This window comes from Orcinus orca, chromosome 12 (genome assembly GCF_937001465.1).
Source record: "Orcinus orca chromosome 12, mOrcOrc1.1, whole genome shotgun sequence".
Classification (NCBI taxonomy): Eukaryota; Metazoa; Chordata; class Mammalia; order Artiodactyla; family Delphinidae; genus Orcinus; species Orcinus orca.
The window spans coordinates 555621-817500 of NC_064570.1; the positions used below are offsets into that span (position 1 = coordinate 555621).

At 44.9% G+C, this 261880-nt stretch overlaps 3 protein-coding genes, 3 long non-coding RNA genes and 1 pseudogene across 14 annotated transcripts; 6 read left to right on the forward strand and 1 right to left on the reverse strand.

Moving 5' to 3' along the window:
• Positions 1 to 8071: 8071 nt before the first annotated feature.
• PHF10 (PHD finger protein 10) lies at positions 8072 to 27199 on the forward strand. Of its 6 annotated transcripts, none has more exons than XM_004278847.3 (12): positions 8072 to 8245; positions 11183 to 11289; positions 13758 to 13888; positions 14515 to 14592; positions 15483 to 15616; positions 15707 to 15856; positions 16465 to 16574; positions 18623 to 18776; positions 20675 to 20830; positions 25348 to 25456; positions 25722 to 25910; positions 27006 to 27199. In XM_004278847.3, the coding sequence occupies exons 1-12, from the start codon at positions 8159 to 8161 to the stop codon at positions 27089 to 27091; spliced, it is 1491 nt and encodes a 496-aa protein (XP_004278895.1). In that variant the 5' UTR covers positions 8072 to 8158; the 3' UTR covers positions 27092 to 27199. The 6 variants fall into 6 exon arrangements, with proteins under 6 accessions (XP_004278895.1, XP_012391845.1, XP_049551515.1 ...); XM_012536391.3 differs by having other exon boundaries at positions 8073 to 8245; positions 14509 to 14592; XM_049695558.1 differs by lacking the exon at positions 8072 to 8245 and adding an exon at positions 8414 to 8823 and having other exon boundaries at positions 14509 to 14592.
• Positions 27200 to 27755: 556 nt separating this feature from the next.
• C12H6orf120 (chromosome 12 C6orf120 homolog) lies at positions 27756 to 28995 on the reverse strand. The gene is made up of 2 exons (XM_004278848.4): positions 28864 to 28995; positions 27756 to 28608 (listed from the first exon to the last, which is right to left on the reverse strand). Exon 2 carries the CDS (start codon positions 28562 to 28564, stop codon positions 28010 to 28012), a length of 555 nt encoding a protein of 184 aa, XP_004278896.1. The 5' UTR covers positions 28565 to 28608; positions 28864 to 28995; the 3' UTR covers positions 27756 to 28009.
• On the forward strand, positions 28987 to 49834 carry WDR27 (WD repeat domain 27). The gene is made up of 5 exons (XM_033403933.2): positions 28987 to 29209; positions 33546 to 36005; positions 36181 to 36273; positions 46145 to 46340; positions 47146 to 49834. The coding sequence occupies exons 2-5, from the start codon at positions 35926 to 35928 to the stop codon at positions 47278 to 47280; spliced, it is 504 nt and encodes a 167-aa protein (XP_033259824.1). The 5' UTR covers positions 28987 to 29209; positions 33546 to 35925; the 3' UTR covers positions 47281 to 49834.
• Positions 49835 to 50530: 696 nt separating this feature from the next.
• On the forward strand, positions 50531 to 200766 carry LOC117196251 (uncharacterized). 4 transcript variants are annotated; one of them, XR_004476336.2, is made up of 8 exons: positions 50531 to 50687; positions 66723 to 66920; positions 67597 to 67676; positions 87409 to 87481; positions 157753 to 158727; positions 160289 to 172779; positions 193483 to 193754; positions 194535 to 200766. It is a non-coding gene; the product is annotated as an uncharacterized LOC117196251 (long non-coding RNA). The 4 variants fall into 4 exon arrangements; XR_007470654.1 differs by lacking the exons at positions 66723 to 66920; positions 193483 to 193754; positions 194535 to 200766 and adding an exon at positions 173141 to 175195; XR_004476333.2 differs by lacking the exons at positions 50531 to 50687; positions 66723 to 66920; positions 67597 to 67676; ... (1 more) ...; positions 193483 to 193754; positions 194535 to 200766 and adding exons at positions 101748 to 108061; positions 110241 to 110358; positions 173141 to 175195.
• LOC125960713 (uncharacterized) lies at positions 75862 to 78202 on the forward strand. The gene is made up of 2 exons (XR_007470657.1): positions 75862 to 77521; positions 77705 to 78202. It is a non-coding gene; the product is annotated as an uncharacterized LOC125960713 (long non-coding RNA).
• Positions 114016 to 114783, forward strand: LOC125960711 (eukaryotic translation initiation factor 1-like; annotated as a pseudogene).
• A 27964-nt stretch (positions 200767 to 228730) lies between the features above and the next one.
• On the forward strand, positions 228731 to 246593 carry LOC125960647 (uncharacterized). Its single transcript, XR_007470515.1, has 3 exons — positions 228731 to 229161; positions 233175 to 236069; positions 246238 to 246593. It is a non-coding gene; the product is annotated as an uncharacterized LOC125960647 (long non-coding RNA).
• Positions 246594 to 261880: the final 15287 nt, after the last annotated feature.

The following is a 261880-nucleotide window of genomic DNA, read 5'->3' on the forward strand; positions in this document are numbered from 1 at the left end:
GAAAAATCAGTAATAACAAACCTACGAAGGGCTTCTGTTAAGCAATGTTCCTTCCTGATGACCTCCTCAGGATAAGCACACTTCCCGGTATAGAGCAGATGCTTATAAACGTGACTTTGTAAAGTGAGAATTATGCCTTCCTCCTAGGGTTGGTTTGTGAATTAAGTGAGGTAATATATATAGTCAGGCACTTATGCCCAGCACTTAGCATAACCCTGGAGCATACCAAATCCTGAAATGTTACCTGTTATCATTCAGTTTGACAGCTCAGAATTACCTTCAGTTCTGCTTTCTCTTGCCCTTGTCCCAACCCCCATTCCTACTTAATTGTTAAATTCTATGGATTCTGTTTTTTTTTTTGAAGTGACTCAAAATCATCCCCTTGGGACTTCCTGGGCAGTCCAGTGGTTAAGACTCCCCCTTCCGGGTTTCCCTGGTGGCGCAGTGGTTGAGAGTCCGCCTGCCGATGCAGGGGACACGGGTTCGTGGCCCAGTCCGGGAAGATCCCACATGCCGCGGAGCGGCTGGGCCCGTGAGCCATGGCCGCTGAGCCTGCACGTCCGGAGCCTGTGCTCCGCAACGGGAGAGGCCACAACACTGAGAGGCCCGCACACCGCAAAAAACAAACAACAACAACAACAAAAACACACTTCCCCTTCCAATGCAGGGGGTGAGGGTTCCATCCCTGGTGGGGGAGCTAAGATCCCACATGACCCGCGGCCGAAAAGCCAAAACATAAAACAGAAGCAATATTGTAACAAATTCAATAGACTTTAAAAAATGGTCCACCTCAAAAAAAAACCTGCTGTGATATCTCTTGCCTGGGTCCTCACTCTCTCACAACTATTTCGATAGTCCTTCTTTTATTTATTCACGTGTTAATTGTTTTGTTCAACATATGTCACCACAGAAATCTGAATACCCCCTAATCTGATTCCCTGCTTCTCAAAACTTTATAGCAGGTTATTGACCATCGTTTACATGGTTCACAGAACTCCTCTGTCATCCCACCCGCTCCTCCAGATGCATTCCGAGTTTCTTTCCTTAACAAGGACCTGACTTTTCCCTGAGGAAGAGTCCCACTGCAGCCCTCTCAAGTAAAAGCTAGTTTTTCTCTCATCCCTCATCGCTAATGCCTCAGAGCCAGGAGGTAGGTAGGCAACCCCACTGACTAAAAAGCTCAGGCTCCTGGAAATTTATGCTATCTGGATATACAGCTCTTTACTTCTGTGTGTCATTGCTGCCTACTAGTCCCCTGGCCTGTTCCTTCTCATTTCTTGAAAACCTGAGCTACTGGATTGCAAGCTTCATCTCCACTCAACTCCTGCTGTCATTCTTTGTGACTTCAATATCCACGTAGATAATCATCCAATAAGGCAGCTCTCGCTTTGCACAAGTTGTAGATACTACAGTTTAGTTGAATCACACCAGTCCCCCAACAACATGGTTCACATTTCAGTGACCACAGTATATTAACCGTGAGTAACTTCATAAAGTACAAACTCCTCAGCCAGCTCTTCAGTCCTCAAGTCACTACGTAAATAGCAGGTGGGCGTCACAAGCCTTCTGTCAAAGTCCATCAGTCACTGGTCACTGCACTTCTGGTATTCAGCTCTTCAGGTCACAAGACAGCAAAGCATGTAGTTGTGTTGCCTCCTTGTCTCCCAGTGACAAAACCACATGATGTTTTACAAAAATGGACCACCAAAAGAGGAAATGGGGCAAAAAAAAAGGTGAAAGTGCATCAAAGAAGAAGTGATGATGCTAGAAATGAAATTCGTTAGGAAATTTGAAATGACAACAGCAAAACCAAGATAGGATGAGACCTAAGCCCCCGTGGAAGTACTGCAGGAATCATGGGGAGAACGTCCAATAAGTAAGAAAAGTAAGGTAAGGTTGCGTCAACATCTTTTAGCTTAAATTATCTAGGAACAGAAAGCCACTTGTGGTTGTGAAAGACTTCCTTCTACTTTGGATAGAAAACTGTACGGTATCTGCTGTTCCACACCTGCGGATTTAACCAATGGCAGATGGTGTAGTAGTGTAGATATATTTAGTGAAAACAATCTGTATAAGTGGACCTGCACAGTTCAAGTATCAACTGTAATAATAATTAAAAAAAAATCTCAATCAGTTTGGCTAGCATTCAGGCCAAAGCGTTGAAGTTAGTAACTCTGTTGAAAGAAAACTGTAATTACAAAGAGACAGAAAACCAACCTTTTTCTGCAAGTAAAGGCTGGTTCCATCATTTTAGGCGTCGACATGAACTGATTCATGTCGATCTATCTGGTGAATCTGCTGTGAAATATGCACCCAGATGTCACAGGTTAGTTACAGACAGTCGTTGTGAGAAAAGGTTGGAGGTGTCCAGAGGAAAGGAGGCTAAGAGACCTCATGTTAAAGAGACTCTTGGAGATTACTTACAACATTGAAAATGCAAAAGATAAAATGCTGGAAGCCATCCAAACTTCGAAAGAAGTATGACAATTTATCAAGGCATAGGAAAGATAAGTTACAGGATGAGAAAAAGGCAAGCACAATTTAAATTACTCTTGGTAAAGTTTTTAAAAGAAAATACTAATTCTCAATGTTTGTCATGTTTCAAATTACAGTGCACTAAATAGAAGTTTTACATTGAAAAAATTCTGTACATGTGTATAATTGTCAGTAAGGGAGTTTTCAGTTTTTTAACGAAAGCTTTTTAAAGTCGTAGAAGAACTCTACTTTTTCTCTTTGATTAATAAGATTACTTTGTACGACTCCAGCTTCCACGGTTGTTTTTATGGCCCTGGGCTATCATGCAACTAGGACTGTCTGTGCTCTAGGTTCCCAGTTCCTTGACCAACTCACATTCAAGGACCTTTTCATCTAGCACACATCGGGCATCTGCTCCTTGGTTCATCCTGTAGACCTTGTTAGCCTCAAGATCAGTATGACCTCTGAAATCTCAGTTTCGAGCAGGTTACTCTCATGCAGTGGTTTCCTGTGCTTCCAGCTCACCACCTGGCACACCCTGAAGACAGTCACTTTTCAGTCTTGTTGAACCCTCCCGCTCACTGACCTTCCTCGCTCTTTCACAGCTCTCTTGTTTTCTGCCTCAGATCTCATGGCCCATCTTTATAACTGCTGTACAGTCACTCCCTGACAAACACACTCCAAATTCCTTTGCCCCTCTTCTTCCTTTGGGAACACCCCTTCCCGAACAATCCCGAATCCCCTTGTCTGCTTTGTCCAAGCCTGAGTTCAAATAGCTGAACTTGACTGACTGGTTTCACTTTAAATTCACGACCACAAACCTCCAGTGGGCAAATACTTGGCATCCTAGAAGCTTTGTTTTCCTATCCCCACACCTCCTCTCTCCCCCAGTTTCCTATATTCCTCTCCTCTGCTCACCTTCAGCTTATGATCTCACCTCATACCTGATCAAGGAAAGAAGGAGTATCAGAGGAAAAATCCCTCAAGTTCCCGCCACCAGATCTCCAAAGCCACTTGCATCTGCAGCCAGTCTGGTTTCCGTCTGGTTACAATAAACGGACTGTGCTTCCTCCTATCAAAGGCTTATCCCAACGTCTGTGCTGCCTTCCATCCTTCTCATGGCAGGCACTTTCCAGCACCTATCTCCTCTCTCTCTTGCATCATGATTTTCTCATTCTACTGAGTCATCTTGTCAGCATGCAAACATGCTCTAGTGTCTTCTGTAGTAAAAACGACAGCAACCCACCTCTCCACCCACCCTCTTTCTCTATTACTCACACTTCTCTCTGTGCAGCACGCTGGTTCCAATTCCTAGCCTCCCATTCCTTCCCTAATCAACATCAATTTAGCTTCTGAAATCGCCACACCATTGAAACAGCTTGGGACAATAAAGATTGGTAGTTACTACCAAATTTCTAAATACAATGGACATTTTCCTGTCCTTATCTTACTCAACTTCTCAACTGACATGTTGATCAGTCCCCTGTTTGAGGCACTCTACTCTCTCAGCTCACAACACTTGATAGTTTTCTCCCTTCTTCTCTATTTCCGCCAGTATCTCTGGAACTCTTGAACTTGGGCATTTTTCTCACCTATATCTACATATGCTAAGTGACCTCATACAGTTTTGTGGCTTTTTTTCTTCACCACTCTATTGCCAGTGCTTTACTCAGGGCCTAACTTAATACATAGTAAGGTAGTATTTGATGAATGAGTGAATAAATGATTCCTTGTATTTTTATCACCTAACATAGTTCTTAGTTGGTTTCCATAAAATATTTGTGAAATAACTGAATGGACATTATTATTCTAATCCTGCAAATGAGGAAATGGAGGGTCAGAAAGATTAAATAATTTATCCACGATCACACAGCTAATAAGTGGCACAGCTGGTAGTCATTTGGTCTTAATTCCAAATCTTTGTTCTTGCCATTACATCAAACTGCCTCCCTGTATATTTCACTCCTAACTCCAAGAATCCACCTTCATTTACCCTATTCTCAAGCCACAATGGAATGACCTTTGCACTTGAATATGCCTCTTATTTTCCCACCTCTCAGTCTTTTTCAGGCTTGAACCCATATTTCCACTTCTAATTGCACATTTACAGGAAGTTGTCCTACCAGTCTCTTGAGATACTTTTCAAATTCTATGTCAACCTTAAAATCTTAATTTTTCTGGTTGCAAGTAAATTTTCTCCCACCTGTGAACGAAAAATGTCGCCTGCCATATCAGTAAACAAAGGATGTTGCAGCCAGCAAGCCATCACGTTATGGCCACCCGACAGTCGGCCCTGGGGGAACTCAGGATGGCGGCAGGATGCCCCACCATCCCGCAGTCAGGTGCTGAAGCACCCGCCCACCCCGGCAGTGCACCCTGAAGAAACTCAGGATGAGAAAACACAGGATACTGGCCCCCAGTAGCTGAGGTGCACATCAAAGGAATGCTTTCAGTGAGCTCAAACTCTTGCATCTTCCCATACATAGAAAAGTACTAAATTCCTTAACTTGAGCTATCTGGTTTTCTTTAAATAACAGTGATCTTTTGATGTTCCGACTACCAGGTCTTTGTTGCAAAAACACCTGTATATCCTGGCTCCCCCATTGCCTCTTCGCAGCTGTCCCTCAGAGTGATCTGAGAATCCTGTCTCCTGGGCTTGAAGTCCTCAGAATGTCCACCGAATAAAACGTAACTCTAAACTTCTAGGTTGTGCATTTTTTTCAGTCAACACACCTAAATTGCCTTAAGTACAACTGTATATTTGTATCATATTCTTTCAGTGTTGAAACTGCCTATGTGCAGGGATTGTAATCCGCACAGTGCCACCTTAATATTATGCCTTACCTTTCATGTTGAAAGGCTGAATCAGTGTTTATTGACTTGGAATGAAGAGTTTTAACTTTGTATTTGATCTAAAGACAGAATACCCAAGGGACATGAGTAGAACCAAGTAACTGAATATACAAATATATATTTAACATTAAACTCTATCCAGAGAATCTAACTGAGGGTCTGGATCAGTTGAGGGAATTTGGGGGAAAGATGTTGGTTCTTCTTGGCTCATTCAGACAGTTAGGCCATTTTCTTCAGTGGGCTTTTGACAGGGAAATGGGGAGCTGCTCTGACTGAGGTTGTGAGATAAAGCAAAGTCTAGATTAGCAGCAGCTTGTGAGTCTTGAGTTGTTGGTGATGCCATCTCTGATCTGATGCAAGTGGAGAAGCCAGGAAAGGGTGGGCTGGGAGAGTCAAAGGAGGTCCTTTGTGTCAACGTGATGGGCTAGAAACAATCCCTTTGTCTTATCTTTCCAAACTTGTCTGCTGAGTGTAAGCGAAAATAATGAAGGAAAGGGAAGCCATCTTGCATTCTAAATCCAAGAATCTTCTCTGTTGCCATAAAACAAGTCATCTACACTCTCAGATACAAAGCGTCTGCTGAGAGGTCAACTTTAACACATTTCTGGCACCACTGTCATCTTTTTTTTTTTAACATCTTTATTGGAGTATAATTGCTTTACAATGGTGTGTTAGTTTTTGCTTTATAACAAAGTGAATCAGTTATACATATACATATGTTCCCATATCTCTTCCCTCTTGCATCTCCCCCCTCCCTATCCCACCCCTCTAGGTGGTCACAAAGCACCGAGCTCATCTCCCTGTGCTATGCGGCTGCTTCCCACTAGCTATTTTACGTTTGGTAGTGAATATATGTCCATGCCACTCTCTCACGTTGTCACAACTTACCCTTCCCCCTCCCCATATCCTCAAGTCCATTCTCGAGTAGGTCTGTGTCTTTATTCCCGTCTTACTCCTAGGTTCTTCATTACATTTTTTTTCTTAAATTCCATATATATGTGTTAACATACGGTATTTGTCTTTCTCTTTCTGACTTACTTCACTCTGTATGACAGACTCTAAGTCCATCCACCCCATTACAAATAGCTCAATTTCGTTTCTTTTTATGGCTGAGTAATATTCCATTGTATATATGTGCCACATCTTCTTTATCCATTCATCTGATGATGGATACTTAGGTTGTTTCCATCTCCGGGCTATTGTAAATAGAGCTGCAATGAACATTGTGGTACATGACTCTTTTTGAATTATGGTTTTCTCAGGGTATATGCCCAGTAGTGGGATTGCTGGGTCATATACCATTGTCATCTTAACACAGCTGTCTCTCGTGTTCTTTTAAGGTTCAGTTACTTTGTTTTTTTCTTTTAATTTTTGGTGAAGTCCAAAAGTGACCAGGTGAAGCCTAAGAACTCGGATTAATAATAAATTCAGTTCAAATAAAATAGGTCTCTTTCTTGGTGACTTTTATGGGTCTACCATTGTACGCACTTTACAACAACCCTGAAGATTCAATAAATGATCGGCTAGGCTATGCAGCCAGAAAAAGCGAGGCAGAATCCAGCGGAGGCCAGTATACTCCCCAAATGTTCCGCTGCGGAAGCGCTGTCCTCCCTCTCCGCAGGCTCGCTCTCCCGTCTTGGGTGGGAGCTGCTGCAGCAGCTACATCCCAACGAAGTCGAACGTGAACTTGTAAGTTTTATGATTTCCGCACGCACTGAGGTGAATGTGGATAAACTTTTCAAATGAAAGCAAGCTGAGGATGTCTTTGGAAAGTACACATTCCATGGCAGGTGGTTCAGGAGCCCCAGACAGCTCGAGGCCGCGAGCAGAGAACAAAGGCGGACGACGGGCAGCGACTGGGAACCGGGAACACCGGGAGATGAGGCAGGGCCCCCACAGTCCACCGCAACGAGGCCCCCGGGAAGGGGGGTTGGGGAGGGACCCCCGGTAGGGAGAGGACGCCCGGAAGGGAGAGGACCCCCACGAGGAAGAGGATGGGGGTGAAGACTCCGGAAGGAGGAGGAGGAGGAGGGGGCGGGGCGGCGAGGACCCCGGGAGGGAGGGGAGGGCAGAGGCGGGAGAGGGACCCCTGTAGGGAGAAGAGGGGCGGGGACCCTCAGAAAGGAGGAGGAGGGGGAGGGGAGGGGAGGGAGGGGAGGGAAGCCCCGGGAGGGAGGGGGTGGGGACAGGGTCGCGGACACCTGGGAGGGAGGGGCGGGGAGGGACCCTCGGGATGGAGGAGGAGGGGGAGGGGCGGGGAACCCCGGGCGGGGCGAGGTGGGAGGAGAGGGCTGACGTGTGAGGGGCTGGGCCGGGGGCGGCGGGCAGGGGGCGGCGGCGAGCGCGCCCAGGGCGGCGGGCCGGGGCGGGGCTGGGGGCCGAGGGGAGCGGCGGGAGGTGGGGCCGCGGAGCGCGCCGGGCTGCGGCGGCCGGTAGGCGGGGTAGCGGCGGGCTAGGGCCGCGCGGTGCCGAGGGCAGCGGCCGGGGGGCGGCGGCGGCGGCGGCAGCGGGCGCGGCGGGCGGCGGCGGCGGCGGCCGAGGGACCAGAGGGCCCAGCGGGCGCGCACGGCGGCGGGCTCGGCGGGCGGCGTCCTCGGCGGCGGCGGCGGGCGGCGCGCTGGCGGCGGCCATGGCGGTGGCGGCGGCGCTGGCGGGCCGCGGGGCGCGTGGAGGCAGGGGCCGGCCCCCGGGCGGCGGGCGGGCGGAGGGGGCGGGGCCCGGGCGGCGGGCGGCCCGCGCTGCGGCGGCGGCGGCGGCGGCGGCGGCGGCAGCGGCGGCCGGGACGAGGCGGCGGAGGCGGCGGAGGCGGCGGCGCGGGGCGCTCGGGCTGATGGCGGCGGCGGGCGGCCCCGGGGCTGCGCTGTCCCCGCGGCCGTGCGACAGCGACCCGGCCACCCCCGGAGCGCAGTCCCCGAAGGTGAGGAGCGGCGGACCGGCGGCGGCGCCTCGGGCCCGGGGGCCTGGGGGCGGCCTCGGGCCGGGGGCGGGGGTGGCGGCCGTGAGGAGGCCGTGAGGGGGCGGCGGGGACCCGGCGTCGGGCTGGCCCGTCCGGCCCACCGAGCCCTGGCACAGTCGCGGAGCCCCGCGCGGTCCGGGGGCGAGTCGGCCTCGGTCCGAAGTCTTTTTGGCGGTTTCTGCGCCGAAGGAGCTTCTGAGCACGTCCCCCGGGGACTTTCTGCTCCGCGTAGAAATAAAACTTTCCTCAGAAACGGAGAGAGTTTTCTTCACGTTAGTCTGGGATGCTGTATTTTTAAAAGCTCCTTCATTTGAGGAGTATCTTTCTGAAATATTTGAGCTCTTCCTAAAAAACAGAAATGTGTTCCAGTGGAAAAACAAGCCAGCCAGTTAATGAACTTGGTTTGAGAACAAATAACCGTTGTTATTTTCAGGCCGACTTTTTTGTTTTCAAGTTTTGTAGTTTGCACTGTTTTAAGGAAGTAAAACAGACTTAGTGTTTTAAAGTCCGAGAGGAGTGGAGAGGAATCGACATGAGCGGTAGGATGTCGTGCATTAAAACATTTTGTTTTCAAAGTTAGTTTACTAGTTTGTGACAGAAGGTTCCAATGGAGCGATGAGTTGTACAACCCCAGTGTTTCAGTTGTAAGTGAAAAGTTGGAATTGCAACGTGATGGGAACCGGAACCCCGAGGACCCTTGTCTTCGCTGATTCGGGGTCAGCGTTGGCATGGTCAGCGTTGGCATAGGGACGATTCTTCGGTCCTCTGGCGAGGCAGCCCCTGCCAGGAGCCCCTCCTGTGCGGTCCTCTGTGCACGAGGGCCCTCAGGTGCCCCGACCGGTGACAGCGGTGGGTCTCCACGCAGCTGTGCTCGCAGAACCTGAAGCCTGGCCTGCGTGTGGCGGGGCCCCCCGAGTCCAGGCCCAGCTGCAGGAGCGTGTCTGAAGCAAGTGTGGGACCCCCAGAAACGGGTTTAATCCCAAGGTGGGAGCCGCCTGTGACTCTGAAATGCAGATAGCTGATATCGGAGATTTCGGCAGCCTTAAAGCTTAGGACTTCTGGGTCAATATCGAGGTTGCAAGCGAAGTTCTTTCAACTTAATTGTATTCCATCATAATATTAGGAGGTATATATTGCTGTTCACCTTATGTAATAGCACATTTGCCTAGAATTTATAATAGTAAATTCAAACAGTACTTGTGAAATTGTGGTTTCAGCTTTTCTGAGGACTTCGCATTTTTAACTTTTTGTCTCTTTTTGAGTGTCTAAATTTTTTAGCCAAGGGAAATGTGCTTCAATGGATATTAAAATCCTTAAAGTGCTCAGAAGCAAGTAAAATATAAATGATACTCGAATGCTTATTGAATATGAAATGTTTCACTTGGGAGAATTACTGTTATGTGTAAGTTTTTGGAGAATGGATTTAGACTGTTCTCCATCTCCTACCTGGTTGCTTTTCTTTATAGGAGTATGCAGAGCTCTTCAATTGAATGCTTATTTTGTAAGAACTGAAGAGGAGAATATTCCCCGTTTTTTGCTATTTGGTAAAGAATCTGAGTAAATTCCTAACAGGTGGAGTTTTTTTTTTTTTTTTTTTTTTTTTTTTTTTTTTTTGCGGTACGCGGGCCTCTCACTGTTGTGGCCTCTCCCGTTGCGGAGCACAGGCTCCGGACGCGCAGGCTCAGCAGCCATGGCTCACGGGCCCTGCCGCTCTGCGGCATGTGGGATCTTCCCGGACCGGGGCACGAACCCGCGTCCCCTGCATCGGCAGGCGGACTCTCAACCACTGCGCTGCCAGGGAAGCCCAGGTGGAGCCTTTTAACACTTTATAATCATATCATCATAATCATATTAACTAACTTTTACTGGGCACTTAATTGTTCGCTAGGCCTTGCTCTAAGGGCTTCCCATGTATTAACTCATTTAATCTCTACATTAGCCAAGTATTGGAAGCAGTATTAGGGTCCCAGTTTTACAGATAAGGAGCTGATCACAGAGGATAACCACTCAGCCCGTGAAGGGCAGTGCCCAGTAAGATTCCAGGCAGTCCAGCTTTGGCATGCTTGACCAACATACTTACTACCTCTGTATTCTTAGAACCGTGGTATTTAACAAAATTGTATTGTCTTAGGAAGCTACATTACCTTGATTTTATTTTTTAATCTATTTTTTTGAAGTCTTAACTAATATGTGATTAAATTAATTTCCCGACACTTGATAACATCATTCATTGCCTTAATGAAACGGTCTAACTTAACAGCTCTTCATATTGTCACGTAGTGGAAGATGTTGCTTAAAATTTTTTTTAAGCCTCTCCTTTTTGGGAGGTAGTGTGTGGTGTTATATAGATTGATGACTCTTATTAGGGTATATTTTTGCTAAATTTTTGCAATGTAAGAAAAAAAATTGACAGGATTGATCGTCTGTTTTCAGTCCTTTTGTGTCCCCTTTTCACAGGGATATAAGTACCTAAAGTAGCCAGTTAGAATAGTCCAATAAACCAGCTATAAGTTGAGTTAAACACTACATGATCCGTACATTTTTATCCTAGCTAGGGTAGGAGGATTTGCTTTAATTTCAGAGTATTGCAGCAATTTTATGTGTTTCTCTAAAGCAGGAGGCATTTTAACCTCTTGGTAAGAAAGCAAAAGTAGATTTAGACTTACAAGTTTATTGAAAATTTTCTTACTTTGATTTGTATTGAAGATTAGTTTTTAGTTTTTCCCAGATCTTGCCCATTCCAGATTCTTGTCCCTCATTAATTATAGTAGGACGTTAACATTTGTATAGTCCTTAGAAAGCCTTTAAGTTGAGCCTTCTAGCAAGTCTGGGAGGATACATAATTAATCTTTCCTTATTTATTTGTCTTGTTATCTTTTGAATCTTTTAAATGTTTAGGATGATAATGAAGATAATTCAAATGATGGGACCCAACCATCCAAAAGGAGGCGAATGGGCTCAGGAGATAGCTCTAGGAGCTGTGACACTTCCAGTCAGGATCTTGGGTACTGTCATTTTATTGCTTAATAATGTTTTTTGTGGTACGTGTCTTTTCTCTGCATTAGCTCCCTGCTCCCCATCCCCCAGCCCTGGCAAAGGCAATTATTAAAGATTGTAGAATGTTTTTAATTGTGTTTTACAACGTGACAGCAAAGTTGCTTTTTGCTACTTAGTGCAATTTAAAAAAAATTTTTTTTATTGTGGTAAAATACACTTAAATTCACCATTTTAACTATTTTTAAGTGCATAATTCAGTGGCATAAATTACATTCACAGTGTTGTGTAACCATCACCACCATCCATTTCCAAAACTTTTACATAATAAAATTCCCATTTCGCGTATCCCCAGCCCCTGGCGGCCACCATTCTACTTTCTGTCATTATGAATTTGCCTATTCTAGTTACCTCATGTAAATAGAATCATACAGTGTTTGTCTTTTTGTGTCTGGCTTAATTTGGTTAGCATAATTTCTTCAAAGTTCATTCATGTTGTAGCTTGTGCTAGAATTTCCTTCCTCTTTAAGGCTGAATTATACTCCATTGCTATAATTATACTCTATCTTATGTTCATCTCTTTATCTGGTGATGGACACTGGGTTGTTTCCACATTTTGGCTGGTGTGGATAATGCTGCCTTGAACATTGGTGTATAAATATATTTGTTCAGACTTCTTTGGGTATATACCTAGGAATGGAACAGGTGGGTCACATGGCAATTCTATGTCTAACTTTTTGAGGAGCTGCCAAACTGTTTTCCGCGGTGGATGCACCATTTCATATTCCCACCAGCAATGTACAAAGTTTCTGACTTCTTCACATCCTTACCAGCTTGTTGTATTTCCTTTTTTTTTTTTTTTGATAACAGCCATTCTAAAAGATGTGTAGTGGAATCTTGATGTGATTTTGATTTGAATTTCCATAATGACCAGTCAAATTGAGCGTCTTTTCATGTGCCATTTGTATATCTTTGGAAATGTCTGTCCAAGTTTTCTGCCCATTTTTAAATTGTTTTGTTGTTGTTGTTGTTTAGACATTCTTATCAGACGTATGATTCGCAGATATTTTCTCCCATTCTGTGGGTTGACTTTTCACTCTGTTGATAGTGTCTTGATACACAGAATCTTTAATTTTGCTCAAGTCCAAATTATTTACTCTTTCTCTTGTTGCTCATGCTATGAATCCACTGCTCAGATTTAGCAGTGGATTCATATCTAGAATCCATTGCTAAATCTGAGATCATGAAGATTTACCCCTATGTTTTCTTCAAGAGTTTTCTAGTTTTAGTTCTTACATTTAGGTCGTCCATCCATTTTTTAATTAATTTCTCTGTGTGATATGAGGTAAAGGTTCAATTTCATACTTTTGCATTTGGTTGTCCAAATTCCTAGCACCACTTTTGAGAAAACTGTTCTTTTGCCTGTTACTTTTAATTGGATAGATGCATAACATGGTGTTATATTCTGCCTGTATTATCCACTGATGAAATTCAGAGGTTGCATTGGTCCAGGTCCAGACATCTGTAGTCTTTACTGTTCAGGATTGGGGATTGATCTGCAGTGCACTGGGTATGTGGAGTCTATGTGCTTTATAGTTCAGTTTATTGAGAAATGGGTTTTTAGAGTTCTGCTTTCTCTGCTGTTTGTGACTCACTGAACAGAAGATGGGAAACAGAAGTTGATTACTTTATCCTTTGGGTGCATGAAATAGTGGCTATGGGTGCTAACCCATGAGAAAGAATTGAGAACTGGTATCACTACCCCGATTTGCAAAAGCTAAAAAACGTTGCCTTTGTTCCTGACAGTTGTGAGACTTTGTTCTTTGTGATATGTGGAAAATGTTATGTCCAGTGTACTTTTTTTTAAAAACATTCATTTATTTTTGGCTGCGTTGGGGCTTTGTTGCTGTGCGTGGGCTTTCTCTAGTTGCAGTGAGTGGGGACTACTCTTTGTTGCGGTGCACGGGCTTCTCATTGCTGTGGCTTCTCTTGTTGCAGAGCATGGACTCTAGGCATGCGGGCTTCAGTAGTTGCAGCATGTGGGCTCAGTAGTTATGGCTCGTGGGCTTTAGAGCACAGGCTCAGTAGTTGTGGCTCATGGGCTTAGTTGTTCCACGGCATGTGGGAAGAGATCTTCCCAGGCTAGGGATCGAACCTGTGTCCCCTGCATTGGCAGGCGGATTCTTATCCACTGTGCCACCAGGGAAGTCCTCCAGTGTACTTTTTTGCTTTGGTATTCCAGATGGTTGTTTCTTTTATCTCTACCTCTTTTGTAATTTCATTGATGCACATGAAATCATAAGAACTTCTTTGTATTACAAAATCATAGAAGACTGAGAATTTAAATAATTAAAATAGTTTTTCCAAATCCTTAAAACATATTCTCAAAAATGTTTAAAAATGAATATCCTTTAAAACAAAAATGATTAAAGTGTTATAAAAGCTACATTTAAGGCATAATATATATTTCTGTGCTTAGCTTTAGCTACTATCCAGCAGAAAATTTGATAGAGTACAAATGGCCGCCTGATGAAACAGGAGAATACTATATGCTTCAGGAACAAGTCAGTGAATATTTGGGTGTGACCTCCTTTAAACGGAAATATCCAGGTATTAAGTTTTAGTTTATATAACAGATTAAATCTAGCTTTTAACTAATAGTAATTCTTGTTGATAGGTTGTCAAGTGCTGAATACTTGAGTACGGATTGTTTATAACGTGTTTTATATTCGTCTGCTGGCTGATTTTTATTTGCAGCTTTCATTCGTTCAGCATCTCTCTTATGTCTTGTAAACTGATTTACAAGCAAAATGAGGAAGATGAATTTCCTGGAAAAACTTCAGGGAGAAATCATTTTGTAGCCACATGAATGAACTAAGGCTTTGTTTCTTGACTGTTGCTTCTTGGCCTTAGGGATGGAGGTAGCCACATCAGCTATATCTGAACTTGGAGAGGCTGTGTTTCATCAGCTAGTTTAATACAGTTATTTGTCTTACCTTCTGGCTTTGGATTACTCTGTTTTCAGTTTTATTTTAGCTTTCATTTTTTTAATTTGTAAGCTTTTTTGTGTAGTCTTTTAATAATATTTGGAATATGTAACAGGGAATACTTTTTTAAATCCATGAAGATTTTAACTTTAAACATTTTTTAAAGGTTTTTAAGCTTTTAAAAGTTTTACAAATGCAAAAGACTATTTTTGATAGTCTTTTATTCTTTTTTCTTTTTTGGAGATTTAGAGCGACGAGATTTGTCTCATAAGGAGAAACTGTACCTGAGAGAGCTGAATGTCATTACAGAAACACAGTGCACTCTAGGTAATGAACATTAATTAGGCGATACCGGATGAGTATTTATTCTCTTTCCCAAAATATTTTACAGAATTAATAAATAGATTGAATTATTTAAATGCTAAACTGTTAACTTCATTTTTGATTATTGTTAAAATACAAAAGAGAATGATGTTTTATAACTATCATTTTCTAATAACTTTAACAGAAGTGTCAAAGTGTGTGTATGTTTTGTGTGCAAAATTTGTACAGTACTTTTTAAAAGTATTGGTCCTTGTCTCTTAAAAGGCAAATTTTGCTCAATTTTTAGTTATGTATAGTTATCTATCTCCCTGCTTTATTTGTAATTTTCCCTTCATAAATATATTAAGGCAACTTTTTAATATAAAACCATGGGAGTTCATCTCAGCAGTTGGTATAATCTGATACCATGAGTTTCAGAAATTGCCTGTGTGACTTATGTGTGTGTGCTGATGCTTTTGGTGAAATTTGAATTGACGCTATAATATTTCTAGTATATCGAATTTGAAGACTAAGAACTGAAGTATATTGAAAAAGTCTTTTTCTCCTCTAGTGTCCCATGTTGATTGCCAGTGGTTAGTGTGTGTCATTATTTAGCAATTGTTTCTAGTAAAGGGATATATGTTTATATATAGTATGTAGAATCTTAAAAAAGTTTTGGTTGAAAAATTGATTTATTTGCCTTTGCAACTTTGGTAATCTATTTCTTTTTAATTGTTTGACTTTGTATTATGAGTATTATTTTTTATTATTTTTGAATGTATTAAACTATTTTGCTTTGACTATTGGAAAACTTCTTAAATGTAGAGTAGTTTGAAGGAAAAGCAAATTTTGAAAAGTGGTATGTTCACTTAGCCTTGAAAAAGCTTCTTTACCTTTTCTTTGGTCTGAAACAGGCTTAACAGCATTGCGCAGTGATGAAGTAATTGATTTAATGATAAAAGAATATCCAGCCAAACATGCTGAATATTCCGTCATTCTTCAAGAAAAAGAGCGCCAACGAATTACAGATCACTATAAAGAATATTCTGTAAGTATCTAGGTGACCACCGTGTTGGTTTGGGGGAATGACGTTTTATAAAGTTAGATGTGACTTCCAACTGTAATATTTTTATTTCAGCAAATGCAACAACAGAATACTCAGAAAGTTGAAGCCAGCAAAGTGCCTGAGTACATTAAGAAAGCTGCCAAAAAAGCAGCTGAATTTAACAGCAACTTAAACCGGGAACGTATGGAAGAAAGAAGAGCTTATTTTGACTTACAGACACATGTAGGATCTCTTACATTTATTAATCCCTGAACCTCGCTAATTGCTTCTTACTGTAGGCTACTGAACACCTTTACCGTAATGTTTTGTACCAGCAGTATGTCCTTTTCTTCCCCAGAACCGAAGCTGTCGTTTTTAATGTGCCTGATACTGTGTGCTTCACTTCTCTGCGTGTGTGTGATATGTCTCTTGCTTTTTGGTTGGCATGCTCCTGAAGGAGTCTAGTAGCTGTATAGCATCCTTGTGTGCCCCAGGGGTAGGTATAAGAGGCTTCCATAGTAGTTCACATACTTCTCACCCTTACCACATGAGGTTAAAACTTACTATTTCCGTTTCATAGATGAGGACGTTGAGCCCCAGAGGTTTTATAAGTAGCCCTTAAGTGGTGAGCAGACGCACTGCCTTTCCTCAGAAATGATGGCCCCGGTAAACAGCCAGACGAACTCACTAGAACTAGGAATACCAACCCCCTTAGGTCATAGCTCCTAATGTCTCCTATACTTTTAGCTTTTGGGGGGAGAGACACTGTAGAGAGCAAGAGGGAGCTGGTTTCCTAAAGCCTTGATTCTTCGCGTGGGGTCGGCTGTGTCTTTCTCTTTGTGTTAAACCAGGTTATCCAGGTGCCTCAAGGGAAGTACAAAGTGTTGCCGACAGAGAGAACCAAGGTCAGTTCTTACCCGGTGGCCCTCATCCCTGGACAGTTCCAGGAATATTACAAAAGGTACTTAGTGGGTTTTTTTTTTGTTTTTTTTTTGTTTTTTTTTTTTTTACCATTAACATCAGTGTTGGTGAGGGACTTCAAAGCCTTGTGTTTGTCTTCTAGAAGTTTTTAGCTCTATAAGCATCACCATAAGATGTATAAGATTTGTATCAGTCTTTTCTATCTTCTATGGTTCTGTGGTGAAGAATGCTCTTTACAGAACTTGAACATCTGCTGACAAAGCCTGGGGTGCCATCTCACTGCCCACCTGTTTGTGTTTCTGTGGACAGGTGCCAGGGGTTCTCCAGACCTCCATCCTTAAAGTATGGTCCATGGCCCAGCATTGCTGGTGTCATGTGGAAGCTTATTGGAAATGCAGACTCTCAAGCACGCCCCCAGACCTTCTGCCTGGGCGTCTGCATTTTCACAGATGTAGAGGGCGTGAAGGAAGGCACAGAGTGGCTGTGGGGAGGCATGGCCACCTGGGAGCTTCTGCTACCCTGGCCTGCCACTGCTTCCGTTCCTGTAGCAAGAACGCTGCTTGTCTCTCCTTTCCAACCTGGATATAACTGAAAACAGGGCCCACAGCGTCACTTGTGTCAAAATCTCAGCTTTTACTTCATAAAAAACCTTATGCTTTCTAGGATAGAGAATATTCTTTAGACAGTAGTATTTAAAATAGACTATACGTGCTTCCATGGTGGTGCAGTGCTTAAGAATCCGCCTGCCAATGCAGGGGACACGGGTTCGAGCCCTGGTCCGGGGAGATCCCACATGCCGTGGAGCAGCTAAGCCCATGTGCCACAACTACTAAGCCTGCACTCTAGAGCCCAAGAACCACAACTACTGAGACCGCGTGCTACAACTACTGAAGCCCACGTGCCTAGAGCCCATGCTCCACAACAAGAGAAGCCACAGCAATGAGAAGCCCGCGCACCTCAACGAAGAGTAGCCCCCCGTTCGCCACAACTAGAGATAGCCCATGCGCAGCAACAAAGACCCGACACAGCCAAAATAAATAAATAAATAAATAAAATTAAAAAAAATAGACTATACAATCACACTATTTGAAAGTCAAACTTAAATCATGGGTCAGCAAATTTTCATTTTCTCACTTTGGGCAAAGCACATTATTGAGTGATAGGCCTGTGTCCCAACCCCTGTGCTTTTTGGTGTGACGTCTTAGGTGAGCAGGATGCTGATCCAGTGTCCTCTCCCTACTGAGGTTCCGAGATCATAGCCGCCACAGGATGGTGCGATCCTGTGGGGATGGCTCGGACGTCATCCGCGGGCCGTGTGCTGATTGACCTGGGGAAGGGGTTGCCGATCCCTAGTTTCAGATAAAAGAGATGATTACATTTGTTAGAATACATGCTTCACAAATTGGTTTAAAATAATTTGTTGCTGGAAATTTTGTTTCTTAAATGGTATCTTGTACCGTGCACCGCCGTGACTTACCTGTGTTAATTTATTTGATGCTCACGTTCACTCTGTGAGGTGGACTTGTTACCATACCTGCTTTACAGGTGAAGCAGCAGCAGTGCACAGGCAGTGAGGACTCAGGAAAGTGGGAGGATGGAGGTGCTCAGGCAGGATTCTGTATTGCCACAGTTTCATCCTTGTCTGCTGACATTTTTTGCGGGGGGAGGGTGTTGAGGGTAAAGGAGAGAGACATAATCTTTTGATAACAAGAATCAAATATACATTTTACACTCTTAGACTGGTGAAAAAATGTTTAGGCTTTTTTTTATTCCTTGCCCCTATTTGAGTACCAAAATGAAAAAAGTATTTATTGCCTCTAATCATTTTTCAAAAGTATTTGTGGTTAATATTAAGGCTATTATTGTAGTTCAAAATTAGTCCATATATATTTAACAATAAAGGAAAACTGGGGACTTCCCTGGTAGTCCAGTGGTTAAGACTCCGAGCTCCCACTGCAGGGGGCACGGGCACGGGCACGGGATGGAACCAGTTCTCTCCCTGGTTGGGGAACTAAGATCCTGCAAGCCGTGTGGCACAGCCAAAAAAAAAAAAAAACGAAAACTGAAAATCCCCTCTCTGAACTATAGGTACTCGCCAGATGAACTGCGGTATTTGCCATTAAACACAGCGCTTTATGAGCCCCCCCTGGATCCTGAGCTCCCTGCTCTCGATAGCGATGGTGATTCAGATGATGCCGAAGATGGTCGAGGTGATGAGAAACGGAAAAATAAAGGCACTTCGGTGAGAACGTTTATCTTCAGTAGGAGGTGTCTCCTTTTCCTTTGAACTTTTGCTGGTAGCTTTCCTGGAGTGTTAAATTGAACTTGTATCACTACCCTCTTTTTGAAAAAGGACAGTTGCATATAAGTTCCAAAAGCTTCCATCAGGAAAAGTTATTGATTGTGTGTGTTGATACGGACTATCTGTGTGTGGCCTTTGGTAAGTTTTATCCTTAAAGTTACCCCTGTTTGGTTTTCACGAGCAGGTTAGGCGGGGTACTAGACATTGGTTTACAATCTGATGCTTAACCATCTTGGGTTAGGGGGAGCACATTAACTTGTGTTCCTGTTGCTTAATTAATAGTCTTCGGCCTCTTCTAGGATAATGTTAAGGTTACCAGCATGTTGTGCTGTTAGTTAGGTTTTCCTGCATGACTTTTTTTTTTTGTAGCAAAATGCAATTGCAGGACAGTTGGGAAGTTGATGTGCTCTGTGGAACTGAAGGAGAACAAAGAAAACAGCAGTCAGGGGTTTGATTTTTATTTAGCATGGCCTATTAAGCAGCTGGCCGTTTTATATCTTTCTAGCCGACCTGAACGTGGGGTTGTGTTAGCATTAATGGGCACTACACTTTGTCACTAACAGCTTCTAAAACATATTTACTGATACATGTCGCATTAAAGTAAGATGCTCTTCAGATACTAAAGTGACGACACTGCTTTTCTTCCGTCACGTTGGTACAGGGGTGCTGTGTTGTGACGAGGGTGTGATGAAGTTGACACTCTCCTACACTGCTAGTGGGAGTGTTGGTTAATACAGCTTTCTGGGAAAGTGTTTTCACAGTCTGTACCAAGATTTTTAACTTCCATGGAATTTGACTTGGCAAATACACTAATAGAATTTATCCAAAGAACCTGATCAGATGGTAACAAAATTTAAAATCCAATGAAAAAATGTCCATTGGAGTGTTATTTTCTATAGCAGAAATTAGAACTATCATGTCCACAGTGGGTTATATATTACATTTACATGGTAGAAATGCAGTTCCAAGAATATTTAATGATGTGATGAAATGCACATAACACTTAAAAATAGTAAAACGCAGATGCACACACACATACAATGTAATTCAGCTTCGTGTTTGTGTTTTAAAAAATGAGGGCACACATGTAGGTAGGATGTGTGTGTGTTAGTGTGTGAATCTGGGTATTTGTACAAACATGTAACTAGAAAAGAGATACATCACGTTCCCAGGCGTTGTCTCAGGATATTTACCAGGGTGGTTATGGATAACCTGGTCTTTTATAATTTTCATAATTTATATGAATGTAACATTTTTATTCTAATTAGAAAATTTTAAATGAAAAAATGAAGAATTAAGTGATTATTGAACTCCTAAACTTTGAACATGTACAATATGTCTGATACTGTTGTAAATACTTGACGATATTGGCCCTCTGCCTAGTTTAACATTAGGAAGTTACAGGTGTGGGCTTGAAGAACTTCTTTAATAACCTTTATTACTCAGTAAAAATACCCACACTTGGTTAAAGTAGTTTGTTTTTTAAAGAATATTTTTGTGTGAAACAAATATGCTCCCTTGTGACATGGTAAAATGGTGTTGAAGCTGTGTCGTGTAATAATAGCTGAAGTAGATAATTCTGTTACTGTTGACTTAGGTCAGAAAACAAAGTCGATTAAGGTACTTGCTGATATAAATGGAACTAGCTATAATGTAAGATGGATAAATGATTCTTACCATGACTTCTTTCAGTCTCACACTGGAAAATGTTTTCGTAGATGAGAATTATCTTTTTATTTTTGAATTGATGGAACTTTAAAACTTTTCTTGGATATATTCTGTAGTTTTCAAATCTGCATGAGTTCCAAGGAACCTCTGTTTGTGCCTTTGGCTTGCAGGACAGCTCCTCTGGCAACGTGTCTGAGGGGGAAGGCCTTCCTGAAGGCCAGGAGGAGCCTCTGCAGGGAAGACAGAGGTCCAGGGACAAGGCTGCTCCTCCACGAAAAGATGCTTCCAAACGTTCTGTACTGTCCAAGTCAGTTCCTGGGTACAAGGTAGAAGAAAAAAGCCCCTGACTCAGCTTCCTTCCTGACCAGCCTCTCTCCCTGAAATATTTTAACTTTGAATTTCAAAGTCGTGGAGCTCCTGCCTGCTGCACTTCACTAGCTGTTCTTCTGTGGTGTGTGCCCTCTGTCGGCCTCCCTTCCTTTTTGCTTTATCTTCTTGGTGGCTTTTCTATCACTGTGGCTATGGTTCAGCTTCTGTTTTCTGTATATGTACAATTGTTCTTTTAAATAATAACCAGGCAAGTATGGGTTTTTAAGGAGTGGTCTAATAGGCAGAACTTTATACTTGTTCCCTCAGACTAAAAAAGCATCATGGTCTGACGCTGAAAGTGCCCTGGTACTGGTGAAGCTGGGCCCGCTGAGCCATGCAGTGGGGAGGGAGCCCCTAGGCCAGGCTGCATTTCTGCAGTGCCTTTCACTAAGAGCCATCTGGGTTCAGTCTAGGAACTCTTGGGTCCACTCACTGGCCACGTTGAGCTAACCCTCTGGTGGAAAACAGTAAAACTGGTCTACATTGTGGTGGCTTTCAGCCTAACCTTGGCAGGTAGCCTGTGCAGTTCTATGACAAGGATTTACACATTATCTAGCAGGTGCTTTGGCTTAGATGCACTTGTTAACTTTTTGATCCGGTTATTCTCAGAGTCAGGTAGCATGCTGTCAGCAATAGGTTTATTTTGATCATTTCCTCCTTCCGTCTGCCCCTTCCCCTTCAGAGGGTCGGGTGAGAGATGAGTAGCCTTATTCATGTATGGGATTTAAGAGTATCATAAAAGGAGTAGAATTAGCTGCAAGTTTTATGTTTTGAGTGGTAACAGTAAAATACCCAGTTTTCAGTCTGGCATGTATCAGTATGCTTGTTATGTGGTTATGAAGGTGTTTTGAAGGAGCATTTTAGAGTAAGTTGATCAGAAAGTTTTGCTGAGCGGAGTTGCTGAACACTTGTGTATGTCAGGTCAGGGTTGTGGTGTATAATCCAGAAGCACGGGTTCAAGTGGGCGCTGGCCAGTGTCCCTTCAGCCTAAGCAGAGCCCTGCTAACAGTCCATTGCCTTTCTTTTCCTGAAGTAAAAAAGCAACTTCACAAATTAGCATATTCCATATTTAATTAGAAAATGCCTAATCAGAAAATGTCATCAGCTTTCAAGTATATATTTTTTCAGCCCAGCTTCATTGAGCAAGGACGGCTGCACTAGGCTGCAGCCATGTGATTTTTGTCCTTGTTTTACATACATAATCTAATTGTTTTAAACTAAAGATTTAAATTAATGCTTAATAATTGAAAGCAAATGAACTCCAGAGATTAAATTTTGGAAAGTTAGCCTGCTGTGTTTGCTAAACAGTGTGCTTCTGGTCCTGGAAGAGCTTGGAATGGGAGTTGCAGCTCAAAGCACACTGTCAGTGTTACATAGACCTTTCAGAAAGTAAGCCTGGATTAATCATGGGTTAAAAAAGAAAAAATACTGAAACAGATGTTTAGAGGCTGAAAATGAAGAACTATTCAATGCTGTCATTGATTTAAGGTAGAAGAAATGAATTGATTAACCTAAATTGGTAGTACTCAAGGGAGTCGATACGCAGAATGCACATTTTATAATCTGTGAATATTTTTAGTACCTAAAAATGTTTCAGTTATTTCAAAGTTTGGAACAACCAGTATCTAGACAATACATTAATGTGAACATGTTTATTAAAAGCTAACCTCTCTATGAAAAGTATTAATAAGCCAAGATGTGCCTAAATATTAGGGTACTTTAAGCTGAAGGTCATATATATAAATATGTTTTAAAATATGGGAGTTAAGAAAAATTATAATGTATTTGATGTCTTGCTTAATAAGATTCACTAGTGCTTGCCCTTAATCTTGTAGGACAGTATTGTTTAGGTTACATTAACCTGAAATTGCAGCATAATTATTAGGATTCAGGCCTATGTTAAAAGTATATAATTAAAATCTATACTATATTAATGCTAACATGAAAGTCTCACTATCTTTGGTTGTTTTTCAAGCAGGAAAATAAGTGTATTGTGAGCCTTTTATTTGAGATGCTGAGAACTCTTAGGGAGATTATTTTTTTCTTGTCAGTAGTGAAATTTTGATGTTCTGCTGTTACGAAGTAGGGCTGTCTCCATCAGACATGTATGGCGGGTTCCGTTCAGTAACCTTCAGAGAGTTCCATACACTGTTCCCTTCCTCCACACCACTGCAAAGCCCGAGAGACGAGCTTCCCAATCAGCGATTGGTACCCGACGTGTACAGTCCTCGATGTGAGCAGTGTGGCTTCTGAGAGAGCTCGAGAGTGCTTGAGTGAACAAAGTATTTTTTTATATTGAGCTGTGGCATCATCATAGAAAATGCTGCAAAGCTCTGTCTCTCTCTCTGTCTCTCTCCCTCTCCCTCCCTCTCCACCCGTCTCTCCCTCTTTTCATCAAGATGAAGACTATTGGGTAAGAAAAATTTTAAGTGGTTTAACAAAACATTATGATTTTAAGCTTAGAAGTAAACCTAGAATTTTCTTGGTATCCCTTTTATCATAGGTGTTGAATGTATATTTTAATGATTGTAGAACTTGAACTGCTCTAGAATGTGAATGACTAGCTTTGTGTTTTATTCTTTTTGATTTTTTGTAAAGGATCTCCTATGAGGAGTTCTTGATTTAGATTTCAATACTGTGTGGTTACTTCCTTGACTTTACTGAAAAATATTAAAGTACTTAGTATGCCAGTATCTAACTTGAACTATAAGTATTAAATAAGTGTATCTTTTACATTTAGTGCAGGTACCATAACCAAAAGATATTTCTTTTTTGGTGGATTGAGAGGTAGCTTTCTGCTGTATATTATGGCGGTTACAGATTTGGTCATAACCGAACCAGAATTTGGATCATAGAAGTGCACTTCCTAGCTATTTTTTATTTAGGTATGAGAAAACACAATGAGAACCTTTTATGCTTAGAATGTAGCAGTAACAACAGAGGGTAACTACACTGCAAGACTTAAGAGGTTTGAGCATGTGACACTATCCTTTTGTTGGGGAGCAGGGTATAAAGATATACAGGAGATGTAGAATAGTCAACAGTAAAGTTTTATATGTATGTTTTAACTTCCATGATATTTATTATTTTGTAGAGACATTTGTGATTGTTTAGAGTTATTGTTTTTATAATATTTATGTATAAGGTTGACTTTTTTTAAATAAATAAGCCAAAAATTATTTTTGAATGCCTCTGTCATCTTTTGTAGAGAAAGATAATTAAAAAAATAAAAAAAACCCTAAAGAATTAAGAACAAATTAGGCTGTGCAGGTTTTGAAGGTGGCAGTGAGACATTTCAAAGCTGGAATAATACAGTATGCAAAGTTGGAATTTTGTTTAGGCTCCTCTTTTGTTCAGTAACTTAGGAAAGGGAAACATAAGATGCATTTGGCTGGGTTGTATTAAACAGAAATACAATATTTCTACTTAAAATGCCTTTTCTCCCAGTTTTTATATAAATGAATGAATGAATGAGTGAATGAGTGAGTGAACATGCCCCCGGCCCCCATTTCCTACCTGGCCCCGGCTTGCTCTCCTTTCCTACCACTGCCCCATGTTCATGTGGAGCCAGTGAATATCATGTTACCACGGTCAAGGCTGTGATCTTCCAATGTCCCCTTCCCCTCCCAATTTCAGGTGTAGTGAACCTTCTTCTTTGTTCTTTTCCATGTGTTGCCAAGTGTTTTCTTAAAGCCCAGATGCCTTCATTGGATAGTGCCTGTTTTTAATCTGAAAAATGAATGGGTGTCTTAAAACATAGGGTGTCTGCATACTTTTAAGTGATAATTTCATATTTTGCCTGTCTGAGAACTACTTTTCTCTTTCATGTTTTGTATGTCATAGTGAGTGCTTTTTCTCTTAAATATAGGCTCTTTTATTAATGTATTAGATATGCAAAGGGAATAATGACACAACTCGGATTCAGACAAACCTTTTTTGCGCACGATTGTATGCTGAGACATCTTGCAATTAAAAATGTTAAAACATTGATTTTGTAACTTAGATTTTACAGATCTAGTTTTGCAACTTTGGAGAATATCAGGTTTTTTAAACAAAATGAGCATATAAGCTGCTTACAATGGAGTCTTCTCTTTGGGAACAAGCCTAAAACTTCCGTGTAATGGTCACTCAGTACTTGGAGTTTTCTCTTTCAGTTAATACTGCAGTTTGACAATGTATTAGTCTTCCCTTCCAGTTCATTATACAGATCTTACTGGGCATGTAGGGAGTGTAGAATGCTATATCTAATCCTAACATGAGATCATGCCATTGACAAAATTTAAAAATGAAATCTAAGGCTTTAGTCGGTAGGCTGTTGTATGTTGAAGGCAGATTCATGTCAGGTTATGTCCTTCAAGAAGGTCCTCATTAGCAAGTTAACCAGAGTAAAGATAAGGCAATACAGTGATAATTCCTTTTGAACCCATAGTAAGTTCTTCTGGCATGAATTTATAGCCCTCTTCTACCCTTCCAGCCAAAGGTCATTCCAAATGCTCTATGTGGAATTTGTCTGAAGGGTAAGGAGTCCAACAAGAAAGGGAAGGCTGAATCACTTATACACTGCTCCCAGTGTGATAACAGTGGTAAGTATTGACATGTCTTCACATTTTAACCACCCTATTTGTTGCTTCGAAAACTAGGATTCTTAGTTGTCAGCTAGACCTGAACCAAAGAATCATCAAATATATAAAGTCCATGTATTTTTTTCGACTTTGTGTGTTTTCATTCCTCTTTGGCAGTTAAACATTGTAGCCATTCTTGAGACGTCCAAGCAAACTAGCATTTTATTATGCCATATTAAGTTACAAATTCTTGTGTGAAATACAACTAATACTGGTTTTGGTTTAGGCCATCCTTCTTGCCTGGATATGACCATGGAGCTTGTTTCTATGATTAAGACCTACCCATGGCAGTGTATGGAGTGTAAGACTTGCATTATATGTGGACAACCCCACCATGAAGAAGAAATGATGTTCTGTGATGTGTGTGACAGAGGTTATCATACTTTTTGTGTGGGCCTTGGTGCTATTCCATCAGGTAAAGATTAAAAAAGAAGGAATGTTATCTTTGAGTGAAGGGACTCTTCCAGCATTTTTTTTTTTTTTTTTTTTTTGAGGCTGCATAAACACCATAATCACCTGAAGGGCCTGGAGATCCTTTTATTCACAAGAAGTGACCAAAGCTGTGGTCATGTCCACCTGTTTTTCATCCTTAGACAAGCTGACTAAAGGACAAGTGAGATATCAGACTGCCTATAAGTTTTGGAAGTAGAGCTCAGTGTATATAGATTGAGCCAGTGTTCTACTGAAATAGCTAAAGGAGTAGCATCAATTTGTTTCAAAGCCTTGATTTTATAAGTCATTTAGAAACTTAACAAAATGACTGCTATGCCTTTATACATATTAAACCAGATTTTTGTAAATTGAGGCAGCATAATAATTCCAGGTAACTTCGGAATGAACACAGAATCAAATAATAAATTACAGTAATCGGACTAAAACATTACACACATAATTGTGTAACTTTAGAACTTATTTGCATGGGTGACACTGTCTCATACTTTATAAAATATATGCCTAGGTTTCCTGGGACTTGTTGAGATGCAAGCAACTTAATTATTCAGAGTTGTTCAGTGATTGAGATCAAGTATGTTGTAGAGCTCATCACAATGCCGTCAGATACTTGACACACTTTACAGTGCTGTGTGACTGCAGCACACCAGCACTTGAGAGGATGCCAGGAGCGCACAGCTGCCGCTGAGCAGCACAGGCTGAAACTAAGCGAAAGTCAGTAACAGGTTTTATATTGGGATTTGTATGCTTGAACTCTTAGAGTATGATAGTGTTTGAATTTCAGAAAGGATTTTAACTGTTTAAAGGTCCCTACCATTTAGTTCCTCCCATGACCCCTTCCCTCCCCCTGTGCATTTCACAGGGCATTGATGACACTGATTACCTTAAGGGAAGTTTGCATTTTTCTCCTTAAATTAAGGAACTCGTTAGTGCCCGTCCCACCAGAAATCCAGTGAGGATTATCAGTAGCCGTTGCTAAAGAAGGAGAGCTAACTGGGTTTAAAATTCAGTCCTAAAAAGTTAAATTCCATCCTGTATTAACTAACAATTTTTCTCCTAGGTCGCTGGATTTGTGCCTGTTGTCAGCAAGCCCCCCCAACACCCAGGAAGGTGGGCAGAAGGGGGAAGAACAGCAAAGAGGGATAGGTTTTGACCCCAATACTGTAACGTGCATTTAAATGAAGTATTTGGTGCCAGTTTACAACATTCTCATTTTTATGCCAATAAAAGATTTCTGAAACTGTGTGCTTAAAATCTGCAAGTTCATTCATTTTGTTATAAGCTACTCTTACCCTTGAAACCAATTTCAGGCAGAAGAATAGTTCCATCTTCCAAAAGGGCTTTATCTTAGTACTCTGTCTCTTTCCAGAAATTCAGTGGTAATATCATGCAGCTTAATTTGAAGTACTTTATTACTCCGTTAGCCTAAAAGTTACTATTATTTTCATGAAATTTTCCTAATCTATAGCCTTTCTTGTCTACCATGGGTAGGTAGCATAGCAAAGTTATTTAATAACGGAAGACTTTTAATAGGAGCCCAAGATGATAAAATTACAAATGACCTGATGAGATTTGGTGCAGCTGGGTTTAGAACTGTCCTTAACTGGGACCTGCCTACCAGGAAATGCTGTTTGGACAGGAGGTGCTGTCCCTGCTTGGGGTGTAGGCATGGGACTTTAGTCCATGCTCAGGCAAGTGTGGAGAAATCATTACATTTCAGACTTGCTTTTAGTTAACTCTTCAACGCTGACACTTTGTAACTTCATAAGTCACTGCAATCATGTTTAGTCACCTGACAAACTAATCAAAATGGGGTTTAAACATTTTATTATGCACATTCCTTTTACAGGAATTTTGATGTTTAGAGAGAAAATAAATATCGTGCTTGATGCTGTTCATACTTCTGGGGTGACTGAGGTAACAAAACTGTATGGCTTTATTTTTCCATCCCCCATCTAGGAAAGGTAACCAGAATTCCAACCAGGTACAAGTAGCTAGGTTCACAGCGAACTGCACTCAGCTTCACAGATTAAGGGTATTACACTCCACAGTATGTTCAAAGAATCAGAAAAGAATTTCAAGTACCAATTTCAAAATACTAATTAATATCGTCCAAAGAACAGATTCCTCTTCTTGAGCTGCATCTTCTGGAGCATAAGCCTGCTTCCGACTCGTATCTGTACCGTCTGAATACGCAGTCTCACCGAAGGGGTGCTGTTCGATCGTTGTATCATAATACACTTTCATTTCAAATTCACTCTCGTGGTGAGATGGATGTCCGTAAATCCCTATTCCCACGGGGCGCTGGAAGTGCGCTGGTATGAAAACCACGTCCTGGCCACAAGTGACAGACTGTAACTCGTAGTCATCAAAGCTCGGGTGCAGGGTGCTATCGGATACATACAGGTCCGCATCACCTTTCAAGCTCTGCATCTTAAGAACTATCTTTCCCTCATGATTTAACCTCAAATAGCTGTAATTCCCAGCTCCTATCTGACCCTGAACAACGTGCAAAAGGATCCATTCTTCTGGAACTTCCTCCTCGTCAGAGGCGTTCAACGAGGAGACAGCCTGAGATGCCAGAAGCAGCAGCAGAGCGCTCTTCCACGGAGCTGCCATGACTGGGGCGCCTAGTGCGGTGCCTTCCTCATCTGTGACTTGTCCTGCGGACACACGACAGCGGAAGGACACGCTGAGCGCGTCCGGAGCCGCAGACTGCGGGCGGGTCCCGGCCACCTCGGCGGCCCGCCCCGCCCCCGGCCCGGGGAGGGGACCCGCGGGGAGGAGGACGCGCGCGAAGGCGGGGCGGGAGGGGCAGAGGAGGGGAGTGGGCCGGGGACCCACCGGGCGCGGGGTCGGGCGGAGGGTCCGCCGGGGTGGGCGCGGGCGGCAGGTCCGGTATCCGCCCCTGGACTCACCTCCACTCCCCGCAGGCGCCGCGCCGGGAGCATGAGGACCGGGCGGCCGAGCCGGAGGAGCCGGAAGTGAGGCGCGCCCGGAAATAAGGCGTCCGGAGGTGGCACGGCGCCCGGAAGTGAGGAAAGCCGGTAGTTGGCCGGCGCCCGGAAGTGAGGCAAAGCCCGGAAATGGGGTAGGGCGTAGACTCCGGGTTCTCGCGAGAACGGCGAGGTGGTGAGGGCGCCGAGCTGCGGGGGCTCGTAACCAGGGCGACGGGGGCGGGGCGCTGGCCCTACGCCGCAGGGTGCTCACCTGGATTGCGCGTCCACTTGGTGAGTTCAGCGTCAGGTCCCAGAGGGTCCCCAGGTAAGAAACAGGTGCGCCCGAGGGACCGTTGTCCGGGCGCCTGTTACCTGTTCTCTCTTTCTCTTAACTGTGTTACTTCTCGAAATGCTCCTAAGAGAGGCTTCAGACTGAAGTTGTATTTATATTCAGCATTTATTTTGTTAATTTGGAATATGGTGTTAATGGACGCCTGTTGGCCATTGGAAAAGATTCTCCCAAGAAAGATTATGTGCATTTTAGTATCACACTTTCGTGTTGATTCCAATTCCTGTGTTTCATTTTAGAACTTAATGAATCACTTTTGTGGAAACAGGTGGAGTGTAAATATTAAAAACAGGCAGTGACCCTTGTGCTCCTTTCTACAGAACCTGAACTCTGCTAAGTAGCTACAAGATGTGGGTTGGTCATGTTGCTAAGGAGATTGTCATGTGTTGGGTGAAAGAATATGTCTGTTGCCGCATTGAATAGTTACATTTGCTGTCACCTTTGGGCATGTAAAAGAGACATGACAGACTTAAGGCTGATTATTTTGGGGGGGTTGATTTGCCTGAAGTTAGGAGAAATTGTATCCAGGTGGGTAGTTACTGGTTTGGGTTGATGATGAGATGGCACTAGTGGACCTCAACACTTCCTCCTGCAAGAAGTATCTGGTTACATGTGACACCCACTGAACCGGGGCTGTTCCAAGTTTAACATTTTCCTGTCAAGAAAGCATATCAGACTGGAATACAAGGGAGTGTGTAGGTTATAGAGATACATCTGGATCTGTTTTAAATCATTGGAAAAGATTGACTTTAAAACTTTAGCATCATTACTGCTATTGGTAGTCAATGATTTGTGCTTGCCTAACAAGTCATGGTGGTGTGGACTGAAAAAAAAAGCACAACCTAAAAGCTGAGAGTTATGTTTTATTCGGTGGACATTCTGAGGACTTCAAGCTCAGGAGACAGGACTCTCAGATAGCTCTGAGGGACGGCTGCGAAGAGGCAAGGGGGAAGCCAGGATATGTAGGAACTTTTGTAACAAAGACCAGGTAGTTGGAACATCAAAAGATTACTGTTAATTAGAGAAAACCAGATATCTCAAGTTAAGGAATTTAGTGCTTTTCTATGTATGGGAAGGTGCAAGAGTCTGGGCTCACTGCAATCATTCCTTTGATGTGCACTTCAGCTATCTGGGGCCAGTATCCTGTGTTTTCTCATCCTGAGTCCCCTCAGGGTGCACCGTTGGGATGCTGTAATGTGACGGTTTGATGGCTGCAACATCCTGTGTTTACTGATATGGCAGACAGCTTTCTTCATTCACATGGCTTAGAAGTACAAAATTCGTGTTTCAAGAACCACAGGTTTGTGAAATCAGGCTTTACTCAGCCTGACCAACAGAAAGAGTGTATCAGTTTTATTTTTAATTAAAGCAGCTAAATATAAAGAGTAGTAATACCTTTTAAAGTGTTTAATAACTTAGGAAAGGACTTAAAGTCACGGGAATGCCTGAGTATAATTTGGTAGTGTTCCCATACCTCCGTGATCAGCCATTACTCCATTTTTATACTAGTTCTGTCCTCAAAGTAGCTAGAATTAGAACCTGTCTCTGGTTCTGGCGAATGTGTAGAACTTTATATTTTCTTTTGCTACAAAGTAAGCCATTAAGGGTACTTTAATTATGGTGCCTGTGGGCACTCAACCTGCTGTCTGACTACCACACTGTGTTTTCCTAACTCAAGAATAAATTGGCACATCTCTGGCTGGCTTAGCTGCTGAAAGAGAAAGATTATGATCTTTTTTACTCAAAGTGGAGTAGTTTTCTCTTTCTAAAAAATATACATATACACATTTATACAAATGAAAAAAAAAAGGAGATGCGCAAGGTTTTAACAGTGGTGCCCCTTGTTTTTTTTTCTAGTCTGGATTTTCTAATTTTGTGCAATTTACATGCTCTGCTGTATCAGTGAAAGGGTCTTGAATATACAGCCTCTAGCTGTCTGGGATTTACTGACTTAACTTTAAAACAATGGTCTCTCTAGCAGCCACTGTCTCCAGATTTTCCTAAGGTGCTTCTGTAGCCTGAGATACACGAGAACCTTATTAAAACTAACTGTAGTGTGTCCTCTCAGACTTGTTCCTGTGATGCACATACTGGACTCTTACATTGATTTTCCTCGGGGGAAGACACAGCAAGGAGGGGTGGTAGGGAGGGAAAGGCCAACTCTATTATTTTTGCATTGTTTAAATATTTTGCATTGGATTGCTTTTGTACATGAAAAGGGTTAAACGATTTCTGTCGGTGTGGGTAGACTAGTGCAGAAGCACAGGACCCTGACAGATAATAGCATGCTCCCTGCCTACAGGATCCTTGTGGCTGTTCAGGCCGGATGTCACTCCTCAGCATCTCTCCCCTGGTGGTTCCCTCCTCAGTAGGCCCTCCAAGGCCTCTCCACCTAGCCAGGGGGTGGGGGGAGGGAAGAGAGTCAGGTGGGAGGGTTTTCTGGGCTGGGCTTGTAAGTGGCCTGCATTGCTTATCCCACATACTTCCTGCCCCTGCTGCCCTGGCCAGAACTCAACCGCGTGGTGGCACTTAGCTCCAAGGAAGCTGGGTCTTGTAGTTTCCAGAAGGGAAGGGAATGGCTCGGGGAACAGGGGCAGCCTCCGTTATCTGACTAAAGCCAGAAGTCCGCTTCGGCTCCGAGCCCACAAGCAGAACCCACCTCCCCGGGGCACAACCTGGGCAGGGCGTCCAGCGGGACACAGAGGACTCCCAGCATGCACTGCTCTCCCCGTCAGCCCCGGACGTGGTTCCTCAGGGCCCAGTGACCCATGAACTGCTCCCCCTCCGGAGACTCTCCCCTTCCTAAGGGAGACAGGGCCATAGCAGTGCTGAAATCGGGTGGAGTGGGTGTTGGAGGAGTTTCCCAAGTGGACCCTGACTCTGCTGCCTGGGGACGGGACGGCTGTTTTCTGAAGCCTTTGGTCCTCCCCTCAGACCTTCCCCTCCATGGCCTCGTGTAAAGTGGTCTGTGAGGAGGGGGCTGCCGTGGTCCCCCTCCTGCAGCTGTGAAGACGGGGGCCCAGAGACGCTCAGTCCTAAGCAGTCAGCCGTCGTGCCTGCTGTGCCCTTGCTCTGGCCTCCTGGCTCTCCCAGGAGCACGTGGGCTCCTGGCTCTGTTCGTCCTGTCAGCTCCGCCTGCCAGCCGGCAGCTCTACCTCAGTCCCGCCGGGTGTGCTGTTCAAGCCCGACTTTTTCTTTTCTTTGTGCGTACTTGCTCTCTTGTCTCTCTTGAAACTGAATGGCTGAGACCTGGAGGTTATGTGGAACTAAAGGCTTGAGTGGGAAGGTAACCATCCTTGACCTGACCTTCCCGGGAAGGCTGAGTCTAGATGGTCCCTGGTCTCTTTGGAGCTTTGAGGGGCAACCCATTCCAGTTTGCCTCCCTGAAGCCCCCAGGCTTCTGGATACTTTCTGTTTCCACTCGTTTCTGCTTGCTGGAGCCAACTTTAAGTGTGGGCTACCAATGCTGGTTCTTTCCCATCATTTCCTTGAGGGCTGCAGGATCAGAGAGAGGGGTCTGCCTTCCAGGTCATTACAAAGTGGAGTTTAACCAGATGCTCCGTCACCGTGGACCACCTGCATACCGTGTTCTGGTGCGTCTGGGCGGGCTTTTGCAAATAATCTCACGTTTCAGTGCCTGACACGGTAGAAGTTCGTTTCCTGCTTTTCACCACTCCAGCCCAGTGCTGCTGGTCAGGTGACCCCTACTGGGTAGCAGCTCAGGTGACCAGTGCTTTCCACTAAGCGCCCTCTCTTGGTGTTCCGGTGGACGGAGGCTCGTGCCGGTGGGGCCTAGCCTGTGCGTAGGGCTGCAGCTTCTCCCTGCATTCAGCTGGGTTGTGCAACTTCCAGAGAGGCCGGGAAATGTGGTTTGGCTGTAGGGATAAAGTGGAAGGGGTTTTTTGGTGAAAAACTAGCAGGAGAAGATGGAGTACTAGGAGGCCGCGGAATTCGCGTCTCTGCACAGCCAGGGCACCTACCAGGCACCGGTGGGGGACCACGGACACCAAAGGGGATGGGAGGAACCCCGAGCGACTTGTTGTTTCAATTATGGTTTTATTTTTCCTAATATATTTTTTATCTTTCTAATTTTATTTTGTTTTCTATTCTTTGATATTGTACTGCTTCTTTCCTTCTTTCTTTCTTCCTTTCTTCCTTCCTTCCTTTCATTCTTTCCTTCCTTCCTTCCTTCCTTCCTTCCTTCCTTTCTTTCTTTCTTTCTTTCTTTCTTTTTCTTTCTTTCTTTCTCTCTCTCTCTCTCCCTCCCACCCTCCCTCTCTTTCTCTCTCTTTCTTTCTTTCCTTCCACAAAGCTTGTGGGATCTCGGTTCCCAGGCTGGAGGTCAGGCCCGAGCGCCTGTGGTGGGAGCTCTGAGTCCAAACTGCTGGACTGACAAGAGAACCTCAGACCCCAGGGAATATTAATTGATGTGAGGCCTCCCAGAGGTCCTCATCTCAGCACCAAGACCCGGCTCTATCCAACTGCCTGCAAACTCCAGTGCTGGACGTCTCAGGCCAAACAACCAGTAAGACAGGAATACAGCTCCACCCGTCAGAAAAAAAAAAAAAGAAACGACAGAAAAATATGTTACAGACGAAGGAGGAAGGTAAAAACCTACAAGAACAAATAAATAAAGATGAAATAGGCAAGCTACCTGAAAAAGAATTCAGAGTAATGATAGTAAAGATGATCCAAAATCTCGGAAACAGAATGGAGAAAATACAAGAAACGTTTAACAAGGATCTAGAAGAACTAAAGAGCAAATGAACAGTGATGAACAACACAATTACTGAAATTAAAAATACTCTAGAAGGAATCAATAGCAGAATAACTGAGGCAGAAGAACGGGTAAGTGAGCTGGAAGATAAAGGGGTGGAAATAACTGCCAGGGAGCAGAGTAAAGAAAAAAGAATGAACAGAACTGAGGACAGTCTCAGAGACCTCTGGGACATTAAACACAGCAACATTCAAATAATAGGGGTCCCAGAGGAAGAAGAGAAAAAGAAAGGGTCTGGGAAAATATTTGAAGAGATTATAGTCAAAAACTTCCCTAACATGGGAAAGGAAATAGTCAAGTCCAGGAAGCACAGACAGTCCCATACAGGATAAACCCAAAGAGAAACACACCAAGATACATATTAATAAACCATAAAAATTAAATACAAAGAAAAAATATTAAAAGCAGCAAGCGAAAAGCAACAAATAACGTACAAGGGAATCCCCATAAGGTTAACAGCTGATCTTTCAGCAGAAACTCTGAAAGCCAGAAGGGAGTGGCAGGACATACTTAAAGTGATGAAACGGAAGAACCTACATCCGAGATTACTCTACCCAGCAAAGACCTCATTCAGATTTGATGGAGAAATTAAAAACTTTACATACAAGCAAAAGTTAAGAGAATTCAGCACCACCAAACCAGCTCTACAACAAATGCTAAAGGAACTTCTCTAGGCAGGAAACTCAAGAGAAGGAAAAGACCTACAAAAACAAACCCAAAACAATTAAGAAAATGGTAATGGGAACATACATATCAATAATTACCTTAAATGTAAATGGATTAAATGCTCCAACCAAACGACACAGACTGGCTGAATGGATACAAAAACAAGACTGTACTTGTTTTTGTACATATGCTGTCTTGTACATATGCTGTCTACAAGAGACCCACTTCAGACCTAGGGACACATACAGACTGAAAGTGAGGGGATGGAAAAAGATATTCCATGCGAATGGAAATCAAAAGAAAGCTGGAGTAACAATTCTCATATCAGACAAAATAGATTTTAAAATAAAAACTATTACAAGAGACAAAGAAAGGCACTCTATGATGATCAAGGGATCAATCCAAGAAGATATAACAATTATAAATATTTATGCACTGAGCATGGGAGCAACTCAATACATAAGGCAACTGCTAACAGCCACAAAAGAGGAAATCAACAGTAACACAATAATAGTACGGGACTTTAACACCCCACTTTCACCAATGGACAGATCATCCAAATTGAAAATTAATAAGGAAACACAAGCTTTAAATGACACATGAAATAAGATGGACTTAATTGATATTTATAGGACATTCCATCCAAAAAACAACAGAATACACTTTCTTCTCAAGTGCTCATGGAACATTCTCCAGGATAGATCATATCTTGGGTCACAAATCAAGCCTTGGTAAATTAAGAAAATTAAAATCATATCAAGTGTCTTTTCTGACCACAACACTATAAGACTAGATATCAATTACAGGAAAAAAATTGTAAAAAATACAAACACATGGAGGCTAAACAATACGCTACTAAATAACCAAGAGACCACTGAATAAATCAAAGAAGAAATAAAAAAATACCTAGAAACAAATGACAATGAAAACACAACAACCCAAAATCTATTTGATGCAGCAAAAGCAGTTCTATGAGGGAAATTTATAGCAATACAGTCCTACGTCAAGAAACAAGAAAAATCTTAAATAAACAATCTAACCTTATACCTAAAGGAACTAGAGAAAGAAGAACAAACAAAACTCAAAGTTAGCAGAAGGAAAGAAACCATACAGATTTTCACCTCAAAAGGGATGTTTTCCTGGCTGCATGATAATGGGTTTTAAGCTTTTTCTCACTTATTTATAATAGCTCTCTAATTTTTAAGGATAGTGGATAAAGAATGTCACCTGCCATCCCAGTAAACAATGAATGTTGTCTGCCATCAAGCCATCTGCCACGGTGCACCCTGAGGGAACTCAGGGTGGGGAAAACCAGGGTACTGGCCCTAGGTAGGTGAGGTGCATACCTAAGGAATGATTTCAACGAGCCTAGACTCTTGCATCTTCCTATATATATAAAAGCACGAAAAGCATTAACTTGAGATGTCTGTTCTTTGTGATTAGCAGTAATCTTTCGTTGTTCGACTACAGGTTTCTTGTTCGTTTGTTTTGTTTTGTTTTTCAGCAAAAACTCCTGTATATCCTGGCTCTTCCCTGACCACTTTGGAGCAGGTCCTCAGACCCATGTGAGAAGCTGCCTCCCAGGCTATAGTCCTCAGTAAGTTCCCTGAATAAAACTTAACTCTCAACTTTTAGGTTGTGCGTTTTTCTTCAATTGACAGGATGTTGATTCTTTGTCTTTATTGTTTCAGATTTTTTCAATACTTTTTGTTTTTTATTTTATTTTATTTTTGAATTTTTATTTTTTTATACAGCATGTTCTCATTAGTTATCCATTTTATACATATTAGTGTATACACGTCAATCCCAATCGCCCAATTCATCCCACCCCACCCCCACCACCACCACTTTCCCCCCTTGGTGTCCATACATTTGTTCTTTACATCTGTGTCTCTATTTCTGCCTAGCAAACCAGTTCATCTGTACCATTTTTCTAGGTTCCACATATATGTGTTAATATACGATATTTGTTTATCTCTTTCTGCTTACTTCACTCTGTATGACAGTCTCTGGATCCATCCACGTCTCTACAAATGACCCAATTTTGTTCCTTTTTATGGCTGAGTAATATTCCATTGTATATATGTGCCATATCTTCTTTATCCATTCATCTGTCGATGGACACTTAGGTTGCTTCCATGTCCTGGCTATTGTAAATAGAGCTGCAATAAACATTGGGGTGCATGTGTCTTTTTGAATTATGGTTTTCTCTGGGTATATGCCCAGTAGTGGGATTGCTGGATCATATGGTAATTCTATTTTTCGTCTTTCAAGGAACCTCCATACTGTTCTCCATAGTGGCTGTATCAATTTACATTCCCACCAGGAGTGCAAGAGGGTTCCCTTTTCTCCACACCCTCTCCAGCATTTGTTGTTTGTAGATTTTCTGATGATGCCCATTCTAACTGGTGTGAGGCGATACCTCATTGTAGTTTTGATTTGCATTTCTCTAATAATTAGTGATGTTGAGCAGGTTTTCATGTGCTTCTTGGCCATCTGTATGTCTTCTTTGGAGAAATGTCTATTTAGGTCTTCTGCCCACTTTTGGATTGGGTTGTTTGTTTTTTTTACTATTGAGCTGCATGAGCTGTTTATATATTTTGGAGATTAATCCTTTGTCCGTTGATTCGTTTGCAGTATCTTCTCCCATTCTGAGGGTTGTCGTTTTGTCTCATTTGTAGTTTCCTATGCTTTGCAAAAGATTTTAAGTTTCATTAGGTCCCATTTGTTTATTACTGTTTTTATTTCCATTACTCCAGGAGGTGGATCAAAAAAGATCTTGCTATGATTTATGTCAAAGAGTGTTCTTCCTATGTTTTCCTCTCTGAGTTTTATAGTGTCCAGTCTTACATTTAGGTCTCTAATCCATTTTGAGTTTATTTTTGTGTATGATGTTAGGGAGTGTTCTAATTTCATTCTTTTACATGTAGCTGTCCAGTTTTCCCAGCACCACTTATTGAAGAGACTGTCTTTCTCCATTGTATACCCTTGCCTCCTTTGTCATAGATTAGTTGACCATAGGTGTGTGGGTTTACCTCTGGGCTTTCTATCCTGTTCCATTGATCTATATTTCTGTTTTTGTGCCAGCACCATATTGTTTTGATTACTGTAGCTTTGTAGCATAGTCTGAAGTCAGGGAGTCTCATTCCTCCAGCTCTGTTTTTTTCCTTCAAGACTGCTTTGGCTATTCGGGGTCTTTTGTGTTACCATACAAATTTAAAAATTTTTTGTTCTAGTTCTGTAAAAAATGCCACTGGTAATTTGATAGGGATTGCATTGAATCTGTAGATTGCTTTGGGTAGTATAGTCATTTTCACAATATTGATTCTTCCAATCCAAGAACATGGTATATCTCTCCATCTGTTGGTATCATCTTTAATTTCTTTCATCAGTGTCTTATAGGTTTCTGCCTGCAGGTCTTTTTTCTCCCTATGTAGGTTTATTCCTAGGTATTTTATTCTTTTTGTTGCAATGGTAAATGGGAGTGTTTCCTTAATTTCTCTTTCATATTTTTCATCATTAGTGTATAGGAATGCAAGAGATTTCTGTGCATTAATTTTGTATCCTGCAACTTTACCAGATTCATTGATTAGCTCTAGTAGTTTTTTGGTGGCATGTTTAGGATTCTCAGTATCATGCCATCTGCAAACAGCAACAGTTTTACTTCTTCCTTTCCAATTTGTATTCCTTTTCTTTCTTTTTCTTCTCTGATTGCCGTGGCCTGGACTTCCAAAGCTATGTTGAATAATAGTGGTGAGAGTGGTCATCCTTGTCTTGTTCCTGATCCTAGTGGAAATGCTTTCAGTTTTTCACCATTGAGAATGATGTTTGCTGTGAGTTTGTCATATATGGCCTTTATTATGTTGTGGTAGGTTCCCTCTATGCCCACTTTCTGGAGAGTTTTTATCATAAATGGGTGTTGAATTTTGTCATAAGCTTTTTCTGCATCTATTGAGATGATCATAAGGTTTTTATTATTCAGTTTGTTAATATGGTGTATCACATTGATTGATTTGCATATATATTGAAGAATCCTTGCATCCCTGAGATAAATCCCGCTTGATCATGGTGTATGATCCTTTTAATGTGTTGTTGGATTCTGTTTGCTAGTATTTTGTTGAGGAGTTTGGCATCTGTATTCATCAGTGATATTGGTCTGTAATTATCTTTTTTTGTAGTATCTTTGTCTGGTTTTGGTATCAGGGTGATGGTGGCCTCATAGAATGAGTTTGGGAGTGTTCCTTCCTCTGCAATTTTTTGGTAGAGTTTGAGAAGGATGAGTGTTAGCTCTTCTCTAAATGTTTGATAGAATTTACCTGTGAAGCCATCTGGTCCTGGACTTTTGTTTGTTGGAAGACTTTTTTTTTTTTTTTTTTGCGGTACGTGGGCCTCTCACTGTTATGGCCTCTCCTGTTGCGGAGCACAGGCTCCAGACGTGCAGGCTCAGTGGCCATGGCTCACGGGCCCAGCCGCTCTGCGGCATGTGGGATCTTCCCGGGCCAGGGCACGAACCTGCGTCCCCTGCATCGGCAGGCGGACTCTCAACCACTGCGCCACCAGGGAAGCCGTGTTGGAAGACTTTTAATCACAGTTTCAATTTCATTACTTGTGATTGGTCTGTTAATATTTTCTATTTCTTCCTGGTTCAGTCTTGGAAGGTTATACCTTTCTAAGAGTTTGTCCATTTCTTCCAGGTTGTCCATTTTATTGGCATTGAGTTGCTTGTAGTAGTCTCTTAGGATGCTTTGTATTCCTGTGGTGTCTGTTGTAACTTCTCCTTTTTCATTTCTAATTTTATTGATTTGAGTCCCCTCCCTCTTTTTCTTGATGAGTCTGGCTAATGGTCTATAAATTTTGTTTATCTTCTCAAAGAACCAGCTTTTGGTTTTATTGATCTTTGCTATTGTTTCTTTTTGATTTTTTTCTGCTCTGATCTTTATGATTTCTTTCCTTCTACTAACTTTGGGTTTTGTTTGTTCTTCTTTGTCTAGTTCCTTTAGGTGTAAGGTTAGATTGTTTATTTGAGATTTTTCTTGTTTCTTGAGGTAGGATTGTATTGCTCTAAACTTCCCTCTTAGAACTGCTTTTGCTGTATCCCATAGGTTTTGGATCGTTGTGTTTTTGTTGTCATTTGTCTCTAGGTATTTTTTGATTTCCTCTTTGATTTCTTCAATGATCTCTTGGTTATTTAGTAACATACTGTTTAGCCTCCATGTGTTTGTGGGTTTTTTCCCCTGTAATTGATTTCTAATCTCATAGCATTGTGGTCAGAAAAGATGCTTGGTATGATTTCAGTTTTCTTAAATTTACTGAGGCTTGATTTGTGACCCAAGATGTGATCTATCCTGGAGAATGTTCCATGCGCACTTGAGAAGAAAGTGTAATCTGCTCTTTTTGGATGGAATGTCCTATAAATATCAATTAAATCTATTTGTTCTATTGTGTCATTTAAAGCTTGTGTTTCCTTATTAATTTTCTGTTTGGATGATCTGTCCATTGGTGTAAGTGAGGTGTTAAAGTCCCCCACTATTATTGTGTTACTGTCAATTTCCTCTTTTATAGCTGTTAGCAGTTGCCTTATGTATTGAGTTGCTCCTATGTTGGGTGCATAAATATTTATAATTGTTATATCTTCTTCTTGGATTTATCCCTTGATCATTATGTAGTGTCCTTCCTTGTCTCTTGGAACATTATTTTAAAGTCTGTTTTATCTGATATGAGTATTGCTACTCCAGATTTCTTTTGATTTCCATTTGCATGGAATATCTTCTTCCATCCCCTCACTTTCAATCTGTATGTGTCCCTAGGTCTGAAGTGGGCCTCTTGTAGACAGCATATATATGGGTCTTGTGTTTGTATCCATTCTGAGAGCCTGTGTCTTTTGGTTGGAGCGTTTAATCCATTCATGTTTACGGTAATTATTGATATATATGTTCCTATTGCCATTTTCTTAATTGTTATGGGTTTGTTTTTGTAGGTCCTTTCTTCTCTTGTGTTTCTTGCCTAGAGAAGTTCCTTTAACATTTGTTGTAGAGCTGGTTTGGTGGTGCTGAATTCTCTTAGCTTTTGCTTGTCGGTAAAGCTTTTGATTTCTCTGTCGAGTCTGAATGAGATCTTTGCTGGGTAGACTAATCTTGGATGTAGGTTCTTCACTTTCATCACTTTAAATATATCATGCCACTCCCTTCTGGCTTGCAGAGCTTCTGCTGAGAAATCAGCTGTTAACCTTATGGGAGTTCCCTTGTACATTATTTGTCATTTTTCCCTTGTTGCTTTCAATAATTTTTCTTTGTCTTTAATTTTTGTCAGTTTGATTACTATGTTTCTTGTCCTTGGATTTATCCTGCCTGGGACTCTCTGTGCTTCCTGGACTTGGGTGGCTATTTCCTTTCCCGTGTTAGGGAAGTTTTTGACTGTAATCTCTTCATATATTTTCTTGGTCCGTTTCTCTCTCTCTTCTCCTTCTGGGACCCCTATGGACCCCTATGATGCAAATTTTGTTGCATTTAATGTTGTCCCAGAGGTCTCTTAGGCTGTCTTCATTTCTTTTCATTCTTTTTTCTTTATTCTGTTCCCCAGCAGTGCATTCCACCATTCTGTCTTCCAGGTCACTTATCCGTTCATCTGCCTCAGTTATTCTGCTACTGATTCCTTCTAGCGTATTTTTCATTTCAGTTATTGTATTGTTCATCTCTGTTTGTTCTTTAATTCTTCTAGGTCTTTGTTAAACATTTCTTGCATCTTCTCCATCTTTGCCTCCATTCTTTTTCCCAGGTCCTGGATCATCTTCACTATCATTATTCTGAATTCTTTTTCTGGAACGTTGCCTACCTCCAGTTCATTTAGTTGTTTTTCTGGGGTTTTATCTTGTTCCTTCATCTGGTACATAGCCCTCTGCCTTTTCATCTTGTCTATCTTCCTATGAATGTGGTTTTAGTTCCACAGGCTGCAGGATTGTAGTTCTTCTTGCTTCTGCTGTCTGCCCTCTGGTGGATGAGGCTATCTAAGGGGCTTGTGCAAGTTTCCTGATGGGAGGGATTGGTGGTGGGTAGAGCTGGCTGTTGCTCTGGTGGGCGCAGCTCAGTAAAACTTTAATCTGCTTGTCTGCTGATGGGTGGGGCTGGGTTCCCTCCCTATTGGTTGTTTGGCCTGAGGCGACCCAACACTGCTCCTACCTGGCTCTTTGGTGGGGCTAATGGTGGACTCTGGGAGGGCTCACGCCAAGGAGTACTTCCCAGAATTTCTGCTGCCAGTGTCCTTGTTTCCGTGGTGAGACAGCCACCCCCCGCCTCTGCAGGAAACCCCCCAACACTAGCACGTAGGTCTGGTTCAGCCTCCTATGGGATCACTGCTCCTTCCCTGGGTCCCGATGCGCACACTACTTTGTGTGTGCCCTCCAAGAGTGGAGTCTTTGTTTCCCCCAGTCCTGTCGAAGTCCTGCAATCAAATCCCACTAGCCTTCAAAGTCTGATTTTCTAGGAATTCCTCCTTCCGTTGCCGGACCCCCAGGTTGGGAAGCCTGACGTGGGGCTCAGAACCTTCACTCCAGTGGGTGGACTCCTGTGGTATAATTGTTCTTCAGTGTCTGTCACCCACCCAGCAGTTATGGGATTTGATTTTATTGTGATTGTGCCCCCGCTACCGTCTCATTGTGGCTTCTCCTTTGTCTTTGGATGTGGGGTATCTTTTTTGGTGAGTTCCAGTGTCTTCCTGTCGATGATTGTTCAGCAGTTAGTTGTGATTCCGGTGCTCTCGCAAGAGGGAGTGAGCGCACATCCTTCTACTCCACCATCTTGAGCCCTTCGTTGTTTTTTATTTTTTAATTGTGTTTGGTAACCTGCAATCCATCTGAAATTCAGTTGTTTTTGCTATTATTTCCCAAGTGTTTGTCTAGTCCCTGAAAATTAAAATGGTCTGTTTCTTACACTCAGGGTGATATTCCTTCATACTGTATCCCAGCTCAGCTGTCTGTCCAGAGTTCTGTCCTGGGCTCTGCTCAGCCTTTTGGTTAGAATTAGTTGGGATGGGCTGCAACTCAGTGCAAAGGAAAACCACATCTGTGTCCTGGGAGAGACCAGCCCAAACCGTGCATTTGGTCCTGAGGGTTGGCAAATCCTCTTGGGGCTCAAGTCAGAATAAATAGGGTGAGTAGGTTTGGAGGTGGCAGCTCCGAGCATGGTCACCTGCCGCCGTGGGCATAGATGCCAAGCCCTGAGGTGGCCCTGAGTGGCAGACCAGACCCACGCTCCTCCCCTCAGTGTGTTTCCTTCTCTGCTGAGGCAACGCTTTCTGGGACCAGATGGGCTGTGAGGTTACATTAAAGCACCTGGTGGAGGTGCTACCCACCACGAGTCAGAAAGTGTAGGTGTGGCGATTCCACTGACTAGTCTTAACACTTTCTAATCTTTCTGATTTTGTTCTCTGGAAAATGGGAAAAAATATAACCATTTTAAAGGGTTATTGTAAGAATTAAGTGGTATAATGTATTATTGATAAACACAAATCTACATGTTAATATCTATGAAAATACTATTTGCAAATCATGGTGATAAACTCTATAGGAATTACAGAAGAGATTAAGACAATTGAAATAAGACAAATACAATACAGTTTATCACAGTTTGATGGGTGGATTCTTAAAAATTTTGAAACAATTGTGACTTTTGATATATTATTTCATGTGTTTCTTGAAATGTTTATGCTTTTAAAACACAGCGGAAGGAGGCACAGTAACTTCCTTTCATCCACTGGGGACACGTACACCCATCATTTCCACGTGCCAGCAGTGCTAGGCACTGGGTACTTTACAATTATAAAACTTGCAAAGCAAATCATGGTAGCTTTGAAACATTTAGCTATTTTTTGTATGAAGCTCTCTGCTGTACCTTGGAAAATGTAAAATAAGTAAGTAAAACCAATTTGTAAATTAGAGAAGAATGTGCTTTAAAATATTCAACACATTTTATTTTTGTTTTTGTTTTCTCCAAACATCGCAGGCTTCTCAAGTCTTTCAAAGTCTCTGATTTATTACTACAGAGAATGTGTGTCCTGGGGAGATCGGGGAGCGCACAAGGCCTGACTGGGTCTGGTGTCTGGCCTTACAGGTGCTAAAATAAGGCCTCCTATCCACCTCCTACTGGAAGTGCTTCCTGCCTTCTTTGGGGTTATTTCCAACAGAGTTTCTTAGGTAGCATGTTTTTGTTTGTCTCCTTTGTCTTGTTAAATCGCGAGCCCTGCACCTGCAGGCTGGGAGGTGATTACAGCCCCACCCATCGACCCAGGAGGTGTATGCTGGGGGGTCACCCTCCATGAAGTGGCCTGGGGAGTCTAGATCTGTACATTCCTCGTCGTGCGGGGCGTGCTGCGTGGGAGCCCCAGCCTGAGGCCCCTCGGCCGGTCCCCTCTGGCGGTGAACTTCCCACCGCTGAGGCCCTGCGCTCCCGCTGTCTCAGATTGTGTGCTGTTTCTTTTCACAGTTGGAATGAAATCAGATAGTCCATTATTTAGGGCTCTCTGGTTGGAAATAACAGAATAGCCTAGATGAAGGGAAACCCCACCGAATTCAAGACAGAAGGAGTAGAACCAAATGCTGGGACCCAGTGGCCCAGACCCAGTCCTGCTGTTCTCTACACAGCGCGTCCTCCGCTCCACACCCCATGGCAGCATCCCCCTTGCCCTCGGCTTCCGCGTTCTTTGCTTCTGTGCTAATGGGATTCTGGCCCCCGAAAGAGAGAATCACTGCAATTTTAGCAGGTAATCCACCAGGTGTCTGCAGCAGATTATACCTTTAGGATTGGCATGACCCTTCACTCGCTGGGTGTTTGAGGGACAAATCTGAAATTCCCCACGAAGAAAGAAAGGGCTGGGCATGGATTGGATATGAGGGCAAAAAAAGGAAGGAATTAATATTCACTCAAGCTTTGTGCCTGGAAACTTGGAAACTAGGAAAACGGTTGTGCGGTTAAGAGAAATGTGGGGACAGGAAAGGTCTGCAGGGGAAGGAGAGGGTGGAAACTGAGGTGTTGGCTGACCTTCCGTTGTCCTTGCAGAGCTACTGACCAGGCTCTCTGGGCCAGACCCCAGGCCTGGACTTGGCTTTAGCCCCGTCGTCCCCACCCAGCCCCTCTCAACCCTGACCCCCGGCGCTGCGGCCAGATTGACGTGTGTGTTTCCGGACGGGCAGCCCTGATTGTCTCAGTTCTTAGCTCCCCAGGGTCCCCTGAGCATAAGGATGAGCCCTGCTCTGCGGTCTGTTGAGCAGCGACCATCCCAGGATCTCCCCTTGGGAGCATCAGCTGCCCCCACTTCTTAGCCCCACCCCATCTCTGCTGGTAACTGTCCAGAGTCTTCTTCTGTGTTACTACCACTTCCCCCATGAGGCCTGTCCAGGCCGAGTCCCCACAGCCAGCATGGTGACCACGTGGCTGGGTTCTCTGAATCTAAACAACCAGCTTGGTGGCCGGATGGCGAGGCGCTTTGCTCACGACTTTGTAGCTGAGGCTTCAGGTGTGTCTGGTGCCCGTGAGGTGGTGCGGAATCAGGGGTGACCCAGGGCTACTGCCGCATGTGTATAACCTGGTAGCCGTTACGGAGTTACTGACTGTGAAGTGGGACAGGTCTGAGACTGTTTTCATTTCTGTCTGTGTGTCACTGATTGATGCTTTATAAGACACAGCCAGTGAACCAGTGGTTGTATAAGCCGAGATAACCAACTTTGACGACCTAGAATGTTGTGAGCTAGTTGAACGAGTCCCAGATGCATAACGGGTATGGATTTGTTTTGTAGTTCACCACTGACTTTGTTCATCAGTGTAGAACATAACTTTGCATCTTGTTTTTTTTTTTTTCTTTTGCGGTACGCGGGCCTCTCACTGTTGTGGCCTCTCCCGTTGCGGAGCACAGGCTCCAGACGCGCAGGCTCAGCGGCCATGGCCCACGGGCCCAGCAGCTCCGCGGCACGTGGGATCTTCCCCGACCGGGGCCCGAACCCGTGTCCCCTGCATCGGCAGGCGGACTCTCAACCACTGCGCCACCAGGGAAGCCCATAACTTTGCATCTTAATCGTTGCTGACAGTCTTCGATTTTGGTCGTGGCTCTCTGAAAGCACTTCTTGGTGCCGGTGCTGGAGCATCGTCTGGTCCTCGCGAGGCCTCTGTGAGGGTGGCTGGCGTTCCCTCCGTTCCCAGTGGGGGAGCAGGCGCTCCGCGTGGAAGCAAGGTCTGCTCAGTGGGAGACGTGGCGCTGGAACCGAGGTCTGCTTAACTTGAAAGCCTGTGGGAGTAGTGAGCAGTCATGACAGGGAACTTCCGGGATGTCAGTGATTTTCTTTTTCTTGGGGGTGGGGAGGGAAGACGAGTCACCAGGTGTGACGTGTGTGTGATCATACCGGTAATTACGAGTAAACAACAGACTGTCCTCTGCATGAAATACCATACCCATAGTCCGCTTATATGTACTTTGTGTTTCAGGTTGAAGATGGAAGAACCACAAGAGATTTTCTCCATAAATGATGGCCACGCAGGTGATATAGTCGTGGAAAAATACCTGGTGGATTCCAAGAAGTCCGCATCCCACGTTCAGTTCGCCTGCAGTGGGCAGTCCTGTGCTTTCCCCTTAGATAGAAACGAACTTTGTGTATGGGACACCAAGGAACCTCCTCACCAGGTATTTAAAAAGTTATACGTGTTTTTTGTTAAGTCACAGAAATTTGCCGTCAAGCTCTGTTCCTCTGATGCTGTTTGGGTGAGTTTGCCCTTTGTGGATTCAGTTACCAGCTACGGGAGAAAAATGCTAACAAAACAAAGCATATTAAGTTTTGACTTAGGAAATAAACTGGAATCACTTTATTTAAAAATAACATCTCTTGAAGTTAGAATTGGGTCTTTTAAAAATATATTCTAAGCCTCTGTTTAACCTTTTGAACATATGAAATGAAGTTATAATGACTGTTTAAATGTCCTTATCTAGTAGTTTTGACACCTGGATCAGTTCTGGTTTGGTTTCAAGGTCTAAACGACTTGTGGGTGTTTTCCATCATTTCTTATTTCTCTTGTTTTTTGACCGAATGGTCTTGTCTCCTTGAGGACCTTTCTGCTCAGATGGGCACAGTGTCCCTTCTGTCTGCTTGCCACGGGCCAAAGCAGGTCACTGGCCAGGCGTGGAGCCGCGGCGGATGCAGGGAAGAGGGAGGACGGGATGCACAACTCACCTGGAGTGTGTGCGCGTGGCCTTCTGCAAGACATGCCGTCATCCTCGTGATGCAGTGTCTTCCCCACAGACAGTGCCCGTGTTCCACGTGTTTCCAGAAGAACTTTTCAATGTTTTTAATGCTCTCAAAGAGCCAAAGTCAAACCAAAGCTCACGTCATTCTGCACGTAATCCTGGAATAGAGGGTTACGCTCTCAGCATCTCCCATGAGGTCATCTCGGACATTACACTAATGACCCAACTCCCTCCAGGGTGACTTCCACGAGGGACCGTCCTCGGCACCCTCCTGGGAAACGTGCTGTGTTTAAGGCCTAGTCCCACCGATCATGTTACTGCGGTGTGTGCTGGAAACAAAGTATTCACACTGGACGTTGAGCTAAGACCCGACACCGCGTGAAGTTCCCCGGCACGACGCCCACGCTCCCGGTGCTGGGCCTCACCTGCCTCTTCTCAGCAGGGTTTGTAACTGGGCCTGTTTTTGTAAAGATGTGAGGGGCAACGAATGAAAACATTTCTTTATCTTGCGATTGGAAAGCACTGGGCCCAGATACTGCTGTTCTATGTAAATTAGGAAACCTTTCCAGGAAGTCTGGACACCAGGGCTCACTGAGCACACACGTGGTAAACTGTGTTTCTCTGATCGGCTCCCACTTGAGCGGTCTCTTCAAGGCCTGGAAAGCGTAGTGCTTTTATCTCTTCTAGCAAAATTTGCTTTTCATCAAGAATTGGCCTCTTCTGCCTTAATTCTCAGTTGGGATGAGTTTAAGTAGGTGTGCCACCTCTTGCGGGTTCTGTGCATTGGTTGCTCTACGCGCTGGCCGGACGCCAGGCCTGGAGAGCAGGCGGCTTCTTCCTCAGAACTCACCTTCTGCCCGAGACGCAGCTTGGAGACAGATCTTCCAGGGCCTGGTGTCGTGTCTTGTCTTCCGTTTGCCAGGTGAATGCAGTCAGCAAAGCTAGTTGCCTGCAAGGCATTTTCTTGCCATTTCCACTGTCAAAACCTAGCGTAGGAGGGACGTTAGCGCACCAAACCTTCACTGATGGTTAAGCCATGGCGCCTCAGGTGTGCCAGGCAGTTTGCGGTGCAGAGTGGATGTTTCTGTCTTCAAACAATTTTGGGCCAGATTGTGAAGTTGAGGGTCGCACATAACAAAAGGTCAGATGGTGGAGGTGACCTAGGATCAGGGCAGGGCTGTGAGCTTGTTCAGCGACACGTTGGCATTTGAGCTGTAAATGTTTAAAACGTTTTGTGCAGACACCTTTTGATGGTCACCCCCCATACCTAACAAACACCATATTCATGTCAGGGGAAGGTAAACCAGGATGAGCAGGAGGACGCTTAGCACGTACAGTGTTTGAAGGAAGACAGATGCTCCCGAAAGAGAAAGTGATAAGCCTGGCATGGAGTGCGGACGCCTCTGCAGGGCCGGCCTGGCGGCGGGTGCGGCGGGGCAGTGTGTGCGGGGTGTGGGCCGTGGGGAGGTGGGGCGCCCCAGATGCTGCTTCAGGGCGTGACGGGGGTGTCGGCCTTGGTCAGTCTCATTTCTTCAGTCGCTGCTCCCGGGGCCAGGACCGCGGCGCTTCCCTCTCGGCTCAGCCCCTGAACTTTAGCTTCCAGCGTTATGCACAGGAAGTTCCAAATTCGGACCAGGGGATTATGTAAAGTAGAATTAATTCTAATAGAAACTATTTTCTGTGAGGTTCATAGAACTTCTTAATAAAAATAATAATTACCAGAACACTCGGTGCCTGGTCTTCCCTCACCAATTCCCCCAGGGCCGGTCTACCCTAGCCGAGCTGCAGGGTCCCCAGGGCCCAGTGACCGCGGCCGCGTTTTGCACTTGGCAGGCACGTGTCATCATCGCGGTGTCCGAGGACAGAAGCTTCGAGGTACGGGACGGGCGTTAGACTGTGGTGGTGTGTGAACGATTTGTGTTGTGCTTTTGGTTCGTGGTCACTGCCACACGCGTAACGTCCGAGGGGTGACTGTCCTGGACTCAGCCCGATGTCTTGGCTGCTTGCTGGGCGGCTCTGGGGGCCGGGGCTCGTGGCACGTTCTGGTGGCCTGGCATTCCAGGTGGGCTGAGTCAGTGACGGGACCCTCCTTCTCCCGGAATCCAGGGCCCTGGAGAGCTAGCACCTTAATTTACCTCCACAGTATATCCTAGGGGCCCAGCAGCAGGGCCACTTTCCAATATCAGAAGATTCATTCAGAGCTAAATTAGGCTTAAGAAGGAAATAACGCAAAACGCAAGCTCAGTTCCCATCCACCTCCGAGTCAGTGCACTGTGAGTATTTTCTAACTGACAAAGTGAGGATGTCCTATGTTGTGGCTGAAGGAAAGTTGGGGGTGATTAACAGGCATCTGCAGAGAGAGCGAGAGAGGAGAGAGATTGTAAAAATGCTTCTGTTGTCACCTTGAAATTTCGCACTTGCAAGAGCTCTGGAGCAGACTGCTGGGGCCAGAACCCCAGCTCGCCACTTACCAGCTGCTGCTGACAGATTAACCGAGCTCGCCTGACCTCTCTTATCTGGAAAATGGAAATGATGGCCTCCGTCTCCTCAAGGGGTGTGAGAATTAGAGCGGATGTTTGGAAAACAGGAGGGTGCGCCTGTCGCTTAGTAACTGGTCCTTTGTCGTCAGGATACAGGTGACAGTGACCTTGTCCCCTCTTCTCGGCAGTGTTGATGAAGTGCTGGAAACGTCTCCAACCTTCTCTTGTCTGGGTCTTCCAAAACTATAGGTTGTTATTTCTGGAAATGTTTATTTCCTGTGTGTATGATGCTGATATCTTTAATTGTATTTCTGTAGTTTTATTATTTATATGCTTATTATTTTGTCCTTTAGATAACCATTCACATAAATTAATTTGTAATTTGGTAGAAGTATTAGTTCAAACTATAGCAATAATGGCAAAATTTTGACCTCTTCTAAAGAAACGTGTGTCTGTCCAAAGGTTTGGGACCATCGCATGGGATCATTAACATACAGCTCATCAGTGTTAACAGGTAACTTAAAACTTTTACCTGTTTTCTGTCCGTGGGCTATGTGTAACCTAATACATACATGTTAACCTGTAAGCCGGAGCTGTGACAGTCAAGGGGGTTTGAATCCATTTATCAGTCTCAGGGATAGAGCATACTTCTTGGAATTATGTTGGAATTATTTTCCTGAAATTAACTATGGGGACTTTATTTGACTGTTAAGAAAACAATTATAAACTTGATTTTGATGTCATCTATAAAGTTTATTTAGGACGTGCAGTGTTTTCAATATTCATGTATCCTAACTCTCCTTCTAAATCCTTGACACTCTGGATTCACAGTAAGTTTTAAATGAAATGACATCCTAGGCAACGATTTAAAAAAGAGACATTCATTTAATTGCTGTTTTCACCACTAATTCCGTAGTCTTATTGTTTCTTACTTAAGAATCGTTGTTGCTGCGTGTTTAATGTTGTTTGGTGCTATTCTCACTCTGGGAGTTAGTGACTCATGGAGGGGCTGGGATGACCCCCCAGGCTTCCCCTGGGCCGTTCCGACCGCTGTCTTCGCACACTCATGCACTTTCCGAAATTTGTGTTCACTTACAGTTTCTACTTCCTGGTGAAGAACTTACTTTGGAATAGTTCACATGTGACTAAAAGAAATACCATCAGTAAAAGTGCTGGCTCCCAGTTTAAACTCTGTCAGGCACCTTTAAAGCTAAGAACGCACGTGCCCCCTCCAATAGCCTCTCCCCTCCTGAGCCTCCTTGTGGACCGGCGAAGGCTGTAGCTGGTCACCGGCTGTGTGGATGGCCAGGTGAGGACCACAGGCTAACTCCAGTCTTCAGACGTTGTTATGACTAAGTGAACACGTGCACGAAGGTCTCTGTTTCACTGTTGCTTTGTATCCTTTGCTGAGGCCGTACCTCCAGCTCCTGGTGGGGTTTTCATACCCGTGGGGCCTCGCCTGCAGAGAGGCTCGGTCCTCTGTAAAATCGCGTACAACCACTAGTGTCAGATTTATATATTTTGAGAAATTTGAAGATATTTGATATTTTTAAAAACTTAGTTTTGTTGACTTAAAAAATTATGCACAACGTGAGAGCTGTGAGTTAAGTTTTATTTGGGGCAAGATGAGGACTGCGGCCCGGGACGTGGCATTTCAGGTAACTCTGAGAACTGCTCCGACCAGGCGAGGGGCTGGGAGGCTGAGGGCCAGGGTATGTAGGAGTTTGGCAGCAAAGGGCAGCTAGTCGGAACATCAAAGGATTATCGTTAAATAAAGAAATCCAGGCATCTCAAGGAATTCAGCGCTTTTCTATGTATGGGAAGACGCAAGAGTCTGGCCTCAGTGAAGTCATTCCTTTGACGTGCACCTCAGCTACCGGGGCCAGTATTTTCGGGCTGAGTTGCCTCAGGGCTTGCCACGGGGAGTGGCTGCAGCCTTATGGCTGCTAGACGGCAGCTTTCTTTTCAGCCCTGAGCTTCCTCGGCTCAAGTTGCAGGCAGGGCTGCAATCTTTGGTGACTGTGACATCCTTTGTTTATTGATATGGCAGGAAATATTCCATTTATAAATATTCCATTTACCAGATTTTAGGTGAGCAATTGAGGTTTACTTCACAAAGCATGGATACTGTTCTCTTTTAAAAACAGTGGCTGTTGATATAACTTGGGAAAGACCTCACGTGAGGAGGTAACCCAGGTCTTCCTCCTGTGCGTCTCCTTGGCTTTCACATCGCACTCTTCTGATGCTTCTGTCCCCAGACGGGGGGAGGGGGTCCCCCAGGAAGCCGGTCAGCATGACACCAGCGGGGGTCCCACAGTTAACCCAGTTCTGACACTGTCTACCTGGAGGTGGTTAAGGGCTCAGTCCCACGAGACTGCCCCTCACTTCAGATGCCAGTCGCAGGTAGCGGGTCCCCAGGTCACCCACAACTTCGCCTGACTCGGCTGCAAATCAGAGGTTCCCACGGCCCCTTCCTCTGCTTGATTAATACAGGCGAGCAGCCAGAGGAAGAGCTACCAGGGCAAGGTTTGGGGGCGTCCTCAGCACAGGAGCTTCTGTTCCCATGGACGTGGGGGGCATCGCACCCCAGGGAGGATGTTGTCACCCACCTGGATCTCCCTAAACCTGCACTTCTGGGGTTTTCATGGAGGCTCATTGCTTAGGCAGGATTGATTCGATCCTTGGCGGTGGGTGATAGAAGTCCGTCTCCAGCCCCTGCACCCCTCCCCCGAGGTCAGCGGTGGTTCCCCTGGCAACCAGTCTCCATCCTTAGGTGACCTGAGGGCTTTCCAGACACCTCATTAACATAACAAGTGACACCGTGGTCACTCTCATCAGGAGATTCCAAGGGTTTTAGGAGCTCCGTGTGGGCTGTGTCCACCGTGCTGTGTTTGGAGAGACCAGGCGTGCGGTGCTGGGGACGGGAGCACACCGTGCTTGGTCCAGTGTTTTGCAGAAGACGAGTGACCGCTGGGTTGTGTCTGCACCTCAAGTCGGCACTGCCCCCCTATGTGCCGTTAGGAGGACGCCCCCGGGTGGGGGCATGAGGGAGGGAAGGATTGGAGGCCAGAGGAGAGCAGCCAGGGCTCCGCCTCTCACCCTGTCAGCTCCCTGCTCACTCTTCTCCTTGGCTTCCTGCTTTGCATCCGACCACCTGGTGAGAGTCCTGTGTCTACACGTGGTCTTGCGTGTCTAGACGTGTTTTGCTTTTCCACCTTCGGACCTTCGGTTTGGTGGAAGGACACCATTATCACTGTGTGACACACGTTGACCTGAGGAAAGAGAGAGTTTCCGCACCAGTGGGGTGGAGTCCAAGCCATGCACCTGGCCAGGTGATGCCCTGCAGACCCGCCCACGGGGCTCAGGCCCACAGCGACCCCCTCCCTAGCAGGGGGTGGAGGGAGAGGGAGGAGAAGCCAGGGTCCCGGACGAGGCAGGTCCTGTGGGAGCGGCGGGGTGGGGCGGGTGGAGACCTGTCTTAGTGGACAGCGGGCTGCGGCTCTCCAGCCCATTGGCAGTGTCACAGCGGGGGCTGCCCAGGGGTCCGCGGCTTTTCCACTGAGCCCGCTCGTCACCCCTCCCTCCCCACGCCTGTCCCCGTCGCCAGGTGCCGAGTGTCTGCCGCTCTGCCCCCGGAGGAGCTGGGGAAGCTACTGCTTTTACTGTTTAATCCCGCGATGGAGTCTCTTTCCTAGGCACCTGCGTCCTTCATTTTCTTGTTACAGCAGGTGTGTCTCTGCTCTGCTCGCCTTCAGACTTATCGTGGTTGGTGTTCTTTCAGTTTGTGGTATATGTGTGTATATATATAGGTAAATGGCTGTAAGCGGTTTCTTTTTAAAGCAGGTCAGAAATTGCCTTTATCCGTTAGATCTACTTTTTCCTAATGTGTTTGCCTTGGCTTTCATTATTTCTTGTGTAAATACTCATTTATTATGAAGTAATAAGCCCACTTTAGGAATTCACAGTTATCTCTAAGTAGACCATTTCCTCCTCACCCCCTTTCTGTGGATCTATCCTTGAGACTCCATCTCTCTCCCACAGGCCTCATGATATAGGGTCTAATGTTTATTTCTAACCTTGTGCTTTATAATGTATAAGCCTAAGGATTTTTCTTGTTTCGTGATCTGAGCTTTCCAGCAACATGTATTTCCTACAACATCCCACTGGGTCAGCTGTTAGCCTTGACCTTGACTAATCATTTTAACGTCACCTCTCAGATTGTCAGTAATTCTGTCCCTAGAAGACAGTCAGCCTCCCTCCACAAAGGCACCGGACACAGGAGAAAAGATTGAAGTGACACTTCCTGTCCTGAGCCTGGCGCCCTGTGACTGTGGTTTGTAAGTACCATGGACTCCGCCACGGCCGTATGGAGAAAGCCTCCTTCCTAAATTAGGTTCATTGTTTTTCTAGAATGATTAAAATAAACCGAATTATCTTTGTCTGACATAACCGTAAGTGTAAGTGTTCTTAGGACTGCATATTTTATGTCTTAAGGTTGATAATCTTGGCCAGTTATTTTAAAGTCTATTTTATTAAAAAAGCGAGATTAATTTTCTTCACCCAAATCTAGGCAGATCTTGACTTCTGCAGTAGGGCAAAGGGTGATGTCGTGACCTGATTCCCCTTGGCTCCACACAGAGTTTGGAGAGCTCTGGAGATGACTAAAGAGCAGCCTCTGGCCCTGCTGGTGTGGGAGACCTGAGGAGGCTGCTGGTGCGGCTGCAGCCCTTCTGTGCTTGCGCAGCAGACAGTCGTGTCTCTGCACAGGTGCCCCTGCCTGGTCCAGAACAGCGCCTGGCCTGAACTTGAGCTGACTAGTGGGTCTGAGGCCTTGGGTCCCCACCGTCCCTCAGGGAGCAGTGATCCCACTTCTGCTCAGACTCGCTTGGTCTCCCTGGGGCTGGTGTTGGAGGCTGAGGACCTGAGAACAGCCTGGGCAGTGGCTGAGGCTGCTGTTTGGCTTCATGCCAAGGCGCATGTGGGACAGAGGTGTCTGTGGAGGCCGTTCTGAGTCCAGGTCTGATGAAACCAGAGGCGGCTGATCAATCAGATTACAGCCTGCGTCTAGTTTGTAAACGGAAAAACAAAGAAGAAATGGCAGATCTGTGTGTGCCTTGATGTGCACGCTGCTGTCGGTCAGTCTCCAGCCTGTCAGCACCGCCCGGCAGGGTCTTCTGTGCAGCCGTCACGCAGGCATGGAGCCCGCCTGCGGGGAAGCCCACCTGTGTGGGGTCTCGCGGGGGCCGATGTGCTGACCTCCTGTGACGTCAGGGGGGAGAAAAACCTCCGTCCAGAGTTGAGTTGGGCCCAGCTTGTGGCCCTTTGAGCTCCCTGTCTTCCCTGGACAGTGGGTGTCTAGGAAACCCAGACCCTGGGATGTGCTGAGAGGTTATAAGTGATCGGACTGGCCCCTGGGACACAGGCAGAGGGACCCTCAGGTCGCCAAGGTTGTGCATCACCTGTTCCTCTCACGTGGGTCCAGCGCAATTCTCGGTGCCCTGGAGCTGGGAAGATCAGGACACTTTTTTCTCTTTTTCTTTTAAAATTAGTCTTTCTTCTGAGAATGCCAGCTGCTTGCAGACTGGAAGCTCAGCGGGTTTATTCATATTTAAGTTGGCAGACTTTGAACTGGAGGCCATTTTACGTTGCAAGGGTAAGACCTACGTTCAAAGGATCTTTGGTGTGAACTTTGTGTAACTTTAAAAGTTTGCTTTGCCTGCCACGTGTGGAGGTCAGAGGTGAGGAGGACAAGATGCGCTGGTCCCCAGCGCCAGCTGCTCTCACCAGGCTGGCGGGTTACCGCCACGCCGCCCTGGCCTCTCCTGGCGTCCCCAGTCCCGCTGGCAGCCCGGCGCCCTCCCTCTTTGTCCTGGGGCTCGGCCAGGCCGCGTCAGGGACCCTGAAGTCGGCTCTGCCCGTGTTCTTGCCGCAGTCTTGGTGTGGTGCCTGGTCACCCTCACACCTGTCAGGCTGAGCGACGTCTCCTCGCCCCTCCTGGTGTCCGCTGAGCTGTGGGGATGACCGACTCCTGCCCGCCCCCCCGGCCCCCCGTGGGCCCTACAGCCCAGGCCACTTCTGAGCCGACTGCCTGTGCCCTGCGCCCTGAGGGATCCCTGCCGGCCTGGGGTGGGGCCCAGGCCACACCTCACCTCCTTGTGGAGGTCACCCCTCCCTTGTCATCTGTCCGCTCATGTGACAGTCCCTGAACTCTCCAAGCCTCCACTGGCCTCAGTGCCCACGCCTGCCCCCCATCCCGCTGGTCTATCCTTTAAGACCCAACTGGATGTCCCCTAGACCCGGCTCTGTGTTCTCACAGGGACGCTGCGCTTCCCAGCACTTTCACAGCCGTGTTATGTGTTTAGTCCGCGGGCTTGGGCCGGGTCAGCTCTCCGTGGGCCGGGCCTTGAGCTGCGGGCCCCAGTGGCAGGGCCTGTCTGCTCCCTCCTAATGTCCTGGTGTCCTGATGTCGAGCCCCCGGCCCCAGCCTGTGTGCAGCAGGCACTCAGGGAGACCGCAGGGAGCACCCCTGCCATATTGCTTGTTTGTTCCTCCTTGCTGGAAATTAAGATTTCAGGAGCCTCCGCATTCACGTTGCTGGCTCGTGTGCTGTGATGAGCAAAACCAGTGGTCGTGAGGTGAGTCGTAGGCCATTCACTATGCGTAGAGTTTGCACAGTGCACCTGTCTGTACTGTGCTTTATCCTTCTTTTCTCCCAACGGCGCTGTAGTGGCTGCTTACTGAGACTGTGGGTGTGAGAGTTCAGGGGATCACACGGGGCTCTGCAAGCCGTGTGACTATCAGCACAGCTAAAGCTGTGTCCACAGTTCGAGTTCATCATTAATTCTCTCACGACCGGTCCGTGCAGGCCTTCTGCTTGCTCACATCCATGTTCGAAAATCAGATGGCCCTGGTGGAGGTCGACCCCACCACCCCGGTGAGGTCTCAGCAGCGCCCTGGTGTGGGAAGGGATCTGTCAGTGCCGCCCCGGTACAGTCTTTCAGGAAGGTTGTGTACGTGTGGGTTTATCACTCGGGAGAATTTAGATTCCTTTTTATCTTAAGAAATAGAAGTAAAGTTTAGTAAACTCCCAGCTATACCAGCAATAAAGAAATTATTGCTCACACCATGGCTCCTATCTTGTTTAAAACTAAATGGCTTGTGGTTTATTTTCATGTGAAACATTATTTTATTTCAGGATAGAAGGTAGACTTTACAACAGGACTTTTATTAAAAATAGGAATTCATTTTTTAGCAGGATAAGAATAAGCTTGACGGTTTTCCTCACTTCCAAATGCTGCACATCTGTATCTGCATGAATTAATCGTCCAAAACTGCCTTTAAGTTGCACGTCTCCTTGAAATAACTCCGTCATATGTTTGCTCTCATAGACCAGTTTTGTGTTTTTATTTTAGCTCCTGTGTCTTATTGACTCCTCCGCTGTATTTTGGACTTGTTAAGGAAAAAAGTACTAAGCCGGCTACTCACAAACAATCTGGTTAGTGTAATGTAGTCTGAAATACAAAATGCAGAGGGGTTCCTTGTCTGAGTTACCTTTGTTTAGCTTCGCTCTGTCGTTTTGTGAATTTACGTTCGTCGAAGTGCAAATTCAGCGTTTTCTTCTTCCTTCACTCCTTCCTTTCTGTGCCTCTCGCGTGTTTTCACACGGTGTTTGTGGTGGGGAATGTGCTGACGTTTCTTCTCCTGAGTTGGGTATAATTCACAGGAATTCAAAACGTGAAAAATACTGGTGGTGGTTCCTTAGTGGCCAGCACAGAGTAGACTTATTGTGACAAAAGTTTGTTCTTGTTTCCCTTTGCTGAAGAGTTTCACATTTTATTTATTTATTTATTTTATTTTATTTTTATTATTATTTTTTTTTGCGGTACGTGGGCCTCTCACTGTTGTGGCCTCTCCTGTTGCGGAGCAAAGGCTCCGGACGCGCAGGCTCAGCGGCCACGGCTCACAGGCCCAGCCGCTCCACGGCATGTGGGGTCTTCCCAGACCGGGGCAAGAACCCGTGTCCCCTGCATCAGCAGGCTGACTCTCAACCACTGCGTCACCAGAGAAGCCCAAAGAGTTTCACATTTTAAAGCGAATCTCAGACATGATGCTACTTCTGCGTCCTGCATGTGCATTTCTTTTAATTTTTAAAATTTATTTATGTTTGGCTGTGTTGGGTCTTTGATGCTGCGCACGGGCTTTCTCTAGTAGTGGCAAGCGGGGGCTACTCTTCGTTGCAGTGCATGGGCTTCTTATTGCGGTGGCTTCTCTTGTTTGGGAGCACGGGCTCTAGATGCGCAAGCTCAGTAGTTGTGGTGCATGGGCTTAGTTGCTCCGCTGCACATGGGATCTTCCTGGACTGGGGCTCGAACCTGTGTCCCCTGCATTGGCAGGCGGATTCTTAACCACTCACCACCAGGGAAGTTCCTGCATGTACATTTCTAAAGCACACTGCCGTTTCCTTACCCAGCTTCGGTGCCAGCATATCCGCACCAGCAGGGATTCTTTGGTGTCGTGTATTAGCCAGGCTTTTCACCTTTGAGTATGATATTAGCTGTGGGTTTACCGTAAGTGGCCTTTGTTATGTTGCGATATGCTCCCTCTATACTAACTTTGATGAGAGTTTATCATGAGTGGATGTTGAATTTTGTTAAATGCTTTTCCTGCATCTATTGAGATGATCATGTGATTTTTAGCCTTCCTTTTGTTAATGTGGTGCATCACATTGATTGATTTGTGAATAGTGAACCATCTTTGCATCCCTGTAATAAATCCCACTTGATCATAGTGTATGATCCTTTTTATACATTGTTAAATTCAACTTGCATATATATAATTCTTTTTTTTTTTTTGTGGTACGCGGGCCTCCCACTGTTGTGGCCCCTCCCGCTGTGGAGCATAGCCTCCGGACGCACAGGCCCAGCGGCCATGGCCCACGGGCCCAGCCACTCCGCGGCACATGGGATCCTCCCAGACAGGGGCACGAACCCGCGTCCCCTGCATCGGCAGGCGGACTCTCAACCACTGCGCCACCAGGGAAGCCCTCAACTTGCATGTATTTTGTTGAGGATTTTTGCATCTGTATTCATCAGTGATACTGGCCTGTAATTCGTTTGTAGTATCTTTGTCTGGCTTGGGGATCAGGGTAATGGTGGCATTGTAGATGAATCTGGGAATGTTTCATCTCTTCAAGTTTTTGGAATAGTTTGAGAAGGATGGGTATTAGCTATTTATATGTTTGGTGGAATTCCCCCGTGAAGCTGTTCAGTCCTGGACTTTTGTTTGCTGGGAGTTTGTAAATTACAAGTTCAATTTCACTGCTAGTGATCCATCTATTCAGATTGTGTATTTCTTCCTGAATCAGGTTTTGAAGATTGTATGTTTCCAGAAATTTGTCCATTTCTTCTAGGTTGTCCAGTTTGTTGGTATGTAACTGTTTATAGGATTCTCTAATGTTTTTTTCTATCTCTGTGGCATTGGTTTTAATTTCTCCTCTTTCATTTCTTGTTTTTGTTTATTTGGGTCCTCTCTCTTTTCTTCTTGATGAGTCTGGCTAAAGGTTTGTCAATTTTGTTCTATCTTTTAAAAAAAAATCTCGTTTCATCGATCCTTTCTATTGTTTTTTGTCTCTATTTTATTTATTTCCTCTCTGATCTTTATTATCTCCTTTCTTTTGCTGACTTTGGGCTTTGTTTATTCTTCTGTTTGTAATTCCTTTAGATGGAAGTTTAGGTTGTTTACTTGAGATTTTCTTGTTTCTTGAGGAAGGTCTGTGTCACTTTAAACTTCCCTCTTAGACCTTATTTTGCTGCATCCCATAGACTTTGGAAAGTTGTGTTTCCATTTTCATTTGTCTTGAGGTATTTTCTGATTTCCTCTTTGATTTCTTTATTGACCCATTTGTTTTTTAGTGGCATGTTGTTTAGTCTCCACATGTTGGTGCTTTTCTCATTTTTCTTCCTGTAATTGATTTCCAGTTTTATGATATTGTGGTTGGAAGAAATGCCTGATAGAATTTCTGTCCTCAGTCTCTTGTTGAGACTTGTTTTGTAGCCCAGCATGTGATTTATCTTGGAGAAGGTTCCATGTGCACTTGAAAAGAATGTGTATTCTGCTGTTTTGGGATGGAATGTTGTAGATATCTATTAAGTCCAACTGCTCTGTTGTGTTATTTAAGACTAATGTTGCCTTATTGATTTTCTATCTGAATGATTTGTCCACTGATGTCAGTGGGGTGTTAAAGTCCCTACCATTACTCTATTGTTGTCAATTTCTCCCTCTGTATCTGTTAATATTTGCTTTATATATTTAGGAGCTCCTGTATTGGGTTCATATATGTTAATGAGTATAATATCCTCTTGTATTGCTCCCTTTATCATTATATAATGCCATTCTTTGTTTTTTTTTATAGCCTTTGTTTTAAAGTCTGTTTTGTCTGATATGATTACTGCTACTCCTGTGTTCTTGTAGTTTCCTTTGCATGAAATAGCTTTTTCCATTCTCTCATTTTCACTCTGTGTATGTCTTTAGCTCTGAAGTAAGTCTCTTGTAGGCAGCATATAGGTGGTATTTCATGGTTTTGAATAAGAGTTTATATATATATATATAAATTTATGTAAACATATATATAAATGTTATGGAGTAAAGTTATACATGTAAATAGGGAAACATTCACCTTGTTTCTGGTTTATTTTTTATTTCTAACGCCACTTTGGACTATCTCAATTATTTTCTCTTATCCTCCTTGAAGTGAGGAGTGCCCTTTGGAGAGTCCTCTGTCAAGCAGGCTCATCAGGCAGTTTGCCGTGGCCCACGACCGAGCTCCCGTGCTCTGTGTTCAGTATTCAGGTACACAGTCCAGCCGGAGCCACGCTTCTCTGCATTTGTAAGAGTCTCTTACCTGCCCACTGTTCCATTTTAAACAGATTTTAAAAATCTTGGTTACTTGAAGTTATATGACATTGTTTGAGTCGAGATTAAAATCAAAACTCACTTCCCCTGGAACGTTATTAGAATTAGCCCAGAGCGTCTGTGTGTGCCCTGCAGTTCCTGCAACACGAGCACTGGGTCCGGGTCTGCACTCCGTGTGTGGGGCCGTCTCCTCCATAAGCTCCAAGGGAGCCTGGCAGGAGGGCTGCACATAGAGGCTTATTCATAGACAAAGGGAAGCTGCAGAATAGCCACCAGCTGCCCCCTGGAGGCCTGGTCTTCTGCTTCCTCAGTGGGTTGAGCCCTTCCTCCCCCAGCTGGAGTAGGGCACGCAGGGCCGGGCACTCTTGGCCTCGTGGCAGCACCGTGATGTCAGGTGCATCAGAATGCCTTTAATTCCTTTCTGGGACCTCAGCAATTTTCTCGGTGAGGTTTGGAAGAAGTCGGGAGGCAGTTTTCATCCAGGCAGCTTCACTCTGAGCTCTTCTTTTCAGAAGTAAACGTCATTTCTGCTCCCTAGATTTGCTTACAGGTGAGAACATGCCTTTGCTCCCAACCCAGGGTCTGTCGTGCACCAGCACCCCCTCACCCTAACCTCCATGAGTGCTTGCCATCTGTGCAGAGCAGATCCCTAAAGCTCACGGTTATTTATAACTGTGCTGACTTCCTTCTGTTTTTCATATAATTCTAGCCAAAGAATTTTTTTGAATAATTTTAGGAAATTAGATATGTAGTGTTATCAGTAAACTGAATATTTTTGTGATACTCAACGTGCTTGCTTACAGAGTGTTTGATTAAAAAGTGGGCCCTCAAGTTTGAATGTTGGATCTATAGCTGATTTCTCCCTTGTTTTAGGGAACTGTTCACATGGAATGGCTTAGCCGAGCATACGCCTCTCAAGAGCTGTTGAGTGGGCGGCCTGGGCTCAGACCTGCGTCCTGGGCGTGACCCTTGGCTCCCCGCCCTCAGGCTCCTCGCTGTAGAAGAAGTCGGGCCACGACGTGGGGCACCCGGCGGGCCCTCGGTGCCCGGGGATGGGGAAACTGTTGTTACCTGTTTCAGGTTTCCTCACTACCTGGGAAAACGAGCACCAGGTTAACTGGAGATTCTACATTTTATCTGCTGCAAGTGTGGCTCCTCTGAGTTCTGATTTATAAGCAGGAGATGGACAGCAGCTGGCCTGTGGCTTAGTCAGCCACTTGTCCCTGGTCTTCAGTGACGATCTTCAGTGATGATCAGGGACACCTGCTGTTTTTTCAGGTAAAATGTAGAATTTTAGTTCATGTGGATTTATGAGTGGGTCTTGTTACCAAACTAGGTCCGTTTGCCAGACGCTGAGATGCCATGGGGTTATTCATGACGAGACAGGAGAGCACATCTCAGATTCGCTCCCCAAGGGTGGGGACTGAAGCCCTGGTAACCAAGGGACCCGTACGTCAGAGGCGTTACCTATAGCGCTGGCTAGGGAGTCAAAGATAAGGCGAGCTTGGTCGGGACGCGTTACCCGTGAGGGTCCTGACCAGCTCTTCCCTCACCTGCTGTTCTGTAGGACGAGCTCGAGGGTTTCTGTTGGTCACCCATTGCTGTTAACCCTGTGGGCATGGTTTCTGGACAGGCCTTTTACCCTATGGGGCATGGTTTCGGCCTCATTATGGTCCTGTTATTAGTTGCTAAGTGCAACTCTCGTTCCCTTCAAGACGAGGACAGACTAGAACCATGGCTTGAACTGGGGAATGAAATGATGAGATTTAACAAACCAGATTCCACTGAGCTCCGCTAGACCAAGAAGTGTGAGTGTAATTTGTGAGACCGGAACTGCGGGCATATTTGTGGCAGGGGCCCCGAGGTTTTGGGGGAGTGAAGTCGTCTTACAGACAGGACAGAAACATGGTTTGGAAGTTAGTAGCGTTTGTAAATAAACATTTTTATGAACGGAACAAGGCAAAGAACTTTTTTAAGCAAGCAGGTTTGAGATGAGGGCAATGATGTTAAAATCACTGCCGCTTTGGCCTTGTAACTGGGACCTGCAGGTTCCTGGTCCTAAACCTTGAGGTCTCGCCCCTCTTCGTGAGACTCCTGTGCTGCTTGCTTCAAAACTTACACTCGGTAGGTATTGTAACAACAGCCGAAAAAGCAAAATAGCTTTCACTAGTCCGTGCGTTTTTGTGAACTATAGAGGAGGAACCAGGGGTCACTGGCCCCAGCCGGTGGGGAGGCCACACCTGGCAGTGGATGAGAGCACGCCCCGGCCTCTCTCCGGGTTCCCGGCCTCGGCTCTTCCCAGAGTCTGCAGCCGGCTCCGGACAGAGGGAAGGAGCGGCCCTTCCCAAGGGCAGACCAGGGCCTGGGGGCCGTGCTTCTTGCAGCGTCTCTTTTCCTCACCCACCCAGCCTCTAGCCCATGTAATTCCAGGACGGCCCGTGGCTCCGCCGGGCTCAGTGCCTGTGTCGGGAGTGCGCTCTTAGGGCCCCTCGTGCGCGTACACCGGGCAACCCCCATGATGGGTGTCCACGGTGATTGCGTTGGTTGTGGACGTCTCTCTGTGGATTTTATTGTTGGCAAAAGGGCTTCTGCTGAGTTAAGAAAATGCAGTAGATAGTCCAGCTTGCATTTTAAAATGGGCTCTATTTCGATTTTGGGGAAAAGAGTCATCATTAGCCCCCTTTCCTGTTATCAGCACAGCATTTTACCCCATGCGGGTAGTTGGTTAATGGGCATACGGTTCAGCTTTGAAAATAGGATTGGTCTCTCAGCGTTTACCCGGAAGGCAGGAAAGTGGGTTTTTGTTTCCATCATCATCTAAGGGAAATAGGAGGAGTGTGTTCTGGATAGTTTGATTGTGGTCAGTATTAGGTGCTAAGTTAAAATTCCCTCCTGGAGGACCTGACCTCTGAGAGCACAAGCAGGTGGTGTGTCCCGTGTGAAAACCACGGATCACAATAATATTTAATTTGCTAACAGGGTCTGTGTTTATGCTTTAGGCTTTAGAACGTCGTTTCCCACCACACGCTGCTGTCTGGCATGGAGACGTGGGGAGCCCGGCCCCATGCCTCCTCTTAGCCTGCGCCTGGCACCGGGCAGACGCGGGGACAGGCTGGGTGGGTCTGAACGCGTCCCTGGGGGGCCCACCCCCTCTCATGTCGGGCTGAGGGCAAGGGGTGTAAAGCCAGATTAAAGTAATTAAAATTTCATTAAGTATTACGGAATTGTATGAAAACGAATTCTTATAAACGGATGCAACTGAGCTGAGAACTCTTGCTTCTGGGTCTTGAGTCCTTCGTCTGTCTGGGCGCTGCCGAGTTGGCCCCCTTCCCGCTGCCCTTCCTGTTGGTGGGGACCTCGCGCCCCGTCCCTGTCCACCCACCGTCCGTCCTGCTCCTCGCCTGGGCGGGAGCCTCCTCCCTGGGGGAGAGAGGACTGCGGGCCTGGGTTTTGTGTCGCTCACTCTGTTTCTAGAGCGCGTCCCAGCCCACACCCGGCACATCGGTCTTCTTCGGAGGCGAGAGAAGAGAAGACGTGTGTGCCACGTGGACACAGAGGAAAGCGCGTCCTGGCTGGGGTCCCTGGGGTCCCGGCGCTCACCCCGAGGCCACGCGTCGGCACAGGCCTCCGGCTCCGCCCTTTGTGTGCCCAGGCGGAGCTTGGAGGAGAAGGTCCCGTTGGGGTCCCGTTGTTGTCACTGGGAGTTGCGGGTCTGTCCTGAGGCTCCGGGCAGGCTCCTTACGGCGTCTGCTCCGCGGCGCCCCTGCCTGCTTGGGTACCGCAGCCGCGCCGTCGGGAGCTGGGGAGGAATGCTAGTCAGTGGTGGGAGGGCTGGGAGGACGAGAGGAGGGTGTTCCGCTCCGCAGTGGATGACTGGGTGCCCCGCTGAATCCACCACGCGTGGCCCCGCGGCCTCTTGCCGCCTGGGGAGGTGGGTGGTGCGAGCGCCCTCGTTTGACGTGCGAGGAAAGGCCGCTCAGCGCGACAGGGGCGCGTCTGGAGGTCCGAAGGGACGGTGTCGGGCCCTCCGCGCCCACGCGGGGGCCGCAGCGCCGTCTCTGCGCGGGGGGCGCGGGGGCGCGGCGTCCCGAGGAAGCGCCGAGGTGCCGCCCCTTCTCCGGCCTTGGTGCTTCGGCGAAGCTCCCGGAAACTTACACCAGAGGGCAGCAGAGCCATTTCGGATAGTTTTCTGCTCGGTACACTTTAGCGCTCAGCTTTCTCGAGGGCATGTCACAGAGCTGCAGTGTGCATCTTTCCCGGGGTTTCCAGTTCTTCCTGTTAGTTTTCTGACAGGTGTGACGTGGTGATGTTGCAAGTCACTGTCTGATCTCTAAATTACCATCTGTAATTCACACGCCGAGCCCACGTGAGCACAGGCTCCTTGCGACGGCAAGGATGTCTCCTAGCCCTGCAATTTCAGTCACGAAGTGTCAGACTCGGGAGATCTGAGGCCTTGGATCGCCCAGGATCACGGCGCCCAGGACGTGGGGCTGGAGCCCTTCCCAGCGCGTGGCAGCGGCTCAGAAGCGCAGCTTTGCTGCAGCACAGGGAGCATCGCTGGTTTTCTGGTGCGAGTGTCTCCCCGTCGCCCGCCGGCGCACCCGCTGGAGTCTAGTGGGCAGCCCAGCCCTGCCCTTTCCGTTTGGCACCCCTTCTCGCAGGACGGCAGTTTTCATTTCCTAGACTCCAAGAACCCACCTCCAAGAAGCCTCTCGCCGCACGGGCTCCTCAGCGTGGCAGGCGGTGGCAGCGTCTGGGGGTGACTTTAAGGGTGCCCCTCCCCGCCGCCGCTGTGAAGGCCTTTCGAGTTGGTCACTAGGGCGGGGCGGGACGGGGCCCAGACAGAAGCCACAGCGCTTGCCGCCGCTTCATCAGGACGGAGCTGAGGGGCCGGGCAGCCCAGCGCTGGGGCCGACGGGGCGCGGGACCCCTCGTCTGGACGGCCATCGCGCTGGCCAGCGGCATGACCTGGGCAGTACTGCCTGTCCCTTCCTGAGCAGACGCTTATTTTCCTGTAAAAGGAGGGGATGGATGCAGTAAGTGATAACCGGTCCGTTATCTGCAAGTTTAATTATTCTGATGCTGTAATTGCTGGTCAAGCCGATGGGTTACGTCACAGTTCAACACCTTCTTCAGAAACCATATTTAGCCTTTAAATGAAGTAAAACCCACCTCCTTGGGCGTTGGTTCCCCTGGGTCGCTTGGCTCGGAAATGCCTCTGGCTTCCAGCGTTACTTCTTCCTGGACGAGGTGCGGTTCTGGTGTTTTGGATGAAGGTACTCGGTCCTTCCTGCTCTGTCCCGCTCAGGTCACGACAGAGCAGTGAGCACTGCCCGCTTCCTGGGACGGACGCTGAAGGTGTGGTCGGTCCGCAGGACAGAGCTGGCACTGCGTCTGGTAATGATGACCCCAGGGAGACTGTCAGGCAGTCCGCTGTCCGGGCAGAGCTTCTCCAGGGTCCCCGTGTCCTACCCTAACCAGGAGGCTGGGCAGCTGGACAGCACGGTGACACTGATCAGGACTTTCTTCTGTGTGTTCGTGCGTGGTGTGCGTGTGTGTGTACACATACGTGACATGCTTGCGTGCACAGCACACAAGTACATGCATGCGTGCACATATGTACACACAGTTAAATAAGCCTTTCGTTTGTGTGGCCTAAAAATGACAGCGATTAATACTAAAATACTGGAATAATTTAAATATAAATTCAACGTAATTTTATAGTACAGATGAAAATATGCCCAAGGGATACTATGTGGAGGAAGTACCTTCTGGGGAAAAAATGCCTTGTTTCAGTGAACTTATAGGAGATCATTTGGAAATAGAATGGGAAAGGGGGACAGGAAGATGACCGGAAAAGAGGTGATGACAGGAGACGCGGCTTCGATTCATCAGATTATGTGCTGGCAAAAAGCATATTTTCAAGAAAGCTGTTAGCATTTATTTTCTATGAGTCTTGTAAAAAGGGACTGAATCCTGGGGAAACTAATCAGGAAGGGAAAGTTGGTTAATTCCCAGGCCTCTGCAGGGTGAGGCGCTCGGCAGCAGTGAAGAGAGAGGGAATTTGTTTTAGGCCCTTAGTCCTATCAGCTTCTACCCTGTGACATGGGCTGTGCAATGAGGCAGCAGACACCTCAGAACTATGTTTTAAAACAGGTTTAGAATTTTGGCTTGAATATGTTTACTGCCCAGTTATTTTAGAGTTTTTAAACGGCCAGAATTCAAAACACTCATTACAGTAAAATTTAATCATGTAACATCTTTTAGAAAGTCAGGAAGAAAAACCAAAAACTAAGCTGGTTCTAACGAAGTACATTCTATACAGTTAGAATAAATAGATATTTGGTGTTAAGATGAAAGGATTTCATATTTAGAGAGTAGAGTTTTTATTGACATTTATTTTGTTAGTAATGCTTACTGATTTTCATTGCAGGGCAAAGACATTTCCTAAGCCTGTACAGTCTGTGCAGTTTTATTACATAGACGCGTTTATTTTGTCGTCCTCGGCCTTGAGTTTCAGCTGCTCGAGCATCACATCGACACCAGCAAAGGCGCCGCATGAAGGCAGTCATCTCCTCTCGGGCCTGTCCTGTCTGGACTCGGGGTGCCGCATTGCAACAAGGAGTTATGTGTAAATAAGCGTTTACATTTACAGATGCCATCCAAAATGTGATAATAGCCTCCGTTACCAGAAATCCCCCTTCTCCACACGTGGAGCTTCCCTGTAGGGCCGTCCCTGGGCTTGGGGTGATGTTGCCAGTGGCCGGGGCTCAGGAAAGGGGGTCATCACCCTGGTTCAGCAACATATTTAACTCATTTCGTATGTAGAACCATTACTGTTTATAATAAGTTGAAATTGCGGAATATTTCATATATATCCACAGATGTACGTTTGTGTGGGCTACTGCACACCTGCCTGGCCACACCTGACTTTGGCAGATATTAATGCTTTACTGTCTTTGTTTTCAAAACTTTTCGAGGAAACGAAACCTTGCAGAGAAAACTGGAGGCCTCCCCTCCGAGCCCCGTTCCCCCCCCCCCGCTTTCCTCTTCCCGAGACCAGCGTGCTCGCTTCCCATCCCTGCTCTGTATTTGCTGTGCATCCAGGTGTCCTTGTGGTTTGATGGAGGGGTTGCGTGTGACGCGCCTTTCGTGCTTACAGCCGTGCTTATTCCTTTAGTGTTAGTAAAATATGATTATTAAGTGGCATGAAAACTTTTTTTTTATTTTCAAGTTTTTGTAAGGTAGAATCTTTAGTTGTAGTGAAAGGGAAACAAAATGATGGATCATATTTCATTCTCTTCCAGGTATAAACAGAAGAGCAGGTGCACACCTGTTTTCAGGATCCCCATGACAGATGCAGCAGCAGATTACTAGCTTATCAGCAGTGAGTGATTTTTATTCCTGTATCCTTTCTCTGCTGTCCTCCCATCACATCCTTACCATTGCCCTTCCAGCAAAAGCATGTGCTGAAGGTCCAAGCCCCAGGCTTGGGCTGAGCGCCGGGAACTCGGGGAGCTCATGGTCCTTTGTGTAATGGCTTCATCTCAGTCGTGAAAAGAGCCCCCAAGGAAAAATAAAACTGGAGGCAATAGAGCATATGACATATAGCAGGGTGATATAACCTGATGCTTCTGGCCTATTAAATAACATAGTAATTTAGTACATTTAAAAAGTAAACTGCTACACTTAGTATGTGCGTCCTGTGGTGAATTGAACAGTTTACCCCATTTCATGTGGAAGATGGCAAAAATTACAGCGGTTGCTGTTGATAGGAAATTGATTCCAAAACTTTAAGTTTTGAGCTTTTGTGGCTAACATCATCATTTTAACTTAAAGAGCACTGATTTTAATTTATTTAGAAGCAAAGCTCTGAGCTTCAGACACTCATTTTATAAACTTTTAATTTATTCAAAGGTCTAAGTCAAAATCTTTTGAAAAGTGTTACACTTGAAATTTCAGAAGGACTGATACAAGGTGTTACAGGTTCTAGTATATTTTGGTTAGAAATGTGACATTTTTATGCTAGAACCTTTTGCTAAAAGAAAACCCCAAACCAACCAACCAAAAAGCACCTATAGCAGAAATGTGTTACCCTGATTATTCTGGCCTTGAGTGAGGATTTCTGCGTATTTTGGTGTTAGCATTGGGTTTATTATTGAACCTAGTACTCTTTCTACTCTATACTTTTCTGCCACATATACTTTCTTTAAAAATTTATTTTATTTTATTTATTTATTTTTGGCTGCGTTGAGTCTTCATTGCTGTGCGCGGGCTTTCTCTAGTTGCGGCGAGCGGGAGCTACTCTTTGTTGCCGTGTGCGGGCTTCTCACTGCAGTGGCTTCTCTTGTTTTGGAGCGCGGGCTCTAGACACATGGGCTCAGTAGTTGTGGCACGTGGGCTCAGTAGTTGTGGTCCACGGGCTTCATTGCTCCGCGGCATGTGGGATCGTCCCAGACCCGGGCTCGAACCCATGTCCCCTGCATTGGCAGGCGGGTTCTTAACCACTGCGCCATCAGGGGAGCCCTCCCACATATACTTTTTAAGACAGTGCTCTGGGCTAAACATTGAAGGTTAGGTCATTGGTACATTGTCCCTCCTATGCCACATTGATGAAGTTTACCCACCACGTGCTGTGTCGAGGGCTTGTCCTTCATGTGTGCAGCCTGTGCCTGGGGTCTCTCCCGCCCATGGCCTCGCCGTCTAACCTCTGGCTCAGACCTGTCTTCCAGCTCAGTACCTACATGCCGGATGGCCGTTCCACCTCTATTATGGGGTGTCTGACATCTGCAGCCTCACTTACCTCTAAGTAGACTCTTGGCTTCCCACCTGGAAATCCATACCGCCCGGGTCTCCCCACCGTTTGAGCAGTGCGCCCACTGGCTCCGGCCAGTTGCCTGGGATCAGCTAGGGGAGGGGCTGTGGTCAGGCCTCTCCTGTTGGGCCTCAGAATCGTACCTAATCATCCATCTGTACGCCTCTGGTTGGAAGGAGTTCCCAACCGAGTCACAGGCCTCGTGGTTGCTGCTGGCTGGAGCAGGACCCTGGAGGTTTCGACCTCAGTGCGGCTGCAGCGCCGCCGTCACGGCGGGAGCCCATTCTTGTCCCGTCCACCAAATTTGTCAAAGGAAAGCGAGTGAGTTTTTGACAGTGCACAGCCTTTGTCAACTTTGTTTAAAGTGTTTAGCAGATGCAAAGGTACGATGCAATCAGTTTGCTGCCAGGTTCAACGGTAGTTTTTACTGGGCATGAAATTCTTCTAAGCCTTGATGTTTGACATTAGAAGACATTTTAATTCTGTATGGAATGTTAATGTTTACACTTTTGTCTTTGATTAGTTTATGGGCCCAGTTTTTGATTTTACTGGTAATCCATTTTCACTTAAAATGTGGTGGAGCGTTTGGGTGTTTCAAGCGCTAGGCGGACTGGGTGATAGCCATGGAGATGCTGCGGGAATGCGAAGCAGCCTTTGTGAATCCGCAGGTTCTCTCTGTAGGATGTAGCTAGTCTGTCTCTACAGAGGATGTGTTTAAAAATACTCACAGCTGACGGTTGAAAATCGGGGAATTGAGGAGGTGGCCCCTTCAATGAATTCATTGCCTCATAGTTTAGTTCAGAAGACACTTTGTTACCCAAAAGAACAACTAAGAGACTTGTGAACACAACTTTGTTTGTAGGACTACAGCTACAGTTTTGATTTTTGATATATTTGGAATGGCTTTCTAAATTAAGGGTTTAATGTATAATGCCTTCTGAAATCCGCATGATGATTCAGGGGTATCCTCTTTATTTCAGTGAAGTCTTACCACATTGCTTAAGAGGACTCTCTTTTTTTTACTGTTTTTTTTTTTTTTTTTTTTTTTTTTGCGGTACGCGGGCCTCTCACTGTTGTGGCCTCTCCCGTTGCGGAGCACAGGCTCCGAGGCCATGGCTCACGAGCCCAGCCGCTCCGCGGCATGTGGAATCTTCCCAGACCGGGGCACGAACCCGTGTCCCCTGCATCGGCAGGCGGACTCTCAACCACTGCGCCACCAGGGAAGCCCCAGCACAGAATCTTAAAGGGCAGAGGCATTCACCTCCAGATGCAGGTCCTTGTGCCCCCGGGATGGCTGTCCATCCCTGGAATCTGCTGACCTGAGTCACAACTGACTGTTACCAACAGAAAGCAAAGGATACAGTCCCTTACAGGAAATGAGATGTACGTGCTGAGGGCAATGGGTTTCTTGAAAAGACCAGTCTGCACACAGACTCTAGGGGTTACAGTTTGACGAATAGCATTTAGAATGTTTAATGTACTATTCTCAAAATGCAGTACATAACATTTATCTTAAAGATACATATTTCTAACATCCAAGTGTCTCTCCTGAAATGTTACATGGGTTGTATATTTGATCAGTTTTTGCAGAGTTTCTTAGAGTCTTTAGTTAATATAATGCAGTAAGAATTGACTAAATTTACCAAATATTGCCATTCTTCAGTTAAAATGTTTCAGTCCTGAAGATAAATAGGAATCTCCCATGTGATGTTCCTTTAATGCTGTTAAGTGTTACATTTAAAACATACTTCTTTCCATGCTTTCGGACACTTGCTGTCTCTGAAGTATTATGAGTTACAGAATTAGAAAAAGATTTCTTTGCTCATTTAACTTTTGAATGTATTGTACATGACTTATTAAAGGTGGTCATTTCGAAGCTATCATCATCATCACTGTCGTCATCACCGTCATCATTTTCTGCGTGTGGAAAATGGCTTGTCAGCATTTCCACTATAAATTTTTTTTTTGCATGTTCTAATCTTTATTTCTTTCTGGAGTTTATCACAGAGTCATAAAGACTTGATTGAAACTTGGCATATTAGAGCCTAGTGTGAGATTTTTTTCAATTTGGTTCCCAAATTTGTTTCATCTGTTTAAGTTAAAAATGAAAAATATGATTTTGGAGCTTTAGATGCTCTTTTACTTATAAAAATAAAGCCCTGGCTTTAGAATAATGGTAAAGACGATTCTTTTCAACTTAGGTAACCAGTTTTTCTCATATTCTCAGAGAAGTTATTTCATTTTGAAAAGTAACGTGATGCTGTTTTGTCTGACATCTTCCTCTGTTTCCATTTCATAAAAGAAGATGTTTTAACCTTTTGCATAGAATACTTTTCTCTGTTATAAGGATTAAATAAGATAATGCATGAGAATTTCTTAGCATATGCTAAAGTCATTAACTGGAAGCCATTTTTAAAATACAAATTTATGAAGGCTGGCGGACATTGCCTTAGAAAACTTTCAATCTTTGCGTGCAACTAATTTCACACAATTTGTTTGTTCCCACGAGTTTAAGGAGAAATGCACAGAATTTTGCTTCCTGCAGTAGAAGGTCAGAAGCTGAATTAGAAATGATTTCTGCTTTCAAAGAAATTGTCATCTAGAAGGTGGTAGATGTGGGCGTGAATAACATTTATACAAAGCTGACTCTTTAAGCATCGTAAAATGAGAGGAAAGGGCGCCGCAGAGCGATGAGGACTGGGACATTTATTCTGTCTGGAAGATGAGAGAAGGCTGCGTTTGGCTGGAATCCCACGTCCTTCCTATTGTTAGACAGAACTTGATTTTACGGGGACTTTGAAGGTACATAAAATAGAGAAGCAGGTTGACTGAACTCATTCAACTTCCCATGTATTGGAGGGTCTGGACTGGTCCCCGGGTCTCCCCAGGCCTCTGTCTGTTCCCAGACTGACTCGTATTTAAAATCCCGGAAGAGGGTTGACGTGTGTTACCGCGGTGAGTGCAGACCCTCAGAAGGGAGGTACAGGGGTGTGCGGTGCAGCCCTCTGTCAGCCTTCCTGTCCCAGCGGCCGTCTCCTGCCACTCCAAGCAGCCCGTCTGCACCGGGCTCTTCCCCAACCACCCTGCTGCTAAAACACATGCCACCATTTCAACGTCTGGCTTTAAATTCCTCGAGGGCCCAGCTGCTTCCGAGTTGGAATCAACTTTGCAGGCAGACTCTGGCCACTGCTCTTGTCTCATCCCTGCCTGGTCTCCTCAGGTGTGGGTGTGGACCCTCTGGTCTCGGGCCGGGCATCCAAGGGGGGCCCGAATTGCTGGGCCCAGGCCGTTCTCTTGCCCCGTGGGCGCTGCTGTGACATGCACCAAGCCCTGGAGAGTTTTAGATGCCCCAGGGGCACTGACCAGGACAGAAGAAGGGCAAACCCCAGATGTTCCCCTGTCCCCTCTTGGGTGCAGGTGGTGATAAATACTGCTCACCGAGGGTTCCTATGCGCCACATGTTCCGGCGTGGTGTCCTCACAGGAATCCTAGTTCACAGACGAGGCGGCTGAGACCCTGGCATTGGCAAGTCCCGAGACCTGTGGGCCGTGAGTGTGACCTCAGGCGCTGGCTGGCCGCAGAGCTCATGCTCTTAACCCTGGCGGAAGGCCACTGGGTGAGGGTCCCCACGCCGGCTTCTTCCCGTCCAGCCTCGGGGAGCTGTTGCTAGAACACAGATGAGCTCACACGCTCCACGTCTACAGCACTCCCCCGGGAGGTCTTGGCGGATGGCCAGACTGCACCTCCCACCACCTGCCTCCGTGGCCTGGACCAGCGGCAAACTCCTGCTTCTGTGTCAAGACTGGCCCCATCGCTGCCCCACGAGGCCGCCCTGGCCTGTCTGGTTGAAATCGGGGCCTTCCTTTGCCCAGCGGCCGTGCCTCCCTAAAGCTCTCCGTGCCGGGGGACGGTGTGTGACGCACCCTCCCCGTGAGATCCTGAGACTCTGACCTCCTTGAGGACAGAGCCGTACCTGGCTGGCAAACAGTTGGCGCTCAAAAATGCCTTGCGTAGTCAGAGCCCAGGGGGCTGCCACGGGTAATTTAAGGGGCCCATCTGCATGGTGCGGAGGCGCGTTTCTGTTTGCCCACGGGGCACTGGGAGGGTCTATCCTGCCTCAGGTTCACAACGGCCCTGACGTAAAGGCGGCCTGTGAGTCTGTTTCTGCTGGAACCTCAGCAGGGGTCAGTCAAGTCCCTTTAACACTCTGTGAACGTTTTATGTTTTGGCATTTTGGCATTTTAAATACATTTTTTGCTCTTCTAAATTGCCTTTTTTTCCCAAACACTGTTCGTTCATGTTAAACTCCTTGGTCCATGGCGCAGTATTTAACCAGGCTGGGACGCCACCTCCTTCTTAGCGCCCAGCTGAGCCGTCGGGGGCCTCGCCTCAGGCAGGAGGGACCCCGTGGCCTGGGCCGTGGGTGTGGTCTTGGTGAGCTGCTCTCTTAGATGAAGGCGGCTGGGTGTCCTACGCGGGAAGCCGAGCTCCTGTGTCTCCCCCCACTCTGCCGGGGCCGGCTCGGCATGGATCTGGTGTCACTTCCACCGGAGGGGTCGCTACGACGCGCACCTCTCGTCCCTGGGCGGCAGGCGCGGGTTCGCAGCGCTCAGCGCGCCTGTCCCGCACGCACGCGCCGGTGGCGCTCTTCCCGGCCCTAGCAGAGCACAGCTCTCCTTGCGCCCGGGTCGGGCCATAAGCTGCTTTCTCCAGTGGGGGCTCGGGCGCAGCTCGATTCCGAGCAGAGCCCGCCGGGTCGCCTCGGGAGAAGGGCAGGAACAGCCGGCGGACCCGCAGAGTCCAGGGCCGTGCGCCGGGAGCCTCTCCCCGCCCGACTTACCCTGCAGCGCCCTTTCGAGGAGATGCACCTTAAGAAGCGACTTATTTCTTTTAAAGGCTCCCTGTTTTTATCGCTCTGACAAAAATAATGAGTAATAGTGGATTTTACATGAAACTTTGAGGAGATTAAGTTTTGTCAAGATCTGGTTTTCCAAGTGCTTCTCTTTTCTCTCTGTAAAAAATTCAGTCGAAATAACCCAGGGTGGTTTACTCTGTCAGTGTTTATTTCAACAACTCCCGCCTTAAAGCCAGTGTGTGGGTACATATGTGTATATCCATGTAACACGCAGTACACATGTACACATGCGTGTGCACACATATGTGCAGGCGTTATGTGTACATATGCACATGCACCTTTGTGTATATGTACATGTGTGTATATACATATGCATATGCCTGCACGTGTGTGTGCACGTGTGCACAGGTATAGTAATCTACCTATGAATGAATCCCTTTAGTTGTATCATACCTATTGGCAACCACTGGTATCTGGCACTGTTCCAAGTACAGGGGCACATGAGTGAATGACACAGCAAGGTCCTGACACTTGAGAATTTTGTACTCTTACAAAGAAAGAAGCAAGTGGGTTCAACGCAGGTCAGACACCCTGAGCCTGAGCCCCTTGGGGGACCCTCCCTGACAGGTAACCTGAGCCACAGGTGTGTGACGTGGGGAAGGGAGCCAGGTTGATGGGGGAGCAGCTCTTGGGAAGCGGAGGAGTGGGGTTGGACGGGGGGCGCTGACCCGGGTAGGGGTCAGTCCCTTGGGCTCATGGGCCTTGGTCACAGGGTTTTGTTCCGGGCGGGGGGCCATCAGGAGGGGTTGAGGAGGAGGCCGGTGCCCTCACAGCGCCCAAGTGCGTGCGCGTCCCCTTGTCTACGCGGACGTTGGAAATGGCTCAGTCGTGCCGCCAGGGGCCCGGCTCAGCCTCTGGGTGCGGCTCTGCGTGTTGGGGGCCGGGGCCGGGGTCGGGGTCGGGGTCGGGAACAGGCTGCAGGAGGGTGAAGGGGCTTTGCACTTAGCTCCTTCCTCATGCTCCCAAGAGCAGGCACCTGGTGGCCCTGGCGGCAGCCCCAGCCAGGCTCCTGCTCAGGGACCCAGCGCCAGCCTCCGAGGTTCCCCTCTGTCGGGGGTGTTCCCAGGTCCCCCGTGCTGGGTGGGTCCTGCAGTTGCAGTCTGAGGGTCCCTTGTTCCCTCGGGAGAGAACAAAGCAGCTCCGGGAGACCATCCGCTAGATTCCACGTGCTCTGCCCAGCGTCTGCCGTGGCCCCTGTCCTCCTGGTCCCTGGCTCTGTGGCCATGTCTGGACCAGAGAGCCACGGGGCGATGCAGGGAGGGCATGGGGGCAGTCCAGGCAGGAGGTGGGCCGTGACTAGACCCGTCTTCACACAGTGCTGTGAGGCCCCCTCACAGTGGGCACCTCTCTGAGCCAGTGCCCCTACAGGGGGGTGACCCTACAGGGGTCCTGGGAAGTTTCCTTCCAGATGCTCCCTCCTGGGCTGTGAGTGACCGTCTGGGATGCCAGCGCGGGGAGAATTCCTCTCTCTGAAAACCGCGTGTCTTTTCGTTAGGAGTTTCAGTGCATTTGCTTTAGGAAATGGCTAAGGATGTCGTCTGTGCTGGGCAGGTGCTCACACAGGGACTGGACAGGGGCCCAAGTCACCGCAGACCCCAGGGTCTTTCAGTGCCGACTGTGGTATTCCAGCGCAGATCCCAGGGTCTCTCAGTGCCGAGTGTGGTATTCCAGCACAGACCCCAGGGTCTTTCAGCGCTGAGTGTGGTATTCCAGCGCAGACCCCGGGGTCTCTCAGCGCCGAGTGTGGTATTCCAGCGCAGACCCCAGGGTCTTTCAGCGCCGAGTGTGGTGTTCCAGCGCAGACCCCAGGGTCTTTCAGCGCCGAGTGTGGTATTCCAGCGCAGACCCCAGGGTCTTTCAGCGCCGAGTGTGGTTCCAGGACTCACCGTGGCGTGCTCTTGGATGAGAGGTGTTAGGTTGGGAAAAACAGTTCTGAGGGGTTTTGATGGGAAAGTAGCTGGTTTTACTTCCTGAAAATAAACATCTGAATGGTATACGATGGAATGAAAGGACAGGAGTTTAAGGTTACGGAGGTTTACACCATGTTTTAATAGCTTGTTTTCTTAAATTTCTGTTCAGTTACGCAGTGTACATCAAAGAGTTCCAACTAACCACAGCCCCGTAAGGCCTGTCATCCTGCAAGTCCAAATTCGGGGGAAGCACAAATCACAATTGGCCCAAATGTCCTATTTCAAGTAAAATAGAAAATAGGCCGTTTCTGATTTCTTCTGAGCTTACTGAGAAGTGTAGCCACATTTATCATGCATCAGTGATGCTCTTTTGCAAGCATCCTGCTACATTGTAATGACCTCTTCCGAGAATTACCCCTGTAGCTGTCTCCTCGTGTTGGACGAGCAGAATTTAACTCATTTTATCATCCAGTTCACAAAAGAGTGAGCGCCGTATTTTCATATTTTTGAATTGTTTTATATCATTAAATGGCTTATTTTTAGAATGAAAGTATGTAAATCTTTTTTATGATTTATTGATATCTAAGAATTGTAGCAGATGTTTTTTCCTTATATATTTAAAAAATCTGATTGGCTATTACTCTTTTTTTCTGTGTCTGAATGAGATTTTGCATTTGCATTTTTTTATGATGTAAGTATGTAACACAAGACAGCTAATTTGAATTGAAAAGCTAAAAAATATGTAAAGGTTTAAATAGTGTTTTTTTAAAAACATTTTTATTGGCGTATAATTGCTTTACAAAGGTGTGTTAGTTTCTGCTTTATAACAAAGCGAATCAGTTATACATATACATATGTTCCCATATCTCTTCCCTCTTGCATCTCCCTCCCATCCTCCCTATCCCACCCCTCTAGGTGGTCACAAATCACTGAGCTGATCTCCCTGTGCTATGTGGCTGCTTCCCACTAGCTATCTATTTTACATTTGGTAGTGTATATATGCCCGTGCCACTCTCTCACTACGTCCCAGCTTACCCTTCCCCCTCCCCGTGTCCTCAAGTCTGTTCTCTACACCTGCATCTTTATTCCTGTCCTGCCCCTAGGTTCTTCAGAACCATTTTTTTTTTTTTAGATTCCATAGACATGTGTTAGCATATGGTATTTGTTTTTCTCTTTCTGACTTTCTTCACTCTATGACAGACTCTAGGTCCATCCACCTAATGAGCATACATTTAAAACTGTTCACAGGGTATTGTGGAAGCTTATGATAGAAAATAGAAAGCATGAAGTAAATTCTTGAAGATGATAAACTTTCTAAAAGGGAAAAGAGGAAAGCACAGTTCATGAAGTTACTTCCGTGGCTTAGGCGGCATTTTGTCCACGAGCTCCTGCTCTGATGCCTGATCAGCTGGCGAACATACTTCCGCTGTGCACAGTTCCTTGTGGATCATCTGAGTCTGCAGTACGGAACACCTGTGCGTTCTGTCGTCTAGGCGTTCATGTACAAAACCAGCTCCAGCACTTTCTGCTGCAGACTGGCAGGACGCATGGACACGGTCACGGCCGTGGCCTTCAGCCCAGCCGCTGCCCAGGTATGGTCTCCTCTGTTTCATACAAGTCTCACATCATAGCTTTTCTATCTGTCAGCCTGTATTTTGGTGCAATTTTGTAATATTAAAGATTACATGCCAGCATTCATCGAGTGCGGGGAGGTGAACTTAGGAAGTAGACCTTTACTGGGGAGAAAGAGAAATCGAGGGTGTTTTCTTTTACAGTGAAAGTGTTTGTCATTCGGTGCCGATGGACATTTGCTCTAACTGAAATATAAAAAAATAATGAGGTATCCATGGACAGGAACATTGAAGGAAGAAAGCAAGTACACGGCAAGTAAGGAAATGATTTTGAAATTCTTGTGAAAAGGATTTAGATGGAGAAGGAGTTCCACAAAATTTAAAGAATCTTAATTAGGAGAAAGGATTAAGAGAAAGTAACATCAACTGCAAATCAACCCAGAAAAGTGAATGATCTTCTATTAAAATGCAGAGGGAGGGGCTTCCCTGGTGGCGCAGTGGTTGAGAGTCCGCCTGCTGATGTAGGGGACGCGGGTTCATGCCCCGGTCTGGGAAGATCCCACATGCCGCGGAGCGGATGGGCCCGTGAGCCATGGCCGCTGAGCCTGCGCGTCCGGAGCCCGTGCTCCGCAACGGGAGAGGCCACAACAGTGAGAGGCCCGCGTACCGCAAAAAAAAAAAAAAAAAAAAAAAATGGAGAGGGAGATTTTTTGGTAAAAGATGTAAGCAATGTTAAATATTAATGAAACTTGAGTATTTGGGAATATTGATTTCACTTTGTCCCTTTAAGTTTGAAGCTTTGATTCCGAGAGTGCAGCTGTTGTGTGATTGCACACGCGAGTGTGTGTGTGTACTATGTGGGGCTGTACCATCGATGCCGTTTTCCGTACCTGCTTCCTTTCCCTGACACTGGATTGCTGCAATCCAGGGTGTGTTATGGTGCCTGGCAACATAGTTTACCTTCCATTTGTATTGAATGTTGGAAAAATGAATAAACGAAGCTTGTGTCCTTGACTACAGAGCTTCCATCGCTGTCACCTGAAGTGTTCTTTGTACCCCATCCATCACTGACCTAGTTTAGCCTTTGCGTCCTCTGCTGATGGGTACTCAGGTTTAAATTTTTCTACCCTCTTGTAAACAATCCTGGGATGTGCACCTGGTTATGCTTCACTCATCCCCAAATGAGGTTGTGCTGCATATACTGTAGTGTACCAGCTTTTCTTAGTTCATAGTATGCATTGCAATTGCCTATTTTAAATTTTTAGTGTGGTTTTTGACATTGTTGGATTCCTTTTTGAAGCCTTTCAGTAGCACAGCCAGTAATACTGAGGAGTGGTCATGAGTGACAGAGCCAGAAGAGAAGAGCTAGGCTAGGAGGCAAGTAAGGTGTGTGGCAGGGGGCTGGGTGTGGTGATTGACAGGTGGAATACTGAAAATTAAGTGTTGGCCTCAAAATACCCTTTAGCATAACTGATCAGAGGAACTTTTTTGAATACTTGAAAATTTTCAATTAGAAAACGTTGTGTAGGTCTCTATTGCCATCGAGGTTATTTTCATGAATGAAAGAAGCAAATGTGACCTACACACATGAGAAAGAATGGGAGAAAGGAGGACCAGCACTTCTTAGGGACGCGCTGGCTCCCGACGAGCTGCCACCCTAGAGCCAGCAGTTGGAGAAGCCGACGTTCGCGTTCAGCATCTCAGGAAACCACGAGGCCACGCAGAACCTGCAGGAAGGTTTTCAAACGTTCATACTCTCTACCACACTTGTTTTTGTAGAACTGCTGTTAAATTGGAGGAATGATGATAAAATAATGCAGTGCTGAATGTCTTTGTAATAGAAATTTCTAACAAAACCCCTCATTGTTCCAAAGTCCTGTGTTTTGTCTGAGCACAATGGTCAGAAGATCTCTGTGAAGGAGCAACACTTCTTCAGTAACGGACTCACGGTGTGTTTAACGGGCTTTGTCTCTTAGTACCGTATTTATCTGATTTAAGATACGTGCTATCCGTTCACTAACATTTTTCCGAGATCAGGGTGGACCTTACAATCCTCATGCTTCCTTTTCAGTATGGAGTATTCTTCTGTTTTATTGAATCTCTGGTGCACCTCACACTGATGTTTAAAATTGTGTCCATAGAACGAAATACTGGACTCAAGCTTTGGTTTTAAAACATATACTAAATGGTCCATCAAACAACCATTTGAAATTTCTACTTGTAGAAAAAGACCGCTCTGAGTTCTAATCCAGGCCTAATCACAGCCCCAGAGCCGCCAGGGGCACCACTCTGCCTTTACACCCAAGGTGCAGTGCCACATCCCACTCAGAAACGCTTACATACGTGGGACCTGACATGAAAGAACTCTATGTTTTCTCTCAGTTCCACTTCTTTTTTCTTCGGCTGCACCACACAGCATGTGGGACCTTAGTTCCCCGACCAGGGATCGAGCCCATTCCCTCAGCAGTGGAAGCGCAGAGTCTTAACTACTGGACCACCAGGGAAGCCCCTCCTCTTCTTAATAAGACTCGAAACCTTAGATGAAACAACAAAGAACACATAGGAAAGAAAACCCTCAGGCCCCGTCAGCTATTGCGAAGGTGCATTAATTCATAAGGAACTGTGAAATCATTCATCTCTTTTTGTTTCCACTCAGGAATATGCATTATTGAAAAGTAACCATCTTGACCTTATTTTTCTGGGAGAGAAAACGATCAAGCCCTCTGTTCTCTTCCTCAGCATCACGAGAATGGGTTTCCCACGGCGGTGGCCGTGACATCATTTATTTCCCAACTTCATGTCTTTACTGATTTCAGCGGGTACAGGTGCATTTGCATTTTCAGTCTGCCCATGGCTGTCTTGTTCTATGCACCCCTCCCCCATAATTTGTATGTCGACATCTCCTGGAATAGACTGGCTTTATCGTCTCTTTTTCAAGTTGCCCGGTTTATTGTTGGAGTTGCAGCCTCAAAATGACATAGAAAAAGAGGTGCTGATTAGGAGAAGGTCCTAAGAGTGTCCTGACATTGCTGAGCGAGGGCCAGCCAGGCAGCTCACGGGCGGGGCCTTCTTAAGGTCTCGCCCGGCCCAGGGCAGCTGCATTGTTTCAGAGGGTGGCACATGTGGAGGCCGAAATTTGTTTCTCAACCCACCTCCTTTAGTCTCGTGGTTACAGGAAAACACTTCCCAGATTTTTGCATCGAATGTTTGTGGTTGGTGCTTGTTTGTGATGTTATGATTTTCATCTTTTATTTATTTATTTTTTGGTTGGAGACTGCTAGGGAGGCACCATTTGGGATTCTGAGACTGGTTCCATTTCATTTTATTTTTAAAAAAATTTATTTATTTTATTTTTGGCTGCGCTGGGTCTTCGTTGCTGCGCGCGGGCTTGCTCTAGTTGCGGCGAGCGGGGGCTGCTCTTCGTTGCAGTGTGCAGGCTTCTCATTGTGGAGGCTTCTCGTTGCAGAGCACAGGCTCTAGGCACGCAGGCTTCAGTAATTGTGGCTCACGGGCTCAGTAGTTGTGGCTTGCGGGCTCAGCAGTTGTGGCTCGCAGGCTCTAGAGCTCAGGCTCAGTAGTTGTGGTGCACGGGCTTAGTTGCTCTGCGGCATGTGGGATCTTCCCGGACCAGGGCTCGAACTCGTGTCCCCTGCATTAACAGGTGGATTCTTAACCACTGCACCACCAGGGAAGCCCTGAGCCTGGTTCCATTTTAACCTAGAAGTCGCCATAGAACTAAAACTATTTAGGAAGAACTTAAGGACATCTCCTGTGATAATTAGTTTTATGTGTCGACGCCTGGTGAGGGATGCCAGACAGCTGGTAAAGTGTCATTTCTGGGTGTGTCTGGGAGGGTGTCTCCAGGAGAGATGAGCATTTGAGCTGGTGAACCGAGTAAAGACTGTCCTTCCCACTGTGGGGCAGGGCCTCACCCAGACTACTCAGGGACTGGAAAGAACAAAAAAGGGGAAGGAAGGATGAATTCCCCTCTGCCCTTGAGGTGGGCATCCACCTTCTCCCGCCTCAGACCTCAGGCCTGGTCCTCAGGCCTCCACCCTGGACTGCATGATGCCACCAGCTGCCCTGGGTCTCAGCCTGCAGACAGTGGATCCTAGGACTGCTCAGCCACCATAACCTCGTGAGCCAGTTCTAGAATAAACCTCCTCATATGTAATGAGTCTATATCTGTCCTGTTGGTTCTGTTTCTCTGGAGAACCTAGCACATCTCCTTATTCGGAATTTCCTTATTCCTATTTCGTTACTCCTAAAGTTTAAATGCTTTTGGTACCAAGATAGAAACGCGCCCTGTCCCCTCCCATACAAACAGTCTTGTCAGGGTGCCTTACGCTGTAGCCCCCTGTGCCTGGATTTCTTGTTTTCGTAGGAAAATGCATTCAATCGGTTTCTCAGTGGACAATCCTGAAATGTGCACAGCAGTCCACTCACGCCAGGGCTCATGGCATCCCTGGCCCTTTCCCACTGGTGCCAGGAATCTCCAGCCCCCCGAGGAGTAGTACTACAGCCCGACTGCCCTGATTCACTTCCAGACGCCCCCGGTGACCGCCGGGTCAGCACAGGCCCCCGTGGAGTCCCCGCCCCAGCCGTGCCCAGTTCCCTCCAGTTCTCGCTTTGTCTGAGGGGCTGCTCTGCCCGGGCCACTGTGCGCCTTTTTAAAACATTTTCAATGAAACCAAGCAAGCATATTAAACGTTCCTTTGTCATTCGAATCGAGTCCTCAGTTTGGATTCCCACACTTTGTGTTAACGCACACGCTTATGGTCAAACACAGACCGTGGCTGGTACGTTCATTCTGAGTTCTCCAAACTGAAATCGGATGTCTTTCTTTAGAAAACATTTCTCCAGTTTCATTTTGCTTCTTAGATACCACTCTCTAAAGAGGAAGAGGTGCTAGGATGAGGACCAGGTAGTAAACCTAATAATAGTGATATTTATCAACTGATTTTTAAAAAATTTTATTGGAGTGTAGTTGATATACAATGTTGTGTTAGTTTCAGGTGTACAGGAAAGTGATTCAGTTATACACATATCCACTCTTTTTTTAAGATTTTTTTCTCATAAAGGTTATCATAGAATATTAAGTAGAGTTCCCTGTGCTGCACAGTAGGTCCTTGTAGGTCACCTGTCTCACATGAAGTAGTGAGTGTATGTTTCCCCCAGGCTCCTGGCCTACCCCTCCCCCCTCAGCTGCTTTATAACTGCCAGGCTCTGAGCCGGGCATTTGGTCAGTGCCGGTTGATCTAACAGTGTCAGCAAAAGTTAGTGGTGAGCAGCGCTGCTGTTTCTTCTCTTTGAGGAGCTTGGGCTCAGAGATGTTCCGTGATTTGTGTAATAATCACAGTAAAATAGAGACATTTTAGATAAACGTGGTTCGGCTGTGGTCTTGGAGCCGTGGCCTCGTCAAGGCGTGCTCCCTCGCTCAGCCCTGTGCACCTGTCTCATCACCTGCATTGTGGGGAGAAGGGCTCCCGTGCGGAGCTCTGTCCCCAGGACGTGATGCGCGCATGGTGAGCGCACGAGGCCTCCCTTCCCGGTGCTTCGGTGAAAATTTATGAGTGGTCATCCTCAAAATAGTTCTGTGTTTTCCTTTGAATGTAGCATGTTTTGAGGGCCAGGAACACCGTAAGAATGCCGTCTGGGTCCAGGAGGAGAGACGCCTGCTCTCTGTGACTTTGGCAGGTGCCAGGGTCACCATCCCACGGGTGACTTGACCCCTGCCCTCTCAGGGGCCCCAGGCCGGAGAAGAGGGCTGCTGTCTCCCAGAATTAACCCCAAGATTTTTAGAAATCGAAAGTAGCACTTTATTAAGTGGTGCTATTTTCTGTTCGTTACGAAATGCTTTTCTTTGTTACCTAGTTGATCAAAGGGTTGCTTTTAATGTGTGATCATTCGCAGACCAAAACACTGGGCTGTTGAAGAAACCTTGATAATAAAGGTAAAGAGTGAACTATAATATCGGCTAATGCGAAACTGGTGCTTGGTTTACAAAGCTCACTTTTTAGCGCTCAGCTTTTTGGGAACAGGTCGGTTACAGGAGGTAGGAGGCCCCTCTGTGTGCAGACCCAGACCCGCCGGTGTCCGTGGGATCAGTCAGCACCCACTGCTAAAGGAAGGAAGGAAGTCATTGCATATATCATAGATGTTTAATATCTGGGGAAGGTATTTTTGGTAGATGGACTTAATGATCCCCTTAAAATATGAAACGAGTAATAGAGCAGGGCGGGCAGTGTTCTAATTCGGAATAGGGTATCAATCGCCCGAGGTGTTTCTAATTCTGAATATTGTGGAGAACTAATACTGAAATTCAGTCTTCTGATGATTGATTCAGGATAAAGTTTCATTTTGGTTGAAAATTTTACCGAAGAAAGTTAGGCTCTACATTTAGGAATTGGCCTTAAAGTCCAGGCAGAAGCACATGAAACAGAGTTAACATTTCGTTGGGAAGGGAGCACTGCATTTCTCTGCCAGTTCTTATCAGCCAACAGGCAAAGTATGTCAGGACAAATACAGTGCCATTCAAGCAACATGAGGGTCCGTCTCCCAGACCTGCCATCTTCTAAAACCCCAGAGGTCACACGAAGCCCGGTACGGCTGAGTGACCTGACCTTGGCTGTAATTTCTCTAACTGGACTGCGCCTTCAGTCAAGGGGGCGCCTGAGACAACGGCTTACCCCCCAGAGGTCACACGAAGCCCGGTACGGCTGAGTGACCGTGGCTGTAATTTCTCTAACTGGAGTGGCTCTCCTGGACTGTGCCTTCAGTCAAGGGGGCGCCTGAGACAATGGCTTACCTTCTGTTTTGTTTGCGCTTGGATTTCAACAGACGGCCGTGCATTCACATGTCTTGACTTTTGTCAAACGTGCCCATTTTGGGAAGTGGTAGGTGGGAGCGGGGACTCTGTGTGTGACACCAGTGGACCTGAGCCCCTCCGTGGGCAGCGACAGTGTGTGTGTCCTTCAGCCCGTCCGCATCTCGGCGTCTGCAGCCTCAGCTGCGAGCAGTGGCCTTGGCGCTGACTTAAGTGACACTGGGTTGATCTGTTCATTTACCGGGAGTATTTCAAGAGCTCCCAGGACTGGTGGCAGCACCAGAGCCGGGCTAGGAAACAGGCAGAAGCCAGGGTGTCCACAGGGCTGGGAAGCAAGGGCCAGAGGAACTTTCCAGAAGCTGGGAGAGTCTGGTCAGGGCCACACCCAGGACAGGTGGGTTCCAGCTGAGCCCTCCGTGCTGGAGTCAGACAGGAGCGCAGGTGTGTAGCCGTCTGGCCGCATCTGATGCCGCTCCCCGTCTACACTGGGCAGCGTGGCCAGAGCCCAGCAGAGGGGCCGCCACCTGTATTTAGGTGTCGGGTGCCTGCAGTGGAGCCCGTAGGTTTCCCAGGGCGAGGAAGAGCGGATCACCCACAAAGTGTCCAGTGCAGCGATGAAAGGAAGGGCCTCCTGGGAGTGAGAGCACAGCCCTTACGAGGGATGCTGCCCGCTGGTCATGGAGGTTAAATGTCACGTAGGTCCAGTTTTGGTGCCGGCCTGGCTCTTCTGAGGAAAGAGCTAGAGCAATGATGATTATCCTTTTAAACCTTCCTCCTACCCTCCTGCCCCCCAGGATCACAAAGTTAAGCCAACCTGTGAACTTGGAAAATAGATTTCCTTATCCTCATGGTTTGGATTTTAACTTTTAGATTTTAATTAACCTCAGTCCTTAAAAATTACATTGACAGGAAAAAGGCTTTTGCTACCACGTCTAACTACTTGAACCATTTCTCCTATCTTTTTATCTCTTGTGAAAAAACAGATCCTTACAGACTCCTTTCATTCTTGATGACAACAGTTAGAAAAAATTCTGCTTGACATTTTCAGTAGACAGCAGTCTGTGGTTAGTTAGAGATGTACTGATGTCAGCAGACGCACACTTCTGAAATTGAAGCCTGTTTAGTCTGATTTGGTGTAGTTGGAACTTTGCAGCAGCGGCATCACTTTGCATCAGAAGCAGCTGCTCCTGTCAGACCTGTGGCCACTGCAGCCGCTTGCTGTCACCTTCTGACTTTTCCTTTCTCTAAAATTGCCTCCTTTTCCTCTTTGAGTCAGTGATTCTCCTCCCTGGATGCTCTTAGAATTGCAGGAGGTCCCCAGCAGACGTCCCTAAGGAGGAGATTAATCCCCCAGCCAAGGAGATTAAGCCACAGTCCTGGCCACATCATGGGGGTCCTGGGGCGCTGCTTGCTGGGGTGCTGGGGGTGGGGTGGCCCCGGGTGAACCCTGTCTTCTTGGTGCGGGTTTTCTCCGCGCGGCTGTACGTTGTGCGCTGATTCTGAGTGCTCTGTCCTTTCTCTCACCTTAGACTCCTGTCTCTGGGCCTCTTATCCCCTTTAGACCCAGGTTGCATTTGCTGCTGGGCCTTCCCGCCGGAAGCCCTCAGCGTTTCCAGCTCCACGTTCCGACTCCAGACCAAGTGTTTTGTCCCAGGCGCTGGCCCCTGCGTGGGTCCTTCCTTGTTTGACTGTCTGACCGCCACCCACTCAGGAGCCGTGCCCTTGGTCTCCATCCGCACCTCGTTCACTCGCCACCAGACATAATCCAATCAACTATCAATCTACGTGTGATTCCTCCTCCATTCATCCTCTCTGCTCCCCGCTTCACTTCTGGCAGGTTGTACAGACACTTCTTACCCACCTTCCCCATGCCTGGACTTGCATTCTGCAGCAGATCCCGTCGCGCGCCTCCTGCCCCCCGTCCCTCACCCCTCCCCTTTAATCATGGCCATGCTTGCCGTGGACGGTGAGACCCCGTGTGCCATGATGTGTGAGGGTGGGACCAGACTCCTGATTCCTGCTGGCTGGCCTTGCCGTCTGCCTGCTGCCCTGGATTCAGTCCTCTTTGTGATCAGAAGGGTCCTGGCGTAGGTTTCTGCCCTGTAAATTCCCCTCCTTGCACTGCTTTATAGCAGCATCCCCGCAGTTTTGATATGTTATCTTTTAATGTTCATTTAGTCCAACCTCCTAAGTGCCCTTTTGGTTTCTTCATTGGTTCATGGATTATCTAAAAGTGTGCTATTCTGTTTCCACGTATTTGGGGACCTTCCCAAGATCTTTCTTTTATTGATTTCTGATTTAACTCCATTTGGTACATTTTTTTGCATGATCGGAATGTACTGAACTTTGATTCACGTTCTGTGTTCACTTGAAAAGAATGTGTTCTGCTGTTGGTGGTGGAGTCTTCTCTAAATATCAGTTAAGACAAGTGGGCTAACAGTGCTCTTTGAATCTTCCGTATCCAGAATAATTGTCTGTGTGTTCCATCAGCACTGAGAGGGGTACTGAAAACTGACTATACTCCTGGGTAAAGACCCTCCACTAAGGAGCCTCCACTAAGAGGATCTCTTTTCCTTGTGATTCTGTCAGCTTTTGCTTCATGTATTTTGAAGCTCCTGTATTAGGTTTAGGATAGTTGATGATTGGATCCCTTTATTGTTATGAAGTGGTGTTCGTTCTTTATTTGTTTTGAACTATACTTGATATTGATATGGCCACTCCAGCTTTCTTTGGATAAGCATTAGGCTAGTATATCTTAAAAAATTTTTTCTTCGACCTGCTTGGGTCTTTATATTGGAAGTGCATTTCTTACAGGTGGTATTCAGTTTGTCTTACTCTTTTATCCAATCTGATGATGATCTCTGGCTTTTAATTGGTATCTTTAGACCATTTACACCTAATGTGGTTATTGATATGGTTGTGTTTAAGACTCTCACTTTGCCTATTTATTTTCCATTTGTCCATCTGTTATTCGGTTTTTTCTTGCCTTCTTTTGGCTCAATTGGATACTTTTTGTATTTCTATTTTATAACTCTTTCTTTCTGGATTCTAGGTGTAACCCCTTGTTTTATTAATTTTACAGTGTATACTTTAACTTATGCCAGCCCACCTCCAAGTGATATTACCCCACTTTGTCTACACTAAGAACCTTACAGGTAAGTAGAAGTTCACCTCCATTTCTCCTCTCCAGGTCTTTAAGCTATGATTATGGGGTGTTTTACTTTTCCATATGCTATAAATTCACATTATGTTGTTATTAATTTTGTTCAAACGTTATCTCTTAAACAGATTTAAACAATAACAGAAAAATCTTATATATTTGCCATGCAATTCCTCACCAAACCTCTTGAGCCTTGATTTTCTTACCTCTAAAACTGGGTTGTTGAATGATATGATCTCTGTGGTTCTAGAATAGCTTTCTTCTCCGCTAAGAGGATTGCTATAGTGTTGAATTCTGTGTGCAGGTGCACATGTGGGTGTGGTATTTTTTTGTATCTATGTATATATATTCTTTATTCCCCATACCTTATATATACATGTATAATTATATACAATATACGGTAAACCAATCTTAATGATTACCGTATGTACTGGATAGGTCACTGAGGATTACAGGGGTAAGTTGACCAAGGTCTGATATCCAGTGAGTGACAGAGCCAGTGTCAAGCCCATCTTTGTCTGGATTCAAACCCATGGGGCATCAACTCTCAGTTCTGATTTTGCCTCTGATGCCACTTGTGTTTTCCTGTCAAGTTGCTGCCAGCCTCCCTGTGCACTGGGCTAAAATGGATGTCATTTAGAGTTTCTCTTCTTGGCCACATGCCCAAGCCTAATTTCTTATTTGTAGCCAAAGACAAAATGGTTTGAGTTCAATTTAAACATTTCCTTTTATTTATTAGATAGGTACTGTGTAATATCACTATTATAAGTGCTTTATTTATTTAATCACCACATCCTAGAGAAGTGGGTACTTAATTATCCTCATCTTACAGATAGGGAAATGAAGGCATGAGGAGGTTAACATACTTGAGCAATCCTTACTGTTGGCAAGTGGATATGCTGAGATTGGCTTCCCATTGAACTGGCTTCAGGTCCCACCTTCTGAAGCACTGTGCCCGCCTGCACACCCAATGAGCTGTGTAAGAACAGGACAGAGAAATCCTAAGTGTCCCCAGTGAGGAGCGGAAGGCTCCTAGGAGAAAAGAGGCTTGAAAGGCACAGGATTTTAAGAGGCAGGAGCAAGAGTGGAGACACGGGCACCAGCAGTGTGTTCTCCATCTTAGATCATCTGACTAGAGATGAATTCTAAATCAAGATTTCAGAAAAGTTGCTTGTTTCCATTCTATGAGAGGCAATATATATTCTATTAATGTGGCATTAATGCTTTTTTTTAGCCATCAAGTGCTTTCAAACATGTGTTTTCATATACAGTGTTCTAGTTCTGAAGAGTATTTTATTCCCAGACACTTCCTGACTTTCCCATCATGCCCACATCATAAAAGTTAATTTCACTTCTAAAGAATCTACAGTATCTCCCTTTTGGAAAATGTTCTGCAGATTCTAGCAAAGTCAACAGCCAAACCATGAATTTAAATGTGGTATAGACTTGAGGAGTAGGAAGCCTGCTACTGTCACATTGCTTATTTTATTTTTTAAAAATTTATTATTAATTTATTTATTTTATTCATTTTTGGCCGCATCAGATCTTTGTTGCGGCACGCGGGGTCTTCATTGAAGCATGTGGGATCTTTTATTGTGGTGCACCGGCTCTTTCTTGCGGCACGCAGGCTTCTCTCTAGTTGTGACGTGTGGGTTTTCTCTTCTCTAGTTGTGGTGCGCAGGCTCCAGGGTGCGTGGGCTCTGTAGTTGTGGTGCATGGGTTCAAGAGCTTGTGGGCTTTGTACTTTGTGGCACACAGGCTCTAGTTGAGGCACGCGAGCTCAGTAGTTGTGGAGCGTGGGCTTAGTTGCCCCACGGCATGTGGAATCTTGGTTCCCTGACCAGGGATCGAACCCACGCCCCCTGCATTGGAAGGCGGATTCTTTACCACTGGACCACTAGGGAAGTCCCTGCATTGTTTATTTTAATATTCAAGCAATTTTCTATGATGGCCAAAAAAATGTACCACAAATTGATCTTTCACTGTAATGTAGGCATAATCTGTCAGGATGATTATTTAAGATGAAACAAATAAGGTATTGACTTCACAATTTCTGGTTGCTGATGGAACTTCTGCAGCAGAAGAGGAAGGAAACTCAGCGCTAAAACTAGTAGGGAATTATTGTTTGTGCTGGAAACCACCCGAGTCGACGAGGCTGTAACAGCCACATGGACAGGGTGTCATGTTGCACAGCACGAGACAGAGGATTTTCAGCTTGAACCGTTAGCAGCAGAATTTATTCCAGGACTCAAATGTGAACGACTTACCTCTCGCCAACAGTAGTCAACTGAAGTCTGTTTTTTGCTATAGATTTATGGCTCATGTGTTCTGGAGAAGTACTGGATCTATTTTAGCTGAGCAACAAGTACTCGGGTTGGAAAACCATGGTATATAAGATGTACTTGCATAAAAGTCTCCTAGAGTGTTTCTAAAAAAAGTAGGGATATTTGTGTCCCATCCCAGATGTGCTGTTTCCATAGATCCATGCAAGAGGCTGGACATTTGAATTTTTCTCCAGACATCAGCATTTTGTTGCAGCTGGGCATCAGATCCTACTCTGAGAGCTTCCTTATTAAGTTACCTAGATGGTGGTGCAAGGCTGTCCACCAGATGCCTTGTCTTCCTGATCGACCGCCATTACTCAGCTGTCCAAACTCTGGGTTTCAACCCCTGACTTCTACCCATTTTCCTAGGAAGACCCACATCCATCATTCGATAGCAAGAATCCACATGGATCTGAGCCCAGGGCTGTTCTTAAGCTCAGTGGTCTGGGTTTGCCAGGCTCCGTCTCCAGCCTGGCCAACGACAACATGGGCGTAATTACCTGCATGAAATCCATGCTGCCCGAGGCCAGTAGGTTACACATTGGACTGACCTGTTAAAATAACAAAGAGAAAGTTCTAAATTCAGATATGATCCAAATCACTAATTAATATACTTTAAATGCAGATTACTTCAATGAGGAAAGCATTTTATATCCAGAAGCCATCATTAGTTTGTAGGAAATGGAAAAGTCAAGAGGAACGTTGGATTTAGATCAATTTCTGATGAAACGCAGGTCACACTTGCTTGTTTGAACCCAGAAAATATTAAATCACGTGGGGAAATACGATGACATTATTTACTCAATACTCACGGTTTTTAGAAATTATAAAATACTATAAATTTGAAAGGGCTTTATAGACATTAAAGTTTCTGTGAACACTGAAAAACATGTCTGTGCATTTTTACACTATAGTCAATGTATTTTTTAAGTCTAAAGTATTGTACAGTATAGAAAATTACAATGAAGTCAGTCATTTTTGCTTCTAACCCTCCTTTCTGACCATTTTTTTACATATGTGGAGGGGAAAGCAAGATGTTTTTCTACATTTTGATATTTTTAATCAAAATGAAATAAATACCGTATGCTAACACATATATATGGAATTAAAGAAAAAAAAATGTCATGAAGAACCTAGGGATGAGACAGGAATAAAGACACAGACCTACTGGAGAACGGACTTGAGGATATGGGGAGGGGGAAGGGTAAGCTGGGACAAAGCCAGAGAGAGGCATGGACATATATACACTACCAAACGTAAGGTGGATAGCTAGTGGGAAGCAGCCGCATAGCACAGGGAGATGAGCTCGGTGCTTTGTGACCGCCTGGAGGGGTGGGATAGGGAGGGTGGGAGGGAGGGAGACCCAAGAGGGAAGAGATATGGGGACATATGTATATGGATAACTGATTCACTTTGTTATAAAGCAGAAACTAACACACCACTGTAAAGCAATTATACTCCAATAAAGATATAAAAAAAAAGAAAGAAATACTTTAAAAATAAGAGATAAAAAGGAAAGATCGAAGGTAAAAGAGGACGAAGTTTTGAACGTTTATCCACAGGAGTGTTAGAATAAGCATGTGTGGTGAATCACGCGGGATGACGCCTCTCTTTCTGTAAGAGGTGTGATTGTCCCCCAGAGCTTGGGGCACAGCTCACTGGGGTGTGGGCAGATCCACACACCTGTGTGATGCTCGCCCTCCAGATACACAACACCCTGCACCCCAGGATCTTCCACGCCCTCCCCACCCACCCACCCGTCCACACTGCGGGGTGACAAGTGTTCGAACATCATCTCAGAGGCTGGCTTGTCTTCTTGGCTCTTCACGTGGACGGAGACCTCGGCTCTGCTCAGCGATTTTGAGATGCGTGCAGGTTGACACCTGCGCCATGGTTCCTAACTTCATGTGGTGGAGAAGGGTTCCAGTGCACGCGTGCAGCAAGGGCTAACCGTTTCTCAGTTGGGGAACTTCTGATGTTTCCAGTTTCTGGTGATTGTAAATATGATTATGAAAATTCTTATAACAAATTCTTGTGTGGCATGCAGTGTGTAACCTCGGGTGATGGGGTGTGCGGGCTTCAATTTAAAGTAACTGCCGTTAGCTTCCAAAGTGGCCACGCGTTTACAGCCCCACCAGCCCTGCAGGAGGGCCCCAGGAGTTCCCCATTCTCAGCTGCATTTGGCTTTGTTAGTGTTTTTAATTTTAGCTATTATGGTATTTTTATTGTGGTTTTAATTCGCATTTTAAAAATAATGAGTGGTACTGAGCACTTTATTATATGTTTATAGGCCTATTATTATTATTATTGATGAGTTGTAGAATTTTAAAAAAGTGTATTCTGGGTACCATCACATGTCAGATGTACGTATAGTGACTATTTCCCCCTAATCTGTTGATTGTCTATTTATAATGTATCCTCTAATGAAAATAAGTTTTACATTTTTATGAATTCCAACTTCTAGTTTATGCTTAGTGTTTTCTGTGGCCTAAGACGGCTTTGCCAGCCCAAAGGCAGTGAAGATATTCTCGTTTTCTTCTAGAAGATTTACAGTTTTTACTTGTACTCAGGTCTGCGACCCACTGAGTTAGCTTCCATTGCTGCCCGGCAGTGCTGGCAAAAACAGCACACGTTTATTATCTCTCACTTTCTGTGCTCCAGCAGTCTGGGCATGGCCAGCTGGTTCTCCCCCCAGGGTCTCTCAGGGCTGGGGCCGTGTTCTCATCTGAGGCTTCAGGCCCCCTCGGGTCGTTGGAAGGTTTTAGACCTTTGTAGTCGAAGGACCGATAGCCCCAACCTCTGGCAGCTACAGTCCAGTCGGAAGCCACCCTCAGCTCCTAGAGCCCTGCAGTGCCCACGGCAAGGCCACCTGCTTTCTTGGTCAGCAAGGAGAGACTCCAGCGTGAGGCTACGTCCCATCCCATGTGCTCTGTTGTGCAGGCTGGGAGCAAGGCTCAGGCCACCTACTCTCAAGGGGGGAGGCGTGTCCTCGGGTGAGAGCACCGGGAAGCCGTGTCGCCTTCACACCGTCTTGGATGAGCTTGCGGGGGTGGGGAAGGGGGGAGAGCAGAGTCGCTCTGTCCCGGACGAGGATCCTTTGATCCAGCAGACAGTCCTTGAGAATGTTTTCATCTTCCGTTGGATTTCGTTAGTGTCTTTGTTGAACATCGATTGACTCTCTAAGTGTGCGTAAAATAGCTTGCTTAATACCTAATCTTTTTATAATTTGGGAAGATATTTAAGTTTATTAACTTGGTTTTACTCGCAATGGTATGGTTGTCATTGTAATTGTCTAGCAGAGAAAATTGCTGCCTCTTCTAATAATGGCTCTACGTATTTTTGCCATAAGCATCTTTGCTCTTAGCGTTTTTGCTGCAAACATTTTCGCCGCATAACTGACTGGCTGTAAGGCAATTTTGCCATAAAAGATAAAATAACCAAAAATTAAAAGAGGTACATTTAAAAGTACATAATAAGAAATGAATAGCAAAATTAAAAAGACTTTATTGTGAAATACAAAACATTTGAATAATATAAAATGTGTGTAGATTCATGGCGATCCTGTGCTAATAACCGATTTTATTTTGTGGGTTGTACCCAAGCACCTGCCTTCCAGGTCTTTCCTTCATAGTATTTTATCCTTTTTTTTGTTTGATTCATCTTCTCATTCAGCATTGCACTTTTTCTTTTTTTGCTAATATTTTTTTCTTCATTAAGAGAGGTATCAGCTTCCAGATACTGGGATGGTGTTTGTAACTGAGCTCTGCATCGTGTCCTGAGGGCCTCTACCCTGCTGTGTCCTCTGGGTACACTGTCCCCTGTCCCATGTCCGTGTGACAACTCTGCACCTTCAAATCACCAAAGAATTTGCAGGCTGATGTGCTAATCATTTTCTGGTAGAGTAATGATTACTCTGGTAGAGTAATTTCTGGTAGAGTGTGCAGTATGGCTTTACACTGTCTCATTTCACTCTTCCAGTGAGTTTTATCCCCATATTTTCTATCAAGTTGATATGCATGATGGTAATCGTCCCCTGTTTTAAGGCTGCCACATGCACTTGTCACTGTGTAGACCGTGAGGGCTTCGACTGAAGTCATATGAGAATGGGAACACTGCATCGATGGAGAAACGAAACCAAACCACCAAGCAAACTGTCAGCCAGCTCTTTAATCTTTCACTGCAGAACTGCCTTGTGGCCAGTTAGTCACGTGGTGAAACCGCTGTGGCCAAGGTGCTTCTGGGGAAAATTCTGGACGCGCCTAATAACACTTCTAAAATGTTTTACAGCCTGTGATTCCATTATAAAACTGAGCGCTCAATGTCATTCTGGAAAATAACTCAATATAATATTGTAATTGACCTCATGGTAATTACATGTAATGTGACCTCATGTAATGTGATCTCATGGTCACAGTTTCGCTTAATTACTGTATAATTTTCCCTCTAGGGTTTTAGTGAAAAAATGTAAATGAAAATTTAAGTCCTCCAGGATTTCATCCAAACTCCCTGGCTTGGTCAACGGGTCTTCGCCAGCCCACTGCCCAGCTTTGTCACCCCACACTGTGTACTGCGGGTCCCGTGCTGGCCCGGGGACCACTCCTGTCCCCGTCCTGCCCCTCAGGCCTCCTCTAAATGCTGTCTTCTGTGACATCTCCCCTGAAGTAAAGTCGGCTGCCTATCTTGGCACTTCAGTAACAGGCTTTAGATACGGCTGTAAAGAGCACATAGGGTGTTGCATTCCTAAATGATCAATTTATGTGTCACCCTCTCCACTAGAATTTGGGTTCCTCGGGAGGATGGGTTTTCATCTTCATTTTTATCTTTATTCCTGAGACTCAGGCCCGTCACCAGCAGAGCAGCGGCTTACTGACTCTGGAAGAAGTGCATTGGCCGTGTGTTATGTGTTGCAATAGCATCGTTACTTCTAACGACTTTGCTTGCTTCCATGTTGTCTCGGAATTACACTGCTTTTCCTCTGCAGGTATTTCCCTCGTGTGGAGGCAACGGTGTGCTTCTACAACACAGAATTCCAGGAAACTAAGCTGTGCAGCCGTTCTACTTTGAAAGCATTTAAAGTGGTGAATCAGGTGTTAGAAACAGAGTGAGTTTTATGTGTAAAATGTAGGCTGTAATGTGACTAGAGGGTCTCTCACTGTACCAGCGTGGAAAGGGCAGCGCGTCCACCGCTGACTAAATCGGAGGCTGGTGGCACCGCAGCCCTGGGAGTGCGATGCTAGGGTCTGGATGGAAAAGGGGCTGCACAAGGGACATCTATTTTGTGGCTTTAAAAGTTTGAGATCTGGGATCCTAAGATGTTTATATTTTCTAAGGATTCACTGCTTCAGTATTTTTATTTGGGTACACCCGTACTCTTTCAGTGTTTAAAACTGCATTTTCCCAGTAATGACATATAAAAATATGAGGGTCATAAAGCAGGGCCACTCATCATGGCGCATCAGTGATTTTCTGCAAACAGCCGCGGGGCACGTGCAGCTTTTCTTCACATCGTCTTGATCAGAGGAACTTCCGGCGTTAATTGCACTCCCCGCCCCCCTTCCTGCACAGGCCCATCAAGTTTCCGTCAGGAGGCTGTGTGCATCTGTGCCCGTCTGCCAAGCCACTAAGTTCTTCCAGATCCTGAGGCTGAGGGAGCCTGTGCGCCGGGCTGTGTAAACCAGCCCACAGTTCTAGGCTTAGAAACGCGGGTCAGTATCAAATTTCCACGATTGCCTTAACTGGGAAGGAAAGTCCCGTGCGGTTCTTACTTTGCTGGTTCAGATAATTATGACTTGTTGGTCAGTCTTTTTGCTCACGTTAGGTTTTAACAGAACTGGAACGCCGCGCTGTAGAGCTGACAGTGACTGAGAGATTGTAAAGAATCTCTTCATTTCCCATGTTTGATAGCCACCCACCCCACGTTTGGAAGAGTCAGGGCCATAGGGCTAAGGTGCGGCAAAGCACAGCAGGAAATCCAGGCTGGGCCCTCCCTCCCCTCACTCCCTTCTGTACCCCAACTCAGCCCTGACACGTTAGCAGACACCCTGTGGCTTGTGCTCCACGTTCATGGAAATAGCTTTCATTTTGCTTTTCACTTTTCTAGGACCTTGAGAAATCATCCTTATGCTTCCATAGCAAGTTATCATGTTCACATAAAATAAATATCTTTTTAGCCTTCAAAGTCATCCTAGAAAGGTGTCATAATTTCTTATAGAAAAATAAACAATTACAGCGAGGTTGACATGGACCCAGGGTCACACAGTGGCTGGGAGACAGTTTTGAAGCACAAATCCCATATCCCAAACCAGAGACTTCCCACGATAGCATAGCTGATCTGCTTTTTTCTGCCTTTCCATCTTATTGCATTTATCCTTTTGTGACAATTCATTCCTAATGTTTTTGGATAATAGCATTTCATTAAAACAGCAAGTGCTTTCTCTTGACTGTAAGCTTCATGACTACCAGCGAAGGTGGGGGCTGCTCTGTGACTCTGCCCCAGCTGTACTGAGGTCTAATCGACACATAACACTGTGCAGGCTCAGCGCGCTGACGTGACATATGTTCCAAGGTGCTTACTGCTGTAGTATGAGCTGATGCCTGCATCATGTCACATATTTACCATCTTTGTAAGGTGAGAATATTTAAGGTCTACAATGAATTCCTAATTTCTATTCTCAGGTACATTATAAAGATTCAAGAAAACTTTGGCAGAGACTATTGTAATATTGTTCTTACTTTCTAAAAAAAAAAGGCACCAGCACTTCCTTCTGACATTTGTACGAGAAAGGGAAGAAGGGCTTAGTCTGCAGGGGGACAGAGCATGTAGGCGAGAAGGGGCGAGGCTGGAGGCCCTCGGGATGGGTGTTGACTGGGCCGCCTGCCGCAGGCCAGGAGCTGAGCCCATGGAGCCGGCCCGACGGAGAACGGCCGTCCTGCGCACGCAGAGCAGCTGCGTCTGGACGCGGCCGTGGGCAGTTGTCACGTGGACTCCACGCGAGTGGTCGCCTCCCCGTCCGGGTCACAAGCCCCGCCGACTCCACCCAAGGGACACACGGAGCGCCTCGAGCACCTGGGCGTCGGCTGCCTGGAACCCAGGCTCCCGCGATGACCCGAGGCCTCAGGGAAGGGGGGCCATTTTAGCCTTACTGGAGAGACAGAGGTCTTTTCAAATAGTTAAAAACTCCCAATACGCAGAGAAATGCAGATTAATTATTTTTACATACGTGGTGATAAAAATTCAACTAACAATGTTTAGACGTAAGTAATAGAGAAAGTGATGTGTGACTATAACGTCAGTGAGGTTCCAGGGCAGCCGTTTATTCACCAGAGTGGGTCACCCTGTGTGACCTTGAGGGAGTCACATGACCTCTTTTATTGCTAGTTTCCTCAACAGCACACTGTTGAAGTGTTTATTCTACAGATATTAATGAAGCACCTACTGTGGGGCGTAGGGCTGTTCGGAATAGACGTCACCCGCCCACACAATCCAGGTGCACAGGTACAGTGACTCCCACAGGTCCTGGGTGGGTTTTGCGGGTGTGAGTGAGGCAGACCGAGGCTCACGATGACGGGAAGGATAAGCCAGAGACAGAGTCGCTGAAGGCGACGACGAGGAGAGGCTAACCTCCGTGGTAGGGAAGCGGTTGGCAGACCGAACCACGTCCTGTGGGCGCAGAGCAGCCGTGGTGCAGAGCGGCAGAGTTGGCAGCCCTGCCTCGGTCCTATCTCTCCTTACCGGGCTTTACAGAAGCCTCGTGCCCGTGGTGAGAGACCCGCGCAGGCTGCTGAGTCAAGATAAAGATGTGGGGAGGCAGTGGACACAGGAGACGGAGGGGGAGTGGATGGCCAATCAGGAGAGAGAATGAGGGGACACAGGCCGGCCAGGTGCAGGGGAGCAGGTGCAGGAGGTGCGGGGGGGACACATCCTATGAAACATGAAGCAACTGATTTGAGAAAACGCTCCTATTGTCCCCTTTTCAAGATTTAGTGGAACTTCGTGAAATCCCCAAAGAGAAGCAGGTCAGTGTGAGTTTGGATGTGTTTTCCAACTTTTCAGGAGAGCTGAGGAGACATGGGTGCATTCCGCCCTATGTTCAAGACCCCTGAAGTTTTCTCATGTGAAAAGGGACACAGCCTCAGAGTTCTGAGTGGGAGTGGAGGCACGTGGAGTCCTGAGGCCTGAAGTTGCTTCATGTTTCATAGGATGTGTCTGAACTACAAGGGAAAGGGGCAGTCTGCTCATGTGGGCCTGTAGTGAGCTAGGTTGTCAGGGAGGGCGATTCCTCCCACTTTGTCCTCTGTCAAGATCGTCTTAGTTATTCTAGGGCATGAGCCCTTCCACATAAATTTTAGAATAAGCTTGTGTTTGAATAAAGAAGTCCTAGTTGGGGTTTTGATGGGAATTGCATTAAAACTATAGATCAATTTGGGGAGGATTGACATTTTTAGTTCACTGAGTCTTCCAACCCATGAACATGGTTTGTTTTTCTGTTTATTTTGATATTTGATTGCTTTTGTCAGTATAATTTTCACCTTACATATACTGTATATGTTTTTAAAAGTTGTGTCTAATATATCATTTTCTTATTTATTTGTGTAATTATTTATTTATTTATTTTTGGCTGCATTGGGTCTTCGTTGCTGCGCGCGGGCTTTTCTCTAGTTGTGGTGAGCGGGGGCTACTCTTCATTGCAGTGCACGATCTTCTCATTGCGGTGGCTTCTGTTGTTGTGGAGCATGGGCTCTAGGCACATGGGCTTCAGTAGTTGTGGCACGTGGGCTCAGTAGTTGTGGCTCGCGGGCTCTAGAGCACAGGCTCAGTAGTTGTGGCATGCGGGCTCAGTGGTTGTGGCAAACGGGCTTAGTTGCTCCACGGCATGTGGGATCTTCCAGAGCAGGGCTCGAACACATGTCCCCTGCATTGGCAGGCAGATTCTTAACCACTGCGCTACCAGGGAAGTCCTATAATTTTCTTTAGAGTAGTTGTAAATGATACTGTGTTTTTAACAATGGTTTCCATAAGGTCATTGTTAGTATATAAAAATGAGATTGAGTTTTGTGGTGATAGTGTATCTCGTGACTTTGATGAATTTACTTATTAGTTCTAGGGGTTTGTTGTTGGTGTGTGTGTGTGTGTGTGTGTGTGTGTGTGTGTGTGTGTTTGGTAGATTCCTTGGGATTTTCTAGGTAGACAGTCATGTCATCTGCACATAGGGATAGTTTGTCCCTCCAACATGTGTGTACTTTACGTCTTATTCTTGCCCCGCTGTAACCACTGGAGCTTCTGGTGGGAGCAGGCTTTCTGTCATTGTTCCCAGAGTCGGGGGAAAGCATTCAACTTTCATCAGTACGTAGGATGTTTGCTGTAAGCATTTTCTTCATGGTCTTTATCAAGTTGAGGTAATTTTCCTCCTTTGATTGGTGAGAGCTTTTTATCATAAATGTGTTGGTTTTTGTCAAATGCTTTTTCTGTATCAGTTGGTATCATCTGATTTTTCTTTAGCTTGTTGATATGGTTGATTGTGATATTTTGATTTTGTATAATGTAATGTGTCAGTATTTGAAGGTCTGCATAGCTCAGTGAACTGACGTTTCCACATGATTAATGCATGGTGTTACAAAACCGTGCATTGGTAAAGATCCATTCATTCAAAGTGGAAGATAGGCCAATAGATTTTAATTCTTAAGGTTACAAAAAGTTTGCAGGTATGGCTTCAGATTCTACAATTCACATAGCCTTTAAGAAACATGCACTCATCATATTTTGGAGTAGCATCAAAAAAAATTATTCACGATTATCTGAAAGAACTATTAAAAATACTTCTTCCTTCCCCAACACATATCTTCAACCAAAACAACATATTGCAGCAATTTGAATGCAAAAGCAAGTATGAGAATCAGCTGTCTTATTTTAGGTTAGACATTAAGGAGATTTGAAAAATATAAAACCATGCCACTCATTTCACTAAATTTATTTTTGTTTTAGAATATATAGTTAATTTTCCAAAATAGATTATTTATGTTGAAACATAATGGATTTATTATTGTTAACTTAAATGAATTCAAAAGTAAATGAAAAATTCTTAGTTTTAATTTACAGTTTTCTAAATATTGGTAGATGTAAACTATATAAACGAAAGCTCTTTGAGGTCCTCAATAATTTTTAAGAGTTTGAAGGGGTATTGAGACCAAAAAGTTTGGGAACTATTGCCCTATGATAGGATTACTCTGGCTTTAAATAATTTCTTGGATTCATTTTAGTAAGATATTTTTCTAAAACCTTGCCCATTTGATAAGATTTAAAATTTATTGGCATGAAATTATTTATCATATCCTGTATCATTTTTATTATTTGATTTTTATTGTAATTTTAAAATGTTGATACTGCTCGAAACTTATAGAAAAATTGTAAGAATAATACAGGGACATACTATATAGTTTTTACCCAGATTAAAAAATAATTTTATTTTTGTTTTATACTGTTTTTAATTGATTTATTGTTTATTCATGTCCCTTCTTTCTTACTCTCGCTACATGTAGCTATTTGCACTTGAAATAAGGCTAGTTCAAATTGAGATGATCTGTAAGTCTAAACTACACAACAGCTTTTGAAAACTTGGTACAAAAAATATAAACTTTCTCATTAAAAAGTTTTATATTGATTATGTGCTGAAATAATATTTTTGTATACTGGGTTAAAGCAAATATCAAAATTAAATCATTTATTTTGATTTTTAAAATGTGGCCACCAGAAAATTTAGAGTTATACATATGGCTTGCAGAATATTTCTATTGAATTACATCCATATAAATTTATTTTTCAAAACCATTGAGAGTAAGTTGGAGACATAATAGCCTTTGTGCCAAAGCACATTATCATGCCTTTCCTAAGAACAATGACATCCTCTTACATAAATACACACAGTTACCAAAGCCAGGAAATGTGACATTAATACATAGTGTACCATCATCTATTTGTCTAATCCACAGTTCATTTCCAATTAACATTTAAACATTTTTAATAACTATCTTCCCGTTCCGAGATGAGGCATTTCACGTAAGGATCATGTCTTCTAGTCTCCTCTAACTTGGAAGAAGCTTTCTTTGTCTTGACCTTGACTTTTTGAAGAGCACAGGTCAATTCTTTTGCAAAATTTCTTCCTTATGATTAGATGCTTGTTTTGTCAGGAGTGATGTGTTCTTATTGTAGCAACACGAGATTGGTTTGTTTTGATGATCTTGTTTATGTTCATAACTTGGTTAATATTCTTTGCATCAGGTTTCTCTATTATAAAGTCAGTATTTTTCCTTTTATAATTAATAAACATTTTGGGGGTGGATACCTTGTAATTATATAAATATTCATTTGTCATCAAACTTTTACCTACTAATTTTAACATCCATTGATGAATTTTGCCATTTAGGAGCATAGATTTTTACTTCCTTTCTTTAAACTCATTTGTTTTCTAATGAATTATGAGAAATATGAAACGGTACAGATTAAAAGTGTTATCCTCAGGATTTCTGCAAATGTCTAAAAATTATACCCCCTTTCTACGTAAAGTTTTGAGCCAGTAGCAGTGAAGTTATTTAACAGCTTGTTTATCTTCATGAATCATAAAATTGTCCCTTTCATTTATTATTTTTTTCCTGTTTATTTAGAAGAGGAGAAAGCCTAGAAATGGTCAATCATTAAGAAAAAAATCAATCTTTGTTAACTGGCCTTTAAGATTTATCATTAGTTATTGCATTCAAATTTTTTAAAGTCTCAAGATATTTGTCTGATTTGTGTCCTTGCAGACACGCCTGTCGGGTAAGTGTCAACACAAGTAGACACCTTTTCTTTTCCTGTTGCTGGCTCGGCTCATGGCTGCATTCACGGGGCACTTCTGCTGAAACCCTTCCAGTCGCCTCCTGGTCCCGTGGAGCCCGCCTCTCACTACATTGCTCAGAAGGGCCCACGGTGACAGAGCACCCCAGTTCTTGCACGTTTAACCCTGTTTTCGGGGCCCGGTACACAGGTTCTCTTACTCAACTTTTGCAGATGGTGCTCCATTGTTTTGTGCGTGGTTGTTTTTAGAAGCTAGATGTCTGTCTGATTCCTCGAGGCCTTGAGGGTGTTGCCCTTCAGCTTTGAAGCCTGAGGTTTTGCTGGCACACACCTCGGGGGCCGTTGTTCCCATCAGTTCCCTGTCAGGCCAGCGCTCTCCGCATGTGGGTGGAGGGACTCCTTTCCTCACCTGGGAAGTCTCCCTAGATGACAGTTTTACATGTATACCCCATCCCATTCCTCGGGTTCTGGTTGCTCGAGATGTCTTTCATCTGCCTTTCATCCCACTTTATTCCATTTTCATTCTTAACCCTTTTACTTCTTTTTACACCATTTCCATTTCTTTTGGTTGTTTTCTTGCCTTTCTTCAATGCTCTTAATTACATTTTTTAAAAACATCTTTATTGGAGTATAATTGCTTTACAATGTTGTGTTAGTCTCTGCTGTATCACAAAGTGAATCAGCTATACATATACATATACATCCCCATATCCCCTCCCTCTTGAGCCTCCCTCCCACCCTCCCGATCCCACCCCTCTAGGTGGACACAAAGCACCGAGCGGATCTCCCTGTGCTATGCGGCTGCTTCCCACTAGCTATCTATTTTACATTTGGTGGTGTATATATGTCCATGCCACTCTCTCACTTTGTCCCAGCTTACCCTTCCCCCATCCTGTGTCCTCAAGTTCATTCTCTAAGTCTGCGTCTTTATTCCTGTCCTGCCCCTAGGTTCTTCAGAACCATTTTTTGTTTTTTCTAGATTACATATATATGTGTTAGCGTACGGTATTTGTTTTTCTCTTTCTGATTTTACTCTGTATGACAGACTCTAGGTCCACCCACCTCACTACAAATAACTGAATTTTATTTCTTTTTATGGCTGAGTAATATTCCATTGTATATATGTGCCACATCTTCTTTATCCATTCATCTGTCGATGGACACTTCGGTTGCTTCCATGTCCTGGCTATTGTAAACAGTGCTGCAGTGAACATTGTGGTACCTGACTCTTCCTGAATTATGGTTTTCTCAGGGTATATGCCCAGTACTGGGATTGCTGGGTCGTATGGTAGTTCTATTTTTTAGTTTTTTAAGGAAGCTCCATACTGTTCTCTATAGTGGCTGTATCAATTTACATTCCCACCCATTGCAAGAGGGTTCCCTTTTCTCCACACCATCTCCAGCATTTATTGTTTGTAGATTTTTTGATGATGGCCATTCTGACCATTGTGAGGTGATACCTCAGTGTAGTTTTGATTTGCATTTCTCTAATGATTAGTGATGATGGGCACCCTTTCACGTGTTTGTTGGCAGTCTGTGTATCTTCTTTGCAGAATGTCTATTTAGGTCATCTGCCCATTTTTGGATTGGGTTGTTTGTTTTTTTAATATTGAGCTGCATGAGCTGTTTATATATTTTGGAGATTAATCCTTTGTCCATTGGTTCATTTGCAAATATTTTCTCCCATTCTGAGGGTTGTCTTTTCATCTTGTTTATGGTTCCCTTTGCTGTGCAAAAGCTTTCAAGTTTCATTAGATCCCATTTGTTTGTTTTTATGTCCATTTCTCTAGGAGGTGGGTCAAAAAGGATCTTGCTGTGATTTATGTTATAGAGTGTTCTGCCTATGTTTTCCTCTAAGAGCTTTATAGTGTCTGGCCTTACATTTAGGTCTTTAGTCTATTTTGAGTTTATTTTTGTGTATGGTGTTAGGGAGTGTTGTAATTTCATTCTTTTACATGTAGCTGTACAGTTTTCCCAGCACCACTTATTGAAGAGGCTGTCTTTTCTCCGTTGTATATTCTTGCCTCCTTTATCAAAGATAAGGTAACCATATGTGCATAGGTTTATCTCTGGGCTTTCTATCCTGTTCCACTGATCTATATTTCTGGTTTTGTGCCAGTACCATACTGTCTTGATTACTGTAGCTTTGTAGTATAGTCTGAAGTCAGGAAGCCTGATTCCTCCAGCTCTGTTTTTCTTGCTCAAGATTGCCTTGGCTGTTCAGGGTCTTTTGTGTTTCCATACAAATTGTGCAACTTTTTGTTCTAGTTCTGTGAAAAATGCCATTGGTAGTTTGATACAGATTGCATTGAATCGGTAGATTGCTTTGGATAGTATAGTAATTTTCAGAATGTTGCTTCTTCCAATCCAAGAACATGGTATATCTCTCCATCTATTTGTATCATCTTTAATTTCTTTCATCAGTGCCTTATAGGTTTCTGCATACAGGTCTTTTGTCTCCTTAGGTAGGTTTATTCCTAGGTATTTTATTCTTTTTGTTGCAATGGTAAATGGGAGTGTTTCCTTAATTTCTCTTTCAGATTTTTCATCATTAGTGTATAGGAATGCAAGAGATTTCTGTGCATTAATTTTGTATCCTGCTACTTTACCAAATTCATGGATTAGCTCTAGTAGTTTTCTGGTAGCATCTTTATGATTCTCTATATATAGTATCATGTCATCTGCAAACAGTGACAGTTTTACTTCTTCTTTTCTGATTTTGATTCCTTTTATTTCTTTTTCTTCTCTGATTGCTGTGGCTAAAATTTCCAAAACTATGTTGAATAAGAGTGGTGAGAGTGGGCAACCTTGTCTTGCTCCTGATCTTAGTGGAAATGGTTTCAGTTTTTCACCATGGAGAATGATGTTGGTTGTGGGTTTGTCATATATGGCCTTTATTATGTTGAGGTAAATTCCCTCTATGTTAATTGCATTTTTATTTGAGTCTGTTCTTCCTTGTTCACCTTGTAATTTATCCTACTTTCTGAGGGAGACTCATGTAGACAGCAAGCAATCAACGGAATTGCAGGCGAGATACAGTCATTTTCAGTAACACATAGGTATGAAGTTCACTCCAAGACACTCTTTCTGAGGAAAGAAATTTACTTGAGCAAATATTCCAATAAATTGAGGGTTGGGAAAAAAGGGAAGCCTTGAGATCCAGAACGTGATTAATCCAACCCAAGCTGTAATGAAGGGAATCCCCAGACTTCAGCTGTGCATCAGGTTTAGAAAACACTAGGTCCAGATTCCTGCATGTGGATGGAGGGTTCTGGAGAAATCTCCAGGAAGAAAGGGGCTCCAGGCAGTAAACAGTGATATTGAAAAATAGAACATCTTCAAGATATGATGAAAGTTTTTTAATTAATAAAAAATAAAAAGAAAATTAGAGAGTTTAAGAAAATGAAGCAAAGCATTTATGGTCCTGGTATGAAAGAAGTTAAAATGAGTTTAAGCACCATGATTGTTAGCGATTTATGTAATGTGAGAGTGTGTATTTGATTAAGCTTGATTCTAGGAATATTTTGCTTCTGATGCCTAAATAGTTGTCCTGTGGGGTCTTGGAGAAGGAGTGTTACTTGACTGAATGATTAATGATATTTACACAAGTATCATAAGGTAAGTGCTGGTTATGATTTTGAATTTTTCCTTATCATCCATAAACTAAGGATAGAAAATTTGGTTATAGTTATAGAAACCACATAACTGTTGACACCTTGACCATTTAAAATTTGGCTAAGAGATGTGAGAGGTGAAAGTGGGAGGCTTGGTTGTGATGGTGGGATGGCCCGTATCCTCGCTGTAGACAGGTGTACACGCTGTGGACCACACAAAACGAATCACAGTATAATTGTGAAGCCCCGGGACCGAGAGGTCTGCAGAGAGTTCTGTGTTCTAACTGAGGTACATTCTGTTCTTTTGCAGTAGAGAGCCAGGAGGCACAGTTGGTTATAAACACGGAATCAGCCTTGCTGTTGAGAGACGTTGTCTTTGAGGTGGGCTTGTGAGTGGGGAGAGCTGAGATGAACAGGTGTTGATTTTGAGCACAAAGTCTGAACCGCACACATCATCACCATGAACATCCCATTAATGTGATGATTTTTTGTGCTAAAGGGATGCTGGCGAACGTTTAACATGATTCTGAGAGCAAGAAAGAAGTTCAATATTTGGGGCACTTTGATTAATATGAAACACTGACAGAAAGAACTGACTACAATACTTTTATTTTGAATTATTACTTCCTGTCAATATGAAGTGGAATATTATTGTTGGGTCAGTTGCTGTCCTTGGTCCAGTTAACTGTGGACAAATGACATGGCAGTTCTGGCTGTTACCCCGTGGGTAGGGGCAAGCTCCAATCCTAGAAATTATATAGTCTAAAGAGTAGTTTTGTACTTTTTAATTTGTGTATGAGATTATATCACAGAAATGTTATTCACTATGTGTATTGCAGAAGAAAACTGATTGAGAACTATTGCTGTATATATTTAGGATTTATTCAATATGGGGCCAATGTATGTGAATAAACCAGTGAAAAGAGAGGCCTTAATTGAAATTGCAAGGTCCTAGAAGGAAGCTAAGAATACCTGAGCTTGGGAAAAAAGGAGGAGGAACAGGAAGAGAACAAGTTGTAGGAAAATCTCTCCTTTTGGTTTTAGGAATGATTTAAAGGATCAGCATTTCAGCTTGTAGAAGACAGGAGAGCTATCCTTAAGTCTGTAGAGTTATCATGTAGGAAGAGTCCACTTGTTTCCTGGCTTCCATGTTGCTGAACTAGGTCCCAGGGTTGGAAGTTTCTGAAAGATTTATTTTTAGCTCAGTGTAACAAAGAGCTTCCAAACTACCAAAGAAATTGATCATTTCCACCAATTAAAGCAGCTTAAAAAGAATGCGTTCTGTTCAAAAGAACTTTCCTCCTACTCTAGGCAGACAGGCATCACAGGTTACAGTGGCCATGGGTGGGGCGAGTGGTTCTACCAGTAACTCACAAGTTGCTTTACAACCCCATGACCATAGGAGTCCGGTCCCCGGACTGTTCCATTTCAAATACCTTATTATGAAAAAGTTTAAGCATACATTCAATACATAGTAGATCTCCATGCACCCATCACCCAACGTCAACAGTTACCAACTCAATTCTCGTTTCAGCTCCCCGCCCCCAACACATGCTCTATTTATTTTGAGGAAACTCTGGCACGGTATACTTCTAGCTGTAAATATTTCAGTATATAGTAATATCCTCAAAAGATAAGGACTCTTGGCCATATATATTGAACCATCCTTTACTGAGGTGTAACTTACACACCCCTGGCCGTAGTCTTGATAGGTAAGACAAATCCCTCCGTCTCTTGCCATGTTTTTCTTCTACCACCTTAGTCCAACCACCATTATCTCTCTCCTGGACCACTTTCACGTGACCTCCTCTTGTCCACCCGGCAGCCAGACTCTTTCTGAAACATCAGGCAGACTGTGTCATTCTTCTACTCCCTGTGGTGGCCATCCCGCTGCCTAGAATAAGATAAGAGCTTCCCACTGTGGCCTCTCAGACCTGCCCGGGGCCCGCCTCCACCCACTCTCCTCCTGGCCCAATAAGTTCCACCCGCGTAGGTGTAGTTTAACATCTCCCAGTCATTTCTGTTTCACACCAAGCCGTCTGCGTTAGAACTTCTGCCCTTGCTCTTCTTCCCGACTAGAATGATTTTCCAGAAATTTTCTCATGAACGGCTTCCTGCCTTTCAGATCTCAGTTCCTTAATCATGTCTTCAGAGAGACCTCTGACCACCTGATCTGAACAGTCTTCTCTCTTGTTCTCTGTCCTATCGCCCCGTTTCAGTCTCCATAGCACACGGTTCTCTAGAAGCAGTCTGTCTATGCACGTGTCCACCCTCTTACTGGCTGCTCCTCTGCACAGAATACAAGCCACGCTAGAAGGGGGTTGCATGCCTGTCTTGTTTAATACCAGGGAGAAAGGTGTTAGGGCAGCTTGACTGTGATCTGTTTCCCTCTAGTTACTGGGAACACACAGGGGCCACTCGGGAGAGAGAAGGCAGGTAGGCTGGACTGTCTCTGTCACCAAGGCAATACCCCATCTCCTGGTACGTAGACTCATGGTATTTGCTGGGAAGAGAGTCTTAATCTATGTGATGCTTTTAGCAGGATGTCTCTGGGTTAGGATTGCGTGTGGTAAGTAAATCTGTGATCTGTGGATCTGTGAGCCATGGCTCCCCCAGAAACGTCTACAAGCTGCACAAGTACCTGAGGTATGAAGTGGAGATATTCCATAGCCTGAAGGTTCCCCGCTGTGTGAACTGACCCTGTGCTTGGCCCAGAGGCCTGGGAGGAGAGGAGGCTCCGAACTTGAGTCTGCTTTTTCATGCCTCCTGATGGCTTCATCCTTGAAACTGCCAGTGAAACCTGATCCAGGGTAAGAGCTCTGATTCGTGAGTCCAGTTTGAGTATCTGATCAATTTGTTGGCCCCACTGTCTGATGCCCAGAGCCTACAGCACTGCTTGGCTCGAAGAGCAAACTAAATCCTTGCCTGTGAATGGGCGCGATCCAGTGTCTTGGGGACGGTCGACTGGAATTAAAAGAGCCATCTTTTTTGTAGCAGTTTTCTTCACTTTTAAGCAATCCATGTTACTTGTTTTATTAGTTCCATACTTTATATGGGATACTCAGATATAAAGAAATATATCCAGATTAATAGTGACAGTGGCTAGAATCAAGGTTCATAAAAATAACTGACGTACTTTGGAAAATGCTCCCTTGCAAGCGTGTGATGACTATGTGTGGGTGTCACAGTGACCATGTGGGACTGATGAGGACTACGTAGGGCCTGGCTGTGCTGGCGTCCCACAGAACACACGGTAGGTGCGGTCCTGCTGTAAGGCGTATCATTGCATTTTTAAAAGCTTCTCCACAAGGGAATCTTGAAAGAAAAAAGTCCTCAAGTTAGAAACCACAGAAGCTTTCGCTCTCATTCGAACTATCAGCACAGAACTTCATTTTTGCTCTTTTGAGTCTGTTTTTGTTACTGGCACAGAAGGATACTTTAATATTTTCCAGAGATGAAGACTTGCAGGCACACTGGCAGCTTCTGAGTTTGCTTCTGTAAAGTGATCCCTCAGTCTTGTGTGTGGTTGTTGGTCCTGATTCCTTTAGATGGAAGTATTTGGGAAAGGTATTGGGTTAAATGGAGACACAAATCTGAAATAATGTTGCTATTTTCTGCTGGAAGCAACTATTCCAACATGGATGTATTGGGCATGAAAACTAAACAATAATTGTTTTTATTTATCATTAACAATTCATACAAATCTATATGGAAAACTGCATTCTCTGAACTTCATCTTTGGCCTCCTCCATTGCCCTTTCCTAACTTGCCAAGTTTTGTATTATCCTGACTTCAAAAAAGATGGAAATTTCCCAAGTATGGGTGGTCTTGTTTCAGGCAGATAGCACATTGTTAAATTATTACACCACGTTTTAACCAGAGCACAGTTGTTTTAAGCTATATTAAGTACATCTGGGTAACAGCTAGTAAGTTTCACTTCCAAGGATAAGGTGAACTACTGGAAAATATCTTATTGCTTTTAAATTTTGCCTTTGCTTTCCATGATTTATGTCATATTATAAAAGAAAGAAAGAAAAAAGAACTTCTGATGGATGAGTCTGTTTTTTCCCCTGTTGCTGAATTTAAGAATTTGAAGTAGTTCATGGTCTCCTTTATAAATATAAATAGTTCATGAGGTCTCCTCTCATGCCTTTTAATTGTCAAACCCAAGAAAATCTAATAATAGATCTTTGAGCTTTAAAGAAAATTATGGAAAGGGAATATGGGCACTAAGTAGTGCTACCTTATGCTTGGCGTGCCGGGAGACCTATGCTCAGACTTTGGTTCTGAACAGAGTTTATTTGCTGCTCCTCAAGTTCTCTATGATTGATGGCAATGTATTAGCTCACAATCCTGCCAGGTATGGGAATTACATTTATAGCCTCAAGAAAATAAGTGACTTATTGAAAATTATGGAGCTAGTTCATAGCAGAGCACGTGTTATAAGAGGTCTCCAGAATCCTAGGTGGGTGTTTTCCCACTATACTGTGGTAGCCTTTCAGTACAATTTAGAATTTTACTTGTGAATGGTTAGCTATCTTAATTTTTAGATAAGTCATCTTATAAAATTATACTTTAAATGGTTCACAGAATTAAAAAGATATTCATAGGTATCTTTTACATTAAAATATTCTTATAGATGAGTAGAAAATACAAATGATTTCAAGTTTTACCTGGATGAGAAATTTGTATATCCAGACATTAGAGTATATGAAGTTACCAAGGAGGGAATTTAAGATAAGAGCTAACGGTGACCAAGAAAAAAGAAAGAAGACTCAAATTACTGAAATCAGAAATGGAAGTGGAGACATCACTGACTATCTTACAAATGAGCTACTGTATGACAGTAATGTATGTAGCTTGGGTGAAACGGAAACAGTCCTAGAAAGATACAAATTAGTGAAATTGACTCAAGAATAAATAGAAAATTCTAGTAGATTTCTAACAAGAGACTAAATTGTAATAATAATTTTAAAACTTCCCACAAAGAAAATCCAGGACAAGATGGCTTCATTGGTAACTCCTACCAAACAAGAAGAATTAATACCACTTCTTCACAAAATCTTCCAAGAAATTAGAGGGAACACATCACAACTCCTTCAGTGAGGTCAGTATTACTCTGATTAAAAAAAAAATCAAAAGAACTGAAAATTAAGACCAATATCTGTTATGAATATAGACACAAAAATACTCAACAAATGACTAGCAAATCAAATCCAGCAAAATATAAAAAAGATTATACACCATTACCCAGTGAGATTTATCCCAGGAATGCAAGGTTGGCTTAACAAAAAAGTAAATTAATGTAATATGTTATGTCAATAAACAAAATAAAACATATGATCATCTCAATAGGCACACAAAAATCATTTGACAAAATTTAACACCCATTTATGAATATTCAAACAATGACAACAATAGAAGAACTTCTTCAAAATGATAAAGTCTATCTATGAAAAACTCACAGCTAACATCATCGTTAATTTTGAAAGACTGGATACTTTCCCCCAAAGATGAGGAAAAATACAAGGGTGTCCACTCCTGCCACTTCTATTTGTGATCGTCCTGGAGGTTCTAGTTGGGGCACTTAGGCAGGAAACACACATACACATTTACATCTTGAGAATCATTACCAGCTGGTGATCCGTTACCAGTTACTTATGGGATTGTCGTCCCTCTCAAGTGTCTTGGGATAAAAACAAATGACAGTCATTGTGGTAGATGACACCCAAGGTCTCTTCTGCCCATGTGGCTCTACGAACACAGAGCTCCTTTCCTTTGGGGTGCCCAGAAGTGGAATCTCAGTGCCATGCCATTTTGCCTCTGACTTTTCTGACTTTGAACACGGATGTATGGTCTGTTGAAACAGGAGTCTGAGACCTTACTGCATGGCTGCCGTCTTTAGGAAACCACTAGACTCCACTTGGGCAGAACTCTCTGAGGACCCTTCTCAGGATATAGGAGGATTCGCCACTAATTGCTATTTAGTCACAGTTGTCACTCCCACAGAAGCACATTTTCAGTCGTTCCCGATCACTCCTGGGCGTGGGATATAAAACCCGTTGTGTATCTGCTACTTGTTCCTCTAACCTCACGTCCTACTGTCCTGCAAAACTCTTTGCCCAACCTGCTAAATTCCACGCCCTTTCCATAGACTGTTCTCTCACACAGCTGTGCCTTCCCCTGTGCTAGCTCTTCTTTCTGGAAAAGTTCTCTCCACTTGTCCCCTCCCTAATTCTTATTTGTCCTTCAAGGCCCTACCTGCCCTACCCAGGGTGCTCTCCCCTGGGGCTTTGTCTTCTTCTGGGTGAGGATTACCTCCCAGATCCTTTACAAACCCGTTAACTTACTTTTCTGTTTCTGTTCTACACTTTCATCTCCTACAAACTCTGCATCTCCAGAGTCTAGCATATTAGTTACCATAAACCACAGATGCTCAGAAGTATGTGCTGAATTGATACTGATAGTTAGATGACCTCATGGTGACACAGATCCAGTGATAACTCCCCTTCAAGGCGTACCTTCATCCTAGGCATCTGTTTTTTCTGAAGTTACCTTGTCCTGGGGACCTGGTTGAGACATTGTCAGAAGTAGGAGCCTAAGCTTCTTATTTTAGTTAAGCTGTGAAAAGAACATACTCTACCCGTCGACCTTGACAGGTACACCTTTATCACATCAAAAATTGAAAACACTTAAAGCCCTGAGTTTTATATGACTAAAATTAACAAAATTTCAAAAATAATTGAATATAATTACTGTGCAAGTTTGGGTGTTCTGCTGAAGGCTTGGCAGTGGAGTTAAATCCTCACTTAATGAAAATAGGAATAAAAATAGGAAAATACGCCAGGCTCGGTGACAAGCACTGCTTCCACCCGCTGCTCACTTCCAGACTGAAGAATCCCGCAGGCACCTGCACCGAATCCATGAACCTGGGTCAGGGCTACATGTCTGTGCAGGGCGCTAGGAAACCGCCTCCTGGCCTCTGCCTGGAGATCAAGAGGTGGCCGATTCCCTAACATCGGGAGGGTCTTCACAAGGTGCTCAGTGGTGAGAAAACGTGACAAATATCCTTTATGGAAGACAGACAAGAGTCTTTGCTAAGTGGATGTGCGTGTGATGCCACGATCGTGGGATTACACAGAGGAGGCTGAACAGTTTCCTTTGTGCCTCTCTTACACCTTGGTAGTGATGTGGGGACATTATCCTGTTCATATCTGTTAGAAGAGAGAATGTTTGAAGATGCTTGTTGTAAAATCAAGGATTTTTAAATGTAGGTGTTGTTAATATGCACTTGTTTCCCCACTAAGAGTTAATATTGCAGTAGTCTTTGTTGGTCCAAGGAGGGGCACAGCAAGGATGAGCTTCAGCAAGAAAACATACAAAGGCTGAAGGTCATTGTTAATTGCGGAAAACATCATTGCTTCCTAACTCTTTCACATAAATATGTAAATATGAGCGTGTGAAAACTGACCTAAGGAAACTGGCAGCAATCACTTTTATTAAAATATTAAAGTCAAGAGAATATAATTTTATGTATCAGATGTAACACATTCAAACATTCATACATTCATTCAATCAAAATTACTTAGTGCCATGAAAAACAGTAACAGACAGGCTGGTGAGATCCTTGTTTTCATAAGACTTAAGCTAGTGAAGAACACAGACAGTAGACGTGAGAAAACCAGCCTGATGCTGGGCAGCGCTAGGGTCTCTGACAAAAGCAGTGGGGTTTGGTGAGGAGGGGCTCTCACGAGTGGGGACTGTGAAATCAAAGCACAAATAAACTCTCTAAAATGCAAAAGACGTTGCTGTTGTTTCAGAAATCATGGGTGTGTGTGTGTGTGTGTGTGTGTGTGTGTGTTTTAGGTACGTTTGTAACACTTCTCAGAAAAATAATTCTCTAATCATAGACTTCAGACCTGTGTCTCAGACAACGTTAAAATTCAACCTTTTGGTAAGTGATGTATTATTTTTATCTGATCCACAGAATAGAGAGGTAAGAGGCATTGTAAGCGGGGTAGGGGGGAGGCGTGGCCGCTGGACCTCTGACCCCCTTCAGGACAGAGCTGTTCTTTACCAGCAGCGAACACCAGGTTCACACACCCTGGAACCAAGTCCCTCAGGCGAGAGCCCAAAACCTGTGTTGGGCTTTTGCACAGTTGGGGCCATTTCCTCCCCCCGTAAAAGCCAAATGGGTACATGTGTTGTGAGGCAGACGTGGGGTCCGACGTGTGTGCGTAACTCACGGAGAGTGGACGCATCTGTGCATTTGGGTCCAGAGAACCAGAACTTTGTGACGGGAGGGCTTGAGGCCGTGGAGGCGAGGTTCCCCCTGCAGCTTGGGGACCGTCGGTGTGCTGGGCCCCGCGTCTCCAGTGACATATCTGTAGCTGTTTGTACTTGCAGCTTTTGAGCCCTGGCCACGGAAGATGGTTCATATTATATTTAATGGTTGTTGATCTAATATCTGGCAAGTGCGAGAGCTCTGTTCCTGACGGTCTGGCGGGGCCCTCAGCTCTGCGCTCCCTCACCGCTGCGGCCTCCAGCCCCGAGCAGCTGTGGTCACATTACAAGAATGTGACAGTTGGACTGTAGTTTCAGGCCTGCTCAGTTTCTTTGTAAATGATTTATAAGCCCAACTTGAAAAAAATCTATCTTTAAATAAGTTGCAGCGTTGGAGTTATGTCCAACGTGTAGGATTCCTATTACACATAATTCTATTATTACTAGTTATGGCACAGTCCTAGCAAAGTCTGTGAATTATAAAAATATGGCAAAAATTTTTTTTGCATTTAAGGATAAATGGTGTTCAAGAGAACAGAATACCAAAGGAAAAGGTACAATAACAAAAGTTTCCACATACAAAGCCCACAGACCTTACTGCAAGTGTGCTGGTGTGGTAAATCTCCCTGAATTTTTAAGATGGTGGCCCGTTTAAGCGGGGTTTGTCCAAAGCTCACTGCTTTCATTTACTTACTGAAGGACAAGCCAGAGTTGAATTAAAAAGTGGATCATAGCCCCAGTCACTGAGCCGCCGCCGAGAACCCAGCAGCCTCCCCCTCGAGCCCCCTCGCTTCCCGACGCTCCGTACCCCCCGCCCGCCTTCTCCAGCCGCCGCCTTCCGCAGGCCGTTTCCACCGAGGAAAAGGAATCGTATCGTATGTCCGCCATCCAGAACCTCCACTCTTTCGACCCCTTTGCTGATGCAAGTAAGGGTGATGATCTTATATCCGTATAAGAATTCAACAGAGAAACGGCAGGAAGACCCTTACTACTGTCCAAGGGATCGCTGGTGATTACGGTAAAAAGAAGCTAGTGAAGGCGTTTAAGAAGAAATTTGCCTGCGAGGGAACTGTAATTGAGCGTCCAGAATATGGAGAAGTAATTCAGCTACAGGGTGACCAGCGCAAGAACATATGCCAGTTCCTCGCAGAGATTGGACTGGCTAAGGGCGATCAGCTGAAGGTTCATGGGTTTTAAGTGCTCCTGGCTCGTTGAAGCTTAAGTGAGGATTTCCTTGCAATGAGTAGAATTTTCCTTCTGTCCCTTGTCACAAGTTTACAGACCTCGCAGCTTGTGTAATGTAACCACTTGGGGTCTGCTGTTAACTTGGACGAGTGTAACTGCTTCACGCAATAAACTGAAAACAGCCATGCTGTGTAGTCTTGAAGTCCCTCGTTTAAACAGAGGTCAAGCAGTAGGCACCTGGCAGGGTCCGGCCTGAGACAAAGCAATAACAGTGATGTGTCAGCCAAGTCCAGAGCCCTGAGATCACAGACGGCTATGTCTGGCCAGAAGCTCCCAGCAATCCCTCTACAGAGTTCCCTGCCCTAAGAGAATGTCGCCACCTGAACAGCCCTCGGTGAAGCTGAGAGTGGAGGATGGGGTGAGGCAGCGACGGCAGCTGTACTGCTAGAGGGAGTCTTTGATCGTCAGGGAATCTGGTATCTCCAGATCTGGTATCTCCTGGTATCTCCAACGTGACCAGGAGGGCAGAGCTTAGAGCAGCCACCTTCATTCTATTGAGGTGATAGGACATCTGGCTTGCCACCAAGGTCTTTTTGACCAGACATATCCCAGCTGATCGATGAGCAAACTAGAATGTGAGGCCAACCTTCTATCAGAGTTAAACTTTGGACAAGGGAACAAATTTCAAACCGATGTATCAGTCATGTAGCTGTAGAGCTCGCAACTTACTAGCAGCGGCTGCCCGATGCCACGTGAAGTAACAAACTGCTTTTTGGTTTTCTTTGGGGTTTTTTCCCCTTCAGTTTTAATGTTATGTAATGTATTTAAACACTTATTTATATAAAACTTGTTTTCAGAAAAAAAAAAAGTGGATCATTGCTCTGATATAATGAGTGTGGTTTGTCCATGATTAATAAAACCCTCTATTCTTAGTATAACTTGTAGAATATGAAGTCATTTTATGGGACATTTAAGATACAGATAAACAAAAATATGTTGGTGGAAATTTTTTTTTTACTTCAGAGAAGATATTATTTCTAAATACGTGCCCACTTTTGAACAGTATATATTATTTTGGAAAATAGAAAATATACGTGAACAAAACAAAGCGAACAAACAAAAGGGAAAAACAAAAGCTCTTAGTTATTAGGTGCTCACACCGGAAGTAAGCGCTGTTGACATGTTAATGTTTAAACTTTGAGATTTTTTTCCTGAATATGTGTGTATATAACACATGCACATGCATATGGACGTAGGAATATGAGATCCTATTGCAGATACTGGCTTTTAGTCTAATTTTCAAGTCATCAGCTTTGATGTTTGCACCTAGTTCTCATACGGGATTGCCCCATGGTTCATGTAGTCAGTCTTCTGGTGCTGCGTTCAGACTGCTTCTCATTGTTTTGCTGAGATGTGCAATGCTATCGTGAACACCTAGTAGATGCATTTTTACACTTGTGTGATTATCTCCCTACAATAATTTTCAGAAGTGTAATTGCTGAGTCAGTTCCCTCACTTTTTTAACGGCTTTCGATAAATATTGACAAATTTTCTCCGAAAAGGTAGGGCCAACTTATATATCTGCTAGTAGAGTGTGAAGAAACTGTCTACATCAAAAAATAGAAATTATTATTTTAAAAATATTTGTTAGACCAGATCACAGGCCTATGCCCAAACTGTAAGGGCCTAGGAGAGAGAGTAACTTACAGTTTCCGTTCTTGTGAATGGAGTTCCTCATTTTTGCCTCCACAACTCACGAAGGGGCTTCTCCAAAGCAGAAAGAGTCTCAGTTATTAGACAGCAAGAAAGGGAACTGTGCTTAGTATCTTGGGCATGTATTTCATTTTTCTGTGAATTATTTGTTCACCCTTTAAATTAGTTTTTCATTAAAATACCTTTTTTGGGGCTTCCCTGATGGCACAGTGGTTAAGAATCTGCCTGCCAATGCAGGGGACACGGGTCCGAGCCCTGGTCCGGGAAGATACCACATGCCACGGAGCAACTAAGCCCGTGCGCCACAACTACTGAGCCTGTGCTCTAGGGGTTGTGGGCCACAACTACTGAGCCTGTGTGCCACAACTGAGCCTGCCCACCTAGAGCCTGTGCTCCGTAACAAGAGAAGCCACTGCAATGAGAAGCCCGTGCACTGCAACGAAGAGTAGCCCCTGTTTGCTGCAACTAGAGAAAGCCTGCATGCAGCAACAAAGACCTAATGCAGCCAAAAATTAAAAAAAAAAAACACCTTTTTTTCTCTTTAACTATTAACCTCTTTCCATATGTGAGCAATATTTTTTCTCAATTTATGATATTTAAAAAAATTCCAAGATCTGTTTTTTTTATTAGACTTAGGAGAACTGCCCCCAGGATTCCATATTCATTGATATTTCCCTAATTTTGTTTCATATTTACATACTTTGTTCTTATATATTTTTAATTTTATTTAAAATATAATCCTTCTGGATTATATTTGTATGTATGGTATGAGGTAAGGCTATTAACCCATTTATTTTTCTTCTAAAGGATTATCTAGGTATCCCAATTACTGATCATTTATTTCTTACTGATTTAAAATTCCAAATCCTTCATATAATGTTCTTAGGTCTGTTTCTCAACATTATTTTCCAGCACAGTCCACTGATTCTGATTATGCAGCTTTATAATAACTATTCCTCAGTATCCTTTTAAAAACATTTTACTTAGTTGTTCTTTAAAAATAATTTTATTATGCAAAGTTCCAAATATATCCCAAAGTAAGGAGAGTGCTGTAACGAACCCCCTCTTACCATGGCCAGCTACAAGTTTATCAACACTGAACCAGTCTATTGATATTATTTACTCCAACCCCTAACCTCAAGATCATTTTGAAGCAAATCCCAGATGTTATTTCATCTGTCAATATTTTAGTATGTATTTTTATCAGATATTTTTATCGAGGTACAATTTACATGACTTAAAATTCATCATTTTCAACTGTGCAATTCAGCTGGTTTGAGCGTTTTTGTATATTGTACAACTCTCACCACCCATCTGTTCCAAAACATTTCTATCATCCCCAAAAGAGGCCCCATACCTATTATAATCAGTGTCAACTCCGGCACCGCCAACCCCCGGCAGCCACTAATCTACTTTTGGCCCTTCGGCTTTGCCTTTTCTGAATATTTCACATAAATGGAATCTTACAGTGTATGTCCTTTGTGTCTGGTGCTCTTCATTTAGCATGATGTTTTCAAGATTGTACCAGTGTTTCATTCCTTTTTATGGCTGAAAAATATTCCAGTATGCATATGCCACATTTTGCTTACGTATTCATCTGTTGATGGATTTTTGTGTTGTTTCTAATTTTTGACTATAACAATAATGCTGCTGTGAGGAGTCATATACAAGTTTTTCTCTAAACATATCTTTTCATTTCTCTTGTGTGTATGTGTAGGAGTGAAACTTATCAGTCATATGGTAATTCTATTTTTAGAAAGTTTGAGGAACTGCCGAACTTTTATACAGTGGCTGCATTATTTTAAATTTCTATAGCAATGTGAAAGGCTCCTGATTTTTCCACATCTTTGCCAACACTTATTATCTTCTGTTTTCTTTTTTTTTATAACTATTCTAGTGGGTGTGAATGGCATCTCATAGTTTTTATTTGCATTTTCCTAGAGATTAATTATGTTGAACACCTTCTCATGTGCTGGTTGGCCATCTGTATATCTCTATGTCTTTTCTGGAGAAATTCCTTCCTTTGGAGATATTCTATTCCAATTCTTTGTAGAAATTTTATTTAAGTCCTTTGTCCATTTTAAACTGGGTTATTTGACATATATTGTTTAGTTGTAATATTTCCTTATATATCCTGGATATTGGACCTTTATCAGACAGTTAACTGGCAACTATTTCCTCCCATTCTGTGGGTTGTCTTTTTACTTTCTTTATAAAATCCTTTAATACACAAAAATCTTTCATTTTAATGAAGTTCAATTTGTCTTTTTTTCTTTGGGTGCCTGTGGTTTAGGTGTCATGTCAAAGGATCATTTGCCAAAGCCAAAGTTATAGAAATGTACCCCTGTGTTTTCTTCTAAGAGTTTTGTAGTATTAGTGCTGACATTTAGGTCTTTGATTCATTTTGAACTGATTTTTCCCTATGGTGTGAGGTAGGGGTCCAAATCTATTTTTTGGCTCAGGGATATGCAGTTATCCCATACTGTTTGTTGAAAGGATGATTGTTTTCCTGCATTGAATGGTCTTGGAAACCTTGTCAAAAATCAATTGACCATTGATTATGAATGTATTTTGGGGCTCTCAGTTCTATTCCATTGTTTTAAATATCTATCCCTGTCCCACTACCACACTGTCTTGGTTACTGTAGCTTTGTAGTAAGTTTTGAAATTGAGAAGTGTGAGTCTTCCAACTTTGTCCTTTTTCAGGATTGTTTTGGCTATTCGGGTCCCTTGCATTTCATATGAGTTTTAGGATCAGGTTGTACTTTTGTGCATAAAAAGAAATTGGAATTTTGATAAGGATTGCACTGAATCTCTAATTCAATTTTGGGGGTATTTGTATTGTAACAATATTGTTTTCCATACCATGAATACTGGATGTCTATTTATTTGTTTATTTATTTATTTATTTATTTTTATGGATCGTATGGTAGTTTTATTTTTAATTGTTTGAGAAACCTCCATAGTAGCTGCACCAATTTAGAATGCCACCAACAGTGCATGAGGTTTCCCTTTTCTCCACATCTTCACCAACACTTGTTATTTGTTGTTTTTTTGATAATAGCCATTCTGAGAGGTGTGAGGTGGTATCTCATTGTTGTTTTGATTTGTATTTGCCTGATGATTTGTGATACTAAGCATCTTTTCATGTGTCTGTTGGCCATCAGTGTGTCTTCTTTGGAAAGTGTCCATTCAGGTCCTCTGCCCATTTTTTAATCGGGTTTTTTTCTCTTTTGATGTTGAGTTGTATATGTTCTTTGTACATTTTAGATATTAACCCATTATTGGAAATATCTTTTGCAAATATCTTCTCCCATTCAGTAGGCGACTTTTTCATTTTGTTGATAGTTTCCTTTGCTGTGCAAAAGCTTTTTAGTTTGATACAGTCCCATTTGTTTATTTTTGCTTTTGTTTCCCTTGCCTGAAGAGACGTATCCAAAAAAATATTGCTAAGACTTATTTAAAAGAGAGAACTGCCTATGTTTTCTTCTGGGAGTTTTACGGTTTTAGGCCTTATATTTAAGTCTTTAATCCATTTTGAGTTTATTTTTGTATACGGTGTGAGAAAGTAGTACAGTTTTATTCTCTTTCGATTTATTTAGATCTTATTTAATACAACAATGTTCCATAGTTTTCACTGTAAAAGTCATGCACATCTTTTGTTAAATTAATTCTAATGAATAAGCTAATTGTTAAACTAATTAATAAAACGAATATTTTATTCTTTTTGATGCTATTTTAAATTGTTTTCTTAATTTAATTTCAGAATGTTCACTACTAGTATATAGAAATGCAACTAATTTTTGTATATCCATCTAGTATGCTGCACCCTGGCTGACCTAGTTTGTTAGCTATAATAGATATTTTTAATGGATTTTTGAACTTTCAATATATAAGCTCATGCCATGTGCAAATAGAGATAGCTTTGTGTCTTCTTTTCCATTGTAGATGGCTTTTATTTCTTTTTTCTTATCTAACTGTTCTGGCTGTAACCTCCAGTACAATGTTGTATAGAAATTATGAGAGCAAACATCCTTGTCATGTTCCAAATCTTAGGCAAAAGTGTTCAGTCTTTCATCATTAAGTATGATGTTAGGGGCTTCCCTTGTGGCACAGTGGTTAAGAATCTGCCTGCCAGTGCAGGGGACAAGGGTTCGAGCCCTGGTCAGGGAAGATCCCACATGCTGCAGAGCAACTAAGCCCATGCACCACAATTACTGAGCCTGCGCTGTAGAGCCCACGAGCCACAACTACTGAAGCTCTCATGTCTAGAGCCTGTGCTCTGCAACAAGAGAAGCCACTGCAATGAGAAGCCCACGGACCGCAACAAAGAGTAGCCCCCACTTGCCACAACTAGAGAAAGCCCATGTGCAGCAACAAAGACCCAATTCAGCCAAAAATTAATAAATTTATTAAAAAAAGTATGATGTTAGCTGTGAATTTTTCATAAATGGCCTCTATCAGGTAGAGGAAGGTCTTCTCTATTTCTAGTTTGTTGAATGTTTTTATCATGAAAGGGTGTTGCATTTTTTTTCAATTTTTTCTGCATCTATTGAGATGATCGTATGTTTATTCTATTGATATGATGTATTACCTGAACTGATTTTTCTATATTCTACTAACTGGGATAAATCTCACTTGATTATAAGGTATAACCCTTTTTATATGTTGTTGCATTCAGTTCTCCTGTATTTTGTTGAGGACTTTTGCCTCTATATTTATGAGGAATATTGCTGTATAATTCCCTTTCCTAGTGATGTCATTGTCTGGCTTTTGTATCAGAGAAATACTGGCCTCATAGAATGAGTTATAAAGCGTTCACTTCTCTTCTTTTTGGAAAATTTGAGAATGATTGGTATTAATTCTTCTTTATAGTTTTAGCAGAATTCACCAATAAATATATTGAGTGCTCAGTGTTTCTTTGTTGGAAGTTGTAATTATCATCATCATCATCATCATCATCACTCAGTCTTCTTAGCTAATAGGTCTATTACTTCTTGAGTCAGTTTTGGCAGTTTGTGCATTTATAGGAATTGTTCCATTTCATCCAGGCTATCTGATTTGTTGGCATACAAATGTTCATGGTATTCCCTTACAGCCTTTTTCATTTCTGTAAGGTCAGCATAATGTCTCCTCTTTCATTCCTTAGTTTGTGTCTTCTCTCTCTCTTTTATACATTGCTTGCCCATAAACATAGATTTATATTTATTATTTATAATTATTGCTTTATATATCTGTCTTTTATATCAGATTAAAAATACAAGGAGTTACAAACAAACATACATTTATTCTTTTATATTTACCTATTTAGTCTCCTTTACTGGTGCTCTTTATTTCTTCATGTGGACTCGAGTTATTATCTAGTGTCTTTCTATTCAGCCTGAAGGGCTCCCTTTAGCATTTGTTGTAGGGTATGTCTGCTCATGACAGACCCTTTTGGTTTTTATCTGCAGGTTTCTTAATTTCTCCTTCTTCTTCTTTTTTTTGGCCACACAGCACGGCATGCAGGGTCTCAGTTCCCTGACCAGGGGTTGAACCTGTGCCCCCTTGCATTGGAAGCACGGAGTTTTAACCACTGGGCCACCAGGGAAGTCCCCTCTCCTTCGTTTTAAAGGGTAGTCTTTCTGGATATAGGGTGGTTGAAATGGTTTTTTTTCTTTCAGCACTTTCAGTATGGCACCCCACTGCCTTTTGGAATCCGTGGTTTCAGACGTTAATCTCATTTGTGATAACTGGTACATGATGGATTGCTTCTGTCTTGCTGCTTTCAAGATCATCTCTTTGTTTTTGTCTTTGGATAATTTCATTATGATGTATCTAGGTGTACATCTATAAATTTATTCTACTTAGAGTTTGTTGAGCTTCTTGAATGTATAGAATAATGGTTTTCATCAAATTTGGGAATTTTTCAGCCAATAGTTTTTGAAATAATATTTCTGATTCTTTCTCTCTCTCTTTGCCTTGTGGGACTCCCGGTATGTGTAATGCTGGTATGTCTGATGGTGTCCCACAGGTTTCTGAGACTCTTCTCCTTTTTCTTCATTCTTTTTCCATCCAGTCCTCAGATGGGTACTCTATTGACCTAGCTCAAAGTTCATTGATTCTTCTAACAACTGGAGTTGCTGTTGAATCCCTCTGGTGAGTTTTTCATATCAGTTATTGTACTTTTTTTTTTTTTTGCGGTACACGGGCCTCTCACTGCTGCGGCCCCTCCCGCTGCGGAGCACAGGCTCCGGACGCGCAGGCTCAGCGGCCATGGCTCACGGGCCCAGCCGCTCCGCGGCACGTGGGATCCTCCCGGACCGGGGCACGAACCCACGTCCCCTGCATCGGCAGGCGGACCCTCAACCACTGCGCCACCAGGGAAGCCCTATTGTACTTTTTAACGTCAGAATTTCTATTTCATTCCTCTTTATAATTTCTCACTCTTTACCGAATAATTTCTATTTGGTGAGACATCATTCTCAAACTTTCCTTTAGTTTTTAGGCATAGCTTCCTTTCTCTCCTTGAACACATTTAGTCTTGGTCTAGACAATCCCGCGTGTGCGCCTCCTCGGGACAGTGTCTAGTGCCCGCTTCCTTGCGTGTGTGTGCGCCTCCTCGGGACAGTGTCTAGTGCCCGCTTCCTTGCGTGCGTGTGCGCCTCCTCGGGACAGTGTCTAGTGCCCGCTTCCTTGCGTGCGTGTGCGCCTCCTCGGGACAGTGTCTAGTGCCCGCTTCCTTGCGTGTGTGGGTCTCACTTTCTCGTTTCCTTGCATGGGTCACACTTTCCTTTTTTGTTGAAAACGGGTTATATGAACGTTATAAGGTGATCCCTCTAGAAACCAGATTCTCTCCCCTTCCCAGGATAATTTTTTACTGCTGCTTACAGCAGGCATTTTTATTTGTGTTTTAGTGACTTTCTGGATGAGTTCTGTAAATTCTGTATGTATTATTTGTCATTTATAGCCGTTGAAGTCTCCATACAGTTAACTTAGTTGTCAACCAATGACTGGACAGAGATTTCCTTAAATATCCGGAACCAAATCATTTCCCATCTTGGAACAGGAGCTGTGTGTGCGTGCGTGTGTGTGTGTGTGTGTGTGTGTGTGTGTGGACACACCTTCAGTCCTCAGCCAAGAAGTATACAACTCTGTCTTAGCTTCACTCCTTCACTGAGCCTCAGATCAGAACAGAGGTGAGCACTTAGGTCCTTTTTGGACCTTTGCTGAGCCTGTGCACAGCATAGGTGTGCACAAGGACTTCTCAGTTCCCAGGACTGTGGCAATTCCCTTCTCTAGCCTTTCCTTCCAAGGTTTTTGGTTCGTGAGTTTTTTGCCCCAAATGTTATCTGTCATCCAGGCAGCAGCAAGGAAAGCATTAGCCTGTAACAGTTTTAGACAAATGCTTTAGCATGGGCCGGTTCTGCATCAGGTAAAACAAAGACAAGCCTTTTGAGCCAGTCTTCCAGGGAGACATCAGATAGGTCAAAATAAATGATTAAAATTCTTGTAAATGAGGTCTGTTCTGCTCCATCCAGTATAGGAGATGCAGGGAATTATTTTCACGGCTACCACTGAGCAAGGGAGTTGGCAATGGGAATGGGGTGACTCAGACACCAAAAATCTTGTGGTTCTCACTGAGATTCAGCTGTTTTGTTGAGTAAATGCTCTTATGGTTCCTGTAACCCTTTGATTAATTTTCCGACTTCTGAAGAAAAGCGAATTCTGACAGTTCCGGCCAAGTTTTCGTTGCTTTTATGGAGGGGCAGAAGTTGGAGTTTCTTATCTTTCTGCTGCTTTCCTCTTACTCTTGCGATTTATTTCTTCAGCTGAATGTCAGAGTTATTTATTCATATTGAGGTTTTGACTTGGATTACATTCAATTCGTAGATCAATTTTCAGTGAATTGAGATCTTTATAATTTTGAAGATTTCATTCAAGAACATGATATGCTTTTCTGCTTATGTGTCTCTTTGTAAGTTATTTAAAAATATATAGTTCTTTTACAAATTATAAGTTTATCCCTTCTTTTATTTTATTTATTTTAAATATTTATAATAGATAAGTGTATAATAAATATGTATGCATATTTATATTTATTTTATAATAATGAAATAGTCCATGAAGCCTATTTTTCTATTATATTTCCTAAGAATATATTGTTGGTATGAGAAAAAGCTGTCAGTTTGCAGATAATTCTTTCATTCAATATTTTTATTCACATGGCATCCTTGAGTTTTTTTTAAGTAAACATGCAAAGAGTGATAATTTTGACACCTAATTTCCAGATTTATGCTCCTTATTTTTTTCTATTCCAATATTTTATTAGATAACATCCCCAAGTACTATTATATCAGTGTGGTGGTAGCAAGCATTCTTGTTTGATTCTGACATGTTTTAGATGTAGCTTTTAAAATTATAAAACAATAAATTTCTAACCATAGAGAAGTTTCAATAACCATAGATATGATATATATGAGTTTAGCAGAAATATCTGCAGAGTTCAAAAATTAAGCGTGCTTCTTATTGTTGGCTTGAATTCTCTCCCACTGTTTACAAGTAGAATCTTGTTTCACTATTATTCTTCCCCCTTTTCTTTTTTATTGTGAAATATAATATATTGAAGGCATGTATGTAAAACAAATGTGTGCACCTCAGTGACTTATCATTGAGCATTGTTCCAATAGGTACAGAACCTATTTCCATTTCCATATTTCCAATGGATATTGGATATTTCCATTTCCAATGGATATTTCCTATATCTATTTCTCCAAAAATATATATGGTATTCTAGCTCTTATGATCATCACCTCATTGGCTTTATTTTTAATTTTAAAAACTTACATCCCTAAAGCATATATATATTCTTGTTTTTGAACTTTTTATACATGATACACAGTATATTTTCCTTTGTTTTTATACTTACAAATAATGTTATCTTGCACATTCTCACACATGTCTCTGTTGTTTATGTAACTAGGGCAGGAATTGATGGGTCATAGGCTTGTGTATTTTCAGCTATAGTAAATAAAGCCAGTTTTCCAAAAATGCTGTGCCGATTTAAAGACCCATCATCCCTGAATGAGATTTTTCAGTAGCTCCATATACTCACCAACACTTAGTGTTGTTGTTTTTTAATTAATTAATTCATTTGTTTTTATTTTTGGCTGTGTTGGGTCTTCGTTGCTGTGCGTGGGCTTTCTCTAGTTGTGGCAAGCGGGGCTTACTCTTCATTGTGGTGGGCAGGCTTCTCATTGCGGTGGCTTCTCTTGCCGTGGAGCACAGGCTCTAGGCGCGCAGGCTCAGTAGTTGTGGCACGTGGGCTCAGTTGTTGTGGCTGGCGGGCTCTAGAGCACAGGCTCAGTAGTTGTGGCTCTCGGGCTTAGTTGCTCCATGGCATGTGGGATCCTCCCGGACCAGGGCTCGAACCCACGTCCACTGCATTGGCAGGCGGACTCTCAACCACTGCACCACCAGGGAAGACCCTCAACGTTAAATTTTAACACATGCTATTTCTCCGTCTATTGAAATGATCATGTGTTTTTTTCTTTTTTTAAAACCTTTATTCTTAGAGTAAATCCAACTTGGTCTTAATGTATTACACTTTTAATATACTGAGGGATTTATTTGGATAATAATTTATTTTGCATTTAAAAAATTTATGTTCACAATTGAGTGGGGTATATATATAATTTTTTTCTTATAAGACTTTTGTTAGGTTTTCATTGTGTAGGTGCTGATTTTATTGTTTTCTCTCTTAATTCAACCTGAAGTAAAGTGAGTCTCATCTAGATCTGGAATTTGTAAACAATCAGACTGTGTGGACTGCCAGTTGACCATCACTTCTTCATTAGTTATCTGTCAGGTGGCTCTGAGATAACAGCTAGAAGCTACTGGGAAATGCACTGTCCAGTGGGGGCTCTGCTGGACAAAAGGGTTTCCCATTTCTTACCTGTGCTCTTGGGCACCTTAATTCTCAGAGTGGTGAGAACAGAGAAAATGTCCAACTTTTTTATTGCTGCATCTGTATCTTTTAGTACAGGACCTGGCAAACAGTAGACCCTTGATATATAGTAAGTAGGTCTACAAGTGAATGACTGACTACAATTTCTAGCACATTTACTGTTAGAGATCTTCCTTTAGAACCTCATTTATAAGTGATGTACTGCTCAAAATGTCCTATTCTAGTCCTAGACTCTCCTACTTAGGCCTAGTTACTTTCTGGAAGTTGTTGCCTCTGAATATATGTGAATACGTCAAAGTGGACAAATTCTTATCAGGGACTGGACAGTGGGGTTCTGAACGTAGAATTTTAAAACATGGCTACGAAGTATTTGATGCTTCTTCATGAAGAGGAGAGTGCCTGTCCCTTCCTTATAGACCTGGGTGTTCTTATGACTGTTTTGACCAAGGAAGCATGACCACAGGATCCATATGCTTTCTAAGGCCCAGCATGGAAGCCCACCCAGCTTCTACTCTGTCCACTAGAATGTTTGCTCTTGGACTCTGAGCCCCGCTGTGGAAGCCTCGCCAGGCTAAGGTTACCACCGTGCAGAGGCTGTGTCACTGCCCCTTCAGCAGCACAGCTGAGCCCAGCAGGTGACAGCCACCAGTGCAACATGGAGCAGAGGGGTCCCCCACCTGGACTTGCCCGGCTTCTGACCCACAAAACCAGGAAATATAAGAGAATGGGTATTATTTTAAGCGGCTAAGTTTTGGGGGTAGCTTGTAATGCAACAATTGGAATATCTTTGGATATTTTTTCACATATTCTTTATTTCGTGAAGATACATTTTCTTAGTCTATTTCCATTTCCTTTTGAGTTGGTGGTGATTTTGTCCATATTTTGGCATTCCCATTTCTTAGTTTTTTACACTGTCTCTTTTCTCTCTCTTAATAGACGTTGTTTTAAGACGAAGAGACTATGATGGGCCTACTAGGCAGGCACTGATTTTAACATATTTTCTCTTGAAACAGTGAACATGACCTTCTGTTAATAAAGAATCAAAGGTGATTCAAGCCATTATATCTAATATTTAAAAAAGCAAAAATAGACACAGATGGTTCTATTGCATCCGGTGTTGCAGTGCTCATGTGTACAGGCTGTTTTTTTGTGTGCGTGTGTGCGGTACGCGGGCCTCTCACTGTTGTGGCCTCTCCCGTTGTGGAGCACAGGCTCCGGACGCGCAGGCTCAGCGGCCATGGCTCACGGGCCCAGCCGCTCTGCGGCATGTGGGATCTTCCCGGACCGGGGCACGAACCCGCCTCCCCTGCATCGGCAGGCGGACTCTCAACCACTGCGCCACCAGGGAAACCCCAAAATATTTTAATTTTTTAAAAAAAATCATAAATAATTTAAAAAGTTATGTTTACTTTGATGTTATTTACATCATTAGAAATGTAAGCAGTGTTGTTTGAACTAAATTCTAATCCATGCAGAGATGCAATAAATGCAGAGTTAATATGCTGCATAGTAAGATATTTTTAAAGTCCATGGACCTCAGTAAGTGATAAAGACACATTTTCAGAATATTAAGTTAATGCGTGGAGTCTGAATCAAATCAGAAGAGCAGTGTGGAAGCAGTCCGGTCAGTGCCCCACGCATATCCCAGGCTAGAAAGGGCACACCTGGTCTACAGTATCCACTCCACTTCTGTACAGTCTAGCAATGCAAGGTACCGGAAGACTCAGTGTAACAGAGGCGTACTTTTTGAAGATGATGACTGTAGGTATTTTTACCTACTCTACCTATGTTTGCCTGTACCGCCGCATTCCTATCCTGTGAATGTGCTTTTGTAAACTCACTGGGCCCTGCTTCCTCTTTTAAGTCTTGGAATCACTGCATTTGCCCTCATTCAAGCAGGCTTGCTCTTCATTTGGTACAATGTTCTGATTTCTTTGCGCTTCCAGACAGCAATTAGAGGAGAGGCAGGGTTTAGAGATTATAATTCAGACATTTGGAAAAGTTCTTACTATTGTCTGTTCAGATAGGCACCAACAAGACCCTTGAATTTTCTTTTCTGATCCCTTACTTCGAGTCCTGTCAGCATGTGAATGGGATGGAATTTGCAGCTGCTCAGGGTTTGTTATGAAGGGCAGCGGACTGTGATGGGACACGGTGCCTTCTGATGGTTGTCTCCTTGGAAATACAGGTGTCGTGGTGTATATGCCGGTTTTCTTCCATCAAAGAGAAACGTGACTAAAGTGGAAAAATCAGTGCCTGGACGTCCTCCAGGTGTAGCTTCTAGAGTTGCAGCATTTCAGTTTTTAGCTCAGATGAAATACTGCACATTTGCAGAGAAATTGCAGTTCCACAGAAGACAGGAAGATGTTCTAAAAGTGCAGGTGTACACCATAGGGTTAACTTCTGGAAGCTCTGTCTATCAGTTTAACAGCTTGCAAGGTGTTAGTAGCGTTTATATCCTCCATATAAACGTAGCACCTAAGGCGGTGTCTGGGTGGCCGTGCCGCAGAGCACAGCGGTTCTTCAAGTGTGGTCCCTGGGCCAGCAGCGTCAGCACCATTCAGGAACTTGTTGGATGCAGACTCTTCCCACCACCCCGCCCCCTGCCCAGTCCTACTGAATCAGAACTCTGAGGAAAGGCCCAGCAATCCATACGTACTCAGCTCTCCAGGTGATTCTGCTCTCACACAACGTCTGGGGGCCACTGGTGCGATGGTTGAGGGGACTGGGTCTGTCGGCACTTCTCAGACTTCAGTGCCTTCAGAGAACCTGAGATCCTTGAAGACACAGATCTAATTCAATGGATGTGGGTGGGCCAGGACTCTGCCTTTCTAACAAGCTCACTAGCGACGTTCACTGCTGCCAGCCCAGGGTGATGCCTGGGCCGGGGAGTGCCAGCTGTCTACTTGGGGCTGAGTATCAGCTCTGCCCTGCGACCCACCACTTAGATGGTCCGAGTCCTGCGGTGGGGTCAGTGTGTATGTACGTCTGAAGGAAGGGTTCTTGCTGCTGCTGCCCCAGTGGGCTGAGGTTGGTGGCTTCATCCAGGTGGCTGCGGGCACACCAGGGAAATCACTCAACATTGACTTTCTCTCTCCGCCCAGAGAGAACCCCTGAATGGAGCTAGATTTTGACAATTAGCAAGTGATTTTTAACCGACCGGAAGTTATCACTGTCTTAAGAAGACTCTACAATAACTTGACTAGCAAGTTAAGGCTGATACGTTTTTATATAATCGGTATTCGTTGTCATAGGAAAATTTGCTCAGCTGTAGCCTGGTCATCGTCACATGGAACCCCATGTGCCACTTACTATGAGGAATGACAGCCAAGTAATACTGTCTTTGTTGATAGATCTCATCTGAGGATCTCTGGCAAATTACACGAAAAGTAGAGCATAAAGTTTTCATTTCTTTTGTAGAAACCCTAAGCCTAAAATAATTGATTTTTATAAAAGCTTTGAGAGGATGTTAAGCGTGGGTAACAGGATACTTTCATCTAAGACAGAAGCCTGCTATGCTTCCCAAAATTATTATGAATGTATTCTAATATACATCAAAGTTGAAAGAGTTTTGCAGTAAGCAGTTGAATTCCCATTATTTCGATCCTGGGATTAATATTTTACCGTATTTGCTGTATCACGTAACTATCCATCTGCCTTTCTCTTTATCCACTCAATAATAATCTGATTTTTGATGCATTTCAAAGCAAATTTGACACATCAGTACACTTCCTGCCAATACCTCAGTATCTAGACTTTTAACCAGTTACTACCATTTTAAACTGGAATTTTGTCCCACTTATTGGCAAACCTTCCTTTTAAAGGCATAGGAGCCCAGCATGCTACACCAAGGACATAATAAAAAATAGATGGGCTTTTAAATTTATGGCTTTTGGGCTGAAATCTTGTGTAAGTGTCAAGCTAGATTGATATGGGTTTAAAATAATGAGAAAAAGATTATTAATGATTAGAGTTTAATTGACCATTGGTTATTCTTTATGTAGCTGTGGAAATACTGGGCAGACCCAGGAAATGACAGCAGAAATTAAAAATGTCAGCTGGCTCCAGGCACTGAAAAGTCCCCAAGACATGTAGCTACACGTTAAAGGTTGCATTTTTTTTTTTTTGCAAACTCTCTCATCTTGTAAGAGCTCATCATGTAACGAGCTGATGGATGACAGGCTGTATGTCTGGGGATGGCTCTTGGAAGCCGGAGAGAGAATCGTATTCCCTGAATGCCTGCACTCATATTTCTTCCCAGAAATGTTTACACAGCATACGGACGAGGGGCCTGTCACCCATCATTAGCTTGGTGAGGACCATCCTCCTGACCCGAGTGTGAATACATTTGTACTGTCTTCAGCTTTGGACCCGTTAGTACCCACCTCGATCTGAGTTTTTTCAGGAGGTTACATTGTGGCAATTGGCTGTACACCCTTCAGAGTCTTCTTGGTGGTGGTTGTACATGTGACCCCCTCAGTGACCCACCACATTCATTAACCTCGGGAACACCTTCACTCCTCCACTTGCACTTGAGCTGTCGTCTGAAGGCTTGAGAAGTTTTCCCAGCTGGACATCCCAATATTTTCAGCCCAACTCCTCCACTCATGATGTGGCCAGAGAAGTCTTGCTTACGGGCACAGCCAGAGAAGCACTTGGCAGGTGTCTTTGCCCCGTGTGCCCTGATAAAGCTCAGGACAGGACAACATCTGATCTTCCCTTTGGCCAGGTGCACATTTCAGGACGAGCTACTGGGATTTCAGGGGCCCTACCACAAGTTTTCTTTGACCTACAGAAGACTCAGCTAACCTCCCGAATCTCAGTTTTTAGCTGCTATCCAAGAATGGGCAGAATAAGGGTCCCAAAGACATCCCCGTCCAAATCCCCAGACCCTGCGAATATGTTACTGCGCGTGGCAAAGGGGGACTAAGACAGGTGGAATGAGGGGCGCTAATCAACCGAACTTGAAGTTGAGGTTTTCCTGGGTCATCCAGGTGGGCCCAGTGTAGACACAGCGTCCTTAAGGGGGAGGTGGACTCGGGGAAGAGGTGGAGCAAGGCCTGTGTCAGCCCAGAGCGGGGAGGCGGCCGGCTGGCACCTCGAGCTTAGCCCCGTGGGGCCCGTTCTGGACGTCTGGCCTGCAGAGCTGTGTGGTGACAACTGCTGCTGTCTGAGACACAAAGTTTGTGCTCGTTTATTTTCGGCAGCAGTGGAAGCGGTGTCGAGCAGACCTCACCAGGTGAGGCCTGAGATGTGAGTTGCCCGCATTCCAGACACTGTGTCGAGCCTCCGTTTTGGTGGCAGAACTTTCCAGGGATAAATGCCACAGGACACGGGGGCCCGGGCTCCGGTGCCACTGTCTCCTGTCTCGTGCAGTCGGGGTCCTCAGAGGGATCCTGCCTGCGGCGAGGGGGGGGTCTCGCGCCTGGCCTGCTCTCCTGCGCACGTGTACGCGCCCCCTTCTCCCTCCCTGTCCGCTGGGCCGCTCACTCATTCGCCCCATCGTTAATGCCCTGCAGGCGCAGGACTGCGGCTCCAGCCTGCGAGAGGGCTGCAGGTTTGCTGGCCCCACGGCCCGGCGAGCGCACGGGCGGCTGCCCGTCAGCCTGGAGTGGTTTTTGGTCCTGTCCTTGCGTTTTGTGCTGGGGAGGTGTCCGGCTGCCGTCTGCAGTAACCAGGTCCCCACCCCCAGCACGGGACGGGATCACTCCAGGGACACAGCGCTTGACCCGCCTCCGCACCAGCCTGCGGGGGCGGCTGCCAGAAGTTCCCACCAGACAGGGCAGCGCCGGGCTTCCTGGGTGACCGACCAGCTGACTCCCAGCCACCGCTTTCACCTTATCACGTGTGTCCGCAATAGTTATGGAACAGGATGTGGCAAGATAAAGGATCAGTTCACACTCTGCTAGTCTGGTCACCTAACGAGAATCTCCGCACGTCTTAGTGCCCGAGAACAGTCCGTCTCTTCACACACCTTCCTGCACTGCGGCTCCTGCTTGTCAGAAAGATCATCGTGTTTTCTTCTGTTGGCTGTTAATTGTTGTTCAAGATCTTTAAGCATAATTTTTTTTCTGAGGGTTGTGTTTGTGGCCTAAAGTATTTTATTCATCTTGGCACAATAGCTGGCATGTGGAGGGAGACTGAATACTCTCTGCTGCATGGCTCGTGGGGAGCAGGTATTCCTCAGCTATTGCTAAAAAAAAGATAAACAACGCTGCGTAAGCAAACCCCCCCCAGAGGTCAGTGGCCTGAAACGACCCCTGGTTCTCCCGCTATGTGGTTGCCTGCTGGCTCCACGCCACTGGGACGCCGGACGCCTTCCTGCTAGACCTGCAGGTAGCGTGGGTGGATCTGACCTGCCGGATGGCAGAAGATGCAGGGAGGTGCAGGAATCTTGGGAAACCATGGCAGGGATTCCAGCTCCTGCAGCCTTGCAGCAGGTGGGATCGTGCACGTGCCAAAGGCCACCACCTGCTTCCCGAACCTTGGGAGCCCCATGGCCTCTCACCCTGCCGTCCCTATCCCACACCAGTGGGTTCTAGATGGGAACCTTGTTCTAGAAACCCTAGGAGCTAGAGCACCCCAGACACCCAGCATCCCTGCCGCAAGGCGTGCACAGAGGGCTCAGGGTCCCCGTGAGCTCCTTTTCAACCCTTATCGCCAGGCGCCATCTGGTCCTGGGGCCTGCGGCTGGTGCCACCGCCTGGAGCAGCTGGGGGCTCCTTCTGATGCAGCCCTGAGGGGCTCATCGCTTCCCCTTGTGCCTCTTCCCCCCCTCTTGCGGATGGGGGTGCAGTACGTCCTCCTCCCGGAGGGGAGAGCCGTCCCCCAGAGCGTGGGCGCTGAGAAACACGGGGCCCCCTGGATGTTCGGGGTTTTCTTCCCCGCTCTGGCTCACACGTCTCACCTCCAGAGGACGCACGACTTCCGGCTCCAGATACTATTTGGCTGACACCCTCAAGGCCAGGGACCGGGGGAGGCAGTCAGGTTTCCTGCTGAGTGAAAGACATCCCAGCTCAGATGCTGAAGGGACACGGCTGTCCCTGTGATGTGAGGATAAGTGGCTCCTGGTAAAAACACACACAGAGCCTCTGCCAGGGTTGACAGCCTGCGGCCAGGGGTTGCTGGCTTGGCGGGCAAGCGCGGAACTCCCTGGAACAGCAAGTTTGCACGTGGTCCCCATCTTGTTAAGCATATAAAATACGCCTTTGTTTTCCAAGGGGCAGGTATTGCACGCAGGCCAAATCAGGATCATAGGAACTAGAAGCTCCTCATTTTCCAAGTGGTTGAGAGCGGTGCTGATCTCTGCCGTCCCCCCGGGAATGCGCTATTGCTTTTGGCTTCGATCTTCTGCTGAGGACAAGTCTAGTTCCTTCCCTCCAGTGGCCGGTCCCGCAGAGAGGGAGCTGGGGGCACTGCCAGCGGCTGTGCAGGTTGGTGCACGTGTGCACCTGGGAGCCCGGGAGTCACAGGCCAGCAGGTCCACCGTGAGGCGGACTTCGGGCTGAGGCCACCTGTCACCGAGCCCCCTTTCCAGCCTCCTCCTGGGCGTGTGCACAGGACCGAGTGGGTCCAGCTGTGTGTGTTACTGGGACCCCTCGTGGTCAGTGGGCTACCCCAGCCTTGCCGTGGTCAGACCCTGGGATGGAGACCCCTCTCCCCAGGGTCAAGGCGGCCACGTGGCCTCTGCAGACGCTGCTCCCGGCATCTCCCGTGAAACGAGGGCCCTGTTTGCCAGCCACCCAGGCACGTGCTTTTTCAGAAACGTCATTCTCCCTCACCAATGGGTTCCCCATCTTGCGGCGAGGGAAGGTCTTCTGGGCCGCTTTAGGTGGGGAGGGACGGTGATGTGTGTGGCACTGGTTACACATGACTCCACACCCCAAAATCACAGAGTCTGGGCTTCCCTCTGGGGGCTGCTCCTCCAGCCCCGCCGGGCACAGGTCTGACTCAGCTGCTCGGAGCTGCTGGGGTGCTGCCGGAAACCGCCCGACGTACACATGGCCCCCTCCGTCTGGCCTGAACACTGTGAGCCCTAATATTGGGGAGGGTAATTCTTCCCACTTTATGTCTCTTTTTCAGCGTTAACTATTCTAGGCCTTGTGCCTTTCTGTATAACATTTAGAAGAAGCTTGTCTATATATACAAAAAAATAAAAAATAAAATAAAAAGCTGGGCGCTTGAGAACAATTGTATTAAACCCAGAGACCGACGTGGGGAGAGTTGACATCCTGACTGAGTCACGCAGCTCATGGACTTACATATACCAACTAATCAGCCATCATTGCCGGGATTCTGACTGTCTTCTTTAAAACTTAAATAACAAATCATATCAACTGTTTTGATGTCAATTCTGTCATGATTCTGATAAATTTATTTCCTCATTAGTTAATATATGAGCTGGTCGTTTTCCATTTTCATCCTCTTTTATTTTTAGCAGTTTCAAATAGTTTTTGAAGTAAGAAACTTTAAATTATACATCAGCAGTATATCTAATAAACGCTTTTCTCATAGCTTACCTATATATGTTTATATTTAACTTCCAATGTTCTTATATACTTATAACTTACAGGATTCAATTTTTGTATCCCATTACCCATTTATAAATTTTACTTACAATTTTGAGTTTTGGGTGTACATTTTATTTAACGTTTGTACAATTTCTGCATCAGCATCGTGTGGTGCAGTGTGAGTACTTCAAGGGGTGATTACGTCTTGTGAGTCACCCAGCGTGTAACTGGCACATTCTAATAAATGCCTCTGTGCTTGTTGTAGCAAGTGTACTGATTACCTGCAGCACCGTTCCTGTAAACCTTTCTGCCCAGAGAGGAAGTGCTGTAACTCTTCGCGTTCGGAATCCTCATTTAACAGTTTTCTTCCCCGTTTACTAGAGGAAACTCCTGTGCTACAGGAAGTACATTTCTGATGATTCCTGTGCATATTCTCAGTCTGGCGAATTCTCCATGCTGGAATTTAATCCCCACCAACCCAAACCTGCCTTCTTTCGTCTTACTGAGGGTCTCACACCTTTCCACACCTGCCTATTCAGTTCCACGACAACACTGTGGGAAAGGCATCATTATCACCACTTCTTGTGAGGGAAACTTGGGATTCTTGAAGGTATCTTGCCCAAGATACCACACGGAACCGTAACTGAAATGCAGCTTTCTTTTTTAAATATATATAGATTCCAAGGAAAATGTGGCAAATGCCTGGTTATTGCGTGTCTGGCTTCATAGACTAATATACTGCTCATCGTCCCCAAGCATAGTTGGAAGTGCAGCGTGATAATAACATGTACCAAATCATTTTTGGCTTTGGATTACTGATTAAAAAGGAAAAGGAAACCCTACATCCTTGTGCTCCATCCCCACGTGCGCAAGCAAGTGAAACAAGCTGGTTCGTTTTGTGTCGCCCTGTAACTAGCAGCTGAAAGCAGCAGGATCCCAGGAGGTGAGGACCTCACACCTGCGTCTTGCGGAGCGTGTGTGTTTGTCTGGTGAGGGGAGATGCATCCGGGTTACCCGCTGAGCAGAAGATCGAGTGATCTTTCCCTATTTTAACCATGTTGCTAGATGTGATCATCATGTCTCAAAAGCCTTTGCAAAACTCACAAATACCTGTACATACTATTTTAAAAGCCACATTAAACACGTGGCATATGATTTAACAGCATGCATACGCATGAATGTTGCTCTTATAAAGTTTCTTCTCTGCATGCAGAAAAAAGAGGTTTTTTTAGCATATTGCTAGTTGTGTAGTATCTTTAAGATATTTTAAATAACGTTCGCCTTTATATCCAGTTTCCTGTTATTGCACAAGCAACCACAGACAGAAGGCGAAGAACTTATAGGTTTTTGACCTAGGAACTGCTGAGTGGTGGTAACACTTGCGAGTTTGGAGAAAAGCACTTTGGGTGGGAGAGGAAGTGCCCTGAGTTCAGGACCTTCGTGGGACAATGATGGAGCTGCCTCCAAGGCCGTGGGACAGATGCTTCTGAGCCGACTTTTGGCATTTGCTGCCGTTGGCAAACGCTGTGTATTGTTTCATGGTCATAGGCTTCTCTCCATCCTCCATCCTGAGTGCTGGCTGCTGGAAAGGGTGTGGGCGTCATTAGTCATTTCAGGGGAACGGCCTTTGGCCTCGCTGATCCTCACTAGGATTTCTCTACTTTTTCTTTAATTTTTGCTCTTGTCTTTTTCCTCTCCTCCTATGTTTAGTACCATTCATTTGTACGTTTCTAGCTTGTTCAGTTGAATATTTCACTTATTTTCAGACTATTTTCTCTCTTAATGTTCACGTTTAAACCTATAAATTTCTCTCAAAGTACCAGTTTAGTTTCAGTTTTGGCACGAAGTACTTCTGTCTTCATCTAGTGTTAACGATTTTAAAATTTCTATAACAGTTTCCTTTGTAGTCAATGAATGACTTAAGAATGCTTTGCTTTGTTTTGTTTTGTTTTGTTTACATTTCTGACCTAGTCCCTGGGATAGTGACCTGATTCTTCATTAATTTTCATAAAATTTCCATGTGTTTCTGAAAAAAATGCATATATTATACATCTGTTGTTACAGGATTCTACTTAATATCCATTATGTCATATCTTTTGGATCAAACTTGATGCTGTTTTTCAGATCTTCTGAAACCTTATAATTGATTACATTTGCCCTTTGACCTGTGGGTTTGTAATAAGGATGAATTAAAATCTGCCTCTGCATTTATGCTTCTTCAGTGTTTCCTTGTAACCCTTCCAGCTTCTGCATTAGGTGTCCTGACACTCTGTGTGTAGTTTGTGATCATTGGTCTTCCCAGGGATTTTGCTTTGTATTATTATTTTTCATTCATTTTATTTCCCACTTATGTTTTTGGAGTTAAATTAATTTTCTTTTATCTTATATTAACAGCAGTAAACCAACTTTATATTGGTTAATATTTATGTGGCATAATTTTCTCATCTGTTTACTTTCAGTCTCTCTAGTTGAATTTCTTAATTTTATAGTTGCTGCCTTTTAACTGGAGAATTTACCCATTCGTGATATTTTGGACTACTGATACATAATGTTTAGACTTACTTTTACAAATCAGTTTTGCCGTGTTTCATCCTGTGCTTTGATTCTTTTGTTTCCCTTTCTACCTCTGAGAGGTTGATTTTTAAATATTTTTCCCAGTGTTGGTTGGAAGCTGAAGATTGTAGTTCTGTTTTGTTTTAACTATTACCCTTTAAAAAATATCTATTTATCTGTTTATTTATTTTTTAGCTGTGTCGGGTCTTAGTTGCAGCACGCGGGCTCTTCGTTTTGGTGTGTGGGCTTCTCTCTAGTTGTGGTGCACAGGCTCCAGAGTGCGTGGGCTCTGTAGTTGTGACACGTGGGCTTAGTTGCCCCGAGGCATGTGGGATATTAGTTCCCTGACCAGCGATCGAACTGGCGTCCCCTGCATTGCAAGACAGATCCTTAACCACTGGACCTCCAGGGAAATCCCCGTTTTTAACTATTACCCTTAATACTGTAATGTATATACTTAACTATACATTTTAATGAAAGAATTTAAGGCTACTCTGTATCTCTGTTTCCACCTGGACAAGAAAAAAGATCCCAAGAGGCTGATGTGGTGTAACGAGTGGTATTACTGTCTAGAGTTTTGATCGATTTCTGTGTCTGTTATTTTTTGTCTTGTTTCTTCCTCTAGGTTACCTTCTCTTGCTGCAAGACATCTTTTCATAATATCTCTTTATTTTTTTCCTTGAGGTATTGAAAGTAAGTGATAATATCTCTTGGTCTTTGTATACCTGAAAATGTCCTCATTTTGCTGTCACTCCTAAATGATAGTTTAGCTTGGTATACATTTCTAGATTGACATAGTATTAACATATTAATAATAATATTATTATTAACACTTTGAAAATATTACTTTATTGCTTCCTGATATCTAATGCTGCTGGTAAGGAATTTGCCATCTGTTACCTCTTCAAATATTGTTTCTCCAAAACTGCCTTTATTATTGTGTTCTGGATTCTTTTTTATATATATATATATATATATATATATTTTTTTTTTTTTTTTTTTTTTTTTTTTTTTTGCGGTACTTGGGCCTCTCACTGCTGTGGCCTCTCCCGTTGCGGAGCACAGGCTCCGGACGCGCAGGCTCAGCGGCCATGGCTCACGGGCCCAGCCGCTCCGCGGCATGTGGGATCTTCCCAGACCGGGGCACGAACCCGCGTCCCCTGCATCGGCAGGCGGACTCTCAACCACTGCGCCACCAGGGAAGCCCTAGATATATTTTTGAAACCCTTAAAGTATCATCCATGGCTCTTAGCTGATCTTTTATATTTTAAAATCAATTTGTCTCTCTAAGCTGAATTTTGGGTGATTCCTCAATATTATATTCCAACCAACTTTTTTCAAATGTGTTTCGTCCTTTCAGGAAATGTTCTGCCACTTTTTTAGTATCCATTTTTAAATTTCCAGTATGTTCTTTTACGTATCCACCTTCTTACATTTTACTGCAGTTTGTAAAATAATTTCTTTTTTTACATTTGGCTATAGTTCATTCATCTCTTTGGGGATTATAAGCATAACTTATTTTCAGTTACTCTTCAGACTATTTTTTTATTTCAGATTGACCTGGAATGCAGTTATCTTCCAGCTGTTATTTGGTTATCTGTCTTAGCATTCAATTTAAATGTGTTTTTGTGATTTTAATTTACAGATTTATTTTTGGTCAAGAAGCATGCTTGGTCTTTCCCTTTCTCTTTCTCCACTGCTCTCTCCCTGAATTTGGTTTTTGCAATTGCTTCTTTCCAAGTTTGTTGGGACACAAGCGCAGAACCCGTGACAGGAAGACCCCAGTTCTGGTCATCTGTCAGCTTATGTCAGGGTCTTCTCCCTTGACGACGCTGGGTCTCCGTTAGGCATGTGTTTAGCTCAAACTGCAGCACCAGGCCCTAGTGTAAATGTCAGCCTCCCTTCAGGAACCCGGGAGTCCCCACCATTCCTGGGCTCCAGTCTTTTTGTGGAGACTCACTCCCTGCCCGAAGCTGGGAGCTCAAGGCATAAGCTTGTGTTTCTGTTTCATTTCTGCTCATGGAAGAACTGCCTTGTTTGGAGCCTAGCTATGCCAGTTTATTTTTCTCTTGTTATATTTTATATATAGTTTTCTATATGTTTGAAATAAAGGAGCTGCTTCAAATCTTTAATTAAAAACTTGATCTTAACTAGAAGTTTCATTTAGATGTTGAATAATAGAACTGTAAGAGAGGTTAGGAATTTGGGATTTCACACTTCAGATGTAGTCTGCAAACTTAAAAAACAATTCCTAAGTAATCTTACCCTCACCCTACCCCCAAAATAGGCAATCTCCAGATTCATTGCCATAAATTTGACTTCACTTAGTCTATGAAAACCTATGAAAATTCTGGGTGTTATTGTTGAGGAAATGGCCGCCTTCTCCCTTGGTCGGTTCATTCTCAGGTGATGGCTGCAAACCGACGTCGTCCATTTCCCAGGAAGCTGAAATTCCCATACACTGTTCAGTAACTTTTTTCTCCTTCAGAAAAAATTCTTGGGTTCTGTAACAGTGAGAAGGGTCTCTACTCGATAAAATATGTGAGTGATTATCTCAGTCTGATTCTTTTTATGCAGCAGTACATGTGTGTGTGTGTGTGTGTGTGTGTGTGGTCAGTGATATATGGAGAGTTTAGACTAGCCCATAAAGTTGATTATCCACTTGGAAGTTCAGCTCCTGAACTTGGGCCCTGTCATCAACACAGGTGAAGTTTTAGGCAGGTCAAGGTTACAATGCTTCACTCTGGAGATTTCCAGGCCATGAAGAGAGTCGCTGGTTCTTTAGAGATATTGGATAAGTAGAAATACCGCACGTTCTTCTAGTTATTTGAAGCACAGATTCTGCCCTTCTGAGCTGGGGTCTGGAATGCCAAGTGGGCTGCGTCTGCGGAGTGTGAGGTGTGGGGAGAGCAGCCCTTGGGATGGTGTCTGGTCCAGCATCTCACTTCTATCTGCATGGAAGCTGCAGAACCGGGAGTCCCACGCCGGCCCGTGAGTGGACTCTGGCAGGTCTGTGGATCCTTTCCTTTCAAGCGGGAAGCACTGCACGCCCATTCCCAGCCCTGAGGAGGCAGCGCTGGGAGTCGGAAAAGCTCCCTGCCCCCGACCGCCCCGCCAGACCCCTTCCTGCTCCCGGCCACCCCCCCCAGACCCCTTCCTGCCCCCGGCCACCTGCCCCCCAGACCCCTTCCTGCACCCAGACCCCTTCCTGCACTCAGACCCCCTCCACACCCAGATCCCCCCCGATACCCAGATCCCACCCCCGGCACAGCCAGATCTCCACGCTGACCCTGAGCAGCAGGGATTCATTCCCTGGGCCTCACCCTGCAGACTCCCAAAGCCTCCTGGAGACAAGCAGATCTGTTAAGTACCCCTCCCCTCCCCAGGGCCTGTCTGCTCCCGGGTGGAGAGCAGCCAGTTCCTGGCCTTACCTGCCCTGCAGGAGTCCAGGGCACACGGGTCACACTACCTCTAGTAACGGCGCAGGAAGTTTTTGGGTCAGGAAGGACACAGTTGCTGCAAGCCTCTGTGCGGAGGAAATGTCCCGTGGCGTCCCCGATGGCTGGGTGACCCTGCCCCCCCGCTCATCCTGAAGCCTCTGTGTGGAGGATGGGCTGTTCCACAGTGAACGCCTCCCTGGGTTAGCGGCTCAGTGCTGAGCCGTCCGGGGGAGTCTAGCCAGGGCAGACCCCTGTGTCTCCATCCAAATCCCACCCAGGCCCAGAGCCACCTCCCGCAGAGCACAGGGCAGAGACCCGTGCTGGGCCGGGGCTGGTGGAGCTGAGTTACAGGAACGGCTCACGGGCAAAGCCAGAAGGACAACCACAAAATATTTCCACATGTCAGACTTCAGCAAACTTAAACGACGTGGAAATATTTACCCTGGATTAGAGACTTCGAGAAGTAATTAAATTATAGAATTTAAGTCTTTGGAGAGCTTAGCCTTGGCCCATGGTGGGACCGTCTGGAGAGATTTCGGAAACCATGGTACCCAGACCCATCCCGGAAGCTCTGAGTTAACTGACCACGAGTGGGATCTGAGTAATAGCCAAGGACCCCCCATGAGGCCTGGATAATCAGACAACGGGCTGAGACGGGCATGATCTGACCGGTGCCCTGTGGGAGAGACAGGTTACATACCGTGGAGGTGGGCGATGCTACAGCGTGGGACTTTCTTTTCTGAAATCCGTAAAACGAAACAGGTGACCATCCAGGCTGCAACGGGGGAACAGTGGTGCGGTGCCTTCTCCAGCTTTTCTCTGCCGTGATGGCCTGTGAAACTAACACTCTCAAATATAAGCTAGTTTTAGGCTTTTAATCCAAACTAAATCCTTGCACTTAACTGCCTCTGTCAAGGCAAAGCACCTCTGTGGAGATACTGTTAAAGGTTTCTGCTGTGGAGGTGTTACATACGTTAGTTTGCACCTATATTAGTACTTGCCATATGTGTACCTCAATCCCCAATCTGGAACACAGTTACAGTACTGACCCCACTTGACAGATGATAAAACTGAGGTACAGAGAGGCTGGATAATTTACCAGAGGTTCCATAACTGGTAACTGGTCCACTTGCCTGTGAGTCTGCACTATTTCTGCCTCAATCACAGGGAAATCCTTGCTTTTTTTTTTTTTTTTAACAAGATATTGAATATAGTTCCCTGTGCTATACAGTAGGTCCTTGTTGTTTATTTTATGTATATATACACACAAGTAGTGTGTATCTGTTAATCCCAAATTTCTAATTTATCTACCCTCGCATTCCCCTTTGGTAACCATGTTTGTTCTCTGTATCTCTGTCTGTTTCTGTTTTGTAAGTTCATTTATATCATTTTTTTTTTAGATTCCACATATAAGTGAAATCATATGATATTTGTCTTTTTCTGTCTGACTTACTTCGCTTAGTATGATAATCTCTAGGTCCATCCATGTTGCTGCAAATGGCATTATTTTGTTCTTTTGTATGGCTGAGTAGTATTCCATTGTACATTCATACCACATCTTCCTTATCCATTCATCTGTCGATGGACGTTTAGGTTGCTTTATCCTTGGTCTTCTTACGATTTGATTCCATGCTATCCTCTAAAGTTTTGTGCCAGGTTAAAAAAGGGGAAAGAGAGTTGGAGAGCTCTCCTTTTGTTTTCGTGCTGGCTACCAAACAAAATATAGAAATGTAATAGGATAAGGGGGTTTTAATAGTGGATTAAAAAAGATCAAACCCAACCCATCATACTGTCCCCATAAAGAGAGCTAATTTTCATACTGCTATTTCTCCTTTTCTACTCACTGTCCTGTTTGAAGTAACTGGATAAGAACAGCATTGAATATAATCTTAAAATTCTGCTTTAGAGAACATTTGAAAGTCTGTTTTCATTTTAAGTTTCTTCTGTTGATGGGCAAGGCTGAACAGTAAGTTTTTCATGGAGGTTTCAGACCTGCCCCCTCATCTACCACACGGTCTCCCAAAGCATGTGAGCGGAGCAAATTCTTACCAGGCCCAAGGCAAACAACAGCTGTGCCGGAGAGTCTGGCAGCTGATTCGTCTTGGCACAGATATGCCTTGTGTTTCAATTAGGCAGGAACCCAAGCCTGACAATTAAACAGTGACATGCCTTTCTCCCTTCACGCCAGCAACGTATAGGGGCTTTCTCTCCCTTTGCGTCCATGCTGTTAGCGGTGGCGTTAACGACCAGGGACGCCACCACGTCACAGGACGTGTGGAAGGTGGATTTCCCATCTGGCGTTCCCGTGATCTCCTCGTCACCTCTGGCTGGGAGGGGTAGATGGGTTTTCTGGGGAGCATGGAGTCATGGGTCTCTGGGTGTGAAAGTGTTCAGCTATTGGGACGATTTTCAAATCAAATAGTTTTAAGCAAATAAGACTAAACATGCTTCTTTTACAGCATTTTTCATTAATTGCCCTTAACTCTAACCTACTAAGCAGGATTGAAGTAGAGATTTACGCATGCTCAGAGTAAATGCGATGATTTTTCTTGGTTTTTTTTTTTTTGTTTCTTTGCTTTTGTTTGTTTTGTTTCTTTGCTTTTGTTTGTTTGTTTTGCAAGGATGCTCTGAGTTTGGGGATTTACTTACATTTAGGAAAGACATCTAGTGAAAGGATGGTTTGTAGATAACCCCACAGGCCAAATTAGAAAAACATTGTATCTTATGCTGGATTCATGCAGGAAAAATAGTGCATTGGAAATGTTCGGATTTTACTCGCATGACGGTTATGGCTTACGTTTGGTTACTTCTTGTTACTCACTTTCTCCTCGTTCCTTGTTGACCTAGGACCTCGCTCATGGGGTTTACCACCCTTCACAAGCAAGTCGGTCCTATTGTCTGGGGGTGGCAGCTCTCACAGCAGGCAAAGGCCAGAAGGCCCTGTCCGGCTCCTGACGGGTCAGCCAAGGATTGAGGGTTGATGTCCAGCCAAGCCAGGCTTTCCCTGCTGTCTTCAAGCTGGTGCCCCTTCTCTCTCTGAAATGCTTTCCTTAGTTTGCACGTGGAGCTCACTTACACATCATGGCACCTTCTCACATTCTAACCAAAATGCAGGAGATATTCCTGGCTGTCACAGAGGAGGGCGATATTTAGATGATAAAATAATAGTCTTTACTATATGCCAAGTACTGTTCTAAGACTTTATTGATGTTAACTTAGTTCTCAGATCCCCTGAAGTAGATGCTGGTCTCATCCCCGTTTTATAGATAAAGAAGTTGAGGCAGAAGAGGTTAGGTAACTTTGTCCCGATTTTATGGATGAAAACATTGAGGCAGATGATCTTGTGTAACTTCACTGAGAGGACACGGCTGCTGAAGGGCAGCTCGAGGTTCGAACCCCACAGCCTGACCCGACCTGTGCCCGGCGCCTGTGCTCTGCCACCTACTACCAACAGTGGACCGTACATTTTTGTATGGGGGACAAGGAAAGTACGAAGGTTCTAGAGAAACTTGTGTTTAGAGAAAAGCAGCTATTTTCAGACCTGTTTAGACAATAAAATATAGTAGGCAGAGCTGTTTGACTCGCCCCTCTTGTTGCAAACTTGGAAGATGGCTCTGACTGAATGAAGAAACGGGCCTCAGAGCTTGTGGAAACACTGACACAAAGGACACATTTAAACACTTGTCTCCCTAATGGAGGAAATCGAGGCAGATGGAGGCTGTGCGATGTTTCACGATTATGAGGAAAGCAACGAACAGAAACATTTAGCGCTTTAGCAACCTGTGCTGTTAGCAACAGATTTACAAGTTAGATGTGTACCGAGTGTGACCAAGTCTGGACTTAGAACCTACAGTGCTTGCCTAGTTTTGGTGTATTCTTCTGTTACTGTTAGAATAAAACCCATCTGGTTATTATTTATTTTTTCAGGATTGCTCCATTGTATGCACATAAGGTGTGTGATATTGAAAAGAGGTCTCTTTTTATGCTTTGGGCATTAAAACACCTAGAGAATATCTCCCTCCCCCAGGTCCCACCACGATCTCGGTAGAGACCGTCCCACTCTCCCAGGTCCCACCACAATGGGGTTGAGGAACATTCCTCTCACCCAAGGTCTCCTGAGCCCCTTTGCAGTCAATTCCCTCTTCCCGCTCTGGCCACATTTGATTTCTGTCCCTGCGTGTCTTTTCAGGAAGCCCTATAAGCTGGATAATACGGTGTGTGTTTGGTGTGTGCATTCTTCCGTGTAGCCTAATGCTTTCTGGGACTTTCTCATATTGTTGCACCTGCCAGCAGTTTGCTCCATTGCATGGTTATCACACTTGGGGTAAACAGTCACCAGTTGTGGATGTTCTGGTTGCCTGAATTTTAGCCTGTTATGAATTTAGCTACAGAAACATCCACGAACAGCTCTTTGTGCCAACATATGTTTTCATTTTCCTTGGATACACACTTACATCTGGGATTTCTGGGTCATATATTAAATATATGTTTTGCTTTATAAGAAACTTCCAAACCATTTTCCACATGACCATGCAATTCTATGTTCCCAGCAGCTGTGAATGTATGAGAATTCCACTTGCTTCACAATGAGGGTAGGGTATTTTTTATTCTAGCAACAGCTGAATATAAAGCAAAAAGTGATTATGGGCCCATTTCAGTTATGGATAGACCTGTGTGAATCCTTAGGAAACCATGGCCCACTGCATTCAACTGTGCACTTAAAAATACATCCTGATTGATAGTTATCCCCAAATGCAGGATCGTTTCAACATCAGAGGATCTAATGACTTAACTCACTACTTGGATAAGAGAAAATATTTTGTATTATCTCAGTAGACACAGAAGAAGCATTTACATCCACTACTGTTTAAAATTAAAAGGAAATCTAGCAATGTAGGAATGGAAAGGAGAGTTTCCTTATATGCCAAATTATATGCCAAATTTTAGAGCAAATACTTTACATAATGGACAAATTTTACAAGCACTCTCCTTACAATCAGGCACATGACAAGGGTAACTATTCTGACAGCTCCTTTTCACATAATATTGGGGATCTTGGCCTATAGAACAAGGAAGGACAAATAAATGAGAGTGAAAGGGCTTGAAAGAGGAAAGACAAAGCTCTCATTAGTTGCAGATGATTTGAGTCATTCAACTGGAAAAACTAATAGAATCATTAAGCTATTAGAACTAATATGATTCAGCAAGGTTGTTGCATGTAATAACTAGTTACAATTACCAGTACACCAATAGTAAGTAACAAAACTTAAAAATAAGATTTCCTTCATAATACCAAATAACTCTTGAAACTATCTAGGAGCTGAACTACAAAAAACAAATAAAAAATGACCATGGAGCAAATTTTAAAACTCTAATAGACTACATAGAAGATCTAAATAGTATTCCCCATCCTTCTATAATTTAAGTTACAGCCTAATATTATAAGGATGCCAGTTCTTCACTATTTTATAAATTTATTGCAATCTCAATCAAAATTCCAGTAGCACTCAATAAGCTTGTTCCAAAAAACATATATTGGAGAAAAAAGACCCATAAAAGCTCAGTCAACTTCATATTTTCCCTATTAGATAATGAGAACTACGTCAAAACCACAGAAATGAAAGCAATATGTTATTGGTTCAGTAACCGAAATAAAGCCAGAGGAATACAGTAGAGAATTCAGAGATATTTGTGGATTTAATATTTATTAAATATGGCACCACAAAACAAGAGGGAAAAGAGAGATTATTTTGTACAATGTTTAGGAAAAATCAGCTCTCTATTTTGAAAAGAAATAAAACTGTATTTCTATTGAAAAATGCATACATCTGATAACGTTAATATCTAAGTTTGAAAGGTAAAACTGTAAGTAAGTAGAATAAATTATAGGAAAGTAACTTTGTGACCTATGCTTGGGAAAGACTTTTTTTTTTTTACATCTTTATTGGAGTATAATTGCTTTACAAAGGTGTGTTAGTTTCTGCTTTACAACAAAGTGAATCAGTTATACATATACATATGTTCCCATATCTCCTCCCTCTTGCGTCTCCCTCCCTCCCACCCTCCCTATCCCACCCATCCAGGTGGTCACAAAGCACCGAGCTGATCTCCCTGTGCTATGCGGCTGCTTCCCACTAGCTATCTATTTTACGTTTGGTAGTGTATACATGTCCGTGCCACTCTCTCACTTTGTCCCAGCTTACCCTTCCCCCTCCCCATATCCTCAAGTCCATTCTCTAGTAGGTCTGTGTCTTTATTCTGGTCTTGCCCCTAGGCTCTTCATGACATTTTTTTTTCTTTAATTCCACATATATGTGTTAGCATACAGTATTTGTCTTTCTCCTTCTGACTTACTTCACTCTGTATGACAGACTCTAGGTCCATCCACCTCACTACAAATAACTCAATTTCATTTCTTTTTATTGCTGAGTAATATTCCATTGTATATATGTGCCACATCTTCTTTATCCATTCATCCGATGATGGACACTTAGGTTGTTTCCATCTCCGGGCTATTGTAAACAGAGCTGCAATGAACATTTTGGTACATGACTCTTTTTGAATTTTGGTTTTCTCAGGGTATATGCCCAGTAGTGGGATTGCTGGGTCATATGGTAGTTCTATTTGTAGTTTTTAAAGGAACCTCCATAGTGTTCTCCATAGTGGCTGTACCAATTCACATTCCCACCAACAGTGCAAGAGTGTTCCCTTTTCTCCACACCCTCTCCAGCATTTATTGTTTCTAGACTTTTTGATAATGGCCATTCTGGCCGGTGTGAGATGATATCTCATTGTAGTTTTGATTTGCATTTCTCTGATGATTAGTGATGTTGAGCATGCTTTCATGTGTTTGTTGGCAGTCTGTATATCTTCTTTGGAGAAATGTCTATTTAGGTCTTCTGCTCATTTTTGGATTGGGTTGTTTGTTTTTTGGTTATTGACCTGCAAGAGCTGCTTGTAAATTTTGGAGATTAATCCTTTGTCAGTTGCTTCATTTGCAAATATTTTCTCCCATTCTGAGGGTTGTCTTTTGGTCTTGTTTACGGTTTTCTTTGCTGTGCAAAAGCTTTGAAGTTTCATTAGGTCCCATTTGTTTATTTTTGTTTTTATTTCCATTTCCCTAGGAGGTGGGTCAAAAAGGATCTTGCTGTGATTTATGTCATAGAGTATTCTGTCTATGTTTTCCTCTAAGAGTTTGAGAGTTTCTGGCCTTACATTTAGGTCTTTAATCCATTTTGAGCTTATTTTTGTGTATGGTGTTAGGGAGTGTTCTAATCTCATACTTTTACATGTACCTGTCCAGTTTTCCCCGCACCACTTATTGAAGAGGCTGTCCTTTCTCCATTGTACATTCCTGCCTCCTTTATCAAAGATAAGGTGCGTGGGTTTATCTCTGGGCTTTCTATCCTGTTCCATTGATCTATCTTTCTGTTTTTGTGCCAGTACCATACTGTCTTGATTACTGTAGCTTTGTAGTATAGTCTGAAGTCAGGGAGCCTGATTCCTCCAGCTCCATTTTTTGTTCTCAAGATTGCTTTGTCTATTCAGGGTCTTTTGTGTTTCCATACAAATTGTGAAATTTTTTGTTCTAGTTCTGTGAAAAATGCCAGTGGTTGTTTGGGGAAAGACTTTTTAGACAAAATTTGGAAAGTATAAAACACTAGACAAAAAAAACTTGGGTGAATTTATTTTCATCAGAGTTAAAGATCTATTTTCAGTGACGAACACCATGACAAAGTTAATGGCCAGTAGCTGACAGTAGTACTTACAAATGAGTAATATGTGAAAAAGTGGACCTGGATTCTTGCTGCATCTCAGAGTCACTTGGGGCCTGTGTTTTGGTGTTCCTGTTTTTGCCTCCCCCCGCCCTAAATGAACCCAAGTCTCTAGGAGTGGACATGGGCACTGGTATTTACCTAGAGCCCACCACCATGTGATAAAGGTTCATAATGAAGCCCACCAATTGAGAAAGATTATTGTGTGTACCATCCTGGAGACTTAGTATAAAGTATGGATTTATTATTATTTAACTTTTCTAGAACTCATTTTGTTCCATCAATGACAATTAAATTTCCCCCTACTTCTGGTTATTTCTAGCTAATATCCCCTCAAATAGTCCCTCTTCTACATTTTCTTGGATTTCTCTTCTTCTGGAATTCCTATTAAATGAATATTAGACTTAGTCTGTCATCTAAACTCTCTTTCACATTTTTCATCCTTTCAACTCTATGAGCTACATTCTGGATGATTTCTTCATATCTGTTTTCCAGTTCACTAATCCTATCTTCAGCTGTTTCTAATCAGCTCTTCAGCTCTTCACCCATCAATTGACTCTTTATGTTCAGTAACTACTCTTATTTCTAGTTTCACTTTGGTTCTTTTCAATCTTTCCATTTTTTATTATGGTGCCTGTACTCTTATTACATTTCTAGTCATTTTAAACAATTGATTTAAAGACTGTATATGATATGGCTCTATTGTCTAAAGTTTTTGTACTCCATTTCTGCTGATAATTGTATCCACCAACTCTACTTCATGGGGAAATATTCAAAGATGACCATGATCAGAGTTTATCGTGAGGGTCCTGCATGGCTTTAGTTGAAGGAATGATTGAGGAGGGTCTTGGTTTGCTCTGTGAGGTGCTCTGGGAGTCTTCCTGGCCAAGACCACATTTTTTTGTTTTTGTGAGCTCCTTGGCTTGGATATTCTTGTTTCATGTAGCATAAGTTAAAACTGCAAGAGCAGCCCTGTGCTTATGGATTTTGGAGGCAATTTCCTCACCTCAAGCTAAGGTAGCCTTGTCTTCCTGGGCATCCGGGTGGTCTTTCTAGTCCACACTTCACTCAGCTTTAGACACATGAACCTTCCGGCTTTGTGTGGCTTCCTCAGTCCCAGCTCCCTTCCTGAGATCCCAAGTCCTTGCCTTCTGTGTCCGTATGGCCAGTAAAGCCTGTGTCCCTCCCCTTCTTAAAACAGAAGCCAGTGATTTCCTGAGGCTGACAGAGTGTGCCTCGTAAGCTTACCACACTGTCTCTTTTTCATTTTTGCCCTTGTTTTCTTGCCTGCTCAACTATATACATTCATGCATCCTGGGCAAACCCTGGAATTGTTGTAATCTTCACACTAACTGCCCTAGAGTTTGCTAGTGGAATCAATATCCCTGCTTCAGTTGGGTATCCTAATCTTATTTCAGGAATGGTGTCAACCCTGTCCCTCGTAGCTTGTCTTTTAGTCTCCCCACTGTTCTGGGAACTTTCTACCCCTATGGTTATCATAGGTGCATCAAGTCTCTGAACACACAATCTCACTCAGGTCAAATTTTGAAACTGAAGCTGAGAAGACGCAGTGGCAGAGCTGAAACCTGGTAGGTTAAGTGATGTAGATTTCTGTTGTGTTTGTTTTGTTTTCTTCCGGCCATGTGGACCAGAGAATTAGGAAGACATGGTTTCCAAAGGGAAAGAAGAATAAGGAATTCATGTATCAAGGAGCAGACACAGGTGATGCGGGCAGAGTCCTGCTGACAGTTAAGTCTATGGCTTTGGCCTTTCCTGACTCCAAAATCCATTTTGTTCTTTGCTTCTTTTGATATTCCCATAACACATAATAAAATGCCTTCTGTTAAGCTAGTCCAAGTTGGGTTTCTGTCCCTTGCAACCAAAGGAGTCATTCATGTCCCCCTCTGAGTTCTCACAGTGACTTTCCAGTCCTCCCCGCAGATGAATTGGGAGAGTTTTCCTTTTCTTGATTCTGGGTTGCACTTTGATACCTGGCTCCAAAGGGACTCAGGTCATGTCTATACGTCTTTAAAAAAGCGTCTTCTAGAGCTAAGTCATTCGCTGTCTTCCTACAGCTCCGTTTTCCATGATGCTCCCGCATCTGCCCTGCTGCCTCCTTTTCTCTCTTCAGCCACCAAGTGACACCTGCTCCACAGGGACCAATGCAGTCACTGGGGGTCGTACAGTGTATATTCCAAGTATATCAAGGGAGACCTGACATTCTGAGGTTAATTCCTGGCCAAATTCGAACAAAATCCATGTGAATAAGATCTACTGCCTCTACCCACTGGATTTTGCTGCTTTTCTCTTTTCTTAGTGGTTCAAGAGTCTGGAAATAGAAGTGCTACTGCTATCTGAAAATTGTTTATGTTGTTTCAAGATCCGTTCTAAGAAAGGGTTATTAATGTTCTAAGATGTTGTTAGCATGAGATTTGTAGCAGTGTTTTGCAGATGGAGCTATTTTTTTTTATCCTGGTTGTGTGTGCTTTATCATCATTGTCTCTGATATAATCCAATTCAAGAGAAATTTTAAAATAAATGTGACCCGTGCCCATGAGTATAAAATTATTTTGGATCTTGTGAATGAGTGCAATTCTGCCCCAATGTGAAATCTCTCTTTTAGCCTTTTATTTGAAATAAGAACTAAGTTCTCCTTCTAGAACAGTACGCATCCTTGGGCCCAAATCTGCACTGTCAGCATCAGTTTATCATATCAGGTCATTACAATCACCAGGCCTTGATCTTCCAGCCTCCAGACTGTGAGAAATCAATGTCGGTTGTTCATACACTGCCCGGCATTTGGTGCTTTGTTTAAGGCCTGAACTGGCCAAGACAGGGTGTTTGTAAGTGTCTGGAGGACGCACAGTGAGCTAGAGCAGTGGGTCAAGCCCCTGCTGGTGGCCCATCCGTGCAGAGGCCTCCCGTTGTTTCCTGGCACCAGCCCACTCAGGGCCCCTGGGCTGGGCCATATCACCATCTCCAAAGCACCTCTGGGCCCAGAGCCAGAGCGTGCGGGTTTCTATGCAGTTCCCGCACCCCATGTGACTGCGGGAACTCTGAAGGTCCATCTGCCCCCACCACAGCAGACACAGTGTTTATTACACAGGTGCAGACATGAGGAACACTGGACCCAAGATCAAAGTCAACCTGACCTTGAGACAGCTAACGGATTTTGTTTAAATTCTTGGCCGTAATACTGAAGGGAGTATTGAAGCGACTTAGGAAGATGTATTGGCGGACGTTTGCGAGACGGGCTAGAAGGAGGGTGGGTGGATGAGGACAAAAGCTGAGGCGCAGGTCGGGTGATTCCAGTGTGAGGGACCAGGACCCAGCCTAGCACAGTGGCCGTCTGAAGGTGGGAGCAGGCGACGACGACAGGTATTGGAAGGAGAGGCAGTGATGGTTAGATGCTCAGTGTGTCGTTTGAATAGAGGGAAGGTTCAAAGCTTCATCCAGATTTTATATCGTTTGACAGATGGGCATCACAGTAGGATGAGTGTGAGTTAACTGGATTTGAAGTTATACTGTGACATCCAACTGGCCATAGATAGAGTAACATTTTAAATATAGAATTTCAGTGCAGATCAGAGGTCACTGTGAGGCACCTAAAAACGTCAGAGTGGCAGCCCTATGCGTCATGCACGCGGAAATGACCGTTGACTGGACAAGGCTAAGGTCACTGATGTTAGAGTAGTTCTGTCGAGGCGCTTGGCAAAGGGCAGGTTCAGAGCATGTTTTTCAGGCCCCTCTGGCCCTGCTACGGAGATCTCTTTCCGCTGACAGAGTGTTCAAACTACGGACTTCCAGTGCTTCCTTAGCCTTTAGAAGGAAAAATCACTTCATTTATTTGTTTTTTAATCAAGTTGATGAAAACAGCCCCCATCCTGTTTTTTTTTTTTTTTTAAATCCACTACTCTTTGGGGAAAAGAGATAGCTGGGGGTCTCTGAGGTAAGCCTGCCCCGTGCTGGTGTGATTAGAACATTTAAGCCAACCTGGGACCTTGCGAAGGTGACTGTGAACTCAGCGCAGCCCCTCAGGACCCGGAGTCAAGGGTGGAATTTGGAGCAAGGAACAAGCTCTGAGTCCTCAGACCTGGCAGTAACTAATGGCTAGGACTCTACTCAGGCAGATGTTGCTGCAACTGTCCTAGTAAAGGACGCAGCCACTGTCCTGCTGTGACCGGCAGGTCCAGTCCCCGGTGGCGCCCTTAGTGAAGCCCAGGACCCCGGCGCCGGCTCTGCAGGGACCCAGCCCCACACGGTCTGGGTCCCAGTTCCTACCAAGGTTATGGCCAGGTCAGCACAGGCTGGGGTCTCGGGTCAGTACACAGCACTCATTTCCCCATCTGAGGTCAGGCCGGTTAGACACGGGAGTCGGGAGACGGAGAATGGAAAGCAGCCTTACGGCCGAGAAAGCGGATGGGAGGCAGGCTCACCTGGGGCCGTGTTGTCCCGCCACCTCCCTGCCCCCAGTTCACGTGGTGAAGGCCTGACGCCTCTGTGGCCGTATTTGGACGAAGAGTTGAATCGGCCCTAGGACTGGCAGCCGTCTAAGAGGAAGAGCGCCCTCCACGTGCCCAAGGGGCGAAAGGCCACGTGCGCATATGGCGAGAGCCAGCCCATGACCGGGGAGTGGCCTCACCAGAGCTGACACCCTGCCCTTGGATTCAGCCTCCAGATGTGTCGTTAAGCCCCCCGGTGTACGGTGCTCTGTGAGGGCAGCCGGCGCCCATAAGCCTGGGGCCGGAGGCTTGCGGGCCTCTCCCGAATTCTCTCCCGGAGCCGCAGCCCGTGCCTTGCGGGGCTGGTGCCACCGCAGCCGCCCCACCACGCGGGCCCGGGGAGCGAGTGGGAGGGAGGGTTGGCCAGGCACCCTGGCGCTTGGGCCTGACCCAGCCGCCCCACCCGTGCCCGCTGGGCAGCAGTGGGTGCAGGGAGGGTCCCGGCCCACGGTAGGCCCCGTCCCAGTGACCGCGGATGACCGCACGGGAGGCCCCGTCCCAGTGACCGCGGATCCAATGTGGTGCGTCTGGTCCCTGAGCTCTCATGGTTGTTTGGGACCGTGGGACGTTTAGAAAGGACCCCTTGTCCCCTTTGGGCAGTGTAGACGGATTGATTCTGAGCTCGGCAGTGACAAATATTAGAATAGCAACAAAATGCAGTTTGGATTAATCACGTGTAAGCATAGCACCTGTTCTATATATAGATCTTACTATTTTTAATGCGTTTTGCTCTGTGGTCTAGAAAATTGCAATAAGGAAAACGTACCCCTTAAGCTTACTCTCCCCATAGGTTTCTCAGTTAATAAAAGGTGATCGAAACCACACGTGTTTTATTTTCCATCGCAGCCTGTCACAGCCACCTTGGGCGGCAAGCTTCAGCTGTTTCAGGCAGAATGACGCCGACCTGTGGGCTGGAGGCCGCCGGGGGCCCGCATGGGGCCTGTGTGTGGGTGCTCGTCCTGTGAGCGGCCGGCCGCGTCTATGCTGCCCTCATATCCGTGGCCTGCCCACGCCTCAGAAGGAATCCCTGCCCTGGAAGAATGGAAATGGCCTCGAGCACTTGTGCCCAGAGTTTAGGAAAGTTAAAATAGAAAGTTCTTCAATAAGAAATAACCTAGTATTTGTTTCACAACTTAGACTTTGCAGAGAGAGAGGGAAGGGGGAGAGAGAGACAGACACAGACAGAGGGACAGAGACAGAGACAGAGGTTGGGAGGGAGGGGGGAGAGTTCACTTTGGGGCGGTGGGAACACAGCTGTGGTGGTCCTAACCCCAGGCCTTCTGGTTGACGTGCCCTAGTTTTACTGGGTGAACTGGCCTTTGCCCGGGGCCTCCATCTCACACACCTTAGCTTCCAGGCCTCCCCCGCTGCTGTGGATGACCGTCCAGTGGGGACAGGGTCCAGTCGCCCCAACACGAGTTCCTCAGAGATGTATCTGCCTCCAGAGGTCCCACAACCAAGTCTTTCTCAGATCCCAGAAGAGTCAGGATGCATCTAGAGCAATTCCAGGTACAAACGACCAACAACACGGGAGGCCATCCACATGGAAACACCCTGTGAAGATCTAGTGTTTCCTGCCCCATCTGGACCCCTCCGAGCGCCCCAACTACCCCTACTCCCCTTGCTCCCCAGAGACATGACCCTCCAGCCCCTCAGAAACGTCTGGGGCTGGATTCCTGAGCTCCTCACTGTGATTCCAAACACTGACCATAGATATCCACACTTCTTGCAGAACGAGAAGCAAAATTTTAGCGTAACTAATTTTAATTTTTCTAACATTTGCAGTTATCCAGACATTTTTATCCATTTATAGTAATCATACTGTTCTTCTTTGTTAAAGTTAATTTCACTTAAAACTAGTTTAAAATAGGTCAATGGAGCATTCTATGGGCAAGTGAGCCCATAGAACCTTATTTAATAGTCTTAAGTTCAGTTACATCATTAAAATTTAGAAATTTTTGTAATATTATTCTTAATTCCGGTAAAATACACATAAAATAGAAAACCCCATCTTTAAGTGTACAGTTCAGTGGTATTAGCTGCAGTCTCATTGCTGTGCAACCATCACCAACATCCATCTCCAGAACTTTCTCCTCTTGCAGAACTGATATCCGGTCACCGTTAAATCCCAACTTCCCCTCCCCACCCCAGCCCTGGCGCCCACCATTCCTCCTCCTACCGTTCTACAGCATGTGGCTCCTCCAGGGACCTCGTATAAGTGGAAGCACACAGTGTTTGTCCTTTTGTGACTGGCTTTCTACTGAGCATCATGTGCTCAAGGTCCATCGGTGTTGTCACAGGTGTGGGAATTTTCTTCCTTTTTAAGTCTGAACACTATTCCGTTGCACTGATGGACACGTGGATTGCTTCCACACTTTAGCTATTGTGAATCGCACTGCGATGAACACTGGTTTCCAAGTATCTGTTCAAGGCCTTGCTTCCAATTCTTTTGGAAAAATACCTGGAAGTGGAATTGCTGGATCATGTGATAATTCTATGTTTAATTTTTTGAGGAACCTCAAAGCATCTGTACCATTTTACATTCCCACCAACTGTGCACCAGATTCTGGTTTTTTTGTTTGTTTATTTTGTTTTTTTGTGGTACGCGGGCCTCTCACTGCTGTGGCCTCTCCCGTTGCGGAGCACAGGCTCCGGACGCGCCGGCTCATTGGCCATGGCTCACGGGCCCAGCCGCTCCGCGGCATGTGGGATCTTCCCGGACCGGGGCACGAACCGCGTCCCCTGCATCGGCAGGCGGACTCTCAACCACTGTGCCACCAGGGAAGCCCCGATTCTATTGTTTTTAACATGCCAGTTTTGTGTATGACTTTCATACTAAATGTTAGTTTATGTTACGTATTGCTTTCATTTTTATATAAATTTTCTCCAGAGTAAGTCCTGAGTCCCATTACATCAAATGTGACTTTAAGAAAATAATTAATTTAACATTATTTAATGTCAATAATAATAGCTAAATAATATCTTAAGGAAAAACCTCTAATGTGTGAGCTTTATCAAGGGAAGATGCAGGACAAAGTGAATTTGGAAAAGCTACTGCTGAGATGACAGCCACGCCAAGCTGAGGGTGTGGACAGCGGGGCTCCGGGGCTGCTGACTCAGGCTAGGGGTGGACTGTTCTGCACTCAGAAGGCCTCCCCGGCTGGTCTCGATGCACAGCAGTACTTCTGCACACACCACCAGCAAGGGGCAGGGTGTTGCTGTCATTGGGTGCTGCCTAAATCTCTCTTGTTGAAATATAATGTTCATATTTTATCAGCATCATAAAGCAATTATACATTTTCAAGCAATGAGCAAGTGTACCATAAGTAAAAGTGATTGGTTCTTCTGCCTTCCTCAGAAAGCAGTATTAAAAATAATGTATTTATATCGAACTTTTAATTTTTAACTAGATCTCATTTCATTATCCCATTTTTATAATAACCATTGGAGTTTGATAGGAATTATTTTCATTTTCCAAATACTTGACAAAGGCTGTGTCACAGTGAGAGGAGTGATGAAATTTCATCTTGGAAAACCCATTTTAATGCATTCTTTTCACATACCAAATTCATAGGTTTAATCAGGTTGAGAGGAACTGGCTTTTGTCAGGTAGATGTGAAGGACATTGTTGCACCAGGCTTCCTAAGATGCTTTCACCAGGATAAAGACTGCTGGGATGGCACAGGTGGTGTGTCTGCTGGTGGAACCAGCATTGGAGATGGGAGGGGTGATGCTTGTGACATGGAGGGTAGAAACCAGGGGGTGGAGGGCATCCTTGCTGAGAGAAAAAGACCCCACAGGAGGCTTCTGAGGAGGCCAGACCGGAGAGGTGACCTCCTGAGGGCCGTGGCAAGACACCTCATACATGACAACCAGTGGTTTCAAAAGCATCTGGTGCATTGTGGAAGGAGGTGAGCCAGACCATCGTCTTGACCCCATTAGGATTTTGCTAGGCAGGCATTCCCCATCTTACGGGCAGGTAGGCTGAGGCAGCCTCCTGTGAAGGCCTTGTTCCAGGTGGGCTGCCTGGAGGAGGCAGGATGGTGAGGAAGCCTGCTGGCAAGCGCTTGGCAGGGGAAGTGGCACTGCTCTCCAGGGAGCCTGGCCTGGGATGGAAAAGTAGGAAGAGACGTTCCCCATCGTTAGAGGGCTGCTGTGCAGCCTGGCGGTTGGCTTTTCTTTGTGATTCAAGAGCCTGACTGAAGCACCCCCCTCAAAGAGGGCATCTGCTGCCCTGCAGGAGGTCTCCAGCAAACACACCGTGGCCACACTAACGAGAGCCAGGCCGCTTCCTCTCAGAGGCTCCTCTGTTTGGAGGATCCTGGTTGATTTTGGTAACTGACCGTTTGGGCCACTTGTGTTTTCCTCTTCTCATGCTTTACATTCCTATTCCTATGTTTTATCAATAAATTCACCAACAAAGAGTGAGGCCTTGAAACCCTGGGCTCCCACCCTCAACCCCAAGAAAAGCAGAACCCAGGCCCACGCATTCTTTCTCTCTCTCTCTCTCTCTCACTCTCTCTACCTGTGACCTCGCTGTGTGGCCCCAGGTGTCCTGGGGTCCTGTAAATAATAAACCTTTATTTTTTTCAAAGTTTCCTGAAGATTTTTGCTGAAGGATGTCTTGCGATCATAATAAGAACCACAAGGGCCGGTGCAACCACAACATTGATTATTGATAGGCTGAGATCAACACAATAAATTGGTGTTGTGATTGCACTTGGAATTAACCAAGGGTGATGCTCTTTACCTGCAACTTGCTTAACAACCATCTGACTCAGGTGAGTAACACCATCTGGGGAAGGACCACTGCTTGGCGGGGGTTGCAAGCTGCTACGTGCTTCTGCTTATTATCGCCTCTGTCGTGTGTTCCCTGTGGTGTTGATCCAAAGACCACGGCTGCCATAACAATCCAACACTCTCCCAAGAGCAGTGTGATCAAGGCCATCTGTCTAATGACTAACTGTAACGGCCTTAATTGACTATTAATGTGGGGAGGGTTCTCCATGCCTTGAGGCCAAAGAGAACTAAAGAGGTGGATTGGATGGCAAGGCTATTGTCATGGTCCAAGGAGAGGCTCTGGGCTAAAGGACGTGAGGACAGGATTCCGTAGGTGAGCAGGACGAGAGACCTCTGCCTTCAACCTCTGACTCAGTGAGTTGCGCCCGGACTACGTGTCCTAACCCAGAAGAGTGAAGTAACCTTGCACCCAGAAACCAGTGGCACCACCCCTGACCCAGTGGGATATTATGGATCCAGTCCCTGGTGTGATGTTGCTAAAAAATAATGGACAAATATAACGTCTGGAACACCTGGTGCCAGCACTTCCTATGAACCCTGAGGAGGTGCATCAGCTCCTTGACAAATGCAAAACACCATGGAAGGCTCCTGGGTGTTGCTCTGTGCAGGCCTGGCGGCCTTTCCCAAAGACTCTCTGCATTGCCCAATGGAGGCAGACCCCAATCCCGGAGAGGTGTCTTGGGACACCCTGGAGAGGAAAGAGGCTGCCTATGAAGGGGGCTCACAGTGACATCATCCCGAATGTTTCAGTGGCAACACAGAAGATTCAGGTAACAGGACAAAATCAAATAGGAACTGAGATCAGAAACTACACCTTAGTTAAAATGAAAACTTTTATTGAAGATTTTATGCAGCAGAAAGGAGAGAGGGGAATGAATTGGCTATTGTGGGATTTTTTTGTTTGTTTGGAATGAGCTCTTATTATTCACAGCTGCCACAGTGCACCAACTCGCTGGTATCTCTAAATATCTTAAACTCTGTAACATTCTTAAAGTTCCTGTAATTAGGAGGAGTAGCCTGTAAAAGTAAATCTCTGGACTCAAGGTCAAATGGACCCTCCTCAGGGCTGGAAATAAAGAGGGGGTCATTAGGGTCACTACTGTCCCGGAAATGATAAACCCATTGGGCTTCTAAGGGTTAAGAATTCTAAGTAATATATGTTATTAAAACGTCTAGAAATAAGGAAACGTCTATACGCAAGGAAAATAGATGTGTTTTTGGGTACGAAACGTATGAGACAGGGAGATTTTTTTTTTTTAAGTAAAAAGAAAATAAATTTGTCCTAAAGTAAAACTGGTTATTTCAGAATGGGAAATAGGAAAATAAAGGACAAAATGGGGTATACAGTTGGGAAGAGAGAGAGAAAAAGAATTTTATCTTGTGTAGTGAAGTTGGGTAAACTTGGATCATTATTATAAGGTGTGTGTGGTTTTTTTTTTTTTAACCTAAGCTTTAATAGCAATAGTATGCTTATGTAATTTTCTTTCATCAGCTGAAAGGACAAAGTTTTCTTGGAGTATTGGTATGCTTCTGATAGATTACAGAATGCTTTTCTTTACCATAAGTAATCTGGCTGGAAAGCAAAGGTTTTGTGTTTTATCGGAAGAAATCATGCTAAAACTTCTTTATGGATATTCTTGTATGGATATATGTTATTGATATGTGTTCCAGAAATTATATGAAATTCCTAGAAATCTTATATGTATGTTATCATTTGTAATTCTCATTATCATCTTAAAATGTTGTATGTCACAGAAATTACCAAATTTCCTTGCCAACTGCATTATGATGAATTCTCATTAGATATTTAATCATGATCATTTTTAGGTCTTTTGTCATTTACAGTTATTGTTTTACTCTGACGCTTTTTACAGATGCGTTTCATATTCAGAGATGTTCATGGCGAGGTCTCTGGCAAGTATTCTGGAAGATAGGTTTCTGGTAATGCTCAGATCACACCACTGACCTGGGTAGGAGTTTACGTGACACTATGTTCGTGAAACTGCCAACCACAGGCCGAGGTCAACGAGAATTAATTACCTGGGAGCGAATGAACTGACGAGGATCATTATAATTTTGTGACTTGTTTTGAAACATTGTTGGTTCTGTAACCTTTTGTTTTTTCCAGCTTTAGGGAATCCTACTCTCTTAAGCTATCTATGATATACAACGATTTGGTAAAGTATATCTTTGTGAACAAAGGTGAAACATTTATCTTTTTCTCCCTACATGATCCCTCCAGAATTAGAAAACTCTCAGTGAGTATTCTTATTTTCATGGCAATATAGTTATTTGCATAAGTTCAATAAGATTCTATTCTCCTTGTAATAGGACACAATTGGAAACATTATTTAATTCCCCAGACTTTGACTGGAAGGTATTATTTGAGAATGTGCATAGACTCAGATATGACCAGACAGTTTGGAAAACCAACCTATAGCCTGCTAACAGGGTTCCTGGCAGGCTTATCAGGTGAGTAAAGGAGGTCACTTCCTGGCAGGTGCAGGAACCTCAGGGTATCTTGGGGACCTTGAGAAGAGAGGAATTAACTCAAATCTATAGGTGCTGCAGGCAAAGCCTAATGGCAAGTCCTCGGCTTGGCTTCCTAGCCTCCTGAGGCTTTTAAAAGCTCAATCTGAGATTCTTTATGAAAAGTTCCTGCAAAGCAGACTTAAAAAGAGCCAATACGGTCAGTTGGAATTCTTGCTGCACTTATGTAAATAATCAGGCCAGTTTATTGGAACTAGACTTAATTTGTAAATAAATTAGTCTTACTATGTTGTCTTTGATAGCAAGGGGATGATTGTAGACAGAAAACCATGTTTCAGTAGAAACTATAATATACAGTTGGGGATATTAGATTCCAGTTCTGTTAATTGTATTTGAGGTTTTGTTTCTGACCTGTAAAGCAGACCAGATCCTAAATTCTCCCTGTTTCCTCTGATCTCAGCCCTCAGCTCTCCAAAGTAATGTTTCCAATTTTTCTCCCACCCTCTGACTTGGAATCATTGAGAACTAAAACTGCCTTTTTCCTGAAGCCATGCAAGCTAAAGTTGGACAATTTGATATAAGCTTAGAGAAATCACAGCAGTTCATGTTGCCACAGCAGCTTCATGCTTGTTGCTGTGTGGTCACTCAGAAAGACCACCAGAGACATTCAAGCTGCAAGTAGGGAAAAGATGTCAGGTTGCCACTGCCTGCCCTCACTCCATCTGGAGATGCTTCGAACCCCACATCTAGAAACCTTACCTGGCTGCTTTCAGAACTCAGAAACTGGGATTATAGTCTGCTCCAATCACTAACCATTGGTTTTCCTTTGTTTCCATAGAAACACCTTTTATTAAAAACCTGATGCAAGTATGTGCGCCATGTAGGCCTAACTTGGGGAACCCACCTGCATCGCCACTTCCTGAAATGAGACACAGCCTCTACTTGAACTGACCTACTGTCTGGACTAAGAGAGGGTTCAATGAGATAAAGACAACCCAGCAACTCAGGACAGGTTCAAACCTTCTTACACCAGGTGGCCAAGACAATAAAGTAGTTCACAATGGCACCCAAATCTTTGACCAGATTCCTCGGGCCCCCAAGGTCACTGACTTAGTTTTATTGCAGGACACTTCAAATTTGGGACAGTGGATACAGACGAGATTTCAGACTGCTGTCTGTGTATTTATTATAGGATTTGGGACTAGAATCCTATTTAGATATGTGCTTTCTGAGTTACAATGCACCCTACCCCTGACTTAGCACATCAGCTACGGAGGCAGTTACATTCTCACCACCCTCACCTTTGACTCTGATGGCTTGGCATCACAGGCTGGGTGGTAGGGTGAGCCCTAACAGGTGGGGTTTTTCCTTTTTGTAATGCAAATGCATAACTTAAGCTTTGATTGCCCAGGCCCCCACTTCAGATAGGGCATCAGCTTCAAGGAAGGCTACCTGGGAAAAGCACATTGCTATTAGCCACGCCAGATACAGAGCCAGGCCACCTTCCCCACTGAGGTGGCTTTGTTTGGAAGATCTTATTTAATTGCAGCGACTGACCATTGGGGCACTTGTTTTATTTTCTCTTTCTGCACTTTAAATTCCTGCTTTCATGTTTTAAATTCACCAGTAAAGAGTGAGCCTAGGAAAACCCCAGGCCCCCACGCCAAGCCCCAGTAAAAGTAGGACCCCAGGCCTGTGCTCACAGTATCCTTCTCTCCCTCCCTCCCTCCCTCCCTCCCTCCCTCCCTCTCTCTCTCCACCTCTCTGTCTCTCTATCCCCCTGACCTCGCAGTGTGGCACCAGGTGTGCTGTGTAATTTCCAGGTCCTGTAAGTAATAAACCTCTAGTTTTTCAAGTTTCCCAATAGTTAGTGCTGAGGGGTGTCTTGCCATCATAATGAGAACCACAAGGGCCGGTTCAGCCACAGTGTTGGTTATTGACAGGCTGGGGCCAGCACACAACAGCTATTAAGATTCCTTTTTGGTATTTGAATGATCAAATGACTAATGTTATGTGGCATATGTCATGGGTTTGCACAACGTTTGGCACAAAGCAAGAATGTGATTGTGGTCCACCCAAGCCTCGCTGCAGAGGGGTGGTCTAAACAAATTCTGGAATAAACAGTTTCTGCTCTTTTTGACATTCTGTTTAAGGGCATTCTTTTCAGATGTGGGAGTGCATTCTGTTTCGTTAGCAGAACTGACTTTGTATTTCAGACTTCGGGAGGAAGGTGCCTGGGTGTTTTCATAGTAAAGGTTACTATTATTAGTTTTGCAAATGGTTGACTGATAAACAGAGAAAAGGATGAAATTTGTGGGATATGCTAGCACCTACAGATGCATCCGTCTGGAAGGAAGGGTTGAAGTGGGGTGCGGACAACTCAACATTTGAAAAGATAGCTTTTTCACATGTCTAGCAGGAATCTTCGTGCTGATACTATTAGACTGAACCATATTAAATTACCAATATTTGACTGTCTTTACCCTACAAAATGGCAGCTCCATACGGCTCAACCAAATATGTTTTTCAAAAGAGGGAGCAGTAATATACAGATCCAGACCCATATACAAAGCCTGCCTTTCTGCCACCCTTTCTTTCCTCTCTGACTTCTTTCTTTCCACTTTCTGATAAAAACTTTATTCAGTGCCAGCTTTGTTTCAGGCTTTAGTTTTAGGAATAATTTATTTGATTGGTTTCTTCTGTATGTTCCCAACTTAACTTTAATTTTACTTCTATTGACAACTTCATGGTACTCTGACACACTGCCGGCACAAGAGCTGGCTCATGAAGGTACAGGGTATCGGGAGAGCCAATGAAGATTCTGGTTTTGGTCTGGGACACGTCTCCAGTGATGGCGCTCCTGCTTTGCCATTTAGGTTTTGAGTCACTTGCGGTGTGAGACCTCAAGTTACGAAAGTATGTATGTCACATTTACTGACCACACTCCGTTAAATCTGCCCTTTCCTCTGCAGTCCTTTATTTGAGTTTTTCAACAGAGGACTAAAAAAAATGAATGGAAGCAATTTAATTCCTATGTTTCCCTGGCAAAGATAAGAACATAAAGATTCCAGGAGAAGAACTGAATGGTAACAAAGCTAATATCAATATTGAAGAGAAATGTACAGTTTGACTCGGAACAAGTGTGCTTGTCTGTAATTTTGAAATTAATGGCAAGAAAAGTGAGGTTGCGTGGAAAAGATGGGCACTTACGTGAATGCTTCAAGGAAGAGTGGGGACAGATGAGGAGGAGCAGTGGGGCAGTTGGTGATGGAGCAGAGACGTGTATCCAGGCGCAGGTGTTGGGCACTCAGATGTGACCCTGAGGCAGCTCGCCCGAGGAGGGGAGACCATCCTACCCCTCCTCTGCCTCCTCTTTTTTTTGCCAGCGTGTGAAGTTGCGTCAATAGCAGATTTATATTCTCCATACAAATACTTTCAACCCCCGAGTCTTAGAAAACGGGGCATCCTAACTCTCCACATGCAGGGTCCAGGGCACGTGGACACAACCTCCTGGCATTTCTGTCCTGGCAGCATGGCTCCACTCGCCAGCGTCTGGAGGCAGGTGTTTCATTGCATCGCTGTCGCTAGATTACCACTCTCATCATCAGAGTGGCCAGCTCTTCTCTACTTCTGCTAACGTTTTAAGGAAGTACGTTGGTCAGGGGCGCCCACGCTGACCAGCCACATGGCCTGGGTGCCTTCAGGCTGTGGGCCACTGTGGGCAAGCCTGGGATGTGAACTCGGGCTGCGACCCTGGGGCCGTTAATGGCTGTCACGTGTCATTGGAATCGCAGTAGCAGCTGTTTATAGAGAGATGCTCCCAGTTGAATCACTATGTACTAAATTTGTAGTTACCCATCTGGATAACAGAACAAGCTATTGGCAGGAAGAAGAGGAAAATTACACAAACTTAACAGGGCAAAGTACGCATGCCGCATATACTTTTCGCTCTGAAATGCAAGATTCAGTAAAGACGATTTCCACGTTTGGAGCTTGGCCTCCGGTGGGTTTAGCATCCCCCTCCTCTGATGTGGTTCTTGTTGGTAGCACTCTGCTCCCCAGTCTCGGACTTTTCAGTGTTTCTCTCTGGGTGGCTCCGTCAAGTTCCCATCATGCTGTAGCATCTTCCTGGAAATGTCTCCTTTTTGACCAAGACTCAAGCTGCTGCTGCCCTTTGTCTGCTCTCCTGCTGCAGCCTTTCCTTTATATAATGATCTTCCGACGTCCAACAGTCTCCTATTATCCAGAAAGGACCCTGCTTTTGTAATTTACAAATATTTACTAGCCACCAAGAAAACGCCAAACTTTCCACTGAAGAACTGAAACTTTGCCTTTGGACCTGGAGAGCCACACACATGATGGTATGACAGAAGTACCCGGGCACGTCAAATCACATTCCATCCTCAATGAATAAGCCCTGGGTGACTGAAATACATCACAGATGGATGAGAAAATATGAAAACAAAAATACCTTCCTAAGTGAAACCATACTGATTTACCTTCTGTGAAATAAATAAAGTAGGATGTTTCTTTCAAAGATATGGAATGAATCCATGCAGTTTGCTATAGTTGTTTTAAAGTAAACTATATTTTAAAAATTTTGCGGGGGGGATAACTAAGTTGACCATTTTTCTTTCTGAATGGATAACAAATATTTTGCTCTTCAAAAGAGGAAAATTAATTAGGAAAATCAATAAGCAAGCCATAGAACGGGAGAGAATATTTACAGTACATATATCAGACCAAAAGCTTGTGTCTCAATAATATAAAGAACTACTATAATTTATCATAAAAGACAAACAACCAAAAATGGGCAGAATAGTTGAATAGGCACCTCACAAAAGAAGATACGTGAATGGCAATATGAAAGGGAAAATTGCTCAGTATCATTAATCATTAGGGAAATGCAAATTAAAACCACAATGAGATACTTCTAAACACATCAGAATGTCAATAACTTAAAAAGATTGACAATACAGCGTTGTCAAGGATTTGATCATAACTCTCAAATACGGCCAATAGAGTGTAAAATGGAATAGTCTGGGAAAATGTTTGGCACTTTTTCAAAAAGTTAAACATGCATCTTCCCTGTGTCCCAGAAATTCCACTCGCAGATATTCATCTAAGAGAGAGAACATACAGGTCCACAAAACACCTCATGTGAGCATGGTCATCGAAGCTTTGTTCGTAGTATCAAGAACAAGAACAAGCCCCGAGGTCCGTCACCAGGAAAGCGGAGGCGCTGTGGTGTGTGTATACGGGGGATACTTCTCACCGATACAGGCGTGCGCTTCTGACACGCGTAGCAGCGTTAAAGGATCTCACCTATTATGCTGAGCAAAAGAAGCCGGACGGAAGAGAGCACACGGCCTGCGACAGACATTACAGGACGCTCCAGAAGAATTCAAACAAGCCCTGACAGGAGAACTCAGACGGCATCAGGGGCCTGTCTGGGTAGGGACAGACGCGCCTTCTGGGGTCGTGGACACCTTCTGTCACCCGTGTGGCTTCCTTGAGTGAATGCATTTGGAAAAGAGAATGTGCTTCTATATGTAATGACGTCTCAATCAAATGTTTCCTAAAGGAAAAACAGACACAGATGTGTGTGCGTATTTCCAGTAATGGTTGGGGAATGTGACCAAACAACAATTTTAGTGGTGACACTGGGTCTGACTTCTGCAAGTTCATCCATTTGCTTATTTATCAGCTCGCATCCTGCACCCGCTGTGCTCCAGACCCCGTTCCGGGACTTGGGAGACCACGGTGCAGTGGGGACGTACAGTTCTGGAGCTGGCAGCCAGCCTGAGGACGGGCTTCCTGAAGGGGGCTGGGCTCCCCGCCTCCATCTCAGTGGGAGACTTTGATGGCATCCGGGCTGCTCACCTCAGACAGCTGGGCTCATTCCTCCAGAGCAACGACCATGACTCTGTCCTAGGGGTCTTCATGATGATGTTTTAACTACCCTGCAGCCTACCATTCAAAAACCAGAGCTCTAATTCCATCAGGTGTAAGTGCAAAAAATAGATTTCGATGAGTGAGCATTCCGGAAAAGAGGTAAGAGAAGTAAATGTAATAAGTAAAAATTATGCAAAGGGGAAATTCAAAATGTTGAGTAATTTTCTACCCCAAATATTCCGACACCATTTTAAGCTTCTTAACTCTGGGGCTAGTGCTGCCTTCCTCTCTCTGTTGCTCAAATATCACTGCAGTTGGCTGTGTGCACACGGGCCTTCCTGCTACATCTCCTGTCCTTTAGTTTAGTTTGTTTACAGAATTGTTCTGGACGGACACGTGGGTGCACCTCTTTCTTCTCCACCCCAGGAACGCCTTTCTAGGTTGGAAGGCCCACACTTCTGTTCATGTTTTCTGACCCCTTGCTCTCTTGTCTTTACATGAAAACTTGCTTGCGTCCCTGTCCTGTCCTTTCTAACGTCTTCAGTCCTTGAAGCTAAAGGGCCGACCGAATAACATTCAGGCAAGAGTCAGTGGGGCTGGGTCCCAGGAGCACAGCGCTCACACAGGCCCTTCAGAACCACAGGCCTGCATGGCGTTGCTGGCACAGGGGTCAGCATGGCCCGAAGGCCTTTTGTTTCCACGTTGCCTAAATGTTCATCTTCTCCCCACGTGTGATGGTGTGTCTGCTGTGCTGTACCAGAGAAAATCACCACTTCATGCATGTTTTTCTTTTGCCTCAACAGATTCAAATGTTATGAGGTTTGTCAGGAATTCCCTTGAGTTTGTACCAAATCTTTGTATCTCTTTTCCTTCATATTAGACAAACATGTTTGACATAAACTATTTCAAGGACTGCAAATAGAGGAGAGCTCTGAATGGATGGCTTTTACTTTATGGAGAGTTAATAAATCTCAGAAAATAATAATCTGGGCAGGATGCAATGAAGCTGAATAGTTAATCTGCATAGAATCAAGTATGTGATATGGAGCCCACGTTCCACGTGGCAGAGTCCCAGTTCCAGACAATCACCGCACAGACTGCCAAGAAACCAGGACTTGGGGAAACTATGTCAGCCTTTGAAACGATATGAGCTGTAGGTGGATTATTGACTAATCATAGAACAGGTGGCTCATTTAAAAATTCTTATTATTTCAAGCGAGTGATAATTTTTGTATTGGTTGTGAATCTTAAGGGCATAGAAAGGTGGAAGAAATATTGGAAAGGGAGTTAGTGCTGGCACAAGAGTTTGCTGTGATAACACTGCAGAACGATCCGCATACCTGCTGGCTCCGTGCTCCTGGGCAGTTGAGAGTCAGGCGGAGGTCCCTTCACCTGGGGCGCACAGCCACCTGGAATGGCTCTTCCTGGGTCAGAGGGCAAAAGTGCAAGGTGTCCAGCAAACTCTGCCCTTTGTGGCCTTGGCCAGCATCACGTCTCTCCATATTCCAAGGTATATCACAGGACCATGGCCAATTCACCTCTCCCTGTGGAGGCTCAGTGGAACTCCAGGACTGGGGGCTGGGGGCACAGTTCTCCAGGGCACAGGAGAGCTGTCTGAGGCCTACGCTCAGCTGGGTGTGAAGGCGTGTGGCTTAGATGAGACAATATTTGTGCACAAACCGCTTTTCTTTGTGATCCTCACGTGTGTCCGTGTGACAGTAAGGAGCCACAGCAGCAGTGCAGCCACAGCACAGCGACCCTGTTCCCTTCCCAGATGGCAGTGATACGGAAAAGGAGAAGTACTTGTCCAACTACTGCTACTAATATTAGAGGAAGGAATGATTCCGTTGATTGCCTGATGACCCTCTGCTCGGTTATGGATCCCCAGCTGTCCTTGCTGTACCTGGAGTTGGGCTCAGTTCCATACTGAGGTTTCTCTCCCCTACTGCAGTAGCTCAGATAAAATCTGTCTTGTCATTTCAACAAATGTGCAGCACATTTTATATATATATATATGGCATCAAACTGATGTGTTCAAAGATCACGTATGTCCTGGTGGTGTAGAAATCGATTCTTTTCTTCATTTCCTTAATGCCTGCTGGATATTCCCATCTGTCAACCCCACACGCAATTCAAACTGACATCCTAATCTGGACTCATTATCTGTCATCCCCAGCCAGCCTCTCTCTGGGTTCCATTCTGTCAGTAGCCCCATCACCCATCCATTCACCAAGCTAGAGACCTCAGAGCCCCCTTGGGCACCTCTGTGCTGGGCCCCACCTCCACCCCGAACACTTCTCAGTAAACAAAATTATTTTAAGAGATTAGTTACAAGATTATCAAAATGAATTTAAGAAGCTAGAAACGAGCTCATCCATTGAGTGGCCACAGCAAAACACCTCCCACAATTGCAGAAGTTACCATGTTTGGGTCCAGCAAGGCAAAGGGAATAGAAGAGATGCCTCTTTTGTGCTATTGAGAGGCATATATCTGCTGACAGAGACAAGACCAATCCAGAAGATTGTTAAGTCAAAAAGCCCTTATTGCAGAAGGATGATTCTGTGTATAGACATTAGTAATTGTTAAAAACCCCTGTAGAATCCCTGAAGAGAAATTCGTGGAAGAAAATAATTTGTCCTGAAGGCGGTACCATAACAAGCATCTGGATGAATATCAAAAGCAGTGTTTGAAACAAATGAGGTCGATGGAAACCCCACCTGCGTCTGTCTGTCTACCATTCCTGTGGGTGCAGTAAGAGGAGATGGAAGGCTCTGAACCAAGAGTTCACTCTGGAAACCCAAGGTTCAAGGAGTGCACAGTTTTAATCACATAAAGAGAGAAGCTCTTTATGTTAAAAATATTCCTGTAGCTCTAATTTCCACGCTACAAGTGTTATCTAAATGATGAATTAGTAAAATCCAAGCCATTGCTGTCCATCCAGTTTTATCTTTATGAGAGGAAATGTAATCTGAAGACCACTCTGGAATTTCTAAGCTGACTGCCTGCTTAAGGAAGGTTAACCAAATGTTTTTAAGAAAAAGAACGAATTAGGAAAAATAAAAACCATGACATTTTGTGAGAGATTCTTACTTTGAAGATTTGTTTATGATAGTAGTGTCTTACAAAAATTGTTCACTTAATTGACGTATGTGAGGTCCAAAGTATAAACAATTGAAATATATTAACATGTAGTGAAAAAGTCCACAAATGTAAAGCAAAAGTCCAGCTTTGGAAAAGTAATGTTAAAGATGGCTTTGCAGTCATGTGTGGTTGGTGTTATAATTTGAAGCCAAAAGAACAAAATTAGTAGAGAAACATCTGTATATTCTTGTGGAAGAGTTTCTTTATTTTGAAATAGTTGAATTTAAAAGTTCTGCTGAATTAGAAATCCTTTTGCATCATCAAAACAAATCTCAACTACGTCAGTCAGTGAGAGAAAAGCAAGTTAGATTCATAAATGATCACACATTTTAAGTCTATTTTAATGAGATCAATTTTTCCAATTTTGTTTAATGGCAAGACAGGACATTCAGTCAATTAGAGGACGAAGTGATAACTTGTCTGCTCATGAGTACAAAGACTTGTTTTTTAAGCAATGGCGATTATCAGAATGATTCGGTAAAAATTCTGAGTCAGATTCCTGTAGCCAATTTGTTTACAAAGCCTGATATAAAAGAGTGATATTTGCAAGCACATGCTAAAGTTTTCATTAAAAGTTTGAAAATATTGTTGTTGGAAGTGTTCCAGCTCAGCATTTAAGAATCTCTCTAATGTTTGATGTTTAACTTTTCCCTCAAGGTCATATAATATAAAGAAAGGAGGAGTGAGTTTTCGCTTGCCTCGCCCACGTAGATAGATGCTCCTGCGTCCCCCGGTTCACCCCGAGCGCCAGCCAGCCAGGCGTTTCTGTGTTGTGGCCGTGTGGAAACTTGGGAGGCCCAGGGCACTCGCAACAGCAGACCTGCCTTGTGGCCTCCCTGCCGCCTTCGCAGCACATCCGCCCCTCCTGGCCGGGATCGCAACCACCATCCTTGAACAGTCGCCCCTGTTCCCATAGCGCTCCCCGCACATGAGAGTCCCCAGCTTCAGAGCTCAGCCCAAGTGTACGCTCCGCTTGCCCTCCCCGTCCTGGGACCCCAGCCGCCCCTCTCAGCTCTGTCCTCCCGCAGCCCACGAACTCCTTGAAGCAAAGGCTGGATGTCAGGACTCTGCATCTCCAGCTCCTACGCAGGGCGGATGCCTACAGTTCGGTTCTGTTTGCTGAGCAGAGTGGGCCGGAGCCCGGCGCTCCACACAGCCCCACCACGCATGTGGGACAGGCCAGCTCTCTGGTCTTCAGTCTCCATGTTTTTTCTCTAAGTGACAGAGCCTGTTTTTAAATAAAGCACACCTCACTGGGAGGCCCCATATATGAAAACAGATTTGGGGGGCAGTTCAGGTAGCAGAGGGAGTGGGGACCCCAACACTGCCACATTCTCCCTCCCACCTGACCCAACATGCGAGGACTCAGGGGCTCATGAGTCCAGGGAAATTAAGCTTCCCATTTGCCCAGCCCAGGTCAGGGGTTCAGCTGTCACGCCTACCGCTGGACTGCGCAGGGCCCGGGGGCCGTGAGCGTCCACAGCCCCACCTCCGGCTGCAGCCGGGAGGCTCCGGGCCAGAGCTCCGCTGGGTGGGGAGGACGGCGCAGCAAGGCGGGTGCTGGGCTGGCGTGGGAGCCGTGCTCTGCACCACCCGCCTCACCCCTGCAGTTTCAGCTGGGGCGGAGGGAAAGTTCCACGGCGACGACTAATCTCGTCTTTAAATTTCCATCTGTAGTAACGACAACAGTGCCTAACCCTATATAGTGCTGCTGGGTGACAGGCACCATCTAAGACATGCCTCTGTCCACATATTACCTCAGCCAGGCCTCCCGCCTATTCTCGACCCCACGTTATAGCCACGGACACTGAGCCCAAGGCAGGTGCTCGTGGCCTGAGAGCTGGAAGTGGAGCCAGGGCAGCCCGGACCTAGGGTGCAGGCTTGTAGTCACGACGCAGAGTGGAGAGCCCAGAAAGGTCTCCAATGAGCATTGATGAGGGATTTCACGGCAGCAGAAGGGAGCCGTGGGCTCACTACAGTCACGTTTGAGGTTTTCCATTCACTCAGGGTTGAGGCAAAACCAGAAACATTCGAACACTTGAGCAGCAGGCCCCAAAGCTGTGGTCTGCATGTGACCCCTGCTCTTCTGACGGTGATGCGGTGTTTTTAATCAGCCCAGCTCCAGCCTATCATGGTAGGCTTGCGTTGTCTGCATTTGAAGGTGCTGATGATTACAAGCCCATGCCTCCCTGTGCGCCCAGCCCTCTCCTAGGCCCTGACTTAACCCTTGCCTGAGCCTATGGGGGGAGCAGAGAGCTAGGGGAGCCCTGGGGGCGGGTAACAGCCTCTGCTGCATGCAGGGGGCCTCTGGCCCTTGTTGGTCACCGACTCTCCCAGAGGAGAGGGGAGCAGAAGACAAGGTGAGGCAGGATGGGCCTGCGCTGCTGGCTGGTGCCCCAATCCAAGACCAAGAGCAGCGCTGGAGTCTCACCCGGAAAGCGTCCGCCCTCCATGGCCGTCCGCAGCCATGCAGGTCCTTTTCCTAGATTTCACCTCCCACGAGGTCTGGTTGCCTCAAAGATTCAAAGTCTAAACCACCACAGACCAAGGGCCTGCCCTCCCCCAAGGACAAGCTGCTCCACTGGGAGGGCGCTGACCTCGGACCCGGGATTCCGAGAAGCGGCTGGAACACGGGCAGCCCTGCAGGCTCGGGCAGCATCACTGCACCGGGCGGCCAACGTGATGCCCAGAAACGCTTCTCCAGTTTCGCAGGAAGCCCAGTCACATCTGGGGGCCCCTGATGCCGTCCACCGACACCTGTGCTGCGAATGCCCTGAGCCACAAACATGGGCTCCTGGAGGACAGCAGGTTATGAAATCTCACTGCAGAGCGTTCGTCCAGAGGAACCCATCCTTAAATGACCTGTGAACTGGGCAGTGACGGGTGGGTGGAGAACACGTAACAGACACGTGTAGACACGGTTTTCTATTCCAGTGATGATGGCAGTTACCTGAGTCTAAGTTATTAGCCTCTGGAGAGCATATTGTGAGGACACAGAAAGGCGTCCTGTGAAACCTATGGCTACAGACCTGACACCGTTGAGGGGTGGCAAAGGCTCAGGTGAAATATTGTGTCTCTGTTTTGTTTTAGCAGAAACGTCCCAACCACGTGTGGAAAACACATACATGGAAGGCCTACCTGGTGGTTTGTGTGCAGCCGACCCCTTCAAAGACATTCTGCTTCCGAGCTGGTGTTTGAATGTGCATTTCAGGGGGCCACCTAGGATGTGACAACAACAGCCTCTCCCTGACCCAGAAACACCACCCCAGCTGATCATGGAGCCCACAGTTCTGCCAGTAAGTCTCATTTCTACTTCTTTGATTTTATAATAATTACTGTAGACAGGGACAGCTTCATGGCAGAAGTCAGCTGGGAGGCTAGTTTGAAAGTTATCAGTCAAGTGTCTCCCGTGCTGTGTGGAGCTATTTCCTAACCCCGTTCCTGCGGTGGCCGCACGCATCCGTAGGCGCTGTCCTCCAGGCATCCGTTCTTTCCGTGGGTCTTTAGTAAACCCCTATCAGGCCCCAGAGGATGGGGATGCAGGAAGGAACACGAAAGCCATGGAACCACTCTTGCAGGGCTGTGTTCTTCCAGTTGTCGCGTCTCCAAAACGCTGGTCCACATTTAACTCCCTCTTCCTCTCACACCACACATCAGATTCTGCAGAGATCCTGCTGGCGTGGCCTCCAAGGGTGTCCTGGGCTCGGCTGCGCTTGGCTCCTCCACTGCCGTGAGCCATCCGAACGCCGACACTCTGGCTGGGACGTCACGTTACTTAGCCTCCTCTGAGCCCCACAGCAGACGGGCTGACGCTCACCGTCTCTCCTGTCCTCCTGGGCACACACTCCTCTCTGAGCCCAAGCTCTCCTGTAGGTGGGAGTGGCCCACAGCTGCGTTTGGGCTGGAATGGGGTGGGGTGACTGCACTCCTAGGCTGAATTCTACAGCTCCAGGGGCACAGCTCCTGTCCTGCCCTTCTGCAGCTCAGGTCAGGGGACCCAGGTGACACAAGGGACCTTGGTCCTGGAACATGGCTTGGAGGAACGCCACTAGTCTGGAAAACTGGTTTTGACCCACAAGTACACAGTTGGCCCTATGCTGTCGCTCACCTCCTGTACCAGCTCAAATAGTTTGCCAAAGCATTTCTGGAAGCTTGTCTCCTTCTCTCTCAGATCAGCAGAGCAGACTTCCTCCAGCCTCCCTGTCTCCCTGCACCCCACAGCCAGGCACAAGCCCACTTCGCTACCTATGGGAGGACTGAGCAGAACAGTGACACTATGAATGTCTTCAGTACATGCGTTCATTCCCCCCAGGGCTTCATCTGACGCTGGCTCATGCTACGGACTGGGAAGGACTGAGCATCAGCATACAGCTCGGATTTCCTGACGTGCGTCCACGGCACAAAAGCCATAGGAGGTGCTTTGGGAAAGAGATCCTGTAATCATATGTGTGTGGGAAATGCTGCCCATTTCTTTCTTAGAGCTTCAAGACCGTGGTGGTGATGCACAGGAAGTGTCCAGAACTGTTACGGTTCCACAATCTAGACGTTTCTCTAAACCTTCTGAAACGGATGCACTTCCTTTTCTTGGCTTGTTGTGTTTGGTTCTTCACTTCTGAGGCCATGCAAGGGAAAGTGCAAAAGACATCAGAGGAGAGAGAACACAGAGCAAGAGAGAGGCCTGCTGGTCCTGCAATCCCCTAGAGAAAATCTATGCTGGAAAGGGGTGGAGCTTCTACTCTAAATATTTAGTAAAAAAAATAAAAAAATAAAAATTGCTATGCTTTCTGAGCCACTTTATATTTTTTCCCCTAAGACTTCACCGAGACCATGATTCAGCCTTCCATTTTGTATCTGCAGAGACTTAAAGCGGGGATTAGACCTTAGGTATTTCGGAAAACGTCTAATAAGCTTCCGTCCAGCCGCGCTGGTCTCCGCTCCCTGGCCGGAGGCCCCGGGAGCACCAACCTGCGCCCCCCGTGGGCGCCGCCTCCCGCCCTCCACTCCCCCGCCAGACATCCGGTGACTGCGGTTAGGGACACACGCTCCTCCAGCCGAGGGAGAGCCGCGCTTCTCCCGGTCACGGCGCAGCCACCTTCCTCGGAGCCAGGCCCCTTGCAGATTCACCGCAGCGTGGAGGCTTGGGACGAGGGACCACTGTCCTGCCCCCCAAACTGCAGCCCCCGTCCTCTGTTCCAGGCCCAGGCCGCGGTCGGCAAGCTGGAACCTCTCTTTGCCTCCACTGGCATCGGGCAAATGCCTTCAAACCCGGAAGACAGTGGCTCGGCGCAGCTCCTTGTTTGAAGACTACAGCTTGGTGGCTTCTAAGGAAGAGTCCAGACTCTTGCAGGACCACAGCCATGTACTGTCCCTGGCACCACGTAGACAGCCAGAGCGCCCAGGCCGGGTGACCGGGTCTCTGGTGCCCCGCCCACGCTGGATGCCCACCTGGTCAGGCACACGGCGCACGGCCATCCTCTCGCTGGGCCGGCGTCATCGCGCCCCAGTGTCCGCGGATGGCTTGCCTGGGCCACGCACAGCGCCGGGCAGAGGACACGGGCCAGACGCCGCCCATACAGTGTCCACTGGTCACTGGGCAAATCCTGCCGAGGGCCGCTCTGCCGGGTGGGCCAGACGGTCGTGAGAGCCGCCGGTGCCAACCAGGCATCACAGATGAGCCACGGCCGCCGGAGCAGCGCACACGGCCGCCGGAGCAGCGCACGCGGCCACCTGCTCTGCCCGGGGAAGCAACACCCACGCCGTCCAGAAGCGGCTGCGAGACCAGAAATGGGCCCGGAAAGGGCGCAAAGGGGGCTAGTCCCGCGAGACGCGATAGAGGCGGAGTCGGGTGGGGCGGGGGTAGGTGGGGCCCCGCCCACCCGCCAGGGGGCAGAGGCCGCGCCGCAGCTCCGCTTGCACTCAGTTCGGGCCTGGTGCGCACGCGCCGGCTGCTGGCGCTGCTGCTGGTGCCGCTGCTGCCGCCGGGGTGGCGACCTTGTCCGTCCTTCATCCAGCCTGGAAGAGGGTGAGGCGCGGCAGGCACTTCCTGTCGGGGCTGGTGCTCTGTGGGGAGTTTGGCTGTGCTCCGGGCACCCCCGGGAGGCACTGCTTCAGGCAGAGGGTGTGGGCCCGGAGGTCTGGGAAGGGCGCTGCTGAGGAGGGAACAGAAGTGAGGGGCTCGGAGGCGGGGCCCTGGGGAGGACGGCCTGGTCGGCTCTGTCACTGTCACCTGGGGGTGTACGAGGCGCGTGCCGGGACCCCCGGGGCAGAGGGCCCCCAGCGGCCGCCTGCTTCCCCCACGTTCTGCTGCCTCGGGTTGAGCGCCCGCTCTTCCCACCCAGGATTCTTCGGCCCTGGGTTCGTGGCTGTCTGAAATCCGCCTCCGGTTGAAGAGGGTTGGGAATGAGAGTGACGAGACCTGGATTCTGTGGCCGGAGACCCTCGGTGGCCCAGAGGTGCCCAGAGGCACGGCTGCAGGGTTTGGGCTGAGCGTCCCGGCAGCGTCCGCGTCGGCCGGTCTGTGCACCTCCCGGGACTGAGGCTGGCGTGGCCCGTGCCTGGTGGCCAGCCCTCTGTGTGCCTTCTCATTTCCTCCTGTTGTTTGGTGACACTTGGTGCTTCATCTGGTAACGAAAAACCATGAGGCGTGGCGTCTCACCCGGGTGGTCCGTGATCCAGAAGTGAACCAATAAATCCCACACTGGGAAGCTCAGTACGGCAGAGTGTCAGGCAGCTTTGGGCCGGGCAGTCGGCGTGGCCAGGGGCGCGTGGGCTCCGCTGCAGCAGCTGTTTGCACAGCCCCCTTGGCGTCATGCGTTCCAGAGGAACCTGGTGCTCACAACTGACTTGCGTTCCAGCTCTGTTGCGGCAGCCTCCAGGGGCATCTCGCGTGTAATTCAGCTGGTACACTCAGGGCCAAGCCAGCTTCCTTAATTTTCCTTTTGATAACTCAGGCCTCAATTTTATAGCTCAAATGAACATGATTAATAAGACAGATCTTACTTAGCACTTAATTAGTTAACAAAGGGCTTGTCAAATTCTGAAGCTGAAATTTGCTCAAAAATATAATGATTATACAGTGTGGTTATGCAATAAAAGTAAGTTGTTTTAGCCCAAACTGACTATAGCTATTGTGGCTTTTTAAAGGAGAGGAAAGAGTTTTTCTACTCCCTTGGAGGAATTGGTGGTGAAGGGGAAGCCTGGCATTCTTATTCCTCTAATATTGGGTTGCCCAAAAAAGTTTGTCTGGGTTTTTCTGTAAGATGGTATGGAAAAACCGGAACGACCTTTTTAGCTAACCCAACAGTTCCATCCGCTAGTGTGTGCGGTTGGACCGGGGGTGCAAAAGTGTATGCCCCTGGTTTATGAGAGGAGCCCATCAGCCTTTCCTGATGAGACATAGCTTCCAGCACGACTGACGGGTCCCCAGAGGGAGCAGGGAGACCAGGCTCTTTGGGGCAGGGAGGCTGAGGTGTGTGGGATGGACAGCATTCCACGGCCCAGACTCTCAGAAGTCGGTCCCCACACCCAAATGTCCCTTGTGAGTGACCTGTGAAACTCAGAGAAGAGGGACACGGCCCTGCCTGGGTTGATGAGGTCATCTTCCTGCAGGTGAAGGTGGCACAGAGAGAACCCCTCAGAGCTTGGCCTTGTCACCCCACAATGCGCATGGATGCTGGCAGGGAGACACACAGGAGGCCACTCGGGGGACAGTGCACCACCAGCGCGCCAGGTGAAGACATGACTCATGACAGTGTGACGTGTAGGGCAGGGTCAGGTAACACGGAAAAAAAGCCTGGAGCAAGCTCCCGTCGTCCTGCTGCTCCGCTTCCAGAGCAGGATGCGGAGTGCCAGCATCTCCTTGTTCTGGTGGAAATGGCAACGTGAGAACAGAAAATGAGACGGGAATGCATCTCAGCACGTTCACACAGCACACCCATCACACGTGCAGCCGCAGAGCGTCTCGAGAAGGCGGATTCAAGCCAAGTCGCACTCGGCGTGTGCCGGTCAGAGCGAGCCTGTCCTTCCTCTTTCTTTTGCCCCAACTCGACTCGAGTCCGCGCTCAGCCCCTTGGAAGATTGTCCCCTTACCCCATGGATTGCTTTCTACAATTTATACCCTCAGCAAGTGGTTCTTGAATGGTGGGCATTCAGTTGGATTCAACATAAGTAAATGCTCTGTGTCAAGCCCTGCTGTGCAGTGATGTCACCCTGTAGCTTTTTGACCCAAATCTCCTTCCTGGGAGTCACCCCTCACATACTGATGTGTTGTCACTGGTTTTCCTGCTTCAGCTGCCCTTGGGTCATTGGCGGGTTGGCAAACACTGGCCCTTTCAGCGTCTCCCTGCTCTCAGCCCCTCCAGCTGCTCAGCAGCGACAATACCCCTTTCATCCCAGAAGGTCATCTCTGGGCCAAACACGCAGGAGGCCCGACGTGGCATCGTTCTCTACCTGTCAGAGGACGTCCACATACCCAGAGAAATACTCCTTTTCTTCAGACAGAGAAGTGGGCAGGGTAACCCCTCCAACTTGACGCGATACAGCTGTAAGGGGTCGTGGGAACGGGGAAGGAACTTGGGTATCTCACAACCTGCTTTTTGCCACTCACAAGCTTTGAGATGTTCCATGAGGTAATAACCCTTCCTTTAACTGCAGCTGTGCACATTCCTGTGCTGTGGGAACAGAGTCAAGACGTTTGGAGACACTGAAAGGCATTCTCTGTCTCTCGAGGTGGAAGGCAAGTAGGGAAGTACATGGAGACTTCTGGTGTCCTAGGAAATGGAGCTGGGAGCCTTTCAGACTTGTTTAGCAGAACAGAATGGATTTTGAGGTCAAGAAAATGATCTTGTATTTTGCCAGAAAAATCTCAATTACATGTGAGGAACCACCTTTTTCTTGCTCTAATGGATTTTTTTCAAGATGAAGTTAGTGATGAAACTGGCTAATTTGCATATTTGCAGGGAATAAAAATTGAGTCAAGAATTTTTCATTGGGTGGTTCACTTTAGCAACTTTAAAAAAAACTTAAAAGGAATCCAATGCTTCTTTCTTGTGATTATAGAAAGCTGTATTAGTTTAAAAGTTCTGGGGCTTCCCTGGTGGCGCAGTGGTTGGGAGTCCGCCTGCTGATGCAGGGGACGCGGGTTTGTGCCCCAGTCCGGGAGGATCCCATATGCCGTGGAGCAGCTGGGCCCGTGAGCCGTGGCCCCTGAGCCTGTGCGTCCGGAGGCTGTGCTCCGCAATGGGAGAGGCCACAGCGGTGAGAGGCCCGCGAACCACACACACACACAAAAAGTTCTACCATTCTCTATCACATCTGGTTTTTTTGCATGAATTGACTCTTTTTTTTTTTACATCTTTATTGGAGTATAATTGCTTTACAATGGTGTGTTAGTTTCTGCTTTATAACAAAGTGAATCAGTTATGCATATACATATGTCCCCATATCTCTTCCCTCTTGTGTCTCCCTCCCTCCCATCTCCCTGTGCTATGCGGCTGCTTCCCACTAGCTATCTGTTTTACGTTTGGTAGTGTATATATGTCCATGCCACTCTCTCACTTTGTCACAGCTTACCCTTCCCCCTCCCTGTGTCCTCAAGTCCATCCTCTACATTAATGTCTTTATTCCTGTCCTGCCCCTAAGTTCTTCAGAACTTTTTTTTTTTTAGATTCCATGTATACATATATATGTGTTAGCATACGGTATTTGTTTTTCTCTTTCTGACTTACTTCACTCTCTATGACAGACTCTAGGTCCATCCACCAAAACATCTAGTTTATCTATTGTTGAAGCTCAAAGGGCCTTTTGCTTTAATTTGGGTAAAGCCTGTCTGTAGCAGCAGGTTCCCAGGGTTGCATCCCTGACCATCCCCTGACTTCTGTCAGTTCCACTCTTCTTCCCTTGTTGACCCTGAGTTACGTTTCCCACAGTAACTTTCAATTCCAGGCATTCACCCAATTTTCCTTTCCCAGGTTTCACAAGGCAGGCTCTCTGAGTTTATGAGAACTTTGAGCCCATCCGTAGCAAGTCAAATGCTGTCTCCCTCCCAAGCACTGGGGTCTAGAACCCGTCACTCTCGTTCTGCCTTGTTCTTGTCTCCCAGCTGAGTGTGTTCGTGTCTGCTGGCCTGCCTGGGTTCAGGTGGACCAAAGGCGATGACCCGTCTTCAGGTGTGATCTCCCTCTCTCTCGGTGCTTTGTGAGGGGCAGGGGCAGGCACCGTTCGTTCACTGGCTCGCCATCCACAAGTATTCCCTGAGTGCCCCCTGTGTGCTCTGCTCTAAGTGCTGTGAGCTCAACAGTGAGCAGAACTCATGGAGAGAGAACATTAAACAAGACAAGTAAATGTGAAGTTAGGAGTCTTTGGAGAAAAGACAGGAGAAGGGGTCTACTCAGGGTTGCTAGGCAGGCTTCACAGACAGGGACATCTGCAGAGCTGAGGGTGGGCCGTTGGGATGTCTGGGGGGAGAGCAGAGGAATTGGATGCAGAGGTCCTGAGGTAGGACCTTGCTCAGTGTGGTCAGTGAGCAGCAGGAAGGCCCCAGGGCTGGAGCAGAGAGAGGGGGAGGGGTGGAGATGGCCTCAAAGAGGACCTGTCGGCAAGGGAGTGGCACAGACTTGTGATGGGGCCTCTGAGAGGACATTGGGTGACATGGGAGACCGTTGAGGGTTTAGAGCAGAGAAGTGATTCAATTTGACTTAGTTTTCCAAAACCTTACCCTGATGCTAAGGGCTTAGACAACCAGGAGGTCAGAGGGCACAGTCCCCTCACTTCTGCCACTTCAGGGACCTGCAAACCTCATCGAGTCTGACAGTGAGTCCCAGAAGGCCTCACTGAGAATTGTATACTCACGGTTGTGGTTTAATTCAAGGAAAAGGCACAGACTAAAGTCGGTCAAGGGTAGATGTGTGTAGCACAGGGTCCAGGAGATGCACAAGTGGGGCCTCCGATGGCCCTCTCCCCGTCGAGTCAGGACTCTGCCGGTATGTGTGTGATGGCCAGCCAACCAGAAATCACCCAGCCTCGGTGCGGAATTGTTCCTGGGGCTCTGTTATGTAGGCATGAGTACCTGTCCTCGTGGCTTATCTGTCCATAAGTTCCCTGCCCCTGAAGGCCTCAGGGCCCACACCCCACATCACATTGCTGCTGCCTGACCAGCCCAAGGCTCCAGACACACACAGATCCCTCCCAGGAGCTGAGGACCAAGACCAGACCCCTTTGGGGACAAAGGTGGATTCTTCACTGTGCATCTGTCTACTGTGTTAAGTAGTGACCACTGAGTCTCACGGAGTGCTGCCAGCTTTGACCCAAATACATCTTCTCAACCAGAGCAAGAACTGTAAACATAATTAACATTTCAACCTCTTGAAGCAAAATGGATTCTTATACATCAATAATATGACTGTATACTCTGACTGGAGAAATACTAAGCAAAGCATTGAAGGCTTAGGCAGTTCCTAAAGCAGTAATTTTAACTCAGGCCTTGGCAGTGTTACCACTTAGGAGCGATGTTGATTCTCCTGATGCGCCGTCACTTCTCTGGTTCAGGGGAAGATGCAGAGGAGCGTTTGTGTGATTGATTATTCAGTGAATGGACAGCCGCCTGCGCTCACCACATTGCGTGTCTTCCAAACACCTGGCTTATAAATAGCAGATATTCGCAAACTACTGGGGTTGCTGGGGCACCAGAGCCTCCCAAAGACCTTCAGACATTGCTGATGTCCAGGAGCTCACAGACCAGGGAGCACTTCTAAGAACAAAGCTGGAAGAAGCATTTTTCATTGTTGTTGAGCATCAGATGTGAGTGATGGGTGTTTCTGGAGAAGTCTCCTGTCCCAGGACACAGAGGGTCATTATGAGGGAGGGAAGCACAGGGGGGCCCTGTGTACTAGGGAGCGTCACTGGGGGGGGACCCCCATCAAGGAGAGGTTAAGCATATGCACATACTGAAAACTCAGAATTGGCCACAGGCCGCGGTGTACATGGAGTGGGGACCTCAGACGGTGAAAAGGGGACTGTTGCCTGGTAGAGTCCAGAGGATAAGAGTTTGCTGGGTTCATCCTGAAATGAGAGTTAAACAAAAGTCATAGGTGCTATAAAAGTTGTGGTGGCTTCTGCTGAGGTAGTTCAGAGAATCGGTTTTCCTGAAAGAAACACACGGGTGATTTGGAACAGTGTGTTAAGACCAGTCTTCCTTTCCTTTAGAAGTGAAACAGTAAGAACTTCCCTCCTCTCTTCCTTTTCCCTCCCACGGTTGCTCTTTCTTGCCCAGTTTCCTAGTTTATTGTATTTCATACTGAAACCTCAAAAACTGTTGAACAATAAAACGACCAGCAAAGCCGGCCGAGGTTGTCCTCTCTCCTCCTGCAGGTGGGACGGCTGACTCAGCCCCTCCCAGGTGTCCTCCGGACAAGCTGCTGTTGATGAAAGCAGAGTGCTGTCCATGTGCAGTGCTGGAGAGGATGAAATATTTATGGTGGGGATTCCACACCAGATGGAAGAATTGGGAATGATCCCTCACTTTCCTGGGAAAGCAAACCCACAATCTCTAAATCCCATAACCTGAGCACAAATGGCTGTTGGCTCACGGACTCCAGCCGGGCCTTCCCGCCTCCCCTGTGTGGGGACAGATGCTCAGGGGCAGAGTCCGGCCGTGACTCATGCGTGACGGTAGCGCTCAGTCACGCCTCGGAAAGCTGCAGCCTTTGGGACCGCGCTCAAATCCCCGTTAGGGATCTTTAGAGCAAAACCATATTGCTAGAAGGGATTCCTCTGTGGGCCATGAATTAACGAGGCTTGTCGTACGGAACAGTCCTCAGGGGCACCGACTTGGTTGGTTCTAATTTGTCCTGTACTTTTACAGCTGGTTTGCTTCCTGGACTTCCAAGATTTACAAATTGCAAGTGTGCTTGTGAAGTGGTAGAATCTACTTGCACATTTGTTTCTAACTACTGATTGTCGGGGGATAGTAGAATTCAAATACTTGCATAAGCTTTAGAAACCAAGGGTCAGTTCGGTGAACACTTCTAGGTGTTATTCCCATAAGAGTTGAAAGTTGAGCACATCCATGGTTTTCTTCCCTGATTTCTTGTTACCACATTCCTATGTACGTCTGAGGATAAAATGGTTTCCAATAACGTTCTCAGTACCTACTAATTATGTCTGATGTTAGCAGTTTGGTTGATTTGTTCAGTTTTAAATTATTTTGTATTTTCTAAACAGCTAAACAGTGTTTTTTTCTCTTGTACACTATTTATAGGTACTTTTACGTGTGATAATATGCCATATTTTCTTCCAACAGCCTGGACCCCAGGCCTGTTCTTTGCTAAAACAACACAAGGTTTAATCCTATTAATCCATGGCATCATGACAAGAAAAATGCCATATATGTACTTTTATTTTCCTCAAGTATTCTAGATATTTTACAGATGGTGGCAAAGGAGTGTATTAGCTCTTTGGAAGCAGAGCTTAGAGTCAGTGTGATTTTATTAGAGTTAGCGGTGGAGGAAACAAGGAAATCATTCCCTAAACACAATGTCAGTCACCATTTCTCATGCAAAAATCATTTAGGTTGTTCTTTTATCAAAGTTACATCTGTATCGAATAATTTATTTATACTTGTTCATACAATTTTTATAATCTTTTCCAGGGAAGAGGAAACTTGGGGCTTGAGTTATATCTATAATATTTTATTTTTCAATAATAAAACCCCAAAGCAATATGATAAAATGACATTGAGTGGAGGTGGGTGGAATGGTGGGTACATAGGTTTTTGTTATATTTATTCTTATTAAATTTATGTTTATTAGATTATTTCCAGGGTGGCTTCTGGCTTATGCATGTTTGTGGAGGCAGAAATTTTCTATACTTTCTAATCTGTTCATAATCAACTATAAATATAATCTTGGCTTTACTCTGAGCAGTTAGCATGTTTTTGGATACAGAAAACCCAACTGAAAATGACTTAAAGAAAATATCAAAGTCACTATTTCACATGACAAGAAGCCCAGTGACGGAGTGGCTTTAAGTTGAGTTCACAGAGCTGCCGACCAGGTAATTAATGCCCACGGTCTTCCCAGCTTTCTGCTCTGCCGTTACCAGCCTGCCTTCCTGTCCTTCGTCTGCCACGGCCGCAAACTGCAGTTTCTGACATCTTTTCTGGTTTTGGTATAGGGTGATGGTGGCCTTGTAGAATGAGTTTGGGAGCGTTCCTCCCTCTGCTATATTTTGGAAGAGTTTGAGAAGGATAGGTGTTAGGTGTTAGCTCTTCTCTAAATGTTTGATAGAATTCGCCTGTGAAGCCATCTGGTCCTGGGCTTTTGTTTGTTGGAAGATTTTTAATCACAGTCTCAATTTCAGTGCTTGTGATTGGTCTGTTCATATTTTCTCTTTCTTCCTGGTTCAGTCTTGGCAGGTTTTGCATTTCTAAGTATTTGTCCATTTCTTCCAGGTTGTCCATTTTATTGGCATAGAGTTGCTTGTAGTAATCTCTCATGATCTTTTGTATTTCTGCAGTGTCAGTTGTTACTTCTCCTTTTTCATTTCTAAGTCTATTGATTTGAGTATTCTCCCTTTTTTTCTTGATGAGTCTGGCTAATGGTTTATCAATTTTGTTTATCTTCTTAAAGAACCAGCTTTTAGTTTTATTGATCTTTGCTATCATTTCCTTCATTTCTTTTTCATTTATTTCTGATCTGATTTTTGTGATTTCTTTCTTTCTGCTAACTTTGGGTTTTTTTTTTGTTCTTCTTTCTCTAATTGCTTTAGGTGCAAGGTTAGGTTGTTTTTTCGAGACGTTTCCTGTTTCTTAAGGTAGGATTGTATTGCTATAAACTTCCCTCTTAGAACTGCTTTTGCTGCATCCCATAGGTTTCAGGTCATCGTGTCTCCATTGTCATTTGTTTCTAGGTATTTTTTTTATTTCCTCTTTGATTTCTTCAGTGATCACTTCGTTATTAAGTAGTGTATTGTTTAGCCTCCATGTGTTTGTATTTTTTACAGATCTTTTCCTGTAATTGATATCTAGTCTCATAGCTTTGTGGTCGGAAAAGATACTTGATACAATTTCAATTTTCTTAAATTTACCAAGGCTTGGTTTGTGACCCAAGATATGATCTATCATGGAGAATGTTCCATGAGCACTTGAGAAAAATGTGTATTCTGTTGTTTTTGGATGGAATATCCCATAAATATCAGTTAAGTCCATCTTGTTTAATGTATCGTTTAAAGCTTGTGTTCCCTTATTTATTTTCATTTTGGATGATCTGTCCATTGGTGAAAGTGGGGTGTTAAAGTCCCCTACTATGAATGTGCTACTGTCGATTTCCCCTTTTGTGGCTGTATTTGCCTTATGTATTGAGGTGCACCTATGTTGGGTGCATAAATATTTACAATTGTTATATCTTCTTCTTGGATCAATCCCTTGATCATTATGTAGTGTCCTTCTTTGTCTCTTCTAATAGTCTTTATTTTAAAGTCTATTTTGTCCGATATGAGAATTGCTGCTCCCGCTTTCTTTTAGTTTCCATTTGCATGGAATATCTTTTTCCATCCCCTTACCTTCAGTCTGTATGTGTCTCTAGGTCTGAAGTGGGTCTCCTGTAGACAGCATATATATGGGTCTTGTTTTTGTATCCATTCAACCAATCTGTGTCTTTTGGTGGGAGCATTTAGTCCATTTACATTTAAGGTAATTATCGATATGTATGTTCCTATTCCCATTTTCTTAATTGTTTTGGGTTCGTTATTGTAGGTCTTTTCCTTCTCTTGTGTTTCTTGCCTAGAGAAGTTCCTTTAGCGTTTGTTGTAAAGCTGGTTTGGTGGTGCTGAACTCTCTCAGCTTTTGCTTGTCTGTAAAGGTTTTAATTTCTCTATGAAATCTGAATGAGATCCTTGCTGGGTAGAGTAATCTTGGTTGCAGGTTTTTCTCCTTCATCACTTTAAATATGTCCTGCCAGTCCCTTCTGGCTTGCAGAGTTTCTCCTGAAAGATCAGCTGTTAACCTTATGGGGATTCCCTTGTGTGTTATTTGTTGTTTTTCCCTTGCTGCTTTTAATATGTTTTCTTTGTATTTAATTTTTGACAGTTTGATTACTATGTGTCTTGGCATATTTCTCCTTGTATGTATCCTGTATGGGACTCTCTGTGCTTCCTGGACTTGATTAACTATTTCCTTTCCCATATTAGGGAAGTTTTCAACTATAATCTCTTCAAATATTTTCTCAGTCCCTTTCTTTTTCTCTTCTTCTTCTGAAACCCCTATAATTCGAATGTTGGTGCGTTTAATGTTGTCCCAGAGGTCTCTGAGACTGTCCTCATTTCTTTTAATTCTTTTTTCTTTATTCTGCTCTGCAATAGTTATTTCCACTATTTTATCTTCCAGGTCACTTATCCGTTCTTCTGCCTCAGTTATTCTGCTATTGATCCCATCTAGAGTATTTTTAATTTCATTTATTGTGTTGTTCATCGTTGCTTGTTTCATCTTTAGTTCTTCTAGGTCCTTGTTAAATGTTTCTTGCATTTTGTCTATTCTATTTCCAAGATTTTGGATCATCTTTACTATCATTATTCTGAATTCTTTTTCAGGTAGACTGCCTATTTCCTCTTCATTTCTTAGGTCTGGTGGGTTTTTATCTTACACCTTCATCTGCTGTGTGTTTTTCTGTCTTCTCATTTTGCTTATCTTACTGTGTTTTGGGTCTCCTTTTTGCGGGCTGCAGGTTCGTAGTTCCTGTTGTTTTTGGTGTCTGTCCCCAGTGGCTAAAGTTGGTTCAGTGGGTTGTGTAGGCTTCCTGGTGGAGGGGACTAGTGCCTGTGTTCTGGTGGATGAGGCTGGATCTTGTCTTTCTGATGGGAAAGGGACCAGACAAAGTCCCTATTCTTTTGTCTCTGTTTATTCTTTTTTCTTTTGTCCTACCCTGGTACGTGGGGACTTTCTTGCCTTTTGGGAGGTCTGAGGTCTTCTGCGAGCATTCAGTAGGTGTTCTGTAGGAGTTGTTCCACGTGTAGATGTATTTCTGGTGTATCTGTGGGGAGGAAGGTGATCTCCGCGTCTTACTCTTCCGCCATCTTCCCCTCGTCCCTCCCATACACATTTGGCCATTGGACCAATTATTTTCGGGTAATGTGTTAATGTCACCCAGAATTAGTCTCCGTGGAGCACATTTTGACAGTCACTACCATAACCTAGTAACTTGCTTGTGAACCAAACCCTAAGCCTTTGACAACTTAGTCTGTTCTTGTTTATCTCAGAAGCTGGCTGAACCAAGAGTAGCATGTCTCTGTGGCCCCCACTGTTTCCAGCTGTGCCATTGCCACTGGAATCGACTAAGATTAAAAGGTCAGAAAACAAGTTTGTACATTTACACTCACGGCTGACCCCCCACCATTCTGAATGACCTCCCCATGACCTTGTATGGGCTGCAGCATGGGGAGTATTTGCCAGCATGAGGTCCCCCTAGTTCTTGAACCCTATCAGTGATGGCAAGGTGGCCCTTCATCTGGAGGACGGGCTTGGAGACAGTGCCCTGGGGCGACTGAGTGGTGTGTCTGCATCCCGGCTTCTGGGGGCACAGAAATGAGCCCGTTTTCCTACCTCACCCCTGGCAGCATGTTCCTCTTCCACCTGGGCAGTGCTCTTTGGTCCAAGGATCATAATCACGTGTCTGTTTCTCTATAATCCACATCCCGAGGCTTGGTGGCAGTCATATCCAGGTACCATAGTCATTTATTATATGTTTTCATGATTAATCCGGTGGGTTTTTTGACCAAGGGATATTTTTCTAGCACATTTTCTATTACCTGACCATTTTAAATCCACAAATTTATGGTTTTTCACAAATGTTTTAGTCAAGTGTAGCCATTTGTTTCCCTCAGATCATTTGCGGGGGCCTTGACAAGATGATGTCTTCATTAGCATCTCCAGACTTACTGAAAGTGTCCCCTCAACACCACCACCACCAATAAAAGCAAAAGTAAAAAAAGGTTGTTTAGGGTCATCTTGCATTGCTCAACATTAGGACCCAGCCACTCCTTAAGAGGCCCTATTGGATAATTTAAGAATAACGTGAGACACCAAACCTGCATACTAGGAGCACATGGTATATAAGGGGAGTGAAAAGAGCAAGAGAGAAGTTAATAGTCACTTGCTTAACAGAGCAGGAGACCTTCCTTCTTAAGAAAGGTCATACTTTCGGTCAACATTTCTGATTTTGCTTTTGTCTTTACCAAGATACTTTTACTTTTTTTTAAATTAAGGTATAGTTGATTTACAATGTTGTGTTATACAGCAAAGTGACTGAGTTATACATAAGTATAATTCTTTTTTAAAAAAACTTATTTTTCATTATGGTTTATCACAGAATATTGAATATAGTTCCCTGTGCTATACACTAGGACCTTGTTGTTTATCCATTCCGTATATAGTAGTTTGCATCTGCTAACCCCAAACTCCCACTCCATCCTTCTCCTGCCCACTTTTACCTTGTTCTAATGACAGTTTGTTAATCCAATTTCCCCTCTCTGTTATTCTTGAGTTACCACTTTTTCTTTACTAACTTTGATGTACCATGATTTATAATGTCACTAAAACATTTAATTTAGTTACAAGTTTTCCCAGTATCTAGAATCCTACATTTTCTTTCCTTATCAGACTTGAGCTCAAACATCCTGGAATTTGCTACAGAGTCTGCAAGTTGGGTCAGTGGTGCATCAGCTGTCTGAGAAGAGAAAGCAATGCCAACCTCCTTCCATGAGAACATGAAGGAACAGTCATGCATAGGAACCTGTGTCAGGTAGAATCTCAGGTGATTAATAGACAACAGGTGCTTGCAAACACAAACAAAAACATATGTTTATAATGCGCTGACCTCTGCTTTTTATGATTTCCTTTTTCTTTTCCTCAGTTTCGTTTGGTGTTCCCTTTCTAGTTCTTGGCGTGGAGGCTTAGACAGTTATTTCTCAGCTTTCCCCCCTAGTGTATGTATTGTAGATATAAATTTCTCTCCTACCACTCTTTAACTGCAACAAATGAGTTTGACTATGCTTTCAATAGCCTTATTTAGGTAAAATTGATATACAATCAACTGCACTAAGTATATTTATTGATATACAGTAAACATACAATAAATATTGTATATTGTATATCAATAAATATACTTAGCAAAGTAAGGACAGAAGAATAGAAATACTGTAGGAACTTCCTAAAGAATACCTTTTTTAAAATCTACACCAAATCTGGTACTTAGAGGTGAATTATAGAAAGCCCATTTCCTCTTCTGAGATAATGACAAGCCTTTCCCACTGTCCCTGAACAAAATGTCAACTCTTTGCAAAAGCCAGAGTCCCTTGGACCCAGTTAATTCAGGGCGAAATACTAACATATATTTATTTATTTATTTACTTATTTATTTGAAGTATAGTTGATTTACAATATTAGTTTTAGATGTACAATATAATGATTCAATATTGTACTCCATTTAAAGTTATTATAAAATAATGGCTCTATTCTCTGTGCTATACAACATATCCTTGTTGCTCATCTATTTTATACATAGTAGTTTTTGTATCTCTTAATCCCATCTCCCCAGCTTGCCTCTCCTCTCTTCCCCCGCTGCACTGGTAACCACTAGTTTGTTCTCTATATCTGTGTGTCTGTTTCTGTTTTGTTATATTCATTTGTTTTATTTTTGAGATTTCACATATAGCTGATATCATACAGTATTTGTCTTTCTCTGTCTGACATTTCATTTAGCACAGTACCCTCCAGGTCCATCCATGTGGTTGCAAATGGCATTATTTCATTCTTTTTTATGGCTGAGTAGTATTCCTTGTATGTATGTACCACATCTTCTTTATTCATCTGTTGATGGACACTTAGGTTGCTTCCATATTCTTGGCTATTGTAAATAATGCTGCTATGAATATCGGGGTGCACATATCTTTTCTAATTAGTGTTTCATTTTCTTTGGATATATACTCAGGAGTGGAATTGCTCAGTCATATGGTAGTTCTATTTTTAGTTTTTTGAGGAACCTACATACTGTTTTTCATAGCGGCTGCACCAATTTACATTCTCACCAACAGCATACAAGGGTTCCCTTTTCTCCACATCCTTACCAACATTTGTTATTTGTGGTCTTTTGGTGACAGCCATTCTGACAGGTGTGAGGTTATATCTTATTGTGTTTTTTATTTGTATGTTCCTGACGAGTAGAGATGTTGAGAATCTTTTCATGTGCCTGTTGGCCACCTGTATGTCTTCTTTGGAAAAATGTCTATTCAAGCTTCTGCTCATTTTTTAATCAGGTTGTTTATTTTTTTGATATTGAGTTGTATGAACATTTATATATTTTGGATATTAACCCCTTATCTGTCGTATTACTTGCAAGTATTTTCGCCCACTCGGTATGTTGTTTTTTCATTTTGTCAGTGGTTTCCTTTGCTGTGCAAATTTTTAAAAGTTTAATTAGGTCTCATTTGTTTACTTTTGATCTTGTTTCCTTTGCCTTAGGAGAGATCCAAAAATAAATATTACTACAACTTATGTCAAAAAGCGTTCTACCTTGTTTTCTTCTAAGGCATTTTAAGGTTTCCAGTCTTACATTTAGGTCTTTAATCCATTTTGAGTTTATTTTTGTGTACGGTGTTAGGAAGTGTTCTAATTTCATTCTTTTACATGTAGCTATCCAGCTTTCCCAGCACCACTTGTTGAAGAGACTGTCTTTTCCCCATTGTATGTTCTTGCCTCCTTTGTCATAGATTGATTCCAAAGACTGACTTTATGGGCCAAGTGATCTTCAGTGTTGTGTGCTCACCTTTCCTAGCAAATTCTTCATGTGTTCACTTACATTGGATGTATGGACTTAGACCTAAGTTCCCCTTACCAGAATATATAAAAATAAATATTACTTGAACAAAATGTCATAAGACTGGGTGGCTGGAAATATAAATTTTCAAGTTCTTTAATACTCACTATTTAACCTTGCTCAAAAGTTTCCTAGAAAATAAATTTCAGTTTTGAAGCCTGTCTTTTGCAAAATCATATTTAGTACAATTTTCCTCCCCACCTACCTTGATCCACCACTTTCTACATCAGTTTGCTGTCATCTGGCAAAGCAGTTGTAAAGAACCATTTTTCAAATCAAACCTTTTGAAACAGTATTCCCTCCTCAACGTAAAATAATATTAATAAAAACTATATCAAAACCTGAATTAATATACCATTATCTTTTTTTTTTTTTTTTTTTTTGTGGTACGCGGGCCTCTCACTGCTGTGGCCCCTCCCATTGCGGAGCACAGGCTCCAGACGCGCAGGCTCAGCGGCCATGGCTCACGGGCCCAGCCGCTCCGCGGCATGTGGGATCTTCCCAGACAGGGGCACGAACCCGTGTCCCCTGCATCGGCAGGCGGACTCCCAACCACTGCGCCACCAGGGAAGCCCGATATACCATTATCTTTAATTTCTATTTTCTTTGTTGCAAACTGTCAAGTCAGATGGGCTAAACAAACATGTGAGTGACCTCTGGAAAAATAAAATTATACTTTTAATGGCCAACAAGTAAATTAAACAAATTAAAACTTAGCATGATGAAATAAAGAATTTAAGGGCAGTTTTAGTAATCCTGCCAAGTTTTAGTTCAGTTGGAAAGCAATTGGAAATGATGAAAATTGCATTCAGACCCTGAGTTTTAATAGATCATTAGTCAGGATCATCTAATCCACCATTGTTTTTAACAATTCTTAGAAGTGTTACTGAACTACTTGAGATAAAAAGGAAAAATATTCACAGAGCTTTGGCTGTAAGAGTTTTTGATTTTTTTTCTTGGTGCTGGTAAAGAAGTCTACAGAAGCAAGCCCTGTGTCTGAGAGCCCCAAAGTGGCAATTATCATGCTTGGTTTCAGTTCCTGAATGACTTTCCATCCTCCTCCTGTTTCTCACTAGGGAGAAACATTAATTTACATTTTTTCTACTTCTTATTTCTACTAAAAGACACAACATTTTGGGGAAGATAATGGAATTCAGAAAAATAGGTATCACTATAATAAAGATGGGGAGATATTTTCCTCAAAATATTAACAGAGAAATACATACACATTTCTGGTTTTATGTGGTCAAATTGCAAACCTTAAGCCCCCTAAGCTCACACCGATTTAAGAGGTTACCACATTCAGAAAAATAAATGAACACCAAACATGATAGCAGTGTCTTTCATTCTCTCTAGTTTGATAGTCCAAGGAAGCAAAATATTTTCCACTTTATAAAATCTTTAAAACCGCCAGGGGAGACATGCTGGCCTTCTCAGTGTTGGAGCAGAGAAAGCTTCAGCTAACCATATGGAAAACACATAAGGAGACCAGATTTTTCCAGTCCATAATTCAGTGAGAGTTAGGGTCTTACTTCCAACACCAGAAGTCTTAGGAGGTGACTGGTAACTCCACACACTGCCAAGTTTTTGAAATTGGATAAAGGATGAGGGTAAAGATGGCTACCTCTGTACACATGAAACTGGTTTACAGTAGTGATTATGCATTTTCCTTTTGTCTTTTTCCCCCCTCTTAAAATAGCACGAACATGATATTACGTTGACTAAGAAAAATAAACGAAGCAGCTTTTCTCTGTAGGCACCACTTATTAGGATAAGAACCTTCCAAAGAAAAGAGGTAGTACTCCATAATTTGAATCAGATTTTGTTAAAAAAAATCTAGGTCCATCCATTCATTGAAGCATTCATGAATTTGTTAATTAAGTGAACAAATACTGATCATGTACCTGTTCCCATGTTCCTCACTGAGGCAACAACTCATAGCAAGTTAGGAGCATGCGTTCTGCAGTATGACTTCCTGGGTTCAAATCTGAGTACCACCAGCTAGCAAGGGCCATGCTGGGGCCATCGCTAAGCTTCTCCAAGTGTCTGCCTTCATTGGTGTGGTAAGCACATTGATGGTAGGCATGTTGTGGATTTGTTGTTGCCTACACTATCAGGTGTAAGACACAAGGATAAGTGATTCTCTTCACTAACAGCTCCTCTTGTTGCTAAAATTCCTGACTTTGTTAAAGAATGTACACAGTGAAGTTCCTAATCCAGGGGAGTTACCACTATTTCAAATATCTTTTTCTCTGTTTCATGATATTATTGTAATTTTATTGTGTTTATATCAACTGTAATATCTATTTTAGCTAAATAAAAACATTAAACAGGCTAACCTTCTTTTTTAATTCAGCAGAACGCCTGAGGATACTTGCTGTGTTTGCCATCATACCTAAGTCAACTATGCCTTTATCATATTTGGGATTTCTCTACCTATGGGATTACATATGAATAAATAAAAGCAAAACTCACCCCTCGATTATGTGGATGCTTTTAGCCATTGCTTTCTAGAATAAACACACACATGATTTAGATATGTAATTCCAACTCTGTTTATTCCTTAGAAAGGACATTTAGTTTAAAAGCACGTTCAAGGTAGAAGAAGTGCAAGTTCTTCTGTTTGGTCTGTTTAACAAGTTTCAGCGCAAAAGTTTATATCCAGCATCACAACAAATACAAGTGAAGACAGAGAAATTTTCAAAATTAAAAATTTCAACCAATAGACCATCTAATACCAAAACCTTTCAGTGATAGATACTGGGGGTAACGAAGATGGATCAAGAAGCCGACCGAGGCTTGGTCTTCTTCGTGAGAGACCCCAGTTGTACTTCTTGGCAGTAGTATCTGAAAAATGGTAGAAAGTACTTTCCTGTCTCTTCCTCCATGTGTTCGCTGCCTGTGACCAACCATGAAGGAGGTGACCAGCTGCAGCCATCCTCTGGGATGGACCCTGGTGATCCCTGCCTCTGGGCTGTGAGTGGCGCCAGTGACTCACTTTTAAAGGGGGAACGAGGCAGAAGAGAAGACATCATGAGATATCACTCTCAATATTCAGTTTTAGAAAGACCCTGACTGCCATCCTGGGGGCTTCCCTTGCTCTCTCTCACTTCTGCTCTCTCACTTTTGCTCTCTCAGTTCGCTTGCGCTGGGGAAGCAGATTTCCACGCTGGAAGCAGTCTTATGGAGAGGCCCGTGTGGCTCAGCAAGCATTGAAGCCCTCATCCCCACCGTCCATGAGGAACTGGAGCCTGCCAAGGCCATGTGAGTGCAAGTGGACCCCTCCCCATCCAGCTTCCAGATGAGACCACAGCCCTGGCTGGCTGTTTGACTACAACCTCATGAAAGACCTTGAACCAGAGGCCTCCAGATAAACTCTGCACAGATTCCTGATGCACAGAAACTGTGAGGTAACTAACGTCTGCTGTTTAGGTCACTAAGCTTTAGGGTAATTTGTTGTGTAGCAGTAGATAGTAATTCATACCCTAATGCCTTTAAAACTGCTTGTGAGGCAGAATTCTGAAGTGCATATGACTTTCTTCTCTTCCCTTTCTTTTATCATTTTCTTAAAATGATACACTACTACAGATATTAGGAAATAAGTTGAGGTAAACTACAGGAAAACCAATGGTGACCCACTATATTCTGGGAGGTAAACGTATAGACGTGAATTGGTGGAAGGCATCTGGGTGTACATCCTGGGTAATGTTTTCAGTGTACAAAGTAAGCTAAGAACTGTAAAGGAGCATAAAGAATTTCAAAGACTAGTAGCTGGATACTTTACTTTCTCTCGTTATTTTTGAAAAATGATTTTAGTCATTATATCAATGGACAGAGAGACCAAGAGAGATGTACTTATTCTTGCTGTGACAGCATGAGTTGCAAACAGTTATCTTGTTTATAAAGGTATAAAGAGGGAAAAAATATACCCAGTAGAATGTGGAGCCTATTATTAAAAAGTCTAAATAAAAATACTTTTACAACTAAAATATTTAAGGCATAGAGGGAAAGTATGATTTTGATGTTCTCCAAAATGCAGAAAATTATTTCAAAGGAGTATTTCAAATTATTAATAAAATATAAAATGATACGTCAGCTAAAAACAAAGAAAAGTACTGAGAGGTAAATGGAGCTAAATAATAAAAGGGAGGTTTGGAATAAAACTAATATTGGCCTGATTTATAATGCAGATGGGAGGCAGTACAGGCATAATTAATGAAGCATAATTAATGATGTCGAGAACCAGTGATGTGGGAGATGCACTGGAGCATCTCCTTCAGGCTGAACAGGAGGACAAACACCAGAGGGGACGGGAGACCCAGAGGTGAGGGATGCTGAGCCCAACACGGGACATGGCGACAGAGGGACAGCTCAGGTGCCTGTTCCTGGATGGAGAAGAAGCTTCTCCAAAGTTGATAAAAGAACACTTACAGTAAGCAAACATGGCAAAAGATTTTTAAAAGAAGAAAAAAAATGTTTTCAGCATTCTGAGAGAGCAAGCTAATTAAAAACAGATTACAAAAATCTGGCAGACCTCTCTGCAACAGTAAATCCTAGGAGATAAAGGAATGACGCGGTCAGCTAACGACAGAAGCATGTTCTGACTGGGCCTGCCCACCCAGCCGCTCTTCGGTGGGAAGACAGCAGAGGTACTAATACATAAATCCAGTTGATCTATATTAATAAATAAACATTAATACATTAAAACACAGCTGGTCTTATTCCAGGAAAAAAAGGTGTTTGTTATTTAAAAATGTATTTATAGAATTCACAACCTATGATTATCTTGACAGCAGCCAAAGGAACATTTAATAAAATTGAAACTCATAATTCATTAAAATTATAAAGACAGCTTTCCGTCTTGATAGGGGACATTAGTCTGAACCCCACAGATGATGTTGCAGTCGCCGTTTTGGCCCTGGAAGCGGTGAACTCGGAATAATGGCAGGACTGGTTTAGAGAAAGCGAGAGGCAAGAGAAGGAAGCAGGTGGTGTGTGTGTCCAGGGGAGAAGAGAAACAGGGCTGTCAACGCTGAAGAGAATACTAGCTGCCTGAAAACTGGAGAGACTTGTGTGACCATAAGATGTAATAAAAACGATTCTATTCACAGTAACAATGAAAAATTCCTAGGGATGACTGTGCTAGGGTAAAGTTCTTTTATGAAGAAAATATAAAAATTTTCATCAAGAAGATCTGGATAAATGGAGAAGACATAAAATATTTAAAGATTTACATTTTTAAAAGGAACCTGTAACATTTTTATACAGTTCAAAGAAAATCCCTAATGCAATTTTAGGAGACAGTGACAAAATTAATCTACAGCTCATTGGGAAGAATAAACATGCTAAACTTTTCAAAAGTAACCTGAAATGGAAGGGTGTGAGGGCCGTGCTACACTGTCACACACTTTAAGAAGGGCTTAGTTAAAGCTGTAAGGTCCCACCAAAGCAACAGAGACTGAATAGAATACAAGTCTAGAAAGATACTCCAGAATATGTGGGGATTTGGTGTAAAATTAAAGTGACACCTCAGCTCAGTGAATGAAGAAGGGTTTATTTTCACAAAAGCACAGCAGGAAATAATGGGCAAACAGTTGGTAGTAAAATAAAACTAGAATTCTGCTTTAAACCTTATAGACTAAATTCCATGGGGATCAGAAATGTAAATGTTAGCACATTAACCGTGAAGTAGAGAAGAAAGTACAGGTTAACGTTCATACAGTCATGGGTGGGAAAGGCTGTCCTATATCTGACACGGTCAGTCATGTGATCAAGGGAATGATTTAGGCTTGAATATGTACGAATCCCAAGTGTTCACGTGAAACACCAAGGACAGGCTGGTAAGAGTATTTACAGGGAGAAGTTTAACAAAGAAGGCAGAAAACAACTGACATCTCGATAAAAAGATCAAACTTGACCCTGGACAAGGTCATCGCTAGAGAAGACACACGAGAGAAGGAACACGAAGGAACACGTGGCAACACGTTTAACTCAGGATGAACAGCATGCAGCGTGTGGTGGGTGCCTCTTCCTTCCCCAGTCACGAGGGCCGAGTAGGATGCAGAGACTGAACACGCACGTGGGGCGTAGCCTGGTGCAGCGTGCTTTCGGAGTGACGGGCCCTCAAGCTTCATGACAGCCCCTCGACAGGCACCCGGCCTCGTGCTGTGGACAGAAGGGCCCTGGCTGGTCACAGACGTGGCCCGGGGACAGAGCGCCCTCGGCCTGAGCCCCACACGTCTGATCTGAAACCTCTGGCTAAGCAGACCCGCCTCCAGGAGTGAGAGGACACAGAATGGAACTGCGTCTTGTTACCCCGCTGACCGGGAGGTGGGAGCCCGAGAATGGGGCTGGGTGGGTCCACCTGTGGGTGAGCTCACGTGTGTCAGTCACAGAAAGATGTTGAGCCTCCACTGTTGGTGAGACATCAGGGGACAGAGCAATCTCTTACTATTCTTGGAATTGGGAAATACACGTGTACACCAGGTCAGCAAGGACAAGAGGTTATGCGGCAGGGCGTGGCACCTGGCCTCGTGACCCTGGGGCAGCTGTCCTGGCCGGTCGTGTGCCGGCTCCTGTATTGCATCGTCCCAGCAGCCGCTATGTGCTTGGGGGGACGTGAACAAAGGGAGTCGCTGGGCTGACTCTGGGTTCAAGGGTGTTTTGAAGCCTTGTGTGGTGTCAGCTTCTCCAAGCTAGGTCCAGGGTTCCCTTTGGGTAATGAGTCTGGGTTGGAGTCACTATGAGAAATTGGCGTGAGATCCGGCAGGCAGAGCGAGGCCGCAGCCCCGCCTCCTCCTGTCCTTCCATCCTTCCTTCTCTCTTTCCCTCTCTCTGTGTCTCTCTAGCTCTCTCTGGAATGGCTAGGCACGGGGGCAGGCTGCCTCTCTGTGGCTGTCTGCCGGCTCACCTTGACCTTGATGGGGCAGCATCGGGGGTCCAGCCCCCCCTCCTCACACAGGACCTTCTCCCGGGGTGCCTGGGAGCCTGGAGCAGGCCGTGGGCAGCTCGGGGGTGGCAGAGGGGGCTCTCCCCCACAGGAGTGGAGTCGACACACAGTTGACCTGATCCATCTCCAGCGGCCCCTCATCTATTTGTTCACAAATCGTTGAAGGGAAGGAGTTTACTTTGGTACTTAAGGTGGCGTCATTTACATTTGGCACGTCGTTGTTACTTTTATGCATATTATGATGATGTTTACTAGGCTCAGGCATAAGGCAAAATTGAACTAGAATCATTGTTTCCCATTAAATATTAAGGGTCCCTATTAAAAGGAAAAAATGTACTTTTCTCCATCCCTTTCCCCCCAAAATAAGTGACTTAGAAAATCACTATCAGAGAAAAAACAAGATTTGGGCAACGTTTTGGAAAGGTATGCTTTTGGGAAAGGTAGGTTTTATAATTCACACATTTTTCATGACCAAAGAAGAAATAATGAATCCAAGCAAACTCTTAGTTCTCACTAAGTAATAATGTAAACAGAATTTTCTTTGCAGGACTGTAAGGCAGTGTGTAAGGAATGCACTGGCGCCACCTAATACCTTGAAAGACATTATCTACGATCAGAGAGAAAACAGTTACAGAAAAACAGCTGAATAGATTAATTGGCAGAAGGGCCCACATTGGACATGATTTGTAAACGCTAGACCTTGTTGCTTAGCTCAGCTACAATAATTGTGATAGGCAGAAAGTTTTTAAAATGCATTGGAATGGGTATCTGAATGTAGAGTCTTTGAACTTTCTTGGGTTGAGGAGATATTAGGAAATATTTTGGGGACAGGGAATATCTCACGTCAGAAGACAGAACCCAGCCGGGAGATGGCAGAAAGACTGAGAAGTGGCTGTGGTTCCGAGGATCTGGTGGGTTTTTTCTGGGCAGGTTTGTGAGCCCCAGTGACTGACCAGGTGAACCGGGATGCGGCCCTTCTGGGCGCTGACTTCATTTGTTCAGACGGAGCGTAATTGCTGGTCTCAGAAAGCAAGGCTGTCTTGCTGAGTAAGACCCACAAGGGTGGCAATGGTGACTTTTCTCCCGACACAGAAGGGAACCAGGTTCTTGAACACGCTCAGCACACACCTAGTGAGATAACACCCACTGGCCGAGGGGCTTGCCTAGGGAAACATAAAGCCAGTCTGTTAGGCCGGGTTGCAGAGTGTGGCTTATGCAGCTGACCTGCTAGGTTATAAAGGGGGATCTCAGAGGGAGGTGGGGCAGGGAAAAGAAGAGAGGAAACATGGGGGAGGAGAATCAATGACGACTGCAGCTGGTACATCCTTTGAATTCACCCCCTTAACCTCCCCCCTTAACTGGAATCCTCAGTTCCTTTATCCATCACTCCTAACGTCTTGTTACTAAATGTGGTCCCACCACAGGCGCGCATTGAGGACATGGGAGACCCAGCTATTCACACACTGTCTTCATTGACTAGACCGTGTTCTCTGTAGTCCTTGATCACAGCCAACGTCAGATTTAAAAGTGATCCCTTCATTGGATGAGCTTGGTGCTTCCACGTGGAGAAGCACAGCAGGTGGACCCATGCAGCCATCCATGCTTACAGACACTCCAGAGACAGGCTCATGGCTCAGCTAGAACAGACCAGTCCACGTGGGGTCAAGGACAACGGGTGATTTTATTTGTTTATTCGAACTTTCATCCAGACATTTACGAGGTTAACACCACATCTCAGAAAACACACAAGCGTGTTAGGGAAATGCCTGGGTCCTGCCGGTGAGAGTCTGCTGGGCAGTGGGCATGGGCACGTGGCCCCAGCAGGTGGCCTGGGTGGCCCGATGGAGAAGAAGCACAAAGGGGGGTCCACAGGTGCCCCATGTCCTTCCGCGTGGTCTGTGCTACTCCTGGGCCTGGGAGCCTCCCCAGGGGAAACAGCAGAGGTCCAGAGAGGAGGGGCTGCTGGGCCACAGCTGTCCTCCAGGCCCCAGGCTGGGTGTGGGAAAAGGAGAGGGACCTGCCTCCGTGCCCCAGGCCTCCTGCAGACGGGGTCTCTCCCCATCCCACGCGGAAACAATGTCTTTTCAGGAGCAGACTGTATGCTGATGTAACAAGGAGCTTCCTTCCCACTGGGCCGTAACCTGCCGTCACAGCCCCGTCTGCGGGCCCAAGCCCCGCTGCTCACCTCGGGCTCCAGCTCTGGACCCGAGGCTGCTGGCTGACCGCCCTGCCACCCAGGGGAGAAATGGCTATCCCTTTCCGTTCTTGTCCGCCTTCAGGTCGTGACCCCAGTGGGCCTGCGCTGTGGGAGCCAGAATCCAGGTTCCCGTGGGATGTGACAGCCGCCATCCAGTGCTGCAACCTTGGCCTGTGGCCTGACTGGAAGGCTGGGTTGGCCTGCTCCCGGCCGTCGGTCACCACACAGCCTGTCCCAGTCGTTTGACACCGATTCAGCACAGGCTGGTCCCCAAAGCAAACATGCGAAATAGTTTTATGAACAGATGACACAATCTTGGAGTGGCCAAACATTTGGGATAAAGCTTTACATACAGGACTACTTTTAGGTGAATTGTTTCTCCTGCTCATCATACTGATTTCCTGGTGGAAAGAAAAATACTTCTAAACAGGGAAAATGTTTTCAAAAGAGCAACTCTAAATTTTCCCCTCAAGACTAAAATGCCGTGTGCTCCTTGCCCCATGCGGCAGCCTCTCTGCAGGAGGACTTCTTGGGCCTGTAAGCTTCATGGTTCTGGGAACTTCCCACCTCAGGCACAGGGTTGGTCCCCCTCCCCTGGGCTACAGCTGGTTGGATGAACCATGACCTTCTGACCTAAGTGGGCCCATCAGATCACACGTCCTGGAAACCGGGAACTGACGCTCAGGACTGACGAGGAACCTTGGAGCAGTGGTGGCTGCCAACTCCCACATGGGCAAGAGAAGCAAATGATGGAGTCTGCCTGTGCAGGGAACAGAGTGGTCCATGCGGGGAAGGGAACTGAGTGGTCCTGTGTGGGGAACAGAGTGGTCCATGCAGGGAACAGAGTGATCTGTGCACATGGCCCAGCTCCACTCCTCCTTTGATGTCAGGCATCACCTCATATTCTTATAATAAAGGCCCCCTATTTTTATGCCAGGACAAGTGGGTTGCTACTTCTTACAACCAATGCCCCTACCTGCTATGACCTTTACACTTTTTGGTAAATATGGGATGTTAGAAATTCACAGGCATGTTCCTGTGGACTGGGTTTGGGCTCACAGCTGATAATATCTGGACTCCCTCCTGCACTCTCCTCACACTCTGAGCACCCCCCTTTCATTCTTGGGGGTGGGATGAGGTGATGCATGGTGGGAGGGTCTCCGAGCCTCATGTGGGACCCCAGGAGGGCCCAGGCTTCCATTGCACTTGGGGGAGAGGTGGGGTAGTCATCACTCTGCCTGTCTTTCTCTCAAAAATTAAAAAATGTAAAATGGGACTGTCTGTCTCTTTGCGTTTTGGAAGCTCTTAGATGCATGAAGGAAAGACTCCATGAGGCTTTGGTTGAGAAGAATGCGCTCACCTCGTGTCCCGTGTCTCACAGCTGTGATTCACCCCAGGGACCACCCTATTCTCCATTGCCAGTGTGTCAGTGGCGTCCTGGCTGAAATTTCCCTCAGGGAGACTTAGGGCTGTAAGAGGCCTTGGTGACTGTATGCATTGGCTTCTGCGTTTTAGATGAGGAAGCCAAGGCTTTGAAAGAGAAGTTAATTCCCTAAGTTACAGAACTAATTAAAAGCAGATTCTGGGGCTAAAACTCAAATTTCCCGACTTCCAGTCCAAACTCTTCATGGTCTTAACTATTTTAAATTACTTTTTAATCATACATCTCAGCCTTCACCAGAAGGCCTCTTTCCAGCTCATCCTGAATCATTGCTTTGAGTTGCATGCTTAACTGAATTGTCTGTATCTTTAGGACAGCTTAGAATCAAAAGCCCTTTCTGGCAGAATAAATCCAGTTTTCAGAAGTTTCTCTCCAACTCAGCCATAGGCAATTTCTTCCTCCTAGACCGTAGGAAATAATTTTAAATTTCCTGTTCCTTTTGTGTTTTCTTTTCTCCTCTCTGATCCAAAGAAAACCATAAAAGATATTACAACTAATCATGACTAGAAACATTTCTACATTAGCAGCATGAATCTTCGGGTTTGTCTAATCAGAAGAAATTGTCTTAATATTTACCTTTTATGTATGTATTTATCTGTTGTTTGTTTGGCAAAGCCTGTGCTTGAACAACATTGATAAAGTGCTGAGTTTGGGCTTGGAGTGTTTGCCCAAATATGCTTTCAATACCCAAAATCTTGGGCGAGTTTCCACAAACTGCTCAGCTGCAGCCGTAGGCTAATGTGAGAACAACTAGTTGGTAGTCCATCCACACTGTGTTTCTTCCGTACTTGAGAGAAGATGTCTGCTCACCATCAGAAACCAGGACGACTCCCGAGAGCAGGTCACATGATGCTGCGTGTCGGCACTGCCTTCTGGGTACAGGAGGCTCTTCCTACCACCTGCCCTCGCCTTCCTCCCTTTCTTCCTGGAGACAGTTACCCGAGGAAACACCAAGTCATCGAGCGTGTGTGCACGTGTGTGTGCATCTGTGAACATGTGCATGTGTGTAAGAGTGTGTGTGAGCACATGAACATGTGTGCCCCTGTGTGTGCATGTGTGAATGTGTGTGTGCCCGTGTGAGCCTGCATATGTGTTTGAGTGTTTTGGATGCTCTGGTGTGATAATTGACTTATAGATCAATAGGAAAGGATACATAATCTTAAAATTGCCCTAAACAGACGTAAGAACTTAATTTATAATAATGGCAGCATCATGCTCCAGTGTGGGAAAGGGTGAATGTTGTAAAAGCTGGGGTTTGGGAAAGTCAAGTTTTGTTTGTATCAGGTTGGAATATTATCTCTATTATATACCAAAATAATCTCCAGATATGTTGAGTTGTATGTAAAAGTTTGAATTTGGAAGGAACTTAGCAATTTATAGCTTAGAGGTGATTAGTTGTAAATGCACATCATCTCGCATCTCATTCTCTTGCAAAAATACACCAAACTAAGACAAGAGAATTCTGTTGAAAAAGCCACAAGGATGAGATATAGAGGAGTGGAATAAAATAGCAATAAAGTTTTGGAAAATGGAGAGAAGTTGGATTATCATTATTTTTTTTTTTTTTGCGGTACGCGGGCCTCTCACTGTTGTGGTCTCTCCCGTTGCGGAGCACAGGCTCCAGACGCACAGGCTCAGTGGCCATGGCTCACAGGCTCAGCCACTCTGCGGCATGTGGGATCTTCCCGGACCGGGGCACAAACCCGTGTCTCCTGCATCGGCAGGCGGACTCTCAACCACTGCGCCACCGGGGAAGCCCGAAGTTGGATTATTGCTAACTGATTTAGCAGATACAAAAGAACCCCAAGGCAGCAGTGGGAGAAGCTGAGACCAACCTGAGTTATGGGACGGAATCCTCAAAACCCTCAGGCAGGGCAGCATCAAACACCTCTGGAATCAGGGACTAAGGGTGGAGCTAGAAACAAAGCAAGATGGGGAAGATTGTTTGAAAAGAAATTCAAAGGGTACTCTACACCCCTCTCTCCAGTCTGTGTATTTGGGCATCTGCCCCAACCTTCCCTTGGCAGAAACCTGTGATGTTTAAGGGATTCCAGGTTCTACTGAGGGCCTGATTGCTGTTCTGTAAACATAACTCAGTTCTCACTTGCATATTGAGGGTTGTGGGCAGGGATTCCTCCTCCCCCAGCCCTTCACCATTTAGCTCCCCAGGTTGTCAGCCAGTATGTACAAGCAGGAAATTAGAAGACTTCCTACCCACCAGCCTCTACAGAACTGGAATAATAGATATCAGGTGCTCCCTGACAACTGGCTCAACCAGATAACCCACAATAAATTCAGACATAACAACTGCCAGTCGTCCCCTCTGAGCTTCCAGCCAGCTTTTCCATCCCCTGGTCCTCATCATGAACAGACAACAGGATGGAATGGCACTGAGGGGAAGCCTTAGCATGAGAGACAAGACCTAAAAGCACAGGTAGAGAAACACAACCTGGAAGGAGCAGGAATTATGCTGATAGAAGAAAAGGAAACTTGTCATTAACATCCTCAGAGAGAAAAGAAAACATTGAACCAAGAACAGGGTATTATAGAAAAGGAACATTCAGAAAAAAGAACAACTCAGGAAAAAAATGCTTTTTATTGCTAGCAGAAATTAAAAACTCACTAGAAGATTTGAAAGATTAAAAAAATCACAAAAGATAGAATATATAAAAGAAAATATTAGAATATTACAAGATCAGCCCGGAAGATTCAACATCCAAACCAAAGGAATTCTAGAAAGGGAAAATAAGGAAAACAAACAAACAAAAAATAACAACAAAATAATTTTCCAGACCAGTGAGATGTGAGTTGCCAGATGTAAAGATTTCGCCAAGGGCCCAACACAATGGATGGAAACAGAACCACACTGATGCACGTACAGTGAAACTTCAGAACACCTGGGAACAAGAGGAAGACACTGGATCACGAAGAAAAAACAGGCAGGCACAAAGGTTTTGGGCTTCGCAAAAGAAACACTTGGGAGTAAGAAGAAAATGAGAAAACGGCTTCATGATTCTGAAGGAAATTAATTTCTAACATGAAATTCCACACCCAATAAAATTATCCATCAAATGGCAGGATAGAAGAAAAACATTTTAAGACATGCAAATCTTAAAAAACTTTGTTGCCCAGGCACCATTTCTCAAGAAGCTAGTGGATATTATGCTCCAGTAAAATGAATGGATAAACAAAAAATATGCAAGGGAAAGAAAATGGGATACACTGCGTGGGGGAGGTGTGCAGCGGACCCCAGATGACAGCTGAGCACCCACTCTATATCCCTGCAGCCTTGATTCTACCCTTTCCACCCCTCTGACAGAGCACTGGGCTAGAACTTTGTCTGGTTTGCTTGACTGGGAGATGAGGGCTCTGCTCTTCCCCACATACCACACTCTGGATCGGCAGATGACACTTGCTCACCCTAAAAGGTGATCTGCTTCGACCTGCAGCTTGAGGAAGGTCAGCTTGAGCAGAGGACACAGCTCGGCCCACATTCTGCCAGGTCATAAAACAGCCTAGCAAGGGTAGGCATCCTTGTCTTGTTCCTGAATTTAGCAGAAAGTCTTTCAGCTTTTCACCATTGAGTATGATGTTGTCTGTGGGTTTGTTGATGTTAATATATGTTCCCTCTGTACCCACTTCGATGAGAGTTTTAAATCATGAATGGATGTTGGATTTTTGTCAGATGCTTTTTCTGGGACTATTGAGATGAGCATGTGATTTTTATCCTTCCTTTTGTTAATGTGGTGTATCGTATTGATTGATTTGTGAATACTGAGCCATCTTTGAATCCCTGGAATAAATCCCACTTGCTCAGGTTGCATGATTCTTTTTATATATTGTTGAATTCAGTTTGCTAATATTTTGTTGATGATTTTTGCATCTATATTCCTCAGAGATATTGGCCTGTAATTTAATTTTTTTGGAGTGTCTTTGTTTTGTTTTGGTATCAGGGTAATGGTGGACTCATAGAATGAATTTGGGAGTGTTCCATCCTCTTCAATGTTGTGGAATAGTTTGAGGATAGGTATTAGCTCTTCTTTATACATTTGGTAGAGTTCCCCTGTGAAGCTGTCTGGTTCTGGGCTTTTGTTTGCAGGTTTGTTTTTTTTTTTTCTATTATAACAAATTCATTTCACTACTAGTGTTTCATCTGTTCAGATGGTCAGTTTCTTCCTGATTTAGTTTTGGAAGGTTATATGATTCTAGAAATTTGTCCATTTCTTCTAGGCTGTTCAATTTGTTGGCAGATAACTGTTTGTAGAATTCTCTTATGATTTTTCTGCCTTTGTGATATTGGTTTTTATTTCACCTCTTTTGTTTCTTATTTTGTTTATTTAGGTCCTCTCTTTTCTTCTTCATGAGCCTGGCTACAGGTCTATGAATTTTATTTATCTTTTCAAGAAAACAGCTCTTGGTTTCATCGACCCTTTCTATTTTTTTGTCTCTATTTTATCTATTTCCTCTCTGATCTCTATTGTTTCCTTCCTTCTGCTGATTTTGGGGTTTGTTTGCTCTTCTTTTTCTTGGAAGTCCTAGCCACAGTAATCAGACAAGAAAAGGAATTAGAAGGCATCCAGATTGGAAGGAAACAAATAAAACTGTCACTATTTGCAGATGACATGCTAACTATATACAGAAAACCCTAAAGTCTTCACCAGAAAACTATTAGAACTAATAAAAGAATTCAGTAAAGTTGCAGGATACAAGATTAATACATAGCAATCTGTTGCTTTCCTATGCACTAATAATAAACTATCAGAAAGAGAAAGGAAGGAAACAATCCCCTTTAAAATTGCATCACACAGGAGGCAACCCAAAACTGGAGCCCACTCGGCTCTTTCGTGGGGCTAATGGCAGACTCTGGGAGGGCTCACGCAAAGGAGTACTTCCCAGAACTTCTGCTGCCAGTGTCCTTGTCCTCACGGTGAGCAACAGCCACCCCCACCTCTGCAGGAGACCCTCCAACACTAGCAGGATACCAAGGTGCCCTCAGTGTGATGTTCTACTGGATAATACCTCAGTGATCGGGAAGTGTCAATGAAGTTTGAGGGATCAGGACGCCTAACCATGCAGAACCTAGGATTGTGAAGATGTGAGTTCCTCCTCATTGGAAGTGATAATTATATCTTTGGACCAGTCTCTCCCATCAGGAAACTTGCACAAGCCTCTTAGATAGCCTAATCCACCAGAGGGCAGACAGCAGAAGCAAGAAGAACTACAGTCCTGCAACCTGTGGAACAAAAACCATATTCACAGAAAGGTAGACAAGATGAAAAAGCAGAGATCTATGTATCAGATGAAGGAACAAGATAAAACCCCAGAAGAACAACTAAATGAAGTGGAGATAGGCAACCTTCCAGAAAAAGAATTCAGAATAATGATAGTGAAGATGATACAGGGCCTTGGAAAAAGAACAGAGGCAAAGATCAAGACGATGCAAGAAATGTTTAACAAAGACCTAGAAGAATTAAAGAACAAACAAACAGAGATGAACAATACAATAACTGAAATGAAAACTACTCTAGAAGGAATCAATAGCAGAATAACTAAGACAAAAGAATGGATAAGTGACCTGGAAGACAGAATGGTGGAATTCACTGCCACAGAACAGAATAAAGAAAAAAGAATGAAAAGAAATGAAGACAGCCTAAGAGACCTCTGGGACAACATTAAACACAACAACATTCACATTAGAGGGGTCCCAGAAGGAGAAGAGAGAGAGAAAGGACCAGAGAAAATATTTGAAGGGATTGTAGTTGAAAAATTCCCTAATATGGGAAAGGAAATAGCCACCCAAGTGCAGAAAGCACAGTGAGTCCCACAGAGGATAAACACAAGGAGAAACATGCCGAGACACATAGTAATCAAATTGGCAAAAATTAAAAACAAAGGAAAATTATTGAAAGCAGCAAGGGAAAAACGACAAATAACATACAAGGGAACTCCCCTGAGGTTAACAGCTGATTTCTCAGCAGAAAGTCTACAAGCCAGAAGGGAGTGGCATGATATACTTAAAGTGATGAAAGGGAAGAACCTACAACCAAGATTACTCTACCCGGGAAAGATCTCATTCATATTCGATGGAGAAATCAAAAGCTTTACGGACAAGCAAAAGCTAAGAGAATTCAGCACCACCAAACCAGCTCTACAACAAATGCTAAAGGAACTTCTCTAAGTGGGAAACACAAGAGAAGAAAAGGACCTACAAAAACAAACCCAAAACAATTAAGAAAATGGTCATAGGAACATACATATCAATAATTACCTTAAACGTGAATGGATTAAATGCTCCAACCAAAAGACAGAGGCTTGCTGAATGGATACAAACGCAAGACCCATATATATGATGTCTACAAGAGACCCACATCAGACCTAGGGACACATACAGACTGAAAGTGAGGGGATGGAAAAAGATATTCCATGCAAATAGAAATCAAAAGAAAGCTGGAGTAGCAATACTCATATCAATTAAAATAGACTTTAAAATAAAGAATGTTACAAGAGAAAAGGAAGGACACTACATAATGATCAAGGGATCAATCCAAGAAGAAGACATGACAATCAGAAATACATATGCACCCAAAATAGGAGCACCTCAATACATAAGGCAACTGCTAACAGCTATAAAATAGGAAATTAACAGTAACACAATAATAGTGGGGGACTTTAACACCTGACTTACACCAATGGACAGGTCATCCAAACAGAAAATTAATAAGGAAACGCAAGCTTTAAATGACACAATAGACCAGATAGATTTAATTGATATTTATAGGACATTCCATCCAAAAACAGCACATTACACTTTCTTCTCAAGTGCGCATGGAACATTCTCCAGGATAGATCACATCTTGGGTCACAAATCAAGCCTCAGTAAATTTAAGAAAATTGAAATCATATCAAGCATCTTTTCTGACCACAAAGCTATGAGATTAGAAATCAATTACAAGGAAAAAAAACGTAAAAAATACAAACACATGGAGGCTAAACAATACGTTACTAAATAACCAGGAGATCACTGAAGAAATCAAAAAGGAAATGAAAAAATACCTGGAGACAAATGACAATGAAAACACGATGATCCGAAACCTACGGGATGTAGCAAAAGCAGTTCTAAGGAAGTTTATAGCTATACAAGCCTACCTCAAGAAAACAAGAAAAATCTCAAATAAACAATCTAACCTTACACCTAAAGGAACTAGAGAAAGAAGAACAAACAAAACCCAAAGTTAGCAGAAGGAAAGAAATCAGAGCAGAAATAAATGAAATAGAAACAAAACAATAGCAAAGATCAATAAAACTAAAAGCTGGTTCTTTGAGAATATAAACAAAATTGATAAACCATTAGCCAGACTCATCAAGAAAAAGAGGGAGAGGACTCAAATCAATAAAATTAGAAATGAAAAAGGAGAAGTTACAGCAGACACTGCGGAAATACAAAGCATCCTAAGAGACTACTACAAGCAATGCTATGCCAATAAAATGGACAACCTGGAAGAAATGGACACATTGTTAGAAAGGTATAACCTTCCAAGACTGAACCAGGAAGAAATAGAAAATATGAACAGACCAATCACAAGAACTGAAATTGAAACTGTGATGAAAAATCTTCCAACAAACAAAAGTCCAGGACCAGATGGCTTCACAGGTGAATTCTATCAAACATTTAGAGAAGAGCTAACGCCCATCCTTCTCAAACTCTTCCAAAAATTTTCAGAGGGAGGAACACTCCCAAACTCATTCTATGAGGCCACCATAACCCTGATACCAAAACCAGACAAAGATACTACAAAAAAGAAAATTACAGACAAATATCACTGATGAATATAGATGCAAAAATCCTCAATAAAATACTAGCAAACAGAATCCAACAACACATTAAAAGGAACATACACCATGATCAAGTGGGATTTATCCCAGGGATGCAAGAAATCTTCAATATACACAAACCAATCAATGTGATACACCATATTAACAAATTGAAGAATAAAAACCATATGATCATCTCAATAAATGCAGAAAAAGCTTTTGACAAAGTTCAACACCCATTTATGATAAAAACTCTCCAGAAAGTGGGCATAGAGGGAACCTACCTCAACATAATAAAGGCCATATATGACAAACCCACAGCAAATATCATTCTCGGTGGTGAAAAACTGAAACCATTTCCACTAAGATCAGGAGCAAGACAAGGACGTCCACTCTCACCACTATTATTCAACATAGTTTTGGAAGTCCTTGCCATGGCAGTCATAGAAGAAAAGAAATAAAATGAATACAAATTGGAAAAGAAGAAGTAAAACTGTCACTGTTTGCAGATGACATGATACTATACATAGAGAATTCTAAAGATGCCACCAGAAAACTAGTAGAGCTAATCAATGAATTTGGTAAAGTTGCAGGATACAAAATTAATGCACAGAAATTTCTTACATTCCTATACACTAATGATGAAAAATCTGAAAGAGAAATTAAGGAAACACTCCCATTTACCATTGCAACAAAAAGAATAAAATACCTAGGAATAAACCTACCTAGGGAGACAAAAGACCTGTATGCAGAAAACTATAAGACACTGATGAAAGAAATTAAAGATGATACCAACAAATGGAGAGATATACCATGTTCTTGGATTGGAAGAATCAATATTGTGAAAATGACTATACTACCCAAAGCAATCTACAGATTCAATGCAATCCCTGTCAAATTACCAATGGCATTTTTTACGGAACTAGAACAAAAAATCTCAAAATTTGTATGGAGACACAAAAGATCCTGAATAGCCAAAGCAGTCTTGAGGGAAAAAAACAGAGCTGGAGGAATGAGACTCCCTGACTTCAGACTATACTACAAAGCCACAGTAATCAAGACAATTTGGTACTGGCACAGAAACAGAAACATAGATCAATGGAACAAGATAGAAAGCCCAGAGATAAACCCATGCAACTATGGTCAACTAATCTATGACAAAGGAGCCAAGGATATACAATGGAGAAAAGATAGTCTCTTCAATAAGTGGTGCTGGGAAAACTGGACAGCTACATGTGAAAGAATGAAATTAGAACACTCCCTAATACCATACACAAAAATAAACTCAAAATGGATTAGAGACCTAAATGTAAGACCGGACACTATAAAACTCTTAGAGAAAAACATAGGAAGAACACTCTTTGACATAAATTACAGCAAGATCTTTTTTGATCCACCTCCTAGAGTAATGGAAATAAAAACAAAAATAAACAAACGGGACCTAATGAAACTTAAAAGCTTTTGCACAGCAACGGAAACCATAAACAAGATGAAAAGACAACCCTCAGAATGGGAGAAAATATTTGCAAACGAATCAACGGACAAAGGATTAATCTCCAAAATATATAAACAGCTCATGCAGCTCAATAGTAAAAGAACAAACAACCCAATCCAAAAGTGGGCAGAAAACCTAAATAGACATTTCTCCAAAGAAGACATACAGATGGCCAAGAAGCACATGAAAAGCTGCTCAAGATTACTAATTATTAGAGAAATGCAAATCATAACTGCAATGAGGTATCACCTCACAGCAGTTAGAGTGGGCATCATGAGAAAATCTACAAACAGCAAATGCTGGAGAGGGTGTGGAGGAAAGGGAACCCTCTTGCACTCTTGGTGGGAATGTAAATTGATACAGCCACTATGGGGAACAGTATGGAGGTCCCTTAAAAAACAAAAAATAGAATTACCATATGATCCAGCAATCCCACTACTGGGCATATACCCAGAGAAAACCATAATTCAAAAAGACACATGCACCCAAATGTTCATTGCAGCACTATTTACAATAGCCAGGTCATGGAAGCAACCTAAATGCCCATCGACAGACTAATGGATAAAGAAGATGTGGTACATATATACAATGGAATATTACTCAGCCATATAAAGGAACGAAATTGGGTCATTTGTTGAGATGTGGATGGATCTAGAGACTGTCATACAGAGTAAAGTAAGTCAGAGAGAGAAAAACAAATATCGTATATTAACGCATGTATGTGGAACCTAGAAAAATGGTACAGATGAACTGGTTTGCAGGGCAGAAGTTGAGACACAGATGTAGAGAACAAACGTATGGACCTCAAGCGGGGAAAGCTGCGGGGGGTTGGGGATGATGGTGTGATGGATTCGTCTGTTGGGATTGACATGTATACACTGATGTGTATAAAATTGATGACTAATAAGAACCTGCTGTATAAAAAAATAAATAAAATTCAAAAAAAAATTGCATCACACAGAATAAAATGCCGAGGAATAACCTTAACCAATGGCATGAAATACCTATACTCTGAAATCTGTAAATCACTGATGAAGGGATTTGAAAATAACATAACGAAATGGAAAGATATCCCATGTTCTTGGATTGAAAGAAATAATATTGTTAAACTGTCCATACTACTCAAAGCAATCTACAGATTTAATGCAATCCCTATCAAAATACCCTTGGCATTTTTCACAGAACTAGAACAAATAATTCTAATTTTTCACAGAACTAGAACAAATAATTCTAAACCACAAAAGGCCCTGAATTATGAAAGCAGTCTTGAAAAAACAAAGAACAAAACTGGAGGCATCACAGCAAATTAGTGTCTAAGGACTGTGGTAGATTACATTAATGATCTCACTATTTTACTCATCCATGCCACTACAATCTATTATTTGACTTTGCAGTTTGTCCCATTTAAAATGTTGAATATATTTTTCCACATCTTGACCTTGACTTTTGCAAATGACTGACTTTAGCCTATTGAATGTTAGTAAGAGTAAGTTGATCAATGGCTAGAAAAGCACATGTGCAGTTGGGATTTCTATCCTGTGCTACAGCAAAATCCGTGAGAAGAATATCCCTGTGCTAGCCTACTAGTCCCCAAAGACAGATGAAGGGCATGTGGAGTACAGCTGAGTTTAGCCAAAACCCCCATAGGGAAATGCCCAGAATTGCTTGTATGCTCAATAAAATTGCATTAAATCATTTTTTTGTAAAGACAATTGATAACTTTGTATATACAGATTTTCTGATTAAAGAGGTGTTAAAAGCATACACTATTTTTATTTCCTCTGCTATTTATCATAAAAGAAGATGAAATAAAACAAAATTTAAAGGCCATTACATAGCATTCAGAAAGAAATTTTAAATAAAACTCAATGACAGTTGCATTGAGTAAAGTTCTAAAATGAATAGGAGCATATTGGTAACCAAGATGGAAACTCTGGTGGTCATTCTTTGGGAGGAGGAGTGGAAAGGAAGAGGAAGGGGGTGATTAGAGAGGTCAGGGAAGAGATACTCTCAGAAAGATGAAAGAGATCTAGTCACAACATCTACTCACATTTCCTTTCTCTGTCAGTCTTCTCCTACATTCAGAATCCTGCATTTTCTTCCAAAACTTCTGTATCTCCTACATTCAGAATCCTGCATTTTCTTCCAAAACTTCTGTATCTTCCAAAACTTCTGTATCTGACTTTACTAGCCAAGAAACCTAGAACAAAGGATCACCAAAGAAGCTTTAAGGCTTAGCAGAAGGGAGAGCTGATTAAGGAGCCTAAAGAGTTTGAATTTGTGATGATTCTTGCTGAATTTATGAATATATTTTTTCATAGAAATAAACTCATTCTCGTTATTTAGATATTAAAGCACTCAGTGCATAACTATGGCTCAAGGTCATTATTGAAAAAAAAAGCCTTTGGTGGGCAAAACAAGAAAATGTTAATATTGTGTATGAGATTGCTAATAAGGTAATGTGTTCATATGTTATAACTTTCACAAAACTGAGTTGCTTTAGAATCTCACTTATTCTTAATTGAGGCCTGCCTGTGTATATTAAAATAACAATTTTAAAAATCCCATCTTGCATAATGGGTTAAATGCATACAATTTCCAAGTTTAAACAAGTTCTGTGCATAAAATGAAAATAAATATTTTTAAAGATTTTTTCTATTATTTAAAAAAAAAAAAAACTGGAGGCATCATTCTCCCTGACTTCAGACTATACTACAAAGCTACAGTAATCAAAACACTAAGGTACTGGCCCTAAAATAGACACATAGATCAATGTAGAGAGTCCAGAAGAGGGAGCCCAGAAATAAATCCATGCATTTATGGTCAGTTAATCTACAACAAAGCAGGGAAGAATATACAATGGAGGAAAGACAGTCTCTTCAATAAGTGGTTTTGGGAAAACTTGACAGCTACATGTAAAAGAATGAAATTAGAACATTCTCTAACACCATATACAAAAGTAAACTCAAAATGGATTAAAGACCTAAATGTAAGAGCTGAAACCATAAAAATCCTAGAAGAAAACATAGGCAGAACACTCACTGAATAAATTGTAGCAATATTTTTTTGGGTATGTCTCTTAAGGCAAAGGAAACAAAAGCAAAAATATACAAATGGGACCTAATTAAACTTAAGAGCTTTTACACAGCAAAGGGAACTATTGACAAAAAAACAAAGACAACCTACTGAATGGGAGAAAATATTTGCAAATGATATGACTGATAAGAGGTTAATATCCAAAATATATAAACACCTCATATAACTCAACATCAAAAAAAAGAAACAATCTGATTTAAATTGGGCAGAAAACCTTAACAGACATTGTTCCAAAGAAGACATACAGATAGCCAACAGGCAAATGAAAAGATGCTCAACATCACTAATCATCAGAGAAATGCAGATCAAAACCACAATGAGATACCACCTCACACCTGTCAGAATGGCCATCATCAAAAAGAACACAAATAGGGCTTCCCTGGTGGCGCAGTGGTTGAGAGTCCACCTGCCGATGCAGGGGACACAGGTTCGTGGCCTGGTCCGGGAAGATCCCACATGCCGCGGAGCGGCTGGGCCCGTGAGCCATGGCTGCTGAGCCTGCACGTCCGGAGCCTGTGCTCCGCAACAGGAGAGGCCACAACAGTGAGAGGCCTGTGTACCGCAAAAAAAAAAGACCACAAATAACAAATGTTGGTGAGGGTGTGGAGAAAAGGGAACCCTCATAAACTGTTAGTGGGAATGTAAATTTGTGCAGCCACTGTGGAAAATAGTATGGAGTTTTCTCAAAAAACTAAAAATAGAACCTCCATATGATACAGCAATTCCACTCCTGGTTATGTATCCAAAAGAAACAAAAACACTAATTTGAAAAGATATATGCACCCCAATGTTCATAGCAGCATTGTTTGCAATTGCCAAGACGTGGAAGCAACCTAAATGTCCATCGACAGATGAATAGATAAAGAAGATGTGGTACATATATGCAATGGACTATTACTCAGCCATAAAAAAGAACAAAATTCTTCCATTTGCAACATGGATAGACCTAGAGGATATTTTGCTTAGTGAAATAAATCTGAGAAAGATAAATACTGTATAATATCACTTATATGTGGAATCTAAAAAATAAAGCAAAAAATGTATATAACAAAACAGAAATAGACTCACAGATGTAGAGAACAAACTAGTAGTTACCAATGGGGAGAGGGGCAAGCTGGGAGGATGGGATTGAGAGGTGCAAACCACTAGATATAAAATAGATAAGCAACAAGGATATATTGTACAGCACAGGGAAATCTAGCCATTATTTAGTAATAACTTTAAGTGGAGTATAATCTATAAAAGTGTTGAATCACTGTGTTGTATGCCTGAAACTTATGCAATATTGTAAATTAACTATACCTCAATTAAGAAAAAAGGAAAAAGTAAAACAGCCTAGCAAACACTGCAGAGCCCGGAGGCCTTGCCTACTGCTCTCCTCATGGGGCCCTTGTGCATCTCAGGAAAGCTGAGGTCACCATAACTCAGAGACTTGATCTTTCCTGGGAGCTTTCAGTGGGGTAGTGGGGAGGTGACGTCACCCCTCTGCACACACCAGTGGGTACTGGCTGCGGAGTTTCCTGTGGCTAAGCTGGGCACGCTCACACATACGTGTATGTGTATAGAGGATATACATACAGGCACACACCCACATCCATTTTAGGATACCTACACAAGCACATGCATGTACACACACTGTGTATGTATCCATCTACATGTGTACAAATAGATGGATACAACCCTCCAGCCATCCACACTTACATGTGTAACTGGTAAGTTTACTTGGAAGAGTTACCATTTAGCCATGGACCCAGATATTGACCACACCTGGGTACAAGGTAGAAGATTTGTCTGCAGAAGGACCTTTTTTCCTGTCGATTTCAGTCAATTTAAATTTATAATTGATTACAAAATAATACTTGAAAATCCTCCTTTAAAAATTAGAACCTTAAATATAAGTTCCAATAACAGATTTTCCTTCATTCCCTCCCCTCAAATCTTGTGTTTTTTTCAGTTTGTTTCAAAGCATAAATAGATCATCTCTCTTTGTCTCTATCTATCTATCTATCTATCTATCTATCTATCTATCTATCTGTCTGTCTATCTATCTATCTATCTGGGTCTTACTGTTCTTGATCCAAAATGCAGCAACTCCCCTCCATACGATGAGTTCCATTCTGAGAGCATGTTCATAAGTCCAGTTCACTTGTAAATCCAACAGAGTTAGCCTAGGTACTCAACTAGCACAATTGTCTACATAGGACTGTAATGTAATAGGCTTACAAAACTTTCCATACAAATAAAACAAACACAAAAAATAAGAAAACATTTTTAATCTTAGAGTACAGTACCTTGAAAAGTACAGTAGTACAGTACACAGCTGGCATCCAGGGGCTGGCATCAAGTGAACAGGCAAGAAGAGTTACTGACTGGAGGAGGGAGAGGAGGTGGGAGATGGCAGAGCTGAAGGATTGTCAGCAATAGGAGACGGAGGGCGAGCTGCCATTTCACTCACGCCTGACGCTGATGGCACAGGTTCTGGTTCCTTGCTGGAACCAGATGCATATGCGCATCTTTGAAAGTTCCCAACTTGAAGGTTGTATGTCGGGGACTGACTGTAAAATGTGAGTATGAAGTAAGACACTGACTTGTTTTATAACAAGTTTCACTCAAAATCCAACATAATAATTTATTTCTCAGACAGGGATAGACTCCCACACTGAGTGCACTGACAGCCAATTCTCACCAGAATATTCTGTACTATAGTTAAAATTCTGTATTGTGGTTAAAATGTGACAATGGTGTTATTATTTTAATAGTTTTACCTAGAATGTAGCCTTATCATCTTTCTGATCATCATAAGTATGTAATAAACTAAATATAAAAATAGAAAATCCTTGTTGACTATTGAGTGTGTTATCTCTGAAGTTACTTAATTGTAAAAGAAAATGTGAAAGAAAAGGATGAAGTTTGACAAAAAGTATTGTTGGAAATCCTTAGCCATCCATGGAATTTTGATCACTACAGGATGACAGGACAGCAATGCTGTTCAGGTTTGTGTGAGAATAGCTCTGATTAGTCTGGTTGAGATGGGTGGGCTGAGAGAATCTTTTGGATTCAGAAAACATTTCTAATTAAACACAAACCATTTGAAAAGTAATTTCAGTAGTCTTGCCAGGCATTTTTTTGCTTAGTTTTAGAAGCATGGTAATTCTAGGGAAAATTTGATCCATATGTTTGGATAACTTAAATTTGTGGCATTGGATGACTATTTTAAACATTATTTAATGTGTAAGAGGCTTTATTCCCTAAACCGAGAAGCCACACTGTTCCATCCACACATCTGCCAAACGCATCTGAATTTCCCAGATTCCAGTTTTCGTTGGCCTTAGGAGGCTTTCAACGTGGCTTCGGAGGGAGAACCACTTCCAGCCTGGTTGGCTCCTTCCGTTGCATCTACAAAGCGAGCGCTGCGTGGACAGGGGTCCCTGCCCAGTGGGTTTAAGGTGAGGTGTTTCCAAGGCCATCCTCCCTCTGCTTGGCTGGAGCTCCTTTCCAGCCCCTGTGTCATCCTGCTTGTGGTCACCTTTGGTCAGTAAAAGAGTTCAGATTGAAGGTCCAGGTTCAAAGCTATTCTAATATCACTCTTCTCTGGCTGGGCTCAGGGGACCCCACTGTTGGGCCAGAGCTGGCTGACAGAGCCTGGGTGTGAGCACTTGGCTGGGAGGAGAGAGCTGGCTCGGCCTCACTTACGGGGAGTGGCTGTAACCCTGTCCAGGACAGTCCTGCTTCTTGGGCCAGCGTCCGGGCCTCTCACCGGGCACAGCCAAGGTGGCGGCTCCCTGCGGTGGGCCCTGCCAGCCCCTCCGCCATGCGGCTCCACGGCGCCAGGTCCCTCTTTGCTCTGGCTGCTCGCTCACTCTCTGCTTCTCACTGTCAGCAGACGTCCTACATCTTTGTGCTGAGGCCTCTCACCTGGCAGTCGGCCTCTGGGTGCTGCTTGCAAAGTGTTCCGGGCTGTGACCTTGCCCATGAACAGGGGCCAACATCATCTGATTTTCCCCAGGAAAGGAGACAGTTCAGACTGCTGTCCTTCCCCTGCATCACAGCTCAGAAGAACTGGGTGTGTGAGGCCAGCCTCACCCCACACGGCGCACCAAGGCTCTGACCCCACTTCTGGGCCTCGGCTGCAGGCCCAGCAGCCTTGGGGGTCCAGGCTTATCTCTACTGGGTCCTACCAGCCTGTAAACACAGCAGCAGTGTGAGGTCCTTCTGGACACACTTGCATTTTCATTATTGTGGTTTATCCAGCGGTCCTCATAAAAATGCTCATCTCTACTTTTTGCAACATAGGCAGCTGTTATGTGAATACTGTTTGTGTTGTCCTTTTCCCTGAGACGAAGAAGGCATTTCCTGGTCTCACTGACAGAGGGCATGAAACAGGCATTTTCCAGGCACCCTGTCATCACTCCCCTAAAAAAATCTAAGATTGCAAATGGTGAAAGTGGGGAGATGGACCACAGCACAGCAAGGGAAAGTGCGCTGAAAGCTCTGTTTTGTCCTGAGTGATGGTCTCTCTTGTTTTGTTTTCTGTGATGTCTCTTTTCCATTGTGGTCCTGAAGCGAATCTATGCGGACAGTTGTGGTTATTTTTTGTTTTTGTTTTGTTTTTCTAGAAGCTTTCTTCTAGTTTAGAAGAAAATCCAGTCCATTTTGATTCTCAAGAGAGATTTGGGAGAACGTATTTTACTCATCAACAAGTAGATGGTGTTTACATTGCAGGCTGGATGAGACCCCTGGGCAGGTTCAGAGGGACACGGGCGCAGGCAATGACGGAACTAAAAGTCCTTGAAAAAGGAAAATTAGCCTTTAGAATAACTGGGGAAACAAATGAAAAAAACACTAACCAGATAAGTAGAAGGAAAGCCACACAGATAAGCAGAAGGAAAGTAGAAGGTCGAGCCCAAATGCCAAGGGGCAGGGGGTCCCGAAAAACAAAGAGGTCAGCAGTGGGATGCATCACACTGACACGGGCACCGGGGGTTTAGAAATACGGAGCAAAATGGATGTTGACAGGAGCTGCCTCCAGGGAGTTGTGGGGAGAAGCGGGGTTGAGGCCTGAGGAGTAATCAGGGGGCAAGGGGCACAGCTGGGTGAGCAGGTGCCCACGTCGCAGAGGGGGCATCTACTCGGTTGGGAGGAGGTGAGGGGGGTTGCAGCATGCAAAGCAGAGTGGGGTGAAAACCGTAGACCTGCAGGGCAGAGAGCAGCCTGCTGCCGTGAGGGTGGGGACAGGCCTGGAAGGTGCGAACGAGGCTGCGAGACTCAGTGAGCAGCTGAGGCCTGGTGTTCATGATGTCCGCCATGCTGTGCGTTTTCCCCAGAAGGGCCGGTTTGCTCAGATGCAGGCAAAAAAGAAAGTGAATAGCTGGGTTCACCTAGGGGTGGATTTTCTCCAAGTGGGTGAGATGAAAGGTAGGGGAAACCTTATTTAGGGCATTGGAAGGAGGGATAGGACCTCGATTTTAAGCTGGGTGCTAACTGGCAAGAACCCAGCACGGGTGTGATGGTGAATTTTAGGGCCCACTTGGCTGGGCCGTGGTGTCCAGCGTGCGGTCAAGCCCCCATCTAGGGGTAGCTGTGAAGGTATTGTTATATGACATTGGCATCTAAATCAGCCCACTTTGAGTCAAGCAGATGACCCTGCACAAGTGGGTGGGCCTCTCCAAGAAGCTGAAGACGCTAAGCAAAAAGTGTGAGATCCACCAAAGAAGGAGGGATCCTGCCTCCAGGTGGTAAAGGGAAACCTTGCCTGAGTTTCCAGGACTCAAGACTTGGGCATCCATACCTCTCTGGCTCTCTAGTCCACAGGTCTTCCCCGTAGGTTTCAGACCTGCCAGCCCTCACGGTCTTGTGAGCCAATTCCTTAAAGTAAATCTCTCTGGATAGACAGATAGATGGTAGGTGGATAGACAGGTAGATGATAGATGGATAGATGATAGATAGATAGATAGATAGATGGATAGATAGATGATAGATGGATAGACAGATAGATGATAGGTGGATAGACAGGTAGATGATAGATGGATAGATAATAGATAGATAGATGGATAGATAGATGATAGATGGATAGACAGATAGATGATAGGTGGATAGACAGGTAGATGATAGATGGATAGATGATAGATAGATGGATAGATAGATGATAGATGGATAGACAGATGATAGGTGGATAGACAGGTAGATGATAGATGACAGATGATAGATAGATGATAGATAGGTAGATAGATTGACAGATAGATGACAGATGATAGATCAATCCTCTGTTCGTTCTGCTTCTCTGGAGAGCCCGCACTATACAGCTTGTCCATGGTGAGAATTCTTAGGAGCCAATGAAACCGGAGCCGTCACACAGTTTGGGAGGAAGGAGGGAAGTTGGGACCAGTTAGCCAACACTCTTCAGCTCGTGACCGCACAGGTGAAACTTTGGGTGACCCCAGGGACCGCGCCTGTCTCGAAGAGGAGAGGCTGAGGGCTGCTGGGGGCTGGCAGGCCAGCTCAGCTGAGGCGACCGGGCTTGGGCCGCCTGTCCCTGTGACACTGATTTATCCGGGAAGGTGGCAGAGGTTGCGGCTGAGAGGGAGACGGTGAGCAGACAGCAGTGACTCTGACGAGCAGGTGAGGAGAGCCAGGTGGCTCAGGCGCAAGGCTCCCACGGGGACCGTCTTCTTGTTGGCACAGGGAGGCCAGACAGGAAGAGGGAAGTGAGGCGTCTTTGACAGAAGAGCGGCGCAGGGACTCACGGTCAGGCCAGTGGCGTGTGCAGGTTAGTGACGCACAGTCAGGAAGCATGTGAATCACCTGCAGACACAGACTCAGGAATGCGCCACCTCATGGGGTTCAGTCAAGTTACTGCCGCGAGAATGAGTGACAGAGTCAGCAGAATTAAACCCAGGTTTGTTTAACGGGAAAAAGAGAAGAAAGTCCTAATCGTAAAAAGTGGGGACATCGGTGAGAAGTGACAGCAGGAAAGAGGGAGGTTAAGAACATCTTACAATTATATCTTTGTTGTAATCTAACATGATATGAAAAAATAATCTTTTTTTTAATTTAAAAGGTGGGGAATGCATTGATAGTATGCGTTTTTAATATTTAAAAAGATGTTTTAATGTCATAGTGAGACTTCCTTTTCTGAAGTGTTTTTCTAATAAATGCTATTAGTGAAAAATAAGAAAAAAGAAAAAAAGCAGTTTTGATTCGAAGTGTCTCGCTTCTCCCCAAAGACAATATTAAAATGCCCTAAGATCTCTTCATACATTTATCTTTGCTTTTTGGTGAGGAAGGGTCTGACAACAGGGACAGTTTGATTTTGATTTAATGAAAAGAACAATCACTCGCTCTCTCTGCCCTGGAATGTGGGCTGTGATTAGAGCAGAAACTTTTTAGTAACATTAACTGTCTGTTCAGATTTTCCTCACCAGAAATCCAAGTCATTCCTTTTACAACAAAACAATCATAGTAGAATGCATTCTCCGGGATTTGGAGAGAAAAGAAAGTCCAGAGGCAGAATTTGGTATAAATCCTGAAACCGGGCTGCTCACCATGACTCGTCCACATCGGAATGTCACGGCCTGGGCTGGCCGAGCTTCCTTGGCGGGAGGCGTGGTTGTTTATGCCAGGCTGGAGAAGTCACTTGAACTCATGTCCTTCGATTGAACATTTTTTTATAAGACCTGTGTAAATCATTTCCTTAAAATTGGCATCCTGGGCATGGAGACGGTCTGTTTTCCCGGGAATTTTTATGTGCAGGGTACTTCTCCTTCTTAGATGAGAGAGAGTCTGCTTTTAATTCCCTTGGTCCCCTTCCCCTGTGCAAAATCTGTGTTCTCCTAAACACTCTGGTTTTTAAGAGTGTTTAGGAGTGTGGTTATCTTTTAGACCAATATTTCCTCCTGTGATTAATTAATTGGAAGAGTGAGAAAGTAAATAAGTAAAGTGAAAAGAAGACGCCTTACTCATTTTGTCTCCCACTGCTTCCTCCCCTCTTTGTCAAGTCAAATTTAACCACCTTCTTCTAGAAATTCTTCTTGTAAATATCTTCATGGTCTTCAGGAGGCAAATATTTCTTAGGAGGACGCAAAAATACTAAAAATAATTAAAAATATAAAAATAATTTAAAAACTGGACATCATCAAAATTAGGGACGTCTATTCATCAGGTGACAGCATTAAGGAAGTGAAAACATGGGAGCCCTTCATTTGTATCCACAGTAAAGAACCCCTACAACTCAATGAGCAAACACCAAGCCAGTTTAAAATCTGAGAGTTGACTGCAGAGGAGTTTCACAGAAGAGGACCCCCAAAGCCTCTGAGCACGAGGAGGTGGTCAGGATCACTGGTTACTGAGAGAATATGAATGAAGCCCACAACGAGGGAGAACTCACACTCACCAGAGTGTCTGAGACCCGGGAGACTGAAAATTCTGCTTCCTGGCAGGGATGTGGCAGCACCTCCCACCCTTCACTGTGGCAATAGAAAGTGGTTCAACCTTCACTGGGAACATTCTTCAGCCATAATTACTAAATTTACAATATGCCTATCCTACCATCCCACAATTGCCTTCCTAACTATGACTACGAGAAGTGAGTAAACGGGTCCACAAAAGACGTGCACGAGAATGTTCATGGCAGCTTTCTTCATAACAGACTCAGACTGGTGACAACCCGATGCCCGTAACTGACGGGATGGATGGATATGTGGTGTGTAGCCAGGCAGAGAAAAGTGCAGTGCGGTAACCACAACCAGGGGGTGACCCCCACCGGCCGAAACCATGTTGTGTGGAAGAAGCAGGTTCATTCACGGACAGAGTGTGTGATCCCTCCTCTGGGAGGCCCCTGTCAGAGGCCAGGAGCCAGACGGCGCCGAGCCCCAGAGGGAAGACCCATGTGCAGTACGTGAGGCCAAGTGTGACCAAGGGCACACCGGCGTCCTGGGGCTCAGTGGTAGTAGCTGAGTGAATAAATAAACAAAGGTTTTTGTGTGCATACAACACGTCGGGTGGTGAAACTCTAAGCCAGCGGTCCCCAACATTCTTGGCACCAGGGACCAGTTTCATGGGAGACAATTTTTCCATGGACGGGGGTGGGGGGATGGCTCAGGCGGTGATGCGAGTGATGGGAGCCATGGGGAGCAGCGGACGGAGCTTAGCTCGCTCATCAGCTGCTCACCTCCTGCTGTGCGGCCCGGGGGTTGGGTCCCCTGCTCTAAGCGCTTCCTAGGGGTTGCTTCATTTAATCCACACAAAAACCTTGGTTAGTCATTACGCCCCTCTGTGCCTGTGTCCTCACCTGTTAGAGGGGTCAGGGCGTATCTGCCATGGGGCTACTATCTCGGTCTTTCACGTTTCCTCTTTTGTCAATATCCTGCTCACGTTTTTATTTTCCCTCCATTTTTCTATCGGAGTGTTCACTTTTCTTTTTTTGTAAAAGCTCTTTGCACATGACGGGTGCTGGTCCTCTGTCTTGCCAGTGTTTTGTGTCCATTCTTTAACACGTGTGAGCCTGGACTGTGCTTTGCAGTGTCTTTGAAACTGCTCTGGCCAAGCTCACCGGGTCTCCTAGTTGCCGAATCCAGTGGACCCTTCAGACTCTAACTTACTCCCTGTAACTTTGGCCCCGTTACTTCTCCATCTGCGTTTAAGTATTTTCCTGCCTTGTCCGACATACAGGACTCTCGGTCCCCCTGCCGCCTTCCTGTTTCTCACTCTCTTTTACAGACTTTTTCCTCAAATCGAGCATCCTTTCTAGGTTTTTCAAAATTCCCAAGAATGACATTCCATGGTGCAAGGGCATGGAGGACACGAGTCACAGATCCCAGGGGTGGTGGCCGGGACATCTGAGGGAGACGGGGTTAGTGTCCAGGAAAGGAGGGAATATCAACGGCTCTCTCTAACCCACACCCAGTCGACAGCGAGGCACCCCAGGGCCAGACCTCATGGAGCGGGAGGGGAGGTTGCAGCTCCGGCTTTCCCAGAGGCCATGGTGGGTGCTCAGACCAGGCTGTGCCGCTCCTGGTGGTGGGAGGGAGCCCCCTGACTGTCCTTGAGTGTGGCCAGGCCTCTCAGGATTCTTCAGGGGTCTCATAGCTCATCATCTGGGGAGCTGAGGAGTAGGGTTCTTCCTTCCCTTCAGGACACAGCAGGTCCCTGAGTCCCAATTCTGGACCTTCATGGACCTAAGGCACTGCCATTGGCCTCCTCCTTCTGGTTGGGCTGTGCTGTGGGTGCAGGATTCCAGCTGGGCCTCCTGACTGCATCCTCTGCTCTGCCCTGGCACAGTGGTTGGGGGAGTCCTCACAGACTGAGGGGCTTGGGGCACAGATTCTCATCAGACTCCTCATCCTCTGAGACCCAGCTCCAAAGGGCATCAGGGCTCCATCCCACACCCGCCCTCAACACTCGTGTGTGGAGGCCTGCAGTGTCCAGGCGCTGAGGTCCGGGGGGCTCCTGGGAATGAAGGGTTCTTCAGGGCATCTGTCCCTGTGTCTGCTCCCCCATGATGGGCACAGGCCCGTCCCCACACTTGCCTTCTCTGGGCAGCTGGGTCACAGGGCTGGCCTTGGCCATGGCCTCGTCTCCTCTGGGGCTCTATCGCCTCCAGCGCAGTGACCCTGGCCCTTGCTCTGCCTGGTGTACTTGACGTATCCTGTCTGCTGGCAGACACCAACCCTTCCGGTCTCCTGCCCGAGACCTTCCCCAGGAACCCGGCTCCCTCTTTGTGCCTCCTGTTGACGAGAACTGGTTGGACTGTCTGTGTCCCTGCCTTTCCTGTCTCAGCAGGTGTTCCATGTGGGTCTTCCCTGCTTTGCTGCTGGCCCCCCAGCCAAGCAAGCAAATGGAGCGCCCGCCCTAGTCCTGAGCCCAGGCCACCCACTAGAGCAGAAATAGAGAGGGGGAGGGTCCCGGGGGGGAGGGTCCCAGAGAGGGGGAGGGTCCCGGGGGGGGAGGGTCCCGGGGGGGGAGGGTCCCAGAGAGGGGGAGGGTCCCAGAGGGGGGGAGGGTCCCAGAGAGGGAGAGGGTCCCAGAGAGGGGGTAGGGTCCCAGAGAGGGGGAGGGTCCCAGAGGGGGGGAGGGTCCCAGAGAGGGGTAGGGTCCCAGAGGCGGGGAGGGTCCCAGAGAGGGAGAAGGTCCCAGAGAAGGGGGCAGGTCTAAGGGAGCAGCAGGCTGGTGACTCCTCCATGTGGGGACACCTTTTCCCCCCAGTTTAAAGAGCTGGCTCAGAAATAGCCTTCACCACTTTAGAGGTTGTGAGGACCTTTTCACCGTTTGTGTTTTTCGAGTGGAGAGAGACCAGGAAGGCATAGGAGGAAAGCGTCTGCTGAGGCCCAGGTAAAGCTCGTAGACACGGAAAGCCCACATGTCCAGCAGGAGGCAGCAGGGCTGGTTCTCGGACCGGGGCTCAGGGCCGGGGGCGCCGGCTGGTCCATGCCTGGGGGCTGGCGCAGGCGGTGGGGCCGAGGAAGGGCACTGACCAACCCATGCTTCATTCAATTAACGTTTTCCTTCTTAGTCTTTACAGAGAGGAGTCTCCTTTTTGTCAGCGGTGGGACCTGAGCTGAGCCTTAGGTGAGACCCTGCTCCCTCCATGGCCTCCTCTTGCCCCAAAGGCACCTGGACAGACGCAGGGTCAGGCGCCAACGGCTCAGCTCCTCGGATCCACGTGCGGAAGAGAAAGGACCACAGGTTACAGAGGGGTCCCAACACTAGGAACGCGGGCTGCAGGGGGCTGGCCCCTCCACCCCCGTGCCTGGACTTACCTGCTGTCCAGTCCGGGCCCTTGAGGTCAGAGGAAGCCCGGTTCACAGAGGTGGAAAGGTGGTCATCTCGGCCTGGGGACCCAGGACCTCTGCTCCTTCTTGACCCCAGGACAGGATGTGAATGGCTGGGCAGGGCCGACAGCAGAGACAGAGAGGGACATCCAGGTGAGACAGGGTGGGGGTGGGGCGTGTTAAATCACCAGTATCGGCTCCCACCCCAATACCCCGCATTCACATGTGAGCAGGGCCCACGTGTCTGCACGGGTTAAATGATCCCTGGTTGATTCAAGGCATGGACTAAATGGAACTGGAGGCGGAGAGGGATCCAGGTAAAATTCACTTGAACGGACAGAGGATTGTCTACAGAGAGAGCTTATGAAGGACAGGCCGCTTAGCCGCGAGTGTGGACGGTCCCACCGGCCGCAGCCCTGAGATATCGCAGCAGGTCTTTGTGAACAGTTATAGGAGACAAGGAAGGAACATTATCATAGATGCTATCTGATTTGACTAAATTCGCATTTTTTCCTACATTGACCTTTACTTAGTAACCAAAGAGTACAGTTTTCCCTCTTGTATTGCATTAATTAGCAGGGTGCTGGACAGGGGCTTGATGGGTTAGGTCTTGGCTTCCTCAGCAACGTTAATTCAGTTTGCTGCAGATTGTTCAGCTGTGGAGCTGTGAGTCCTAAATCCTGGTTTCTCACGGGTTTGTCCCTGTTGACCATGGACCGTTCCCCAACGCCGGGCTGCAGGCTTAGACCCAGCTCTCGGAGCAAGAGACTCCCAGGAGGCACTTGGCCAAAACCTGTCACAGGCTAGGTGTGTCCCAAACACTCCCCTGAGAGGAGGTGGGACGGATGTGCCTCGGGGTCAGTCCTGGGTAGGGATCCCACCCTCGGGGAGCAGCTTGTGGGGTGTGGAGTCACGCCTAATGCTTCACATGGTAAACGTGTGTGTGTGTGGGAGCAGAGACAGAGAGAGAAATGGAGACAGAGAGAGACAGAGACAGAGAGAGAGAGAGATGGAGACAGAGAGAGACAGAGACAGAGAGAGAGAGAGGGAGGGAGAGAGAAGTAGGCGATTTCCAGGAGCATCTCCCCCTCCCTGTCCTCTCCTTCTAGAAATCTTAAATCACAGAAAATCAGAAGCCAGTTCACTTGTCAGACCTCATTTCACAGGACAGCATCTAACGGGCCCCGTTTTATCGTCACCCTGTTCTGTGCGTCCGCCGTCATCAGCAGGTGTTGTTGGAACCTCCAGGTGTGTGAGGCTGGATGGGTGGTGGGCGCTCAGATCGAGGATCCTGTCCTCTGTGCTCCAGGAAGCGGCCGTCCACTTGGGTGGACAACTGTTGTCACTAAACTGTAAGTAGAGGTTTCCCCGGGCCCGACGTCCGGGGGATGGGTGTGAGGGGCCCCGGCAGGCATCCACCCCTCCGAGGGCCCAGCTGGGAGACTCCGGGGCAGGACCTGGTGGGGACGCGACCTCCAGGAAGGCCACCTGCCGACTCCGCCGGGACAGCGACCTCCACGGGCCAACCAGCGCCTCTCCGCCGGGACGGCGGGTCCTAGTGAGCATCCCGGCCCCTGCGGTGCTCCTGGGGACGCTGCCGTTACCTTGCCTCCTGCATGCCCAGGGCTCCTGGGGTCTGATCGTCCAGCCTTCTTTTTGGATTCTGTGAACTGCCTCATAGCTTTCCAAAACATCCCATGTCAGGTTTGCCGTCGGCAGAGAAAACACGAGGGAATGCGAGCGTGGAGACAGGAGGCCAGCGGTCGGGGCCTTGGGGGTCGTGGGCTGGTGCTGCAGCCAGTGTCCTAAAACGCCCTCACGTGACGTCCGGCTGGGATGGGCCAGGGCTGCTACCCACTGATCTTCCGCAAGCCCGCGGCCAGGCTGCCTTGTGTCTGCGGCAGAATGGTAGGCGGTGTCCCAGCGCGGGGCAGAGAAGCCAGGGCTCCAGGCGGCAGGGGCTCTGGGAGGGCCTGGCGTGGCATCCTGTCCCGGCTGCAGCATGTCATCCCGTTAGCTGAGAGGGGCCGGTTGTCCCCAGAGCATGGTCCCTGGGCTGGCGGCATCAGCATCTCCAGGGCTTGTCAGGGACACAGGCCCCGCACTGCGTTAGAAGGTGGGGGCTGGTCTGTTGAAGGAGACCCTGGGGCCTCGCATCTGCTCAAGGCTGAGAACCACCGGGGGAGGTGACTCTCCCAGGTTTCAGGGTCGAGAGGAACCTGCAGGTCCCTTTTCTGCCGAGAAGTGACCAGAGGGGAAGAGTGTCCTCCCCTGAGATTTGAGACTTGAAGTTGTGAGCCGATAACGTAATTCCTCGTGAGTTACATGTCACTCATGAAGCAGGAAGAGCCAAACGACTCAAGCCTGAATCGCAGCATCACACGTCCTGCTGCCCTGCGTCCGGGGGAGCCTGTGAGGCGTCCCGCGAGGGCTCGGGCTCTGCACACCTCAGCTCCCACCATGCCTCCCCCGCCTCTGCGAATGGGCTTACCGGTTCCCTCACACTGTGAAGTTGAGTCCTACTATTTCTAAATAACTCGGATTTCTTGGTAACTCGAGTTTCTAGTTTCAAGTTCTGTCTAGGGAGATGTAACATCCAGAACACTTCCCCTAAGGCTGCTAAAAAGTAATTAATTAAAAAACGTAAGTGTTTTGTTAGCCTTTGTGGCATTTACATGCTGTAAGACTGACAGTGTTTCCCACCGACACTGTAGTTTATTCAGAGCAAAGGTGGGATTTGGATACAGTTCTGGGAGAACAAGAAGCAGGGTCGAGCGTCACTGCTCCGCACCAGTGTTGGCTGGATTTGGACGTGTCTGGAATGATCCGTGTTGGAGAAGTCATTGTGAGATGCCCTGCCTCTTTAGGGAGAGACTGAGGACAGTGCTTTCTGGTGATAACAGAGTGTGGGGGTGTCTGGGGTGCTTCCTGCTGAAAGATCCTGACACAGGGTAGCATCCCGCACACAGATGTGTCACGGGCTTGGGGGGTGACAGTGAATGGGGTGGAGATGGGGTTCCCTCCACCTGCCAGGTTCAAGTCCAAGGCCATGCCTTCTCCAAGCCCTTTCCCTCTTCCTGGCATGAACCCCTCCATCACTCCTACCCTCGGCTTCCCTGGCTCGTTTCTGAGACCCTCATTTTAGCACCCGAGGCTGGTTTGTTTTCTAGTTCTCTGGGTGGGAAGGTGGTTGTCCCCTGGGCTGGGTTGTGGGAACCTTCAGAGCCCAGTTTTTCCCTCTGCACGTCCCTGGCTTCTAACTTCATCAAGCATATAACAAAAGCTCCCTAAATTCTACTGAAGTGATGGGATTCCCCCGAGACGAAGGTGGCTGGTGAGTAGGGGGTTGATCTTATTATAAATAATCAATGGGCATGTTTGACCCCTTGGTACCTTAGATAGACTCTAAGATGTTGCAGCTAATGCTTAGCATTGTGAAATCTCAGAAAACTGTACATTGTGTCAGCATAATTTTAAAGAGCTTTTATCTTAATTGTTGAAAAGCAGGGTACTCCTCCCAAATTCAGTTCTGGTCATTCTCTGGCCTGGGACTGGTGCTCTGTCTGCTCTGACCCCGGCTTCCTTATTCTATCTCCACACCAGCCGTTTGCTCAAGGGACGCTAGACTGTGCTCCATCTCTGGAAGCCTTTCAGAATCGTCCTCTTACCGTGCCCTTGCTCTTTCTGTCCCCTTTTCCTGGTTTTCCCCTTGTGTTTGCTTGTTTGTTTTTCAGTTTTCAAGGCCCAGCTCAAAGCCAGTGTTTTCCTCATGGCTTTGGGCAGGAGTGAGCGCTCTTCCCTGGACCCATTCACTCGTCCTCTGTTGCTTGTGCCTGCACCCTGGCACCATTCATGTGCTCTGCTGGCCTGTGTCTCCTGTTAGATGTTTCTCATTCTTGGAAGAGAAAACCAGGCGCCGGGACGGCATCCTGACGAAGAGAAGCATCAGATTCCCCGTGGAGACGAAAAGGAACTGGCAGTGTTGACCGCGCTAGAACAAGCCACAACAACACCAGACGATGCGGAGTGAAGTTTAAAGCGGGGAAGATGGGTAAGTGCCAAGTAAGGATGCGAGAGGATGAGGACGTCTAGGTTTAGCTGCACTTTCCACAGACCATCGCGGTGTAGGGAACAGTTCCTTGTGTTTCAACAGCACCTCTGAGTTTTCAAAGTATTTCATGTTAGCTGTCAGATTTCACCCTCAAACATAAGGACAGGCACATGGAGGCCTCCCTGTGGTGGATGAGGACGCCCGGGTGAAGTGTGAGATGCTGTCCATGGTCACGTGGCTGGCCGCTGACAGTCTTGGGGCAGAAGTGGAATTTGTGGTGGCTTGTCAGGGGCTGCAAACTGGGGCCCTCCAACCACAGACACTTATTCCTCAGGGTTCTGGAGGTGGAAGTCCCAGCCCCAGGCGGGGGCAGGGCTGGCTCCTCTGGAGGACTCTCCTGGGCTCGCAGACGGCCACCCTCTCTGGCATCCTCGTGCAGTCTGTGTGCACAGGCTGTCCTGGTGCCTCTTGGTGTCCAACTTCCTCTTCTTATAAGGATGCCAGGAGGACTGGATTAGAGCCACCCTGATGGCCTCATGTCAGCCGACTCTTTAAAGTCCGCTCTCCAAGCACGGTCAACCTGGGTGCTGGGCTCGGGGCGTGGACTCGGGAGCTTGAGGGGCACACAACCCGGCACAAGCAGCCTCCCGACCCCGTTCGGCGGGGTTCCCAGAGCTCTTCCCCGCACCAGGATGCCCCCGTGTGGGCTTTCTCATCAGCCTTGCTTCGACTGAGCTCTTACTGTGCTTCTGTGGGACCAGGACTGTGGCCTCAACACTGAGCCGCACAGCGGCTCTCAGTCCCAGGGGTTAGGGGTACAGCGAGGTCATCGGGGCTTGTGGTTTATATGGTGGCCAGGTTACACTCTGCACCGTGGGGCCCTAGTGCTCTTCTCCCCAGCGCTGCAGCCCCGGGCGGGCGCCTGCTGAGTGAAGCAAGTCTCTCCCAGTCTCCCCTCCACCCAGTCCGTCTCTCACCCCCTCACACACGCACACACCCCTCAGGCTCTGGGAGGTCCTGCCCGCCTGCACTAAGTTCATCCGGGGTGGGCAGCCGCATCTCCGGAAGCAAGGGCCAGAAAGGGTGACGTGGCACAGCCGCAGGGGCCGACCCTCCCTGGAGGCGTCCTCTGTGCGTGGCCCCGGGGACGGGCTCGTGCTGTAACTTCTGCGAGTCACTGCGGCCTCCCCAAGCCAGAGCACCCTTCACACCTGAGAGAACGGGGGACCTGGAGCCTGTCTGCGTTCACGTTTCTTTATTCCTCTAGATCCGTGGGAAGGCAGCCCTCCACCGGGCTGGAGCGAGCGGGGTGTGTCTGCCGCTACGTGGATGAGCGCAGTTTACAACAGGGGGACCTGTCTCAGGACGCAGGCTGTGACGATGCTGGGCAATTGTGTGGCTTTTTCAGAGAAGATTTCCCCGGGGGTCTATTTCCTCGAAGCAAACCAACAAATGATCTCCATCCTTGGAGTGAGGAAACTCCATCTTACTAACTACGGAAGTCCATGCAGGCAGATAGACGGGGTGAGGACATCGGTGCTGTCCTGTGGGGCGTGAGAGACAGGGTGTGACACGGCCTGGCTACCACATGGCCGGTGTGCTGTCACATGCTGTGACACTTATAGTACCTGCTACTTCAGACCACGGGATTCAACATTCGTTCCTGCCCTTCAGAAGGTTGGATTTCCAGAAGCCATTTTTTGAATCCTCATAACAATGTGTTAGGTACCGAATGTGTGGTGCACAAGGGAAAGGCATCTGCTCCGTGGAAAGTCCATTCTGATGTGACTTGTGCCCTCTCCCACACCCCACCTGCAATTCCTCCTTGGCCCCCTTCCTAGTGATTACTAGGTTCCCTAGTAGGTAAAAATAGCACAAAGAACTTAGCACTTTCAAAACCCTATAAGGAAACCAGCCCAGAGGCGAGAGGGCAAGATGCCCAAGACACAGAGTGGGCTTTCGTGTTGCCCTCTTTGAAGTCCAGGTCAGAACTTTGCCCAAGCTCCATGGAAAGACTAATAATGGGGCATCCATCAAAGACAATTTTCCTACAGTAAAGGGATTTTCATTTTGAAAGGATCCATTTCCACTGAAGCTAGCATTTACTGGCATTTAAGTTTTCCTCCTTACAGCTGTGGAACCTGGGAACATTTGGCCACATTGTATTTATTTAAGCAGTTTGAAATGTGCCCGCATAGCCGAGATCTCCTGAAGGAAAATATCTTTTTGTGATTTTGAATCCAGGGTGATTTGGCTGTAAGATGCTCGGATTTCCACAATGGGCCTAATTGATTCCATCCTTTATGCTGTCATAGTTCTTATTGGTTGCCAGTACCATGTCACCCTGATTACGTTTATCGTTGTGGAAGACGGTATTTCTTACATCGTGCATCACTAAACTTAGCCTTTCTTAGCCAGTCCTTGAAAGACTGCCTTCAACTGCTATAGCCTCATCAGCCCTCTTATTTCCTTCCACTGGGTGCACAAAACTATGTATTTGTCCAAAAATTTAGTTTTTACAGACTGCAGTGACTCAAGAGTTAACATTTGCTTACCCAACTGACAGCCATTTTATTTCACTTTGGGGAGCATAAGGCCAGTCTTCAGATTCCCCCTCAAAGAACTGAATAATCTGGTCTGTGGTTTACTTTTAATAAATCAGGTCTGGGGACTCACTGCTCCTCCATGGAGGGACTGGGTAACATGTGGTGGGTATATAATACTGCCAGTTGCTCTGGCAGTCATGGCAATATGAATACATTTGCCTCATTACTTTATAACCAATTATTGAGATTTCATTTAATGTTTTAAAATCCATCATTTGTAATCATGGCATTCTACCTTTTCAAGTGTATTAATGATGAGAAATATTTTTTCAATAATCATTGCCTATATGGGAGGGGAGTCTGGGGGGGAATGGATACATGTCTATGTAAGGCTGAGTCACTTTGCTGAGCACTTGAGACTGTCACAGCACTGTTAATCAGCTCTACTCCAGCATAAAATGAAAAGTTAAAAAAAACTCATCACGTATAACATTCTAACAGCTTAAAATTTTCTTTTACTTTTTGTGTTTGCTGTAATTTTGCCTTGTATTTGGTTGAGGAAATCATCTGAAATGCAAGTGCTGTGCTAACCTCTTCATCCCGTCCCCTGACTCTATCAGAACTAAACAGTGTCCAGGTACGAGCTAGTTCTTCTGACCCCTTTTCACCCATCTCTCCCATCTGCACCACCTGCCTCTGATAACCACCAGTCTATTCTCTGCATCTGTATCTGTGAGCCCTTTTTTTTAGATTCCACATGTAAGTGAAATCCTATAGTATTTGTCTTTCTCTGTCTGACATACTTCACTTAGTACAATCATCTCCAGGTCCATCCATGTTGTTACGAATGGCAAGATTTCCTTCTTTTTTATGGCTGAGTAATATTCCTTTGTGTGTGTGTGTGTGTGTGTGTGTGTGTATATATATATATACACACAAACATTTATCCATGTGTCCATCAACGGACACATAAGTTGTTTCCATTACTTGGCTATTGTAAATAATGCCTCAATAAACATTGGGGTGCAAATATCTGTACAATATATGTGTTTTTCTTTTCTTTGGTTGAATACCCAGATGTGGGATTGCTGGGTCATATGGTAGCTCTATGTTTAATTGTTGAGGAACCTCCATACTGTTCTCCATAGTGGCTGCACCGATTTACATTCCCACCAATAGTGCGTGAGTGTTCCCTTTTCTCCACAGCCTCACCAACACTTGTTATTTCTTTCCTTTTTGATAATAGTTATTTTTACAGGCATCAGGTGATATCTCAGTGTGGTTTTGATTTGCATTTCCCTAAGAATTAGTGATGTTGAATATGTTTTCATGTACCTGTTGGCCATCTGTGTGTCTTCTTTGGAAAAATGTCTATTCAGCTGCTCAGCCCAGTTTTTTTAATTGGGTTACTTTTTGTTGTTGAGTTGTATGGATTCTTTATATATTTTAGATATTAACCCCTTATCGGATCATCTCAGTAGATGCAGAGTGAGATCTCGAATGCAGCAGGTGCACAGGAGCACGACGCAGCCACTGAAGGCTCTCTGCACGTGATCTTATTCCTGCTGAAGAAAAACGTGACCAGAATCACAAGAACTGGATGATTACAAGTGGAAGGAAACTTACAGGCCATCAAGACAACTTTTATCATTATGCAACACCCTTCTTAGTCTCTTATTATAGTCTTTATTTTAAACTATATTTTGTCTGATATAAGTATAGCTACTTATACTCTCTTTTCATTTCCAATTCTATGAAACGTTTTTCTCTCCCCTCACTTTCAGTCTGTGTATGTCTTTATATCTAAAGCGAATTTCCTATAGGCAGCGTATAGACGGGTCTTGTGCTTTTATCCATTTAGCCGCTCTATGTCTTTTCATTGGAAAATTTAGTCAATTTACATTTAAAGTAATTAATGATAGGTATATGCTTATTGCCATTTTTTTCATTGTTTTCTGGCTGTTTTTGTAGTTTCTTGTTTTTGTTTCTCCTATTTCTTTCTTCTTCTCTTGCTCTTTTTCTTTGTGGTTTGATGACTTTCTTTAGCAGTATGCTTATATCCCTTTATCTTTTGTGTATTTACTATAGGTTCTTGTTTTTGGTTACCATGAGGCTTACATATATAACAACTTATGTCTATAACAGTCTATTTTAGGTTGATAGCTACTTAAGTTTGATCACATTATAAAGCTCAAGATACTTACTCTCCCTTCCCCATGTTTTATGTGATTTTTTATGTTACATTTTACACATTTTAATCTTTTGTATCCCTTAACTTATTGCTGTAATGATAGGTATTTTTACTGCTTTTTAATTTCAACCTTTATACTAGCTTCATGTGTTTTCTTGTTATTAGTTAGTGCCCTTTCTTTTCAGCTTAAAGAAGTCCCTTTACCATTTCTTGTAAGAATGCTTTGGTGGATATGAACTTCATAACTTTTGCTCTTTTGGAAAACTCTTTACCTTTCCTTTAATTCTGAATGATAACTTTTCTGGGAAGAGTATTCTTGGGTGGAAGTCCCCTCCACCCCCAGCAATTTGGCTATATTGTGGCACTCCATTTTGGACTGCAGAACTTCAGCTAAAAAATATGCTGATAGTCTTATGGGGTTTTCCTTGTACATAACAAGTTGTTTTTCTCTTGCTGTTTTTAAGATTGTCTCACTGTCTTTAACTTGGCATTTTAATATAATTTGTCTTGGTGTGGGTCTCTTTGGGTTCATCTTATTTTTTAAAAAAACTTTTATTGGAGTATAGTTGAGTAACAATGTTGTGTTAGTTTCAGGTGTACAGCAAAGTGAATCAGTTATACATATATCCATGCTTTTTTTAGATTCTTTTCCCATATAGGTCATTACAGGAGAGTTCCCTGTGCTATACAGTAGGTTCTTGTTAGTTATCTATTTTATACATAGTAGTGTGTACATGTCAATCCTAATCTCCCACTTTATCCTTCCCCACTTCTTTCCCCCTGGTAACTATAAGTTTGTTTTCTACATCTGTGACTGTATTTCTGTTTTATAAATAAGTTCATTTGTATCATTTTTTAGGTCCCACATATAAGTGATATTTGTCTTTCTCTGTCTGACTTACTTCACTCAGTATGACAATCTCTAGGTCCATCCATGTTGCTGCAAATGGCATTATTTTGTTCTTTTTTATGGCTGAGTAATATTCCATTGTATGTATGGACAACATCTTTTTTTATACATATATGTTTATTTAATGAATGAATGAATGAATTTTTTTTTTACAGTAGGTTCTTGTTGGTTATCTATTTTAAATATAGCAGTGTGTACCTGTCAATCTCAAACTCCCAATCTATTCCTCCCCTCCACCCTTCCCCCCTGGTAACCATAAGTTAATTCTCGAAATCTGTTAGTCTGTTTCTGTTTTGTAAATAAGTTCATTTGTATCATATTTTTAAGATTCTGCATATAAGTGATATCATATGATATTTGTCTTTCTCTGTCTGACTTACTTCACTTAGTATGGTGATCTCCAGGTTCATCCATGTTGCTGCAAATGGCATTATTTCATTCTTTTTATGGCTGAGTAATATTCCATTGCATATATGTACCACATCTTCTTTATCCATTCATCTGCTGATGGACATTTAGGTTGCTTCCATGTCTTAGCTATTGTGAATAGTGCTGCTATGAACACTGTGGTACATGAATCTTTTTGAATTATGGTTTTCTCAGGGTATATGCCCAGGATTGGGATTGCAGGATCATATGGTAACTCTATTTTCAGTTTTTTGAGGAACCTCCATATTGTTCTCCATAGTGGCTGCACCAATTTACATTCCCACCAGCAGTGTAGGAGGGTTCCCTTTTCTCCACACCCTCTCCAGAATGTATTATTTGTAGACTTTTTGATGATGGCTATTCTGACTGGTGTGAGGTTTGGAACTCTATGGGCTTCCATGAGCTTGGTGTAGTATGAAGACTCTTGGGAAATTTATGATGGAAACAAGAAAGTAATGATCAAGGAGACTATTAACTGAATTCTAACATTGTGAGCATCTCCAAATAGTTGGAAAAAAGAGCATAGCACGTTTTGACACCATGGACAAGTGTTGTGGTAGAAACTGGCAAGGTACTTACCAAACTATTTCCAATTTCTGAGTGCACAGAAGAACTGTATTTCTCAGCCTCCCTGCGGTGAAATTGGGACGATGACACAAATTTGTCCAATGGCATGTGGGTGGGAGCGATATTTGCCAATTCCAGGCCTGGCAATAAATGCCCCACACAATCCTTCTACTTCTCTCTGCCCCATGCACAGAAGAAAGAAAAGGATTCAGAGATGGTGGAACCATATGATAGAAGGGTCAACATTCCAGAGTCACCACTTGGTGCAGAAGCCAGGTGAGTTACCAGTCACCCAATCCAGGGTCAGTGAAGTATGACCTGTGAGTAAAGTTTCCCAACCCCCACCTAGTCAACAGTGATGCAAGGGAGAAATAAACCTTTATGTTACTAAACCACTAAGATATAACATAGATAACTATAAGCTATAGTCTCTCCTTACACCACCTACCATTAACTGCCCTGGCTTATACCACCGCTCTTAGTGCTCAGAGTTTTCTCATATATATATATGTGAGACACTGTATATATACAGAACTATATATATATATACAGTTGACCCTTGAACAGCACGGTTTGAACTGTGCAGGTCCATTTATACATGGGTTTTTTCAGTGGTAGGTATAGATCAATGATATGTTTGGTTGGATTTGTGGATGCAGAACCATGCATAGGGAGGAACCATGTATACAGAGGGCCGACTATACGTTATACTGTTACATGCAGATTTTAGACTGCACAGAGACGCCCCGAGGCTCCTGTGTTGTTCAAGGGTCAACTGTGTGTGTGTGTGTAAATAAATATATGTATATAGTCTCCATATATGAATGCTTATTCAAATATCTCATTAATGTGATATAGTTGTGAGGTAAACACAGTACGTAGTAATGCAAATTCTGAGATATCAATTTTATTTTTAAAATAAGTGTAAATTTATCACTTTTGTGAAATTTGAGGTCATTTTGTCTACTCCTCTTGTTTTACAAATTAAGAGACTAGAAATGTGGGCTGATGAAGCTATTAAAATATGGCAAGTCTCATCACCATTAGTGAGAGCAACCGTGGTTCAGCTTTCTGGAAAGTGCACAGAACATGCCAGCTCCTACTCTGTGACTCAGCCTTCATGACCCTGACCCACATCCCAGAGCAGGTCTACAGGGGACATGTACAAGGGCACTCACAGAGGCATGTTTGTGGAAGTGACTAGAATTCATCCTTAGGGGAATGGTTTCGATGATGCTTTTAATGGATAACTACCTACAGACGTATAGAAAACATAATTGGGGTGGATTTTCAAGTAAGGGGGACATGGGAGAAGGTATCAAAGAGGATGGAAGAAAAAAGGAAAGATACTATTTCACTAAGATCAGAGAGTAATTCACACAGTGAAATTTCCAAATTATTTTCAAATAGAGAGTTTATTTTACTAAACATGTTGAATTAATTTAAACGTTGTTGGTCACTACGCTACTGAAGAGAATTATTAAAACACATAGAGATATTGGCTTTAACAGTCTTTACTGAACATCTCCTTTGCCGTTTTAAGAATGATTATTTACTTAGCAATCGCTCCCTTGATTTGTGGCCCGAGCTTGCTTCATTGTGTGCCTACCACAGAGCCCTACATACACTAGGTGCTTAAAGATTGACACTATTGTATTTTTCCACTATGAATGTAGGTAATGGATGATTTCATAAAGATACTTTCGACTTTTCTTTTAAATATAATGTTTGTATCAGTTTTGTATTTTACTCTGTCTGGATTCCAGCCCTTTCTTCTCAGTTATGATTATGTTTTATTTCTAGGATCCTTTATTTATTTATTTTCCCACTTCTCTTAGTTTCAGTCCTTCCTTTGGCTCACTTTGTGGCTTTACGAAATGACGTGGTGTCAAGAAGCAGACGCTTAACAGAGAACCCACGTGTGGTCTCTGGACAGTGTGCGCTTGAATTAAGCCCTTGAGTCTGTTACTGACAGTGCAGCAAACAGCAAAATCCGTTCAGTATTTACTGCTAACATTGCATCTGACACAAGTCACTCTAACTCTCCAAGGTATGGTGGTGTCTGTCAATTGCTGCTTTGGTAGTTTTGTAAGGATTTTATGTAGTTTTGTTAGTTCTGAAAATTTGCATCTATTCTTTTAACCACATTCTTTTTTTTCCTTTTTTTTTGCGGTACGCGGGCCTCTCACTGCTGTGGCCTCTCCCGTTGCGGAGCACAGGCTCCGGACGCGCAGGCTCAGCGGCCATGGCTCACGGGCCCAGCCGCTCCGCGGCATGTGGGATCCTGCCAGACCGGGGCACGAACCCGTGTTCCCTGCATCGGCAGGCGGACTCTCAACCACTGCACCACCAGGGAAGCCCCACATTCATTTTTAATGACCTAAGTTCTTGTCTCTAAACTAAGAATGTATCAACTCTTCCTGCCGTTCTGACCTACACATCAGCACCCTAGTCTCGTAACACCCTGTGCCTGAGGCTTGGGTGATCAGAAGTAGAAGATGCCATGGTGTTGAAAAGGTATTACAAGGAGGGCTTATATTTGAGACCGAGCAGTGACTCCCCCATTGTTTTCTGATCTATGCCCAGACGGAATCTTTGTCTTCCGTGGGTTATTGGTGAGCACAGATGGTAGATGGCAGGTCCCTGGTCTAAAGAATTATACTTGATGTGGATTTTAAGCCTTCCACACTGGCTTATCTTCTTATCTTGTTCGTACTTTCCTGCTTAGAATGGCATGGGTGGAGTGTTTGTGCTTTTGTATTTAAAATTGTTTTCCTATTTTTGTGATCTCTGGCAACATAAATCTCGGCTCTATTAGTCAGCTGTAATTAACTTACTTGCTACCAAGACACACAATAGCTCAGAATTCCTCAGTGGTTTCTGACTTTACCTTTTCTCAAGATGAGTGATACTAGGGACCAAATGCCTCTTTCTGCACAGGAGCAGAGTAAGGCTTTTCATGAGATCCACAGCCCTGGGCACACGAGAGTGGAAAGCACGTTTGAGAGCCTCTTCACCGTGAGACCAGCTGGAGTCCTGGCTCTCGCACAAACACTGTTGTATTTGATTACTTAAGGTAGAGAATTCAGGGAAACTGGCAGAGCAGAAAGTACCTGGTAGATGAAATCTGTCATGAGGAACCTTCAATAAGACTATCGACAGATTTCTCATCAGAAACTTTGAGGCCAGAAGACTGGGCTGATCTGTTCAAAGTGCTAAAAGAAAAACTGTCAACCAAGAATCCTGTATCCAGCAAAACTGTCCTTCAAAAATGAGGGAGAAATTAAGACATCCCCAGATAAACAAAAGCTAGGGAGTTTGTGACCACTATTTGCCCTGCAAGAAGTGTTCATGTGAGTCCTGCAAGATGAAATGAAAAGAAACTAGACAGTAATTCAAAATTGTGTGGAGAGATAAAGGTAAATACATGGGCAGTTATAAAAGCTTGTATTATTGTAACAACAGCTTATAACTGTACTTTTTGTTTTCTACATGGTTTGAGGGACTAATACACTTAAAGAAAAAACCAGTTATTAGTATAATTGGTACCTTTTTGGTCATATATTCCAAAAATCTATTGCAAAATGTCTTAACAATATAGCGACTAAATTGGTTCACATACCTAAAAACCATCAGAGCACTGTTGCCCCAGATCCAGCACTGTGGCTGGATCGAGACATCACTGGAGGGGCTGGGGACACAGCAGTTAACAAAATGGGAAAAGTTTGTGTATATTTTATAGAAAGAAAATGGAAGAAACAGGTAACCTTGTTGACAGTTTATAGTTAGTTTTTAGAATTTAGATTAGGGGTTATATTTTCCTATAACTTTTGATCTATTAACGCAATTTGGCTACAAAATAAAATTCAGAAGGCCAGTAGTCAATTGTTATTTAGTCTGATATCTCTTTCCATTACATTGAAGAAGAAAAGCAAAGGGACTGATCCGGGGAGTAGTTAGGTAACTGGACTGGATGCTCTTCCTTGCATTTTACTCGGGGTTATTTCATTACAAGAAAAAGAAACACACTCTCTTGCTATTTTAAGAAAAATAAGATTTTGCATGAAGATCCGGAAGTCTATTGCAGATACTCAGAACAGGAACCCTGCGGAACCTCAGAATGGCTCTCGCTGTGTGTGGTGAAGGGTGAGCTCTAGGAGCTGGGAAGCTGTCTGAACGAGGCGGGCCCTCTGTCCCCTCCGTCCTGCCCTGCAGTGTCTCTCATTTCTCCTGCACGTGAGCCTCAAAGAATTACCTGAGTCTTCATGACCTCCCAGCTGGATGTAGCCACCCACGGCCATAGTTTTCAACTGTGACAGCCTGGGCCAGTGGCACGGCCCCAGGCGAGTCGGCTGTGGCTGGTGGTGCAGCAGGTGGGGAGCTGGGTGCCACCCTCCACAGGGCTGGGGGTGGGGGATGGGCAGGCAGACCCTCCAGGTGTGCCTGCACCCCGGGCACTGGCCTACTCTGCTTCTCTTAGGAGGTAATATTTGTTCACTGATGCTTATTTCTATCAACTAGATGGGGTAATGCAGAGTTTTCGATGATATTTATTCATATGCTCATTTTATTTTTCAACAGTATTTGAGTGCCTACGATTTTTTAGGCACTGTGCCAGGCGCAGGGATACACCGGTGGGTGGAAATGGTGTTTCTGCCTTCTTTCACGGGTTTATGGACAAACAAGGTAGTGATATTATAAACCTTTAAAGTCACTAAAAACACATGTATTAAGCCCCAGTGATCTTCCTGGGCACTTTAGGGACCCAGATGTGTATTAAATTAAAAGCCCAGTTTCCACTGCTGGAAATACAGTGGCTCCTTCCACGAATATCACTAACGTTTCCCAGGAGTTTCCGATTTTGCCAAGCCGCCCGTGTGCATGGCTGCGGGGACCCCAGCTCGTCCCTGGAGAGCCAGCGGGGGGCTGTTCTGTGGGCTTCCCTCCAAATGAGATGGGAAGGGGCTCAGAGAAGCTCCTTTCCTTCCTTCGCCAGAAGCTCTGACATGACAGTATCATTAGTTAGGTTACTGGGTGGGTTACTGTGCTTCAGAGCATGTTGAGTTATTTTACAAACAATGGCTGAAAGCGGTTTTCTGTCAAGCTAGTCATGTTTTTTCTGAATGTGAAGCTCTATCTGCCCTTTATCAAGTGCCTCACAGACCAGGGCAGCTCTGTGCTGGCTCCTGCCTGGAGGGCGCTTTTCTCTGCTGTTCCTTCAAAGGGTACCAACCGGGCATCTGTCCTTCTGTCCCCCTGGAGCACCTGTGTCTCTCCACCTTTCATCTCCCAAGTAACACGCTGGGCCTTCTCCCCCCAGCCCTCATTTCTCAACACACACCTGCAGACCCACCCCGCATCAGGGTCTTGAACACCCTCTGGGTTATAATGGGGGTGTGGCCGTCCTGCCCTCAGCAGCCCAAGGTCTCATGAGGGAGGAAGCAAGGAAGGGGTGAGGTCTAAACAGCCAGAAGTTCTGGCCTCGAAGGACCCCAACCACTGGTGGAGTCGGTGAAGGCCTCTGGGAGGATGTTTACTTCCAACCTGAGACCTGGAGGCTGGGTGGAAGCCCAGGTATCAGGTAGAGGCCCCAGCCCGGGGTGACCCCAGGCCTGGAGGGACAGGAAACGACTGTTTGTTCTGAGTAGTTGTGTGTCTCGTTTATCATGCCAAAACATGGTAAAGCGATTAGAATGTACAAGAACTGGTGGGCGAATACTATTGCTGGTGGCCGTGTAAGCACAGTGAGTCCTGGCCCCGGGGCCTGGGGTGGGGTGGGGGACATGATGGTGACCGAGCTTCTGCAGGGAATCACTGTGTTACTGTAATTCAGACACTCTCTGGCCCAGCCTTTGTCTACACGAGAGCTGGTTTCCAACCTGGCTTTCCGTGTTTGCTGTGAAGGCGGCCAAGGGACTGAGTGTGGCTGCAGCCCTGGGGGTGCTGCCGGCCTCTCCCACCTCCTCCTGTCCGCAGGGTCTCCTCTGGGACCCACCCCCTTGGCCTCTCGCCTGTAGGCTCTTCACGGGGCTGGGCCACCCGTCAGGGCTCTCTGTGGCCCTCTCCTCCCTCCTGCGCTGTGACAGCTGCATGGCCAGGGCTGGGACCCGCAGCCTGCACCACCAGCTCATGTAGTCTGTGACTCCCTTCACCAGATGGCTCGGTCCCCACTCCCCAGGAGGGTCTTTCTTAAGGGCAGCTGTCATCTTGGCGGATGTTTCTGTTGGTGAAATACACCATTAAGGAGACGTCTTAGGCCTGAGTCTTACCTGCCCTGCCCCACTCCCTGGAGCAGAGTCTCTCCCACACCATTAACCAGCGCTACTCATGTTTTTCAAATGGAGCCGGTTATAAATGAGGTCATCACACAGCCGCGTGGGGTGACAAGATAAACCCCAGTCATTTTAAATCACATGGAATCTGAATCAGGAATCGAGGGCGGACAGTGCCTCTTAAAAATGTAAAAAGAAACATTTATGGAATGGATGCGTGAAGGGTTGTGATTTGCTTTATAAAAGGTTACTTTGCTTTTCTAAACGATTTACTATGGAATTACTCTAATGAGTAAAATCCTTAAGTGCTCTTAAAATTCTAATTAGAACTTTTAGCTTAAGATTGCATCTGGCTGTTTTCTTATAGGTTCTCTTCCAAATTCCTATTTAAAGATTCAAGGAACAGAAAAGAAAACACCAAAAACTAAAAAATGTGCTGTAAAACGAAATAGCGTCAACATTTTATAAGATTCTTGAGCAAGTTCCAGTAATAATGGGGCAGATGTGTTTGGATTCAAATTCTTAAAAATCTTAAACCTCTTCTTTACCCTCTAAAACAAAGGGCAGCACATCCAGGCAGGGGTGGGCTGGGGTCGGGTCCTCTCTGTTACCCACCTACATGTGAGGTCCACCTGCAGAGGCCAGCTTTTCTCAGAAGCGGCAGGAAGCCTGTGTCCTTGTCCCAAGATGCCAGCCCACCAGGAACCACCATCTTTCCTTCCACCCACTGGAGGACACAGCTCGGAGGACGCAGAACCTGTGGGCACTGCTGAGCCTGTATGTGGTGGGGAGATGGGGGATGAGACCAATGGGCCCCAGGAGGCCTGGAGGCTGCTGCACTTATGTATTTTAACACAATTATTATCTACGGCCTCCTGTACTTGAAGCATTATTTTTTTCTGCTTTAAGTTTGAAAATTGGACGTAGGAAATGGTAAAGGCCCCGACTCAGTCTGGCAGAATACTCAACATGTGCTAGGCCCTGGAAATTGGACAATTTCTCTAGTTGTTGATGCAAGAGGGAGATTATTTCAGTACCGACTTGAACAGAAAGGAGACATTCATATCCTGTTGGTGTAGACTTGAGGTTGCCAGCATATAACTCATTTGTATTAGAAACAATTTTATCTGGTATATTTACGAATCATACCTTGGTTTACACTTCATACAGTATTAATGTGGGCAGCCCCTTCTCTTTTTGCTTGTATCATTTGGTGCTTTTTAAAAATCTTAACCTTTGTGAGTTGCTTTGTTTTAGGTACACCTCTTAGAAATGGAATATTAATTGAGCTTTGCTTTTTCAGCCAATATTAGACTGATGTTTTAATAATGACAGTATCTAAAATAATTTCTAAGAGTGTGAAAAGCTGTGTAAGTGATTATTTAAAATAATTGCTTCACTCCCCAACACTATAAACCCACTAGGGCAAGAACCCTGTCTGTTTTATATTCACAGACGTGTCTCGGGCAACTGGAGTAGAGACTGGAGAACAGTGTTGCATAAATGATCAAGTAAATGAAGGGAGAGTTTTTGATTTAAACAATCTTTTTAAAACTGTAAATGTTCCTCCCAGTGTCTGCTGGCAACCCTGTGGGGAGACTTGGAGATGCTGGTGCCTCGGAGGAGTCCTGGGGAGAGACTGGAGAAGAAGCATAGGACAAGCTAGTTGTTTTATTTCATTCATTATCAGAAGTGGGTTTACTGAGAAGCACACGACGCTGAGGCTTTAAGGCTCTTCCCTGGACCTGGTGGGTCCTCAGTGGCATGCCCATATCATCACGTGTTGTGAAATTTTCAAAAGGTGTTACCTGCAATCAGCAAAGACCATGCCTCTTTCCAGCCCAACTTCCCTCACCTGTGTTTCCCACCATGGCAGGATGCAGGGGTTGCTGCAGTGAGTCAGGCTCTGGGGAAGTGGGGTCAGGGATACATTTGATTAGGGTTAGTGGAGTCATAGTCACTTCTGTCCCAATGCTGGGGTGACTTCAAAAAATGCTCTAACCATGCACTCTGCTGATTTACCCAGTGTCATGATATGAAGACTTAGGAAGAAAAGACTGTAATCAGCCAGAAAATGTAGTTAGAGTTGTGTAGATGTGTACTGTGCCCTTAAATTGAAAAAAAAAATGTTTTTTTCCAGATTGTGTGATGCTTGTGGTGGCTGTCATATTTAAAATGTTTAATTTATGTTATTCTTTTACGTGCATAATTTTCTTAAAGAGATTCCCCAGATTATATAACTTTCAAGCCTCACAAAACCTGGGATCCTGGGCTCCCCTGGTGGCGCAGTGGTTGAGACTCTGCCTGCCGATGCAGGGGACGTGGGTTCGTGCCCCAGTCCGGGAGGATCCCACATGCCATGGAGTGGCTGGGCCCATGAGCCATGGCCGCTGAGCCTGCGCGTCCGGAACCTGTGCTCCGCAAGGGAGAGGCCACAACATTGAGAGGCCCGCGTACCGCAAAAAACAAAAACAAAAACAAACAAAAAAACCTGGGAACCTGGGATCCCATGCTTATTAAAATCACAAAAATTAAGAGCACTTTTAACATCTCTAGATTTTCCTGCACCAAATAACATGGAATAGATTTCTATGGAACAAAAACTGAAGAGGTTACAAGAAGAGATGGCCCAGAACACCTTAGCTGTGAGATACGTAATACTTATTTCTCTTCCTCTCCATGGATCCAGAAGAATTATGAAAGACATATTTATGAAAGATGTGTGTGTGTGTGTGTGTGTGTGTAAAATAAAAAACAAAAACCAGAGGGGAAAAGCAGAAACAGATAGTAAATGGTAGACTGAGCTAAATCTTATCAGTAATTACATTAAACGTTAATGGTCTACACACTGCAGATAAGAGGCAGAGATTGTCAGGATGGATTAAAAGCAAGTCCAAGCTATATGCTGCCTACAAGAGACAAACTTTTAATAAGAAGACAAGGAGAGTTTGAAAGGAAATGGTGGGAAAAGATAAATCATGCAAATGTTAAGAATAAGTCATTGGAGTAAAGTGTATTCATATCTGAGAAAATAAACTTCTACATGGCGAGTATTGCCAGAGATAAAGGGAGTTTTTGTTGTGGTAGAATGAGCTTCTCTTCATCAGGAAGTCAATAATTATAACGGTGCCTGTTGAGAAATACTCCAATACATGAAGCAAAACTGACCCAGTGAAAAACTGAAGTAGACGATTCCATAACCAGGGTGAGATTTTAACACTCCTCTCTTGGCAACTGCTAGAACAACTAGATTTAAAGAATGAAAACTGGGTCAGTGAGGACGAAGTGTGACCCACAGCCTGGGGTCACCCTGAAGGGGCTCCTGACTGAAGTATCTGGAGGTAGTGAGAGCCTGGCCCCCAGCTCAGTCTTTGTGGGAGGTGACTGCCCTCCTCTGCAGTCGTTTGTGGCCCTCTGAAGCCTCCTTCCCACTGTGAGGAGGTGTCTGGTTCCAGGGGCCTGTGGGAGCAGCGGTTACAGGAGCTGGACAGGCCACCAGGTTTGTCAGGTGGCCAGAGCCATGGCTGGCCTCGGCCCGTGGACTCCCCTGTGCATAATCTTGGGCCATGGAGGGCTCCTTACTTCCTTGTGAGCTCAGCAATGCCATTAAAGAAGATAATTTTAAAATTGCATATTCAACATTTTACTTGTTTTCAGGAAGAAAGCAGTTCAGGGAACTTTGTCATGAAGGGCAGAAGCCTTTTGAAACATACAGTAGATTGGTGCATATTTGTACACTACTGATCATTACAGTGTTGTTTGTTACAACAGAAAGTGTCAAAGCTACACTAATGAAGTGGAGCAGTTCGGTTGGATGTGGTGTGTTCACATTGAATGTGGAGGGGCCGTGGATTTTCTGCGGAGGGACCCTGCATCTCCCCTTGTTTCCAGCAGCCACTTGCGTGTTTGCCTTTGCAGGGTTCCCAGGGACCACAGCCAACACAGTCCCCCTGGAAGAGCTGCCTTCCTGACTTGCTGTGGGTACAAAGCACTGCCTTCATTTTCATTGCTTTGTGCATCTGAAACCTGGGGACGAGTGACCCAGCCACGACTCCCAAGCTGGACCCAGGTTGGCCTTGACACGGCTGTTGGAGACTCCACCCCAGGGGCTCTCCTTTCCCAGATTCTTCATTAACTTACTCTAAGCTGACTTCCCTTTCTTTCTCTTGCAGCATAAAAATGAATTGGAAAAGCAAATATCACCTCTAGGATTCACTGATGCTACTTTAATTAAACGCACATTACCTTGGGGATGTTTTAAACGTTCCATCTCAAAACGGTAGAGACACGAGCAGCATGGAAACCACATCTTCCACTCCTCTCACCTCCTTTTGGACGTGGCAGATTGAATTTTGGCTGAGTCTGTGTCAAAATTCAGACACTTGGCCACGGTTAATCTCTCACTGCTACTGCAAAGGCAGTAATAACAACCAGCTGAGTGAAGAATGAAGCCCAGACTTGGAAAACAAGCAGAGCCACCCCTTGGTGAGGTCTTGCTACTCGGCAATACTTGTTACGGGAGCCCTGGTGGGAGGGGTGGGGTCTGGGGTCCGGGGTCCTGGCACAGCTGTGTCAGAGGCCGCTCTGCTCCCTGACTCAGACGTGCCAGATGACCCTTCCACTAGTTTGCGAAGGTATGTCCGAGCTGGAGACAATAAAGGATTCAGAAGTGAAGTCTGGAGTATAGTTTGCCCTGTTATTGTCTCAAAGGACCAAAGTAGCAGAAGAACAAAGTCAGTCCAAGTTTAATACTTTAAAGCCAATGTATTTCTTAATAAGAATATGAGTGGAAAACAAAACAACTTAGCCAATATTCTCCCAACTGCCATAATCCCTCAGCTCAGGGAGAAATTCCACCCCAAAAGTAACAACAAAGAAAATCCAAATGAATACGGACCAAAGCCAGCCTCCCCCACCAGGTGAGTATTTCCATGGGTGATGGGCCTTGGATGAAGTCAAGTCCCGTTGGCGGACGCACGGCGCACTGGCCCCGGCAGCCACGTGGACCTGGGCGGGGGTGTGTCAGCGTCTCCCTGAGCACCTCCTGCCTCTGCTCCCCACACAGGGTGCCTGGACGTGGGACAGAAGCCAGCTCCTGGCTGCAGATTGACACCTAGTTTCCACATGCAGGTGGATCTATCTCTAAACATGTGTGCCCAATAAATACTGCATATTCCTTCAACAAGCAAGTGAGAGGGAGAGGGAGAGACAGGATGGCAGGACTGGTTCAAGAGAACATTTCACGATGTACCTGAAAACTTTTAGTGGGTTGAGTTCCATATGTAAACATTTTTCAGTCTGTGTCAGATCTTTAGAACAGCTCCCTGGGTAACGTTTTTGACCCGTGATATATAGGGCAGTTTCTCCCCCCAGCCCGAGAATAAGACGTGAATGAGACCCTGAGAGCTAGAATAATAATTATCTTCCCCCCAGTGAGCTAATGTATGTAATTTCCATGTTTTAATGTGATAACAGTTGACTCTTATTTGGAGTTCTAAATAAATATATTTCGTTAATTATATACTTTTAAATTAGCATGAAAGTTTTCTCAGGACAGAGTTTTCCATCTTCTTCCAATTTTGAGGAGGGGGAATTGAGGAGGAAGAGGGTCCCACTGGGTTTCCTCATCCTGCTCTGGCCATGGAGCCACCCTGCGTCTCACCGACTGTTTCCTTAGCCTTGGTGAAAACAGTCACGTGAATTCATAAATTTTTGAGTAGTCAAAGATATCAGGTTTAGCTAGTCAGATGTTGTCCCTTAAAATATTTTGAGAAGCGTCTGTGCCTCTTTTGATGCGTAAGACACAGGGGTGCTTTCCATGCATGGTTTCATCCTTTCCTTGCAAACAGCTTCTAGATGAAAGTCTCTTTAATCTCTGCTTTTACTATATCCTTGTTCTAAACCTTTGGATAACTAGCTGTTTATCATAGGATAAAACCAAACCTTCTTGATTTTCAGAGTCTGTAGCAGGCTCATGTCTACCCACTGCCATGTGACTCGTGGGGCCTCCCTCTCAGGGGCTTCATGGTTGGGCCACATTCCGTGACCTTCTGGGGTCCTTGCCCTGCATGTGGAAGAGTGTCAGCCCCAGGGGAGGTCCGACAAGGCACGGGCTCGTAGGAGCAGAAGGACGTGCTTCTGTCCCGAGGCTGGTCCTCCAGCTGGGCTTGTGGGTCCCCTGCCACTCGCCTCACAGCTATATGACCATGTGAGCAAAGAGAAGTTGTCCTCAGAGCCCAGTCATTTGTGAGCTCAGCAAAGCCAACCATCCAGCTCGGTGGCCCTGATTCCTTTCCATGGGAACAGGCCGGAAGATAATTCCAGGCTCTTTTTTCAAAATTAGTTAGGTCAGAACATGATTCCGGAACTGATTTTAGTGGAAGCTGATATAAGAAAATGCTCTATGTAGTAATGAAATCTAACACCCACATCAATAATAAAATACGTGCATTTGTGTATCTTTTCATAAACGCGTCATTTCCTGAACGCTGTCTACCTCCTTCTTTCTCCCCCAGAGCTGGAATGAGTCAGGTTTGCTTCACTGTTGAACCACCAAGAAGAAGTGGGAGGAGGCGCTTGGGGGCACGAGGCTCACATGCAACGCGCAGCGGACCACGAAGCCGTGTGATGAGCAGGCCTCACCCTCTGGAGTTTGCCAGGTGTCTCCTTCCCCTCCCCGCACTGTCTTCTTTGGAAGGGGGTCACTGTGCACAGCCCACACTGGGGAGCATCTTCACAAGTTACTTGGAATTCTTGTGCATGGGTTGGTCTACTCTCCCCGCTTTGTTTATTCCATCGTGTGTTTATATCTGTGTGGACTGGTGGGTATTTCTTTTATGCTCTGGATTATGACCCAACACGACTTTATTTTGTTGTTCAAACTGTCCCAGCTTTGACCACTGGGGGCTCCTTCAGTTGGCTCCCGGGTCCCTTTGACCTGCTGCCTCTTTGCCTTCTGAAGCTGCAGACTCCTCCTGTACAGTTCCTGCTGCAGTCAGTCTTAGGATCAGTCATTTCTGTGAGGAGCCCTGGTGGCTTTTCGTGGAGAATGGAGTTTAGACACCAAGGTCTGGGCACTGGGTGGGTGTCGCGGCTGGTGAGGTGCCGCTGCCTCTAAGGCGTCTTGGCTGACAGAGAGGAGACGGGTGAGTGTGTAGTGACGGTACGTGCACGCTGGCTCCTATGTCGGATCCATCATACGTGAACCGTATTTGCACTTCTCCTCTGCGTATCCATCAGTCTCTGGAGTAAGTGAGGCATGAGTCCATCCTGATGGCTGTGGCTCTGACAGCACCACCTGGGTTATTCTGGTGGCCTTTCTGTTATTTTACTATTGAATCTTGCATCTCTGCTTTTCTTAGCAGGAAGCACATCCACTTACTTTTCTCTTCCCTAATCACTTGAGGAACATATATTTGTCTAAAAGTGCTACTTTGAAGAATGTTTTAGTTTTCTTTAAGGTATTTATATTGTGGTTTGCTGTATAATAATTTATATACTTGTTTAAATCTACCCAAATAGATATTAAGCTCTTGGAGGATAGGGATCATGTGTTTTTCATTTTTCATTCCTCCTGGCCACCGGCACAGACGCTCAATTATGTCTTGATCGAGAATCTGTCTTTGTGACCCTGTACTTGTTTCAGGAGTCACAGCACATGCTGTGGGTGCTTCAGTGGAATGGCTGCCTCTTCTGCATTTGGGGAAGATGCCAGCACCATATGGCTATCAGGGTATTCGTTGTTCCCTAGTCGGAAAGATGAGCCCTGGTCACTTTCGGGGGTACTCTCTCTGCATGGGGACCTAGTACTCACTGTCATTTCTTAGTGGTTATCTACTTTAAGGGCAGAACTGGAATACTTAGGAAAAAGAAGTACATTTGTTTTGGGTAAAGATATTCAAACATTTGATGAGAATGCGATTTTTTTGTGTGTGGCAGTAACTTTCTTATTATCTTTGGAGAAGTTAATATGGGGAAAATTATATAAATACATGGAATGGGAGAAAGAACTAGTTGCCATTAGGGTGAGCTCATGTAGACTGTGGTTGGGCTGGATGACAAGTACTGGGAAAGGCAGGAGGATTGACTTTGCCTTGTAATCTATAGCTTCTGTCAATACAAGAATCCTGTCTAATAACAGGGAAGTTTACTCTGTGTCCACATAGCAAAGCACAACCTACGTACACTCTCTGATTCTGTGATTATGATTTTATGTGGCTGTCCCTGATTTCCCTAAATGCCCAGAGGAAGTTTTTACTTCTTAGTTGAAGGGCAAATGCAGGGAAAAAGACATGGTTTTCCTTGTGTCACAGTTAAAGCTTTGGCTCTTTGTTTTATAACTTAAAGGATTATAATTACGGTCTCTTATGGGATGATCCAAACTTGTCCCGTGCTCATGGGTTTTAATGCTTCCTCCTAGGGAACCAAAATTGCTACATTTCTAAGTTCCATCACACTTCACTTCTTAAACATTCTTATACTGCTGCGGTTTATTGAACTGTTTCTTATGTAAAATTAAGTTATTTTAAATAATGCCCACACTGAGAATACCAATGATAATGACAATAATGTTAATGACAACACAATAGAGGTATCTTTATTTCCATGGTGAGTTTGTGTGTGTGTGTAATTGTGGTGTGTAAGTATGGTGCCCGTATATTTATCATCCGGGTTGGGGACGCTTCTGAAAGTGGCTGGAGCTGCTGTTAGTAATCGCACTGCCCCACAGCGTGAACGGGGACAGGCCTGGAAAGGGGGATACGGCGGTCACCCTGTGAGTGAGCCCAAATAGAAATGCAATTTACCTTTGGTCCCCTTCCTTAAACACTATTCAGATTCTCTCACCAGCTAGTTAGTTCCTCTGCCTGAAAATCGCAGCCAGCCCGGCTCTCGGGCACCCGGGAGCAGTGGACACAGAGGCACAGGAGTGGAGAAAGAAACAGGCGCTGAGCTGGGTCCTAAGAAAGGCCTGAGGTACTTTGTGGACTCAGGGGGTCTGGTCTGGTGAAGACCCCCAGGGCCCAGCATTCCTGTGTTACTGGGCGCTAAGATAAGGAGGCTGCTCACTCTGGGGGGTCACCTGGGCGGGGAGTATAGCTGAGGAAGAGGAAGCAACACAGAATAAGGGCAGAAACAAGGTCCCGAAGGGATTTGTGTGCCGGGGGAGGGAGTCTGGATGGGGAACAGATGAAGGGTTTTAAGAGGCTGTGAAAGATGGCGACACCAGATCTGCACCTTAGAAGGATGACCCTGACTGTAGAGGGAGGGGGAGCCTCCAGGCTGGCAGGGGTCCTAGTCATGCAGGCCCTGGTTTGGGGAACCTAACATTTATGTAGTTTAAAGGGCCCTCTCAAAAAGAAATAAAGAATTAATACGATGGGTACAAAATTAGGTATAAAAGTGAGTACATAAGTGTCAATACAGCAGGATGCAGGTCTATTCTTGGAGGCCACTCCTGCTCTAGGACATTTGACAATGGCTTACCACACACGGAAATACCCTGATTCGACACCATCCATCCCACTAAGCCAGAACCAGATGCTCCCCGTCCAGACCCTTCTAACTGATGCCCAAGAATGCCCAGGGTCACTCCGATGCCACCTAACACAGAGCAGAGAAGACAGAATGGTCTTAAGGATTTGCTATGGAAATACCTTTGTAGGTGAAATGTGCGCACGCACAAGCACACACACCAGGTGAGAAGTCTTAAAACCTAAACTCTTTGAGCTTCATGGCAAGTCCATCTCTGCATCTGGGCAAGAGGATCAGAATCAGGCCGTGGCAATAAAGAAAATTAACGGGATATTGAGAAGGAAAGCACCTTTGGGATGTAGTTACCTACTGGGTATGGCCAGTAAGGCACAGAGGATCAACCTGAGTTTCTGACTTAGGCACAGATCAAGCACTCGGAGGGTGTTTATTCTGTGGGCTGTAAGTCTTAGAAATCAGAGTGCATCTACAAAAAGTCAGTAGAAAAGAAATAATTAATAACACCTTCCCCCTGTTTCAGGGTAATTTACTGCTATGGGAGGATGAGGGATGTGTGAGCTCTTGAACACCAGGGTGCGCCTGGCTTGTGACATTTTCACCCTGTGGCTGTGGCCCTGATTTTCACTCTTGCCCCGTGAGTCACTGTGCTGCACAGCTTGGGTTGAAGACATTGGCTGCTAAGTGGAGGTTGTCTTGTAGTTGGCAGATGAATTACTGCGTAGAATTGTTTCTGTTCCGTGCAGGACTTGGTGTCTGCTGGGAGTGGCTGACATCAGCTGATGACTTTTTCCTTGGCTCACCCACGGAAAGTGACTGCAGCAGAGGTGAAGTGAATTAGATTTGGACTAATCTAAACCTTGGGAAACTCTGTGGGACGTGGATCCCACTTCTGACAGAGCTGGTCTGAAACAGAATTCCTCTCCAAAGGGGATACAGAGCTAGACCCCTCACGGCACTGCTCCCCGACCAGTTTAGATCCTGCCAACGTCAGGCGCTGAGTTCCTGCAAGTCACCCAGCTGTGCTGAAGCTGAGACGTTTTTCTCCCTCCTCCAATTTCCTGGGAGGAAACGAGAGACAGGACAGCAGAACTGACAACGATCTTGTAACACCTGCATCAAGTTCAGGCTACGTAACCCACCCTCATCTCTGGAATATGAGCAGAAAGGGGGAAAGGGGTGCTGTGCTCTTTTCCCATGGCTACATACTCCCAGTTCAAGGCAAAGGGGGAGCCTGGGCGAGGGGCTGACATGGGGAAGGGAAGATTCTGGGACTGTGGGTTCTGGTCAAATATCTGGGTCCTGCTCTCTGCTTCACAGTGGCTGGACCTCACAGTAGCAAGACATGGTGGACAGTGATGGGCATGGTTCCTCCAGGCCACAGCTCAGCTTCTTCAGGGTGTCATGAGAAACTCTAGGAGCAAAAGGGGCAAAACAAGAGAAAAACAAGTATGGACACGAGATCCCTGGGTCCAGAAGCAAACTCAAGTTTCTCCCAAAACCGACTGCTCAGAGACTGATTCTGATAGAATTGGAAGATGATCTGGTAGAAGAAAGGCAAGCAGAGACCCCGGGACATTCCTGCAAATTGTCGTGTCCTCACTATGAGCTGGTGGTAGTGCAGAAAACGGGTGGATTGAGGTGGGTCCAAAGGGCAGGGGCTGGTTGAGACACCGTAGAAATACTCTTTGATTCCTCCTTGATGAATTTCTAGATGGTCCCCTCCTAATTCAGTGTTTTATATTTGATAGCATTCTACTTACACTGCTCGATATTGAACTATTCCATGATTGGCATATCCCATTTCGGAGAAGATTCCAAATAAATTGTGAGATTGATTCCACATGATGTGTATCTTCTCAACCAACATCATGTGCTCCAGTGGAAGAAATATTCAAGTAATATTGGGAGCACATGCTTGTTTTTCTTTTATCATGATTTATGCAACACATGTTTTTTAAAAAATATTTGGAGATTTAGAGAACATTCAGTAGAATTCTATTATTCTACTGGTAAATTTAGAGTAACCCTATTGTGTCATTGAAGAATTTTGGGTGCATGCAATCCATGTGTTTTTCCATGAGGAAAAAATCCTTTTATCATACTCAAACGAACTGGCTATTGCAGGACTTCCTTGATTAAAGCCAATTATTTTGTTTACAACTCTTTTAGTATCATAAAATAAATTTATATTTAAAAGATTGTGCTACAAACCATGAGTTGAGTTCAGACACGAAATTATTCCCCAGTGTCATCACGGGTTACTTGTTATCCTCACTCTCACCAGATCCGTCCAGGGACCGTTGGGATGAACTTGGAGTCAGGAGTCCACGTTCTGTCGTGGCTGAGCTTGGATACGTGTTCGTCCCAGTGAACAGAGAAATGCAGCCCCAGGACCATCAGGCCTCAGATACAAGGAGTGCTGGTCTACCCAAGTCAGCAAGGCGGAAGGGTGTGTGTGTTCCCATCTCACTCTATATCCAGATTATTTAGAAAAGAACATAAATACCTTTCATTGCTCTGTTTTCACTCGCCTTTTATCATCTTATTTCTGTAGGTTCTACCGAGGCCACTGCTGCAAGGGCCCGACGCCTGCCGAGGGTCGTCTGCGTGGCTCTATCTTGGGCCCCCTGGAAATTGCTATCAAAGTTCTCTGCTGACTTCTCTCCTGAGAGCTCTGCCCTGTCATCAGCGGTGCTGGAAAAAAGGGAGAAGGAAAATACCAGGGGAGGTGACGACTGCCACCTACTGTCCCTGCTCCATTCACATGACTTCATTTCATATCGTGAGACTGCCTGTGGGATCGAGGTACTGGCCACCGCGTTCTGTGTCTCTTGAAAGAAATCGCGCTTTGGTTTGGCCTCAAGCACCTTGATTTTGCAATCCAACGAGGCAGTCAAAGCTACGTCTCTCATTTATATGGGAATAAAACCAGACATAAAGACAGGAATTCCAGATATTCATGGATAGCCTTAGACAGACACCAATAAATACAGTATTTATGTGCATTTAGAAAAACAAAGTACAGTAACCATGTGCATTTGAGAGTCTAGTCACATCTGTTGTTAATATTTCAGCTTTATGCCTGGATGGCTCTGTATGTGTGTGTCAGGAGACCACCCACATTGGCATTCTTCTGCTCCTGTTCCAAGTAGATTTGGGATTAATTATAATAAAAGCGATAATTTGTGAATAATTTAATTTTAAACTGAATTTGATATACACACATATGTATGTGGTATGTATTTATAACATATTATATGGCTATATAGACATATAATTAGTTTTCTATGCACATAGCATGGTGGTTGATAGCACAGAATCTACAGCCTAACTGCCTGGGTTCTCGGTTCAGATCCCAGCCCCATTCTTACTTCTTTGTGAACTTGGGCAACTCAGTTCCCTTCCTTCCTCGGTTACCTCATCTGTAAATAATGATAATGATAGGACCTGCCCCTCATGTTGGTAGGAGATTTAAATGACTTACTGTTTGTGACGCATTTAGAAATGTTTGCTAACTCACTCCCGCTGGCTCTTGTAATTCACTTCGTGGCCCTGGGGGCTGGTGTGATTTTCCCCTTTTACGGAAAACAAAGACCCTGGACTCTGGGAAGTTCAGGGACTGGCTGAAAACCACACAGTTTTATTCTCTCAACCCTGAGCTCTTTCTGGTTTATTTAAACTGAGGCATTTTGTGAAGGAAGGAGGACGACCTCAGATGTTTTTCTCCATTTACGTGGAGAGATTTCTAAACCATCATCAGCATCGTGGTAGAAAGACCTGCATTTATTGCTTTCCTGTTTGCATTGTTTTTCTAGAAGCTTTAAAGCTAAGCCCATGCATATTTTCCTCATTCTCATCATTTTGTCTATTAAGTATTGAATATAGGCACCTTCTTGGGGATAATGGGAGGTGGAGTGTTTTTATTGGGGATAATGGGAGGTGGAGCGTTTTTATTGGGGATAATGGAAGGTGGAGCGTTTTTATTGGGGATAATGGGAGGTGGAGCGTTTTTCTTAAATTTCGTCCTTGTCCTGCTTGTAGCTGGGCACCGATCCTTCAAACACATGATGGTTTCACATCATTCACGTCACCTGCCCCCAGGTGCCCCTTCACGGGGCCTCCAGAGCAGCTCTCTGCCCCGACCTGGTCTCTCAGTGCCCTATTCCTGCACATAATGTAAAAGGATTAGGAGCAAAAAACGAATGTTTCAAATGTTTTTAAATCCTAAGTTTTTTGCATTGGATTTGGAGCAATTCACAAAATACTGGAAGATGACACAATTATGAGTCAATAATTATCCCCAAATGATCATAGTGACTCATTGGCCATCCAAACACATCAAAGGTATTTTGTCTTCTTAGAAGAGCTTTGGGTAAAGAGATTATTGCAATGTTTTCTATAAATTACCATCCCAGCAAATACCTACTTTCCTTGCTGGAAATATTACCCAGCACACCCATGAGAGGCGAGTATTCTGAGTGGTGTATATATTCTTTCCTTGAAAAACGATGGCCCTTACAGTACCGTGTTTGGGTGTATGTGTGTTTGCGTGTCTGTGTAGCTCAGTTTGCATATTTATGTAGTTTAAAAGTGCGAGTGTCTGTATGTACTTACATTCACTCTCACAGCTGTGTCTAAGGTGTGAGGGCCGATGTGGTTCATCTCATGACGGTCGGGATATAGCCGGCGAGGTGCTGCTGGTCAGTGGCGGGGCCTGAACTTGGACCAAAGCGTCCTCGCTCTTGGGCTGGGAGACTCTCCATCTTGCTGCGCTGCCTCTGCCCTTGGAATTTTTTATAACTCTTTGTGATCTTTCTGACTCAAGGCCTCGAAGATATTTTTTTATTGAGATGAAATTCAGAAGATATACCATTAACCATTTTAGAGTGAATACAATGGTGGCTTTTAGGACATTCACAATGTTGTGCAGCCACCAGCATTATCTGGCCCCCAAACACTCCCATCTCCCAGCAGGAAACCCCATGTCCTTTCAGCAGTCAGTCCCCCTTCCCAGCCCCCGACAACCACCAATCTGCTTTCTGTCTCCATGGATTTGCTGATTCTGGACATTTCACATAAAGGGAATCATGCTCCATGTGGCCTCTTGCTTCTGGCTTCTCTCACTGAGCATCATGGTTTCAAAGCTCATCCACGTTGTAGCCTGTGTCAGTGCATCAATCCTTGTGGCAGAGTCACATCCCAGAAGGTGGATGGACTGTATTTGTTTATCCACTCACCAGCTGGTAGAAAATAACCTAAATTGTGGTTTCAACCTCTTGGCTGAAAAAATGCTGCAGAGAATATGCATGTACACATATGTTTGATGTCTAACATTTCTGAAGACTTTCCAAAAGGAAATTTTATCTTTGGATTCAAGACAACATTATTAGACATTCAATGTGAGAAGCGAAGGATAATTATTTGTATCATGATATTTTGGGCTTTGATGCTCATTATTAAGCATAAATGGTTATTTATAATTCCTCCAAGACTTATAAACTGCACCTACTTTCCTACAGTCTGCGATTATCATGGGGAATGATATTTGTGGATGAGCATTTTACGAATATGGAACAAGTAAACACTTCACTATGAATACTTCATCTAACGCCAGAAAATTTACCCTGGGTCCTCAGTGTCTAACTCACGGAGTTAGGATTCAAAGTAGTTAGAAACCAGTAAATTTTAAAATGCTCAACTTTTATGGACATAACCTGAGGTTGAAAGACTAGAGGATCAGATGTAGCAAATATTTAAACAACTTCATTTAGGCTACCAAAGAAGATTTCTGAAAATAACAGGATGGATAAGCATACTGAAAAGGCAGAGGAATGACCTTTTTGCTATTTAGAGAAAACATCAGGGATACTTTCCCTATGTTCTATTCCTAAGCAGAGACAACACACATTTGCAAATACTGCCTTATAATGTATAATAGGGACGTTTACACTTTTCTTTACTCGTCTCATGTTTATGCTTTACCTCTTCAAGTAGAAACTTGAAATTATTAAATTATTTTCTTTTAACTTATGGGTTCAGAAGTATGGGTTATTCATTCAATATGGGTGACTTAGGAGGGAGTGGCGGTAATCACAATTTATTAGTTTAATTTATTATCTACTTAACAGACATGAATTTTACTTAATCCTCTATTACTGGCCAGTTTCTCTGGCAGAAAAAAGATAGTGGATCATCTCATGACTTGTTTGGATGTTGGGGGGTACTGTTTTAGCATTTATTTTCTACTCTTCCTTAGAGACGTGTATGGAAAAACTTAAAAAAAATCACAGTGTTATGTCGAGTGAAATAGTTATCTTGTGAGGAAATTTACACCATCCTGTAGGATCAGGAAAAGGAGAAAAATGTCTTTAATGACATAGAAAGTCTTTCTGTTGATTTACAGCTTAGAGAGACTATGTTTAGAGGACTGAGCCACTGCCCTAAAAATAGGAAACTATTAGCTGAGAAGGCAACTTCAAGGAAGGAAGTATTCAAGATATGCACAGTGCGTGTGTATTAGTCACATGGCTTCTACCAAGATGGTGGTCACGTACAATCTTCTAAAAAACCATATTTCCTATAGGTTTGTTCCTACTTCTCAGGGAACAAACAGCTGGGGACAGTCCCGTAACTTCTGACAGTACTTAATGCAGGAGGTAACGTATCTCATGATGGCATATTAAGGATCTGGGGGGCCCGGGGCTCCTGGTTCTGCGACCATGAACTTGAGAAGCTGGGGAAAGGGGCTCCACTGATCTGTGGCTTGGGGTAGAGCAGACATTTCTGGTGGTGGCCGATATTTTCCATCTTTGGAACCATGCTCACACCACAGAGAAGCTGAGAAGGCAAATGCAAAGCTCTCTGTGGCGAGCAGGGATGGGGAAGGAAAATGCCAGGATGCTCACTTATAAATAATCTGGTTCCCATCACAGCTGCTGAAATAGGTCTTTGAAATCAATCTGAGTGGAAACCCTGCTGGCTGCCTGAGACTGGACCCTGAGACGGCACCCATCCGGATGATTTGCTGCTCTTCCTGGATGAAAGTGTCCAATGCATCCACCTGCCAGGAGGTGGCTGTTGGTTTTCTCAAAGGACACTGCCAAGTGGGGGCTTAGCACTAGATTCTGCATTGATGGACTAGACATTGAACCCTGGCAGTCCAGACATCAGCTGCGATCAGTAGGCCCTGCGCCTTGACCCCAGCACAGCGCCCTGAGGGGCTTCCATGCATCCACTCTGCCAGCTCTGTGGTGGCTGCAGCCCACCTAACAGGTCAGGTGTCCTTACCCCCAGGTCAGGTGCCCACTCCTACAGGTGTGACCTCCAGCCCCTGACTCTCGTCATCTTTCTTTCTCCAGGCCCCTGTCCAAACAGTCAAGCTACTCATCCTTGCCCAGTGTCTGTGTAAGTTCTCTCTTTTAGTCGGACCTGTTTTCACTTGCTGTGTTGCCCATGGTGACCAGGTGTGTGGCCTGAAGTTCTGCCCCTCAGCTTCCTTCCAGGGACCCCCAGGGGGCTGCCGTGCAGTAGTAATTCTGTCTGTTCAGGTTCACTATCGTGTTGAGATGTCCCCACTGTGACCAGTTGGGCCCTTTCCCTTCTCAGCCAGAGGACCACTCAGTACCCAAGAGTGGCCTTTGGTGTGAATCGAGGCAGGGGCGCTGGGGTGGTGGTGGGTGGTGTGGCCTCCTGCCCGCACACCTGACACTGGGGCAGCTCGCGCTCTGGCCTCCGGGAACCGTCTCCAGCCCACCACCTGGAGGACCTGTGGATGCAGGTTAGTGATGCTGCGAGGTGAGGCCCTTCATCTCCAGGGAGAGAGGGAACGGCCAGGGCCTGTTTTTCTGAATGTGGATCATGCTCTACTTAACTGGGAGAGGCTCGTCCTAGAATTTTCGGGGCCTCTTTGTGATTTTCATGTTGGGGATTGTTGTAAACTCTGCGTGTGCTTTTCCCCACCATGGGTATCTCTAAGACAGAGAAGTCTTTGTGACGCAGGACCCAACTGGTGGGTGGTGGCGTCCCATCTTCTGCTGGACAAGCCATGGTGTCATCAGCTATGACTGTCTGTGTGTCCCCAGTGATACAGCCAAGGACAGAGCCCCCAGAGCCCCCAGAGCCCCGACCTCGGACCCCAACCCCACGTTCTTCTTTTACACAATGGTGGCAGCAAGCTTGTTGTTAGCAGTGTGTTTTCTGGAAATTACTGTAAAAGTGGTTTCATTGAGGAAGTATTTACGTGTGGCAGGAAACATAAGGGGTCTCTCCTTTGACCTGGTTACACCTCTTGGCACCTCTTCTTTTATTTTTTTTAACATCTTTATTGGAGTATAACTGCTTTACAGTGGTGTGTTAGTTTCTGCTGATCACAAAGTGAATCAGCTATACGTATACATATATCCCCATATCTCCTCCCTCTGGCGTCTCCCTCCCTCCCTCCCAGTCCCACCCTCTAGGTGGTCACAGAGCACCGAACTGCTCTCGCTGTGCACTGCTCCTTTTAATTTAGGGCGGGACAGTTAGGTGCCCCTCTAGGTGGTCACAAAGCACCGAGCTGCTCTCCCTGTGCTATGCAGCTGCTTCCCACTAGCTATCTACTTTACGTTTGGTAGTGTATATATGTCCATTCTCTACGTCTGAGTCTTTATTCCTGTCCTGCCCCTAGGTTCTTCAGAACCATGTTTTGTTTTTTTTAGATTCCATATATATGTGTTAGCATACAGTATTTGTTTTTCTCTTTCTGACTTCACTCTGTATGACAGACTCTAGGTCCATCCACATCACTATAAGTAACTCAGTTTTGTTTCTTTTTATGGCTGAGTAATATTCCATTGTATACATGTGCCACATCTCTATCCATTCATCTGTCGAAGGACACTTAGGTTCATTGTAAATAAAACTGGCTATTGTAAATAGAACTGCAATGAACATTGTGGTACATGACTCTTTTTGGTTATGGTTTTCTCAGGGTATATGCCCAGTAGTGGGATTGGTAGTTATATGGTAGTTCTATTTGTAGTTTTTTGTAGTTTTTTAAAGAACTTCCATACTGTTCTCCATAGTGGCTGTATCAATTTACATTCCCACCAACAGTGCAAGAGGGTTACCTTTTCTCCACACCCTCTCCAGCATTTATTGTTTGTAGATTTTTGATGATGGCCACTCTGACTGGTGTGAGGTGATACAATTGTTACAATTGTTATATTTTCTTCTTGGATTGATCCCTTGATCATTATGTAGTGTCCATCTTTGTCTCTTGTAATAGTCTTTATTTTAAAGTCTATTCTGATAAGTGAATTGCTACTCCAGCTTTCTTTTGATTTCCATTTGCATGGTATATCTTTTTCCATTCCCTCACTTTCAGTCTGTACATGTCCCTAGGTCTGAAGTGGGTCTCCTGTAAGCAGCATATATATGGGTCTTGTTTTTGTATTCATTCAGCCAGTCTATGTCCTTTGGTTGGAGCATTTAATCCATTTACATTTAAGGTAGTTATCAATATGTATGTTCCTATCACCATTTTGTTATTTGTTTTGGGTTTGCTATTGTAGGTCTTTTCCTTCTCTTGTGTTTCCTGCCTAGAGAAGTTCCTTTAGCATTTGTTGTAAAGCTGGTTTGGTGGCACTGAATTCTGTTAGCTTTTGCTTGCCTGTAAAGGTTTTAATTTCTCTGTCGAATCTGAATGAGATCCTTGCTGGGTAGAGTAATCTTGGTTGTAGTGTTTTCCCTTTCATCACTTTAAATATGTCCTGCCATACCCTTCTGGCTTGCAGAGTTTCCACTGAAAGATCAGCTGTTAACCTTATGGAGATTCCCTTGTACATTATTTGTTGCTTTTCCCTTGCTTCTTTTAATAGTTTTTGTTTGTACTTAATTTTTGATAGTTTGATTAATATGTCTTGGCATGTTTCTCCTTGAATTTATCCTGTATGGGACTCTCTGCAATTCCTGGACTTGATTGACTATTTCCTTTCCCATATTAGGGAAGTTATCAACTATAATCTCTTCAAATATTTTCTCAGTCCTTTTCTTTTTCTCTCCTTTTTCTGGGACCCCTATAATTTGAATGTTAGTGCATTTAATGTTGTCCCAGAGGTCTCTGAGACTGTCCTCAGTTCTTTTCATTCTTTTTTCTTTATTCTGCTCTGCAGTGGTTATTTCCACTATTTTATCTTCCAGGTCACTTATCCTTTCTTCTGCTTTGGTTATTCTGCTATTTATTCCTTCTAGAGAATTTTTAATTTTATTTATTGTGCTGTTCATCATTGTTTGTTTGCTCTTTAGTTCTTCTAGGTCCTTGTTGATTGTTTCTTGTATTTTCTCTAT

What these genes read in the sequence shown, in the direction of transcription:
- PHF10 (XM_012536391.3), top strand. Translation starts at nt 8,159, where the DNA reads ATGGCGGCGGCGGGCGGCCCCGGGGCTGCGCTGTCCCCGCGGCCGTGC. An exon ending in ACTTCCAGTCAGGATCTTGG is followed by an intron (nt 11,290 to 13,757) that starts GTACTGTCATTT and finishes TTCTGTGCTTAG; the next exon opens with CTTTAGCTACTATCCAGCAG. An exon ending in CCTTGGTGCTATTCCATCAG is followed by an intron (nt 25,911 to 27,005) that starts GTAAAGATTAAA and finishes TTTTTCTCCTAG; the next exon opens with GTCGCTGGATTTGTGCCTGT.
- C12H6orf120 (XM_004278848.4), bottom strand. Translation starts at nt 28,564, where the DNA reads ATGGCAGCTCCGTGGAAGAGCGCTCTGCTGCTGCTTCTGGCATCTCAG.
- WDR27 (XM_033403933.2), top strand. Translation starts at nt 35,926, where the DNA reads ATGTTGTCTGCCATCAAGCCATCTGCCACGGTGCACCCTGAGGGAACT. An exon ending in CTCCCAGGCTATAGTCCTCA is followed by an intron (nt 36,274 to 46,144) that starts GTAAGTTCCCTG and finishes TTTGTGTTTCAG; the next exon opens with GTTGAAGATGGAAGAACCAC. An exon ending in CCAAGGAACCTCCTCACCAG is followed by an intron (nt 46,341 to 47,145) that starts GTATTTAAAAAG and finishes GGGTGACTTCCA; the next exon opens with CGAGGGACCGTCCTCGGCAC.